This window comes from Loxodonta africana, chromosome 8 (genome assembly GCF_030014295.1).
Source record: "Loxodonta africana isolate mLoxAfr1 chromosome 8, mLoxAfr1.hap2, whole genome shotgun sequence".
Lineage (NCBI taxonomy): Eukaryota > Metazoa > Chordata > Mammalia > Proboscidea > Elephantidae > Loxodonta > Loxodonta africana.
In genome coordinates this window covers 95,716,772-96,005,129 of record NC_087349.1, presented here as the reverse complement: position 1 = coordinate 96,005,129, position 288,358 = coordinate 95,716,772, and the positions used below count along the sequence as shown (strand labels likewise).

Here is a 288,358-nt window from a genome sequence, read left to right as displayed (position 1 = left end):
AAGGCTCCCTGGCACCTCCCCACAGGATGGAGGCATGTAGTGGAGAGGCTTGGAAACTTCAAAGGGCTCCCTGGACTTTGACTTCACCCTTTTAGCAGTGATCTTGTCAGGAAACGGGCCCTGATGGTGCAGTGGTTAAGTGTTTGGCTTAACCAAAAAAAGGTCAGCAGTTTGAATCCACCAGCCGCTCCTTGGAAACCCTATGGGACAGTTCTACTTGAAGGCAACAGGTTTTGTTGTTGGAAATGTAAAAACATTTTCTACCCTTTCTTTTTCTCAATACAACTTTCACATCTTTAACAAAAAAAAGAAAAGAAAAAGAAAGGATCTTTTAAGGAAAGATTTCCCTTAGCTTCTGGTACAAATTCACCTGCTTCTAAACAGGTGTACCTCCCAATTTAAGGTCAACAATCCATAGGAGCCTTGAGCCCCTCTTCTCCTACCTGGGCCCAACAGTACATTCTTACATTAGTTCCCCAGGGGAACTGGGTGGCTTATCCCTACAGAAATTTATTATCTCATGGTTCTGGAGGCCAGAGGTCTGAATTCATGGTGTTGCCAAAGTTATGCTCTTTTTGGCACTTTATTTTTCCACTTTTTGCCTGCTCTCCCTGGTTTTAACAGTCATCTGTATTGTTGACTCCCAAATATTTAGCTTATTGTATCTCCCCTGAACTTCAGAATTGTGTGTTCAACTACCTGCTAGATACATTTGTGTGTCTATAAAAAAAAAAATAAGCCTCCCCAAATTAACATGTCAAAACCAGAATTTATAACCTCACCTTCTGCCCTCAACTGGCTCTTGGCCCTCGTCTTTGAAAAGCCCAAGCTTCTCCCATCCTTTGTTCCCGCAGGTTCAACCCACCACCGAGTCTTGCCACCTTTGTCCCTTTCATATTTCTTGAATCTGTCACCCCTCTCCCACCCTATTTCTATTGTCCTGGTTAGACTCCATTGCCTCTCCCTGGGGCCACTACTGTTCTTTTTGTTGCTAGCTGCCATCCAGTTGGCTCCTTACTCTTGGTGACCAACCCCATGCACAATGGAACTAAACACTGCCTGGTCCTCTGAATTGGACCATTGTAATCCATAGAATTTTCATTGGCTGATTTTGGGAAGTAGATGACCAGGCCTTTCTTCCTAAAGCATCTTAGTCTGGAAGCTGAAACCTGTTCAGCGTCATAGCAACATGCAAGCCTCCACGAACATAGGGCGGTGACTATGTATGAGGTACATTGACCAGTATTTGAATCTGGTCTCCAGCGTGGAAGGTAAGAATTCTACTACTGAGCCACCACTGCCCCCCCAGGCTCCTGCTGTGTTCTCCTAACTCAGAGTCCTGCATGACCCAGGAATTCTTCTCCAGACTCATTTCCAGTATCTCCCTGTCTTGCCCTCTATGCTCAGTGGCACTTAATGACTTGTAATTCCTGCCATACACTAGTATGTCAGAGCCTGTACGTTTGCTAATCCTCACCTTTTTGAAGGGAATATCTTCCTCACACTTACTTGCTTTCTTAAGTTTCAAAACTCCTCTCAGATTTTCTTTCCTGCGGGAAGCATTCCCAAGATGCCTAGGACTATTTCCGTCTTGGTGGCACTACTGTATTATCCTGAAATTATATATATTTTTCGTGTCTTCTCATCCATTGGATCATTAGCTTCTTAAGACTAAGACATTTACATGCACAGGGCAAAGCCCAGAGTCTGGCTAATAGATGATAATCAATGTAGAAATTAGTTATTTTGTTGTGGTTGTTTAAATCTGTTTTTTTTTTTTTTTTCTAAATCACATACCCTGGGGGTATCCAAAAATATCCATTGGCATATAGGAAGAATACATTAGAATATCCATTTATATATTTCATCTCTTTAAAAAAAATTTTTTATATATACATTATAATGTCCACAATACACTTGTATAAGTACAGGTATGAAATTTAAAAACAAGTAACCAATAACATTAATAAATACAAATATTAGCTGTAATGGATGGAATTGTGTCCCACCCAAAATATGTGTCAACTTGGCTAGGCCATGTGTGGTTGTCCTCCATTTTGTGGTTTTCCTATGTGTTATAAATCATAATATCTGCCTGTGGTTAAAGATTAGGGTGGGATGTAACACCCTTGCTCAGGCCACATCCCTGATCCAATGTAAAGTGAGTTTCCCTGGGGTGTGGCCAGTACCACCTTTTATCTTACAAGAGATAAAAGGAAAGGGAAGCAAGCAGAATGTTGGGGACCTCACACCACCAAGAAAGAAACACCAGGAGCAGAGTGCATCCTTTGAACCCAGGGTTCCTGTGCGGAGAAGCTCCTAGTCCAGGGGAAGGTTGAAGAGAAAGACCTTCCTCCAGAGCCAAGAGAGGGAGAAAGCCTTCCCCTGGAGCTGACACCCTGAATTTGGACTTCTAGACTGTGAGAAAATACATTTCTCTTTGTTAAAGCCATCCACTTGTGGTATTTCTGTTATAGCAGCACTAAATAACTAAGATATTAACACATACTAAAATATCTGTGTATGTGTGTGTTTTTCTTTTAAATGAGGAAGGTGGTTGATTTAAAATGGCTATACCTTGGCAAGCAAGAAATAGTCTTTTTTGTAAAAGTGCTCAGTTTATTGTTTGGGCACCCACATCCAATGGCCCTTTCTCCCTGACCCATTAGAGTTTCAAATCCTGTGGTGTCAATCCTTTGGTTTTAAAAAATTAACGTTTAAGAATAAATGAGACTTAGCCCTTCCAGGAATACTTGCAAACATTTACAAAAGTAAAGAGAAGAGTGTAATGAGGCCATGTGTGGACACCAGCTTCAGTAATGAACACACAGTCAATCTGGTTTCATCTACCCCACCCCAACCATCTTCACTCACTATTATTTTGAAAACACTTCATGAATATAATACACACACACATTCATACACACAAAGAGAAAAGTGCATCTATTATAAACATAAAGCTCAAAGAATTCTCGTAAAACACCTGTTGAACTAGCAACCAGGTCAAGAAACAGACCATGACTAAATTAACAGTTGTTGGCCTTGTCCCCTCTACCAGTTATGATCGCATCCCCAGGGTGACCATTCTCTTGACCTCCACAAGTATTGATTCCTTTTATTTGCTTTGTACTTTAAATAAATAGAATCACGTTACTTCTCTATTATTTTAAGCTAATCCTAGGCATCATGTTATTTTATCCAAAAATATTATAATATGTGCCCCAAAAAGATGAGGATTTTTTTTTTAAATGTGGCCAAAATACTATGATATTAAAATACTGTTCATATAATTAAAGTGGAAATTGTTAATCCCAAACACATCCCGATCTTGTGGAATGAGTGGAGAAGATGGATGGGAGATCCACATGACGGCCAGCAGTGTAGAGGGCTCTCCACCTGTGTGAGCTTCAGGACTCTCCAGATGCAGCAGTGACAACGTTAGGGACAAAATGTCTTGGCTCACTCTTTTGCTATGGTAAGTGCTTCTAAGGAGTAATCTCCTCAGCTGGTTACACAAAGTCCTCTCTGGGGGATTGTTGTTGTTGTTATTAGGTGCCATTGAGTCAGTTCTGACTCATAGCGACCCTATGCACAACAGAATGAAACACTGCCTGGTCCTGCGCCATCCTTACAGTCATTGTTATGCTTGAGCTCATTGTTGCAGCCACTGTGTCAGTCCACCTCGTTGAGGGTCTTCCTCTTTTCCGATGACCCTGTACTCTGCCAAGCATGATGTCCTTCTCCAGGGACTGATCCCTCCTGACAACGTGTCCAAAGTATGTAAGACTCAGTATCGCCACACTTGCCTCTAAGGAGCATTCTGGCTATACTTCTTCTAAGACAGATTTGTTCGTTCTTTTGGCAGTCCATGGTATATTCAATACTCTTCACCAACACCACAATTCAAAGGCGTCAATTCTTCTTCAGCCTTCCTTATTCATTGGGGGGTTGAAGGGTTGGAATTAGAGGGAGCTGATCCAGGCCACCCCTTCAGATGAGGACGAACATGCTTGTCCTACTACCCCTGACAAGCAGCGGCTCAGAAGGAGGAAGAACATATTCCTTGAGCGTTCACTTCAAGGGTCCTTGAGTAGAGAGATCCTTTTACTTCCCACTCTTGGGGGCAATTTCACTGAAAAGTGTGGGGAAAGCAGATATCTGCTGAGGCCCTTCTGCTTCTTTGAGACTTAAGTGTACTTTACTCAATCCCCAGGCCACAGCCTGGAAGCAACCAGAGCTGTTCCCTTGGCGTCAGTTCTCTTCTCAGTACACTAATGGAGTCTCTCTTATGCCCTGTCAGCCTGTGGATCTCCATCCTGTCAGGTTTCCACAGAAAACGCAATCACACTTGCATTGTGTGAGCTTAATCACTTGACTGAAAGACTGCAAGGTTGAGTCAGAGGTCACCCCACCCACTACATAACCTACCTGCCTTTGACTCTCTTCTGTCGTAGGAAGAACCTGGGGGAATGCATTCTCTCAGGAGCAGACAGATGCCTCTTTTTCTCCCAGAGAGTAGTTCCACTGTTTCGTTTTCTGAAGCCCAAGCACTCAGGCTCTCAGCTACTACCTTTACAGCCTTAACTGGTAGCCATAACACTGTATATCCTAAGTATAGACATATAGATATAGAATGATACATTTATAGAAATATATATCTATACAATATCTATACAACAAATACGCACACATAGTTAATCCTAATTATTCTCAGATTCTGAGTTTGTGATTAGCCTACTTATTAAAATTTATTTGTAACCCCAAAATCAATACTTGTAATTCTAAGTTCTTTCTCTGCCTCTTTGGAATGTATGTAAATCTTTTTAAAGGCTGGATAAGCCTCTTGCCAATTTTGCAACCCAGGAATGTTTCCTCAAGGACCTGGAAACCATCTCTTTGAAATGTATGGTCGGGAACATAGCACCCCTACTTCCAGTTAGTTCCTGGGAGGACAAGGGCCTAAGTTCAACTGGCGTTTGGCTCCAAGTTGCAGACCTATTTCCGGCCATAAAGATACGAGATCCAGTTATTTATTTTTCTTTGGATAAAGGTAATTAGCAAACACAGGTGACTGTTCCAATTACCCGGTGAATTTAGGCTGAACTATGTATGACGAACGGTGCTGTCAAATCCGCTTACCTGAGGACTAGTTATCATCTCTCTTGAGACTGTGTAGAAAATGGATTGCACCTGCTTGGCTATTTAAAAGGATAAAATTCCTTTCTGTCTTTGCAATCTCTTTAGTGGATTGCCTGTGATGCACTTCGTATTCTGGTTTAATGCTTACTTAATAATAAAACGGATTTCTTTCTCTTCTCTGTGGAGAGTTAGTCTGGGTTGGCAGGAGATTTCATTTTAATTATCCTTCCCAGCAACGTGCACAGCAGTGAACATTTCATTTGCTGGACGTGCAAGTTCCCAACAGGTCAAACAAGGCGATTTTCTCCCTTCCGGTTTCAGCTCTTTTACTGTAAACAGGTGGCCTTTTCGTGTTCTAGTATTTGGCATTGTCTTTTTCACATTTTTGTGCTTTTTGTTGGTGATTTTGTGGTTTAAAATGGCCCCTAAGAGTAGTGCTGAAGTGCTATCTAGTGTTCCTAAGCTCCAGAAACCTGTGATGTGCCTGCCAGAGAAAATATGAGTGCAAAAGCTTTGTTCAGGCATGAGTTACAGTGCTGTTGGCCATGAGTTCAATGTTAATGAGTCGACAATATATATTAGATAAGATGCCTTTAAACAGGCATAAAACCAGGTTATGTATTGATTGGTTGACGAAAATGTAGTGCTCAGAGGCTCTCGGGAGCCAAATTCTGTGTTTTTCCTAGAACAATGGTTCATATTCACTAAATCAGTGTTTGTGGAGACGCTGTAGAGCATAACTATTATGAATATGGAGAATTGACTCTCTCCACACACACACATACACACATATGTATATACGTATATATGTATATATACCTGTTGCCATCGAGTCAGTTCTGACTCTTGGAGACCCCTTGGGTTACAGAGTAGAGCTGTACTCCATAGGGTTTTCTTGGCCCTGGCGGTGCGATGATTAAGCACTTGGCTGCTATCTGAAAGGTTGGCAGTTTGAACCTCTGCTGGAGAAAGAGGTGGGAATCTGCTTGCACAAAGATTACAGCCTAGAAAACCCTCTAGGGCAGTTCTTCTCAGACACGTGGGGTTGCTGAGTCGGAATGGGCTCGACAGCACCCAACAACAGCAATGATTTTTACCGAAGCAGATTATCAGGCCTGTCTTCTGTAGCCCCACTAAGTGGGTTCAAACCAGCAATTTTTAGCTTAGTACATACATATAATATTCATATTTAAGCCATACCTTGCACCAGGCACTGACTAGGTGCTGAGTACACAGGAAAGATCAGTCCAAGAGACTTTGTTGCCCTCCTGGAATTCTCACCTTAAGTGTTTTGTTTTTTTTTTAAGAAACTTTTTATTTAGAATAGTTTCAGACTTACAGAAAAATTGCAAAGATAGTACAGAGCATCGCCATGCGCCTCGAATCCGGTTTTCCCAATTACTAACATCTTGAATTGTTGTCATCATTAGGTGCTGTCAAGTCAGTTCTGACTTATAGCAGCCCTACGTACAACAAAACGAAACACTGCCCGGTCCTGCACCATCCTCACAATCATTGTTATGCCTGAGCCCATTGTTGCAGTCACTGTGCAATCCATCTCGTTGAAGGTCTTCCCTCTCTTTCACTGACCCTCTACTTTAACAAGCATGATGTCCTTCTCCAGTGACTGGTCCCTTCTGATAACATGCCCAAAGCATGTAAGACAAAGTCTCACCATCCTTGCTTCTGGGGAGCATTCTGGCTCTACTTCTTCCAGGACAGATTTGCTCATTCTTCTGGCAGTCCACGGTGTATTCAATATTCTTCAAAGTGGTTTTCACCAACACCATAATTTAAAGGCATCATTTCTTTTTCGGCCTTCGTGCAGCCTTTTGCATGCGTATGAGGTGATCGAAAATACTGTGGCTTAGGTTAGGCACACCATAGTCCTTAAAGTGACATCTTTGTTTTTTTTTTTTAACACTTTAAAGAGGTCTTTTGCAGCAGATATGCCCAATGCAATGTGACATCTTACATTAGTATGGTACATATGTCACAATTAATGAGCCAATACTGATATATTATTATTGACTAAAATCCATACTTTGTTTACATTACCTTAGTTTTCACCTAATCTCCCTTTCTTGTTCCAGCATCCCATCCAGGTCACCACATTGCATTTAGTCATCATGTATCTTTAGGCTCCTCTTGGCTTTAACAGTTTCTTAGACTTTCCTTGTTTTTGACGACTTTGAGAAGTACTGGCCAGGTGTTTTGTAGAAAGCTCCTTTATTGGGATTTATATGATGTTTTTTGAATGACTAGACCGGAGTTACAGGTTTGGGGATGAAGACCACAGAGGTAAAGTGCCATTCTCATCTCATCATATCAAGGGTATATACTACCAACATAACTTATCACTATTGGTGTTCAGCTTGGTCAGCTGGCTGAGGTAGTGTTTGTTGGGTGTCTCCATTATAAAGTTACTCTTTTATTTCCCCTTTTTATACTGTGATTTTTGGAAGGAAGTCACTATACACAGCCCACTTTTAAGGAGAGAGGAGTTACGTTGCACCTCCCTGCAAATTATCTACAGAAATTATTTGGAATTGTACTACATAGGAGATTTGTCTCTTCTTCCCTGTTTACTTATTTATTCATTCATTTGCTTATGTATACCAGTATGGACCCTGGGATATTTATATTATACTTTGGATTGTATTATGTTATTTATTTTGTTGATCAAATCTTCCCAGCTTAGGGGCACCATGAGTCAAAATCAACTCAATGACAACAGGTTTTGTTTTTGGTTTGGCCATTGGGAGTTCTTTCAGATTGGCTCCTATGTCCCTTTAACATACCCATATCACTGTATTCTTTTTTTTTTTTTTTTAGGACTTCTTTTATTTTGGGTCCTAAAAAATGCTCCAGGATCATCTTGTATATCTCCTACCCCAGTTCTAGAATCATCCATTTCTTCAAAGAGCCTGGTTCTTTTCCTGGAAAAGGTATTGGAAACTAAGACCTGGGTGCTAGGTGTGTTCATTGCTACTTGGGTATTGTTGCTTTTAGGCCCAGTCAGCTGAAAGAGCAAGGAAATACATGCGTGTACACTAAGCCATGTTTTCAAGATGTTTTTCACTTTAGATGTGGTTCTTCTTGAATTCTTCTCCCTTATATCTGTTATAGGTATTTATGCACACCTATATGATGGGTTCATGAACATGAAATATCTACTAAATCATTATTATTCACGTAATGAATGAGTCTGAATGGACATTCTTTCCTTATCCTAATGATTTTATTTTATTTTTTCTATGAGAGAATCCATCTTTGTCAAGCCTGTGTCCTCACAGCCTTCTCAGATTCTCTCATGTGGTCCTATATTGGGACTTTGACTCATGTTGTTCCTTTCACTTAATGTCCCTGGCTGGCTCGCTACCTCTGCTTATCCAAATTTTCCCCATTCTTCTAGGTCCAGCCCAAGTGCTCACTGCTCCATGGAGTCTTCCCTCCCTCCTTCTGGTCTCCTTAGAGCCCCACAGACTGGCTTGTGGTGTTCTTTGGGAAGCATCTTATCATTTGATTCCTGTATTGGGGGTGCACTTCCTCAGAGACCCAAGAACCTTTATGAAGTAGATGCGCTTCTGTTAGTTTTGGGTCTTTATCTTGGTTGTGAGAAAAGGCCCCTTTGGACATCCTGGTGCTTCCTGTTTGCAAACCTTCTTAACAGAGTTTGGGAAAAAGGTTAATTAAGGAAACGGTACCACAAAGATGAAATGTATTGATTGCCTGACAAACTGTTCCACCTCAAACTCTTTGTGTAATGAGACAAAGAATAAATAAATAGAAATAGACAAGCTATGTAGGACTAATTCATAACTATTTTAAATTGAAATACATTAGTTCAAAATCCCAATCTCCTGAGAATCTTCCCTACAACCTAACTTAGACCCCCCAGAGAACACTGGGGGATGTAAAGAGGTGTCCTCTTTTCCTTGGACCAGGAGGCCCTTGATAGCATCTTGCATTATGTCCCTGGGATACACTAGTACAATGTTTCTCAGAGCATGGTCCCGAGAAAAATGGCTTCAATGTCATCTGGAAACTTTGTAGAAATGCTAAATCCTGGGCCTTACTGAAGGTCTTCTGAATCAGACACTCTACGAGTGGGGCCCAGCAATCTGTTTTAAGAAGCTCTCCAAGTGATTCTAACATTCCAGTTGTGAGAACCATTGCTCTAGTTGCTCGCCTATGTGTCTTCGCTCAGCTGGAAATTTCACCTTAACTATCTGCATATTTTCACTTGTGTCAGCTCTCTTGCTTAGCCGAGGGGTGTCTTTCCATTGTTTTCCTAGTATGACTTCCACAGACACACACATACATAGTCCAAGATAGGCCCACTGTCCCAAGCAAGGACCTGTATATTCTTAGGGAGGGGATCTACATAGAAGACATCAACAGCTTTCCTCCCATGATACTAAAAATAAAATTTTTTCTTGAGTATAAGTTAAAATATATTTATCTTCCAGAAACAGAAAACTCAAGTCAAACTGGCTTAAATAAGGACTTTCTTTTATTATCTCAGGTAACAGGAAGTTCTGAGGTAGGCAGACAGCTGATTTGGTGTTGTGGTGATAGCCTCGAAACCCTAGGTCTGACTGTTCCGTCAGCCTCAGCGTTGGCTGTGTTCTCAAGCTAAAGCACAGTTCCAGGCATTCAGTCAGCCCCTTCAGCACTCAGAGTGCCTTTTCCCGTGGTTTAAGGAAACTTTTTCCAGCACTTTCCTGCTAAAATGAGTCTTCCCTTCATGCTCCCTCCATCAGAATTGGGAAAAGAAGTGAGGAATCTTGGTATCTGTAACATATCTTCTGAATGGTTGAACTGGAGAAACAAGCAAATATCCCTTCTTACCTTTCAGACCTGACTTCAAGGTTGCAGAGCAGGCACACGCTGCCACAGGGTGAACAATAGCTGACTCAGCCCCAGCATGGCAGGGTCTGACCTCCAGAGGGAGCCCTGGGAGGCTGCCCACAGCTACCCACTGCCCCTTCTCACCTGCCATGTTGACATAACATAGGCCTCAGTTTTTCTGCTCAGTCCTCCAGTTTCCTACTGGCTGGAGCCCTGCAATTAATGCAGAACCCTGGTCCCCTCATTAACTCGTGTTTATATATACATAAAAACCAAACCCGCCGCCGTAGAGTAGATTCTGACTCATAGCGACCCTAGAGGATAGAGTAGAACTGCCCCATAGAGTTTCCAAGGAGCGCCTGGCGGATTTGAACTGCCGACCTAGTCGGCAGCGTATATATATATAACCTGTTGCCGTCCAGTCGATTCCGACTCATAGCGACGCTATGGGAAAGAGTAGAACTGCTCCACAGTTTCCAAGGAGCACCTGGTGGATTCAAACTGCCGACCTTTTGATTAGCAGCTGTAGCACTTAACCAACTACGCCACCAGGGTTCCCATACATATATATAAAACCCAAACCCACTGCCGTCGAGTCGTATGTATAAAGTGAGCGGTATGTTTTAACACAGTGAAATAAATGTTCATTTCAAAAAGCCAACCATGCAATCGGCCAAAGCTAAGAAAGTATATTGAAGCTGACATGTGAACTCTCTTCAGATGAAAGGAATGAACAGCCTGCCTCTCTGGGAAGCATTGTGTTTCTAGGAAACCCACATACGGAGCCTTAACTAAGACATGCTATAGTTGTTCCCAATATGTCATAATCTGTTCCCCATCGTTCAAAAAAATATATTTTCATTACAAAAGGAATACATGTTTATTGTAGAAAATTTAGGCAAATCAGAAAGAAATACAGAAGAAAAAAACCTGTCATCCTATCATGCTACTCTAGATAGATAGATACATAGATTGTAGGAGCCCACGGGTGGTGTAAACGGTTAAGTGCTAAAATGTTGTTGCTAAACTGCCAAGTTGATTCAAAGCTCTGAACTTTCGGAAGCAGATTGCCAGGCCTGTTTTCCAAGGTGCCTCTGGATGGATTCAAACTGCTGTCAACCTTTCAGCTAGTAGTCAAGTACTTGCACCACCCAGGGACTCCTACATCTATCTCTGTTTCTCTCTGTCTCTTTATTTCTCTCTCTCCATCTCTATCAGACAGGTATAGATATTATTTACAAAATTGGAATTATACTATTTATAATATTGGCATTAAAGACCTTTTGGTAACATCATTTTTATTGGCTGGATAACATTATCATTTGTGTCAATCATCTTTTTCCAAGTCTGGCTGTGCTTCATAATCACCTGGGGAGCTTAACCATTTTTGTGACTTCCCGGGTTCCTTCCCACACATACTGCATCAGAATTTCTAGGTTTAGAGCTCGGTATTTTTGTAGACTGTGATTCTGTCACAGTCTGGCCCGCTGTGATCCATTTTTGGAGCCCTGGTGTCCTTGCGCCATCATGAACAGTTTAAGATGGCCTGGTCCCAGGGCCACCTGCAGCAGCATGATGTGAGCAGTCAACAAGGAGCCCAGGCATCCTTCCGGCTTGTTCCTTGAGGGTAGTGTACTGAATCAGCCTCCCAGAGGACCCTGGCAAAGAAGAAAAATTCACTGAAATAGAGTAAGGCTTGGGTCTTCCTACATGTACCAAGAGAAGGAATGTGTGACCTCATTTTATAAATCCTCATATTTTACCCCATGCCAGTTTTTCACTTCCTAACAAATACAGCCATGAATATCCTTTCTATGTGTGTCTCTGATTATTTATTTCATCCTCTTCAGCTCTGTTATGGACCGAATTATGTCCCCCAGAAAGTTAAGCTAAAGTCTTAGCCCTTGCACCAGTAAATGTGACTTTGGGGACATAGGGTTTTACTTTTGTTAACAGTTAAATCAAATGAGGTCATGCTGCTGAAGGGTAGATCCTAGTCCTAATCCCTTCTTAGTGGCATCTTATAAAAGGAGAGTCACATACAGGGAAAGACAGCATCCACTTACAAGCCAAGGAATGCCAACAAATGCCTGGGGCTGCCAGAAACTGGAAGAGACAAGGAAGAATCTTCCCCTAGAGCAAACACAGAGGGAGTGTGGCCCTGCTGATGCCCTGAATTTAGATTTCCAGCCTCCAGAACTGTGAGACAATAACTTTCTGTTCTTTAAAGCTACCCACTTTGTGATATTTTTGTTACAGCAGTTTTAGGAAACTGGACAAAGTGTTTCCAAGGGCTGGACCTTATTGCCTATGTCTGGGTGTCTGTTGTGAAGGCACAACCCTGACTGACTCCCGCTGGCAGTGGACAGCCTCCTGTTGGCTGCGAAGCTTCCTCACACCCTCACACAAGCCCTTCAGGGTATCAGCTCACGTCACTGTGCTTTTGGGCTTTTGAATTACACAGTGACTCTTCAGGCATTTCAGCATCATGGCTCCAGTGGGCATCAACATTTTCTCACCTATCTGCTACCTATCCTACCCCCAGGGCCACCCCTTGGCCAGATGACCCCTTCTCCTGTGGTCTCTTTGAACCTGAGTGTCTGTGGCACTGCCCTGTTTCTCTGCCCACAAACACCCTCTGAACTCACACTCAGCTCCATCCAGCTTACTCCAGGCTGTGTCTCTAACTCTGACCTCCCCCCCAATAATGAAGTGATACTTATTCCAATACCTGGCGCCTGGCTGCTGCTCTCTCCTTAAAAGCTGGCTCCTCTGGACCAGGTCTGGGTTCAGGGGCCATCGGTTCTACCTCAGCTTGGCCAAACTCTTGCAAGTTCCCCTCTTCTGTGCACTGCTCTCGCCCCCTCCCAGCTCGTTCTCCTTTTCTTCACTGAATATAGGAGCTTCCAAGCTCACCTGCCAGACTGAACATCACCTTCCTGGCTCCACCCTCTGAGGTCTGTGACTCATCAGCACTCAGTGGCTTCAGACTCCGTGCCGGCACCCAGGTCCTCTCTGGGCATCATAATGACTGACCTTCTTGCTGGCTGCATTCTGTGGTTCATGAACTGAGCTTAGCCTTCTAATTCCCTAGCACCTGTGGGGCAGTGGGGACTGGTGATACTGGCCAGGAGTTGGGGGTGAGCCCATCCTGTGTGCCTGGGGGAGTCATTGGCTCTTCCATTTCACCCACAGCTTGGACTCTCCCAGGCCTGATTTCCAGCTGACTGTGTACCCCTCTGGCGTCCATTGCTGATGCCCTCTAGCTGAGCCCATGCAGCCTGCTCAGTCTATTTCTGCTCTCACAGCTTTTCTTCCTAACCTTGCTCAATGAGTATTAGAACCAGGTCGTGTTAGATGGTCTCAGACAAACATTGAGTAAGAAAGCGGCCCCTTAGAGTGTATGATTCAAGGGGTATTAGACGAGGGACACAGTGTGATGGATAGTTTTATATGGCCTTTTTTGCCATGGTCTTGTAACTCTCACCAAATGATTGGATGGGATTATGCAAATAAGGTACTTGTGGCCCACCAAGGGGACTAGACAACTTGCTAATAATACAAATAAGGTGCATGACACTCTTGTAGGGGTTGGACCCTGCAAATAAGGTGTGTGGAATCCTAACAAGGGGATTGGTCAGTTTTGCCATCCTGCTAGGCTTAAAAGAGAGCCAATCCCACAGCAGGGGGGAACCTCACTACCATCAAGAAGAAGAGGTGGGAGTGGATGGGTTCTTTGGATCTGGGATCCCTATGCCTAAACCCTACTAGAACCAGGAGACAGTGAGAGAAAGCTGTAACACCAGAGATGGCAAGATGGCAAGAAGCAGCATCAGAGAAACGGCAGCAGCAGAGGGAGCAGAGCCAGGAGACCAGCAGGAGACAGCGCCCTGAGCTTCCTAGCCCACAGAGTGAGAGAGTTGAACAGCTTCGGGCAGGAGGCTTGCTGGCAGAGTGGGGGACCTCTAGGCACTTTGTCAGAGCAAGGCTGGGCTAAGGGGCAGAGGGGCAGAGAGAAGCCTGCCTGCCGGCACCACTGAGAATAGGCTGCCTTGATTAAAGACCTGTATCCTGAACTGTAACCTATTACTTCCCTGATAAACCCCGGAACTGTAAGTAGGGCTTGTGAGTTCCGTGTGGCCATTGCAACACATTATTGAGCCCAGCAGAGAAGTAGAGAGCACTGTGAGAGGGACAGCTAGTGTCAGAATCTGTAAAAAGGTTGGAATTCATGGGAATAAGCTTTGGGTTGGTGATGCCGATCTCGAGTCTCCCTCCCCTTTGTGAAGTTATAGGAGGTCATACGCCTCCAGCTCACCATTTTTACAAGGTCCTCCCTAGCCCTCCCTGCACCGTTTCCACAATTAGAAAATTCTTTCTTTAGAGTCAGAAGCCCTTTTGACTCTCTCAGAGTCCCCACTTCCATACAGACATCCTGAGAGGAAGCATGTCTTACATCTTTCTCAGGGGTGTTGCCCTAGCTGACAGGCAGCAGAAAGCGCTGTCTTTCTAAACTTGGTGCTGTTAGCTGCTGTTGAGTTGGCTCTGACCCATGGCAAAGAACAAGACCTTGCCGGTCCTGTGCCGTCTTCAGAGTCTTTGATATGTTCAAGTTCATTGCGGCAGTTACTGTGCCAATCCATCTCATTAAGGCTTTCTCTCATTTCTGCTGACCCTCTATCACTTGAGCAACAGTTTTAATTCTCCTGGAATCCAGATTGCTGGGGTCCATGGAGCTGGGGTGACCATCCAGGCCATTGTCCTTAGGTGTCCTTTTGAATTTTGAGCCTTGAAGAAACTGGTTTCTAAAAGTCACTTTTGAGTCAAACAACGGTTACATAAATTAGTAAAGACCGCTTGCCTTAGACATATGTTCTTTTGAAGAATTAGATATGTGCAATCATTTCCAAGGAACAGACTCTAAAGCTCAGACTAGAGCTATTTTTTAGAGTAAATCAGTAATTATTTTAATTATTCTTCAAGACAATGCTGTATTTAATTCCTGATTTTATACAAATTGCTTATCAGTTTTGTTCTGACCCTTTTCCATGGCAATGTTGATAAAATGGGATATAAGAGTCTTTGGAGGCTCTGTTATCTTGTGGCACAGTGATTAAGATCTTGGCTGCTAACCAAAAGGTCGGCAGTTTGAATCCACCAGGCATTCCTTGAAAACCCTATGGGGCAGTTCTACTCTGTCCTACAGGGTCAATATGAGTTGGAATCAACTCAAAGGCAACAGATACAGTTGACATGTTACTCTGATTTGCAAATCATATATTAAATAAACTTTAGTCAATTTCTATTATTGGTTTAATATGATTTTTGTTTTAACACGCCCATACTGTCCTTTTCTAGTGATTGGTTCTCCCTCATGATATGTCTGAGGTAAGTGAGCCAAAGTCTCAGAATTTAGAATATATCGCTAACCATTGTGCAAGGTATTTTTACTTGTTTCATTTCATTTCAACGTCACATCCCCTCCTGAAGCAAATATCAGTATCCCCATTTAGCAAGTGAGGAAAACAAGACTCATAAAGGATAAGCAAAATGTCTAAGCCACGTCACCAGTAAATGGGTATGAGCTTTGAACTGGAGCTTTCTGACCTCCTGCCTCATGGGGTGGGTCAGTGTTATTTCCCTGCCCTCACCTGGCTCTCCTCACCTCAAAGCCCCAGTGCATTGATCACCTTGTGGTCCATGATGACCTAGCAAACCCCCCTTGTCACCTTCAGTCCTGCCTCCCCTTTACCACTTTATCTCTCCCTCCCTCACTAGCCCTCCTGACTCCAACAAGGTTTGCTACAGTTTTATCCCGCTTTGCTTGAGAAATGATGACTAGACCCTGCATGTCCAAGAAACTCACAGTGTTTCTGAGGAAGGCTTTGGGCCCAGGCGGAGCTGTGTGAACAACGCCCTTAGCGTGGAGCTTTCAGCCCAGAGTGGGCTGGAGCGTACACAATGCCTTGCCCTTTGTCTCTTAATCATTCCTTGGCCTTTCTGGTTGGTTCCTGCCATTGAAATCCTGTAACATCCAGTGAATAAAGAGCCATTGTGCTTGTTCCAAAACAGAATTGGGTCTCTCATTCAAATGCAGATAGGGAACTAGTCTTTTAGTCAGTGACTATAGTGCCACTGTCCCCGGGATCCTCATCTCCCATGACAATAGCACCAGGTGCTGCCAAGGGCATGGCTGGCACAGCTGGAGGCCCACAGGAGGTGCCAGGCTTGACATCCTCTGGGAGAAGTCTTGATTTCTTGCCTTAGCCTCTGGGGTCTCCCAGCCCATTAGGTGGTGGAAGCTGGATGGGTGATGTTGCTGTAGGGTCAGGCCCCCTTTCCTAGGACTCTCAGTGACTTGTCTGCATATGCAGCCACTGATCTTGTTCCTGAATCAGGCCCTTGAGTATAGGTCACCTGAAGTAGCTACACTCTTTGGAAGATGCTACCTCTTATAGTGGTGCTTCTCAAACTTCAAGGTGCATAGGAATCACCTGGGAATCTTTTAAAACTCAGGTTTGGCTGCCACCTAATATTCTGCATTTCTCGCAAGCGTCCAACTGAAACCCCTGTCCCTGCAAAAGACTAGAGACACACTCAGTAAGGTCACTGGGACCTTCAACCACCTGTGTATGGGATTGGGCCCTAAATTACGTTGTCAAGAAGGGCAAATTTTATTCATTTGTTCACCCAACAAATATGCAAGGAGTGTCTACTGTTGCTTAGGATCGAGGGATACCACAGGGATTTGGATAGAGTGTGCCTGCATGTAGTGTCCTGTGTGGAAGGCAGATAATTAAATTGATAATTAGAGCAGTGTGCTGAGTGAGATAAATGAAATGATAGGGGAAGTGCCTACTAGGGTCAGGATCTGTGACAAATGCAGACATTGCTGAAAAAGGGAGAAGTGGTGAGGATGAAGAGAACAGGGGACAAAGGAAAGGCTGGGTTAAAGGTCAAAAATCTGGTTAACTCTGCAAGAACAGCAGGTCCAGAAGTAGAGAAAACAACGTGCTTGTCCAGATCTTGGGCTTCATACTTGCTTGGTACCAAGTGCCAAACATCTGGTCTCTAATTAGTAGTACAAGCTCAAAGCTTCTCTTGCTCTGCTTAGTTTAAAACATCCCAACCCATCCCCAGCTCACCATTCCTTGGGGTCCCTAAGGGATGTTACCTGGATGTTCCACAAACTAGCCTTTCCAGCTTCTGCTAGGTTCTGGGCAGCAGGACAAAATCAGCCGTAGTTTCACCGTACTTTCTGTGAAACAATCCATTTTTGACAATTATGGTGCTCCTTGTAGCCTTGGTACAATCCCGGGATAGGACCCAGGGACAACAGGAATGACACGCCCCCCCCCCCCCGCCCAACATCGTCCCTCCCGTTCTACCAGAGCCCACCTCCCTTCACTCTCTCCGCAGGAGGTTTTTCATTCTCCTTGAAGCAACTGTCTGGTCCAGTGAATCTTAAGGTCATCAGAGCCCAAATTATGACACCACTGTGTTCTGAAATATTAAATAATTTAGTTCTCACAAGAAGACACTGACAGGCAGTATGATTATATGCGCTTTGAAGATGAGCAAACTGGGGCACAGGTAGTACTGCAACCTCCCTAACATCACTCTGCAGGCTGTGGCCAGGGCATGAGGTGCCACTCAATTAAGATACTTGTTGTTGCTGTTGACTCTGACTCATGGTGACCTTCTATATCACAGAGCAAAATGTTGCCTGTTTCTGCATTATCTCCAGGATTATTGGCATGTTTGAGTCCATTACTGTAGGCATTGTGTCAATCCATCTCACTGAGGGCCTCCCATGACCTTGGCTCTTTGATTTGCCAAACAGGATGTCCTCCTCCAGTACCTAGTCTTTCCTGATAACACATCCAAAGCATGCAAGTCAGACAATGTTCTGTTATGCTCAATAAAGCTACCACAGGCTAATTTTTTGAAGTAGATTGCCAGGCCTTTCTTCCTAGTCTGCCTTAGTCTGAAAGCTCCACTGAAACCTGTCCACTATGGATGACCCTGCTGGCATTTGAAATGCTGTTGACATAGAGGAAGAAACGGAATTTATGGCTAATTGCCTCCATGAACAATTGCCTCCTTTGCCATGAGACCAAAAGAACTGGATGGTGCTCGCCTACCATTACTGAAGTTTTTAATCAAAGAGTCTATAGAAGAATCCTGATCAAAAGGGGAAAAATACATAGCTGAATTTCAAATTCTCGTTGAATCCAGATTTTCTGGAGCTGATGGAGGCTGGATGAACCCCGAAAGTATTGCCCTGAGATAATCTTTAAACCTTAAACCAAAAATATCCCCTGAAGTTTTCTTTAAACCAAACAATAGTTTAGCTTAGTTAATAAAGAATGCCATCTTTTAAAGAACTACCTATATGGGATCAAAACGACAACAGCAATTTGAAAGAGTAGATAGAAAACTTAAGGGTCAGTGAGTTTATGGTAATGGGGGAGGAACAATTTGGAAAAGGAAGTTGAGAATGGTTGCATAATTTGAAGAATGTAATCAAGGTCACTGACTTGTACATGTAGAATTTTCAAATCGGTGTATATTCTCAACAATAACAAAAAAATAAAATAAGTTATTAAAAAAAAAATTATCCGTGACATAGCTTCCAGCACTGGAGCAGCATGCAAGCCACCACGGTATGACAAACTGAGAGAAGGGTGGCGTAAGACATTTAGTGCTGTTAAATTAGCTTCCTCAGGCTGCTATAACAAATTACCTTAAACTGAGCTGCTTAAAACACCAGAAATTTATGCTTGCACAGCTCTGGAGGCTAGAAGTTTGAATTCAGGGTGTCCGGCACAGCCATGCTCTCTTGAAGGCTTTAGAGGACCACCTTTCCTGGTCTTTTTCAGGTTCGGTAGCTCCAGGCGTTCTGTGGCTCAAGGCAGGGTAATTCCAACCTCTGCCTCATCTCCACATGGCTGTCTTCCCTCTGAGCATTATGTCTTTGTCTTCACATGGTGTTCTCCTCTCTATGTCTCTCTGTATCTCTTCTTCCCTTTTCCTAAGGACATCGATCACATTGTATTAAGGGCCCACCTTACTCCCGTATGACCTCATGTTAATGAATTACATCTGTAAAGATGCCATTTCCAAATAAGTTTACATCCACAGGTACTGGAGGCTAGGACCTTTTTGGGAGACATAAATCCACCTATAGTAACTGTAGTCTAGCTCTAAGAGCTCTGCGCTGGGGCTGGAAAGACAGGAGCCCAGTCATGACTGCTTGCTGAGCAATTTACTCAGGCCCTGGGCCTCAGTGCCTTCCTCTGTGAAACAAAGGGCGGGTATTGCTAAGGTTCCTTCCAGCTTTAACTCCCCATAGCCCTTGTGGGCAGAAGTTGTTTTAACTTTGGCTCTTTGTCCATGATCAGTTACTTAGTAGAAGCATAACAGGCTGGGCACAAGCGGCATTTGCTGCTTTGAGGGAAAGTTAACTGATAAGGAACCTGTTTTGGTCTTTGCTGCTTCCTAAGGCATCATTTCCCTTTCTTCTGCCTCTACTATGCTTAAACCCATCTTGTAGCTTTTACCTAGGCTGTTCCTGAAGCCCTGAATATTCTGAAAGCAGTAAAGTGTGGGCATAACGTACTGTTACAATCCTAATACCAGTTCATGAAACAATCCATTTTTGAAGATTGTTGCACTGCTTGTAGCCTTTAAAACCAGTCCAGTTAAAACCAGTCTAGTTGCCGTCAAGTCAATTCCAACTCTTGGTAAACCCATGCATGTCAGAGTAGAATTCTGATCCATAGAGTTTTTGATGGCTCATTTCTCAGGAGTAGATAGCCAGGTGGAACCCTGGTGGCACAATGATTAAAAGCTTGGCTGCTAACCAAAAGGTTGACAGTTCGAATCCATCAGCTGCTCCTTAGAAGCCCTATGGGGCAGTCCTACTCTCTCCAAAAGGGTTTCTAGGAGTTGGAATCAACTCAATGGCAACGGGTAGTTGCCAGCCCTTTCTTCTGAGTCACCTGTGGGTAGACTCAAACCTCCATCCTTTTTAGTAGCAGCTAAGCATGTTACCATTTTATCACCCAGTGACTCCGTCATAATCCCAGCAATAGTTAACTAGGGTCTGGCTAAGGCAGGGTGAATGAGTATGGAGAAGAGGCAGAGAGTTTAAACAGGATCTTATGTCACCAGGTTTGCATTGGCATTTTAGAATCACTTTAAAGCACCATGAATGGACTGGGCCTGTTTTCTCTCTTTGAATTATTGTATTGTTTCTTCTGAATTGTTTTACTGTTTAACGCACGTTTCATTGATTTTTGCCTCCATCCGGTGTTTGGGTTGAATTGTGTCCCCAAAAAGATATGTTGATGCCCTAACTCCAGACACCTATGAGTGTGACCTTGTTTGGAAAGAGGGTCTTTGCAAATGTTATCAAGTTAAGATGAGCTGATTCAGGTGGGCTCTAATCCAGTATGACTGGTGCCTCTTCAGAAGAGGAGACACACATGGAGAACACCATGTGATGACGGAGGTGAGACTGAAGTGATGCATCTACAAGCCAAGGGATGCCAAGGTTTGCTAGCAACGCCAGAGGCTAAGAGAGAGTCATTGGATGTACTCCCTCCCCTAGAGCTTTCAGAGAGGGTATGACCTTGCTGACACCTTGATTTCAGGCTTTGTTATGGCAGCCACAGGAAATGAATATGCCTGGTAATGCAGGCCATTTTCTCCCCTGCAGTGTCTGGAGGCCTGTCTCTACCCTACCATGTCAGCACTTTCTTAGAATGGTAGCAAAATGGGCACTCTTTTCCCATGGGCGCTCATAGTCATTTTCTGGGGCTCATCTCTTAAGGACCCTAACCCCAAATGCTAAACAGAGTGAGCAATGAGTGTGATGTCTCTACAGGTCTGCAGGAGTGTCTGGTCTCAACTCACCCCGACCCCCCACCCCCACCCCAAAGCCTCTGCTTCCTTCAAGCAGGCTGTGTTGTAGACAGGGCCCCTCCTTGTTTTTTGCTAGCCCCATCCATACTTTGGCCACGGGGGGCCAGCATCCCCTCTTTCCTCATCCGTGTCATATTTTGGCAGAGGGGGACAAAACAATCCAGATGGCTAACAGGCTTATTAGTGAGGGTTTAAACTGGAGTCCACGGAGCCTGGTTCAGGGGCAAACACAAGTGACTGATACCACAATTCTCCTAGGGTTGGCTTTCTCTGAAGAACAAGGCCTGATTTCCGGAGCAAAGCTTGTTTATCCAACTCCTTCTTCCATTTAGTGTGGGTTTTTTCTCCCATGCAAAGGGCAGGTGTACCCTGACCCAACTGCTGGAGAAGTGGAGACACTGCTGTGTTCCAGCAAAGGGCCCTACTAGGGTTCATGCTGGGCGTTGAGTGTATCTCTATGTCCAGCTCTCATTTCCTTCCCTTGACTTTAGGGATTACTTTCTGGTGAGCAATTCTCAATGCCCATTGGCCAGTGTCTTAGTCTGCTAGTGCTGCTGTAACAAAAATACTACAAGTGGGTGGCTTTAAAGAACAGAAATGTATTGTCTTACAATTTTTGAGGCTAGAAGTTCAAATCAGAGCACCGGCTGTAGGCAACAGTCCATCTTTGTAGGTAGCCCTGGAAGTTCCTTGGCTTGTGGACAGACCCTCACATGGTCTCTTCCACCTATATGTATGTGACTCTTTGTGTCTATCTTCCCTTTTTAGAAGAGAGTAGTCAGACAGGATTGGGTTTAGGACCCACTCCACTACTCTTGTGAGAATCTACTCGATGGCACTGGGTACTGGGTTCCACTACTCTTGTGTGGCCTCATTAACATAACAAAACAGGGTCACATTTCCAGGTGCTAGGGTTTAGGATTTCAACGTATCTTTTTTGGAGACACAATTCTATCTGTATCAGTGAAGTTGAAATTCCCAATTTCCATTTTCTCCCCATTTGGGTCTGGTTGAATGAGACTCTGACAATGATGGGCCAGACAAGGCTTAAGGGAGCACTGTGGGGTGCTGAGGGGTGCTGCTACCTGGTTCTTCCCTCCACAGGGCTGGCTCTCTAATGGAAGGGGAGCAAGGGTTCCAGACCCCTCTTTACTTTCTCTTCTCAGCATAGCTGAAAAGGTCCGCAGTGGCCCTGGCTTCTGAAACCTGTGTTATCTCCTGCTGACTCCTGGGTCTTTAATAAGGGATGCTCACTAGGGGTTTATTTAATAACATCCACTGTGTGTGCCAGATTATTTGGCCATTTAGAGAGTTGAACTGTCGGTCTTAGATTTATCTCATTTAATTCATCATTTCTTCACTAACTTCTTTGCTTTGGAGGGGAATGAGATAATTCAATACATTATAGCTTCCTATGTTATAAATTTTAAAGATTTGGAGTTTTTAATAAAACTGGCTGGACTTTCTTCATTTGGGGTAGAAGTGCCTCATTAGTTTATTCATTCCACAGATTTTGGAGTGCCTCTTTTTCAGTAAGTGGACTCCCTTATTGAATGAAAGATTTTTTGAGCTCATCCTGAAATCCAGGCTGGGCACACTTTGCCACAGGATAATGTCGAACAGGGAGAAGCCACTTGCTTTATGATGCCTTAGGAGCTATTCCTTCTGGAAGGAGTTATAGCTCTATTAATGTCTCCAGTGACTATTTTCTTATTTCCAGGTCAAAATCAATTATCCTTGTTGCTCCTTGGGTCATATGGGAGATCTTCAGATAGATAAATGGTGCTGCTCAGCAGCTGTGACAGATGTGGGTCATGGGGACTTGGACATCTCTCTCCAAACTTGCCCTTGGACTTTACTCGAAAGTGGGTATTGCCCCCAGGCCTGCATTCCTTGGACTGTTGAGCTGGCTTGGTCTATCACCTGTCCCCTCTACCCCCTGGCTTATGGGCCCCAAGTATCCTCAAGACTTTACTGAAGATAGGAACAGATGGTGCAATGAGTCAGTAAGTGGCAGGTTTTGTGAGGCATCAGCCAGGACCTCCTGCCTCATATGAGGCTCTACGTCTCCCAATCTTTCTACCTACCACTTTCTCATCCTTTCCGGGGCTTGACTTGGGCTAAGGCCTCTCACCATCTCTCCTCGCCATTTACCCTGCTTTGGAGGTTGAGTCCACAAAGCCTCGTGGCTATTTCACCTCTATCCGGGCAACTGCTGCCTTCTTGGGAATGCTTGTTGTTGTGATGATGAACCAGGATTCAGGGTTTCCACCCTACAGCAACTCATGTATTTGGGCTCTTGTATCCAGAGCCTCTTTGCCTTTGCTTGGAAAAGTGTTATACAGACCATTACATTCCATAGTAAGAAAGGATCAGTCCCCTTCCTGGGTGGAAAGGTGACACTGAGAACATGCTTTAGGTCTCTCCTCCTCACAGAAGGAAAGTCAAATTCATTTTTTACTAGTACTATAATACCCTTAAAGAAATCTCCCTTGTTATATGGCCTGGAGAATTTTCCAACTCAGTATGGGTTTTACTGTGGGTGAATTTTCCTTTACCCTAATCTGTTAACCTCGTAGTAACCTGGGGAATAGCCCAAGGATTCACCTAGCTTATCCCTTTTCTTCCCAAAGTGCCAGTCTCGTAGAATTCTCTACATTATTCACAGCTTCTTCTCAAAGTTAGTAGTTGAGTCTAGCAAACTGACTTAAGGGATCTGACAGTTTAGTTAAGAAGAGGGAGAAATCTACACCATCATGGCGTTCTAGGTGATCACCCATTAAAACCTGATAATACAATGTGGAAATGCGTAGTGTTAACCAGGCACGGCACGGCTACCCACACAAATTAAGTCAAGGAACCAAACCAAACCTGTTGCCATCGAGTTAATTCTGACTCATGGCAAGTGCATGTATTACACAGTTGAACTGCTCCATAGGGTTTTCTTGGCTGTAATCTTTTACGGAAGTGGATCTCTAGACTTCTCTTCCACAGTGCTGCTGGGTAGGTTCAAACTACTAACCTTTAGGTTAGTAGTCAAGCGCATACTGTTTGTGCCACCCAGGGACCCTTACTTACATCAAGGAAAAAGGGTGTTGTTATAAGGATAAACATGGATGGGTCCATGGGTCTCTTTAAATTGGCTGTTCTCTCTCTCTCTTCTTCTTTATTTCTATGCACAGCTGCTCCATTGTTCCTCCTTTGTTCATCAGCCAACTTCCTCTGTTTATTCTTGGGTTTTGCTTTCTTAAGGGCTTGAGATTGTCCATCATGACTATTTGAGCCCTATCACGTGTACTTTGAGTTTCAATTCTCATTCATTAGCTGACTCAGTCTCTTGGCCATAGTTTGCTGACCAGTCCATGGATGAGCAATCATGGATTGGGTGTCCATCCCTTGTCTAACCTGTTGTGGCCAAGGAGGTGCTGGGTCACATAGGAACAAACCATCTGCTTAAGTATTAAGGGTGCACAGGACTGCATTTCTTAGAATGGGGAGTGGGCACGGCAAGCACGCTAAAGTGAGCTCACCCAGTATTATTTTTGTTTAGTTACAGTGAGGATTGATTTGAGCTCTCCTCTCTCCTTTTCAAGTAAAGGGAGGAGAAGCAAGCTAGACTGCTCAGTGTAAAAATGGCTCAGGCGCAGTGTCTGACCTCCTCCAACCCCACAAGGTGGGAAGGAGAACCCAGATCAACAGCCGAAGGCTGATTCCCATGAGACAGAGGTTAGACATGCCTCCTCTTTCCACCATCTTTACCTATTCTGACACCAACGATCCCTCCCACAGCACTCTCTGCTGGGTTTGATAATTCATTGCAACAGCCACACAGAACTCACAGACCATCCATACTCACAATTACAGAGTTTATTAGGGAAGTAAAAGTTACAATTCAGGCTCAGGAACACTCAGGATACAGTTCTTCCAGCAGGAGAGCCTTTTCCCAGACATGCTTATGGGGACCCCTTTCTCTGGCCATCAGTCACTGCCCAAAGGTGTTCATCTTTCTCTCTCTGAGGGCCTGGAAGCCCACTGCACAGTCTCCTGTTGCCAGGTGTCTCCTACTGGTCTCTCCTTCCTTGGTGGTGGTAGGATCCTCCTCTCTGCTCTGGAATTGTCTTTCTTTTAAGTCAAAACTGATCAATCCTCTTGGTAGGCCATAATTACCCTATCACATAATCACCTGAATGGGAGTTACAAGACCATGGCTAGAAAGGCCACACACAAAAGTAATTAATTCACTACACCCAGGGAAGGTGGACTCTGGTTGCTGCTGAGGGTACAAACTTCCCTTGGAAGGAGACTGGTGATCTGTAAGAAAATGCCACCATTCTTAAAAAAAAAAGGGAATCCTGCATATGCCAAGGATCTCCTGTTATGGCTGCTGAAAATGACTCTTCCTGGACTCTGGAATCTGGAATAAGTAGGGGGAGTGGGGGTCAGAAGGGGTGTTTCTCCGGTAACTCTAGCCCAACTTTATTCAAAGAGGACTATTTGGCTGGCTTCCCTTGGGCTAATTACAAGAGAGAAGCAAAAGTGGTTTCCCTTTTGTTTTACACCTGTTAAGGAAGCTAGAAGGGTATGTGTCTTGGGAAGGAGTGTATGGAATTTGGGTAGGGAGCAAAGTGAAAATTTTCCGTTTATTCGTGGTCTGCTGTTCTCATTAGAGTAGACAAAGGACTTTGTTCGTATTTTATTATGAATGGTCTTCTCATTTTTATAAATCAAGAAAAAATGCATAAACAGGAAACATTTTTTTTTTTTTGGTGGGGGGGGAGTTGTTTCATGTGCAGGTGTGATTATTTTTCCTTCCTTCACTCCTAGCAGGGAAGAAGGCGTTGCTTAATATGATTGGTCTGAATGTGGGAAGACTTTATTGAACATACTCTGCTCAGCCCCTCCTTCTTTCTCTTGGCTTCAAGCTATCCGGGGTGTAGGAGTTTTCTTTTGTTTTATGCCATATATCTCAACGACGCAGCTAACCCTCTGCAACCAGAAAACTGCCCAGGATCGGGGCTTCCAGGGACTGGGTGGGCACAATAGGCAGGGTAGGCTAACCGCAGCAACAGCTTCTAGAAATTTAGTGGCTTAATCAGATAAATGTTTCTTATTCATGTCGCTGTTCAGTGGGGGTTGGTGGTGGAGGGAAAGGTTCTATTTCACGAAATAATTCAGGGACCTAGTGTCCTTCCGTTTTGTGGCTTAATTCTCTTCTAAGTCCACAGAGCGTTCTTCATTCAGCTTGAAGACACGGATGTGAGGGGAAAGCACGGGAGCCATGCATGGGAAGTCTATATGGACCATGCTAGAAGGCTGCATATCACTTTTCTCAAGTTCTAGTCACCAAAACTGAATCTCATGAGTAGAGTTAGCTCTAAGGGAGATTTAGGAATACAGAGTGTAGATGTGCCCAGGAGAAGCAGAGAATACAGATATTTATGAGCAGTGGCTGTATATACCACAGTGAGAAAGTCTCATTCTGGAGTTCATTTTTAGTAGGCTCTCTTGCTTGCAGATACAAGCCACAGTTGTTAATAATAAGGGTGTTATTTTAATTTCCTTCTGTCATTCTTTGTTTTATTTTATAATCTTTTCAGAACTATCACGAGGAAGGGAGAAACTATTTTTGGTGCATGACCTCCAATATTTGGTACATGACCTAGGAACATTGAAAAATAAAACATAAGAGTTGAATAAGAATTTGGGAGGAATTTTGGACTTCAATTTCCTTTTAACTTTAAATCACAAGAGCAAGAGTATATGATTTTGGGCTTTAATTTCATTGGAAGCTAGTATCTTTGGACTTTAACTTAATCATTGAATTTAGTCATTGAACTTTGATTTCCTCCCAGAAAATTCATGATGAGAAGAAGTTTATATTTACATTTGTAACATCTTCTAATTGGCATTTTATTGCTGGATTATCTTCACATAGTCAATCAATCTCATTCTAGAACATGTAATAGTCTTTATTTAGAGTGGCTATTTAAGTTGTCACCCAAATGAGGATAGTTTTGAGAGTGAAAGTTCTCTATGAATAACTACGCTGGGACAACAGGCATAAGCTCAGACTGTCTTGGGTATCTGGTAGGCATGGTCACCCTAGCTATATTGTACAGCGTAAAAGAATATAATTACCCATCGCCATTGAGCTGATTCCGACTCACAGAGATCCTGTAGGACAGAATAGGACTGCCTCATAGGGTTTCCAAAGCTGTAATCTTTACGGAAGCTGACTGCCACATCTTTTTCTGTGGAGCAACAGGTGGGTTCAAACCGCTGACCTTTCAGTTAGCAACTGAGCATTTAATCACTGCACCACCAGGATTCCTTAAAAGAATATAATTAGGAAAGAGAAATGGAATAGGCAGTGTATTTCCAGTCTTGTAGTAGATTTAATTAATAAGATTTTCCAATGCACTCAGGAGCCTTTTGGGGACAAATTTTAACTTGCCTACTAATGGACCCAGGAGGATACACAAAGGTGTTGTATCAGTCAGGGAAATAGAAAGCACACAAGGTATTTTAGGTGGAGGGGACTTAATGCAGAGAATTGGTTACACAGGTGTTGGAGGCTGAAAGAGCAAATGAAAGGGTAACACGGAGATTAGTATTTGCAGGCAGTAGCTACCATCCCTAAGACTGGGGAACAAAAGAGAAGTAGAGTAGTCCTAGGAACTCAGAGGAGGGGCTCCACGACTTGTGAAGGAATGGGTCTGAATGCTGCTAGCACCTCCAAGGATGCTGGTGAGGCTTATGCTTGGAGGACATGAAGGCAGCCCCTCCCACCAACAACACCCTGCTTACCCCTAAGTCTGCCTCCCAATTTCTCGCCTGTTTCTCTTTTGCAAAACCTAACAGGAAGCCAACTGGCAAGGAACTCTGGGAAATGTGGTTTTCAGAGTCCCAGCCCCAGCATCACGAGTGGAGTATAGAAGGGTAAGCTTGGAGCTCAGCTCAGCTCAACTCCTTTCCCTTCTCTTGGGGAATTGGTTACGCAGATGTTGTCCTCCATGTATAAATCTTACCAGTTCATTCATAATCTAATACTTATTGGGTACCAAATTCTATTCCAGGCACTGTTCTGGGCCCTGGGGATATAGGATTAAACAAAACAACGATTCGTTTCTCATGGGAGAGGCAGATAATAAACAATAAAGATATATTATGTTTACTTTGAACATTAGGTAGTATGTTCAAAGGCGATAACTGTTACTGAAAAAGATAAAATAGAGAATGGGGAGGGAGATAGGGACTGCTGGGTTGGCCACTGCAGTGCTAGATAATGTGGTTCAGGGAGGCTTCACTTAAAAAATGCCATTTAAGTGAAGATTTGAAGAAAATAAGGAAGTTAGAGGTCTATTCTGGTATATTCTGGGAGAGGAGAGCAACTATACAAAGACACAAGTGGGAATGTGCCTGGTGTACTTCAGTAACAGTGGGGAGGCCAGTGCAGATGGAACTGAGGGAGTGATAGAATAGGAGGAGATGAGGTCAGAGAGTAAAGGTAGAGTAAAGGTCCTTCCAGAAAAAAATGAGAAGTACTATTTGTAGTCCACATTCAGAGCCCTAAAAACATCATGCCCATCTGGGGATTGTAGAACACGTAATGGTCTATATTTAGAGAAACTGTTTAATTTGTCACCCAGACAAGGATAGTTTTGAGAGTGAGAAGTCTGTATGAGTATTTATGCTGGGACAACAGGCATTAGCTAGGACTGTCTTGGGTGAACTGGCATGCATGGCCACCCTGGCCATATTGGACAGACTCATAACAACCTTACAGGACAGAGTAGAACTGCTCCATAGTGTTTCCAAGGCTGTAATCTTTATGGAAACAGAATACCAGATCTTTCTTCTGTGGAGTAGCTGGTGGGAATTTTGACCATTCTGTTCCTCAGTCTAAGCAATTGTTTTCCCCCAGTCCCAGACATTCCCTGAGCACGTTGTGCTGAGTAGGACCAGTGGTGCTCAATTCAGTAGAGGTAAATTTAATCATTGGGTTAACCTGTGGAGTGTTTCCTGGAGAAAAGCCTACCGATTAGTGTTTTCACCAGCTTTGCAAACAGACACAAGTGGACCATTACATTGCTCATTTCACTCTGTCTAGCTTCAGTTTACACCCAAGACAGCAGAATTGGCACAAAGGCTAGTGCTACTGGCAAACAAGTGAGTACCTTGTCTTTCTCTAAGAAGCAATATGGAGTCCCTGGATGGTGCAAATGGTTTAGTGCTTGATTACTAGTCAAAAGGTTGGGGTTGAAACCCACCCATATGCACCACAGGAGCCAGCCCTGGAAATCTGCTTCCAAAACATCACAGCCTTGAAAATCCTGTGGTGCAGTTCTACTCTGCACACATGGGGTCCACATGAGTCGGAATTGACTCAATGGCAATTAAATAAAGAAACAGCATTCAAAGTGTGGTCCATGGACCCTGGGATGGGTGTGTGGGGTCTTCCAGAACATTTCAGGGAGTCTGTGAGGTCAAAGTTATTGCCATAACAGCACGAAAATGATATTTGCCTTTTTCATTTTCATTCTCTCGTGAGTATAGAGTGGAATTTTCCAGAGACTACATGATGTGTTATAGTGCAACAGATTGAGTGCGGGAGCAGATCAAAATACTCCTTTTTCTCTAACTACATATTTGTGTGAGGCCTGATTTTCTTCATATATTTCCACCAAAACAACATATTGCAGCCGATTGAATGCAGGAGATATGAAAATCCAGCTGTCTTCTATCAAGCCGGAGTTAAAGAAATTTGTAAAAATTTAAAACAATGCCACTCTTCTCAGTAGACTTTTTTTTTTTTCTGGAAATATAGTTACTTTTCATATAAAACAGTACTTATGTGAACATGCAATGAGTATTGCTATTTTAAAACAAATCCATAAGGAAATGTTAGAAAATTTTCACAGTTTTAATTTTTAATACAGTAAATATTGATAGGCGTTGTTGTTAGGTGCTGTCAGGTTGATTCTGACTCATAGTGACCCTAAGCACAACAGAATGAAACACTTCGGGTTTTGTGCCATCCTCACAATTGTTGCTATGCTCGTGCCCATTGTTACAGCCACTGTGTCAATCCATCTCCTTGAGGATCTTTCTCTTTTTCACTGTATGATGTCATTCTCAGTGACTGATCCCTCCTGATAACATGTTCAAAGTATGTGAGACATAGTCTCACCATCCTTGCTTCTAAGGAGCATTTTGGTTGTGCTTCTTCCAAGACAGACTTGTTCGTTCTTTTGGCAGTCCATGGTATTATTCAAAATTCTTAGTCAACACTGCAATTCAAAGGCGTCAATTCTTCTTCGATCTTCCTTATTCATTGTCCAGCTTTCACATGCATATGATGCCATTGAAAATACCATGGCTTGGGTCAGGCGCACCTTAGTCCTCAAGGTAACATCTTTGCTTGTCAACATTTTAAAGAGGTCTTTTGGAGTAGATTTGCCCAATGCAATGCATCTTTTGATTCTTGACTGCTGCTTCCATGGGTATTGATTGTGGATCCAAGTAAAACGAAATCCTTGATAACCTCAATCTTTTCTCTGTTCATCATGATGTTGCTTATTGGTCCAGTTGTGAGGATTTTTGTTTTCTTTATGTTGAGGTGTAATCCATACTGAAGGCCGTGGTCTTTGGTCTTCATCAGTAAGTGCTTTAAGTCCTCTTCACTTTCAGCAAGCAAGGTTGTGTCATCTGCAAAATGCAGGTTGTTAATGAGTCTTCCTCCAATCCTGATGTCCCGTTCTTCTTCATATAGTTCAGCTACTCGGATTATTTGCTCAGCATACAGACTTAATAGTTATAGGGAAAGGATACAACCCTGACACACTGCGTTAGTTATCTAGTGCTGCTATAATAGAAATACCACAAGCGGATGGCTTTAACAAAGAGAAATTTGTTCTCTCACAGCCTAGTAGGTTACAAGTCCAAATTCAGGGTGTCAGCTTCAGGGCAAGGCTTTCTCTCTCTGTTGGCTCTGGAGGAAGGTCCTTGTCCTCAATCTTCCCCTGGTCGAGGAGCTTCTCAGGTGCAGGGACCCCAGGTCCAAAGGATACGCTCTGCTCCTGGTGCTGCTTTCTTGGCGGTATGAGATACCCAACTCTCTGCTTGCTTCCCTTTTCTTTTATCTCTTGAGAGATGAAAGGTGGTGCAGGCCACGCTCCAGGGAAACTCCCTTTACCTTGGATCAGGGGGGTGACCTGAGTAAGGGAGGTGTTACAATCCCACCCTAATCCTCTTAACATAAAACGACAATCACAAAATGGAGGACAATGACACAATACTAGGAATCATGGCCTAACCAAGTTGATACACACATTTTTGGGGGGACATAATTCAATCCATGACACACCCACCTTCCTTTCTTGACTTTAAACTATGCAGTATCCCCTTGTTCTGTTTGAACAACTCCCTCTTGATCCATGTGAGATTCCTCATAAGCACAATTAAGTGTTCTGGAATTCCCATTCTCTGCAATATAATCCATAATTTGTTATGGTCCACATAGTCAAATGCCCTAGCATAGTCAATAAAACACGGGTAAATATCTTTCTAGTATTCTCTGCTTTCAGCCAGGATCCATCTGACATCAGCATTGATATTCCTGGTTGCACATCCTCTTTTAAATCCAGCTTGAGTTTCTGGCAGTTCCCTGTTGATGTACTGCTGCAGCTGCTTTTGAATAATCTTCAGCAAAATTTTTCTTGCATGTAATATTAATGACATTGTTCCATAACACCCACATTTGATTGGATCACCTTTTTTGGGAATAGGCATAAATATGGATCTCTTCCAGTCAGCTGGCCAGGTAGCTATCTTCCAAATTTCTTGGCATAGACGAGTGAGCACTTCCAGGGCTGCATCCCATTGTTGAAACTTCTCAACTGATATTCCATCAATTCCCGGAGCCTTGTTTTTCACCAGTACCTTCAGTGCAGCTTGGACTTCTTCCTTCAGTACCATCTGTTCCTGATGATATGTTACCTCCTGAAATGGTTGAACATTGACCAATTCTTTTTGATACAGTGACTCTGTATTCATTTCATCTTCTTTTGATGCTTCCTGTGTTGTTTAATATTTTCCCCATAGAATCCTTCAGTACTGCAACTTAAGGCTTGAGTTTTTTCTTCAGTTCTTTCAGCTTGAGAAGTGCTAAACATGTTCTTCCCTTTTGGTTTTCTATCTCCAGGTTTTTGCACGTCATTATAATACTTTACTTTGTCTTTTCGAGCCACCCTTTGAAATCTTCTGTTCAGCTCTTTTACTTCATCATTTTTTCCTTTTGCTTTAGCTACTGGATGTTCCAGAGCCAAGTTTCAGATTCTCTTCTGACATCCATTTAGGTCTTTTCTTTCTTTCCTGCTTTTTAATGATCTCTTCCTTACTTCATGTATGATGTCCTTGATATCATTCCACAACTTCTCTGGTCTTCGGTCATTAGTGTTCAGTGTCAAATCTGTTCTTCAGATGGTCTGTAAATTCAGCTAGGATATACTCAAGGTTGTACTTTGTCTCTCGTGTGCTTGTTCTAATTTTCCTCAGTTTCAGCTTGAACTTGCATATGAGTAATTGATGGTCTGATTCGCAGTCAGCCCCTGGCCATGTTTTAATTGATGATATTGAGCTTTTCTGTCATATTTTTCCACAGATGTAGTCGATGTGATTCCTGTGTATTCCATCTGGCGAGGTCATGTGTATAGTTGCCTTTTATGTTGGTGAAAAAAGGTATTTGAAATGAAGAAGTCATTGGTCTTGCAAAATTCAATCGTGATCTCCAGCATCATTTCTATCACCAAGGCTATATTTTCCAACTACCGATCCTTCTTCTTTGTTTCCAACTTTTGCATTCCAATCACCAGTAATTATCAATGCATATTGATTGCATGTTTGATTAATTTCAGACTGCAGAAGTTGGTAAAAATCTTCAATTTCTTCATCTTTGGCCTTAGTGGTTGGAGTATAAATTTGAATAATAGTCATATTAACCGGTCTTCCTTGTAGGCGTATGCATATTATCCTATCACTGACAACGTTGTCCTTCAAGATAGATCTTGAATTTTTTTTTTTTGATGATGAATGCAACGTCATTCCTCTTCAAGTTTTCATTCCCAGCATAGTAGACAATATGATTGTCTGATTCAAAATGACCAACACCAGTCCCTTTTGGCTCACTAATGCTGAGGATATCAATGTTTATGTGTTCCATTTCACTTTTGATGATTTCCAATTTTCCTAGAGTAATACTTTGTACATTCCATGTTCCAATTATTAATGGATGTTTGCAGCTCTTTCTTCTCATTTGGAATTATGCCACATCAGCAAATGAAGGTCCCAAAAGCTTGACTCCACATCATTAAGGTCGACTCTACTCTGAGGAGATAACTCTTCCCTAGTCACATTTTGAGTGCCTTCCAACCTAAGTGGCTCATCTTCTGGCACTATATCAGACAATATTCCACTGCTATTCATAAGGTTTTCACTGGTTAATTCTTTTCAGAAGTAGATCTCTAGGTCCTTCTTCCTAGTTGGTCTTAGTCTTGAAGCTCAGCTGAAATCTGTCCACAATGGGTAGCTTTGCTGGTATTTGAATACTGGTGGCAAAGCTTCCAGCATCATAGCAACATGAAAGCCCCACAGTATGGCAATGTGACAGATGAGTGGGGAATTGATATAATCCATATAAGCAAGCATAAAGGGATTCTGAGACCAAAAAGTTTGAGAATGGCTGCTCTAGAGGGTTTTGATAGGATCTCACATCAGCAAGTTAGTTTGTAGTCCTCAAAAAACCTCTTCAGAGGTATTCTTCCTTGTTCCCAGGCATCACTTAAACAGTTGGATGTATTTCTCAATTCAAAAAAAATGTTTAATTATCTATATACCCCGAGTGGTGCAGGAAACCCTGGCAGTGTAGTGGTTAAGAGCTACAGCTGCTAGCCAAAAGGTCAGCAGTTTGAATCCACCAGGCACTCCTTGGAAACTCTATTGGAGTTCTACTCTGTCCTATTGGGTCGCTATGAGTCAGAATTGACTCCATGGCAGTGGGTTCGGGTTTTTTTGGTTTTGGGTGGCACAAATTGTTAAGTGGTTGATTACTGGCTGAAAGTTTGGCAGTTGGAACCCACCCAGAGGAGACTTGGAAGAAAAGACTGCCCTGCTACTGAAAAGTCACAGCCATTGAAACCTTATGAAGTATAGTTCTACTCTGAAACACATGGGTTCGCCATGAATCAGGATTGACTCGACAGCAGCTGGTTTCCGTTTCTTGGTATGTACATACACATCTACTTTAGGTTAAGTTCTATTAAAAAAAAAAACAAAACAACTTTTACTCTGTAGTGTAAAGAAGAAGAATTAGAAGTGTCTTGGGCTTACCAACAGTTATCTGGATAGCTGCAAGAGGTAGTAAGTTTGGACTTGTAGGAGACCACATTTTTCCTCAGATTGGGCCCAGGGGAACTGGATGGACACAGATGAAGTGACATGGCGCAGTTACTAGCCATGAGGAACTGAAACTCTAACCCCCTGGGATGCTTTCAATCACTGGTTCCCAAGCACTGGTCCACTGAAGAGCTGCACCAGAACCACCTGCACCAGAATCGCCTGGGTTGCACGCTATCAATATAGATTTTCAGGCTCCACTAGAATCCAACAAATCTTAATCTCTGGGTCCGGGGATGCAGGAACCTATATTTTTAAAAAATACCTTGGGTGATTCTGTGATGCAGCCAGGTGTGGGATAGTTTGATCAGCCTCCTTAAAGTCTGTCAGGTAGTTTTTGAAGATGTATGAGTTATATTTCTCCCAGCCACACACCCTGGGCCCAAAATACCACTCTGGCAATCAAATCTTTGAGGTTATAAAAAAAACAAATCGGTTGCCATTGAGTTGATTCTGACTCATGGTAATTGCATGTGTCACAGAGTAGAACTCCATAGGGCTATCCTGGCTATAATCTTTATAAAAGCAGATTGCCACGCTTTCCTTCTGCAGCATTCCTGGGTGGGTTTGGACCACCAACCTTTTGCCCTGCCTAGCAATCTTTCTTTGAGGTTAGGCAATACTATTTCCAGTGTCCCTTATTTGCAAATGCTTCCCTGAGGACTGCTGTATTCAGCTGTGCTTTGGGGGCAACGTGGTATATTATATACCCACCCCACCCTGAGGGGTGATAAAGGGCAGAAGGGAAGGGGAGAAGGAGGAGGAGACTTTTTAGAAGGATATAGAAGTGAGGCCAAGAGTGAAAGCTTGAGGATTCCAGGCCGCCTCAACAAGCAAGAAGTGGGTATTGATTTTTGCCCAAGTGACTTATGAGGCTTGATGGAGGAGCCAAGATGTTTCTGCAGACTTTGAAAAATGTTGGCATCAATGTCCCTGCTATCACTGGATGCTAATGCTGGCTCTCAATTCAGAGAATGAACCCAGAAGCATCTTTCAGCCACCTCTGCTGTTTTTTGTATGTGATTGAGACTCAGTTGATCACCCCCCTGTTCCTAGACTGGCTCCATTCTCTGTACAGCTTCCAGAATAATTGTTCTAAAAGGCTTTTTAAAATGCAGTTTTAGAAACTCATTTTATTGTGAAATATAACACATAATCCAGAAAAGTGCACAAAACATAAACACACATCATAAATAAATGTGAGTTATTGTAACGTGAACACCCATGTAACTACCACCCCAGCTGGTGGTTACCCTGTCTCCAGGTGCAAGCCCTTGTACCCTGCATCATGGGTGCTGTGCCTCCTTGTCTCTGGGAACTGTGACTATAACAAGACTAGTTACTGTTCATGGCCTCCTTGACCCCTCTTTCCCAATCATACCTGACTTACCATCCCATGAATCTGTCAAAGCAATACCCAGTTGTCCTAGCACCCTGTATTCAAAAAACAAAACACAGCATTCTTTCCCTACTTCTCTGGAATGCTATCTATCTATGAAACAAATCAAGCTTTCCTATATGTGGACATCTGTTTTTCTGGGCTTTTTGTGCTGTTCCATTTGTTAATTTGTCTACTTTGAAGCCAATACCACACCTTTCATTATTATAGCTTTATGATAATCTCACTCCCTGGTCAAGCAAGTTCTCCTATTTTTTTCTTTCCTTGTCAAGAATGTCTTTGCATTTCCATGTAAATTTTAGAGACACCTTGTCCTGTTGGAACTTTGACATTGATTGAATCTTATAGATCAATTTGAGAAGAATAGATTAGTTCTTGATATTAAGTCTTCCAAGCAATAATCATGATGTATTCCTACATTTAATTAAGTTTACTTCAGTATCTCTTAATAGTATTTATGGTTTCTCCACAGGTATTTGTATACTTTTGTTGAATTTATTCCTAGGAACTTAATATTTTAAGGCTATTGTAAATAGTAACTTTTAATACATTAAAATTTTATTTGTTTTTATGTAGAAATGATATTGATTTTTATACACTGATTTTATATTTTGCAACCTTATTAAACCTCCTGATTAAGTCTAAAAAATTATCTGTATATTATTTTGGATGTTCCACTTAAATAATTATATCATTCACTAATAACATGGGTTTTATTATTCATTACCAGTCCTTTTACCTTTTAACTTTTTCCCCTTACTTTTACTGATTGGCTAGGATCTCAGTACAGTGTTGAACAGAAGTGAAAATCCTGACATTCTTCACTTATTCTTGATTTCAAAGAGAACATTTGCAAAGCTTCACCTTTAAGTACAATGCTTCCTGTAGGTTTTTGTACATACTCTTTATTAGACTAAGGAATTTCCTTCTATTTGAGTTTTCAAAGATCTTTTATTACACCTGAATATTGAGTAACTTTATCAAATATTTTTCCTGCATCTATTAAGTTGATAATATATTATTTTATCCTGTAACCTATTAATGTAATGAGTTATTTGATTGACTTTCAAATATTAAGCCTACTTTGGATTCCTGGGATGAACCCAACTATTTTATTTAGAATTTTTGCATTTACTTTCATGACAAACTTGGCTTGTGATTTTCTTTTCTTGTAATGTCCTTGTAGAGTTTTGGTATTAAAATTTTTCTAGTCTCATAAATAATCTAACAAGTCTCCCTTTTTTAATTCTCCTGAAGTATTTATATAATTTTGGAATTTTTTCACGTTTAAGTGTGGGTGGAACTGACCAGTGAAGACATTTGAACTTTGAGTTTTATTCTGGGAAGGCTTTTTAAATAATCAATATATATATATATTTTTTATTAATAGCTACAGTACTACTCATTTTCTGTTACTTCTTGTGTCAATTATAATAAATTGTCAGACTTATTTATATTTTCAGTTTGTTTTGGCATATAGTTCATCATAATATTCTCTATTTTTTGTTTTATTGACTCCAGGATCTATAGTGATAGCCACTGGGGAAAAAAAAAAGTAATGCGGCTTATTTGTAGCTTCTCTTTTTCTTTCCCCGGTCAGTCTCACCAGAGGTTTATTTATTCTATTATTTTTTTCAAAGAAAAAACTTTCATCTTTGTTGAGCCTCTCTATTTTATTTCAGTAATTTTTATTCCTGCCTTTGCTATTTTCTTCCCTCTAATTCCCTTGGGGAGCCCTGGTGGCACAGTGGTCAACAGCCTGGCTGCTAACCAAAAGGTCGGCAGTTTGAATCCACCAGCAGTTCGAATCCACCAGCTGCTCCTTGGAAACCCTATGGGCAGCTCTACTGTGTCCTATAGGGTCATTATGGGTTGGAATCGACTCGAAGGCAAGGGGATAATTCCCTTGGGGCTTATTTTGGTGATGTTTTCTAGCGTCATGTGATAGATGATTTGTTTGTTAATTTTTTATCTTTCTCCTTTTCCTTGAAGTATTGTTTTATCTGTATCCCACACATTTTAGCATATAATCCTTTCATTAGCATTCAGTACAATGGTGTTCTAGCTTCCATATGCTTTCTTCTTTGACAATAGGTTATTTAGAAGTGTATTTCCTAATTTTAAACATATGGAAATTTCCTGGTTATCTTTCTATTCTTCAGTTCTAGCATAATTACACTGTGATTAGAGAAACTACACTGTATGAATTCAATCCTTTGAATGTTTTGAAGCTTGTTTTACGGCTTGGCATGTGCTCAACTTTTGTAACTGCTTCACGTGGACTTGAAGAGAATATCTGTTCTGCAGTGGTAGGGGATGCGCTCTGCTGATGTTATCTATGTGGTACAAGTTATCCCGAGCCTTCCTAGGTTTTGTCTGCTTCAATTTCTAGAATTAAAAAAGGAGAATTAAGCATGGTAAAATTCCCCACTGTGGTTGTATATTTATTTGTCTTGTAGGCCCAACAATTCTTAAACATATATACTTTGAAGCCACATTGTTAAATATATAGAAATTTGGGGTTATTTTCCTTATTCAAGTGTTAGTTGTTCTTATTTCTTTGCTTTCTTTAGAATTATTGGAATAATTTTATTCCTTTCCTTTTTAATTGTACTTTAGATGAAGTTTTACAGAACAAACTAGCTTCTCATTAAACAGTTAGTACACATACTGTTTTGTGACATTGGTTACTAACCCCACTACATGTCAACACTCTCGCTTCTTGACCTTGGGTTCCCTATTACCAGATTTCCTGTCCCCTCCTGCCTTCTAGTCCTTGCCCCTGGGCTGGTGCTCCCCTTTGGTCTAGTTTTGTTTTATAAACCTGTCTAATCTTTGGCTGAAGGTTGAACCTCAGGAGTGACTTCATTACTGATTTAAAAGGGTGTCCGGGAGCCATACTCTTGGGGTTTCTCCAGCCTCTGCCAGCCCAGTAAGTCTCGTCTTTCTTTGTGAGTTAGAATTTTGTTCTACCTGTTTCTCCAGCTCTGTCTGGGATCCTTTATTGTGATCCTTGTCAGGGCAGTCTGTGGTGGTAGCTGGGCATCATCTAGTTGTACTGGACTCAGTCTGGTGGAGGCTGTGGTAGTTGTGGTCCATCAGTCCTTTAGATTAACCTTTCTTACGTGTCTTTAGTTTTCTTCATTCTCCCTTGCTCCAGATGGGGCGAGACCAGTGGAGTCTTAGATGGCAGCTCACAAGCTTTTAAGACCCCAGATCCTACTCACCAAAGTACAATATAGAATATTTTCTTTATAAAATATGCCAATTGCGCTAGATGTTCCCTGAGAACATGGTCCCCATAGCCCTTAGCCCAGTAATTTGGTCCCTCAGGAAGTTTGGATGTATCTGTGGTGCTTATATGACCTGGACTTGTACAAGTTGTGCTGGCCTCCCCAGTATCGTGTACTGTCTTACCCTTCACCAAAGCTACCACTTATCTATTGGTCTATTAAGTGTTTTTCCATCCTTACCCCTTCCCTCCCTTTTAACCACCAAAGATTGTTTCTTTTTGTGTATAAACCTTTTCATGAGTTTTTATAGTAGTGATCTCATACAATATTTGTCCTTTTGTGATTGACTGATTTCACTCAGCATAATGTCCTCCAGACTCATCCATGTTATGAGATGCTTCACAGATTCATTGCTGTTCTTCACCATTGCTTAGTACTCCACTGTGTATATGTACCACAGTTCGTTTATCCATTCATCTGTTGATGGGTACTTAGGTTGTTTCCATCTTTTTGCTATTGTGAACAATGCTGCAAAGAACAGGAGTGTGCATATGCCTATTCGGCTGATGGCTCTTATTTCTCTAGGCTATATTCCTAGGAGTTGGGGGTTGCTGAATCATAGGGTATTTCTATTTCTAGCTTTCTAAGGAAATGCCATATCATTTTCCAAAATGGTTTTACCATTTTGCATTCCTGCCAGCAGTCCTTAAGAGTTCCGATCTCCCACAACCTCTCCAACATTTTGTATTTTCTGTTTTTTGGATTCATGCCGGTGATGCCAGAGTGCAATGGTATCTCATTGTGGTTTTGATTTGCATTTCTCTAATGGCTAGTGATCGCAAGCATTTCCTCATGTGTCTGTTGGCCACTTGAATGTCTTCTTTGGTGAAGCATCTGTTCATTCCCTTTGCCCTTTTTTTAATTGAATTTTTTGCCTTTTTGTTGTAGAGGTGTTAGATTTTTCTGTAGATATTACAGATTAGAACTTTGTTGGATTTTTCATAGCCAAATTTTTTTTTCCCAGTCTGTAGGTTCTCTTTTTACTCTTTTGGTGAAGTCTTTTGATGAGCATAAGTGTTTAATTTTTAGAAGATCCTAGTTATCTAAATTATCTTCTGGAGTTTATATGTTGTTAGTTATGGTTTGTGTCCTGTTAATGCTGTATATTAGGGCCTCTAGCATTGAACCTAGTTTTTCTTCTATGGTCTTTAGAGTTTTTGGGTTTATATTTAGGTCTCTGATCATTTTGAATTAGTTTTTGTGTATGGCATGAGGTATGGGTACTGTTTCATTTTTTTGCGGTATGTGCCTTGTTTCATTTTTTTGCAGATGGACATCAAGTTTTGCCAGTGCCATTTGTAAAAAAGACTGACTTTTCCCTCATTTGATGGACTTTGGGCCTTTGTCAAATATCGGGTAACCATAGGTGGATAAATTTACATCTGGGTTCTCAATTTTGTTCCGTTGGTCAATATATCTGTCATTGTACCAGTACCAGCCTGCTTTGACTATTGTAGCTTTATAGTAGGTTCTGAGGTCAGATAGTGTAAGTCCTCCTACTTTATTCTTCTCCAATAGTGCCTTATTTGTCCAGGGCTCTTTCTTTTCCATATAAATTTAATGATTAGTTTTTCCATCTCTTTAAAGAATGTTGTTGGTGTTTGGGTTGGGATTGCATTGTATTTGTACATTCTTTGGGTAGAATTGTCATTTTCTTAATGTTGAGTCTACCTCCCCATGAACATGGTATGTTTTTCCATTTATGTAGATCTCTTTTGGTTTCTTGCAGTAGTGTTTTGTAGGTTTTTTTTTTTTTTTGTATAGGTCTTTTACATCCCTAGTTAGATTTATTCCTAAATATTTTTTTTTTTTTTTAGGGGCTATTATAAATGGTTTCCTGATTTCCTTTTCATTGTTCTCTTTATAGGTGTATAGGAATCAAACTGATTTTTGTATGTTTATCTTGTATCCTGCTAATCTGCTCAATCTTTCTATCAGTTCTAGTAGTTTTCTCATAGAGTCTTTTGGATTTTCTAAGTATAATATCATATCATCTGCAACTAGGGACAGTTTAACTTCTTCATTACCAATTTTGATGCCTTTATTTCTATTTCTTGCCTTATTGCCGTAGCTAAAACTTACAACACAAAGTTAAATAGGAGTGGTAATAAAGAGGGCATCCTTGTCTTGTTCCTGTTCTCAAGGGGAATGTTTTCAGCCTCTCTTCATTGAGAATGATATTGGCCATTGGTTTTGCATAGATGCCCTCTATTATGTTGAGAAAATTTCCTTCTATACCTATTTTATTAAGAGTTTTTATCAGGAACGGGTGTTGGACTTTGTTGAATGACTTTTCTGAGTCGATTGAGATGATCATGTGATTCTTTTATTTATGTGGTAGATTACATTGATTGCTTTTCTAATGTTGAATCATCCTTGTATACCTGGTATGATCCTACTTGGTCCTGATGTATTATTTTTTGATATAATGCTGAATTCTGGTGCCTAGAATTTTTTTTGAGAATTTTTGCATCGATATTCATGAGATATTGGTCTGTAAATTTATTTTTTTGTGTTGTCTTTACCTGGTTTTTGTATCAGGGTTATGCTGGCTTCATAGAATGAATTTGGAAATATTGCTTCCTTTTCTATGTTCTGAAATAATCTGAGTAGTACTGGTGTAAGTCCTTCTCTGAATGTTTGGTAGAATTCTCCAGTGCAGCCATGTGGGCCAGGGCATTTTCTTGTTTGAAGTTTTTAAATTATCTTTTCAATCTTTTCTCTTGTTACGGGTCTGTTCAGATTTTCAACATAACTTTGTATTAGTTTAGGTAGATAGTGTGTTTCTAGAAATTTGTCCATTTCCTCTAGGTTTTCAAGTTTGTTGGACTAGTTTTTCATTTTTTTATTTCAGTTGGGTCTGTTGTAATGTCCCCCGTTTCATTTCTTATTTGGGTTATTTGTGTCCTCTCCTGTTTTTCTTTTGTGAGTTTGGCCAGTGGTTTGTCAATTTTGTTGATCCCTTCAAAGAACCAACTTTTGGTTTTATTGATTCTTCTATTGCTTTTCTATTCTCTATTTCATTAATTTCTGCTCTAATCTTTATTATTTCTTTTCTTCTGGTGGCTATGGGCTTCTTTCGCTGTTCTCTTTCTATTTGTTCGAGTTGTGTAGCTAATGTTTTTTGTCCCTTTCTTCCTTTTTGATGTGTGCATCTGTTGCTATAAATTGACCTCAGAGCACTGCAAGGGAGTCCCCTGGAAGTGAGTCACCAGCTGAATGGTGCTGCACAGCCCCTCCAGAAAGAGCAGAGATGTTATACAGCTCCAGGTGTTCAGGATAAGGGTAAGAAAGGAAGGTAGAGGGAGACAAGAAATCGAGAAAAGAAAAGAAGAAAGAAAAAGGAAAAAAAAAAATGTCCCAAGGGAGCCCACTGGTGCGGTGTTGTGGAGCGGGGAAGTAGCTCCCAAACCTTGTGCTCCAGCCCATCTAGAAGTTGTGGAGATGGCGCACGGTGCCAGGTACTAAGGAGACAGGAAAAGAAGGTGAGTAGAGAGAGACAAGAAACAGAAATGAAAAACAAAACGGAAAAAAAAAAAAAATGAAATGCCTTCAGGGATACCACTGGAGTGGCAGTGCAGACTGAGGAAGTGGCTCCCAAGCCACATGTACAATCCACCTAGAAGGCACAGAGATGGCATGCTCAGCCAGGTATTCAGGAGACAGGAAAAGAAGTTAAGTCGAGAGAGATGAGAAATGAAGAAATGAAGAAAAACAAAAAGGATGAAAAAGAAAAAAAATGGTCCCAGGGATCCCACTGGTGTGGTGGCATGGACAAGAGAAGTGGTTCTCCAGCTGAATGGGCTTCATAGCCTGTCAAGAAGAAGCAAAGATGGCACAGGGAGCCAGGTGTTTGAGAGAAAGGAAGGGAAGGATGTGAGAAAGAGGGAAGAAACTAAAAGAAGCTGAAAAAAGCAACACCAGCAACAAAGAAATGGTACTGAAGAGGCTGATTGGTGTGGACAAGGTGAATCCGAGTGGTAAGGTGCCGGTGCCTCCCCAGCTCAGCAACCTCGGCCCACTGGGAAGCATCGGGTACCCAGCATGGGGAAGAAGAGTAGGGAGCAGGAACGTGTGTATTGCTTGTTACTGGGTACTCTGTCTCTTGCTGGGAGCTCTGTGAAGCTGCTTTTTCGTACTCCCTGTCCGCTGATCTCTGACAGGAGTCCAAGATGGTGAATCTGAGCCATGTTAGCTGATGGGGACCTCCACTCTGTATCTCTCCTGGCTCTTTGTTCTCTGTCAGTTTCTTATTCCATTTGGTGATTGGTTGAGTTATTTATCTCTTCATTTGGCTTTTAGGGTTCCAGGATTGATATTTGTCCCTATTTTACTTAGCTTTTTGGGTCTTTGCTGTAGAAGGATGGCATGGTGCTTCTGTCTATAACACCATGTTAGCTCCACTCTTTTCCTTCTCTTTTAGTTTGGAAGTTATATAATTCTTTATTTCTGTCCTTTTAGTGATCACCCTGAAATTATAACATGCATTCTTACAGTATCTTTTTCTAATGTTAATCCATATTTTATCCTCATCCCAGGGAATTTGAGGTCCTTGGAACAACAACTGAACTACATTTAGTTTCCTCTAGATTTATATGCTATTATTATGTGTATTAATATTAATACTGAGTCCCCTCCTTGGAACTGCTTTGGGGCTTCCTGAGCAGTCTTAAAACTATTAGACTAGATGATTTTAATGCTTGGTTCAATTTAACATTCTACAAGCCTAGAATTTCACTTTTAAATGTTAACTGGACCACCTCTGTTGTGGGTAATGTATTCTTAAAATGGAATTGCAAATGAAATGAGGCATGTTTTTTTCAGGGTTTTCTAAAAGCAAGGAGGTCAGCACCTTAATAGTTAGAGCCACCTCTTTTCAATCAAATGAGATTGAAAAGCTGTGGGGGGGAGCACTGGTAGACTTGCATGTCAGATGAGGTGTATTCAAATGATGGTGAAGGAGCTGGAGGTGCCAACAGGTCTGCAGCTCACCTAAGATAATTCTAGAAGAGAAGAATCACTTTATTTTCTGCTAAAAATATAATTTTCCTGTTTCCTCAGCAGACCAGCCAGCGTGGTATCCCTTTTCAATGCTGCTGATGCCAATGAAAGAGTCAAGGTCATTTCTGCATGTGTGAATAAAGTTGTTAGATGAAGCTAGGAAGAAAATTTAAACTGCATATTTGGTTAAAAAGGAACACCCCCCCCGCCACAATTAATCATAAATTAAAGCCATTAGAAAGGTATTAGCACTGAAACTTCAATTAAGTTATGACCCACACAAGCCCTGAAAGCAGAAAAGTTTTTACCATTGATATTTAATTTAGCTCATTAGAGTGGAAACACTTATTTTCTATAGGGTGGCTGCCTGTATTAGTGCATCTACTCTTGTTATCCTGAATTTTCACATGTCTCTGAAGCAGTGTGATAATGTAACCATTGACCTACTTGAGACCTTGGTGCATGAAGTAAGAATATTCTACAGAGCTCCCTCCTGGTTTTTCTGACTCCACTTGGGCATCAAAAGCTACAAACAGTGACTTCACACACTAAGCTTCTAATTTTCTGCAAAAGCAGAAACTATTTCTGAGCTGGGAAATGATGCGTCTCTCAGAGTTCATAGTGATAGATAGGGAAGTCACACCTTCTGGAGGGCAAGTGGGTCAGCCTTGAGTCCTTGTGTCATTGGTTCCCCTGGGAAAGAATTCCAGAAGCTCTGACCCTGGGGATATAATTTAAACCATTGCAACCTTACCACTTGTATCTGTAAGGAGCCCACAAGATCCTCTACTTCAGTCTTGTATGATCCCATCTTGTGGACGAGACAACTGATGCCGAGAGAGATTAAATGGTTTGTCCAAGGTCATAGACTAGTAATTACCAGCGTTCTCATAATGTTCAGAGAATGTCTCTCCAAGCTCAACAAACACATGGAAATGAGGTTTCCAGAATACATACCAACATATAGAATATTTCATTTTAATGACAGTTCATTTTGCAGCAACCTATACCATTGTCTTACTGATCTCCAGTCTTCTCAGGGAATGACAGACACAACATTACAACTACAAAATCATGTTCATAGTACTATTTGAACAGCATAAAGCCCCTTGTTCGACACTCTCCTTAACTTTAAGATTCTATCGATAGATGAGGTAGGCATGTAAAATCTTTTGCAGATGAGAACGTGACAGAGATTGAAAGCGTCTGTCAAGAGAACCCAGGCCTTCTGTTTCATGGTCTAGGATACCCGCCAGATTCTGCTCTGTTAATTGGCTTCCATGCAGACAGCTATTTCAACAAAAATTCTGTGGGTCTTCTGTGGCACATTTTCATTTAAAGTGAAATGTTGAAAAGTACTTCTCACCGTTCATAGCTTCCAAGGCTGCTCAAGTCTAGCTGATTGGACTGAGAGGGAGGCAGCCTTCAAAACTGTTGTGTAGACATGAAACTACAATATTCAGACTCCTGAAATTTAAAGCATAATTCTCAGAGAGATGATGACTGAGGAGTCTGATTCCTTCCTAAAGAGATGTTTCCTTAAAGTCAGAGTGAACTGAAGAGAGTTTATAGCAAAAATGCCACCATGACCTTAAACATGACATCTTTGGGTTGACACCATAATGAGGAATGGAATGTTATTAAAATATACTGAACATTTTAATGACTCTGCTAGCGGTAGGCCAAAAAAGGAAAAAAAAAAAAAAAGATTTAAGCTTTGAATAATCCTGAGAAGGAGGATTTTGCCAAGGAGATTTTAATGTCAAGAACGTATGTGAAGCTAAATATAATGAGCTGAGGCACATCCCAGAGCTGTGGGTGGGGATGTGTACATAGTCAAATTAAATTATTCCATTTCCACTTACGGAAAAATCTGATGGTAAAAATTGACTGGAAAACAGTCACATTTCACTTGGATTATGCTTATAAATACCAAGCTCCAGACATGTCAAACTAAGCCCCACCAGTCCTTCCAAGCTGAGGTGTTAGATAGACAAAAGGTACAACTGCAAAAAAGTGTAAAGAGCTTACAGAAATATCATGCTTGGAAAAGCAACGGGAGTTCAGTTCCAACAAAAGAGAAGGTTCTAAGAGATAAAAGGAGAAGTGTCCCTGAGGTGTGAGGAACAGAGTCCAGAGAGGCCCAAGAGAGAATTCAGAGGGACGAGACTTCAGAGAACCTTAAGGACAGGGCTGGGCTCTGAAACTGAGGTCACGGCTTCATGACTCTTTAGCACTATTTTTATTTTCCCTAGGGGAGAAAAAAAAAGTACCCCTCAATTTTGATCTTACTTTGGAGGGCTAGCAATTGTGCTCTTTCCTCAAATCATTTGTTGATCCAATGGGAGTAAAAGGTTGGCTGCTATCAACAAGCCCATCTGCAAACCAAGGCCAACAGCAGAGGAGGTGCCAATGCCTGGAAATGAATTTGTTGGCATTTCAAGGAAAAACATCTTCTTGGCTACAACTACTGAACCTCCAATCCAAACATGGGAAAAATTAAAAAAGCTAGACCTAGGTAAGTCTTTTATTTACTTCTTAAATTGTAATTAGAAGACTCCCATACAAGCCTGCTTCTTTCTTCTCCAGTGCTTGTCTTTTCCCTGCCTTCTCCAAGCCAGGACCTTGGGCCAGCGATGTCTCTGTCCACTGGGTTCTGGCGCTGGCCAGTAAAACTAAGGGCTAGGAGTGTTGGGAAGGAGGGCTTATCTCTCCTGTATGGCATGGAGAGTTGGCCAATACTTGCTGATGCAGCCAATACATGCTTATTGGGCATTTGCTTTCTGCATCCCCAAGTGATGACAGGAAGAGAGGGGAGAGTGCTTGGGTGCCATGCACACACCCAAGTTGCTGATGGGGAACCAAGAGAGGTGATGGAGTTCATCCTAGCACTGCTGCTGCCCTGGGACCTAGATGAATTCCGGTTTGGACAGAACCTGCATCTCATGCCTCTCGGTTCTCTCCTGGCAGGTCATTCTGGAATCCCGTGATTTTCGCTCCCTAGGGAAAGTCAGAATGAAGCAGGAAGGGAAAATAATTTGACCTGATGGAAAGGGAAGTAAGGATGTTAAGTGATAACAGTTATCAAGAACGTAGGTTCAGACACCATACAAGGAACTTTATCCTTCCTGCCCTTTCCTTCCCCATCACTTCCAGCCCTCCTTCCCACTGGTCAGCACCAGAACCCAATGGACAGAACCCTCACTGGCCAAGAAGTAGGAACTGTTATGAGACTCATTTTACAATGAGGAAACTGCTTCATTTTTATGGAAGTTAAATAACTTGCCCAAGGTCACAGACAGCTATGAATCAGCAATGACAAGTATGAACCTCAGCCACTGGCATCAAGTCCAACCCTTAAACCATTCTACTGTTTTATCTCATATTGATTTCTTGACTTACACACTGTAGCTTGTATAGGAAAATAGCTGTAAAAAGAGCAAAACGGCTGAGTGGTTGTCAGAGAGGTCTAGTTGCAGCTCTGCCACTAATTATTCATATAACCACAACAATGTTGCTTAATTTCCTGAGCCTTAATTTGGTTACCTGTAAAATACCCCATTGCAGTAGTGTCCCAGAATTGTAAGGCAATTCATTTTGCAGAAGCTTTGAACTAGACAGGTCCTCTAGGTGTGTCATGATTAAGGTGGTTGCTACTGGAGGTGACGTGGTACAGTAGAAATAGCATTGGCCTTGGGTTGGGCCTGGGTTTGAATTTGTCATGCTAGGTAATGTTGGGCACATAATTGAAACTTTTGGACCCTTAAGTGTCTCATCTTTAAAATAGGGATGTTGTAACATGCCAGGAAGTTTTGGAATGAGGAATACACACACCAGAGTCCAAATGCAGTGGCCAACGGTGTGGTGGACCCAGGCAAGAATGCCCCTTACCTACAGGGGAAGCAGATGGAGCTGCTGAAGGCACAGTAGATGAGAGGGTTGATGGCACTGTTCAGGGCAGGCAGGTTCTGAATGATCACAGAAGCATAGAAGCGCTCCTTGGTGTCTGGAAGAATGCTGAAATTGTCCAGAATATCAAAGAGGAAGTATGGGCTCCAACAGCAGATGAAGGCTGAGAGAGAAGAGGGCTGTTAGCTCCATCACAAGCCTCAGCTGAGGGTTTCCTCAGTCAGCCCTGACTGGAGCTTCATTTTGGAAATTCTTCGGCACCAGGGATCTCTCAGAAATACTGAGGTGGGTATAGTGTTTAGAATGGGGTATGTGTTAACATTGATGCCATGCACATGTATGCATACACACACACACACACACACGCACACACACATCCTTGCTGATACATTTCTAAAACTGAGCAAACTTCCCGGGGCTTCTCTCTCGTAAAGGTGGATGAGGTTCCTACTGTTATGGAGTCTTTACTGAAAGCCTAGGAAAGCTGAGTATGGCCTTAGCCTCTTATCCAACATGGTGCTGAAGAGAGCAAACAAAATCCACTGGAGACTCTCTGGGAAAATACAGAACAGGAATCTTTTGACAGCAATTACTCCTGGTTGTAGGGTATGGCAGGTAAAAGAGATGGTACCCAATGTTTTCAAACTATAGCCAGGCTTAATCACAATGTTTTCAATTTTCTTTTCCATCTCTAAGTTGGCTGCTCCAGAAAACATCATCTACCCAACACACCCCTCTCCAAATTAATTGATGTGTATGAGAGCCTAATTCTATTTGATTCCAAACCCTTGGAGGAAATGAGTGGGAATGGGGATCCATAGCTAAACAAAACACTCTTGGGGTTGACTGGATACACACATATACTCCCTTATTCTCTTGCCATGCCCTCTCTATCCTGTTTACCTTCCCATCTCCCCTACCAGGATTTTTTCTCAGAGAGAGAGAAGTGTGGCTTCCTTGGCCATCTGCCTACAGGGGCAAACTTGCCTCCATAATTGTTTGACTAACACGTGGCTTCTTTCTACAGATTTTGACAACTCATTAAAGGTGAGCAATTCAGACAAAAACACCACTGAACTCTGGTCTCTGGGTGGTTAATTCCAGTGTTGGCCTAGAAAAGTGGTTCTGGGAGGTTGAACTGCGTTGAATAGTATCCCCCCAAAATTCATGTCCACTTGGAACTTATGAATGTGACCTGATGCAATCAAGTTACAGTGATGTCATACTGGATTAGGTGGGCCCAAACCCAGTGACTGGTGTCCTTCTAAGAAGGAAATTTGGACACAGACACACAAGGAGGGGAGAAGGCCACATAGAGATGGAGTTATAAATTCAAGTGATGCATCTACAAGTCAAGAAATGCCAAGAATTGTCAGCAACAACTATGATTGAAGAGAGAGGCATGAAACAGATTTTCTCTCCCTCAGAGCCTCCAGAAGGAACCAAACCCACCAATAATCTGATTTCAGACATCTAGCCTTCAGAACTGTGAGACAAGAAATTTCTGTTGCTTTAAGCCACCCTATTTGTGGTACTTTGTTATATCAACCCAAAGAAACTAATACAGAGATTGTGGGACAAACTGCCTTTTGGGGTATTTTGAAAATATATATGTGTGTGGGATTTGGTTGTCACAGGGATTCCAGTCCTCCTACACAGGGGTGCCGTCCCACCCAGCAAAGATTTATCCCATGTCCCATGCATCCTCTGAGCCCAACTGAATGTTCATGCAGGGAGAAAATCCTATTTATTATTACCCATGTCTAGAAGCCTAACTGTGTTTTATATATAAATACAAAATATTTTTAATAAATACTGAATTTTTCAGAAATGCTATTCTCCTGAAAATGGAAGAAAGATTACTTTGTTTAATTAGGAACTTTACAAATCTGTTCACCTGCTCAGAAAATCAAGTCTACATTCAAACGCACCTGTATTGGTCTTCTTTTATAGCTGTTACCATGTCTAGGTGTAAGCATCTGACTGCTTCATTAGGTCTTCTAGAGGAGTTAGATTTACACATTGAAACCTGTGTTATAAATAATTTTCCTCCTAGTCCTTTATTGTTGGATCAGTATATTGGTTTTCAAAGAATTATGTTAGGTATATAATAAGGTTTACACATTTCATTTCAGAATGGCAAAGGGGGCATTACCAAATATTTGTTCCACAAAGGCCTGTTTTGGTCTGAGAGGCCTGTCGACATGGGCTGACCCTTTGGTGTGTGGTCCGGCTTTCTGACAGAAAAATCCCCTGGGGCCTGGGTATATGGCTCCTCTTTACTAAGGGCTATCTTGGCTCCAGTGCACATGAATAAGCATACTTTCAACATGCACCTCTGCTTCTGATTGTCTAGAATGGCAAGGAAGTCTTTGATCCACCTCAGATGCCTCTGATATAGGCTTTTGAGCCTTGTTGAGTTGTATTGCTTTATCCCCAGTTCTTCCTGCAGTGTTGTTTTGTGTCTATATTCCACCATACTGCACTGGTCTGTTTGGCATTTTTGCATTGTGCTTTAAGAAGGTGAGACTGACTGTTTTGGTGATGTGACATGGAGGTAACATGAGAAATAGGCTTTCTTTTATGTTGTGCTTTCTTTAAGCTCCCAAGTGATCCGAGAGGGGCTGAGAGTGGCAGAAAGGCCTATCTGGAGGACTTAGGCCTTGGAGACAATGAAAGGCACACAAAAGTAAAAATTATCACCCTCATAGATTCTAGCAGCAGAGACAAACAGTAAGCAAATCAATATATAGCCCATAATGTTAGGCAGAAGTAGGAACTATGAAGAAAAATAAGGCATTATAAAGACTAGAAGAGGTCTATTTTTGAAAAGGGCAATCAAGGAGGCCTTTCTGAGGAGGTGATGTTGTCAGGGAACAGGACTAGGTGAGGGAGTAAGCCTTGCCACCCAGAGAGTAGAACATTTCAGAGGTAAGGTGCCCAAGATGAGAGCAGCTGACATTTTGAAGAAACAACAAGGAGGCCAGTGAGACAAATTCCTTCCTTGGGTGGATTTTCCTCCTCCAGGCCCCAGATGCAAGTTTGCTTGGAATCTCCACACAGTTCTGCAACACATGAAGGGACATTGCTTACCGAGAATGATGACGACGCTATACTTGATGGCTTTGATTTTTGCCTTTGAGATGAGCCTTCGGTTGTAGCTGGTGCACAGCTTTCCATCTGTAGAGACAAAAGGGAAATAGGATGTCATAGTTTCTGTTTCTGTCAGTGGAAATATCAAAAGTTAGACCCACAGCTGTCATATGGATGTTGTTGTTTCTTAGTTGCCATTGAGTTGGCCCCCTACTCCTGGCTACCCCATGCACTGTCTGGTCCTGTGCCATCCTCATGATTGGTTGTGGCCCAGACCATTGTGATCCACAGGGTTTTCATTCAGTTCTACTCTGACACAAATAGGGTCACTGTGAGTCAAAATTGACTTAACCGTAACTGGTTAATAGCTTTAATCATGTGTTGGCCATTGTTTAACGGTGAAACACTTGGGGGGTAACATACGAATACCCTGGAACGTGATCTTAATGAGGTCAGGCACTTTATTTCCTTCACTCCTGGATCTTCCAGACATAGTGAGTGATTAGGTAATAAATATTTATTGAATGAATCGATACATAGTTAAGAACCAATGCCAAAACGAAGGTTGATTTGAATGGAGAGAATTCAGTGAAATACCTCTTAGTAAAAGACGTGGACAGATGGCAAATTTGGGGATGAAAATGTTGAATGCAATGTCCCTTGACTCCGTGGAAGAGTTTTGGCTGGTAGGGCTTCTTCCAGCCCATGTGGCACTTTTGTGAAAATTAGGAAAAGGTATCCTTCCTCTGACTGGACAGGATGTGAGCCCCATGGCCCCCCACCGCCCAGCCCATAGGGGTCAAGGTGTACAATCCTAGCTGCGGCCAGGTCAGAGCCCACCAAGTGTGCCTAAGTTACCCAGGGCCAGAAGGTTGTATACTAGAGACATCAGCTGCTTTGCTTATTTGTTCTCACTATGTTGTTGAGATTTCACATTTGAAATTTATTGTAATCCCCATAGAATATGATCTGAAGTTTGTTATTGCTGTTGTGTACATTTAGTCAAGTCTGACTCATAGTTGATTCCGACTCTGACTCATGGCAACCCTATAGGACAGAGTAGAACTGCCTCATAGGGTTTCCTAGGCTGTAGTCTTTAAGGGAGCAGATCGCTAGGTATTTTCTCCTGTGTAGCCACTGGTGGGTTTCAACTGCAGAGATTTAGTTAGCAGCTGAGCACTTAACCATTGTACCACCAGGGCTCCTGGTCTGAAGTTTACCTTTGTGCTGTTTCCAATCCAGTCTAGTCCAATCCAGTCCAGTCCAGTCCAGTCCAGTCCAGTCCAGTCCAGTCCAGTCCAATCCAATCCAATCCAATCCAATCCAATCCAATCCAATCCAATCCAATCCAATCCAATCGGGATTCCAATCCAGCGCAATCCAACAGACCATCCGCTGGGCGATAGAAATCAAATAAAATGGCTAAAACAGAGTTCTTGTTCTCCAGGAACTTTCAGTCTAGCAGGAAAGATCACACCCTCTCCACAAGGCAGGGTAAGAGAGAAGAGACACGAACTGTGCGGGGAACAGAAAAGAGGGCAATACCCCCACCACTGTCTTCTGGGAAATGCAGGGGTGCATGAATTAAACTTTGAATGATGGGTGGGATCCCAGAAGGCAAGGATGGGGGTGTAGGCGTGGGATTGGAAAAGACTTGTTAAGCAGAGGGAACATCCTCAGCTAAGACAATGAAACAAGCAAACAGAGGATATGTTTGGTCTGTGGTGAATCATCTTGCTTGCCTATAAGTGAGTGGGCTTGAGGGTGGGGAGAAGTGAGGCCAAACTGGGGAGTCTTTGAATGTCTTTGTGAGAAGTCTGAGCAGAATTCCTGAGGCAACATCAGGCTCTGGAAGTTTTTGAGCATTTTCGAAGTGTGAAAAGGACAAACTGCAGGAACAAGGGAATTTTTATGTGCAAAGAACTGAGATGCTAATTATAATTTACTCATATTTCCTAAAGTATATCCTGTCAGGTCACTCTTAGGCACTCTTAGAGCCTTCAAATTATTCTGTGCATTTCATAGAACCACAAAAACTAAAAAAAGCATCTGGAACATTTACAACTGTGTTTCTCCACTGGGAGTGATTTTGCTCTCCAAGAGATTTGTGGCAATGTCCAGAGACATTTTTTGTTTCATAACTGGAGGTGAGGGTGCTATGGACATCTAGTGCATAGAGGCCAAGAATGCTGCTGAACATCCTTCAATGCACAGGACAGCCTCCCCACCCACACACACTAAGAATTATCCAGTTGAAATGTCAATAGCGTCAACGTTGAGAAACCTTGATTTTTTAAAATAATTTTTATTGTGCTTTAAGTGAAAGTTTACAAATCAAGTCAGTCCCTCACACAAAAACTTATGTACACCTTGCTAAAAAAAAAAAAAAAAAAAAAAACTCCCAATTACTCTCCCCCTAATGAGACAGCCCACTCTCTCCCTCTACTCTCTGTCTTCATGTTCATTTCACCAGCCTCTAACCCCCTTTACCTTCTCATCTCACCTCCAGGCGGATGCCAACATAGTCTCAAGTGTCCACCTAATCCAAGAAGCTCACTCCTCACCAGCATTCCTCTCCAACCCATTGTCCAGTCCAAACCATGTCTGAAGAGTTGGCTTCGGGAATGGTTCCTGTCCTGGGCCAACAGAAGGTCTGGGGGCTGTGACCACCAGGGTCCTTCTAGTCTCAGTCAGACCATTAAGTCTGGTATTTTTATGAGAATTTGGGGTCTGCATCCCACTGCTCTCCTGCTCCCTCAGGGGTTCTCTGTTGTGTTCCCTGTCAGGGCAGTCATCGGTTGTAGCCAGGTACCATCTAGTTCTTCTGGTCTCAGGATGATGTAGTCGCTGGTTCATGTGGTCCTTTCTGTCTCTTGGGCTCATAATTACCTTGTGTCCTTGGTGTTCTTCATTCTCCTTTGATCCAGGTCGGTTGAGACCAATTGATGCATCTTAGATGGCTGCTTGCTAGCATTTAAGACCCCATACATCACTCTTCAAAGTGGGATGTAGAATGTTTTCTTAACAGATTTTGTTATGCCAATTGACTTAGATGTCCCCTGAAACCATGGTCCCCAAACCCCTGCCCCTGCTACACTGGCCTTCAAAGCATTCAGGAAACTTCTTTGCTTTTGGTTTAGTCCAACCTCCCCTGTATTGTGTGTTGTCTTTCTCTTCACCTAAAGTAGTTCTTATCTACTATCTAATTGGTGAATACCCCTCTCCCTCCCCACTTCCCCCCTCTCGTCACCACAAAAGAATGTGTTCTTCACAGTTTAAACTATTTCTCAAGATCTTATAATAGTGGTCTTATACAATATTTGGCCTTCTGCAACTGACTAGTTTCATTCAGCATTATGCCTTCCAGGTTCCACCATGTTATGAAATGTTTCTCAGATTCCTCACTGTTCTTTATCGATGCGTAGTATTCCATTGTGTGAATATACCATAATTTATTTATCCATTCATCCGTTGATGGGCACCTTGGTTGCTTCCATCTTTTTGCTATTGTAAACAGTTTTGCAATGAACATGGGTGTGTATATATCTGTTTGTGTAAAGGCTCTTATTACTCTAGGACATATTCCAAGGAGTGGGATTGCTGGATCATATGGTAGTTCTATTTCTAGCTTTTTAAGGAAGTGCCAAATTGATTTCCAAAGTGGTTGTACCATTTAACATTCCCACCAGCAGTGTAGAAGTGTTCCAATCTCTCCACAGCCTCTCCAACATTTTTTGTGTTTTTTGGATTAATGACAGCCTTGTTGGCGTGAGATGAAATCTCATTGTAGTTTTGATCTGCATTTCTCTAGTGGCTAATGATCGTGAACATTTCCTCATGTATCTGTTAGCTACCTGAATGTCTTCTTTAGTGAAGTGTCTATTCATATCTTTTGCCCATTTTTTAATTTGGCTATTTGTCTTTTTTTGTAGTCGAGTTTTTGCAGTATCATGTAGATTTTAGAGGTCAGGCGCTGATTGGAAATGTCATAGCTAAAAACTTTGAGAAACCTTGATTTTTTGGAAACTCTGTGGGGCAGTTCTACTCTGTCCTATAGGGTTGCTATGAGTTGGAATTGGCTCAACAGCAATGGTTTTTTTTTTTTTTTTGGTATCTTGGAAAGAGGAGTCCCTGGGTGGGGCAAATGGTTTGTGCCTGACTACTAACCTAAAGGTTGGCAGTTTGAACCCACCCAGCAGTGCCATAGGAGAAGGGTCTGGCAATCTGCTTCCATAAACATTAGAGCCAAGAAAACCCTATGGAACAGTTCTATTCTGTAACTCGTGGGATCACGATGAGTCAGAACAGACTCAATGGCAATGGATTTGGTTTGTTTTTAACCTCGGGAAGAAGAGTCGCTAGGTGGTGCAAACAGTTAAGGCACTCAGCTGCTAAAGAAAAGGTTGGAAGTTCAAGTCCTCCCAGAGGCAACTCAGAAGAAAGGCCTGGCAATTTATTTCCCAAAAACCAACCATTGAAAACTCAGTGGAACACAGTTCTACTTTGACACACATGGGGTGGCCATCAGTTGGAATCGACTCCATGGCAACTAGTTATTACCTCGGAAAGGGCACAGGCTTCAGGATCAGACCTGAACATACCCTCCAGCTCTACTAATTTCTAGCTGTGTAACCTCAGGCAAATCGTCTAAGGTCCCCAGCCTCAATTTTTCCATTTAAAAAATGAGGCATAGAATGTCAAACTCACAGGATTAAAATGAAATAATACATGCAAGATGCCAAGGCTCTTGCTAGAAATATCAGTTCCCTTTTTAGCTGGGATGAATGAGCTGGGTTGGATGGGCAGGAGGGATAAAGCTGCCTTCAGGGACATGAACAGAAGGTATTACGGCATTAGATATCTATTATACAATGTTGTTACCTGCATAGGGATTATACACAACAGTGAACTATCAGGGTGGGATTATACCTATGAGGGGCAAGTAAAGAAGACAGAAAACCAAGTTATATTCTTTCAACGTGTCCCTGCTTGCTGGCCCAGGGTAACAGCTGGCCTCTACACAGCATGACTCTAAAGACCCAGTTGGTCTTCCAGAAAAGTTCTCTAGAATGACCTCTGTGCTCTGAAACCCGTTTAACATGGAAACTAGCAGTGCTTTCCATGTGGCAACTGGGTGACAATATAATCAACTACCTGCCCTCCAATCTCCCAATGAGATCCGTGAAAGCGCCTTTAGCCCGATCACTCCGGGAAATGCAAAGCCTCCAGCTTTAAAGATGCCTCTTCAAAGAGAGCCTAGCTACAAAATGCCGGTAATTCTTCTTTATTGGGAGATAAAAGGATTATTTCTACTCAGGCCTGGGCACTAAGCTCAAGTGAAAAGCAGTTCAATTCAGCAGTCACTGCGCATTAATAGCTTGGGGAGCCTCGAGGTGGCAGGTCGATTAGCTTCCAGACTGCAAGCCACATGCTGCCTTCTGCAGTTTTAATTCAAAGGTGCATTTGTGAAGAGGATCCACACTAGAAATTTAGTTTTCAAATGGTCCACTGCTGCCCCTCACCTTCCTAAAGCTTTCCTGCTTCTTACAGAGCTGTTGGGAATCCCTGTTTCCAAAGGGCTGTGTATTTGAGGGGACCGATTGCTAAACTGGGATTTTAAAAGGAGGAGGAATTTATTCTTTGTAAGGGTGTCGTCTGCGGACTGATAATGAGCACAGGCAATTTTTTTGGAAACAAGGAAGTCTAATGACAATGTTTTAAAATAAATATTCTAAGCCAGTAGTTTTTCATAAAATGTTGAGAACTTTATGTACATAGGCTGACACCTTCCCTTTCTTCCCCTCCCCCATCAGCTAGACAGGCCTGCATACGTCTAAACCTTCAAAATGAAAAACATTTCCAGGAGATTTTTAACCCCAAGCAAATGGGTAGTCACTCTGCATAGAAGGAAGTATCACCTAACTCATTAGTCAGCCTGGTTTCGCTCAGGCTGAACCAGGAACCCTGAGGGAACTAAAATAATAGTAGCAAAAACAAACCCACCAAACCCATTCCTGGGCGTGCAGCAAGATCACATTTCCCAGCTTCCCTCTCAGCAGGGCATGGCCATGTGACTAAGTTCTGGTTAAGGGAACATGGGAAGAACCAATGTACACCATTTCCCTGCCTGGCTCAGATAAACCACCTGAGCAACCCTCCACTTTCTCTCTCCCCACACCCATACCTGCTGAATGTGGTTGCCGAGGGAGACCTTAGCAACCATCTGTTCAAGATTGCACAACCTCCATCCCCTTGAGTTGTGAATGACTGCATGGAACACTGCCCCTTGCCTTTGACCTCTACTGCCAACTGAAATTTAACTGAGCAAGAAATAAACTTCTATTTTGTCAAGGCCACTGAGATTTAGGGGGTTTATCTGTTACGGCTGCTAGTATGTTCTTAATGAAATAAGAAATTGTTAGCTCATATGCAATGCAGCTGAAATAAAACCCTAAAACATGTGGCATTGGCTCAGTGGGCAGATAGCAGGTGGCAGGAATCCAATATTGGAAGGTGGCACACTGGAGAGTCTTTTGATAGAAGTATCACAGATGATGTTTGGGAAGATAGTCTATGCCCCTACTGAGCCTGGAGCTCAGGGGACAAGACTAGAAAACAGGAAGCTAATAGTATGTATTGATTTTTACTAGCTGTGTTGAGTAAGATAGTAGAAGAAAGAGATAAGCTCAACCTAGAGTTGGCTGGCTTACCAGCAAAAACGAAAGGGTATAGAGAAAGTCCCCAAATTCAGGGTCTTGCAGAATTGCAAAAGCCAACTGCTTCTAGTCTCCTACAGGACCAGCTACATACTGTGCTGGGCCCAGGGCAAAAAGAAAATGTGGTGCCCCTGGCTCAATAATTATAAAGAATTTCAAAACAGTGACATCAGGGCATTAAGTCTAATGTGGGGTTTTTCTAAGTGTGGGACCCTGTACAACTGCACGGGTTGCATATCAATGAAGCTGGTCCTAGTCCCCAAATATAAGGTATAACACTGAGAGGTTTTAAGTAGAAAAGATCGGGCTGAGAATATGACTTCCCTCTGTTGTTTCAAATGGCCAAACTAGATTCCATTAAGTTGAGAGAGATGCATGCGGTAGGGAAAAAAGGAAAAAAATCAGACCTGATAATTATATTAAGAGAGAATTTTTAGATATGGTCCCTGGCACATGAAGCCAACAGAAAGTTTTTAAGGCAATTAAAAAGAAACCATGAGCTCTCTATCTTTGCTAACACTTAGAACTATTAGACTTTAATTTTACCAGTCCCATGGGTGGAAAACTGTATATTATTGATGTTTAAGTGTATGTTGTCTTGATTATTAATGAGGTTGAGAATTTTTTTATACAATCATTTTGTTGACCATTTCTGTACCTCATTCTGTGAAATTCATGTTTTTTCTTACCCATTTTTCTTCTACTAAAAAAAAAACTTTTTTTTTTAGTTCTTTATATATTCTGCATACTAAATCCTTTTCTAATTCTATGCGTTTCAAATAGCTTTCCCTACTTTGTAGCTTGACTTTCACTTCTTTATAGTATTTTAATATTAACCAGGACTTCAGACTGGCTCCTTCTAGTTTAAACTCCTTCTGAGAATTTACATTTCTAACAAGTTCCCAAACCCAAACCAAACCCACTGCCATTGAGTTGATTCAACTCATAGTGACCCTATAGAACAGAGTAGAACTGCCCCATAGAGTTTCCAAGGAATGCCTGGTGGATTCGAACTGCCGACCTCTTGGTTAACAGCTGTAGCACTTAACCACTATGCCACCAGGGTTTCCAACAAGTTCCCAGGGGATGGCTAATGCTGCTGGTTAGGGATCAATTCTGAGAACCACTAGTAGAGCAGTGGTTCTCAGAATTTATTATACACAAGAATCACCCGGGTATCTTGTTAAAATGTAGATTCTGATTCAGTATATCTGGGGTAGAAATGGAAATTTTCAGCAGGGGTTCAAACCAGCAGGAACCTGGTCTAAGCGCTGATATTAACAGAGTAAGATTTAATCATCTTTTCTTTTATGACTTTTTGTATCTTACATCTTGTTTAAAAAATCCTTCCTTACTGCAACTTTGTAAAGATATCACTTTACATTTCCTTTTAGAAGTTTTAAAAAGTTTTAATTTTCACATTTAAGTCTCTAATTCCCGTGGAATTTATTTTTGCCTATGGATTGAGGTAAAGATCTAACTTCATTTATTTCCCCATAATCTTCTGTCATATCTCAAGTTGCCATTTATGTGTAGGTTGATTATGGGGCTTTCTTACTGTTCTATTTTCGATTGTACTGTGCAAAATCACACTCTATTAATCACTCTGACTTTATAATAAATCCTAATACTTGGTATAGCAAATGTTCCCTAATTCGTTCTACTTCTTCGGGAGTGTCTTGGCTATTCTTGGCACTTTACTTTTTCATGCACATTTTAAAAAATCAGCTTGTCAGCTCAATAAAATTTTCCATTTCAATTTTGATTGGGACTGTGTTTATCTCTAGATTAGGGAGAAGTGACATCTTTCTGACATTGAATCTTACTATCATTCAAAAGTTGCTGCAGCAATATATCAACAGGGAACTGCCAGAAATTCAGGCTGGTTTCAGAAGAGGACGTGGAACCAGGGATATCATTGCTGGTGTCAGATGGATCCTGGCTGAAAGCAGAGAATACCAGAAAGATGTTTACCTGTGTTTTATTGACTATGCAAAAGGATTCAACTGTGTGAATCATAACAAATTATAGATAGCATTGCAAAGAATGGGAATTCCAGAACACTTAATTGTGCTCATGAGGAACCTGTACATAGATCAAGAGGCAGTTTTTTGGACAGAACAAGGGGATACTGAGTAGTTTAAAGTCAGGAAAGCTGTGTCTCTGGGTTGTATCCTTTTACCATACCTATTCAATCTGTATGCTAAGTAAATAATACGAGAAGCTGAACTATATGAAGAAGAACGGGGCATCAGGATTGGAGGAAGACTCATTAACAACCTGTGTTATTCAGATGACGCAACCTTCCTTGTTGAAAGTGAAGAGGACTTGAAGCACTTACTGATGAAGATCAAAGACCACAGCCTTCAGTATGGATTGCACCTCAACATAAAGAAAACAAAAATCCTCACAATTGGACCAATAAGCAACATCAAGATAAAAGGAGAAAAGATTGAAGTTGTCAAAGATTTCCTTCTACTTGGATCCACAATCAACACTCATGGAAGCAGCAGTCAAGAAATCAAAAGACGCATTGCATTGGGCAAATCTTGTGCAAAAGGCCTCTTTAAAGTGCTGAAAAGCAAAGATGGCACCTTGAATACTAAGGTGTGCCTGACCCAAGCCATGGTATTTTCAATCGCATGATATGCATGGGAAAGCTGGCTGATGAATAAGGAAGACAGAAGAATTGGCGCCTTCGAATTGTGGTGTTGGTGAAGAATATTGAATATACCGTGGACAGCCAAAAGAACGAACAAATCTGTCTTGGAAGAAGTACAACCAGAATGCTCATTAGAAGCAAGGGTACTTTGGACATGTTGTCAGGAAAGATCGGTCCCTGGAGAAGGACATCATGCTTGGTAAAGTACAGAGTCAACAAAAAAGAGGAAGACCCTCAATGAGATGGATTGACACAATGGCTGCAACAACGGGGTCAAACATAACAACAATTGTGGGCATGGTGTAGGACCAGGCAGTGTCTTGTTCTGTTGTGCATAGGGTCACTATGAGTTGGAACCAACTTGAGGGTACCTAACAACAACATCATCCATAAAGATAGTCTTCATTTATTTGTGTCTTTCTTTGTCATTTTAAAATAGAATTTTATTATTTTTTTTTTCTGTAAGGTTCTTGCATGTCTTTTGTTAAATGTAATTATTTGTAGACACAGCCATTTTCTTCCTTATTTACTGATGAGGAAACTAGTACTGAGAGCAATTAATGGGCTTATATTAGATGTATTTAGCTAGTAAGTGATTAGGACTTTAACCCAGTTCCTAATTTAAAGCTGAAGCTTTTTTAAAATCTATTTTGTTCTGCCTCATTTTATTTGTAATTTGGGTTACATCATGTTTCCCAAGACATAATGGCCAGAAACAGCTACATCCAGATACATACTTTTTCTATTTCAAGGTTGTACCTCCCCAGTCTCCAGCTCCCATGCAGTGAATGTTCTGTTTTATAGGCATAGCTATTCCTGGGCATTGGGAGCATGCTCACTGGTGAAAGGTAATTTACAAGATTGGAAACCTCATCTGCTCTATCTCTGGCCTGTATAACTTGTTTGTGGGGGAAGTCTTTAGATGATTTGTTAAACAGTTCTCTCTCTCTTTTTTTCTTCTGTCAGCCTTAGAGTGGGGGGAGGATGGACATATTTCATATTTGTCATCAAGAACAGTGGTTCTTAAACTAAGGATGGCTTGAGTTTTGCAGCCAGTGTTTACAAAGTGAGCTTCTGTTCACACTAATCATTGCTAATGTCAGCTTGTTGATAAGCAGTAATCCTGGCATGTTAATACCACTGGAGACTCTATTTACCAGCCAACTCCAGAGCTGCTTGGCTGCCATGACAGATAGAAAAAAAGTAAATGAGTTCCATTTACGAATAGACAATGTATGGGCTTTTGAAAATACCAGCTGCCCCTCATTCCAGAAGGTCTTTGATGATAATGTAAATATATCCCAGGGCCGTCGAGTCGATTCCAACTCATAGCAACCCTATAGGACAGAGTAGAACTGCCCCACAGAGTTTCCAAGGAGCGCCTGGCAGATTCGAACTGCCGACCCTTTGGTTAGCAGCCGTAGCACTTAACCACTATGCCACCAGGGTTTCCATGTAAATATATATATATAAAATATATATATAGACACCCGCAAAATAGGTATAATGGAGATTTAAAATTGCATTAAAGAATAAACACTGATAGCCCTTTCCACTTCTGTGGAGGGGTAATGGCATACTGCACATCAGTGGGAAAACAAATCCCTAAATGGATTTGTTCCATTTCAGAGACTGGAGGTCAGGGGAGCCTGAGAGAGCAGAAACTGGAGAATATTAGCATCAAGGAGACAAGAGAGGACTCTGGAGAGAGAAAAGGCTCAACCAAAGTGGTGAAAGACCTGTTGAGAAGGTGAGTGGGAGATACCACAGGTAATGGCGTAGTTGAGAGAATATGGAGACCAGAGGTGTCTAAAACCGTTCCATCACCCCAACACTCCAGCAATGTCTACTTTTCTCACACTGGTGAGTGGTTCTTGGAAAAATTAAGGACTATGGGATGGGGTCCATGGCTAGTTGAACCTGAAGTGGAGGAAACAGAAAGCTGAGACAGGGAGAGTGGGGTTCAGAGATACTAGGCATGGTGGAGAACACAAGCCTCTGGGACTGGGAGAAAATACAGGACAGAGGTTTAAGCCAGTTTGATTTAAATCTCAAAGTTCAGGAAGACCTTGGCTGACCTAAACAAAATTGGGCTCTGCACATACTGGTAAGGTACCGCCTTTCAGATTTTAAAGAAACGAAAACAAACCTCTTTAGGAAATGAGGCTGGAATAGTGCTCTGGAGGAAGAACACTGGAGAGAGTGCGGTGGAGAAAAGGCTATGCCAAAGACCTGAATTGGGGCTTTTAATTTTTTCATTGTGAGTTCTTCTTTTAGCCGCCCACTACCCCTCTTTCTAGATAGTCCCTCCTAGGAGGCTGCCTGATTTAGGGGGGAAAAGTAGGCTTTCTGGTCAATCAGGTGTGCATGTAAGTCCTGGCTACACCACTTGCTGCCTATAGAAATATATGCAAATTCCTTAACCTGTGAGCTTGTCTCCCATTTATGGAAGATAGATAATAACACCACCTTGCAGGTTGCTATGAGGATCAAAGGATTTGTGACATGGCTGACGGATGTTCTGTCTATCTCTCTGTCTTGTCTGTTCTGATCTTTGACCTTTTTTCCTACTCCCCCTCTCTACCCCAAGCCAAAGCTCAGACCTTCCTAAATGTCTGGTTCCACCATGCTTGACCTGACCACCATCATTCTATGGTCATGCAAGCTGCTAAGTGCTAGCTCACTTGGTCAGTGTATGCCCGTATATTGCACATTTCCTGGTCCAGGTAACACGTGTACTTCTCCTGGGCCCCCCTAGAGACAATGTCTTAATGAAAAGGATCTGCTCTGCTGATGCGCATTTCAGGCATCATGGCAGACTCAGTAGGGAGAGATTTGAGTTCAGGTAGAGGCACCTTTTACACACTCATATCAGCCTCTGGCTGCTTCCTCATTGCCTGTGATACCTAGAGATATTTCCCATCATGATTCCACCTGTATATCAGGATATATTGATCTTGGCGATTTTCCATTCACTGAGCATGGGAGTCTCTAACTTTCAGAGGTTTAAGGATTCATAGGTTCAAAGAAAAATAATGATATTTTAAACCAATCTCAGCACTGGTCCTCTCAGAGTTAACGCGTGAAGTTTATACAGAGAAATGTATTGAAAATGACCTTTTGTGGGGAGAGGTCAGAGCTGATGATTTTAAAAACAACCCCAAATGAATATCTCATATACACAGCTGGCATATATATGGGAGGAAGAATATTCTGGAAGGAAGGGTGGCAGGTGGCTAAAAGAAGAACTCACAATGAAAAAATTAAAAATCCAAATTCAGATCTTTGGCATGGCCAAAGCTGTCTACCTAGGCTAAAGGGTCACTGAGGTATTATTTCATAGTATAAAATCGATGTAATTTTAGAACACATAGATAAGGGAAAAAAGAAAAATCAATTATAATTCTACTACTCAGAGATAATCACTGTAGCATTTAGTATTTGTCCTTCCTCACCTCTTCCTTAAATCTGTCTCACTATCATCATCATCTATACCTTCACATACATATTCTACCATATATCATATTGCACATATTTATACAAGTGATACCACACTGTTTTCTCCTTTTTAATCAAATACCTTGTGAACATCTTTCTATGGCAATAAGCATACACTAGACAATAATTTTGAAAGGTGTAGTATTTCATTGTTGTTATTAGGTGCTGTTAAGTCAATTTTGACTCTCTGTGACCTCATGCGACAGAGGAGAATGGCCCCATAGGGTTTCCTAGGCTGTAATCTTTATGGATCTATGTCTTTCTCTTGCTGGGTGTGTTTGAACCACGACCTTTAGGTTAGCAGGAGAGCACTTAGACATTTCATCACTTGGGGCTCCCTTATTTCAATGTGTATGACTATAGAATTATTATACTCAGTCTCCCTCATTCTAGGGTATTCAGACCCTTTTTCAATTTTTTCTGAATAAAAACAAGGATTCTATCTTTTTCCTTTCCTTTCTTTCTCTTTTTCCCCCCTCTCTCTTTCATTTAAGCCTTTAATCATGAGTTTATTTCTTTATAGCATATGAGGTAGGAATTTAACAATTGATTTCCAGATAGATAGATAGTTGTCTGAACACCAATATTGAACAGTATAATTTCCTATCAATTTGAAATACTTCATCAAACACTCAATTCCTGGGTTGCCTCTAGAGTTCCTGTTTTGATCTAGTGCCCTGTCCATGTGATTCTATGACAGTAATGCCCTGTTTCAACAACTGTAGTAGTCGATGTTTTTATTTGCTGTCTGATAGAGGAAGATTACACTTCTTCAACTTTCTAATAAGTTTTCAGACGATCCATTGACTGGAGTCACTCACAATGGATAAAACGAATGCATTTGTGTGGATCCCTTCTGACTATTCTTGCTCTTCTAGAAAAATCAGAGTGTGGAAACTGGACCAGAGGGAGGGAGATGAACAGGAGCTGTGCAGTGTGTGTGTGTGTGTGTGAGTGTGTGTGTGTGTATGAAGTGTATATGTGGGGTATATATGGGTGTACGTAGGTATGGGTATATGTGGGTGTGTAAGTTTATGCATGTGACTGTGTATATGTATTTTGGTGTGTGTGGACCTGTGTTGTGTGTGTGCATACATGTGTTTGTGTGTGTGGGGGGAGAAGGAATGGGAGAAAGCATGGAGTCTCAGCAGAGCTAGTCACCTCCTACAAAGCTAGTTATATTACAATAAACGGAAAACTAAGAGTTCTTTCTCTCTCTTTCTGGCTCTGTAGTTTGTTGTGTTTTCTCCAGGTTGACCTCAGTCAGGCCCAGCAAGGTTTGTCTGGGAAGCAGGCCAAGCCTCTGCATGCCAGGGCCTGGTGTGTAGCAGGTTTACTGCAGTAAGGTTTACTGAAATTGAATTTTGGGAGGGGAGTAGTGGGTGACCTCTGGCTTGTTCTGGTGTGAATTACTGTGCTGAGGCAGTGGGGATAGTACAGATATGCCTCGATAGGCTTAGAGTTCACCATCTTTCTGTGGGTAGATTTGCTGCCATTCTACGGCAGTAAGTTTCAAATAGAAAAGTCTGTCCTCATGTTGCTGGATGCGTGATGTTCTCTGTGTCTAATGCTCTCTTTTTTCCCCAATGTCCTCCAAGGTGCTTCTCTGCCGTGCCTGGAAAATGGGTGACCCTTGGATCCTGGCTCACAGGCTATTTGGAGGGACTCTCTGTGGGCATAGCTTGGCTGGCCCTGAAATGCCCTCTTCCTTCTCCCAGTTTTTAGGGAGGCCAAGCGGAGATGGCAGGGCCTGCCCAGGACAGCTTTGGGTGGGCCTGCTCTGTTTGCTGGGCCTGATGTAACAGGCCCATGTTCTCATTTGCTAGAAGAAAATCTCTGCACAAGCAAATTTAGGCAAGAATTGGGCAATGCTGATTAGACACTTACTTGAGCAATTGGAAATCACCATATCATGGGCTTTGCTTTTAATCCAAATAGTCCGGATCACAATGCCATAGATGACGCTGAGGAAAGGACCAAAGACAATATTAAAATGGCTGGTGGCTCCCTACTATAAGGACACAGAGAGAAGACCACTCCCACTTCCCTGATGGTGAGGTGTGTAGGGAGGGGTCTCTCTCTCTCTTTTTATTTAAAAATTTTTTATTGTATTTTAGGTGAAGGTTTACAGAGCAAATTAGTTTCTAATGAAACGACACACATATTGTTTTGTGATATCAGTTGCCAGCCCCATGACATGTCAACACTCTTCCCTTTTTGACATTAGGTTCCCTATTGACAGCTTTCCTGTCCCCTCCTGCCTTCTCGTCCTTGTCCCTGGGCTGGTGTGCTCATTTAGTCTCATTTTGTTTTATGGGCCTGTCTAACCTTTGGCTGAAGGGTGAACCTCAGAAGTGACTTCAGTATTGAGTTAAAAGCATGTTTGGGGGCCATACTCTCTGAGTTTCTCCAATCTCTGTCAGACCAGCAAGTCTGGTCTTTCGTGTACGTGAGTGAGTTAGAATTTTGTTCTACGTTTTTCTCCAGCTTTGTCTGGGACCCTCTGCTGTGATCCCTATCAGAGCAGTCGGTGATGGTAGCTGGGCACCATCTAGTTGTGCTGGCTCAGTCTGGTGGAGGTTGTTGTACTTGTGGTCCCTTAGTTATTTGGACTAATCATACCTGTATATGTTTGGTTTTCTTCAGTCTGTCTTGCTCCAGATGCGGTAAGACCAGTTGAGTATCTTAGATGGCGACTCGCAAGCTTTTAAGACTGCAGACACTACTCACCAAAGTAAGAAGTAGAACATTTTCATTATAAACTATGTTATGCCAATTGAGCTAGGTGTTTGGGAGGGGTTTCTTGACAATGCCTGCCACCAATACTTGCTGATTGTAGAATCACAGCAGATTGAAAGTGAAAGGATCATAACGATCAGGTGGATGCAACTACTTATTTTTTAAGTGAAGAGATTAGGACCTGGTGAAATTAAAGGATTTCCCCAAGGTAACTCAAGTGGTTAGAGGTACAGCTGGGATTGGAATCCAAGAAGATGGGCTGTGGAGTCAGAAAGACCTAGGTTTGTAACCAGTGCTACCACTTGCTGGTTGTATGAGCTTGGCATTAACCTATCTTAGTAGATGGTGGATGGTGCGAATGGCTAATATAATTGGCTGCTAACTGAAAGGTTGAAAGTTCAAGGCTACCCAGAGGCACCTCGGAAGAAAGACCTGGTGATACACTTCCAAAAAAATCAGCCTATGGATCAGAATTCTACTCCAAAACACATGTGTTCACTGTGAGTTGGAGTCGGCTCTATGGGAACTGGTTTTAATGTGAAGGATAGACTTTGTTTCTGCCTCTGTTATTTTCACCTTTGTGTAATCCTCTCCCTTGAGTATGGAGAGAACCCGTGACTTGCTTCTTACCAATGCAGTGAAATGAAAGTGATGGGAAATATGTGATTATATAAGAGTGTAGTGCCTGTCTTACTAGTAGTATCTTTCTCTCTGTGTCTGTCTATGTCTCTTTCTTCTTCTCTCTCACCCTCCATTGCTGGCTTTGAAGAAGCAAGCTTCCATTAATCCTATAGCCACAAGAAGTTTAATTCTTCCAACAGAAGATCCTTCCCCCATTGAGCCTCCAGTGGGACCTCAGCCCTAACTGACATTTAATTGCACCTTGTGATGCCCTGAGCTGAGGACCCAGCTAAGCCGTGCCTGAACTCTTGGCCCACGGAGACTGGAAGATAATAAATGTGTGTTGTTTCAAGTCACTAAATTTGTGACAATTTGTTATGCAGCAAAAGAAAATCAATACAATGAGCTTCGGTTACGATTCTGTAAAATGGTGTTAATTATACAAACCTCTTAAGTGTTCTTCTGAGGATCATGTGATAATATTCAAAGCATCAAGCACAGTGCTTGAAAATGAGTAGAGAGTCTATAAATGTAGCTTCCTTTCCTCTCTTTCTTCCCTATTTTTTACAGTGTATCATACCCACTCTTGCATAATATAGTCTGTGCCTAACAGAAAAACATTGTTAATGACTCAAAAGCATCATCAAATTTTATATTTTATGGCTTCTTTGATAAATATAAAAACTTACATCCTTTTAAAATGTCATTTGCTGTTTCAAATACATTAAATGCCTTGACCAAAAGCTTTGGTACAAAGCACTGCTTTATTTTAAAGCTGTAGAACCCTCCCTCTTGAGAAACATTGATTAAAAAAACTCTGAGCTCTAGTGCGCAGTAGCTGACAAGGCACTAATTGCTTTTAATGATCTGCAGGAATATAGCTTAATTAATGACTGTGTTCAAGTCCTATGCTTTCTTATTGCTTTTTCCAATTCTGCTCAGTGATCCCCTCTGAGTACTCCAGGAAAGCTCGGGGCCTTTTTGGAGCATCCCCAGCAACCCCATAGGACTTTTCTGGAGTGTGTATGCCTGTATTAAAGAAAAAAAAAAAGAAGAACAAAAATATTACTGAGTCTATTCTTCACCCTAAATTGACTATTTCTTAGAACAGCATAAGTTCTTTTCCAGGTAAATGAAATATAAGGTTATAACCACATGAAGCGTTAATGGTGTATTACAATTACAACCCCAGTACTTAATTAATCACTCAAATATTTATTGACCAGTAACCATACCTATGTATAATGGAAAAACGAACAAAGGTCTTAAGTGTTAGAGGTTTGGGCCTAAGTCACTCCCTTCCCCTCTTTTTGTCACGACCAACCAGGCAAGTGGAAATCCAGCTTTACTGTTTGCTGGGCAAACACTTAATAACCAGGTGACCCTATCACTTATTGTCCAAACAAAGGCACTTCTCAGAGTGTAGAAGTCACACATCAAAGAGACCTCTGAATTGTATTTGTCTCCTTCTTCTTCCTCATTACCTTTATCTAATTATTCAGCAAGTTCTGTGGATTGTCCCTTCAATACGTCCCTATAATCTGTACCTTCGTCTTCAACTCTGCTCTTCAAACCCTGATAGTTTCTTGCCTGACGATGCCCATAATCTTCTCACCACCTCTACTTGGCCACCATCCCTAAGCATCCACACTGCCATCACAGCTGGAGCTCCAGCTCAGAGAGCTTAATGGCCTTGACTTAAAGATCCTTTGGCAACTCTACTCTCCTACAGGATCAATCCCCGTCTCTTTAGTAGGACATCCAACATCTACAATCTGACTCTGCCTTCCTCACCTTTGTCATCATCACCCTGCCTACCCTACTCCCCTATTTCCCTTCCCACATTTCCCCTATGTCTGGAAGCCTGCCAGGAGTAGATCAACCAAACAAACCCTGACTCCATGCTTCTTAGACAGTAGACTTCAGGTAACAAGAATTCTGTCACCTTCCATCTCCCTGCTCCTGCTGTGCCTTTTTCTTGGAATGCATTCTTATCCTTTTTTGTCCATTCTCTGTACTTCCCTTTGCTATGAAACCTTTCTGAGCTGCCTTGTTCTCCACGTAAATGAACCCCTCCTTCCTTGGGACTCCTTCATGGTGGTATAACTTTCGCTACGTTGAGATTTGTCTGTGGTAATTGAAAGTCAGTGAGATCTAGAAATAGTCTACTTTCATAAACAGAGCTGAGGGAAAGCATCTCCATTCTCTTGGCTACAACTTCTACTTTTTTCATCTATCTTCATTCTCTGAACATGTTTGGCTTCTCTGGACACTTCTGAAAAATCAGAAAACTGAAAGATTTCCCAGATTGAGGAAAGTGTCTCTTCCCTGTAATAGGTTGATTTATTTCTCAAATTTGTGGGCCTGTTTTCCTTCACAGCAGTAGGAGAGTGTGAGGGCCCAAGCCAGCAGAAGGCCTTGCTGAAATGTTTTAGGAGGATCCCTGAGGCCAGTTCCTGAGTCCTGGTTCTGGATTATGTGTGAGAAGTACACTGGAGACAGAACAGAGAATTTGCTTTACCTACAATGCTTTCAACATACAGCATTCCATTCAGACCACAAGTGCCCCCTCCTTGGCCCCGCAGGGCCCAGCACAGGGCTGGGGTCCTAATGGACAGCAATCGTCAGCTTGGACCCTCAGGGCCAGAGGGGGCTAAAGCCCCTTCTCTGGCAATGGGCTTTCTTGGCCCTCATATTTGAAGCTTGAGGATGATGTTCAGTTATGCCCTGCAGGTCTCATTAGAAGTCATTTGCCCCATATGCTCTGCCAAGCATTGGGGGGTGGGGTGGGGGGAGCTGATCTTGTATTACTTGCCCAGGCCCTTTTCCTTCTTCTCCTAGCAGGGGTCTTAAGGCCACTCCCTGGACCAAACTATCTCTCGTCCTTAATTAACTTATTAATGTTATGAATATTTCTCTGATCAACTACTTTGTCCCAGGTGAGCTATTGAAGATATTGTAGTAAGCAAAACAAATATAGCCGCTGTCCTTATGGACCTTACATCTTATCTGAGGAGATAGAAAATAATAAAATGAGGACACAGGGAATATATGATTAGAAAGGAGCTAAGTGCTATACACGTGGACCTCGCCAGATAGAATACGCAGGAATCAAATCGACTATATCTGTGGAAAGAGACAATGGAGAAGCTCAATAATATTATCAGTCAGAACATAGGCTGGGGTCAACTATGGAACACACAATCAATTGCTCATATGCAAGTTCAAGTTGAAACTGAAGAAAATTAGGACAAGTCCACGAGAGCCAAAGTATGACCCTGAGTATATCTCGCCTGAGTTTAGAGACCATCTCAAGAATAAATTTGATGCACTGAACACTAATGACTGAAGACCAGACAAGTTGTGGAGTGACATCATGCATAAAGAAAGTAAGACAGGAGTAAGTCATTAAAAAGACAGGAAAGAAAGAAAAGACCAAAATGGATGTCAGAAGAGACTCTGAATGGATGTCAAGTAGCTAAAATGAACGGAAGAAACAAAGTAAAAGAGTGGAACAGAAGATTTCAAAGGGCCGCTGCAGAAGGCAAAGTAAAGTATTGAAATGTGCAAAGGCCTGGAGGTAGAAAAACAAAAGGGAAGAACACACTCAGCATTTCTCAAGATGAAAGAACTGAAGAAACAATTCAAGCCTCAATTCGCAATATTGAAGGTGGCACAGTGGTTAACAGCTAGGGCTGCTAACCAAAAGGTTGGCAGTTTGAATCCACCAGCTGCTCCTTGAAAACCCTATGGGGCAGTACTACTCTGTCCTATGGGGCTGCTATGAGTGAGAATCAACTCGACGGCAATGAGTTATGGGGAAAATATTAAATGATGTAGGAAACATCAAAAGAAGATGAGAGGAATATACAGAGTCATTGTACCAAAAAGACTTGGTCAATGTTCAACTATTTCAGGAGGTAGCATATGAGCAAGAGCTGATGGTACTGAAAGAAAAGGTCCAAGATACACTGAAGGCATTGGCAAAAAACAAGTCTCCAGGAATTGATGGAATACCAACTGAGATGTTTCAACAGACGGATTCAGCGGTGGGAGTGCTCACTTGTCTATGCCAAGAAATTTGGAAGACAGCCACTGGGCCATCCAACTGGAAGGGATCCATATTTGTACCCATTCCAAAGAAGGTGATCCAACTGAATGTGGAGTTTATTGAACAATATCATTGATATCACACACAAGTAAAATTTTGCTGAAGATCATTCAAAAATGGTTGCAGCAGAATATCAACAAGGAACTGCCAGAAACTCAAGACAGATTCAGAAGAGGACGTGGAACCTGGGATATCATTGCTGTCAGAGGGATCATGGCTGAAATTAAAGAATACCATAAAAATGTTTACTTCTGTTTTATTGACTATGCAAAGGCGTTTGACTGTGTGGATCATAACAAATTATGGATAACATTGCAAAGAATGGGAATCTAGAAGACATAACTGTGCTGATGAGGAACCTGTACTTAGACTAAGAGGCAGTCGTTCGATCAGATGAAGGGGATGCTGTGTGGGTAAAAGTCAAGAAAGATGTGTGACAGGGTCGTATCCTTTCACCATACTTATTCAATCTATATGCTGAGCAAATAATCCGAGAAGCTGGACTATATAAAGAACAAAGCATCAGGATTGGAGGAAGACTCGTTAACAACCTGCATTATGCAGATAACACAACCTCGCTTGCTGAAAGTGAAGAGGACTTGAAAATTCTTACTGATGAAGATCAAAGACTACAGTCTTCAGTATGGATTGCACTTTAATATAAAGAAAACAAAAATCCTCACAACCGGACCAGTAAGCAACATCATGATTAACGGAGAAAATACAGAAGTTGTCAAGGATTTTATTTTACTTGGATCCACAATCAATGCCCATTGAAGCTGCAGTCAAGAAATCAAACAACACATTGAATTTGGGCAAATCTTCTACAAAAGATCTCTTTAAAGTGTTAAAAAACAAAGATGTCACCTTAAGAGCTAAAGTGCACCTGACCCAAGCCACAGTGTTGTCACCTCGTGTGCGTGCAAAAGCTGGACAATGAATAAGGAAGACCTGGGAAGAATTGATGTCTTTGAACTATGGTATAGGTGAAGAATATTGCTTATACCATGGACTTCCAGAAGAACGAACAAATTTGTCACGGAAGAAGTACAAGAATGCTCATCAGATGCAAGGATGGTGAGACTTTGTCTCATATACTTTGGACATATTATCAGGAGGGACAAGTCCCTGGAGAAAGATGTCATGCCTCGTAAAGTAGAGGGTCAGAGAAAAAGAGGAAGACCCTCAAGGAGATGGATTGACATAGTGGTTGCAACAGTTATGCAACAAGCATAATGACTGTGAGGATGGTGCAGGACCAGAAAGTGTTTCCTTCTGTTTTCCATAGGCTGGCTATGAGTTGGAACTGACTTGACAGCACCTAACAAATGCTATGAAGGAGTCCCAGGGTGGTGTAAACAGTTAAATGCTTGGCTACTAACTGACAGGTTGGCAGTTGGAAGACACCTAGAGGTACCTTGGAAGAAAGGCCTGGTGATCTACTTTTGAAAAATCAGTTACTAAATACATTATGGAACAGAGTTCTATCTGACATGCCATGAATCAAAATTGACTCTACAGAAACAGATTTTTATTTTTTATGTGCTATGAAGATAAAAATGCAGGATGGTATAAGGGTGTGTAATAGGGCCTTGACTTCTATAAGCATATCCGTGTATAGTTGAGCTCAGGAAGGTATGAAAGAAGAAGCAAGCTTTGTGGGAAAATGGAGGAACAGGTTGATACTTGAGGAACTAAGAAAAACTTCAAATTCTGATATATACAGTCCATTGAACCAAGTTTGATGGGCCCCAAGGACTGAGAAAGACAATGGGATGCCTTTAGTAACTCACTTGGTATCACTAAATTAACAGATTTCCTACAGGTACCAGAAGAAATTAAGAGATTTTCTACAACTACCAGAAGAAGAGTTCACTCTGAAGCATTCAGTCATTCAGATGAATTCACTGATGTCTTGGACCAGCAAGTATGGACAGCAGTGTATGACAATGCTGTTGTCATCAAGTTGCAGAAAATGCTCCACTCAAATTGACTTAAGCAATTAGAATATTTTGTTTCTCCCATCATTACAATGTCAAAAGTAGGGTAGGGTCTAGGATTGATTTCAAAAACTTGTATACCTTCCATGTCTCTCTCTTTCCTCCTCAGTGTAACCCAACCCATTGCCATCAAGTCACTTCCAACTCATGGCGACTCTATAGGACAGAGTAGAACTACCCCATTGAGTTTCCAAGGAGTGATTCGAACTGCTGAGCCTTTGGTTAGCAGCCATAGCACTTAACCACTACGCCATCAGGATTTCCCCTCCTCAGTGTAGGTCTTCTTAAATCAGACTAGAGCAGCTCCAGGTGTTAATCCAGAAACAACAATGTCCAGAAGAAGAAAAGAAGTTATCCTTTCCTGGACTTCTTTCTTAAGAATGGGGAACGCTTTTTCGAAAACTTCTCAGAAGACATCTTCTCACACCTTGTTGGCTAGAATTGGATCATGTGCCTATTCTGAAGCATTCATGTGCAGGGGGAGGGTGTTGCCATGAGTGGCTTAGATTACTCTTCTGCGGTAGAAGTGGAATAGCTGTTAGGAATTCAACTACAAATGTCTACTGTAACCTAGCACACTAGTGAGAAAGGCTTTTTTGTTAGACATAAGTTCTTCCACCCCACAGATTACAATATGTATGTACGATGTCACTTCCTTTACTCATGATGGATTGGCTTGGGTCCTGTCATCCTCCTTGGCCTTGTGCCTCATTCTCTGGCAGGGCTTGTCAGGCCCTAAGAACTCTCTTACCCACCATTGTTCTCTGCTTCAAAGCTGTGCCAACCCCAGCATGGAGCTTTCCACAGCCTGATCTTCAATCCTCAAACAAAATAGATTTTTTTCATATATTACAAATCAGTGCTCCATGACAAATCTGCTTTTTTCCACTTATTTCTTTGTACTTGTTAGCTATGGGTCTTTTATGCCTCTACCTTATCACACAGAGACAAAAATGATGGGAGAACGAGAAATCAATTAGGTAGCAAGAAAATATCACAGCTAAAGTAAAGCAATTACACCAGGGCTAATAACCTCTGCAACAACAGTTAGACAGTTATGTCAAGTGAATTTTGAAAACAGCAGGAGTTGTTTTGACCCAGAAAAACAGCTTAATTGCCTTTGCTGTCAGTCACTATGGTTTCAAGTCCTGGGAGCCTGATTTAGTTGATGATGGAGAAGCTAGATCTTTATGAATACGTAGCTCTTGTGAGAGTTTGCTGCACACAATACAGCTCCGTTCTTCCTCCTTCCCTCCTTCTCTTCCTTCTGTCTTTTTTTCCTTTCAGATAGATTTATGGAGGACCTGCCACATCTCAGATCCTGATCTAGATACTATATAGCCTGCAATTTCTATAGTGTTTCGGAGGAGGGTGTGTGCCTGAGAGAGAGAAAAAAAATGAGAAACAGAGAAAGAGAGAGAGAGAGGGAGACAGAGTGACTTGGCTGTGGGTCATGTCTGTTGTGCGATGTGTGGCTGGTGAAGGTTATCAGTCAGGTGCATATGTTCATTCAATCCAAAATTTATGAAGTATCGTAAATGTGCCAGATTTGGAATAGAGAAATTAAGAGCCACAGTCCATGTATTCACGAGATACAGCCACACAAGCAGGCAATTAAACGTCCATGAAGCATTAATGGTGGCCTGGACAGCGACCAAGGTTGAAGGCTAGGGCAATGCACACCTGAGTTGCCACTTGGCCTAGGGTTGGCAGGGACACATTCCCTGTGAAGCTGGTATTCAAATTGGACCTGAAGAATGTGCAGTAATTTGCCAGAAAGAAGGCAGGTTAAGTTTGGAAGTGCATTCAGGGATAAGCAGTGACGTGTACAAAGACACAGGGATGAGATGAGTGTGGTGTTTCAGGAAATAATAGATACTTTGCAGTGGCTGGAGTAGTGGGTACATGAAGGTGTAGCAGCCACTTACCCGGGAGCAGCCAGAGAATCTTTCAAAAAGACAAGTAACCTTGTTCCTAGCAGATATTAAATGTATATAAAGCACCAATAACTAAAACCATGAGATATTCATGCCAAAAAAGCAAGCAAATACATCGAAGATAATAGCAAGTACAGAGACAATAAAAATATTTAATACTATAAATGTCTATGTGATAGGATTGACATTTCAATCCGTAAAAAAGGGATAGATTATTCAGTAAATGATGTCGGGAAAAATGACTGAGCATTAAGAAAAAAATTCAACTTAAATCCCAGACTCACTGCTAACATCAAAAATAAATAGCACAGAAACAATTGTCAAACCAATTAAAATACTTTTATATCTCAGGTTCTTAACACATTCCTAATACTGAAATTATTTCAGAATAATTAAAAAAATAAAATAATAAAAACATTAAATAAAAGTACAGAGAAATATTTATTGTAAATATGTGGAAGGGACACTTTCCTAAGGATGATATGAAATGTAAAAATGTAAAGAAAAAGATGAGTAGATAAGAACACACTAAAGTTTAAGATGTCTGTGTATTTTTAAAAAGCCATGTTCATTACATTCAGATTGTCGCATGTGTTTATATAAGGATTTACAAAGTGCTTTCCTACATGATTCTTTTAATTTTTGTATCTGGTCATTTGCTTTTCTCATTTCTAATTTTAGTTATTTGTCCTTTCTCTCCTTTTTCTTAATTAGGCCAGTCACTGTTAGCTGAAAACAGATTCAACATGAAAGGCAAATGACAAATCAGTGAAATTTTTACAACATAAAAAAAAAAAAATTATATATTACATATTATATTATGGAAACCCTGATGGCATAGTGGTTAAGTACTACGGTTAAGTACTAACCAAGAGGTCAGCAGTTCGAATCCTCCATGCACTCCTTGGAAACTCTATGGGGCAGCTCTACTCTGTCCTATAGGGTCGTTATGAGTTGGAATTGACTCGACGGCAGTGGTTTGCTTTTATATTATATATATTATATAATTATAAAATAATATATTTTTATATAGTTATATATAATCATATAACATAATTATAAAATTATATAAAGTTTTTCAAAAGGTAAAGAGCACAGAAAACAAAGTGTTTAAACAGAAAAATGGGTAAAAGAATTTTAAAAAGGAACAAAAATGATAATAACCATATAAAAGTGTTTAATCTCATTTGTAATGAAAGAATGCAAGTTAAAGCAAAAAATGCTAGTTTTTTTTCCTTACCTGTGAAGTCGGTAAAGATGTGTGTGTGTATCTAGTTGTTGCCAAGTCGATTATGACCCATGGCAACCCTATGTTTGTCAGAGACCTGTGCTCCGTAGGATTTTCAATGGCTGTAATCTTTTGGAAGTGGATCACCAGGCCTTTCTTCCTAGGTACCTCTAGGTGGATTTGAACTGTCAACTTTTCTGTTACTAGCCGAGTGCTCAACTGTTCACACTACCCAGAGAGATATATATATATATCCAGGGATTTATATATAATTATATGATTTTTATATATAAATACATGAAAATATATATAATTACATAATATATAAATTTATACATAATTTTATATTTATATGTATATCTATATCTATATCTAGGAAGCCCTGGTGGTGTAGTGGTTAAGAGCTACGGCTGCTAACCAAAAGATTGACAGTTTGAATCCACCAGGCACTCCTTGGAAACCCCATGGGGCAGTTCTACTCTGTCCTATAGGGTCATTATGAGTCAGAATTAACTCGAAAGCAACGGATATCTCTATCTCTATTCTCTACATCTAAGAAAGGCACAGGGGACAGATCCAGTTTAGGGGGCCAAATTGTGGTTGAGGAAGAAAGAAAACAAACAAAATAAAGGAGTTGAATCTTAGCTCTGAGACATGTGAAACTGTAGCAACTTGTACCAGGAATTAGTTGAGAAACAAGTTCCCCACAAAATTCCTCCTGGGCCTGATTTTGGTTCAAGAAGGGAGAAGAAGCTGAAAGATAGTAGAGGATAGGATGTCCCCCAGAGAGTAGCGCTTTCCTCACTGGAAGGAGCCACACTCAGAGATGGCAGAAGACTGAAGGCAACAACTGATGAGTAGCCATGTTGTCAGTCAGGAAATGCTTTGGTGAAGCTCAAGGACAAGGCCAGAGGGAGGCAGAACTGAGTCTTCAAGGCTCCTCCACAGCTGGCAGCAAGGAGCAAAGGGTGGGACTTTGTTAAGTAGGCCCCTGGGTGGTGCAAATGGCTAAGCAGCTAGTAAGTAGGTGGTTCAAACGCACCCAAAGATGCCTCAGGAGACAGGCCTGGAGATCTGCTTCAGGAAGTTCACAGCCTTGAAAACCCTATGGAGCAGTTCTACTCTGCAGGCATGGAGTCGCCATCAGCCGGAATTGACTCAACGGCGACTAACAATAACAGCCTGATGACAGCTGAGTGAGACCCACTTTTGGAACCATCCCCTTTAATCAACAATTTATATTATGCTTTTCCAGGGATGCTAAAGAAAAAAGCACACATTGGGCTAGAGCACGTTTGAGGAGAGACCCTGGTGGGACAATGCAGCCTGAATTAATGGGGGAAATTTCAGACAGTGAAAGACCCACAGTGACAGATCTGCCCAGACAGTACTTTGTGAGTGGTGTGGTTTGTGCAAGCAGCTGATTCCACCTGAGCTGAGGGGAAATCAATCAGGAGTGAGGCAAGCATAACAGCTGCTGAAGAAATCGATGCTTGTCAGTTGCCTGTGATGGCATGAACCACTTCCTTCCAATTGCTTCTCACTGCTGCCTTAGCCTCTTCAATCTTTCACTTATCCTTGATTGGCTGTCTAAATAACCTTTATCTTCCCTTCAAGCTTCCTTCCAAGTTCTACTTGGTGGAGAAGTGAGTGGTCAAAACCAAACCCACTTTTGTAGAGTCCATTCCGATTCACAGTGACCCTATAGGACAGAGTAGAACTGTCCTGTAGGGTTTCCAAGGCTGTAATCTTTACAGAAGCAGGCTGCCACATCTTTCTCCTGTGGAGCAGCTGATGGGTTCTAACTGCCAACCTTTCGGTTAACAGCCTAGCACTTTAACCACTGTGCCACCAGGGCTCCTTTTGAAATACAATGTAGATGTTACATTTTTGATTCAGCAGAGATGGAGATGACTGGACAAGAGCAAATCATAGAAAGGCTGCTGGGCTGGCTGTCGGGGACACCCTGTTCCCACTCAGCTCCACCTCTGATGGGGAGCAAGTCATTAACTTCTGTTAGCCCCAGGTCTACTCTTGCGAAAAATTCAGGAGTTAGACTATATAATGGATAATATTTCTCCCAGGTTTAATATTTTGTGAGATTAAAGATGAGTAAAGACCAAGGCTGGGTGATATCCATAATGTCGGAAAACACTTGAAAAATGCTCAGCCACCTCAATAATCAAAGAAATGCATATTAAAAGGAGATACTTTTTAACCTATTAGGTTGGCAAAGATTTAATGAAGAAACAGTAATATCTTCCGTTGGAATGGGTGAAGAGAAGCAAGGACTCTTTGATGCTGTTGGCAGTACGTCTTTTCTAGATGGCAGTTTGTTAGCATGCATCACAAGTGTTAAAATGAGCATTACCTTTGCTCTAGAAATTCCACTCAAATGAGTTCTACCTCACTCTGGCCATTAGAAGTTTATTACCAACCTTTCTTCCATTGACACTGCCTGCCTGTACAATTTTAAATACAATATAATTAAGTACTTCAATAAAGTACAATAAAATAAAGTACAATGTAAGTACAAGTAACCCATAGCATTGTTTATACTATCAAAAACATAACTGTTACTCCTTCTTCACCCAGGACATATTGTGTGACACACTATGGTAGGCTTGAGGGCACTCAAGATGTAAGACCAACATGCACACACTCAACATACCAGGTACCTCCCTGCAATTTCCTGCTCATCCACAGATGCACAGCCACCATTTCAGAGGGTGATCATGCCACATGGCCAATTGAGACCCTGCACCAGATCATTGTGTGCCTCTATACTGAAAGACAATTGGTTGTAGAACACAGGGAACATTCTATGGCTTGATTGCCAAGACCCTTCACAGTTGAGCTCATCCCAGCCACTACAAGAAGCTTATTGACAGCCTAGCCTCCAATGGCAACTGCTTGTCTATGCAATCACTGGCCCTGAGTGCCCTCTGGCCTCCTATCATCAGTAAGCCCACATCATCTCCACCTTTCTCAATCCTCCCCTCTTTCAGTGGTGGCTCCCAAGAAGTGTTCCCTGTATAACCTGTTGTTGTGGATTGAATTGTGCCCCACTCCTAAAAAGTAAATTTTTTCTCGGTTGAAATCCTAACTCCTGGTACCTGTGAATGTGACGTTCTTTGGAAGTAGTGACCTTGGAGAGGTTATCAGTTAAATTAACAAGAGGTCAGGCTGAGTAGTGGGGGTCCTAATCCCATCAGAGTAGTGGCCTTTATAAAAGGAAAAGAGACAGACAGACAGAGGAAGGACACCATATGATGCTGTAGCTGCAACCCAAGAAACACCTGGAACTACCAGAAGCTGAAGAGAAGAATAGAACAGATTCTCTCTCAAAGCCTTAGGAAAACTCAACAGGACCAATACCTTGCTTTCAGACTCCCAGCCTCCAGAATTGTGAGACAATACATTTTTTTCTTACAAGCTACCCAGTTTGTGGTATTTTGTTATAGCAGCTCTAGGGAACTCATACGCCTGTCCTCACTGCACTCTACCTTCACTGCACACATGCATTAGCATATTAGTGTATACTGTGCTTTTTTGTTCAGTTTTGTTTCAAGTGTATTTATCTTTCCAGTAATAAGATCTCTAAAACTGGTACTATGCCTTGAGAAAGACCGCATGATAAAGGAAGAATAACAAGATATGAAATCAAACTTCAGTTTAAATTTTGCGTGGTGCTGGGTAAATTACGTCTCTGAGCTTGAGTTTTATCATTTATAAAATGGGAACAACAGTAGCTCTTTCACAGAGTTGCCATGTAGTTCATGGGATAACCATTGGCCACTTAGCACAATGCCTGCTCTATAACACATACTTAGAAAATGTTAGTTCCTTCTTCCTTACTCTACTTTGGAGGAATGGGACTTAGATAAAATCTTGTGGACTGACCAGTTCCTCAAGGACACTAGGACCAATGTGTGACCTGTAGGAGAGGAGAGTGGCAGTTGGTGGACTAGGGAAGCCCCTGTGTGCCCAGCAGCCTCTTACCTGATGATGGTCAGAGGGATGAAATACACCAGGAAGGCCACGATAGTCATGTATGGTGTCCAGTAGGAGTCATCAGGCCACAGGGCCCAGCACTGCACTTCTCCATTGGAGAGTTTCCTTTTCCCAAATATGATCAGGGTGGGAATGGAGAACAGGAATGAGAGGCTCCAGGCAATCACAATGAGGACCTTGGCTTGCTTCTCTGCTCAAAGAAAAGAGAGAGATGCCTGGACATCTGGAAGCATCCTTGGGAAGCACACCCAGAGTCTAGTGTGGACAATGACAGCTGTGTGAGTCACCCTGGGCCTCTCAGGGCCTTTCAGAGCCTCAGTTTCTCATGTATAAAATGGGGATAATAATATAGGGCTGCTATGAGTCAGAATGACCTTGATGGCAGTGGGTTTGGCTTTTTTAGTATAGAGGGCTGATGTAAGGATTAAAAAGAGAATGCTTTTTACAGAAGCTAGCACATTGCTGGCATGAAGTCACCGCTAGTCCCTTCTTCCCTGATTTACCCACCTGACCCTTGAAATGTTGCTGTATCCAATCCTCTAGTGTTAAGGAGCTCAGTTAGTATCATACACATTTGATAGGTCACTTTGCAAATACTATATTGTATCTACCTACATATGCTCAGCCTTTCTGACCTCACTGACTCCACACAGGCAGGGACAGGGCCTTTGGTCTGTCTGGCTTTCTTCTATTGTACTTAGTGCTACCATGTACTAGGGCAGCATTTGAGGGTTGTTGACACAGTGGTTAAGAACTCAGTTGGTAACCAAAAGGTCGACAGTTTGAATCCAACAGCTGCTTCTTAGAAACCTTGTGGGGCAGTTCTTTGTCCTATAGGGTTGCTATGAGTTGGAATCGATTTCTTGGCAATGGGTTTGGTTGTTTTGGTTTGGTTAAATGTTAAGGAATCTAAACAAAATAAGTGGGCCAAGCTTACCTTCTTTTCTTTGTAGGTACAAGGAAGGAGTTGTGGGGCAGAGAAAGAACACTGAATTTGGTCTGGAAACCAGAGTTCAAACCAAGCCCTAGCTTGAAGGGCAGCAATGGGAATTTGGGTCAGGGAGGAAGCATTGAGCACAATGGGATTAACAGAGCAGGTGGTGTGGCTGGAGGGGTTTTCTTCTTGGTGACAAGGTTAAAGGTTGGTGGGTTTCTAAGGACCTTGGCAACATTAGTAATTGTTCCTGCATGGCCTTGTTCTTTCACTGGTTAAAAAACAAAAAAACAATGAGTTGCCATCGAGTCAGTTCTGACTCAATGGCGACCCCATGAGTATCAGAGTAGAACAGTGCTTCACAGGTTGTCAATGGCTGATTTTTTGTAAGTAGATCACCAGGACATTTTTTTCTGAGGTTCCTCTGGGTGGACTTGAACCTACAACCTTTCAGTTAGCAGCCAAGCATGTTAATTATTTGTACCACCCACTTTACCTACTTGTGTAGGTTCTACAGCCTGGACTTTTGGGGCAATCTGTGACTCCTGGGGCCCACTCAGCTTCTGCTTGAGGAAACGGTACATTCACTTTTAAGTGGGATGGACATGGAAATAACTGGATTTAAAGAAGCAGGACACTATGCTTTCGAATAAACTCTACCAAGGGACCAGAAAATGTTTTCCCAATCAGGGCACATGCTTGTAGTTGATTTTCTCATGTTGATGCTGGGCTGTACTGGGAAATCCCCACTATCTTAGGCTTCTAGGCAGCCAAGCATTGCAGGGGTACTACCAATAGGGGTCAAGTGTACAGCCTGTAAACATACAATGGCAGGTAGACTGCTGGCCTTCCAGGCAACTGAGCCCATCTGCCATGGAGAATGAGTGCTCAGGGACTGAACAGGTGAAATACAGGTTAGAATATTGGGTGGACTGTCTCCTGTGTCCTCCAAAGTGGCTGCTTCTGTCACTGGTTAGTCAGAATCTTTCATCTGTTCTTGTCCAATGCTATACTTCTTTGCTTTTGTCTTCTCCCTGTCTATGCAACACATGTGCTTCTTTTAATCACTAAGTAACACGTAGTGATCACAGAAACATCAGGAAATACAAATAGGCAAAAAGAAAGAAGTCCATAGTGCCACCACACAGAAATAGCCACTTGAAATTTTGATATGCATACATACATATTATCTAAATTACATATATAAAATGAGATCATAATATACCTTTTGCTCTGTAGCCTAGTTTTGTTCTCTGAAACAAACATTAGGACCATCTTTTTGTGTCAAGAAATCTACATCGACACAAATGGCGTTCAGATGTTTTCAGTCAGTAGGATTCCTTCTTTAAATATAATTTTATGTTGAGCCCAGTATAGAAAGGTACAGGGGCCTCAGGGAGCTTAGGCTGAAATTGGGTAGCACCCAGAGCCCCCAGGCCTGCCCTGAGGCAATGCCACAAAAACAGAGAAAAGGAGTCCTCTGGGGGTCAGTGAAGCACAGTTTGAACAGCACTGATAATATAATAATTTTTCAGTGTTTACACCAAACTCCAATTTTGTAAATAGCCTATTATTAAGTATATAAATTATGTTTAATTATCTTTTATTCTAAATGATCCCTATACATCTTTTTTTAACTGCTCTGATTATTTCTTTAGGATGAATTCTTAGGGGCTAGTTTTTTTTAATGTATAAGCTTTTGGCAAATATTGTTAAATTTCCCCTGAGAGCGTCTACAATTTATGGCTCCTGAAGGGTACACAAGTTCCCATTTCCTCACATTCTCCCAACACTGAATGTTCTTCCGTCTCGTCTCGTTACCTGATAGGTAAAATTTCCTATCAGAATGTTCAGGTTTGCAATTCTTTAGTGGTCAAGATGAGCATCACTCCGAATCAACCCGATGGCACTGGCTTTTTTTCCCCCTATGTTTCCAATTTATCACATTTTTTTATTCCTTTAAAGTTCACTCATGTCCTTTCAAAATCCTGGTGGGAACCCTGGTGGCATAGTGGTTAAGACCTACTACTACCCAAAATGTCAGCAGTTCGAATCCACCAGGCACTCCTTGGAAACCATATGGAGCAGTTCTACTTTCCCATAGGGTCGCTATGAGTCGAAATCAAGTCAACAGCAACAGGTTTGGTTTTTTTTTTTTTGGTTTTCATGTCCTTCGCCCATCTTAATTGATATATTCTTATATTTTTATTATCCGCCAGAATTCTTTATAAGGACATTACCCCTTGCTTGTTATGTAAAGTACAAATGTTTTCTATTTGAACTTTTGCTCTTCGTTTACTGGGTTTACTATTTGGACAACGAAGTATTACATTTTTTATGTAGTAAAACCTGTTTTCATTGTCTTGGCTTTTGGTGCTCTTCATAGGAAGGTCTTTCCCTTCCCAAGTTGATACAAGTTTTATTCATCTGTCTTTTTAATAATTTTATGTGTAAAACTTTTACTCCTTTATTCCTACTGGAATTTATTTTGTAATTAACTGTGATATGTGTTGGTCTGATCTTCTTTTCAAATTATTAGACAGCTATTTTACCACTAGAGACTGACTAATTTCTTTTTCACTGATTTGAAATTCTATGTGCTTTATATATCACTATTCTGGTTCTGAAATCGCTGGGCGGTGCAAATGGTTAGCATGCTTAGCTGCTAACCAGAGGTGCCTTGGAAGAAAGACCTGGCAACCTACTTCCAAAAAACTCAACCACTGAAAACTCAACGGAGCACACTTTTCCTCTGGCACACATGGGGTCACCATGAGTCAGAATCGACTGGACAGCAACCAGGAAAAACCCTGGTCCCAGTATCACATTAGTTTAATCATCAACATGTCATATTATGTTTTAATACCTGACACTGTAGTTCTCTCTTCACTATTAGTCAACATTTTCCTAATTGTTCTCACATTTTTATTTCCCAAAAAAACTTAAAATTGTCAACTTTTCTAGAGTCGTTGCTAAGGAAATAATCACTTTAGTAAAAAACAGTAATGAATAAATTGGGGCCCCTCTTCTCTTCTTCCCTTGGTGTACTTGTCATTGCCTTGTGCCTGCTCAGCCACGTTTGAGCCCGCCTGGCTTCCATCTTCTCCGTGACATTACTCTCTGGTCTCTTTTTCTCTCCTGCAATATGCATGTCCCTTTTACTCTTTCATGCAATATGTATTGCATTCTCTCCTGCTCTTCTCTTTCTCCTTGTCTACATAATATCTGGCATTGTTTTGACTTTTTTCTTTTCATTAATGTCATCATACTGCGTAGGTTATTGTGCACATTGTTCTTATCACTCAAAATGTGCAGTATCTATTTTCATGTCCATGGATCTACCACATTCACATTGAGAGGCAGGAGTTGTAATGTTGAGGATACCTGAATTAGGCCCCAACTGTCTGAGTTCAAATCCTACCCCTGCATTTACTGTGCCCTTGGGCAAATTACTTTAACTTTCTGGATTGCAATTGCCTTGTTTGTAAAATGTATATAATAATAGAACTTAGATTATAGAGCTGTTGTGAGGATTAAAGTAATATATTTTGCCACCCATTGCCATCAAGTTGATTCCGACTCATAGCAACTCTATACGATGGAGTAAAACTGCCTTATAGGGTTTCCAAAGCGGTAACCTTCATCGGAGCAGACTGCCACATCTTTCTTCTACAGAGCAGATAGTGGGTTCAAACCACTGACCTTTCAGTTAGCAGGCAAACGCTTAACCACTGCACCATCAAGCATGACATAGAGTACGCACTCAATGAACATAAGCTACCGAAACTTCTACCGTAGGATAGTTAGCCATTTCTCCACTGAGAGACACCAAGGTCAGCTTGAATTTTTGCTATTCTGAGCAATGCTATATGGCCTAGGCTGCCTTCTCTAGAGAAGCAAAACCAATAAAACATATAAATATGTACAGTGAGAGATTTATATCAAGGAAATGGCTCATGCGATTGTAGAGGCTGGAACTTCCCAAGTCTGTGGATCAGGATAGAGGCTTCTCCTGATTCAAATAGCCACAGAGGCTGGTGAACCCAAGATTGATAGGTTGGAGAACAGGGCTCTTGCTCACAGGCTGTGAAGACTGACGAATCCCAAGATTGGCAGGCAAGACCACAGGTAAGCTGCTAGCTCAAGTCCCAAGGACCAAAAGTCAGATGAGCAGGAGCCAGCTGCAGGATCCAGTGCAGGCAAAAGCCAGAATGTCTACTTATATTTGGATGCAGGCCACATGCCCAAGGAAACTCATTTTCATCTGATTGGCTACACACAGCAGATCCCATCATGGGAGTGATTACATATCAAATCTCAACAAGGAATCGATCACAACAATATATGACTGCCAAGACACTGAGAATCATGGCCCAGCCAAGTTGACACCCAGTCTTAACCATCACTATATTATACAATATATGTGTATTTTTTTTACATGCCTTCTTCTGTACACACGTGGGTGTTTCTTGAGACCAGACACAAAGAAGTAGAATTTTTGTATCAAAGGGCTGTACATTTTATATTTTAATAGATATGGCTAACTTGCCCTTCAAAGTATCTGCACCAATTTACAGGCCCACCAATAGTAAACTAAATTTCCGTATCTCCCCACCTTCTTGCAGTTCGCTGACATTCATTGTATGTATTCTAAAGTCTTATTCTGCTTTTGCTATTAATTTTGTTTCCTTAGGTGTAAGTTCTGCAGAATGGTATTTTAAATTTAGTATCTATTATTTTCCACAATGTTGGCTTTTGCCACATTTTTATGATATTTAATTATATCCTTGTAGTCAAGATTCCCTGTTAGGGTCTTCATTTTCTCAGTTTTCACAGCCTGCTTGAAGGGTAATGCAGGTCACTAAAATTTAGATTCTTGAGAGCTGTCAGAGACATGGAAGAGAATGGGCAGAGAGGGAGCTAGGCCTGTGACCAGTTAACTGCCATTCCTCCAGGTCATTTTTTTCCCCCCCAGAATGCCTTTCTTTCTCTTCAAACTCATCATCCTACCACTTGGAAGCATATACCTCCATCCTTGTTGCCTGTCTGGGATATGGAAGGGCAGCAGGAGGAGAAACATGCTGTAATTAACTTTTCTCCTTGTGATGGAGGAATCACCCTGTCAGTAGCCTTGAATCCTTTGTCATTTACGCCATCTACTCAGGAAGCACTTGCAATAATGCTGCTTTTCTGCAGTATCTTCTGTGAGTATTGTGTGCCTTCCGTGTGTTGTTTCAGCTTTCCCTCGGACCCATACACTTCCTTCATTCATAGAGTCCTTACTGGTTCTAGATCAAGGAGGATTTTCCTTCTTGTTTCCCAATATGATTACCAATTCAAAATTGTTTTCTATCATTCCTGGGGTTTTGAGGTAAGGAGGGCACAGGAGTTTGTATCTGGGAGATGAGCAAGCTGAGTAGGATGTTCATTGCTTTGGAAGGTATACGTGTCAATGTGGCTCTAAAGGAAAAGGGGGGGAAATACTAGCACCAAGGTGAATGATCACAAAGCAAGCCAAGCAAACCACCTTCCTTAGTGGCTTCAGACCATTCATGGAACCATCAGCATTTTTCCAGGCTCCCTAGCTTTCTTTTCTACATCTTTTTGTACAGTCAGACCCATGAAACAGGGAAGGGGATAAAGATGACAAAGGAGAAGAGAAAGAGGAGGAGAAAGGGGGAGTAAGAGAGCTATTATTAAGAATATATTAGTAAACCTTAAACAAAAAATATTCCCTGAACTCTTCTTAAGGAGCCCTAATGGTGCAATGGTTAAGCACTTGGCTACAAACTGAAAAGTTGGTGGTTTGAAGTCACCAGCCGCTCTGCTGGAAAAAGATGTGTCAGTCTGCTTCCCTAAAGATTATAGCCTTGGGAATCCTAAGGGGCAGTTCTATTCTGTCCTGGAGTATCTCTCTGAGTTGGCATTGACTTGATTTTTTTTTTTTAATGGATGCCTTCTTAAAACCAAACAATAATTTAGCTTAACCAGTAAAGAATGCCTGCCTTGAGCATTGTGCTCTTTCACGATCTATCTACATGGGATCAAATTGACAACAGCAGCTCAAAGGATTAAATAGGAAACTTAGGAAGCAGTGAGTTTATGTTAATGTGGGAGGAAAATCTCAGATAAAGGAGGGTAAGAATAGTTGCACAACTCATAGAATATAATCAACGTCATTGAATTCTACGTATAGAAACTGTTGAACGGATGTTCTGTATGTTCTTTACATATTCTCAACAAAAACAACAAAAATAAATTATATGAAAAAAGAATATATTAGTGAAAGCAGTCTCACCCTCACCCAAGGATGACTCCTCACGAAAGAGCTCGTGGTCGAGCGAACTCACCTCCTTGCAGGAACTTCATGGGGTAGACGATGGCGTGGTACCTGTCTATACTGAGGGACACCAGCACGTAGGTGGAGGCATAGAGCAGCACAACCTGAAGACAGAATTGAGAGGAGGTACATCACTTCACAGAGGTGAGGGAATGCACGTCACAGAAAGAATAGCATTGCGTGATATTTAGAAACCTGGGGACGGAACCAAGGTAGGGGTGGGCGTTGGGCTAGACAGAAGAATGACTCCGAAGCCAGGAAGCTGATTGCTGTTCTTGGTGCTGGGATTTGCATTGCAGCTGTGACAGGTGAGAATGCTTCCAGCTCTTACTTGCTCCCTCACTTACCTGGCTTGCAAACCCTGCATTTCAGAATCAGACCCTCTCGATATTTGCATGGTACATTTGTTTGTAATTGATTCTTAAAGCTGAACTAATTTTCTCTGCCACAATTGACATTCCAGAATAATTGGAAACAAAAGTTCATTTGCCTTTTATCAGTGAAAGTTGTTGAGAGACAATAGAAGGGTTGGGGAGTTCCAGGGCATCCATGTGCTATTTTGAATCATTTATAACCATTGCACTGACACATCAGAGCTTTTCTTCCTTGTCTACTTTCCTAGCAGGGCTGTTCCCAAGGTCAGTCCCTGGGTCTCCTCATTCTCCTTCCCACTCTCTCTTTGTTAGTCTTCTTCATGTCTTTTAATTACCCTGTGTGTGGTATTATTTGCATTCTTTAGACATAAGGAAACTGGAATATAATAGGCTAATATCTCTTATATGAAAAACATATTCAAATGTAATTATATGAAATGTCTATGAAAGGATGATCAAGGTGCAAATTTTTCAGGCAAGTTGGAGTCTCATTTCTTCCAAAAGTCCAGCTAAATCTCTACCTCATAACCTTAGGGTCAAACCCCAGAGAGCATATAACAGTAACTAGAAAATTAGTCTAAGTGTGAGTCTCTGACTTCCTTCTAAAATGAAATAGAAATTATACGACTGTGACAGTAATCTTTGTTCTGAATTAGTATCTTTGTTTTTTTTTACTGGCTTGAATAAGAAATAATCAAATTCATTGTTTTTCTTTATTATTTTTATTTCTTTAACATTACCAATATTTTGCCCATTCAAAAAAAGCAAACCAAACCTGTTGCCGTTGAGTCGATTCTGACTCATAGCTAACCTATAGGACAGAGTAAAACTGCTCCAAAGGGTTTCCAAAGAGCGGCTGGTAGATTTGAGCTGCAAACTTTTTAGTTAGCAGCCAAGCTCTTAACCAGTGTGCCACCAGGGCTCCTATTTTGTCCCAATAGAATCCTTCAATATTGCAACTTGAGGCTTGAATTTTTTCTTCAGTTCTTTCAGATTCAGAAATACTGAGTGTGTTCTTCCCATTTGGTTTTCTAACTCCAGGTCATTGGACATGTCATTATAATACTTTACTTGGTCTTCTTGAGCCACCCTTTGAAATCTTCTGTTCAGGTCTGTTACCTCAACATTTCTTCTATTCGCATTAGGTAGTCTATGTTCAAGAGTGAGTTTCAGAGTTTTTTCTGATATCTATTTTGGTCTTTCTTTCCTGCCTTTTTAATAACCTTTTGCTTTCTTCATGTATGATGTCCTTGATGTCATCCCACAACTCATCTAGTCTTTGGTCATTAGCGTTCAGTGCGTCAAATCTGTTCTTGAGATGGTCTCTAAATTCAGATGGGATATACTCAAGGTTTAACTTTGGCTCTCATGGATTTGTTTTGATTTTCCTTAGCTTCAACTGTTCGGAATCGACTCGAGGGCACTGGGTTTTGGGTTTTGAATCAACTTGAACTTGGATATGAGAAATTGACTGTTCTGCAATCTGCCCTGGCCTTGTTCTGACTGATGATATTGAGCTTCTCTATCATCTCTTTCCACACATATAGTTGATTTGATTTCTGTGTATTCCATCCAGTGCGGTCCACGTGTGTAGTTGTGGTTTATGTTGTTGAAAAGGATATTTGCAATGAATAAGTCATTGGTGTTTCAAAATTCTATCATGTGATCTCTGGTGTTGTTTCTTTTGCCAAGGCCCTATTTCCCAGCTATTGATCCTTGTTTGCTTCCAACTTTTGCATTCTAATCACCAACAATTATCAATGCATCCTGATTGGATGTTTGATCAGTTTCAGACTGCAGAAGTTGGTAAAAAAAAAAAAAAAACAAAAAAAACTTCAGATTCTTCATCTTTGGCCTTAGTGGTTGGTGCATAAATATGAATAATAGTCATTAACTGTCCTTCCATATTCCTTATAGGCATAAGGAAACACTGGTGGAGTAGTGGTTAAGTGCTATGGCTGCTAACCAAAAGGCCAGCAGTTCAAATCCACCAGTAGCTCCTTGGAAACTCTATGGGGCAGTTCTACTCTGTCCTATAGGGTTGCTATGAGTTGGAATCAACTTAATGGCAAAGAGTTTTTACAGGCATATGGATGTTATCCTATCACTGACAGCATTGTACTTCAGGATAGATCTTGAAATATTCTTTTTATGATGAAGGAGATGCTATTCCTCTTCAAGCTGTCATTCCCGACATAGCAGACCATATGATTGGCTGATTCCAAATGGCCAATACCAGTCCATTTCAACTCACTAATGCCTAGGATATCAATGTTTATGCATTCCACTTAATTTTTTGATGAATTCCAATTTCCCAGACTCATATTTCATACATTGCATGTTCCAATTATTAATGGATGCTTGCAGCTGTTTCTTTTCATTTTGAGTCACGCCACATCAGCAAATGAAGGTCCCTAAAGCTTTATGCCATTTCATCAAGGTCGACTCTACTTTGAGGAGCCAGCTTTTCTCCAGTTGTATTTTGAGTGACTTCCAATCTGAGGAACTTATCTTCTGGCACTATATCAGCCAATATTCCGTGGCTATTCATAAGGGTTTCATTGGCCATTTTTTTCAGAAGTAGGCTGCCATGTCCTTCTTCCTAATCTGTCTTAGTCTGGAGGCTCTGCTGGAACCGGTCCACCATGGGTGAAATACCAGTAGCATAGCTTCCAGTATCACAGCAACATGCAAGCCACCACAGTACAACAAAATATTGGTGGCAAAATATTGACGGACACAGGAAGCATCAAAAGAAAATGAAAGGAATACACAGAGTCACTATACCAAAAAGAATTGCCGAAGTTCAATCATTTCAGTAGGTAGCATATAGTCAAGAACCAATGGTATTGAAGGAAGAAGTCCAAGCTGCACTGAAGGGACTGGTGAAAAGGCTCCAGGCATTGATGGAATACTAATTAAGATATTTCAACAAATGGATGAAGCACTGGAGATGCTCAATTGTCTATACCAAGAAATGTGGAAGACAGCTACCTGACCAATGGACTTGAAGAGATCCATATTTGTATCCATCCCAAAGAAAGGTGATCCAACAGAAAGCAGAAATTATCAATCTCAATGTCACACACAAGTAAAATTTTGCTGAAGATAATTCAAAAGCAGTTGCAGCAGTACATCAACATGAAATGCTCAGAAATTCAAGCTGGACTCAGAAGAGGGCAAGGAACAGGGATATCATTGCTGATGCCAATGGATCTTCGCTGAAAGCAGAGAATACCAGAAAGATATTAACCTGTCTTTTATTGACTATGCAAAGCAGTTGACTGTGTGGATCATAACAAATTGTGGATAATATTGCGAAGAATGGGAATTCTAGAACACTTAATTGTTCTCATGAGGAACCTATACATAAACCAAGAGGCAGTTGTTTGAACAGAATAAGAGGATACCACGTGATTTAAAGTCAGGAAAGTTGTGCGTTAGGATTGTGTTCTTTTACCATATTTATTCAATTTGTATGCTGAGCCAATAATTTGAGAAGCTGGACTATATGAAGAATCCAGGATTGGAGGAAGATTCATTAACAACCTGTGATATGCAGATGACATAATCTTTCTTGCTGAAAGGAAAAAGGACTTAAAGCACTTGCTGATGAAGATCAAAGATCAGTATGGATTGCACCTCAACATAAAGAAAACAAAATCTCACAACTGGACCAATAAACAACATCATTATAAATGGATAAAACCCTGAAGTTGTAAAGAATTTGATTTTAACTGCAATCACAGTCAATGCCCATGGAAGCAGCACTCAAGAAATCAAATGACATACTATTGCACTGGGCAAATATGCTGCAAAAGACCTCTTTAAAGTGTTGGAAAGCAAAGATGTCACTTTGAGGACTAAGGTACGCCTGACCCAAGCCATACTACTTTCATTTGTCTTATACGTATGGCAAAGCTGGACAATGAATAAGGAAGACCAAAGAAGAATCGATACCTTTAAATTACGGTTTTGGCAAAGAACATTGGATATACCACGGACTGCCAAAAGAAAGAACAAATCCGTCTTGGAAGAAGTATAGCTAGAATGCAGAAGCCAAGATGGCGAGACTTCGTCTCACATACTTTGGACATGTTATTAGGAGGGATCATTCCCTGGAGAAGGACATCATGCTTGGTAGAGGGCCAGTGAAAAAGAGGAAGGCCCTTAATAAGATGGATTGACACAGTGGCTGCAACAATAAACTGAAGCAGAGGAATGATTTTGAGGATGGTGTAGGACTGGGCAGTGTTTCATTCTGTTGTACGCAGGGTTGCTATGAGAAGGAACCGGCTGGACAGTACCTAACAACAATAACAAAAACATTACCAAAAATACATTCTAGCAACAGTGTTGCAGAAGGTGCCACAGGGAGGGGTTCTGAGGACCAATTAGAGATTGAAGACCTTTTCTGGGGAATATAAGAAGAAATTCCCCTTTTGGTAAAGAAAAAAAAGAAAAGATTAATGGAGAGAAAAGAAAAAGGATGGCCAAGGTGAAGAAAGAAGTTAGACAATTGTCCTCTTAGAGAAAAGTGAGGGTTCAATGTGTGATTCATGAGTTTAGAATAATTGAGGCTGGCTACACAAAGCAAGAATGTACCAAGTGGGCAGATTCATGGAGGATAGAAAACAGGGCACCCAACCGTGGAATCCATGGGGCAGAATGTCCTGGTTGGAAGACCATGAGTTTCTAGACATTTGGGGTCTCTTGAGTGAGGTGGATGACACACGTTCAGAATCCAGAGTAGGAGGAGGTGTTGAAAGAGAGAGTGCCCTAAGAAGCAGTCAACATTAATAAAGAGAGACCTACTGTGCTTTCGGACACAATCAATACGAGTATTTAATTTCAGGAATTAAACATCTTCAAACATGTAGGCTGGGTAAAAAGAAAAAGAAAGGTTACCTAAAAGAAATGCATCTCAAATTGTCATGTCTCTTCTCCATGATAAAAATGCCAGCAAACAGTATAACAACATGTGCAGAGCTTTGAAAGAAAAATTATGATCCAAGAATTTTGTAAATATCATTCCGGTGCCAAGAGAAAGAACAATCTTCTTGGATATATGAGAAAGAAGAAAATATAACATTACATACTTTTCCTGAAAATCTTTGAGGTATACTTCAGCAGATTTGGAATTGTTTCAAAATTAAGAATTCAAGAAGAGGGAAGGGAATAGAATAATAACGGCTATTATAAGCAATGAAATCAGAAAAAATACATTGTTACAAAATGACTATGAAAATAGTTATGGAATATTTCGGAAAAATACCCAGGGAGTTCAAGGAGGGGAAAGGGTGAAGGAAGAAGATCTTGTTAAATTTCCTATTTTAGATATCTTTTATTTTTTACTTTGATAGAGATATAGTAAATTAAAAAAATTAAACTGTAATAAAATAAGAAAGGATAAAATTAGTCTATTAGTTTCCTATGGCTGTTGTAACAAATTTCCACAAACTTGGTGTCTTAACACAAAAGAAATTTATTCTCTCACAATTTTGGAGGCCAGAAGTCCAAAGTCAAGGTGTTGGCCAGGACACCTGTACCAGCGGCTCTAGGGAAAAATTCTTTCTTGTTTCTTCCAGCTTCTGGTGGCTGCTGGCATTACTTGGCTGCATCATTCTAATCTCTGAACCCTTGGTCATTTCTCTTTCCCCCCTTCCGTCTGTTTCATATCTCCCTCTGCCCCTTTCTTGTAAAGATGCACGTGATTGCATTTAGGATCCACCTAAAGAATCTAGGATAATAACCCCACATCAAGGTCTTTAATTACATCTACAAAGTTCTTTTTTTTTTGTCATATAAGGCAACATTCACAAAATCCAGAGATTAGGACGTGGATATCTTTTAGATATCTTTTAGAATATACCATGGACAGCCAGAAAAACAAACAAATCTGTCTTGGAATGCACCTCAGAAGCAAGCATGGTGAGGCTTCATCTCACATACTTTGGACATGTTATCAGGAGGGACCAGTCTCTGGAGAAGTACATCATGCTTGGTAAAGCAGAGGGTCAGTTAAAAAGAGGAAGACCTTCAGTGTGATGGATTGACACACTGGCTGCAACAATGAGCTCAAGCATAACAACAATTGTGAGGATGGTGCAGGACTAGGCAGTGCTTCATTTGTTATGTTCTGTTGTAGGTAGGGTCACTATAAGTCAGAATGGACTTGACAGCACCTAATGACAACATTTTTTAGAGGATTTTTTTTAGCTTACACAATTCATGACCAAACAAATTAGAAAAACAAGAAAACAGCATTAAAACCTTACCACAGAACAATTAAAGTAACACCAGAAGATAAGCAAGATAACTGGGATATTCTAAAAATTAAAAACTCATGCTCATCAAAAGCCTTCACCAAAAGAGTAAAAAAAAAAAAGAGAACCTACAAAAAAGCTTTTGGCTACGAGAAACCCAACAAAAGTCTAATCTCTAATATCTATAAGAAAATCCAATACCTCTTCATCAAAAAGACAAATAATCCAATTAAAAAATGGGCAAAGGATATGAACAGAAACTTCATCAAAGAAGACATTCAGGCAGCTAACAGACACATGAGGAAATGCTCACGATCACTAGCCATTAAAAGAAATGCAAATCAAAACCACAATGAGATACCATCTCACCCCAAAATTACTAACATGAATCAGAAAATAACAAATATTTGAGAGGCTATAGGGAGACCAGAACTCTTATGCACTACTGGTGGGAATGCAAAATGGTACGACCATTTTGGAAAATGGTATGGTACTTCCTTAAAAAGCTAGAAATAGAAATACCGTATGATCCAGCAATCCCATTCAGGAATATATCCTAGAGAAATAAGAGCCATCACACTAATAGACATATGCACACCCATGTTCATTGCAGCATTATTCACAATAACAAAAAGATGGAAACAACCTAAGTACCCATCAACAGATGAATGGATAAAGAAACTATGGCACATAAACACAATGGAATACTACACAATGATAAAGAATAATGCTGAATCACAGCATGGATGAATCTGGAGGGCATTATGCCGAGTGAAATAAGTCAATCACAAAAGGCCAAATATTGTATGAGACCACTATTATAAAAGCTCATGAAAAGGTTTACACAGAGAAAGAAACAATCTTTGATGGTTATGAGGGAAGGGAGGCCTGGGGAGGGAAAAACACTAACTAGACAGTAGATAGGTGGTAGTTTTGGTGAAGGTTAAGACAGTACACAACACTGGGGAAGCCAGCACAACTTGACTAAGGCAAGGTCACGGAAGGTCCATAGACACATTCAAACTCCCTGAAGGACTGAATTACTGGGCTGAGGGCTCTGGGAACATCTAGCTCAACTGGCATAACATAGTTTATAATGAAAACATTCTACATCCTACTTTGGTGAATAGCATCTGGGGTCTTAGAAGCTTGCGAGTGGCCATCCAAGATACTACACTGATCTCACTCTGTCTGGAGCAATGGAGAATGAAGAAAACCAAAGACACAAAGGGAAGATTAATCCAAAGGACTAATGGACCATAAGCACCACGCCTCCACCAGACTGAGTCCAGCACAACTAGATGGTGGCCAGCTACCACCAAAGGCTATTCTGACAGGGATCAAAATCGAGGGTCCCAGACAGAGTGGAGAAAAATGTAGAACAAAATTCTAATTCACAAAAAAAACAAAAATACCAGACTTACTGGTCTGACAGAGACTGGAGAAACCCTGAGTATACGGCCCCTGGGCACCCTTATATCTCAGTAATGAATTCATTCCTGAAGTTTACCCTTCATCCAAGGATTAGACAGGCCCATAAAACAAAATGAGATTAAATGGGCACACCAGCCCCGGAGCAAGGACAAGAAAGCAGGAGGGGAACCCAAGGTTGAGAAGGGGAGAGTGTTAACATGTTGTGGGGGTGGCAACCAATGTCAGAAAACTATATGTATATTGTTTAATGAGAAACTAATTTGCTCTGTAAAACTTCATCTAAAATACAATTAAAAAAGAGATTAAACTCCTTCAATGAAACAAACACTATTTACAAAGTCCTCTGAAAATCTGACTATATACTGTTTAGTAGAGAAACATTGAAAATAATGTTATTAATGTTTAAAAATAGAGTGATGATCAAAGGTGTATTATGCAAGCAAAAACTAAAAGAAAGCATTCATTATGTTATTATTATTAAACAAAGTAAAATTCAAGGCAGATTATATGGGATGAAAGGATTATTTATATTGATAAAAGATATGATAAAAGATATAATACATTATAGCAGTAGAACACTCATAAACTTTATGTAACAAGTAACATAACACTAAATATATATAAAATATTTCAATGTTTTATGGAGAAAAAACAAAAATGTATAGATAGGAAAAAATTAAGTAAACTGTGTGACATAAGAATAATGTACATTCTTGTGAAATATTTGGAGAACATTTACAAATCTGGTTGTATACTGAACCACCAAGAATAAATCTCAATTAATTCTAAAAAGTGGAATTTATGCAAATCACATATTTAAACTAACAAGGAATAAAAGCTGGAATTAGCAACTTTTTTTTTCTTAAATACCACTTGGAAATTTAAACACCCTCATAATTAACTCAAGTCAAGAAGGAAATCAAAGTACAATTATAGTCAATTCATAAATGTCAACAATGAAAACTCTACACATCAACAACATATGGGAAACCATTTGGAGAACAGATGGAAGCTTGAGGACATATGTCTGGAATCTCACTACCCCACCCCTCAATTCTGACAGAAATGACCTAGGAAATATGAATCCAAAGAAAATATTGCACAGAGAAGTGAGACTCAGACAAAGGAAGCATAGAGAAATTTTACTCAGCAAAATTCCAGACTGGATTATTTTTATTTTTTTTTAGAGAAAGATCCCTGGGTTAAAAGTATTAATAGACTTAAATTTTTAGAACAGTTTTAGATTCACAGAAAAATTGAGTACACTGTACAGAGAGTTCCCATATTGCTCCATTCCCTCACCACCCCCACAGTTTACCCTATTATTAACATCTTGCCTTAGTGTGGTTCATATGTTATCATTAATGAACTGATATTGATGTATTATTAATTAAAGTCTGTAGTTCATATTAAGGTTCCCTCTTTGTGTTTTATAATTCTTGGCACCTGTACACATCCCTGTAAACCACACATAATCTCTAAATAAAGACAATTATAAAGTCATAGTCATGTCTAACATGATACGACTAACGTGCATACAGCTGAAAACCCACTAGCCCCATTTACGTCTTATATTTTATTAGTGATGGGATAAGGGAAGGAGTGGTTAAGAGCTTAGCTGTTTACCAAAAATATGGCAGTTTGAATCCATCAGCAGCTTCTTGGAAAGCCTATGCGGCAGTTCTACCCGGTCCTATAGTGTTGCTATGGATTGGAATTGACTCAATGGCAAAGGGTTTGGTTTGGCTTTTTTATATATATATATATATATATATATATATATATATACAAGTATATATATATATATATATGGCTTGGCTTTTTTAATATATAAATATACATATATATAAAACCAAAAACCAAACCTGATGCCATCAACTCGATTTCGACTCATAGGGACCCTGGAGGACAGGGCACAACTGCCCTATATGGTTTCCAAGGAATGGCTGGTAGATCTGAACTGTCGACCTTTTGGTTAGCAGCCATAGTTCTTAGCCACTGCATCACCCGGGCTCCTTATATATATATGTATGTACATATACACCTATATGGTTTCCAAGGAATGGCTGGTAGATCTGAACTGTCGACCTTTTGGTTAGCAGCCATAGTTCTTAGCCACTGCATCACCCGGGCTCCTTATATATATATGTATGTATATATACACACACACATACACACACATATATACAAGTATAATAAAACAAGAAAGAAATACTCATAACAATTACATTCCTCATTTCTGCAACTGGTCATGTGGTCATAATTGGTATTTAGAACTACCTTCTTTTCACCACCATATTCCCTTTACCCTTACCGCTTCAGCTGGTCATGGTTCTTTACCTGGTGGGATGACAAGACTTTCGTTCCTGAAGGGTCTGGGCCATTCACAATCTTGTCAGAATTGGGTTGCTGTAGTTTTCCACTGACTTTCATCATAGGCCATGGTAGTTATAAGACATGCCCTAAGAGATTTCCTGTATTCCAGACATACTCTTCCTACTCTTCCTTACCTCCATTATGTAATGTCAATCTGATCTCCCCTTGATAATCACGATCAATCACACTAGCCAATATGGTTACCCCCTTCTTTGCCTGAGGCATGAGGAGTCCAAAGTGGCCAGGTGGCATTCTTAACTTTCAGTTCAATGCAATCAGTGTTGTGTTTCCAGGTTGGAGCATTCCTCCCTTTGGAACTAAGACCTCTAGACCTGCAGAATATGGGGTCGTGAGGACAGGAAGTAAAAATTTGCAAGTGGGTCACTAGGAGTAATAGTGAATGATGCCACTCCCATTTCTACTCCTTGGTTCCTGGACCCAAGAATCCTGGCAATGGGAGAAACAGCACTGTATATTGAACACTGGTTTAGAGCATATACAGCTTCCTGGAGAACATTGCCCCAACCCTGTAAAGTACTGCCACTTAGTGGTGATCTAATTATGTCTTTAAGAGGCCATTCCATCATTTTATCAAGCCAGCTACTTCAGGATGATGGGAAACATGGTAGGACCAGTGAATTCCATGAGAATGGGCCCATTGTCACACTTCATTTGCTGTAATGTGAGTCTCTTGATCTGAGATGATGCCGTGTGGTATAAGGTACTCTATGAGTCCACCAGTGGTAGTTTTAGCAGAAGTATTGTGTGCAGGGAAGGCAAGTCTGTATCCAAAGAGTCTATCCCAGTAAGGATGAAACACAGCCCTTTCCATAATGGAAGTGGTCCAACGTAATCAACCTGCCACCAGCTTGCTGGCTGATCACCTCAAGAAATCTTGCCATATTGGGGTCTCAGTGTTGACTTCTGTTGCTGGCAGATTGGGCACTCAGCAGTGGCTGTAGCCAAGTTGGCATTGGTGAATGTGAGTTCATGTTGCTAAGCCCATGTATAACCTCCAACTCTATCACCACAACCACTTTGTTCATGAGCACACTGGGCAATGACAGGAGTAGCTGGGGAAAGAGGTTGACTGATTATCACAGAATGCATCATTGCAGCTACTTGATTGTTAAAATTCTCCTCTGCTGAGGTCACCCTTTGATGAACATTCATATGAGACACAAATATCTTCATTTCTTTGTCCTATTCAGAGAGGTCTATTTGTATTCCTTGCACCCATATCTCCTTGTCACCAATTTTCCAATCATGTTCCTTATATGTCCCTGATCATCCAGCCAAAGCATTGGCCACAGCCCATGAATCAGTATACAATTGCACATCTGGGCATTTCTTCTTCCAAGTAAAGTGAACAACCAGGTGCACTGCTTGAGGTTCTTCCCATTGGGAGGATTTGCCTTCACCACTGTTCTCTGGGAGTTTTCTGAAAGGGGCTGCAGTGCTGCCACTGTCCACTTTCAAGTCGTGCCTGTGTATTGCCCAGTCAAATGGTCTTAAGGAAATCCCTGTGAGTCCATAGGTGCAGACTGAGAGGGGCAAGGTAGTGTGACAGAAGTGGAAACCATGGGCATTTGAGCCACTTCCTCACGTAACTCACTTGTGCCTTCAGGTCGTGCTCTAGCCTGAACCTTGTATATACCACTTCCATTTAATAATGAAATGCTGCTGTGCACGTCTGACTTTATGACTCTGTGGGTCAGGCAACACCCAGTTCGTGATAGGAAGCTCAGGTTGCATGGAGACTTGGTGGCCCATAGTTAGGCATTCAGTCTCTTCTAAGGCCCAATAAAAAACCAAAAGCTGTTTCTCAAAAGGAGAATAGTTATCTGAAAAGTCCTGTCAAGGACTTTGATCTGAAATTCTAAGGGTCTGTGCTGTGGTTCACCGATAGGGGCCTGCCAAAGTCTCCAAAAAGCACCTGTATCTGCTGCCGACACTTCAAGCGCCATTAGATCAGCTGGATCAGATGGCTCAAGTGGCTAATCCACTTACCTGGCAGGCTGAACCTGTTGCAGAGCCTTCTCTTGTTCTGGGCCACACTCAAAACTAGCAGCCCTTGGAGTCATTTGATAAAGAGGTAGGAATAACACACCCAAATGCCTCCTTTTTCACTGTAGGAGGGGCCAGATGCAATAACTTATCCTTCACTTTAGAAGGACTACTCAACATGCCCACACCACTATACCCCTGGAAATTTCACTGAAGTGGAAAGCACTTGAATTTTTGTCAGATTAATTTCCCATTTTCTAGCATGCAAATATCTTACCAATAAGCCTAGAATCGTTGATCTTTCTTCCTTATTGGGTCCAATTAAATTAATGTCATCAGTGTAACAGACCAGTGTGATGTCTTCTTGAAGGGAAAAGCAATCAAGGTCCCTAGGGACTAAATTATGACATAGGCCTGGACGGTTGATATATCTCTGGGGTAGGACAGTGAAGGCGTATTGTTGGCCTTGCCAGCTGAAGGGAAACTGCTTCTGGTGATCCTTCAAAACCAAAATAAAAAAAAGGCATTGACCAGATCAATAGCTGCATATCAGGTTCCAGAAGATGCAATAATTTGCTCAAGCAAAGAAACCACACCTGGAACAGCAGCTGCAATTGAAGTGACCACTTGGTTAAGGTTTTGATAATCCACTTTCATTCTTTAAATCCATCTGTTTTTTTGCACAGGCAAAACAGGTGAGTTGAATGGGGATGTGCTGGGAATCACCACGCCTACATCCTTCGAGTCCTTGAAGGTGGCACTATTCTCTGTAATTCCTCCAGGGATACAGTATTGCTTTTGTTTTACTATTTTCCTAGATAGAGGCAGTTCTAACAACTTTCACTTGGCTTTTCTCATCATAATAGCCCTTACTCCACATGCCAGGGATCCAATCTGGGGGTTCTGCTAGTTGCTGAGTATGTCTATTTCAATTATGCATTCTGGAATTGGGGAAATCACTACAGAACAGGTTCAGGGACCTACTGGATGCACTGTGAGAGGACCTGAGCTAAGGCTACATTAATAACTTTACCCCCATATGCCTCTACTCTGACTGGTTGGCTACAGTAACATTTGGGTCTCCTGGAGTCAGTGTCAGTTCAGAGCCAGTGTTCAGTAATCCCATAAAAATTCTGATTATTTCCCTTTCCAATGTACAGACATTCTTGTAAAGGGCCTTAGATCTCTTTGGGGAAGGCTGAGAGAAAAATCAGTAGTATAGATTTTTTGCTGTGCAGTGGAGTCCTTCCTAAATGGGACCTGGATTTCCCTTCATTCAAGGGATTGTGGGTCTATAAACTGTCTCAAGTTGGGGAATTGATTGAGGGGCTGTGACTGTGTATTCTGGCGACTCAAGTTAGACTGCTGTTCACTTGACCTAGAATTCTTTGGCTTGTACAGATCAAGTAAATATTTAGTAGATTCCCATTTATTTCATTCCTAGGTACACCAAAACTAAGTAGCCAACTCCACAAGTCCATAAGAGTCAGACTATTCTAATTACTGCTTTGACTTTGCTGTCCGTTATAGTAACTGTGCCCACCTTGTCTTTGGTGATTAAATGTTATCACTTGGTCCCTCCCACAATGGACTCCAATTGGCCCCATTTTAGTTAGCTGTCTTAATGCAACTAGGGCAGTTCCTACTGTCAAATCTGACTTACATAAAATAGCAATCACAGCAGCCTTCAAGGATGCTGGGGCACCTTTCACAAATTTGTTCCTCACCGTTGTGGTAAAATGTGTGTCCTCTGGGTACTCCATGTATGGATCTGTGGGTCTAACCTGATAAGTCCACTCTAACATGCCAATTTCCCTGTCTTTGGATACCTTCTTCTACTGTATATGAAGGCAGGCCTGGCACTACAACTTCATTAAGTGTAGGCCACCGTTTAATCCATACTTCAGTGAGTTAACCAAATAAACTACTGGATCCTTTTCTAACCTCTCGAGCTGAAACATCGACTGAAGAATCTGTGCTTAGTGTGCTAATATCAATAAACTCATACTGATCCTACTTTATGTTCCTCACATCATTGTACCACACCCTTAATAGCCATTCTCACTCATTTTCCCTAGGTTTTTGTTTGTACATATTAGAAAAGTCAAGCAGTTCTTTTGGAGTGTAGCATACATCCTCCTGGGTCACCCTTTGTGCTTTACCTATCAGGGCTCACTGGGATTGAAGTCTAGTCACAGGTCTAGAAGCAAAAATGGGTGGTGAGGCTGGGTCCTAGGAACATTCAGCAATGTCTTATAAGGCATGTGCCCCAGGTGATGCCCCAGGCAATGACTCAGACACCGCCCCAGGTGATATCTGAGACCAAGGCTTTTCAGACACAACTGGGTTAATCTCAACAGATGGAGTAGAGGGGATAATGGTTTTGCTGGAGAAGATGGCATAGCAGACAAAGATGGAGTAATCTCTTCAAATGGGAGGGCTAGTTCTGTTGGCAGGAGTGATTCAACTGAATTTAGGGGCTCAATGTCCCCAGCTTCCTGGTTATCTGCCCATATGGCCCCATCCTAAGTTTCAGGATCCCATTTCTTCCTAATCAATGCCCTCACTTTAACTTCAGATACCATTCGAGGCTGTGAATTTAATTGGCATTGTAATTCAGCCATTTTTATGATATACTCTGGATTTGATTTTAAACAATATCAGCTCTGTTACTACAAGACATAAGTCTTTTTTTCATTGTACGAGTGACAACTTTGTAGTCTTTTATGTGGCACTTGAGATGTGACTCTGAAGCCTTGAGCTCATCTCTTTCTTTCAACACTTTTTCTAGAGAAAGTAGGACCAACCAACCAGTTTCCCTATACTTCTTATTCTGAGAAAATTGTAGAAAAGTATCAAACATGTGATCATGAAGTGCCTCACCTCTCAATAATACATCATCTGTTGGTGGTGATATCTTGTATATTAAGACCTTTACCACATTCCATGGATAAGCAGCACCTTTATAACTAGCCAGACTTGAGAGCCAATTTAAAAAAGGCATCCTTATGATTTTGTTTCTCTAGAACCACTCTTGATAACAAATGTCTTAGGATGGGTTCTCTAGAGAAGCAAAACCAGTGAAGTGTGTGTGTATATATATATATATATAATCCAAATCCGTTGCCATCGAGTCGATTCGGACTCATAGTGACCTCATAGGACAGAGTAGAACCGCCCCACAGAGTTTTCAAGGAGCACCTGGAGGATTTGAACTGCCAACATTTTGGTTAGCAGCTGTAGTAATTAACCACTACACCACCAGGGTTTCCATATATATGGAACACACACACACATATGTATATGTGTATACATATATACACATATATATGCGTATATACATATATAATATACATGGAGAGAGAGAGAGATTGAGCTTTATCTCAAAGAAATGTCCCAAAGTATGTTGTTCAGGTGTTGGCTGGAGGCTTCTGACTCATGTGGCTGCAGAGGCTGATGAATCCAGAATTGACAAATCGGGAGGCAGGCTGCTGGCTTAAGCCCCAAGAACTTGAAGTCAGATGATGACAAGCCAGAAACAAGATCCAGAGCAAGCAAGTGAGCTTTGCCAGCATGTCCATGTATATGTTGGGTGCAGAGCGCACTCCTGGAGAAAATTCCCTTACAACTGATTGGCTGATTTCGTCAGATCACATCAGGAAGGTGATTACATTATATCACAAAGTGGAGGATAATTACATCAGATCACAAAGTAGTGGATAATTACTTAATACTGAGAATCATGGCCTAGCCAAGTTGACACATAACATTAACTATCACCATAATTATGAATAATGTTGTTATAAACATTTGTGTGCAGGTTTTTGTGTGGACATAAGTTTTCAACTTGATTGGGTAAATGCCTAGGATCATGATTGCTGTATTGTATGGTAAAATTATGTTTACCTTTGTAAGAAACTGCCAAACTGTCCTCCTAAGTGGCTGTGCCATTTTGCATTTCCACCAATAATGAATGAGAGTCCTGTTTTTCTGCATCCTCGCCAGCATTTGGAATTGTCATTGTTTTGGATTTTAGCAATTTTAAAAGGTTTGTGATGGTATCTCTTTGCTGTTTTAATTCATGATTCCATAATTATGTATGATACTGAGCATCTTTTCATATACTTGCTTGCCAACTGTATATTTTCTTTGGTGAGGTGTCTGTTCAGATATTTTGCCCAATTTTTAATTGGTTTGTTGATTTTCTTATTATTGAGTTTTAAGGTTTCCTTGTGTATTTTGCATTCAAGTTCTCTATCAGTATGTGTTTTGCAAACAGTTTCTCCCATTCTCTTGTGAGGATGAGACTGGTGACTTGTAAGTTCTTTACATGTCAGAGCAGAAACTGAGAGTACCCCACTGGACCACTTTTAACTGATCTTGCTTTGGGAATGACCTCACCCCTGGGGAACAGGACTAAAAGGCTTAACTGGCTGCGTTGAGCCAATCACCTGGGGCAGTAGTGAATTGCAGTGTGGTTCTCCTGGTGAGAGGCTATTTGGCAACATGAGGGACTGGGAGTTGTGCCAAGCATTGGGGCACAGGTGGCAGTGAGGGGAGGATTGGAGTCACTCTTTTCTGAGGCATTGTTGTTGTTGTTGGGTGCCTTCAAGTTAGTCCTGACTCATAGTGACCCTATGTAGAACAGAATGAAATACTGCCCAGTCCTGCGTCATCCTCACGATCATTTTTATGCTTGAGCCCATTGTTGCAGCTGCTGCTGTGTCAATCCATCTTGTTGAGGGTCTTTCTCTTTTTCAGTGAATCTCTACTTTACCAAGCATGATGTCCTTCACCAGGGACTGATTCCTCCTGATAACATGTCCAAAGTATGTGAGACAAAGTCTGGCCATCTTTGCTTCTAAGCAGCATTCTAGCTTTACTTCTTTCAAAATGGATTTTTCATTCTTTTGGCAGTCCATGGTATATTCAATATTCTTCTTTAACACCACAATTCGAAGGTGTCAATTCTTCTTCTTATTCATCTTTCAGCTCTCACATGCATATGAAGCAACTGAAAACACCATGGCTTGGGTCAGGCACACCTTAGTCTTCAAAGACATCTTTGCTTTTCAACACTTTGAAGAGATCTTTTGCAGCAGATTTGCCCAATGCAATGTGTCATTTTATTTCTTGACTGCTGCTTCCATGGGTGTTGAATGTCGATCCAAGTAAAATGAAATCCTTAACAACTTCAGTCTCTTCTCAGTTTATCATGATGTTGCTTATTGGTGCAGTTGTGAGGATGTTCGTTTTCTTTATGCTGAGGTGTAATCCATACTGAAGACTGTAGTCTTTGATCTTCATTAGTAAGTGCTTCAAGTCCTCTTCCCCTTCAGCAAGCAAGATTGTGTCATCTGCATATCAGAGGTTGTTAATGGGTCTTCCTTCAACCCTGATGCCCTGTTCATCTTCATATAGTCCAACTTCTTGGATTATTTGCTCAGCATACAGATTGAATAGGTATGGTGAAAGGACAGAACTCTGATGCGTACCTTTCCTGATTTTAAACTTTTTCTGCTTAAATGACTGCCTCTTGATCTATGTATAGGTTCCTCATGAGCACAATTAAGTGTTCTGGAATTCCCATTCTTCCCAATGTTATCCATAATTTGTTATGATCCACACAGTCGAATGTCTTTGCATAGTTATTAAAACACAGGTAAACATCTTTCTGGCATTCTCTGCTTTCAGCCAGGATCCATCTAACATCAGCATGATATCCTTCGTTCCATACCATCTTCTGAATCCAGCCTGAATTTCTGGCAGTTCCCTGTTGATGTACTGCTGCAGGAGGTTTTGGAAAATCTTCAGCAAAATTTTACTTGTGTGTGATACTAATGATATTGTTTGATAATTTATGCATTCAGTTGGATCATCTTTCTTTGGAATAGGCATACATATGAATATCTTCCAGTCAGTTGATCAGGTAGCTGTTTTCCAAATTTCTTCACGTAGATAAGTGAGTACGTCCAGTGCTGCATCCTTTTGTTGAAATATCTCCATTGATATTCTGTCAAGTCCTGGAACCTTGGGTTTCACCAATGCCTTCAGTGCAGCCTCCACCTCTTCCTTCAGCGGCATTGGTTTCTAGTCATATGCTACTCCTGAAATGCTTGAACTTTGACCAATTCTTTTTGTTTTAATGGCTCTGTGTATTCCTTCCATCTACTTTTGATACTTCCTGTGTCATTTAATATTTTCCCTGTAGAATCCTTCAATATTTCATCTCAAGGCTTGAATTTTTTCTTCAGTTCTTTCAGCTTGAGAAATGCTGAGCTTGTTCTTCCCTTCTGGTTTTCTAACTCCAGGTCTTTGTATGTGTCATTATAATACTTTGTCTTCTCAAGCCACCCTTTGAAATCTTCTGTTCATTTTTTTTACTTCATCATTTCTTAAATTTGCCTTAGCAACCAACATGGATTGAATAGTATACCCCAAAACTATGTGTCAACTTGGTTAGGCCATGATTCCCAGTACTGTGTGGTTGTCTTCTGTTTTGTGATTCACATTATTTTCCTGTGTGTTGTAAATCCTAATCTCTGCCCGTGGTTAAGGAGGTAAGATTAGATTATGCTAAAGAGGATTAGGGTGGGATCCAACACACTTACTCAGGTCACATCCCTGATCCAATGTAAAGGGAGTTTCCCTGGATTGTAGCCTACATAACCTTTTATCCTAAAAGAGGTAAAAGGAAAGGGAAGTGAGCAGAGAGTTGGGAACCTCATACCACCAAGAAAGCAGCATCAGGAGCAGACAGTGTCCTTTGGATCCGAGGTTCCAACATGGAGAAGCTCCTAGACCAGGGGAAGATTGATGGACCTTCCTCCAGAGCTGACAAAGAGAGAGAAAGCCTTTCCTTGGAGCTGACACCCTGAATTTGAACTTGTAGACTACTAGACTGTGAGTGACTAAATTTCTCTTCGTTAAAGCCATCCACTTGCGGAATTTCTGTTATAGCAGCACTAGATGACTAAGACAGTTATTTTATGTTCAAGAGTAAGTTTCAGAGTCTCTTCTGACATCCATTTTGGTGTTTTCTTTCTTTCCCATTTTTTTAACGACCTTTTGCTTTCTTCATGTGTGATGTCCTTGATGTCATTCCACAACTCCTCTGGTCTTTGGTCATTAGTGTTCAACACATCAAATCTATTCTTGAGATGGTCTCTAAATTCAGGTGGGATATATTCAAGGTTGTACTTTGGCTCTTGTGGACTTGTTCTAATTTTCTTCAGCTTCCACTTGAGCTTGCATATGAGCATTTGATGGTCTGTTCCACAGTCAGCCCCTGGCCTCATTCTGACTGATAATAGTGAACTTTTCTGTTGTCTGTTTCCACAGATGTAGTTGATTTGATTTCTGTGTACCATCTGGTGAGGTCCACATGTGTAGTTGCCATTTATGTTGTTGAAAAAGGTTTTGCAATGAATAAGTCCTTGGTCTTGCAAAATTCTGTTATGTGATCTCTGGCAGCGTTTCTATCACCAAGGCCATATTTTACGACCACCGGTCCCTTTTCCATCTTTTGCATTCTAATCACCAGTGATTATTAATGCATCCTGATTGCATGCATGATCAATTTCAGACCGTAGAAGCTGGTAAAAATCTTCTTCTTCTCCATCTTTGGCCTTAGAGGTTGTTGCGTAAATTAGAATGATATTCATGGTAACTGGCCTTCCTTGTAGGTGTATGGATATTATCTTATCGCTGACAGTGCTATTCTCCTGGACAGATCTTGAAGCTTTCTTTTTGATAATGAATGCCATTCTTCCTCAAGTTGTCATTCCAGCATAGTAGACAATATACTTGTCTGATTCAAAATGGCCCACATCAGTCCATTTCAGCTCACTAATGCCTAGCATATCTATGTTTATGTGTTCTATTTCATTTTTGACGATTTCCAATTTTCCTACATTCATACTTCATACATTCCATGTTCCAACAGTTAATGGATGTTTGCAGCTGTTTCTTCAAATTTTGAGGCATGCCACATCAGCAAATGAAGGTTCCGAAAGCTTGACTCCATCCACATCATTAAGGTCAACTCTACTTTGAGGAGGCAGCTCTTCCTCAGTCGTCTTTTGAGTGTCTTCCAATCTGAAGGGCTCATCTTCCAGCACTATATCAGACAATGCTCCGTTGCTATTCATAAGGTTTTCACTGGCTAATTCTTTTCAGAAATAGTTTTCTGGGTCCTTATTCCTATTCTGTCCTAGTCTGGAAGCTCAGCTGAAACCTGTCCACCATGGGTAACCCTGCTGGTATTTGAATATTGGTGGCATAGCTTCCGGTGTCACAGCAACACACAAGCCCCCACCATATGACAAACTGACAGACACGTGGGGGTTCTGAGGCATTATTAGACTTCTTTATTGATGTATTGAGCCATTGCCTGAAATTGGTCCAGGGCTGAGAAGAAAAGGATCGTTTACCAAGAAAAATGCTAGCAATGGAAGTAGGATAAATTCTCACTGAAGAAGCTTTTTAAACACCAAGAATGAGGCTTGGTCACACTGGATTATAATTCTGGTACTTTCACCTCAGCAAACATAGAGAAACATCTAAGTGAAACAAAACCTTTCATCTGGTATTTCCCATGGTTCTGACTGTATTCTTATTTCACCTAATGTATGGATCAGAAAACTGTCCACAAGTTTTCCAGTTTAAGATCAAAGTAGAGAACTCTTAACAGCCTCAACAAGATAACTGAAGAGCTTTAAAACATATCCACTCTTTTTTTCTGAAGAAAAATAATAATTTATATAATGCCCATTATGTAAAAGTGAGTAAATTATTTTTAAAATGATATGAAGTATATGAAAAAATTATAGCATTATGGATGAAGAGAATAACATGCAAGAGATAGAGACAGAACAAGCCTTTGGTAATGATCTGCCTCAGAACACAGAAAGAAGTCTGATACAGTCCTCGGATTTTTTAATCTTTGCTTTAAATTTTTTTAAATTTATTTTTATTTTTTGCTTTTTTTTTTTACTAAGGTAAAATTGACATAACATAAAATGAAGCATTTTATAAAAGAAAATTCAGTGATATTTAGAATATTCACAGTGTTGCGAAACCACCACCTCTATCTAGTTCCTAAACATTTTCACTACCTCAGAATAAACCACGTGTTCGTTAAGAAGTCGTTCTTCATTTGCCTGTCTTCCTAGCCCCTGGCAACCACCGATCTGCTTTCTGTTTCTATGTATATACCTATTCTAGATACTTCATATAAGTGGACTCATACAACATGTGACCTTTGCTGTCTGGCTTCTTTCACTTAGCATGAAGTTTTTGAGGTTCATTCGCTTTGTCGCATGTTATCAGTCCTTTATTCTTTTTTTTTTTTTATGGCTGAATCATATTCCACTGTATAGATACACAGCAATTTGTTTATCCCAGGCTTTGTATTTTAATCTCAATAAAATTAAGGAAACCTGAGTCTATGAATTAATAAAGAAAAGAAAGATGATCTGTTAAAATGAACCTGGCTTAGCAACGGCATGAAATAAAAGAAGAATCTAAATGAGATATTTTTTTTAAATCAGAAAATCAAAACTAAATATAAATGAGAACCAACAAAGGATCAAATAAATATTGCAAAAATCTAATCAATGTCTTGGAAGCCAAACCTCAGAAACTATCTCGTAAAGCAAAAGGAAAATACAAAGTGGTAAAAACATGCAGAGAGAATTTGGAAAATATGGAAGGAGTACTGGATAAAAACAATTGGACATAAATAGTATTCAAAGGCACAAGAGAATAAGACTTCTGTGACATAGAGGAAACCTCGGGTCTATTGATTGAAAGAGCTGACCAGGTGGCAGGAAAAATTAATGAAAAGAGATCAACATGTAGATGTACCGTAATAAAAGCATTGGGCTGCAATGAAATAATTAACAAGCAAGTAGTAAAAAACATAGGTGACTTACAAAGGAAGAAAAAGAAGATCTTTTTTTTTTTTGTCTTCTTTGTTATACTACTATAGGAGGAGGATGAAACAATATCCATAAATATTTTAGGAGAAAAGGGAATGACTCCAAAATATTAATCCTAGCCAAATTATTGGTGAGTGCAATAGGTGAAAGCAACAGAAAAATGTTCTTAGATATATAAGCACTCAGGAAATACATGTATATATATTTTCAGAAAAAGTTGTTGAAAGATGTATTATAGTCAAATGAAAGGACTGAAAGTACTGAAAGAATTTATATATATAAATGTGTGTATACGTGTATAATTGAGATATATAATTCATATACCATAAAATAAGGACAATTAAAAGCATACAATTCAGTGGTTTTTAGGATATTCACAAGGTTGTGCAAAAAAAAAAAAAAAAAAAAACTATTACCACTCTCTAATTCCAGAACATTTTCATCGTACAAAATGAAATCCCATGCCTATTAGCAGTAATTTCTAATTCTTCCCATCCTCCAATCCCTGGTAACTACTAATCTACTTTCTGTCCCTGTGGATTTGCCTATTTTGGAAATTTTATATAAATAGAATCATGAAATATATAGCTTTTTGTTTCAACTTCTTTTTCTTAGTATAATGTTTTCAAGGTAAAATAATGTTTCTTTTCATTTTATGGCTGAATGATATTTTACTATATGAATATATCCCATTTTGTTTATCCATTCATCAATTGATGGACATCTGGGTTGTTTAGACTTTTGACTATTATTCATCATTCTGCCATGAACGTTTGTACAAGTTTTTCTCTGAAACACGTTTTCAATTTTATTGGGTGTATACCTGGGAGTGGAATTGCTGAGTCATAAGGAAGACCCTCAATGAGATGGATTGACATAGTGGCTGCAACAACGGGTTCATACATAGCAACGGTTGTGAGGGTGGTGCTGGACTGGGCAGTGCTTCGTTATGTTGTACATAGGGTTGCTATAGGTTGGAACTGACTTGACGGCATTTAACAGCAACATGATAACTCTGTGTTTTGAGTTTTTTGAAGAATTTCTAAACTGTTTTCTACAGAGGTTGTACCATTTTATATTCCCATCAGTGATGTATGTGGGTTCCAATTTCTTCAAATCCTTGTCAACACTTGATGTTGACCCATTGACTATTTAGAAGTATGTTATTTAATTTCCACATACGTGTGAATTTTTAAAATTTCTTTCTGTTATTGATTTATAATTTTATTCCATGTGGCACAGAACATACTTTGTATGATTCTGATTCTTTTAAATTTATTGGAGTATGTTTATAGCCTGCTGGCTAATGTTCCATGAAGACTTGAGAAGAATGTATATTTTGCTGTTTTGGAGTTGGAGTATTCTATAAAAGTCTCTTAGGTCTATTTGGCTTACATTCAAGTTTTCTATTCCTTTCCTGATCTTTCCCCTAGTTGTTCTATCCATTATTGAAAGTATGCTACTGTGTATGGGTTATACTTGCTTGATTTTTTGCAGATCCAGTAATTTTTTGTTTAAAGTTGGGCATTTAAAATAATATAATGTGGCAACTTTGGAAAGATTCTCACCCCTCACCAGAGTCTGTGGTTGTTGCTATTCCTCGTAGTTGTTTATTTATTTAGTGACTTTTTCTGAATGAACTCTGTAAAGTCTACATTCTTTTTCCTCTGTGGCTACTGAAGTGTCTGCTCAGTTAATTTAGCCATCAGTTAGTAATTGGACAGATAGCCTTAAATGCCTTTTGGTCTTTGCTGAAGATCTTTCTGTGTATGTTGGGTCATACATTTGGTATTCAGCCAGGCAGTTGACAACACTGCCTTAAGCTTTATTTCTTGCTTGCACAAAACCTCAAGGTTAGCCAGAGGTGCCAGCTTAGGGCTTTCTCTGGTCTTTTCTGGGTATTCATACAGTCCTGAGCATGCACATGGTCTTCTAGGTGCCTATGAATATGTCAGGGCTTTTCAAAGCCTCTATGAACATTTCATTACCCAGATTATTTTTTAAGCTTTGGTTAGTCTATTGTTTTCTCCAACTGTTATTCAACACCTCAGGCATTCATGAATGTAGTCAATTGCCTGTAATTGTTTTTGGTAATTGCTCCCAGGGAAAAGTCTTTTTGCATTGGGTGAGCTCTCAATCAAGTAAAATATAGACTGTGACGCAAGTAGGGTTTTCCAGGGAACCCCAAACAGGTCAGATAACAGACATTTTCCTGGGAGTGAGACTTTGAAAGAGCTCTACACTTGTTCTGCTCCTGCTGGTGGCTGCTAGACTATTTGTTTTCACTGTGAATGTGGGCCATTTTTTTTGAGTGCTGCCACAGAGCTGAAGAGTGAGAGATGAGACTAAGGCATGTTAAAATACCACAAAGCTTACTTTTATTACTGAGATTCAGTCATTTTTCTTGAACGAACACTTCCACATCGCTACAAGATTTTGTTTAACTTCTTGCAAACCCAGTGCCGTCGAGTCGATTCCAACTCATAGCGACCCTATAGGTCAGAGTAGAACTGCCCCATAGAGTTCCCAAGGAGCGCCTGGCAGATTCGAACTGCCGACCCTTGGGTTAGCAGCCGTAGCACTTAACCACTATGCCACCAGGGTTTCTAAAGTGCTGAAAAATTTGATTCTGATATATATATATATATATATATAATTTTTTTTTTTTGGCCAATTTTCTTGTTGCTTTTATGGAAGAGAGAATTTTTTGGGTTTTACTCCACCATTTTCACTACGTCACCAAGATACATTTTAAATAAAATATTATCTTAATATTGACTGTAAATACTGTAAAAAAAGAAATGCTACTGGTATGAATAATGCTCAGTTGAGAAGATGCTTTTAAGTTAAAAATCAGAAAACACATAAATTATAACATAAATTATGTTTTTGAAAAATATAGCCAGTCCTCAAGATGGTCTCCAAGGATGTTTACCTACTGATTTCCCTCCTCTGTGTGGTTCTCTTCTCCCCATCCTGAACCAAGGTTGGCCTCAGTGACCAAGAGAATAATTTGGAAGTGATGGTGTATGGCTTCTGAGGCTAGTTCACAAAAGACATTGCCACTTTCACCTTGGTTTTTTGGATAGTCTATTCTTGGGAAAGCCAGCTGGTATGTTGTGAGGCTACCACCCAACTGTCACTTTGTCCTACCGTGGTGGCTTGTGTGTTGCTATGATGCTGGAAGCTATGCCACTGGTATTTCAAATGCTAGCAGGGTTACCCATGGGAGACACATTTCAGTGGAGCTTCCAGACTAAGAGACTAGGGAGAAAGACCTGGCAATTTACTTCTGAAAATCAACAAATGAGAACCCTATGGGTAGCAACAGAATATTGTTTGATATAGTGCTGGAAGATGAGCCCCCTAGGTTGGAAGACACTCAAAATATGCAGTGACCACAACAATGGACTCAAGCATACCAATAATCATGAAGATGGCACCGAACAGACCAACACCTTGTTTTGTTTTACAGGGGATCACCACGAGTTGGAACCAACTCAACAGCAGCTAACAACCAGTTGTAAGAACACTCAAGAATACCTATGGAAAGGCCCACATGAAACTTAAGTATTCTGTCAACCACACTAACTTGCCAGCTTTGTGAGTGAGCCACCTTCCGGGTAAATCCTCCAGCTCCACTCAGGAGTTGCTAAGACTGTAGTCCCAACCAACATCTGACTGAACTTTATGATGAACCTTTAGCCAGATCTGCCCAGCTAAACTGCTCTGAAATTCTTGACTTATAGAAACTGTGAGATAACAAATGTTTATTGATTTAAATCACTGAGTTTTGGGGTAATTTATTTCTTAGCAAATGATTATTAATACAGCAAGCAATTGAAAACATTTTTCTACAAGGAAGCAAGAATCCTTAAGAAGACATTGAAATTAAAAAAAAAAAAAAAAAATCACCCTCCAGAAAATATCAGCCCCAGATGGTGGTAATGGCTCTTTCACACCTATCAGGCTCTCAAGAATATGTTCAGAGCACAAAAGATTGAAAAGGTTCCCTAGTCACTTCTGAAAATGGGATAACTCCATTACTGAGATCTGAAAGTGAGAAAACAAATGAAAATCATAATCTCCTTATGAACATAGATATAAAGATTCCAAAAAAATCCTACCAACAAATGGAGTTTAGCAGGGTAAGGTTTTCAAGAAATGCTTTGTAAATCTATAAAGCTACAATAATTTAGACCTGAAGTGCTGGCATCAAAATAGATATATATTAATTGAATAAAATTTTAAGAACTCAGAAACAGAACACATTCATCTAAAACCAGTTACAAAACTGTCCTTTCCATACTTAGTTGAAGTACCATTTATCTATATCACATAACTCTATGGGGCAGTTCTACTTTGTCCTATAGGGTCTCTACGAGTCAGAATCGACTCGACGGCAGTGGGTTTTGTTTGGGTTTTATGATAGATTAATGTACATGATATGTTCTTGTATGCTGTTGAGTTGCTTTTTCACATATTATACATGTACGTGACTTATATGAAAGCATATATGATAAAATGAAAATATCTTATATCTAAAAATGGATCTCATCAATAAATTAGAAAATAAGTACTCCAGTTTATAAAAAAGAATATTAACAGGAAATTTAGAGATTAAGAAATTCACATGCCAAAAAATATAAGACAAAACTATAATTTTGCTCATAATAAATAAAATGCAAGTTAAATAACACAAATTGACACGTATTTTCTAAAAAATTGCCAAAGTTTTCAGAACATGACAGTAACCAGTATTGGGTTAGTTCGAGGAAAAAAAGATGAGTATAATTGACAAATATTCTGGAGATTATTTAGCCAGAATATTGACGCAGATATTTTACTTATTGCTTGAAATATGAATGTTTTATGTTCTTATTATTGCTTATTTGTTTTTTCTTTATAGGTATTATTTTTAGCAAAAGAAAACGTAAAAATATCTTACAAATTTTTTTTGTTCTTTTAACTATAAGGAAATGGTCAGATTGTTGCATTGGAAATACCATTTTCCTTATAGAAAGCCCAAGAGCTAATCTGGTGTTAGTTTGTCTCACCACATTTGGAAGTTGCTACATACCTGGAAATAACGGACTACTCGGCAAACCAGGTCAGGTGCCATGAAGTCTCCAGTGAATCGCCAAATAATGTCTGTCAAGATGTTGAACAGCCCTGTGAAAGAGTCTAACCAAAACACACAGTGGTTAATTTCAAATTTGCAGCTGTATGGCACAGGAGAAATTAATTTGCAAGAAATTGTTTCTGACTTATAGGAATCTTGTTATGGCTACTGAGGAAAAGTAAGGCAAGGCAAGAATTCCTTGACTTTTACCACTCAGAGTAACCACCTAGGAAGGATTTCAATACTGACTGAGGAGGAATCATACAAATCAAATAGGTAACCTTTCAAGTAGTAGAAAAGGAGTTTCAAGGGTATCAGCTCAGTACTAAAGCAAGGACTGTTTGAAGATCAATAAAGGACAAAAAAGAGAAAAGCACAGTGTTTACTTTGGGAGGAATCCTTGGGTGGTATAAGTGGCTAATATCCTCAGCTGTTAACCAAAAAGTTGGGGGTTGGAATCCACCCAGAGACACCTCTGAAGAAAGGCCTGGGAATCTACGTTCAAAAATCCAACCGTTGAAAGCCCTATAGAGCACATTTCTACTCTGACACACATGAAGTTTCCATGAGTTAGAGTCCGGGGTTTTTTTTTTTTTTTTTAACCTTTGGGAAGTCCCCTAAGATTCCCCTTTCTGCATTCATTTTTTTTTTTTTTTTACAACTTGTGCCTCTCATTACCTCACCATTTCCCAATTTCAGCCCCCAGTTCCCTCTATTCGCTTCCCCTTTTTCCCTTTCAACATCTGCCTTGCAAAAAATCAAGTGAGTGATTTATCAACTAACATAGATGGTTAAACTACAGAGGAGCTGAGGTCAAGGTCTGAGGCCAAGATCAGGGGCTTAGTATTCCTATGAGCAGGTCATTTCACTCAATTCTATAGTTAGAGAATATACAGCAAGGAGGGCAAATATGGCATATGTGTATAAAGCTCCTTTCACCCATCCATTGCAGACATCACTAATTGATTGTGTGATACAGGGTCTTTCTCAAAGCAGTATTGTAGGCAGCCCAATCCAATGGATCAGAGAGAAACCACAAGATGAATCACATGTGTCATCTCTGACCTACTTAGCCAAGAAGTGGCCTTTATATACAGGTATGGATTTAATAGCTGGTGATGGTTTTAGATGGTTAAGTATTTGTATGTTAGCTTGTAAAACAATATGGTATATACTACTGACTCAAAAGCAGTGTCTCTAGGGATTCCACAAGAACAGGAGCAAATTGGTAGTGATTGCAAAGGAATCGAGGGAAAGATGCTAGTCACCATGAAATGACAAGTCTGGAAACCAAGGGAATTACTCCAGAAGTCTATGTCCATGCTTGTCTTTTTGTCCAATGGAACATAACAAATGGATGCTATAAATATGAGCAAATATTCCTCCTTGAGGAGAAGGTGAAAAAACTACAGGAATGCCTCTGAACATTCTGCAGTGCTTCTAAACTAGGTGAGAAGAACAGTCCATGTGTTACATCAGAAAGAAGAAAGGTTTGATGTGCTTAGTGGAATCAAAATAGCATCTTTGAACTGGTGAATAAAAAAGAGAAGAAGAGACGTGAAAACCGTTATGGGTGTCTGGAATTATTCCACAGGGTTGAGGAGAAACTCCTATGGGGAGCATAGTTGACTGGCAGCCCCAGCTGAGAGAACACTGAAGCCCTGCTTCCATCAGGCTGTTCCCAACCAATGACTGAGCACAGTGTGGTACTAGTGCTGACCCATTCCTCTCTGATAAGGAACTCCTCTAATGGGCAATTTTTGCTCTGGTCACCCTACTGAACTGCACTGTGATCTGAGGCTCTTCCTACCCCGTCCTTCTTTCTCTTCTTACCAGGGCTGGAATTGTCTCATGGGTTGGAGACTCTGCCTAATTCCACATCCTCCCCTTTGATTCTTCACAGGGGAGCCAGGAGTGGTCCTAGAGAATAGGTGGTAAAATGGGCTTTGGGGGCTGGCTCACTCACTGAGTCATGGGCAAGGAGAGCCTCGACGTGAGTGGTATGTGAGGCACAGATAGTCCCTGGCACAACGTAACGTCCTAATTGCTAAGGATTTCACCTGCGCAGATCTGGAAAACAGTGTGGAGGCAAACGCTGTGGCTGGTGGGCTGATTCAGACAGTTGAGAGATGTGGGGGGAATAGCAGAAAAAGAATGAGAAATGGAGGATCATTAACAAACAGATAGAGGCTTAAGTGTGACAGCCAGGTCTCTTTGGTAGCTTACAAGAAGTTCCTCATCTCCTCCAGTGGGAGAGGGGACATAACTGAAGAGCAAACTTAGAACCTGAGAGCTGGGTCCCAGAACTGCACAGACATTTAAATACTCAGCGAAGGCAGTTCTGATACATCAAGGTCAGGGTTCTGGTTAGAGAAACTTGGAACTTCAAAACATGGGGTGAGGATATTTGGGTGGATCTCCCCATTGATTTTGGATCTGCAAGGCTCCTGAACCTTCAGAGCTGGCAGAGGCAGCCTACCCCTCTGAAGTAAGAGCTAGCACTTAAATGTAAGCAAGAAACCCAGAAACCTCCCTCCAACAAGGCCTCAGGAGCTGCCCTCACTTTCTCTCCTGGCTGCCAGAAGTATAACAACACAAATAAATACCAGCATAGGCTGGCAGGGGATGTTCTGAGTCTGATAAGGGAAGAGTTTATACCCCAAAGGAAATGTAAGACTTAGTCAGTATACCTCCAGGAGCTGCATCAGTACCCCTGGGTTTTAGATGGACGGGACTGGAACATAAGACTGTATAAGTAAGAATTTATCAACTTGGAGTCACTTTCTTCAGATGTGAGATATAACATCCTATCTAGGGCCCTAGGACACAGGGTAAGCTCACTGTTAGGATGGCTCTTAGAAGCCTGGAGAAAGTGATGGTCCTTCGTAAGCAAAATGGAAATGCCTTCATCGCTCAGAAAGAGAGTAGAGAAAAGGATAAAAAAGCTAAGGCAAGTGGACTTGCTGTAATTGATATATTATGTAAATCCAGAAGACCTACCAGAGAATTATCTTCCTGGAAGAGCTTAGTATACACATCATTTATTAAGACCATTAAAATGCACTGCTGAGGAGGGCGACAGCATCATGAAGAAGCTCAGGGGTGGTTTCCCTCTTCAGGCTAGGGCAATGGTAGGAGAGGAAGTCACAGAGCTAGGCCTTGCAACACTATGGCAGGTATAGACAGTAATTATTCACCAAGTCCTTCACCAAAGGGACCTATGACCATTTATTTACATTACTGTATACTGGGGGATGAGAGATTACCCAGACATTTTGAAGACTATTAGACACATGAGTTGACATGATACCCAGAGACTTGATGTGTCATTATGTCCCTGCTGTTAGAGTGGGATCTTATGGGCCAGGTAATAAATGGAATTCTGGCTACAGTGGGACAGGTCACTTGGTCCACAGACCTTCCTCGTGGTTACTTCCCCAGGCCCCAGGTGTTTAACTGGGATTGACATACTTGGTTTCCCCATCATAGTGGGCAAGGCCAGTGGAAGTCTTCAATTCATCAGTTTGTCCTTGCAGAAACAATTCTGGAGAATGACCGTAGACTAACATAAGCTTTAACAAATAGTAGCCCCAATTATAGCTACAGTGCTGGATGTAGTATCTTCGCTATAGCAGATTAATAAGGCTTTAGGTATATGGTTAGCAGGCAAATTGACTTGGCAAGGATGTTGTTAAATAATGTGATCCTAAGAGAATACCAGAAACAATTTGCATTCACATGGAACAGACATTAATATTAACTTACAGTTTTGCCCCAAGGCCATGTTAACTCTCTTACCCCCTGTCATAATAAGGTCTGAAGAGACCTGGACCATCTGGACACTCTGCAGAACATCGTATTAATCTACTACATCAATGACATCATGCTGTGAGCAGCACAAGCTAGAGGTTGCTAGTACATTGGAGGGCTTGGTAAGAGATAAGCACTCTAAAAAAAAAAAAAAAAAGCACTCTAGAGGGTAGAAAATAAATCCTATGATGACTCAGGGACCTGCCACATCAGTCAAGTTTTTAGAGGTCCAGGAGTGAAGGACTGCCAGAATACTCTCTCCCAAGTAAAAGATAAATTGCCGAATCTTAAGTCTCCCCCAAAAAGGGAACATAGTACCTGGAAAGCCTCTTTGGGTTCTACAGACAACATGTTCTATATCTTGGAATATTGTTTTGGCCCATATACTGGATGACATGGGAGGCTGGTAGCTTTGAGTGAACCTGGAGAAGGAAAGGGCTCTGCAGAATGTCTGGGCTTCAGTAAAAGCACCCTGATACTGGGGATTTAAGATCTGGCAGACCTGGTGTTGGAGATAACAGTGGGAAAATATATAATTTGAAGTTTATGGAATCCCCAATGGGAGGATCTGAATCCAGGCTCTTTGGGTTCTGGAGCAATGCCATGCCATGCTATCTGCAGTGTAAATTTATACTCCTTTTGAGGAACTGTTCCTAGGATGTTTATGAGCCCTGACAGTGGTGGAATACCTGACAGTGGGGCACCAAATAAGTATTATATCTAAGATTTCCCTTTCTGTCTGGATTCTGTCAGACACACCAAGTCATAAAGTAGTAAGACAGGCCCAGCAGAGTACATCGTAAGATGGAAATGGTATGTCTTAGAGTAGTACCAGATTGGCAGGAAAGAGCTCTATGGGTAGGTAGCCCAGACCTACCATGTCACCCACCAGAGTTGCACCAGTTCCCCACCCCCAGCTCAAATTTGTGGCTATATAGGGTGTTCTCTATGATCAGGTGAAGAGAAGTACTATGGATTGAATTGTGTCTCCTCCAAAAGGTATATTGAAGTCCTTACCCAAGTACCTGTGAATGTGACCTTGTTTGGAAATAATTCTTTGACAATGTAATCAGTTAACACAAGGTGATACCAGAGTGGAGAGGGTCCTAAACCCATCTGAGTTGCACCTTTATAAAAGAGAGAAGAGACACAGAGAGACAGAGGAAAAGGCAGCTACATGTAGATACACCTACATGCAAGGAATGCCTGGAGCTACCAGAAGCTGGGAGAGACAAGAAAGGATTTTCCTCTGGAACCTTCAGAGAACATAGCTCTGCCAACACCCTAAATTCAGACTACTAGTCTCCAGAATTGCAAGAGAATAAATTTATGTTGTTTAAAATTGTTTACTTTGCGGTAAAAGTATTAGAAAGCAAAGATGTCACCTTGAAGACTAAGGTGCATTTGACCCAAAGCCATGGTATTTTAAATTGCCTCATGTGCATGGGAAAGCTGGACAATGAATAAGGAAGACCAAAGAAGAATTGATGCCTTTGAATTTTGGTGTTGACAAAGAATATTGAATATGTCATTGACTTTCAAAAGACCGAACAAATCTGTCTTGGAAGAGGTAAAGCCAGGATGCTCCCTAGAAGCAAGGATGCAAGACTTCTTTTCACATACTTTGGACATGTTATCAGAAGGGATCAGTCCCTGGAGAAGGACATCATCCTCGGTAAAGTAGAGGGTCAGTGAAAAAGAGGAAGAACCTTAATGAGATGGGTTGACACAGTGGCTGAAACAATGGCCTCAAGCATAACAATGTTTGTGAATGTGGAGCAGGACTGGACAGTGTTTTATTCTGTTGTACATAGGGTTGCTGTGAGTCAGAATCAACTCAACAGCACCTAACAAGAACATCAACTTTGTGGTACTTTGTTATGGCAGCTCTAGAAAACTTATGCAAGGAGGTTAAAGCCCACTGTAAAGCCAGTGGGTACAATGTGTGAAGATTTTTGAATCACACATTAGCACCCATCAAAAAGCATCTACTACAGAAAAAACACTGAATAACCAAGTAGACAAAATGACTTGGCCAGTTGACATTATCTAGACTTCATCACTGGCCACCCAGAACTGGCAAAATGGGCACATGAATGGTGTTGCCACAGTAGCAGAAATGGGGACTACACATTGACCAATATCATGGATAACTATTTATAACAGCCAGTTTAGCTACTACTGTCTTTAATGTCCAACTTGGCATCCAGAGAAGCCAAAGCTGAGCTACCAGTACGGTAATACTTCTTTTTTTTTTTTAATTAATTTTTATTAAGCTTCAAGTGAACATTTACCATTCCAATCAGTCTGTCACATGTAGGTTTACAAACATCTTACTCCCTTCTCCCACTTGCTCTCCCCCTATTGAGTCAGCCCTTTCAGTCTCTCGTTTTGTGCCAATTTTGCCATCTTCCCTCTCTCTCTATCTTCCCATCCCCCCTCCAGTCAAGAGTTGCCAACACACTCTCCAGTGTCCACCTGATTTAATTAGCTCACTCTTCATCAGCATCTCTCTCCCCCGCAACTGACCAGTCCTTTTCATGCCTGATGATTTGTCTTCGGGGATGGTTCCTGTCCTGTGCCATCAGAAGTTCTGGGGAGCATTGTCTCTGGGATTCCTCTAGTCTCAATCATACCATTAGGTATGGTCTTTTCATGAGAATTTGGGGTCTGTATCCCATTGGTCTCCTGCTCCCTCAGGAGTTGTCTATTGTGCTCCCTGACAGGGCAGACATGGATTGTGGCCAGGCACCAACTAGTTCTTCTGGTCTCAGGATAATGTAGGTCTCTGGTTCATGTGGCCCTTTCTGTCTCTTGGGTTCTTAGTTGTCGTGTGACCTTGGTGTTCTTCCTTTGCCTTTGCTCCAGGTGGGTTGAGACCAATTGATGTATCTTAGATGGTCACTTGTTGGCATTTAGGACTCCAGGCGCCACAATTCAAAGTGGGATGCAGAATGTTTTCATAATAGAATTATTTTGCCCATTGACTTAGAAGTCCCCTCAAACCAAGTTTCCCAGACCCCAGCCCCTGCTTCGCTGACCTTTGAAGCTTTCATTTTATCCCGGAAACCTCTTTGCTTTTAGTCCAGTCCAATTAGGCTGACCTTCCTTGTATTGAGTGTCGTCTTTCCCTTCACCCAAAGCAGTTCTTATCTACAGGTTGATCAATAAAAAGCCCTCTCCCTCCCTCCCTCCCTCCCTCCCCCCTTTGTAACCACAAAAGTATGTGTCCTTCTCCGTTTTTTCTATTTCTCAAGATCTTACAATAGTGGTCTTATACAATATTTGTCCTTTTGTAACTGACTCATTTCGCTCAGCATAATGCCTTCCAGATTCCTCCATGTTATGAAATGTTTCAGAGATTCGTCACTGTTCTTTATCGATGCGTAGTATTCCATTGTGTGAATATACCACAATTTATTTACCCATTCATCCGTTGATGGACATCTTGGTTACTTCCAGCTTTTTGCTATTGTAAACAGAGCTGCAATAAACATGGATGTGCATATATCTGTTTGTGTGAAGGCTCTTGTATCTCTAGGGTATATTCCGAAGAGTGGGATTTCTGGGTTGTATGGTAGTTCTATTTCTAACTGTTTAAGATAACGCCAGATGGATTTCCAAAGTGGTTGGACCATTTTACAATCCCACCAGCAGTGTATGAGAGTTCCAATCTCTCCGCAGCCTCTCCAACATTTATTATTTTGTGTTTTTTGGATTAATGCCAGTCTAGTTGGTGTGAGATGGAATCTCATCGTAGTTTTAATTTGCATTTCTCTAATGGCTAATGATCGGGAGCATTTTCTCATGTATCTGTTAGCTGCCTGAATATCTTCTTTAGTGAAATGTGTGTTCATATCCTTTGCCCACTTCTTGATTGGGTTGTTTGTCTTTTTGTGGTTGAGTTTTGACAGAATCATGTAGATTTTAGAGATCAGGCGCTGGTCTGAGATGTCATAGCTGAATATTCTTTCCCAGTCTGTAGGTGGTCTTTTTACTCTTTTGGTGAAGTCTTTAGATGAGCATAGGTGTTTGATTTTTAGGAGCTCCCAGTTATCTGGTTTCTCTTCATCATTTTTGGTAATGTTTTGTATTCTGTTTATGCCCTGTATTAGGGCTCCTAGGGTTGATCCTATTTTTTCTTCCATGATCTTTATCGTTTTAGTCTTTATGTTTAGGTCTTTGATCCACTTGGAGTTAGTTTTTGTGCATGGTGTGAGGTATGGGTCCTGTTTCATTCTTTTGCAAATGGATATCCAGGTATGCCAGCACCATTTGTTAAAAAGACTATCATTTCCCCAATTGACTGACACTGGTCCTTTGTCAAATATCAGCTGCTCATACGTGGATGGATTTATATCTGGATTCTCAATTCTGTTCCATTGGTCTATGTGCCTGTTGTTGTACCAGTACCAGGCTGTTTTGACTACTGTGGCTGTATAATAGGTTCTGAAATCAGGTAGAGTGAGGCCTCCCACTTTCTTCTTCTTTTTCAGTAATGCTTTGCTTATCCGGGGCTTCTTTCCCTTCCATATGAAATTAGTGATTTGTTTCTCTATCCCCTTAAAATATGACATTGGTATTTGGATTGGAAGTGTGTTATATGTATAGATGGCTTTTGGTAGAATAGACAGTTTTACTATGTTAAGTCTTCCTATCCATGAGCAGGGTATGTTTTTCCACTTAAGTATGTCCTTTTGAATTTCTTGTAACAGAGTTTTATAGTTTTCTTTGTATAGGTCTTTTACAACCTTGGTAAGATTTATCCCTAAGTATTTTATCTTCTTGGGGGCTACTGTGAATGGTATTGATTTGGTTATTTCCTCTTCGGTGTTCTTTTTGTTGATGTAGAGGAATCCAAGTGATTTTTGTATGTTTATTTTATAACCTGAGACTCTTCCAAACTCTTCTATTAGTTTCAGTAGTTTTCTGGAGGATTCCTTAGGGTTTTCCATGTATATGATCATGTCATCTGCAAAGAGTGATAGCTTTACTTCCTCCTTACCAACCTGGATACCCTTTATTTCTTTGTCTAGCCTAATTGCCCTGGCTAGGACTTCAAGTACGATGTTGAATAAGAGCGGTGATAAAGGGCATCCTTGTCTGGTTCCCGTTCTCAAGGGAAATGCTTTCAGGTTCTCTCCATTTAGAGTGATATTGGCTGTTGGCTTTGCATAGATGCCCTTTATTATGTTGAGGAATTTTCCTTCAATTCCTATTTTGGTAAGAGTTTTTTATCATGAATGGGTTTTGAACTTTGTCAAATGCCTTTTCTGCATCTATTGATGAGATCATGTGGTTTTTATCTTTTGTTTTATTTATGTGATGGATTACATTAATGGTTTTTCTGATATTAAACCAGCCTTGCATACCTGGTATAAATCCCACTTGATCAGGGTGAATTATTTTTTTGATGTGTTGTTGGATTCTATTGACTAGAATTTTGTTGAGCATTTTTGCACCTATGTTCATGAGGGATATAGGTCTAAAATTTTCTTTTTTTGTAATGTCTTTACCTGGTTTTGGTATCAGGGAGATGGTAGCTTCATAGAATGAGTTGGGTAGTAGTCCGTCTTTTTCTATGCTTTGAAATACCTTCAATAGCAATGGTGTTAAGTCTTCTCTGAAGGTTTGGTAGAACTCTGCAGTGAAGCCGTCTGGGCCAGGACTTTTTTTTTGTTGGAAGTTTTTTGATTACCGTTTCAATCTCTTTTTTTGTTATGGGTCTATTTAGTTGTTCTACTTCTGAATGTGTTAGTTTAGGTAGGTAGTATTGTTCCAAGAATTTATCCATTTCTTCTAGGTTTTCAAAAATTTCTTAGAGTACAATTTTTCATAATAATCTGAAATGATTCTTTTAATTTCATTTGGTTCTGTTGTGATGTGGTCCTTCGTGTTTCTTATTCGGGTTATTTGTTTCCTGTTTTTCAGTCTAGCCAATGGTTTATCAATTTTGTTAATTTTTTCAAAGAACCAGCTTTTGGCTTTGTTAATTCTTTCAATTGTTTTTCTGTTCTCTAATTCATTTAGTTCAGCTCTAATTTTTATTATTTGTTTTCTTCTGGTGCCTGATGGGTTCTTTTGTTGCTCACTTTCTATTTGTTCAAGTTGTTGGGACAGTTCTCTGATTTTGGCTCTTTCTTCTTTTTGTATGTGTGCATTTATTGATATAAATTGGCCTCTGAGCACTGCTTTTGCTGTGTCCCAGAGGTTTTGATAGGAAGTATTTTCATTCTCGTTGCTTTCTAAGAATTTCCTTATTCCCTCCTTGATGTCTTCTATAACCCAGTCTTTTTTCAGGAGGGTATTGTTCATTTTCCAAGTATTTGATTTCTTTTCCCTAGTTTTTCTGTTATTGATTTCTAGCTTCATTGCCTTGTGGTCTGAGAAGATGCTTTGTAATATTTCGAAGTTTTGGATTCTGCAAAGATTTGTTTTATGACCTAATATGTGGTCTATTCTAGAGAATGTTCCATGTGCACTAGAAAAAAAAAAGTATATTTTGTAGCAGTTGGGTGGAGAGTTCTGTATAAGTCAATGAGGTCAAGTTGGTTGATTGTTGTAAGTAGGTCTTCCGTGTCTCTATTGAGCTTCTTACTGGATGTCCTGTCCTTCTCCGAAAGTGGTGTGTTGAAGTCTCCTACTATAAATGTGGAGGTGTCTATCTCACTTTTCAATTCTGTTAAAATTTGATTTATGTATCTTGCAGCCCTGTCATTGGGTGCATAAATATTTAATATGGTTATGTCTTCCTGATAATTGTCCCTCTTATCATTATATAGTGTCCTTCTTTATCCTTTGTGGCGGATTTAAGTCTAAAGTCTATTTTGTCAGAAATTAATATTGCTACTCCTCTTCTTTTTTGCTTATTGTTTGCTTGATATATTTTTTTCCATGCTTTGAGTTTTAGTTTGTTTGTGTCTCTAAGTCTAAGGTGTGTCTGTTGTAGGCAGCATATAGATGGATCGTGTTTCTTTATCCAGTCCGTGCCTCTCTGTCTCTTTATTGGTGCATTTAGTCCATTTACCTTCAGCGTAATTATAGATAAATAAGTTTTTAGTGCTGTGATTTTGATGCCTTTTCATGTGTGTTGTTGGCCATTTCATTTTTCCACATGCTTTTTTGTGCTGAGACGTTTTTCTTAGTAGCTTGTGAGATCCTCATTTTCATAATGTTTAACTTTGTGTTTGTTGAGTCGTTACGTTTTTCTTGAGTTATGGAACTGATATTCCTTTTTGTGGTTACCTTTTTATTTACCCCTATTTTTCTAAGTAAAAACCTAACTTGTATCCTTCTATATCGCCTTGTATCACTCTCCATCTGGCAGTTCAATGCCTCCTATATTTAGTCCCTCTTTTTGATTATTGTGATCGTTTATCTATTGATTTCCATGATTTCCTGTTATGTGTATTATTTTGTTTATTTATTTATTTTTTAGAATTAGTCTTAATTTGTTTGTTTTTGTGCTTTCCCTATTTGAGTTGCGTTGATATCAGGACGTTCTGTTTTGTGACCTTGTATTGTGCTGGTACCTGATATTATTGGTCATCCGGCCAAACAATCTCCTTTAGCATTTCTTGCAGTCTTGGTTTAGTTTTTGCAAATTCTCTAAACTTGTGTTTATCTGTAAATATCTTAATTTCGCCTTCATATTTCAGAGAGAGTTTTGCTGGATATATGATCCTTGGTTGGCAGTTTTTCTCGTTCAGTGCTCTGTATACGTCGTCCCATTCCCTTCTTGCCTGCATGGTTTCTGCTGAGTAGTCTGAACTTATTCTTATTGATTCTCCCTTGAAGGAAACCTTTCTTTTCTCCCTGGCTGCTTTTAAAATTTTCTGTTTGTCTTTGGTTTTGGCAAGTTTGATGATAATATGTCTTGGTGTTTTTCTTTTTGGATCAATCTTAAATGGGGTTCGATGAGCATCTTGGATAGATATCCTTTCGTCTTTCATGATGTCAGGGAAGTTTTGTGTCAGGAGTTCTTCAGCTATTTTCTCTGTGTTTTCTGTCCCCCCTCCCTGTTCTGGGACTCCAATCACCTGCAAGTTATCCTTCTTGATAGAGTCCCACATGATTCTTAGGGTTTCTTCATTTTTTTTAAATTCTTTTATCTGATTTTTTTTCCAGCTATGTTGGTGTTGATTCCCTGGTCCTCCAGAAGTCCCAGTCTACATTCTAATTGCTCGAGTCTGCTCCTCTGACTTTCTATTGCATTGTCAAATTCTGTAATTTTATTGTTAATCTTTTGGATTTCTACATGCTGTCTCTCTATGGATTCTTGCAACTTATTAATTTTTCCACTATGTTCTTGAATAATCTTTTTGAGTTCTTCAACATTTTTATCAGTGCGTTCCTTGGCTTTTTCTGCATTTATCCTAATTTCATTTGTGATATCTTTAAGCATTCTGTAAATTAGTTTTTTATATTCTGTATCTGATAATTCCAGGATTGTATCTTCATTTGGGAAAGATTTTGATTGTTTTGTTTGGGGGGTTGGAGAAGCTGTCATGGTCTGTTTCTTTATGTGGTTTGATATGGACTGCTGTCCCCGAGCCATCACTGGGAAACTAGATTTTCCAGGTAATCTGCTAAAAAAAATGCAGTCAGCTCCCTATCTGAATTCTCTTCTGGCTCCGGGTATTCGGATGTTAATGGAGCCGCCTGGGGAGGGTGGGGGAGGGATCAGAGAGCTAGGAGTGTAGCACCACAGAATATAGAGCTGATCACCGCGTTCACGCTCTGCCCCCATCTGCCAAAATCCGGGCGGGACGGCTCCCCGGTTGGGACGCTACTCTCCCTGCTCCGAGACCAGTCACTTCCTCCTGGGGACTTCTCTCTCCGCTGCGCGGCACCGCTCGCGCGAACTGGGTGGGCGTCTCCCGCACGAACGGGTGGGCCCGCCCCCAGGGTCTATTCAGGAGAATATAATTGGACCCCGCACTCACGCCCCGCCTGCGCGAGCCCGAATCCCAGCGGGACAGCTCCCCGGCTGGGACGCTGCTTTCCCCGCTCGGAGACCAATCAATTCCTCCCAGGGACTTCTCCCTCCGGTGCATTGCACCACACGCGCGAACTGGGTGGGCGTCCCCCCGCACGAACGTGTGGGCCCCACCCCGGGGTCGCTTTAGGGAAATATAGCTGACCCCCCCCGCTCGCGCCCCGCCCGCTTCCCGCCAAACTCATGGCGGGACAGCTCCCCGGCTGGGACGCTGCTCTCCCCGCTCCAAGATCAGTCACTGCCTCCCGGGTGCTTCTCCCTCCGGCTGCGCCGCTACGCTGCCAGTGCCAACCAGCTAGACTCTCTCCTGGGATGGGTTCGGGGGGGTAGGGCTGGGCCCCTTGTCTGTGCCGTCTGCCCCCCTGGGCTCTGCCCCAGGTCGGGCTCCGAAGGTCACCTGCCTGGTACGCTGGCTCCTAGTTCTGAAAACGGTCGCTGTCTGCCCGTATTTGTTCGTTTTCCATCTCTAAGTCTGTGCTTGTTGTTCAGAGTTCGTAGATTGTTATGTATGTGATCGATTCACTTGTTTTTCCGAGTCTTTGTTGCAAGAGGGATCCACGGTAGCGTCCACCTAGTCCGCCATCTTGGCCCCCACGGTAATACTTCTTGAGGAGACCAACTTTGTGGCAAATTGACTACACTGGTTTCCTTCTATCCTGGAAGGGCCAACTGCTCATCCTTCCAGGGATATATATATTCTGGGTATGAGTTTGCCTTTTCTTCCCTTTGAGTTGTAGCCAGTATCACTAGAGGCGTGGAATCCCACACAACATAGTATGCGATCAGGGGACTCACTTCATAGTGAAGGGGGTGTAGGATTGGGCCCGCGATCATAGGATCCACTGTGTGTATCACATACTGCATTATCCAGAAGCAGATGGCCTCCTAGAGCACTGGGATTATCTACTGAAGTCACAGATGAAGTGCCAGCTTGGAGGCAATACTCTGTAAGGATGGGGTCCCATTCTTCAAAATGCAGCATATGCATTAAATCAGAGTCCTCTTTATGGTCCTGTGTCCCCATTAGGAAGTATAGATGGGTCTGGAAACCAAAGGGTAGTAGCAGGAGGAACCTCCCTTACCATCACTCCCAAGACCAACTGGGGGACTTTGTGCTTCCTGACCTGCACCTTTGTGCTTTACAGGTTGGAGGTCTTGGCCTCCAAATGAAGTCCACTCCTGCCAGAGGACATAGTAAGGATTCCCCTAACCTAAAAGCTATGGTTCCCATTCTGAACTTCCTGTGTGCAGGGACTAGTAGTTAAGAAGAGGAGTCACCACCTCGGGAGGGGTGATAGGCCATAATCAGTAGGAGGTAGGGTTGCATTTACACCATGAGAGGAAGGGCAAATATGGGCAGAACCCAGGTTTACTAGTAACTCACTGTCAAGCTATAACTGACTGCAGGCAATTAGTGGATGAGGCCAAGGATGCTGAGCCCTTAGAACAGGATTGCGCAGATTATTAATGCAGTAGAATGTCCTGCCCCAGGCTTGGGGAAGGGTGAGTGGGAGCTGCCCAAAGACAAGGGTAATGTCAACTCTGTCCTGGAGTACACATGGACTACACCCTGTAATAAATCGTTTAGCTTAAAATTCCAATCATGCTTCTGTTTGGAGTCACTGCTAGGCTTTATGCGAGAGGGTTTGTGTTTTCTGTGCCGTCCAACTAAGACAGAGAATTGGGAGGCAAACCCTACACAGGAATAAAGATTATGCATTCGGCTAAGTTTAATCTCTCAGAAAACTGAAGAGTCGAGCAACAAAAGAAACTCTAAAGTTGAGGATGAAGCTAGGACACTTACAATTCCATTTCCAATGGTTGGTTTATATTCTTGTTTCTGCTGATGAGGAATAGCAAAAGTTGAAAATCACACTGTCATTTGGTTGACTACTTTTGTGAATACTGGAAAATGAGATTTATTAATGTCAGAACAGAGGGATCCAGATGCCTTAAGTAGGGCATTACGCATAGTAGGGCTCAGCTCATACTCGTTAAGTGAATTGTCACTGTGGTTTGAAATAAGTGCCTTTTTTTAATTTTTAGTTTTACATACCCGTAAACTTATAAGAAGTTGCAAAAATGATACAGAGAAGTTTGATGAACGTATCACCCAGCTTCCCTAATGAGGATCTCTTACATAACTATAGCTAGGCTCAATGTTTAATTGCATTTCTTCTCCTTGGAATGATCTTCTTCCTTTATCAGCTTATTGAATTCTTATTTACCTTTCAATATCTAGCTAACACACCCTTTTCTCCAACAACTTATCCTTCACCATTCTGTCAGACAGAAGAGTATGACCCTTCCAGTCTTACACCTATCTGTCTGTATCTGCCTTTTTGTCTCTCTATAGGTAACAGTAGATGAGTGACTGCTTCCATCACTGCATCTGTTTGTTGAAACATCTCAGTTGGAATTCTGTCAATTCCTGGAGCCTTGTTTTTTGCCAATGCCTTTAGTGCAACTTGGACTTCTTCCTTCAGCACCATAGGTTTTTGATCATATGCTGCCTCCTGAAATGGTTGAACATCGACCAATTCTTTTCGGTACAGTGACCGTGTATTCCTTCCATCTTCTTTTGATGCTTCCTGTGTCGTTTAATATTTTCCCCCATAGAATCCTTCAAAACTGCAACTTGAGCCTTGAATTTTTTCTTCAGTTCTTTCAGCTTGAGAAATGCTGAGGCTGCTCTTCCCTTTTGGTTTTCTATCTCCAGGTCTTTGCACATTTGATTATAATACTTTACTTTGTCTTCTTGAACTGCCCTTTGAAATCTTCTGTTCAGTTCTATACTTCATCATTTCTTGCAGCACTGGAAGTGCTCACTCACCTATGCCAAGAAATGTGGAAGGCAGCTACCTGACCAACTGGCTGGAAGAGATCCATATTTGTGCCCATTCCAAACAAAGGTGATCCAACAGAATGCAGAAGTTATCGAACAATATCATTAACATCACACCCAAGTAAAGTTTTGCTGAAGACCATTCAAAAGCAATTGCAGCAGTACAAGAACAGGGAACTGCCAGAATTTCAAGCCAGATTCAGGAGAGGATGTGAATCAAGGGATATCACAGATGATGTCAGATGGGTCTTGGCTGAAAGCAGAGAATATCAGAAAGATGTTTGCCTGCGCTTTTGTAACTATGCAAATGCATCAGACTGTGTGGATTATAACAAATTATGGATAACCTTGCAAAAAATGGGAATTCCAGAACACTTAATTGTGCTCGTGAGGAACCTATACATAAATCAAAAGGCTGTCATTTGAACAGAACAAGGAGATACTCTGTGTTTTAAAATCAGGAGATATATGCATCAGGGTTTATTCTTTCACCATATTTATTCAATCTGTAGGCTGAGCAAAATCTGAGAAGCTGGGCTGTATGAAGAAGGAGGCAGCATCAGAATTGGAGGAAGACTCATTAACAACCTGGAAATTGCAGATGACACAACCTTGCTTGCTGAAAGTAAAGAGGCCTTGATGCACTTACTGATGATGATCAAAGACCACAACCTTCAGTACGGATTGCACCTCAACATAAAGAAAACAGAAATCCTCACAACTGCCCCAATAAGCAACATCATGATAAATGGAGAAAATATTGAAGTTGTTGAGGATTTCATTTTACTTGGATCCTCAATCAACACCCATGGAAGTAGCAGTCAAGAAATTGAAGGACATATTGCATTGGGCAAATCTGCTGCAAAAGATCTCTTTAAAGTGTTAAAAAGCAAAGATGTCACTTTAAGGCCAAAGGTGCACCTGACCCAGGTCAATCGCCTCATATGCACGTGAAAGCTGGGCAATGAATAAGGAAGACTGAAGAAGAATTAATGCCCTTGAATTATGGTGTTGGCAAAGAATATTGAATATACCATGGACTGACAGAAGAACAAACAAATCTTTCTTAGAAGAAGTACAGCCAGATGTTCCTTAGAAGCAAGGATGAAAAAACTTTGTTTCACGTATTTTGGGCATGTTATCAGGAGGGACCAGTCCCTGGAGAAGGGCATCATGCCTGGTAAAGTAGATGGTCAGGGAAAAAAAAAGAAGACCTCAATGAGATGGATTGACACGGTGGCTGCAGCAATGGCCTCAAACATAACAACATCGTAAGGATGGCATAGGACTGTGCAGTGTTCTGCTCTGTTGTACGTAGTGTCATTATGAGCCAGAACTGACTGGACAGCACCTAACAACAACAACATAGGTCACAATGATAAGAGTCATTGGTAATCACGTGGGAACTACAACAGAAATGTTAAATGCTTGGAGAAGTGAAATCGCATGGTAGTCAGAGAAGTTGTTACTGAGAAGGGCAGGACTGAGCAGGAACTTGAGAGCTGTGGATTAAATAGGAACTTTATGAAGCTTTTCTTGGAAGGAATAGACTCTATGAATGCGTGGAGGGGATACTGCTTTTACTTGGATACAGTATTCTCTTTTGGTTTCCTAATTACTTATGGAAAAAAAGCAGCTAAGCTTATGCTTCTCTAGATCTAAGTGGCTATATGAACAATTGTGATGCATTCTGGCAAAAAGTCTTTTTTCCCTGGAGCACGATCTTAAATAAGCCTATTTCTGGGAGTATGCTGTCAGTGGAAATGTGCCACAGCATTAGTTACTTGCTATTAAATAAATGATGCTCTCTCTGATCATAAAAAGCTATTTAGTTACCTAAGTAATTGAGTCTGTTGTAAATAAGCTGTTCCTAAATGGTAATTAAGGAGCCCTGGTGGCACAGTGGTTAAGCTCTCTGCTGCTTACCGAAAGGTCAGCAGTTCCAACCGCTCTGAGGGAGAAAGATGCTGCAGTCTGCTTCTAGTAAAGATTACAGCCTTGGAAACCCTGTGGGGGAGTTCTACTCTGTCCTTTAGGGTCATTGTGGCTTGGAATCGACATGATGGCAAAGGGTAAATGGTAGTTTATAGGACGTTTGGAACAAAGGGTACACTTTAAAGGCTCAATCACTTCCATATATTACTGTTGCTTTTTAAAGTATGTTCTCTGGAAGATCCTAAGAAACTGTAATACTCAGAAAAGACAAAACAGATGCATTGCAACCTCTATTATACCTTTGAGAGTTTCTTGCAAACATGAATGTGGGTTCTGAGTTGGAGCACAAATATGAGCGGGGTGGGGAGAAGTCAAGAACTAGTTGATGTCTGAGCTGGTCTGGGAACACACACCTCTGACTCGTATAAGAGGTGGGAGCAGAAATGGCCAGGCTCTCCAGCACAACTAGATGGTGCCCGGACACCACCACTGGCTGTCCTGACAGGGATCACAGTGGAGACTCCTGGATAGAGCTGGAGAAAAATGTAGAACAAAAGTCTAACTCACATGCACACAAAAAAGACCAGACTTACTGGTCTGACAGAGACTGGAGAAATGCCACGAGTATGGTCCCTGGCCACTCTTGTAGCTGAGTAAGGAAGTCATCCCAGAGGTTCACCCTTCAGCCAAAGATCAGACAGGCCTATAAAACAAAACAAGACTAAATGGGCACACCAGTTCAGGGACAAAGACAAGAAGGCAGGAAGGGACAGGAAAACTGGAAATGGAGAACCCAAGATAGAGAAGGGGAGAGTTTTGACACATCACAGGGCTGGCAATCAATGTCACAAAATAATATGTGTATTAATTGTTTAATGAAAAATAATTTGCTCTGTAAACCTTCACATAAAGTGCAATAAAAATAAGCATAAATAAAAAAAATAAAAAAGCAGATTTGGCTCTGGCTCAAAAAAAAAAAAAAAAAAAGAAATCGACAGGCTCACCAGGGTTTATCCTGCTACCTGTGGGTACTCAATTAGTCATGGTGTTTTGCAGAAGGAATGAGAGCATTGGTTAATCTGCTAAGGCAGTTAAGAAGTTGAAGTTGAGAGAGCTTTTACTTTGAACTGCTTGCTGTTCCTTCACCATATTCAGATGTTTAACTCTGCTATGCCCTTTGAAACCCTGGTGGTGTAGTTGTTAAGTGCTACAGCTGCAAGCCAACAGATTGGCAGTTCAAATCCACCAGGCACTCCTTGAAAACTCTATGGGGCAGTTCTACTCTGTCCTATAAGGTCGCTATGAGTCAGAATCAACTTGATGGCAGTGGGTTTGGTTTGGGTTTTGGTGCCCTTTGATTATGCTGCTTCCTTGGCTTAGGAGGCTCTTTCTGTACCTCTGCCTAAAGAATGTCTCCCAACTCCTCAAAGTTTAGTTCAAGGTTACCTCATTTATGAAGACTTTTTTGACTACTGAGATGGGCTTGATTATTCCCTTCTCTGTGCCTCTCCCTACCCTTCTATCCTTATACCTGCATTAGTTTCCCAAGGCTGCTGTACCAAAATACCACAAAGTGGGTAGTTTCGAAGAACAGAAATTTGTTTTCTCAGAGTTCTGGAACCTGGGGGTCAGAGCTCAGGGTGTCAGCCATGTTGATTTCTTCTGCAGCTTTGAGAGAGAATCTGTTCCATGCCTCTCTTTCAGCTTCTGTTAGCTCTAGGTGTTCCTTGGCTTGCAGCTGCAGCGTCGCATGACATCCTTCCTCTGCCTGTCTCTCTGTGTCTCTTCTCTTCTTTTGTAAGGACGTTGTTCAAACTGGATTAGGACCCACACTACTCAAGTATGATCTCATGTTAATTGATATCATCTTCAAAACTCTGTTTCCGAGTAAGGAAATGTTCACAGGTACCAGGTGTTAGGATTTCAATGTATTTTTGGGGGGAACATAATTCAATCTTTAACAGTACCTATGAATCATTAATGCATTTATTTTTTTTCTCCTCTCCTTCCACTATACTATGGGAGGACAAAGATTATTTTGTGTTCATCCTCACATCTGCAGGCCCTAGCACTGTGTTATTACAATGGTGAATTTTCATTAAACGAACTAGTGGAGTATTACTGCTGCTCCTGATTGACCCGTTGTGGCAGAGGTGGTTTCACAGAGCAGATTGAGCCCCATTAACCGTCTCTTTCATCTTTCAATTATGAGAAAGATCACAGATCCAGATGCTGGAAGGAGAAGCATGATTGGATGTTTTGGTCCCTAAGCAGATTTCTAAGAGGGCTCCCTGGATTCTAAAATCTCTGCTAGATTGTAAGCTGCTGATCAGCAATGGCTGTGCTTTACTCATGTTTTTATTCTCAGGCCTTTTCATAGTGCCTAGTTTTTTTTTTTTTTTTTTTTAGAAAGATAGTACTTGCTAGAAGGAGGAGGAAATACTGGGCAACAAAACAAATTTGCAGACTTCTTGAAAATGCAAAGGCCACCATTGTAGAAATCACACCTGCATAGAGGGCAAGTTGAGGCACCATTCCCTAGATTTCTGCTTGCTTTCTCTCAATTGCCATCTATACTTTCCCATGCAGCTGAGCCACATGAATAATGACAGCCAGCTGAGTAACTCTTTTTTGGCAAGTGAGTAGCAGCTGGAAGTTTCGTCACACCGGATAAGGTAAGTATTAAATATGAACATAATTTTTCTGGAGAATTTGACATTTCTGATAATGTAAGATTTTTTTTTTTTTAGCTCCATCTGTGCTGTTATGAATAAGAAATGCAATGGCTTTACTCAAGGGACCCTGTGGATAAAAATTCCAGCTGTGAATCTCCAGAATACTTACTGCTCCAACTCAACTCAACTCAAGGTCTTTAGATTTGTTGTTTGTTTTGTTTTCAAAGCAAGAGAGGCAATAACAGCTTGTTTGCTTGAGGTTGCACAAGAAACTATTTTTGATATCTCTAAGGGTCACTCTCACCCTACTTTTCCTTTTTAGCAACCAAGTGCCTGAGGACAGTCTAAATGGAACAAGACTTGAAGACCTTATGTGAAAGTCTGCTTAATGATAGAACTTGCGTTGCCTACCCTGATGTCAGGTACTTAACCGGCAATTAAAATTATTCCTCAAAAAAATAAATGCTAGTGTCTGTAAATTTGGGGCTCATTTTACAGTACTGGTATAATCCTGGCTCTGTGCCCTTCACCAAGATTAACTACCAGCTGAGCATAATGGCCTAAATTGTCAACAGCCCAGCTCTTCATTAATCCCGGGGAAGTGGCCCACACCTCAGTCATTACTGCTCAATTAGGTAAATAATCATCACATCCATTCTCATTACAGCACTCTCCTCACAAAAAGCTTTGTTCCCAAGATTTTCAATTAGTCTTAACAAGTCACCAATGCTGCCAGTGTTGCCCTTTCTCCGTTAGTCTGTTGACCAAATAAAAATCCTGTGTCTAATTAAACAAACCCAAGTCATACTAAAACTTATTCTCTTTGCACCTGTCATGTGTGAAAGTCGAAACTCTCATTAAGTGAGGCTGACTTCCCTCCTTGGGTCATTGATCATTGCTAGGTGATGAAGAACTTTTGTGCTCATATGTTCAAGTGTCGGGTTCAGCAAGGGCAATGTTTCCTTGAAATAGGAAAAATAAGACATCAAGTCAGTACTATTTCAATTCTTCGCTCTACTTTGAGAGAGTATTCCTTGATACATGACTGTGTGTGCCATGGTTAGTTTTAGGTGTCAACTTGCCTAGACTATGACGCCCTGTTGTTTGGTCAAACGTTAGACAAGATGTTGCTGTGAAGGTATTTTGTAGATGTGATTAACGTTTTCAAACAGTTAACTTTAAGGAAAGAAAATTGCTCTCCATAATGCGATTGTTATTGTTGTTAGGTGCTGTCACGTTGGTTCCAACTCATAGTGAACCATGTACAACAGAAGGAAACACCGCCCAGTCCTGTGCCATCCTCACAATCATTGTTATGCTTGAGCCCACTGTTGCAGCCTGTCTTAGTCATCTAGTGCTGCTATAACAGAAATACCACAAGTGGATGGCTTTAACAAAGAGAAATTTATTCTCTCACAGTCAGTAGGTTACAAGTCCAAATTCAGGGTGTCAGCTCCAGGGGAAGGCTTTCTTTCTCTGTCGGCTCTGGAGGAAGATTCCTTCTCGTCAGTGTTCCCCTGTAGAGGAGCTTCTCAGCTGCAGAGACCCCAGGTCCAAAGGATATGCTCTGCTCCCCATGCTGCTTTCTTGGTGGTATGAGGTCCCCAACTCTCTGCTTGCTTCCCTTTCCTTTTATCTCTTGTAAGATAAAAGGTGGTACTGGCCACACCCCAGGGAAACTCCCTTTATATTGGATCAAGGATGTGGCCTAAGAGTGTTATATTCCACCGCAATCCTCTTTAGCCACAGGCAGAGATTATGATTTATAAGATTTATAACACAGGAAAATCACAAAATGAAGGAAAACTACAGATGGCCTGACCAAGTTGACACATATTTTGGGGGACACAATTCAATCCATTACACAGCCACTGTGTCAATCCATCTCATTGAGAGACTTCCTTTTTGCTGACCCTCTACTTTGCCAAGCAGGGTGTCCTTCTCCAGGGACTAGTCCCTCCTGATAACATCCAAAGTATTGTGACATGTAGTCTCACCATCCTTGTGTCTAAGGAGCATTCTAGTTGTACTTCTTCCAAGACAGGTTTGTTTGTTCTTTTGGCAGTTCATGGTACATTCAATATTCTTCTCCAACACCACAATTCAAAGCCCTCAATTCTTCTTTGGTCTTTATTCATTGTCCAGCTTTTGTATGCATATGAGGCAATTGAAAACACTATGGCTTGGATCAGGAGCACCTTAGTCTTCAAGATGACATCTTTGCTTTTCGATACTTTAAAGAGTTTTTTTTTTTTTTTTTCCAGGAGATTTTCCCAATGCAATGCGTTTTTTGATTTCTTGACTGCCGCTCCTATGGGTGTTGATTGTGGATCCAAGCAAAATGAAATCCTTGACAACCTCAATCTTTTCTCCTTTTATCCTGATGTTGCTTATTGTTCTAGTTGTGAGGATTTTTGTTTTCTTTATGTTGAAGTGTAATCCATACAGAAGGCTGTGGTCTTTGATCTTCATCAGTAAGTGCTTCAAGTCCTTTTCCCTTTCATCAAGCAAGGTTGTGTCATCGGCATAATGCAGGTTGTTAATGAGTCTTCCTCCAATCCTGATGCCATGTTCTTCTTCATATAGCCCAGTTTCTTGGATTATTTGCTAAGCATACAGATTGAATAAGTATGGTGAAAGGATACAACCCTGTCGTCACACACCTTTCCTGACTTTAAACCATGTAGTATCCCCTTGTTCTGTTCTCACAACTGCCTCTTGATCCATGTAGAGATTCCTCATGAACACACTTAAGTGTTCTGGAATTCCCATTCTTCACAAGGTTATCCATAATTTGTTATGATCTACACAGTCGAATGCCTTCATGTAGTCAATAAAACACAGGTAAATGCCTTTTATTCTCTGCTTTCAGCCAGGATCCTTCTGACATCAGCAATGATATCCCTGGCTTCATGTCCTTTTCTAAATCCAGCTTGAATTTCTGGCAGTTCTTGATTGATATGCTGTTGCAGCTGTTTTTGAATGATTTTCAGCAAAATTTCACTTGCATGTGATATTAACGATATTGTTTGTTAATTTCTACATTCAGTTGGGTCATCTTTCTTGGGAATAGGCACAAATTTGGATCTCTTCTGGTCAGTTGGCCAGATAGTTGTCTTCCAAATTTCTTGGCATAGTTGAGCGAGCACCTCCAGAGCTGCATCCGTTTGTTGAAACATCTCAATCGTCAATATTCCGTCAATTCCTGGAGACTTGTTTTTCACCAATGCCTTCAGTGTAGCTCGGACCTTTTCTTTCAGTACCATCGGCTCTTACTCATATGCCGCCTCCTGAAATGTTTGAACGTTGACTAATTCCTTTTGGCATAGTGACTGTCTTAGTCATCTAGTGCTGCCATAACAGAAATACCACAAGCAGGTGGCTTTAACAAAGAGAAATTTATTTTCTCACAGTAAAAGCAGGCGAAAAGTCCAAATTCAAGGCGTCACCTCCAGAGGAGGGCTTTCTCTGTCTGTCAGCTGTGCAGAACAGTCCTTGTCCTCAATCTTCCCATGGTCGAGGAGCTTCTCAGGTGCAGGGACCCCAGGCCCAAAGGATGCACTCTGCTCCCGGTCCTACTTTCTTGGTGGTTTGAGTTCCCCAATTCTCTGCTTGCTTCCCTTTCCTTCTATCTCTTGAGAGATAAAAGGTGGTGCAGGCCTTATCCCTGGGAGACTCCCTTTACCTTGGATCAGGGAGGTGACCTGAGTAAGGGCGGTGTTACAATCCCACCCTAATCCTCTTAACATAAATTACAGTCACAAAATGGAGGACAACCACGGAACACTGGAATCATGGCCTAACCAAGTTGATACACACATTTTTGGACGGACACAATTCAGTCCATGACAGTGATTTAGTGTATTCCTTTCATCTATTTTTGATGCTTTCTGTATCATTTAATATTTTCCCCATAGAATCCTTCAGTATTGCAACTCGAGGGTTGAATTGTTTCTTCAGTTCTTTCAGTTTGAGAAATGCCCAGTGTATTCTTTCTTTTTGATAGTCTATCTCCAGGTTTTTGCACATGTCATTATAATACTTTGTCTTCCGTAGCTGCCCGTTGAAATCTTTTGTTCAGTTCTTTTAGTTCATCATTTCTTCCTTTTGCTTTAGCTACTCAACATTCAAGAGCGAGTTTCAGAGTCTCGTCTGATACCCATTTTGGTGTTTTCTTTCTTTCCTGTCTTTTTAATGATTTCTTGCTTTCTTCATGTATGATGTCCTTGATGTCATTTCACAGCTCACCTGGTCTTTGTTCATTAGAGTTCAACACATCAGATCTGTTTTTGAGATGGTCTTTAAATTCAGGTGGGATATCCTCAAGGTCATGCTTTGGCTCTCGTGGACTTGTTCTAATTTTCTTCAGTTTCAACTTGAACTTGCACATGAACAACTGATGGTCTGTTCCTCAGTCAGCCCCTGGCCTTGTTGTGACTGATGATATTGAGCTTTTCCATCATCTCTTTAAACAGATGTAGTCGATGTGATTCTTGTGTATTCCATGTGTGAGGTCCAGGGGTATAGTCACTGTTTATGTTGGTGAAAAAAAGGTGTTTACAATGAAAAAGTTGTTGGTCTTGCAAAAGTCTGTTATGGGATCTCCAACATTGTTTCTATCACAAGGCCATATTTTCTAACTACTGATCCTTCTTCGTTTCCAACTTTCACATTCCAATCACGAGTAATTATCAATGCATCCTGAATGCACGTTTGATCAATTTCAGACTGCAAAAGTTGGAAAAAGTCTTCAATCTCTTCATCTTTGGCCTTAGTAGTTGGTGTGTAAATTTGAATAATAGTTGTATTAACTGGTCTTCCTTGTAGAGATGTTGGTATTATCCTATCACTGGCAGCATTGTATTTCAGGATAGATCTTGAAATGTCCCTTTTGTTGATGCACGTAATGTCATTCCTCTTCAAGTTGTCATTCCTGGCATAGTAGGCCATATGACAGTCCAATTAAAAATGGCTAATACCAGTCCATTTCAGCTCATTGATGCCTAGGATATCGATGTTTATGTGTGCCATTTCATTTTTGACTATTTCCAATTTTTCTAGATTCATACTTCGTACAGTCCAGGTTCTGATTATTAATGGATGTTTGCAGCTGTTTCTTCTCATTTTGAGTTGTGCCACATCAGCAAATGAAGGTCCTGAAAGCTTGACTCCATCCAGGTCATTAAAGTCAACTCTACTTTGAGGAGGCGGCTCTTCCCCAGTCGTCTTTTGAATGCCTTGCAACCTGAGGGGCTCATCTTCTGACATTATATCAGACAATGTTGCACTGCTATTCATAAGGTTTTCACTGGCTAATTCTTTTCAGATGTAGATTTCCAGGTCTTTTTTCCTAGTCTGTCTTAGTCTGGAAGCTCAGCTGAAACCTTTCTACTAGGGTGACCCTGCAGGTATTTGAATACTGGTGGCATAGTTTTCCAGCATCACAGCAACATGCAAGCCCCCACAGTAGGACAAACTGACAGACACATGGGGAATAATGTGGTTGAGCACCACCTAATCAGTTGAAGGCTTTAAGAGTAAAAACTGAGGTTTCCTAGGGGAGAAGGATTCTTCCTCAAGGGTGTAACTGCCATAACCCTGTTGGAGTTTCCAGCCTCCCACCTGACCTATAGATTTTGCCAACCCCCACAATTGTGTAAGCCAATTTCTTAAAATAAATTTCTATCTGTCCGTCTATCTATCTATCTGGCATCTATTTCCATTTGTAGTTATCCAAGAGGCCAGCTCTTCAAGTGTCTTTTTTTGCCTTTACAGTTCTGGCCCAAGGAGAGCTGGGTTGCAGCAAGTTAGAAGGCAGTGCTTGATTGGACAGATACACATTTGGTTTTCACAAAGGGTGGTGAAGCAGACACAGGAATATGTCACTGAGATTCCTCTTCAAGAAGGAGTTTGCCGCCCAACTGCATGGAGCATGGTTAGCTGGCTTGGCTTCCTCCAGTGGTTAGATTCCTCAGGGTCCACCTCAGCTTTCCAGTTGAGATCACGCTATTCCTGGTGTGACCACTGGCCAATGATTCAGCAAGGCGGGGGTACAAAGGCCTAGTCATTTTGACCCAGGGTGGGAATCCTCTAGCAGGCAGTCTGTGCTCTGGGTGTCCCCCTTGGGATTGCACAGGCCTTGTCAGGTCAACATTGTGCTCCAACTGTCCTCCAGCTCAATCTTGCTTCTGTTCTTTTCACAGGTGTTACATCCCCAAAAACTTTTCCATGCCTAATTCTGTCTTAGCATCTGCTTCCCAAAAAACCTAACTTGCAGCATAAGGTAAGGCAGGAAAGGACAAGATCATTTCATTGTCTAGGAATGGTCTTCAGGGATACCTCTGTTGCATAATCTGAGATCTTAGCAAAAATCCTATTTGTTCAAAAACAAAGCCACTAAGGAAGCTTTCAGGATGCTACTACTATATTCAGAGTCTATTTCCCTTGTAGCCTACATGCCTGCACTTGGACTTCATGCTTTTGGCTTCTAGTGAAGTCACTGTAAGAATCACTGATTCGCTCATTATAAGGGTTGTTGTTGAGGGCATTTGTAGCTATATATCAAAGCTCTGTACATAAAGATCCACAGAATTAATTTTCTTAATCTAAGTGCCAGGAAACATCTTGCTGTGCTTTTTCTTAAGGCTACTGTGAGTCATATTTGATCAGGGTGGCCCATAGTGTTGGTCACTAAGAAGTACAGAATGAAACAGCTCAGCTGCAGTAACTTTGTAGTATCTCAAAGCCTAAATTTAGTTCTTTTTTTTTTCTATAATTATGGTTTAGTATACTCCATGACCCTCCTTTACTTTGTATTTTTTCATTTTATTGGGGTATGTTCTTAGGTGTATAGGCAGTATATGCAATGGTAAAAAGCATGGGTCCTGTAGCCTGACTACAGGAGTTTGAATTGTGGCTCTACCACCTACTAGCTATGAAATCTTGGACTTGTAACTAACCACACTGAATCTCAGGTTTTTTGTAAAATTTGAATGGTAAAAGTACCTGATTTATAGGACTATTGTGAGGGTTAAATGAGATAATATATGCAAAATGCTTAGCACAACTCCTGATACATAGACGGTTGGAACATGTTATATGCAATGAATATGGCTGAATGACTAGTCAGAGTGCTACAGGAACTGGAGAGGAGAAGATGTGTCTTACCATAAGTTTCAAGTTCCCAGCAAATTTACTGGAAGATAGTATTCTAGGAAAAAAAGATTGTTACATAAGAGGTTGAGGTTGAGTGTTTGAACCAAACCTACTATTCTATTTGCTATCAAGGATACTAGTTAATCTAATACATGAATGTCTACTAAGAAAATAATAGTGATTAACAGGTTGGTTGACAAACCAATCCTTTAGAGAACAGAACACAAGAAATATGAGTTGTATTGAGTGGTTCAGGAATAGAATCACCATTTGTTAACAGAGATGCTATTTAGGGGACAATTTTTTGTTATGTTAGATAGACCTTACATAGCATTAAGGGAAATTGGGCATCTCTGGCACCTACTTACTAAATACAGAAAGGCCTCCTAATCTTTGTGATAATTGCAATTGTTCCCACCATTTCCAGTGCCCCAGGACCGCCTCTAGTTGAGAACCACTGAAGTGGAAAGACTTCAATCAATCTAGAGGTGGATTGAGAATATAACCTGGCATACCCAGGACAGTACCCATTTACACCTGTCATGATTACATCTGTAGCCATTTCACTCAAGTGTGCCCTGGTTTTTATAGCTCCTTAAAAAAAAAAAAAAAAAAAAACCCATTGCTGTAGAGTTGATTGCAACACACAGCAACACTATAGATGGCTGATTCCAGGAATGGGGCTGGTAAAGTACAAGATGAGCCTAGAACACCTTATTGTGCCAGAAGATAAGGAAGTTCCAAAAAAATGTTGAGAATAGGAGCCAACTTGAAAGGCTCTCCCTGGCCAAATCTAGGGCAATTTGAGCATTAAAGTAACTGATGATATTTACAAATTATTATCCTTGTTGTTACTTGCTATCAAGTCGATTCCAACTCATGGTAGCCCCGTGTGTGCAGAGTAGAACTGCTCCATGGAGTTTTCAAAGCTGAGACCTTTGGAAACTAATCACTAGACCTGTATTCAGAGGTGTCTGTGGGTGGGTTCAAACCACCAACATTTCAGCTAGTAGTTGAGTGCTTAACCATTTGTGCTACCTAGGAACCCCTAGTAACACATTATAACCCATTAAATAAAACAACAATACACAAACCCATGCTGATATAATTAAATAAATGGGGGAGAAGGAAAGTTCTTCCTTACAGAAGAAAGCTAACTAATAAATGTCAAAAGTATGAGGGAACTTAGAAAATCATCATTTGGTAACCATCACAGTAATTGATTCAGGCAAGAATCATCAATGTCAGGGAACAAAATCAATATAAAAAACTAAGTTCTATTTCTATACACCAACAATGAACAATCTGAAGTTTTTTTTTTTAAATCCATTTACAATAGCATCGAAAGAATAAAATACTTAGAAATAAATTTAACCTAGAAAGTGTAAGACTTATACACTGAAAACTACAAAATGTAATAGAAATAAATTAAAGAATGCCTAAATAAATGGGAAGACATCTTGTGTTCATGAATTGTAAGACTTAATATTGTTAAATTGCAATACTCCCCAAAATGATCTATGCAGTCAATGTAATCCTTATCAAAATCTCGAATGCACCTCCTCATCAAAATGGAAAAGCTGGTTTTAAAATTCAGGTGGAATTGCAAGGACCTCAAATAACCAAACCTTGAAACTCTTGAAAAAGAATAACAAAGTTGGAAGACTGGTACTTCCCGTTTTTGAAACTTACTTCAATGCTACAGCAGTCAAAACAGTGTGGTACTGACATAAGGGTAGACACATAGATCAATGGAATATATCTATGGTCAACTGATTTTTAACAAGGGTACCAAGGCTATTCAATGGAAGAAAGAATAGTGTCTTCAGCAAATGATGCAAGGGCAACTGGATATCCATGTGCAAAAGAATGAAGTTGGACCCTTAGCTCACATCGTATATAAAAAGTGACTCAAAATGGGTCAAATATGTAAATATAAGCTCTAAAGCTATAAAACTCTAGAAGAAAACAGAGATAAGTCTTCAAGAGCTTAGATTTGGCAATGATTTCTCAGATATGATATCTAAAGCACAAGCAGCAACAACAAAAAAGATAATTTGATCTTCATCACAATGAAAAATTTTTCTGTAAAGTGAAAAGACAACCCAAAGAGCAGGGAAAAATATTTGGGAACCATGTATGTAATAAAAGCTTAATATCCAAAATATATAAAGAACACCTACAACTCAACAACAAAAAGGCAAACAACCCAATAAAAAAATATGCAGAGGATTAGAACAGACATTTCTGCAAAGATGATATATAAATGGCCAGTAAACACATGAAAAGATGCTTAACATAATTAGGCATTAAACCAAAACCAAACCCAAACCCAAACCCACAGCTATGAAGTCCATTCTGACTCATAGAGACCCCATCGGACACAGTAGAACTGCCCCACAGGGTTTCCCAGGCTTTCAATCTTTATGGAAGTGACTGCCACATCTTTCTCACACAGAAATGCTTGTGGATTCGAACCACTGACTTTTTGGTTAGCAACTGAGTGATTTAATCACTGTGTCACCAGGGCTTCTCAATTAGCCATCAGGGGAATACAAATCAAAACCACAATGAGATGTTACTTCATACCCACTAGAATGGCTATAATTAAAAAACAACGGGAAATCATAAGTGTTGGTGATGATGTAAAGAAATACATTGGAAGCCTCATACATGGCTGGGAAGAATGCAAAAAGGTACAACCAAACTGAAAAACAGTTTGGTAGTTCCTCAATAAATTAAACATAGAATTACATACGATCCAGCAATACCACTCCTAGGCACGTACCCCAAAAGAATTGAGAACAGATGCTCAAACAAAAGCTTGTACACAAATGTTCATAAAAGCACTATTCATAATAACCCAAAGGTGGAAACAACTCAAATTTCCATCAACTGATGAAAGGATTTAAAAAAAATAAAAATCTAGTATATCCAAACAGTGGAGGAATATTATTTAGTCATAAAAGGAATGAAGTACTGATACATACTAAAATATGGATGAACTTTGGAAACATTATGCTAAGTGAATGAGCCAGACAAAACAACATATTGTATGATTCCATTTATATGAAATGTTCAGAGTTGGAAAATCCATAGAGACCAGATATAGATCAGTGATTGCCAAGGGCTGGGGAAAGGAAGGAATGGGGTGTGACTGCTTAGTGAATACAAGATTGCCTTTTGGGATAATGAAAATATTCTGGAACTAGATAATGGCATGTTAGGAAAACACTGTAAATGTACTAAACATCACTAATGGTAAATTTTATATTATGTGTATTTTACCACACACACACACACGAAACCTATCAGTGGGTGCTAAGAGTAGTGGGTTAAAGTTTGAGGAGTAACAGGGTAGTTATGCAGTCTTAAATACTTATTAATTGCCAAGGAAAAATAGTATCTTCACAGTGGAGAAATCTATCAATAACATCACCAATAATGGAACAAATTGACATCCTGTGCCCACTGGTGCTGTATACTAAGAGAATCACAGAATCACTTTTGTGGTATATCTGCTGAAAATGCATAAGTTGAATCTAATCAGGAGGAATCATCACATATACCCAAATGGAAGGACATTCCACAAAATAAAATGTGATTTTTACAAGTGTTGATGCCCTGACGGAAACAGAGGAACTGTTCCAGATCGAAGAAGACTAAAGAAGCATGACAACTCTATACAACACACGCTTCAGAATTTCCTGTTGCTCTAAAGAATGTTCTTGAGACAAGTGGTGAAAATGAAACAGATATGTAGATTAGACAGTAGTACATATGATAGATGGAATGATAAAGCAAATGTGGAAAATGTTAATATTGGGGAATGTATGTCAAAGGTACATGGAATACGTTGTACTATTCTTGCAGATTTTCTGTAATCCCGAAGTTATGTCAAAACAAGAAGCTAATGATGAAAGATATCCTGGTTGAGGAGACACATTGTGATGGTTAAGGTTGTGTGCCAACTTGGCTGGGCCATGATTCTCAGCAGTTTGGTAGTCGTGTGATGGTGTGATCACTTCCATGATGAGATTTGATGTTATGTGATCACCTCCATTATGGAATCTGCTGTGACTAGCCAATCAGTTGAAAGGGAGTTTCCTTGGGTGTGTGGCCTGCGTTGAATATACGTGGATATTCTGGCAAGGCTTGTGGCTTTTGTTCATTCTGGATTCTGCATCTGGCTCCTGTTCATCTGATCTCTGGCTCTTGACTTGAGTTAGCAGCTTACCTTGCCTCCCAATCTTTGGAATTTTTTGATTTTCACTGCGTGTGAACAAGAGCCCTGTTCTCTGACCTGCCGATCTTGGGTTCGCCGGCCCCGGTGGCTGCGTGCATCAGAAGGAGCCTCTATTCTGACCCATGGACTTGGGACATTCCAGCCTCTACAACTGTGTGAGCCATTTCCTTGATATAAATTTCTCTCTCTATATATACTTACATGCTTTACTGGTTTTGCTTCTCTAGAGAACCCAGCCTAAGACACACATGATGTGGATGCTGAACCTACAGGGGCAGAGCTGGCAGGATATGATGACTAGAAACCCTGCACTGTACTTTGAATGTGGGTAACATGCTGAACAAACGGTGCTGCTATATTAGAAAGTGAGTTTTATAATTTTTTTGTGAAATTTTCTTCTCATTCAGACCAGTGTAGTCTTTCCTGGTAACCTACTGTGCAATTTAAGTGCTTATTATTTGCTCAGAAGAGATATTTGGCCAACAGTGCTGATATCTGTACCTTAGGGCCCAGCCGACACTGCAGCTTCACACTCTGATGGTGGGGAGGTCTAGGATCCAGAAATCTAGATGTTATTATTATTTTTTTAAAGTCACAGAATCTCACACATGTGCACTTGCAATGTGCCAGGCACTGTTCTAAGCACTTTATATGTATGAAGTAATTTAATCCTCATAACCATTTTATGAGGTAGATGCTAGTATTATAACCCCATTTTACAGATGAAGAAGGTGAGGCATAGTGAGGATAAGTAATTTCCCCAGCTGTTAGTCTGCAGAGGAGCTGTGATTTAAAACCAGGCAGCCTAGTTCCAGAGCACAGGCTCTTTGTTAACCACTATACTATTCTGTCTCTCAAGGGGCTCTGAGCCGTGAAACTCTTCCTTTGAGACTGTTCCTATAAAGCAAGCCAAGGTTTCCAGGATTAGAGTTATTTAGAAGAGTCTGAGTTGCTGCACCATATTTTGGGGCAGAAGAGAGTTCTCTCTGTCGAGGAAACATCAGAAGGTAGGAGCAGTCATGCAGAGCAGACTAGCAGGACAAAACTGATATAGGATTTTCGTAAAGACTGAGTCATAGAATAACAGAATGAGAGGAAGCAGTGCCCAGCCTTGTGGGTGATTGGTTGAGGCAGACGCTGGAGGATCGGTCCAGGAATAAGAGAACTGGCCAGACTTCAGAGCCAGAATTCACATGTAGGACACTCTGGATTTATTTCCTTAGAAAAGATTTGTTTGTTCTAAATCTCACACATGGCCTCATCTTTGCAGGTGGCACTCACCTTTCCCCCAAAAATGGTTCTCTGACTCTTATCCTTGTCATTAGTGAGGGCGGGGACAAACATTGGTTGACTACTTCTACACCAGGCACTGTGCTAGGCATTTAATCTTTCAATCTTATTTAATGCAGTGTTCTGAATAGAGTAGGGACTAAGAGGCAGTCGTTCGAACAAAACAAGGGGATAGTGTGTGGTTTAAAATCAGGAAAGGTGTGTGTGTTTCAGTGTTGTATCCTTTCACCATACTTATTTAGTCTGTATGCTGAGCAAATAATCCGAGAAGCTGGACTATATGAAGGAGAGCAGGGCATTTAGGATTGGAGGAAGACTCATTAACAACCTGCGATTACGCAGATGACAGAACCTTGCTTGCTGAAAACGAAAAGGATTTGAAGCACTTACTGATGAATATCAAAGAACACAGCCTTCAGTAATGATAGCACCTCAACATAAAGAAAATAAAAATCCTCATGACTGGACCAATTAGCAACATCACGATAAATGGAAAACATTGAAGTCATCAAGAGTTTCACAACACACATGAAAGCAGCAGTCAAGAAATACAATGACATATTGCATTGGGCAAATTTGTTCCAAAAGACCTCTTTGAAGTGTTAAAAAGCAAAGACATCACTTTGAGGACTGAAGTGTGCCTCCCGCAAACCATAGTATTTTCAATTCTCTCATACGCATGCAGAAGACTGAAGGAGAATTGATGCCTTTGAATGATGGTGTTGGTGGAGAATATCGAATATACCATGGACTGCCAGAAAAACAAGCAAATCCGTACAGCCAGAATGCTCCTTAAAAGCCAGGATGGTGAAACCTCGTCTCACGTACTTTGATATGTTACCAGGAGGGACCAGTTCCCGGAAAAGGACATCATGCTTGACAAAGTAGAGGGCCAGGGAAAAGAAGGAAGACCCTCAATTAGAGGGATTGACACGTTGGCTCACAACAACAGGTTCAAACATTGCAACGATTGTGAGAATGGCACAGGACTGGGCAGTGTTTGGTTTTGCTGTACCATATGGAGGCTATGTATGAGTCAGAGGCAACTGGACGGCACCTAACAACAACAACAAAGAATCATTTAAAGTGTGCAGTCAGCTTTGGGTTCAGTGAATTTGGGGTGTAAATTGGGCTTTGATAAAATTCTAATTGAATGAAGTAATTTTAATTGGATAAAAAATTAGATCACTCTAATCTGATTAACTCTGCGAGTGCAATGCAACTAGAGGTGTTCAAAAGAATCACAGAATCTTAGCAGAAACAGGAACCGTATCTATTATTGAACCAACAAAGAGACCCATGGCATTCAATAGAACCTTAAAGAACAAAGAAGTTCCGGCCAGGCACATTTATACACATAATCACTTTTAATCATCTTGACAATTTAAAGAAAGCCAATGATGCAATTTCTGCCTCTTGTGGTCACTATGAGTCAAAAATTGACTCGACGGTATCTGACAGCAACAACAAAGCATATAAAGCAAGAGGCTCAGTGCCAGCCACATAGGAGGTCCCCAGTGCATGATAGCTGCTCTGCTTATTTCCCCAAGAGAGAAATGAAGCTCAAAGGGGTTAAGGAATGTATCAAAGGCCACAGATTTAATAAACGGTAGAGCCAGGATTCTAACCCAGGTCCTAGACTCTGCTGCCTATTTTTGTAAGACTTAACAAACTAAGAATGGCTTTTCTATTTTTTAATGTCTGAAAAAATTTAAAAGAAAAATATTTTATGACTTATGAATACTGCATGAAATTCAGATTTCAGTGTCCATAAATAAAGTTTTATTGGAGCAATAAAACAGCTGCTGTCAAGTCGATTCTGACTCATGGTGACCCCACATGTTTCAAGAATAGAACTGTACTCCATAGGGTTTTCAATGGCTGATTTTTTAGAAACTGTTCTCCAGGCCTTTCTTCTGAGGTATTCCTGGGTGAGCTTGTACCTCCAACCTTTCAGTTAGTAGCCAAGCACTTTAACCGTTTGCTCTACCCAAGAAACAAAACAAAACCCAAACCCATTGCTGTTGAGTGAGTTCTGACTCGTAGTGGTTAAGAGCTCGGCTGCTAACCAAAAGGTTGGCAGTTCACATCCACCAGCTTGGGTTTCATGCAATTTCCTTGGAAACCCACGAGGCAGTTCTACTCTGTCCCACAGGATCACTATGAGTTGTATCACCCAGCCCACCCACCCGAGGCAACTTAATTGGAATAGCCACACCCATTTTTCACATATCACCCATGTCTGCTTTCTTGCTACAAGGCCAGAGTTGGGTAGTTGTAACAGAGATTGTATGGCCTGCAAATCCTAACATATTTATCATCCGGACCTTTACTGAGAAAGTTGGCCGATTCCTGTACTAGGCCCCAGATTCCTGTGCTTTTCACTATACCCTAGGGCTGGTGGGTCCACATTGGTAGTGACATTGCCAAATTTTCCCGAAATCTTGGGGAATCACTAAATTGCCATGGAAGTTGTGTGGAAGTGCTCCTTGCTGGTTTAAATATGCAGAGTTTTGAAGGTGCCAGATGGGAACAGATTCCTTTCTTCCATCTTACCAAAAATCCAGCCCCTCTCTCTCTTCCATGTTCAAAAAGATTTGATTAATTAGGACACAATGGGAGAAAAAGAACATGCCATGCTATGAGGCTGGGTTGGGCAGGCAGTTTGAGCTGTTGTCCTCCTCACCTCTGAAAGGTCCCTGAACACCCGACCTTGTCTAATAGGAGTCTGCTTGTGTAGTTGGAGGTTGAATGTATAAGCTTTAGAGTCAGAGATCTGTGTTAACACCTGGTTCTCCATTTACCACCTGTATGACTTTGGCCAAGTTATTTAACCTCCCTCAGTCTCAGTCTCCACAGGTACAAAATGGGAATAATAAGAGTATCTGTCTAGGTAATTTGGAGGGTTAAATGAGATGATACAAGTAAAGTTCTTTGCAATGAATAGGTTCGGTAAGCATTCAGTAAATATTAGCTATTATTCACTGATTTATTCATTCTTTTCTTTTTTCCGCCTCCTGTTTGACAGGGAAGAAGTTAAGCCTCTGATCCTAGTTAAAAGGCTCTGGAAGTTGTTTTAAAAACATTTTTTTTTTTAAAGTAATACAAGTACACAATACAAAATCTGAGTAGTAGAAATAATAAAAACGAGAGTCTTACAGAACAACATGTACAGGAATATTCAAGGTAGCACTCTTCATAACAGCCCTTAACAGGAAACCACCCAAATGCCCAACACTGTAGAACTAAGAGCTCTGTTGTGGTGCATTCACATGATGGAACACCAGTCAATAAAGAAAATGGATAGTCTACAACTACCTGCAACCATGTGGAGAAGGGCATCACAGACACACAGATACAGGTACAAAAGGAGTGTGTATGATATAATTTCCTTTATATAAAGTATAAAATCAGGAGAAACTCCTCGCCTTGGTGAGAGTGAGGAGTAGTGACTGGAAGTTGGCAGGAGGGAGTTTTGGGGAAGCTGGTGATTCTGTCTTTCTTGATCTGGGTGCTGGCTACTGATATGTGTACAGGATTAGACTTCATACTTTAATAAATTTCAAAAAAACCCTAAAAATGAGAAAGGTGCCTTCCTTCTACTTTTGACCCCTAGTCACCCTGTTTCCTTCCTTAAAAACAAACGCTGTTAACATCAAACACAGACTATCCAGAGATAGTCACAGAATGCACAAGAACGTGTATACCTGAGTATGTTGTGTGTATTTCTTTCCTTAGAGCAGGTTTGGATGAGCCTAACCCTGTGTCTGGTTGATGACCTGCCACAAAGGAGTGGTAGACTCAGGAGAAGAGCAACAGGGAGAACAGGGGAGACGGGGAGGAGCCCTGATGCTGGGGAAGCCCCTGGCACCTGGCAGGGGCTCAACAAATACTCAATGAACTGTCCAAGTGAATTTTGGGGCTTCAAGATGGCTAGGCCTTCTTGGTAATGATGTCCTTGGACTCAGATGAAGTGTCCCTATGTCCTCTCTGTGTTTGGAACTCTGCATGTCCCTTTGGGCAGCCCTGGTACCCAAGGTCAGTCTCTGTGGGAATTGGACCTTACGTTCATAATGAGCATACAGTTGATTTTGTCATTCACAAAAACATCCATCTCCTCTGCGAAAACATATTCTCATCTTGAAGCTGCGATGTTGTCTAACAACAATATGGAATATTTGAAACTAGGGCCACCATGAAAAACCTAGGGAGGTCACCTTTGTATTTCAGGTCTTTTATTTCTCCTTATCTTTCCAGGTGGGGGTTCTCTTCCCTACCGTTAGCAATGTCAGCCATTCCAAATGTTTTTCTTTAAGGCCTAATATATGTTTCATTCCCTCCATGAAGTTCCCATCATGTCTCTCTAGAAGACTATGGTTTGCATCACCTTACTTAAACCAGTTGCTGTTGACTCAGTTCCAATTCATGGCCACCCCATATGTGTCAGAATACAAATGTGCTCCATAGGGTTTTTGATGGCTGATTTTTCAAAAATAAATTGTCAGGACTTTCTTCTGAGGTGCCTCTGGGTGGACTCAAACCTCCAAACTTTTGGTTAGCAGCTGAACATGTTAATGGTTTGCTTCACCCAGGGACTCCCACTTCATTTAGTGCTTCTAATGCTCATCAGTCAGTAACTACTGATAGCTGTCTACCTGACTTCAGATACAATGCCATGTGCTAGGACTACGAGGAAGGACACCCTATTCCTGTCCTCAATTTGTTTACATTCTAGGGTCAAACAAAGACGTGTAAAGTAATTAAATATACTGTTGCATGATATCTGCACAAAGGAGGGGCAATTAATCAAATCTTCTAGGATAGGAACCAAGGGGACAGGGCAGGCTTCACGGAGGGCCCTCTGAGCTTTGTATCTGGAAAAATGAGCAGGGCTTTGCTAGACAGACTAGGGTGAGAGAAGGGTATTTCAGGCAGAGAGAGCAGCAGGTCAAGAGCATGGAAGTACAAACACACATTGTAATTTACTAATCATTTAATATGCCATTTCGTTATTTACTAGTCTCTCCAACTAGACTGTGTGAGACTCATGACCATCCCCACTTCCCCTAAACGCTTAGCAAAATTCTGGATGCTCAGATGGAAACAAAAGATTAACGGGAAACACAGAAAGAATCTTTTCAAAAGATTTACTTGAAGGCCTGAACTTTAAACATTCAGTGGGATATCCTTTTCTTCCAGTAAGATTTTTAGAACGCGAACTTCCCAGAAGACTTGGAATATAAAGGGAGTCTTCCAATGAGATGAAATTAAACTTTAATTCTACCAGTTATTATAAAAACCCAAACCCAGTGCTGTCGAGTCGATTCCAACTCATAGCGACCCTATAGGACAGAGTAATAATCAAGGTTAAACTGATAAGCAATTTGTCTCCTCTGCGCTTTCTGTCCTATTCAGTATTCACCCTGGAGGCCCCCAGTCTTGGCTGTCCAAACCAAACCAAACCCACTGCCGTTGAGTCGATTCCGACTCATAGCGACCATATAGGACAGAGTAGAACTGCCCCACAGAGTTTCCAAGGAGCGCCTGGCAGATTTGAACTGCCAACCTCTTGGCTAGCAGCTGTAGCACTTAGCCACTACGCCACCAGGGTTTCCCCTTGGCTGTCAGGAGGATGTAAATTATTCTGAGTATAACTGGTCAGTCAGAGTCACTATCTGAATCTGTTGTTTGCCATTTAATTGCTCTGGGTCCTTAGGCAAGTTATTTAGACATTTTGGGTCTTAGTTGCTACCTTATAAAATTGAAATAAGTATACTTTGTCAAAATTAAATATAAATAGACTTTCGATGATGTAAGCTTTCCTTCATTCCTTCTCCCCATTCCTTTCCTAACCCCCTTCCCTGTCTCCTTGGAAGCTTTAGGGAGAGAGTTTTGGAAAGAGACAGCCTAGGTAGGGGACAGAGTCTTAGAAGAAATAAAGCACAATGCTGCTTAAAAGGGAGGATGGAGAGACTTAGTCTTGCTTTCTCTGAACACATCATCTAGAAAGACCAATCTCTAGAAGAGGACATTAAGTATGATACAGGGTCAGCAAAAACAAGGCAGATCCTCAGAGAGATGGGTTGACACAATAGCCACAACAATGGGGTCAAACGTATCAAAGATCTTGAAGATGGTGTAGAACTGGACAACATTTTGTTCTGTTATACATAAGGTTACCACGAGTCAGAACTAACTCAATGGCAACTAACAACAACAAAGAAGACAGAAAATTTGGTGAAAAGATTCTAAGCTCATGGAGACTTTGGGGGAGATGGACGTATGGGTAGAGAGAAATTTAAGACACTTGCTGTGTTTCCTGTAATTTTTCATCATCTCTGTGCCTCTGAGATACTAAATTTGAAGGCTGGGCTGGTGCTTCTTTGGGTACAACATCAGACTGAGACAGACCACAAGAGGATTCAGGTTTGTTTGAGATGAACAAATTACGGACAAAGGATCAAGCATGATGTATCTGAAAAAAGAGAAGATTCAGAAAAAAGTGCCTGTGTCACTCTTTCTCAAGGGCTGTCACCTGGGAGAAGGATTAGACCTCAGACTGGGCTCAGGGTCTTTTTCTTAGTAATATCAAAGGTGCTGGCCTTAGAAGGAGGCACCTACCCCATCATTGTTAGCTGCCGTGGAGCCCGCCCCCAACTCATGGCGACCGCATGAGCAGTGGAAGGAAGCTCTGCCTGTTCTTGCACCATCCTCATCAGTTGTAGATCAGACAGTGTCCTGTTGTGATTCATAGGGTTTCCTTTGGCTGGTTTTTGGAAATAGATCTCCAGGCCATCCTTCTTAATCCAGCTTAGTCTGAAAGCTCCACTGAATCCTGTTCAGCGACACAGCAACACTCAAGCCTCCACTGACAGATGGGTAATGGCTGCACATGAGGGGCATTGGCTGGAAATTGAACCCCGGTCTCCTGCATGGAAGGTGAGAATTCTATCGCTGAATCACCAATATCCCTATGCCCCATTTATTGAGCAAAGATTGTCAGTCCATTTGTCAGAGATTCAGGCACTGGGGGGAGATGGATGCAATGACTACTGCTATGCCTCCCAGACCTGGGTGTCTGTGTTTCTATATTGATGCACCAGGACCTTTCCCTGTGTACCCACCCCACTCTGGACAGGAGATTCCCTGCACTCCTACAAGGCTTCTCCCAAGTCCTCCTCCCTTACCTCATCCCATCAACACCTAAACAGCTCTTGGTTGTAAACAAATCTAACTGATGAATCAATTCTCCAAGGGTAATGGCTAAAACCATTTACTTTTTCAACAGCATTTTTATTTTAACAGGGCATCAAACATTGGCCCAGGAGTGACTCTGTAATGAAGGGATTCCAAGCAGTGTGGAATGCAGAGTAACAGAATGGGTTGGCAGCTTGCCCAAGGTCACACAGCAAGGTGGTGGCAGAGCTGTGACTAAAGCCCAGATGTCCCAACTCCCAGTCTCATGCTCTGGTCCCTGCTGGTGGCTGCCTCCTGTTTGGGTACCCTGGACACTCCTCAGCCTGTGGTGTGAACTGCAGCACCTGTCCAGGGTAAAAGGAGGCTGTGATGGTGAGACCTGAAACAGCCCTCCTTCACTGCCAGAACCTGGCATAAAGAATAGCAGCAGCAAGGAGACTTGATCAATAGATATTACACAAATGCCTAGAGCAATAACATTCTTTTCCATTACCAGCCTAACGGTCCCAGTAAAGATCAAGCAGTGATCCTGACAGTTTTATTTTTCCTGGTTTGTCAGACTGAAATCAGGGCCTGACTGATGCCTGTATGAAAAGCATAATAGGTGCATGTCTGGCAGAGGCCCAACTCCTTTTTCTCTGAATTAGAGGCCCCTGCTCCATGAGCTGGCAAAAACCTCGGTTCCGTGCACATCAATTATGTCCCCTGGCCCAGAGACTCACCAAGCAGAAATATGCAGTAAACATGCCTGGAGCTGCGAGGAGCCTCGTTTGTGATGAGGTCCAGATAGAAAGGAAGCAGTGAGACAGCAATGCCCAGGTACCCACATACCTTCCCTTGATCCTCAGCTTTACCCCTCAGCCCTGCCTGTTGCCCCAGCTAAGGGATCCTGGGTATGAGTACTCATTATATTTTTGTATGTAGTTATATAAGAAAAATAACCTTGTTCATTTTCTAGAGCTGAAATTAATTGCTGGTATGAATACCTACTCTGTTAGGTGTCAAAATGTAATTGCAGACAATTAAGTGTTTGCTCTCCCCTCTCTGGAGTCGTGTTTATGCTCTAGAAAGTTTCCATGGTATCAAGTCATGTGTGTGTGTGTGTGTGTGTGTGTAGAGACAGAGAGAGACTATGTGAGGTGTCTGGTCCTTGGTGTCACCTTTTATCCTCATGGCATCTGCTGAGATGTCACCGATCCCATCCTGCCTGTGGTTTTCAGCCTACCTTGTGAGTTTTGTGTTCAATTGCAGAGTCTCTTTAGGCCACAAAGGCACTGCTCTCGGTTGCTTTGAAGACATTCCTCTGATCCCTGGGCAAGGTTACAGAAGCAGAGACTGTATGTGGCTGTTTCAGGCTCTCTGCTGAGATGTCCATACAGACGTTTCTTCTCTCAGTCACTGCCGGGTGGAGCAGGGAACGAGTACCTTACTCATGGTGCCTTCCTGGATTTTCTCTTGAGAAGGGCGGGGGGAGGAGTGGGTCTCGAACCCCTGTTGTTGCATTTCTCCACCCTGTGGCTCTTGGCCATATTCCCCTCAGGATTTGCCCTGGGGAGGAACAGGGTTCACTTCTCTTTTTCAGCAAAGCCCTGATGTCTAAGCGCTTGTCTCCTTCTGACTTTTCTCATCCTTTCTCTTTCTTGGATCCAGATAGCCTGGCTTTTCATATTTCCTTACAAATCTGAAACTCAAAAGCTAAGAAATAGACTATTTTGGTTTCCATGTTCTCTTAATTAGCCTTCTCCATTTATGTCTGTGGCATCACTATCCTCTTCTCCCTCTCTGTTGTTGTCTACTCCTTCATATTTATTTCTTTAGCCATAGCTCTTCACCACTGTGCCACCAGGGCTCCTAGTCAAAGCTTAGCTCTTTCATACTGAAGGGTAAAGGGAAGAGGCAATCAAGTCAGGGAATGAGATTTGGAAACACTTTACATCAGAGCAGTTCTACTCTGTAGCACATGGGTGGCCTTGAATCAACTTGATGGCAACTTTTTTTTTTTTAGTGCTGTTCAGTACAGTGATGTAAGTGAGAAATAGCATAAATCAGATGTACAATGATTTCATGTATTGGAAATATCAGATAAAAATATTATATAACATTTAAAAATATATTAAAAGAAATAAATATGGAATTGAAAGTTGAATGAGATTAAAAGTAAATTTCTGATTGACCAGATATATTTAAAACAGAACGTCTAGAAAGAACTTCTAGAAAGAACGTTTTTGAAAGAAAGAAGGAAAGAAATTGTAAATGGAAAATTATGTAATAATTAAAATTCCAACTTCAGTAAACATTAAATAAAAGATCGGAATCAGATGAAAAGAGAGTTAGTGAACTTGAAGATACATCTAAGGAAATTACCTAGTAGGTAATACAGAGACAGAGATAAACGAAGGAGGATGAGAAAGTCCAACAGATAGCTCATTGAGTCCCAGAAAGAGGTAATAAAAACACTGGGGGAAGAGACGCTAGTCAACGGAGGATGATGGCTAGGAATTTTCTACACTTAATGAAGGATACCCGTCCTGAGAGTGAGGAAACCTGACAAATCCTAGAGCAGCCCTGGTTTCAAATATCCCATCCTGTAATCAGACAATGTTGCAGCTTCGAGATAAGAAAAATGTTTTTACAGAGAAGATGGATATTGCTTTGAATCACAAGCCCCTCAGTACTCACTATGAACGTAATGCCTAATCCCCACAGAGACTGACCTTGGGGACCAGAGCTACCCAGAGGGACACCTGGAGTTTCAAACACAGAGAAGGCATGGGCTGACTTCATCTAGATCCAAGGACACTGGGAGGAAGACCCAAGCATCTTGATGCCCCTAAATTCATTTGACAGTTCAATGAATATTTGTTGAACCCCTGCCAGGTGTCAGGGGGCTCACCCAGCATTAGGGCTCCTCCCTGTCCCCCTTGCTCTCCCTGTTCCTTTTCTCCTGAGGCCTACTGCCCCTTTGTAGCTGATTGTCTACCAGACACAGTGCTAGGTAGGTACCTCAAAACCTGCTTTCAGGAAAGAAGAAGAAATAAGCATCTACAGCATAAAGACACAAATGTTGAAATAAAACAAGAAAGGATATACGAGGCAAATATTAACCAAAGGAAAGTTGCTACATCAAAGAAGACACAACTGTCTTTAAAACAAAAAGAATTACTATAGATAAACAGAATCACAGTACGGTGATTAAAGTTTCAACTCTTCAGGAAGATGTAACAACAATTCTAAGCCTGTTGGAATAAAGCAAAAAATTATTAAAACCTCAAGGAGTTATAGACATATCCACTGGGATAAACGGAGATTTTAGCAATCTGTCTTAGTTATTTATACATCAAGTAGTTTAAAAATCAGTAAGTGTAGAGGAGAATTGAATCACAAACTTGACCTAATGCAAACATATAAAACAATACTTCTCAAATCTGAAGAACACATATTTTTTCCAAGGGCACATGGACATTATACAAACTGTCATGCCTTATGCCATATGGCTAGTTTCATTCAATTTCAAAGCATTTAAAACATACACATGATTAAACTAGGAAATAGTAACAAAAATATAACTAGAAAAGCCTGGCACTTTTGAAAAATTAAAAATACACTTCTAAATAACAGTGGGTCAAAAAAGAAATCATAATAGAAATTAGAGATTAATTAACCATAATAAGATGGCAATAGAAATAACACTTCTCAGAACTTATGTGATGGAATTAAGCATCTCTGAGAAACACTTATGGTCCTTAAATGCTAACTTTAGAAAAGAAGGTGTGAATTATCTGAGCATCTAACTTAAGAAGTTAGAAAAGGAACATCAGCATATAAACCAAATGAAAGTAAAAGAAAGGAAATGAAGAAAGTAAAAGAAAATAAATAAAAATTCCCCAAGATATCATACAGAAGATGAACAAAGCCAAGGTGAAGTATTGGGGATATAGATGAAGAAAATGAGAGTGAAGCCCAAAACAAACTATTAGAAACTAAAAGTGGGCCTTTAACTATAGGTGCAGCAAACATAAAAATAATAATAATAATAACACTATTAACAAGTTTATGTCCATGAATTTGAATGCTTTAAGAAAATGCAGAAATCTTAGAAAAAATAGCTTACAAAAATGATTCAAGAAGAAATATGAAAACTAGTTGTTTTCATAACCCCTAAAGAAATTGAATCAGTAGTTTAAAATCTTCTGGCAAAGAAAATATCATATCCAGAGAGGTTTACCTGTGAATTCTACCAGACATTTAAGGAATGGCACATTCTTATCTCTCTTATAGAGAATGGTAAAAGAAGGACCATGACTAATTTATTCTATGATGACAGTACAATACAACAAAGGAGAATTACTAACAAATACCATACAAATTTCTTCTTCTTCAAGAAACATTGGCTTGATTTTGGTTCCTATGCTTTCAAAAATTCTTCTACCTGTCTAGCCTTCAATAACTCAATTGAACCATCTGAGTCCTCCAATTTCCAATTTATTTATCCATTGTTCAACAAATATTTATTACATGTCTATTATATGCCAGGCACTTTACACACACTAGGATGGCTAAAATAAAAAATTCAGAAAATAAATAATTGCCGTTTTAAGCCACTAACTTTAAGGTTAGTTTGATACACAGCATTATTGGGGAAGTAGATAAATGATACAGAAAGGAAGAGTAGAAGACGAGATCAGAGAGGCAATGGAGGAGGGGAAGTCATCTAAAGCCTTATGGCCATGGGAATATTTTGACTCTGAGTAAAATGAGAAGCCATTGGAAAGTATTGAGCAGAGGCATAGCATGATCTGATTCATATTTTAAAAGGATTTCTCTGGCTCCTGTAATGAGAACTGCCTGGGGTTGACGTGGTAAGGGTAGAGGCAGTGATACCAGTTTAGAGACCATTGGAAGAACTTGGGTAGATATGACTTGGATCACTGGAAATGATCAATACTGGTTATATTTTGGAGGCTGAGACAACTGGATTTCATGGTAGATTAAATGTAGGGTACAAAAGGGGAAGAAGAATCAAACATATCTCCTGAGGAACTAGAAAAATGGAGTTGCAATCAATTGCAATGGTGTGCTGGATAGTCAGCTGTCATCTTCGCATCCCTCTATCCATTTCTAGGAGACTCTTCTGCATAACAGAGAAGAAGCCAGGAACCACATTTTCTAGATTCCCCTTCCCCACATAGCTCCAAATGAGAGTCAATGAGAAGAATCCACATGAGATTTGGAAGGCCAATATAATAAGAGGCCACTGGTGTCAGGAGGCCATAGAGGGCGGATGCACAGGCAGCTGTGAGGTTGATGGTGGCTTCTCAGGCTTCTGGAAGAGCCTGCTTTGCTGCTGAGGCTGAGACAGTAGGTGGGAGCTTTTTCAGAGACCTTGAGATTTGCTGCAGTCCCCCAGAGAACTTTTTGAGAACCACCAGCTTTTGCACATCAGGCTGAAAAACAACAGTGAGATTTTCCTTGACCTTATGGCTTTAGTCTCCCTGACATTCACTCTTTCAGCTCTGCCCACACTTGGGGGAGTACTAATTTAACTACTAAACCCCTTTATTGCTGTAATAATTAGACTGGTTCTGATTTCTTGACCAAACACAGGCTAACACAAATGGGAAAAGATTGAAGCAGAGAGGTAAGATCAAGAATTCAACTTTGGACATGAATTGTTTGAGATATCTTTTTGTGGAGATATGTAGAAGGCTTGCCTATACAAGCCTAGAGTTCAGGAGAACAGTCTAGTCTGGAGATATAAATGGGAGAGTTATTGGGATATAAACAGTAAACCAGTTGCTTTTGAGTTGACTCCAACTCATGGCGACCTCATGTGTGTGAGAGTAGAACTGTGCTCTACTTTGATTTTTTGGAATTAGATCACCAGGCCTTTCTTTCAAAGTGCTTCTGAGTAGAGTTGAACCTCCAATCTTTCAATTAGCAGCCAAGCACTTTAACCTTTTGCACCACCTATGGATACCTCATGGGGATGTAGATGACATTTAAAGTTAAGCTACTGCATGAGGTCATTAAGGAAGTGGATGCAGTTCTCAAAGAGAGAAGACCTGTGGGTCAAGCTCTGGGTGCCCAATACTAAAAGGCCAGAAAGAAAAGTAGGAACAAGAAAAGGATGCAGAGAATGAAGGACCATAAGGGTGAGAGAAAAACCAGGAGTGTATGGTGTTCTGGAAGGCAAGTTAAGAAAGGATGTCAGGGGAGAGGGAGTGATTAGCTGTGCCAAATGTTGCTGACAGCTCAATGAAGAGGAAGACTGAGAACTGAACATCAATTATGTTCACCAAAAATATGGAGTGTGGAGAAAACTATAAACTTGGGGGAGGAGGAGAATCATCTGTTTTGTCATCACCCCAAACAACACTTATTTACATTCTTGAGTGATCCTGCCCATCTTTTTCCTACATAAGGCTTTACTTTTTTATGTACCTGGAGTTCATAGCACATACACAATTTTCTATCTTGCTTTTCATTTACTTTATAAGTTTTTTCTATGTGATTACAAATTTATTATTAACATTATTTTTAATGATGTATAATATTCTATTCAGTGGTTGTACCATACGTTACTTAGCCTTTCTTTCAACATTGGACATGCAAGTTGTTTACAATTTTCTGTTATAAATAGCCCTGTGTTGAAAATCTCTTTGTAAAAAAAAATTATCAGCAGTTTCAGATGACTTCCTCAGGATAGATTACCAAAACCTTAACTACTGTTTCAGGAAAATGACCATATTTAAAGCACTGTTTCAGGCATTTGGCAATGAACCTTTAAGGACTTATTTTCACAAGCCCCTTTCTGTTTTCTCTGCATCCTGCGTTGATAGCTCTCACTCTTTCAGCTCTTATATTCCAATAACCACAATTCATGTTTCGGAGGGAAAAAGGAGGGCTGGCATAAGGTATAGGGAACAGATGTGTAACCCCGAAACATATATTCATTTACTTATTCTTCATTTATTCATTTATATACGCTAGCAAGACAGAGGAGAGGTATTGGGCTCTGGGATAGGAAACAAGAGGTAAGGCCCTGCCAAGAATGGCACAAGTTGGCCTTCATCTTAGTTGGATGATCTTTTCTCTGTAACCTCCAGGTCCTCCCCATAAAGCATGACAACCTCTATCTTCATGGATAGGGAGACAGTACAGTAATCTGTGGGTTATTCCTGGGTCACATTACACTAGTGATGGTTAGGGGAATGGAAAGTTAGGAGAACCACTGAAGTTTTACTAGTCATCTGTGTTTTTTTTTGCTTACCCTATATTTATTTTTTCTTCTGCTAATAGCACCTCAATTATCCTCCCCAACCAGGTCTTAATTTACATGATTTAGGTGGTGTTCACTCCATTCCTCCCACCTAGGGTGAACTCATGACTTAGGCCTGGCCAATAAGAGTAGTCCATCTCATGGCCACATGATTGGTTTCTAGACATAAGGGTAATGTAAGCCTAGCACTGCTGGAGTCCCATGTGGAGACATCCTGCCCGAGAGAAACACTATCTCATGGAAAAATACAATAATTAAATGGGGAGAGAGCAAGCAGGCAAACAAAAGATACGGTCAGCAGGAGATAACAGAAAACACACTTGTTGGTAGATATGGGTTTTCAAGAAGGCTGAAATCTCATAATTACCAAAAACCACTTTGCTGAGAAAAACTGACCTCTGGGGAGACTTGCTCTAATTAAGTCTTAAAAAGTTCATAAATATAATCTCACACAGCAGCAAAATCCTCAGGATGGGATGTAACTACTTCAACACCCAGATCTCTCTTGAGAATAGGCATCTATAGTCAAGACATATTTTCCTTGTGTCTTTTGAGAGAATATACTTTTGCCAATGATAGCAACTAATTATCTTACAAGTAATAGAAATTTTCTTCTCTGATTGCCACTCCAAGGCTGTATTTGAAGGGCAGGTTTGGTTATGAAGTGATCATATTTTATAGCATATTTGAAGCTTGAAACATGTCCAGCTTTGAGAATGTCCTTCCTATTTCCCATCTTAGTAAGTGCTACCCTGTACTCTCAGCTGTCTAAGACTGACACCTTGAAATTAGATCCTTCCTATTCTTCCATATCTATCCTCAGTCACCATCAAGGTCTCTCTCCTAAATATTTTTTTTTTACTATGTCCACATATACTGCCATTGCTTGGTTTAGAGCAGCATTCTCAACCTTCATTTGCATTAGAGCCTCTGAGGGGCTTTTTAAAAAATATTGATGCCCAGGCCACACCCCCAGAGATTCTGGTTTAATTGATCTGCAAAGGTGTTCAGGCATCCATAGTTTCAAAACTCCCCAAAATCCAAACCGATCTTATTGCCGTCAAGTTGATTCTGACTCAAAGTGACCCTATAGGACAGAGTAGACTGCCCCATAGGGTTTCCAAGGCTGTAATCTTTACAAAAGCAGACTGCCACATCTTTCTCCCATGGAGCACCTAGTGGGTTCAAACCACTGACCTTTTGGTTAGCAGCTGAGTGTTTAACCACTGCCACCAGGGCACTTCAAAAGCTCCCCAGTGACTTTAATATCCAACCAATGTTGAAGACTGCTGGGTTTGAGTCTATCTTTAGATCCTCATCAGATTTGGAGGACTATTAATATAGTTTATGTTGGACAGGTCATCAAGATAGACCAATCACTAGAAAAGGGCATCATTCTTGGTAAAGGGTCATTGAAAATGAGGGAAACCTTCAAGGAGAAGGATTGATATAATAGCCATAAAAATGGACTCAAATATACCAATAATGATGAAAATGGTGCAGGACTGGGCAATGTTTCATTATGTTACATATAAGGTTGCTGTCTGGATTGAATTGTGTCCTCCAAAAATGTTTGTCAACTTGGCTAGGCCATGATCCCCAGTATTGTGTGGTTGTCCTCCATTTTGTGATCTGATGTAATTTTCCTAAGTGTTGTAAATCTTAATCTGTGCCTGTGGTTAATGAGACAAGATTAGGTTATGTTAAACAGGCTTAGGGTGGGGTGCAACACCCTTACCCAGGGCACAGTCCTAATCCGATGTAAGGAGAGTTTCCCTGGGGTGTGGCCTGTATCACCTTTTATCTTACAAGAGATAAAAGGAGAGAGAAGCTACCAGATAGATAGCAACCTCATGCCACCAAGAAGGAAGTGCTGGGAGTGGAGCACATCCTTTGGACCTGGGGTTTCTGAGCTGAGAAACTCCTAGACCAGGGGAAGATTGATGATAAAAGCCCTCTCCCAGAACCAACAGAGAAAGGTTTCCCCTAGAGCTGGCACCCTGAATTAGGACTTCTAGCCTGCTAGACTGTGAAAGAATAAATTTCTATTTATTTAAAGCCATCCACTTGTGCTATATCTGTTATAGCAGCTCTAGGTAGCTAAGACAGTTGACATTAGTTGGAGTCAACTTGACAGCAACTAACAACAAAATAGACTCCTAAACTGTTTTCTGGAGCGCTGGTGGTGCAGTGTTAAGAGCTTACCTGCTAACAAAAAGATCAGTGGTTTGAATCCACCATCTGCTCTTTGGAAACCCTATGGGGCAGTTCTACCTTGTCCTATAAGGTCGCTATGAGTTGGAATTGGCTCCATGGCAAAGGGTTTGGTTTTTTGGTTTAAACTGTCTCCTTGCCTCCACCTCCTCCAATCTGGCTCCTTTCCACATCACTGCCATGGGAATCTTTTAAAGCACAACTCTGATTCTTTCACTCCATGATTATGACCCTTCAATGACCCTAAAGCCTATGCATGGCCTGAAAGACAATCTCATGATCTGCTTCCTCCTTCCCCCACCACAATCAACCCATTTCCGAATTTCGTCTTCTGTCTCTTTCCCCTCCCAATTCATACAGCTACAGTACCAAAGCAGTCCTTGCTATTCATAAGAGAAATATCTCAACAGTTGTGAAACTCCTTTTTTTTGAATGTCATGTAATTTCTTTTGATACAATGCAGCAAATTATAACTAAAAAAGTTTGTGACCCCCAGAATGATTATATAAATGCAGAACAAGAATAATTTAAATAGCAATAGAAATTACAGTATATTTTGTCATGAAAATAACCTCCTCACAATATTTCATTGCATCGCTATAGTAACACTGGCCAAGAGCAATGAATGATGTTAACTGTTCCTAAAGAGTCCACATTTGAATAGAACTGCAGTTATGAATCCCTCTCCTCACAAAAGCCTATTTACTGTCTTAATTCTGCAAAGAAAAATAGTTCCTAAAATTTCCAACCAACTTTATTATTTGCAGCATATGCTAATCCAAAGCCTTAGTGGTACTTTTGTTGCTTCCAAAGGTGTTTGGATGGGCTTGTAAAGAGTCAGACACCTGGAAACACTAGAGGTTAGCCACTGTTCCATCACTCATATATTGTGTCTCTTACTTGATGATCAATGTTTTAATCTGTCCGGGCAATCATTAAAACAGTTTCATGAATCATCTTTACTGTTTTTCTAAATAGTGGACTTGTTTACCTCATAGATGCAAACTTTACTATTACCCACTGATGTTGAGTTGATTCCGACTCATAGCGACCCTATAGGACAGAGTAGAACTGCCCTATAGGGTTTTCAAGGAGTGCCTGGTGGATTCGAACTACTGACTTTTAAGTTTGTAGATCTTAGCCACTATGCCACCAGGGTTTGCACGCAAACTTTAGATGAATTCGTATCCCCCCTCTTTTTAATTTATCCAGAACTTCTATTTTCTGGCCAGGAGCTATCCATTTCTTTCTCTTCATGGCCACCATTAGTATTAGCACTTAGCTCCCTTTTGTGGCTACTTTTCACAAAGTTAACAGCTTCAGTGTATAAGTGTGCATGTGTATGTGCTGACAAATACACTAAAGGAAGTCAAGAGGAGGTGTGGGCTCTAGACTCACTCAATAGCTTAGTGATGTGTTCTGCACACTGACTTTAAAGCATGGATGAGTCAAATCCAGTTTTGGCAAAGTTAAAATTAATAAAATGTCATGGACATTCTGGTTTGGCAAACAGAATGTCCAAAAGCGACCTTGGGTATTCCCCCTGGATTGCCTGGCCAATGAGCCTGCAAGGATAACAGGTTTTCCCTGTGTCTGCAAGTGGGGCTGCACCTGAACTCCACTTCCCCTGAGTCTCAAGCTGGCAGCTGACTTTCCTAAAAAACTGCCGTAAACAACTGACATCTAAGCCAAACCATCTAGTGCTCAAGTAGTCTATTTCATGCCACCACCGTGCCCTCTCTGCCCACTGATAAACTCGCTCCCTTTCTTGCCAAAAAAGGTGAGCATTCCGTGAAGATGGGTCCTCCCCTGGAAGGTACACCTGTGACCTGTCCAACGGAGTGGCATGATTCTGGCACTCCCTGGGCTGAAGGGTCACAGAAACATGTGCTTTCTCTGCTTGCTGACCCTTGCTTCGTGAGTTTCATCAGTGATCCTGTCTTTATCCCCTAATCAGTACCCAGTACCAACTGCCCTGGAGTCAGTCCCCACTCATGGTGACACCATGTGTGTCAGAGTAGACCTGTGCTCCATAGGGTTTTCAGAGGCTGATTTTTCTAACGTAGATGGCCAGAGCTTTCTTCTGAGACAGCTCAGGTTGGACCTGGCCCTCCAGCTGGGTGCTTATCTCTTTGCATCACCCAGGGACTCCAGCAAAGTGGAATTCATCCTGAGTCCTGCTACATGATAACTGACTTTTGGTGTCAGATGTGAATTTTCAGAACTGAGAATTCTGTCTCTTGTTTGTATTACTACTGTCTTGCTGCCTTCTGCTCCTCTACCTTTGCACATTTTATTCTTTTGCCTATAATGCCCTCTGCCTTCTGGCCAACTGGAATACCTCTACTCACCCTTCAAGGTTCATCTGTGAAGTGTTAACCTCCACCCGTTGACTCTCATTCAAGGCAAAGAAAAATCACGCCCACCTTCCTCTGTGTTCTTGAAAGGTGTGACATACCTAGGCAGTTGTCCATACCAGGGTACTTTTTCCTGGACTGGCCCATCCTGGGAGCCAGACATTTACCACATCTCATGAGTCTGAATCAACTTGACAGAAACAATAACATCTTTTAAAAATGTGTAATTACTTTTTTATTATATAACCAAAAACCAAACCGTTGCTGTCCAGTCTATTCCGACTCATACCGACCCTACAGGACAGAGTAGAACTGCCCCATCAGGTTTCCAAGGATCAGCTGGTGGATTTGAACTGCCAACCTTTTGGTTAGCAGCCAAGCTCTTAACCATTGTGCCACCAGGGCATAAGTGATGTATTGTTGTTAGGTGCTGTTTAGTCGGTTCCGACGCATAGCGACCCTACGCACAACAGAAAGAAACACTGCCCGGTCCTGCGCCATCCTTACAATCATTGTTATGCTCGAGCTCATTGTTGGCAGCCACTGCGTCAATCCACCTCATTGAGGGTCTTCCTCTTTTCTGCTGACCCTGTACTCTGCCAAGCATGATGTCCTTCTCCAGGGACTGATCCATCCTGACAACATGTCCAAAGTAGTAAGATGCAGTCTCACCATCCTTGCTTCTAAGGAGCATTCTGGTTGTACTTCTTCCAATACAGATTTGTTCCTTCTTTTGGCAGTCCACAGTATATTCAATATTCTTCGCCAACACCACAATTCAAAAGCATCAATTCTTCTTCGGTCTTCCTTATTCATTGTCCAGCTTTCACATGCATATGATGCGATTGAAAATACCATGGCTTGGGTCAGGCGCACATTAGTCTTTAGGGTGACATCTTTGCCCTTCAGCACTTTAGAGAGGTCCTTTGCAGCAGATATACCCAATGAAATGCATCTTTTGTGTTCTTGACTACTGCTTCCATGGCTGTTGATTGTGGATCCAAGTAAAATGAAATCCTTGACAGCGTCAATCTTTTCTCCCTTTATTATGATGTTGCTCCTTGGTCCAGTTGTGAAGATTTTTGTTTTCTTTATGATTTTTATCAGCTGCTGCAGTCTGAAAAAGTGATATGTATGGGTGAAAAATTAGAAAGTACTAAAAAGTAAAATATGACCCAGGGATAAATACTTTTTAACATTTTGTTGCTATCACTTCAGATTTTATAAAATAAAAATGGTCTAATGCACTACAAATTTCTTGAAATCTACTTTTTCTTAATAGTCAATTGTGGCAGCTCATTGTTATTTTAATTTGCATTTATTTAGTTAGCAGCAAAATCAAACATTTAATATTGGTTTACTGGTGAATTACATTTATTTTTTGCATCTTGCCTATTCATATATTTGTGTTTGTTTTTCTATTAAGTAAGGCACTGGGTTTTTTCTTCTACGTATTGGTTTGTGGAGAATCCTTATATGGTGAATACATGAATTCTTTATTTTTTCTATAAATAGTATTTATATTAAATATTTTAGTTTATAATTTTATTTTTATTTAAAATTATTTTAACTTTATAATTTAAATTTTATGTATAATATTTTTCTTGAACACTTTTAGTCTTTCTTAATGATCTCTACCTTGCTATAGATGATTAATGATGCTCAAAAAAGTCCTTCCCCCAGGGTAAGACAGTACGCAATACTGGGGAAGTCAGCACAACTCAGCTAAGGCAAAGTTACAGAAGCTTTATAGGCATATCCAAACTCCCTGAGGGGCCAAATTACTAGGCTCAGGGCTGGGGACTATGGCCTCAGGGAACATCTAGTTCAATTGGCATGACATAGTTTGTAAAGAAAACTTTCTACGTCTTCCTTTGGTGAGTAGTATCGGGGGTCTTACAAGCTTGTGAGCAGCCATCTAAGATACTCCACTGGGCCAATCCTATTTGGAGCAAGGGAGAATAAAGCAAACCACACAAGGGAAAGGTTAGTCCAAAGGACTAATGAACCGCAACTACCACACCCTCCACCAGACTGAGTCCAGCACCACCGACTGCTCTGACAGGGATCACAACAGAGAATCCTGGACAGAGCTGGAGAAAAATATAGAATAAAATTCAAGCTCACAAAAAAAGACCAAATTTACTAGTCTGACTGAGACTGGAGAAACTCCAAGAGTATGGCCCCCAGACACCCTTTTAACTCAGTACTAAGGTCGCTCCTAAGGTTCATCTTTCAACCAGAGATTAGACAGGCCCATAAAACAAACAATAATACATATAGCTCAATGATGTATACAAGACTAAAAGGGCACACCAGCCCGGGGGCAAGAAAGATAAGACTAGAGGGGACAGGAAAGCTGGACAAATGGAAATGGGGAACTCAAGACCGAGAAGGGAAGAGTGTTGACATGTCGTGGATTGGCAACCAATGTCACAAAAAATGTATGTATTCATTGTTTAATGAGAAACTTATTTGCTCTGTAAACCCTCCTCTAAAGCACAAAAATAAAAATAAAAACAAAACCAAAAAGTCCTTCACCACTCTATTTATTGAAATTTTTTCCTAATAATAATTTCGTATTTACATTGAAATCTTTAACCTTCCTGATTCTTATTTTGGTATTGCTCCTTCTCTTCCTCCCTTCTTTTCTTCCTTCCTCCAGCACATGTTTCTTGTTCTTCCATTCTGTTTAGTTGCTGTCTTGGCACTGGGAAAACAGCAAAGAATAAGATGGACACTGTTCCTGCCTTCATAGAGCTAAGTTTCTAATGAGGGAAACAGACAATAAACACAAACGTGAGTAATTATTGATCATAACATCATGCAGTTGTAAGTACTACAAGATATGAAGTGAGGCAAAGGGCTAGAGAAAGGGGCTAAGGAAGGCCAGCGAAAGCCTCACGGGGAGGGAACATTGAGTAAAGACCAGGAATTGGGGCAAGATTGTTCAAGTCAGGGAGTCTCTGTGTGGTGAAAATGGTTAACATGCTCGACTGCTAACCAAAAAGTTGGAGGTTAGAGTTTACCGAGAGGGACCGCAGGAGAAAGACTTGGCAATCTACTTCCAAAAATTCATTCATTGAAGACTCTATAGAGCACAATTTTCCTCTCTCACACATGAGTTAAAGTCCACAGCAACTGTTTTTTGTTTGTTTGTTCAAGTCAGAAGGAATAGCAAATACAGAAGCCTTCAGGCAGCAAAGAGTTAAGTGTGTTCAAGGAAGGGCAGGGATGTCAATCTGCTGGAGCACGTGGTCCTTGCCACTGCTTATTGAAAGTGCCATTTCCCCTACCCTCCCCCATCCATTTCAAATGCACTTTCCTCATATCCTAAATTCTTATGAATATTTAATGTGTTTCTGGCCTTTGATTCTGCTCTCTTACTTTTGAGTTTTGAGGCAACACAGCCTTGTTTTAAGGTTGGCAGCTACATTTTACTCACTGCAGTCCTTTTCACAAGTTTCTTATGAAATCCCAAGAGTATTTCCTTCCAGATGTGTTTTAGATAATATTTGTAAGTTTAACAGATTAAAGATTCAGTTGGCTTTGTATCTGAATTGCAATAAATTAAATTTTTGACTTGGGAATATTAGAGTCTTTACAATATAATCCCTTCCTGACCAGAAATATTCAATGGATTTTTAATTATTCAATTTTAAAATGTCACTCAGTAAGCTTTTCTAATTTTCTTTATATAAGTCACCACATTTAAAGTTTGTTTGTATGCATTTTGTATTTTGGTTACTACTGAAAATTTAATCTTTTCAAATTATATTTTCCGACAGGTTGTTGCTAGTACATACAAAAGCTAATTCATATGTATTATATATATATATATGTATATATAGCAATTGGTTGGTTGTTTTATAACCAGTTATTTGAATTAAATGTGTTAATTAGACCCAATAGTTTTTCAAAGCAATCTCATGTTCTCTTCTTAGAAAGTCACATCATTCACAAACAATAAGAATTTCACTCAGATTTCTTGTTGAGATACATTTGCTAAATTCCTTGAGCAGATTCCTTTTAAACTACAGAATCTTTGTACATGTTCATTGATTATTTTTCCCATCCTTCCAAAGGATGGTCTACTTTTTCAAGATGGTTAAATCTTCCCAAGTTAAGGGAATGAATACGACTTCTCTCTGGCATTGAACATATTTTGATTCTCTTACTTACAAGTAGATGGAAGTTTCAGGACACAAAGAACCAAAGAGATATTGATTAAGGGGTTTCCCTCATCCTTTATTCCCTCTCAAGAGCAAGGATGTTGCCTACACTGCCACAATCCTCACCCAAGATCAGATTGTCGAATGACGTGAGCCGTCCTGGACCCTGGGTCGGACAAAGCTCCCTGGAAAAGGATGATGGTCCCAGAAGGGTTTTGTCCACAGTTGAACCTCTGAGGGGGGACTAGGTAATGTCTCCAGCAAAGGGCATGGGGGAGCTTTTAGATCCCCTTATTATTTTCCTTGGATTAGAATCTGGGTTTAACTATGAAATCTAATCCAACTTCCATTCTTCTCTTGGAAGGCTGAGAGACAAGTTCCTCTCTTTCCTTTAATAGAAATATAGAAAAACAAGCAAAAGTACTCTTTTTTTTTTTTAAGTTTAACTTGCTGTACTAACATTTTCGCCCATTACTTTCTTAAAACAAGATAATCAACAAAACAATGAATAGCATTTGCTAATTACCTGTGGTGTAAATATTCTCACCGTGGTTGATTTCTTTCTTTTTGAGCATTTTATTATGGTTTAGGTGATAATTTACAGAGCAAATTAGTTTCCCATTCAACAATTTATACACAGCTTGTTTCTCAACATTGGTTACTCTCCCCTTGATGCGTCAGTACTCTCCCCACTTCCTTCCTGAGTTCCTGTTTCCATCTGTACTTTCTATTAAAAGATGGGCTTTAGTGAGGAATTTGTAGATATTTTTATGGTCTCTGTTCTTCTTTACAGCTTACTGGGGAAGAGACACTGCGAGATTTTGGCCAATAACCACAGTCTGCCATTCTCACTGGCTTCTGTGAGAAGGAAAACCAGTGCCTGTAATTGTCAGGGAGTCTCAAGCCCAGCAGAGGAGTTCTTCCAGGTGCCCTCCCAAGCAACAGACCTGGGACTGGGATGATTTCTTTCAGAGATGATGTTGTCCTGCCTCAAAGGCTGAGGCAGCTCCTGAAAAACCTTAGGTGAGCAGACAAGAAAAGAGGCAGGATTTTCTCCACTCCCATTTGGCCAGATCTAAAATCTAGTTATTTTTAGAGACCAAGGCAAGGGCATTAAGCTCTACTTTGAACTTTTGAACTTGGTATTAGCATGACATCTCCAAGTAGGAACTAGCTCTGCCAGCATGAACCCCACTCCCACACCCCCACCTACCCTCTCCAGCATAATTTCTTTACCCGGCGTAGATTGGGAGGACACCATGATCCTCTGCTTTGTGGCAGGGTCTGTCCATTCCCTCCTTAACTGCCACCTGGAACACCTTTTACTTCCAGCTCTTGGTTTTCTGAGCTTGAGACAGAGCCTTGAGTATCCCTTCCACTTATTACAAAGGCAGATTTTTGTTTTTCTTCCCACACGGTGGCATCCATCTCACCTGTTCTGTATCCAGCAGGAAAGTCCCATATTTTGGGGAACATGGATAGCATTATTTCCTATCACCAGGATATAATTTATCTTTTTCCCAATAAGACTGGTTTTGGGGAGGGCAATTAAACTCAGAGATACTCAATTAGGTCACTGGAAGTGGAAGGCAGGCACTTTAATAGCATGGCGGGGTGCTCCAATCCGTGCATTCACAAGCAACTGTCAGCTCTAGACTATACAAATAAAAATAATTTGTGAGATTGGCTGAGCCCATACTCAACTAAGAAGAATTATGTGGTGTTTATATGTCATCCATTCAGTCACTTGCTTATTCATTTGGTCACTGAGTTATTTAACAGTATTTTGGATATTTTGGTCAACATTGGATAAAGGAAATGAACAAGATATTGTGGTGGTGGTTACATGAATGTACACATGTGACAAAATGGCTTAGAACTATATACCCATTGTTGTTGTTGTTTTTAGTTGCTGTGGAGTGAATTCCAATTCATGGCGACCTGTGTGCAGAGTAGAACTGTTCCGCAGGGTTTTTTCTAGGCTGTGACCTTTCAGAAGCAAATCATCAGGCCGGTCTCCAGAGGCGCCTCTGAGTGGGTTCAAGATGCCAACGTTTCCTACCGTAGTTGAGTGCTTACCTATTTGCAAAACCCAGGGACTCCCACACACATTGTACCTATGTCGATTTTCTGATTTTGACATTGTACTACAGTCAGGCAAAATGTTACATAAAAACCGCTGGGGGCAACTGGTAGAAGGGTAGAGGGGACCTCTCTGTACTATTTTTCGCAACTTCATTTGAATCTATATTTCAAAATAAAAAGTTTAAAAAAGCAAACAAGATAAACGTGACTCTCACCCCTCCTGGGGCTCACAGTAAATAAATAAACTGTAAAAGACTGCATGTGTTTGAAGATCATCCTCCACTTTCTTTTACTAATAGCCTGGTGACAACACTTAGCTGCTGTGGCACAGACAATAGCCTCTCTGCTAGGTTCTGCCCATATTCTGGGGACTCCACCATGCTCCTGACTCACACAGGAAGCAACATGGGATCTGGCTATGAGCACGGACCCTGGAATCTGGTGTTCTGGGCATGAATACGGGTTCCACTGTCTATGAGGTGAGTAGCCTGGGTGACTTACTTAATCTCTCCGCCCTTCAGTACCCTCAGTTGTAGATGGAGAGAATACCAACACTTGCCTCCTAAGAGGGAGCCCTAGTGGTGCAGTGGTTAAAGTGCTTGGCTACTAACCAAGAGGTCAATGGTTCGAGCCCACCAGCTGCTCCATGGGAGAAAGATGTGGCAGTCTGCTTACATAAAGATTATAGCCTTGGAAACCTTATGGGGCAGTTCTACTTTGTCCTGTAGGGTTGCTGAGAGTTGGAATTGATTCAATGGCAGTGGGTTTCGTTTTGGCTTATCCCCTAAGGTGGTTGCCAGGACAGAATGAGCTAATCCTGCTAGAGGATTTGGTGCAGTCATAGACAAAAACCGTTGCCCTGGAGTTGATTCCAACTTATGGTGACTCTATAGGACAGAGTAGAATTGCCCCACAGGGTTTCCAAGGCTTTAAATCTTTACAGAAGCATATTGCCACATCTTTCTCCTTCAGAGTGACTGGTGGGTTTGAACTGCTGACCTTCAAGTTAGCAGCCAAGTGCTTAACCACTGCGCCACCAGGGCTCCTGATGCAGTTACAGACATAGTAAATGCTCTATAAATACTATTATGGGTATTGTGATATGTGTTGTGATATCCTTTTTCAGCTTTAGTGTATTAATTAGTAAGTTTTAATCTTAAAAGTATTTTGTCTTCTTGGAATATGAGTGGTTTCTGGAAAGGTTGTACCTGCACTTAACCCTGTGACAGTGACTCTTCTGGGAGCTCTGCTCTTTGTGCTGGGAAGAGTTTTAAAAGTACCCTCCTTTTTTTTTTTTTTTCCATTTTTGAAGTGAGAACTTAAAATGGGTCATTCAACTGGGTAGCGTGGTAACACTGGCTGTATAGTGCCATTAAACATTTCCCTCCTCTAACACCTAACAGAAGCTTGGGGATTTGTGTTTAATCACTTCTGTCCAACAAAATGAAAGCTTTGCTGTGTACTATGTTAACTACTTCATACTTTTCATAGACTATAATGATTAAAATAATCATTTATTAATCACCTCCTACAGTTCAGAAGACAGCTACCTGGCCAACTGGCTGGAAGAGATAGATGTTTATGCCTGTTCCAAAAAAAGGTGATACAACAGAATCCAAAAATTATCAAACGATATTATTAATATCACACAAAAGTAAAATTTTGCTGAAGATCATTCAAAAATGGCTGTAGCAATACATTGACAGGGAACTACCAGAAATTCAAGACGGATTCAAAAGAGGACATGGAAGCAGGGATATTATTGCTCTTGTCTGATGGATCTAGATTGAAAGCAGAGAATACCAGAAAGATGTTTGCCTGTTTTAGTGACTATGCAAAGGCATTTGACTCTGTGGATCATAACAAAGTATGGATAACATTGTGAAGAATGGGAATTTCAGAACCCTTAACTGTGCTGACCAAGAGGAAGTCATTTCAACAGAACAAGGGGATTCTGTGTGGTTTAAAGTCAGGAAAGGTGTCCGTCAGCATTGTATTCTTTCACCATACTTATTCAATCTGTATGCTAAGCAAATAATCTGAGGAGCTGGACTATATAAAGAAGAACAAGTCATTAGAATTAGAGGAAGATTCATTAACAACCTGCATTATTCAGATGACACAACCTTGCTTGCTGAAAATGAAGAGGACATGAAGCACTTACTGATGAAGATCAAAGACTATTGCCTTCAGTATGGATTACACCTCAACATAAAGAAAATACAAATCGTCACAACTGGACCAATAAATAACATCATGATAAATAAAGGAAAGATTGAAGTTGTTAAGGATTTCATTTTACTTAGATCCACAATCAATGCCCATAGAAACAGCAGTTAAAAAATCAAAAGATGCATTGCATTGGGCAAATCTGCTGCAAAAGATCTTTAAAGTGTTAAAAAGCAAAGATGTCACCTTGAAGACTAAGGTGCATCTCACCCAAGTCATGGTGTCTTCAATCACCTCATATGCATGCGAAAGTTGGACAATGAATAAGGAAGACCAAAGAAGAACCGACGCCTTTGAATTAAGGTGTTGGCAAAGAATATTGAATATAACATGGTCTGCCAAAAGAATGAACAAATCTATCTTGGAAGAAGTACAACCTGAATGCTCCTTAGAAGCAAAGATGAGAAGACTACATCTCACATTCTTTGGACATGTTATCAGGAGGGATCAGTCACTGGAGAAGGGCATCATGCTTGGTAAAGCAGAGAGTCAGTGAAAAAGAGTAAGGCATTTAATGAGATGGATTGACATAGTGGTTGCAACAATGGGCTCATGCATAACAATGATTGTGAGGATGGTGCAGAAGCAGGCAGCATTTTATTCTGTTGTACATAGGGTCACCATCGAGTCAGAAGAGACTTGATGGCACCTAACAACAACAACAACATATTTCAGACATTGCACTAAGCACTATACATATACATGTTATCTTGTTGAATTTTCATATATTATCAGCCCTGTGCATTAGAAAATTAACTTTACTCATGAAGTGTTTTGTCTTTTGTCCTTGACTCCTGGGATACAATTTCTAAGCCCTTGGGATTCTTGCCTGATGAGAATGTCTTTGTTTATCTTAGCAGCTTAGACCAGGCCAGATAGTTTATGTTAGCAATGTAACTTACAGTGGGGACTTTGGGACCAAAGGTATCACTTTGACCTCCAGGGGATGGCGCACTGGGTACTAAGGTCAGCCAAGTGGGTGGTCAACCATATCTGCATGACCAAGCCCCAATAAAAACTTTAGACACCAAGATCTGGGTGATCAACCCTAGCTGGCAATAACACCTGAGTTGTGTCACATTGTTGGTAGGAGATGTTAGCGTTGTCCTTGACTCCAGTGGGACAGGACAACTGGAAGCTTCATGCTTAGAACTCTCCTGTTCTCTGCCCCATGTACCTTTTCCTTGGATGATTTTAATCTGTATCCTTTCACTGTAATATATCGTAACCGTTAGGGTAATATCTTTAAGTGAGTACTGTGAATCTTTTTAGCAAATTATCAAACTTGGGGGTGGTCTTTGGGGATCCCTGAACTTGCAATCACTGTCAGAAGTAAGGGTTGTCTTGGGGACTCCCAAACTTTGTAATCCTCATTTTAAAATTGGGGAGATTGAGGCTTAGATAGCTCATGGACTCTCCAAGTTCACACAGCTGGTGAGAAGTACAGCTGGGATTTGACCTCCAACTCCAAATCTGTAGTTCCTTACCATTATGTGCATACCACCAAACATCCTACTTCAGAGTTTCTCAAAGAATTGTTCCAGGACCCCTTGAGGAAGAATAACTTTGAGGCATGGTTAAAAAAATTCAACTTCAGGGGCGGAGCCAAGATGGCAGAATAGACAGACTCTTCCGGCGAGCTCTCTTTACAACAAAGACCAGAAAAAACAAGTGAAACAAGTATATTTATGACAAGCTAGGAGCCCTGTACATCAAAGGCAAGCTTAGAAAATGAACTGAGGGGCAGGGGAGGAAGAGATGGTTCAGAAGCGGAGAGGAATTACTGGACCTGAATTGCAGGGAGCTCTCAGGCACCATTTCTGGAGTGGCAGTGGCGGCAGGCTGGTACTAGCATCCGGCGGCAGTTTTCTCAGGGAGAAGCAGCCAGCCACACGGCCTACTCACACCTCCAGAACTAGAGAAGAACGGCGCTCTCGGCAAAAGCTAAGTACTTACGTATATTTTACCACTCCCCTGCCCGCAAGCTGGCTTCAGGGGCTGTTGATTCCCCTGGGCCTGAGATAGGCCCTGTTGAGTGCTGAGAGCCATCCTCCCGGCCTTGGAAGAGGAATAAATTTGCAATTATTTGACAGCTCTACTAACCGGGGGAGCTCAGTAGAGAAGTGGCTTCTGTCCAGGCACAAACGGTCCATGGACTTTGAGTACCTTCCCCTCTTCATGGACCTTGTGGGACTATTTCAGGAGAATAGGCCCTTGTTGGCAGACTCCAACTGTTTCAGCTGTGTGGTGGAGAGGTGAGTGTTTTGTGTTTGACATTGCTTTGTCTATTAAACAGGGTCCTCACCTACCCACATCTGGGGTTTAAGAACTGGTAGCTCCACTCAGGTCACCCAGCCACCTGCAACAGGGATCCAAGGATAATTGGTACCTCCCAGTCCTTACAACCAAAAACACTGGGTGCCCGTGGTCCATCTGCAGAATCCACCCACACGTACACTCTAGGGAACAGGAACATGCTTTCCTCAGAGACACGTGGGGGATGATTCTCAGCCCCATGCCTTGTTCAGAGTGTGACCTCTTGCTGCAACCAGATACCGGTAGCTACAGCAATCGCCCCTGCCCCTCTAAGGCTGTAGGACAGAGCCTGTACCATACACTTGATGATCAGCTACCTGGACACCTGAGCTGAATTTATACAAGAAAAGTGAATGGGATCCTAGACTGATATACCTGATAACACCACTAGCCATTTGGGAACAGGACATAAGAGTTCCAAAGGTGAAAATAAACAAGCTAGCTTACTCAAGCAACCCATATCGGCATATCAAAACAAAACAAAGCAAGAAGCTATGATACAGTAAGCAAACATAAAATAAACTAATACAATAACTTATAGATGGCTCAGAGACAACAGTCAATATCATGTCACATAAAGAAACAGACCATGATCACCTCAACAAGCTCTCAAAACAAAGAGTCCAAGGATTTTCTAGATGAAAGTGCCTTCCTGGAATTACCAGAGGCAGAATACAAAAGATTAATATACAGAACCCTTCAAGACATCAGAAAAGAATTTAGGCAATATGTAGAACAAGCCGAGGAACACACAGATAAAGCAATTGAAGAAATTAAGAAGATTATTCAGGAACATAATCAAAAATTTAATAAGCTGAAAAAATCCATAGATAGCAATCAGAAATTCAGAAGATTAACAATAAAAGTACAGAAGCAGACCACAGAAAGTCAGAGAAGCAGATTTGAGCAAGTGGAAGGCAGAATTTCTGAACTTGAAGATAAAGCACTTGGCACTAATATATTTGAAGAGAAATCAGACAAAAGAATTAAAAAAAAAAGAAGAAACCTCAAGAACCATGTGGGACTCTATCAAGAGAAATAACCTACGAGTGATTGGAGTACCAGAACAGGGAGGGATAACAGAAAATACAGAGAGAATTATTGAAGATTTCCTGGCAGAAAACATCCCTGATATTGTGGAAGATGAGAAGATATCTATCCAAGATGCTCACTGAACTCCACTTAAGGTAGATCTTAAAAGAAAGTCACCAAGACATATTATAATCAAACTGTGCCGAAACCAAAGATAAAGAGAGAATCTTAAGAGCAGCCAGGGTTAAAAGAAAAGTCACCTACAAAGGAGAGCCAATAAGAATAAGCTTGGACTACTCAGCAGAAACCCTGCAGGCAAGAAGGCAATGGGATGACTTATGTAAAAAATTGAAGAAAAAAATTGCCAGCCAAGAATCATATATCCAGCAAAACTGTCTCTCAAATATGAGGGTGAAATTAGGACACATCCCAGATAAACAGAAGTTTAGAGAATTTGTAAAAACCAAACCAAAACTATAAGAAATACTAAAGGGAGTTCTTTGGTTAGAAAATCAATAATATCAGGTATCAATCCAAGACTAGAACACTGGGAAGAGAAATCAGAAGTCAACCCAGATAGGGAAATCAAAAAAACAAAGAAAGATTAAAACAAAACAAAACAAAAGCTCAAAACAGGGTAACAACGATGTTATTATATAAAAAAGGGCAATATTAAAACGATAAAGAGGGACTAAAAAATGTAATCATACACCTTCCATATGGAGAGGAACATACAGCAATACAAAGAAATAAAAGTTAGTTATAAATTTAGAAAAATAGGGGTAAATAATAAGGTAACCACAAAGGAGACAAAGCATCCTACTCATGAAAATAAAATACAAGAAAAAAATAGACTCAGAAGAAAAAAAATCAACAACAACAAATATGAGGAAAGGACAATATATAAAGATAATCTATTCAACACAGAAAATTAAGTGGGAAAAAGAAACCGTCAACAACACACAAAAAAAGACATCAAAAGGACAACACTAAATTCATATCTATCCATAATTACACTGAATGTAAATGGACTAAATGCACCAATAAAGAGACAGAGAATGGCAGAATTGATTAAAAAACAAGATCCGTCTATATGCTGCCTACAAGAGACACACCTTAGACTTAGAGACACAAAGAAACTAAAATTCAAAGGATGGAAAAAAAATATGTCAAGCAAACAACAATCAAAAAAGAATAGCAGTGGCAATGTTAATTTCTGACAATATAGACTTTAAAGTTAAATCCATCAGAAAGGATAAGGAAGGACACTATAAAATGATTAAAGGGACAACACAGCAAGAAGATATAACCATATTAAATACTTATGCACCCAATGACAGGGCTGCAAGATACATAAAACGAACTCTATCAGAATTGAAAAGTGAGATAGACAGCTCCACAATAATAGTAGGAGACTTCAACACACCACTTTTGGTGAAGGACAGGACATCCAGAAAGAAGCTCAATAAAGACACAGAAGATCTAAATGCCACAATCAACCAACTTGACCTCAAAGACATATACAGAACACTCCACCCAGCAGCAACCAAGTATACTTTCTTTTCTAGTGCACATGGAACATTCTCTGGAATAGGCCCCATATTAGGTAATAAAGCAAGCCTTAGCAGAATCAAAAACAGGAAATCACCAAATTGAAAGCATTTACAGTAGCCCCCAAGAAGATAAAATACTTAGGAATAAATCTTACCAGAGATGTAAAAGACTTATACAAAGAAAACTACAAAACACATCTGCAACAAACCAAAAAAGACCTACATAAGTGGAAAAACTTGCCTTGCTCATGGATAGGAAGACTTAACATTGTGTGTAAAAATGCCTATTCTACCAAAGGTGATCTATAGATACAATGCAATTCCTATCCAAATTCCAATGGCATTTTTTTTAATGAGATGGAGAAAAAAATCACCAACTTCATATGGAAAGGAAAGAGGCCCCAGATAAACAAAGCATTACTGAAAAAAAAAAGAACAAAATAGGAGGCCTTACTCTACCTGATTTTAGAACCTATCATATCGCCACAGTAGTCAAAACAGCCTGGTACTGGTACAACAACAGATACATAGACCAATGGAACAGAATTGAGAATCCAGACATAAATTCATCCACATATGAGCAGTTGATATTTGACAAAGGCCCGAAAACTGTTAAATGGGGAAAAGACAGTCTTTTTAACAGATGGTGCTGGCATAACTAGATATCCATCTGCAAAAAAATGAAACAAGACCCATACCTCACTCTATGCACAAAAATGAGCTCAAAATGGATCAAAGATGTAAATATAAAATCTAAAACGATAAAGATCATGGAAGAAAAATAGGGACAATGTTAGGAGCCCTAATACATGGCATAAACAGTATACAAAACATTACGAACAATGCAGAAGAAAAGCTAGATAACTGAGAGCTCCTAAAAATCAAACACCTATGCTCATCTAAAGACTTCACCAAAAGAGTAAAAAGACTACTTACAGGCTGGGAAAAAGTTTTTAGCTATGACATTTCTTATCAGCATCTGATCTCTAAAATCTACATAATACTGCAAAAACTCAACTACAAAAAGACAAATAACCCAATTAAAAAAATGGGCAAAAGATATGAACAGACACTTCACTAAAGAAGATATTCAGGTAGCTAACAGATACATGAGGAAATGCTCACGATCATTAGCCATTAGAGAAATGCAGATCAAAACTACAATGAGATTTCTTCTCACTCCAACAAAGCTGGCATTAATTCAAAAAACACAAAATAATAAATGTTGGAGAGGCTGTGGAGAGATTGGAACACTTTCTACACTGCTGGTGGGAATGTTAAATGTACAACCACTTTGGAAATCGATTTGGTGCCTCCCTAAAAAGCTAGAAATAGAACTACCGTATGGTCCTGCAACCCCACTCCTCAGAATACATCCTAGAGAGGTAAGAGCCTTTACATGAAAAGATATGTGCACACCCATGTTTATTGCAGCACTGTTTACAATAGCAAAAAGATGGGAGCAACCAAGGCACCCATCAACAGATGAATAGATAAATAAATTATGGTATATTCACACAATGGAATACTACACATCAATAAAGAACAGTGATGAATATGTGAAACATTTCATAACATTGAGGAACCTGGAAGGCATTATGCTGAGGGAAATTAGTCAGTGGCAAAAGGACAAATATTGTATAAGACCACTATTATAAGAACTGTAGAAATAATTTAAACAGAGAAGAAAATATTCTTTGATGGTTAGGAGAGGGGGGAGGGAGGGGAGGTGAGAGAGAGGTAGTCACTAATTAGATAGTAGATAAGAACTACTTTAGGTGAAGGGAAAGACAACACACAATACAGGAGAGGTCAGCACAACTGGGCTAAACCAAAAGCAGTTTCCTGAATAAACTGAACATTTCGAAGGCCAGCGTAGCAGGGGCAGGGGTTTGGGGATCATGGTTTCAGGGGACATCTAAGTAGACTGGCATAATAAAATCTATTAAGAAAACATTCTGCATCCCACTTTGGATAGTGGCATCTGGGGTCTTAAACGCTAGCAAGTGGCCATCTAAGATGCATCAATTGGTCTCAACCCACCTGGATCAAAGGAGAATGAAGAACACCAAGGACACAAGGTAATTTTGAGCCCAAGAGACAGAAAGGGCCACATAAACCAGAAACTACATCATCCTGAGACCAGAAGAACTAGATTGTGTCCGGCTACAACCAATGACTGCCCTGACAGGGAACACAACAGAGAACCCCTCAGGGAGCAGGAGAGCAGTGGGATGCAGAACCCAAATTCTTGTCAAAATACCAGACTTAATGGTCTGACTGAGACTAGATGGACCCCAGTGGTCATGGCCCCCAGGCCTTCTGTTGGTGTAAGACAGAAACCATTCCCAAAGTCAACTCTTCAGACAGGGATTGGACTGGACAATGGGTTGGAGAGGGATGCTGGTGAGAAGTGAGCTTCTTGGATCAGGTGGACACTTGAGACTATGTTGACATCTCCTGCCTGGAGGGGAGATGAGAGGGTAGAAGGGGTTAGAAGCTAGCAAAATGGACACAGAAAGAGAGAGTGGAGGGAGGGAGCAGACTGTCTCATTAAGGGGAGAGCAATTGGGTGTATGTAGCAAGGCTTATATAAGTTTTTGTGTGAGAGACTGACTTTGTTTGTAAACTTTCACTTAAAGCACACACACACAAAAAAATTCAACTTCCCGGGCCCCACCCAGACCTATTGAAGCAGGCTGTCTGCTTTCCCTCCTGTTATGAAAACGTCTTATCCCCACACGCATCTCATGCTTTATCAGAAGAAAGGAGCCTTCCAAATCCTCGAAGGAGGAAATAGATGTCAAAAAGTAAGGATATATGGCGTCATTGGATGGGTTTGTATCCAACTATGAACAAAGACTACCAAAGTCTATTGAAAAATTAATTTCCCGTATGTTCTTTCTCTAGAATTTCTCAGGTTTATTTTTCTGAATTTGTTTCTGTGGGAGTATGCCTATACTCTTTAGGTGTTTTCCTTCAGGCCATATTTCCAGATCTATTTACAGAAGGTTGTGACCAGGAAGTCAACACTAATTACTACTTTGGAGGAATCAGCTAGAATTCAGGTTTGGGTGATTTTGATGGCAAATGTCGAAGTGAAAATATAATGGGTGTCAGTCTTTCTTGAAGAGTTAGACTAACTTTTCAGTGTGGGAAATAGATTGGATTTGATTCAATCAAATGGATAAGTTTTCTTTCTGATATCTGTAGTAATGAGGACCTTCTTCATATGATTATTGTAAAGATATAATGAGATATGTTCATAAACTTACAAACTAACAAATGTTAGTATTATTTTATTATTATTGTTCTAAACTATAACTGGTAAGAAGTGTTGAATAGATCAGGTAGGAAAGAGCTCTTTTGATAATGGATTTCAGTGAAGATTTGAAATGGAAATCACAATGACCTATTCCTAATTCGAATGTTTGCTACAGATAGATAATTAAATACCACTTTTATTCTTTGCTTTTTTAAATTGGTGTCCCCATTATCCTGCCCATAAAAGGATGCTTTGTTCAAATCCTTAGGCACTTGGCATCCTCAGGGAGAAGTCTGTCAGCTTGATGGATCTTCACATTTTGACAGGGGCCCAGATCAGCTGGATGGTATTTTAGAGCAGGCCTTTGGGGAAAAGGACAGCTCAGTCCCAGTGAAGGTCATGGTGATTATTACTGGACAATGAGAAATCACTCTGCTATTGTAGGTCATTGGGGTCAAATGAAAATTTCCTAGAAATAGCAACTAGATTGTGCCTGGCTCATCCAGGATTCCCAGGAGTTCTCCATTCAGCAGCAAATGAGCCTCTCTGCAGAGAATCATCCTTTTCTGCAAAGCAGCCTTGACTGTATTGTCTGGGGACTGTGATGGATGAATTTTCTCTGACTTAACGTGGTCACAAGTTCTGGAGGGAGCAGTGCTTTCTTCCCACTTTGAAAATGTTAATTCAAATTCTGCGAGTGTGTTTGCAATTTTGTCTGGGAAAGGCCATTGTGAGACAGTTCAAATAATGGGACACACATTTCTAGCTTAAAAGCCCTCCCCTGTCTCTCTACCAGGTCTGACTCTTCCTCATCCTTTAAAACCCAGAGGAGGCACTGGTTTTTCTAAGAAGCGTTGCCAACTCTCCCCAATCCCGTCCCACCCAATCAGACCAGACTGATCTCTTAGCACCCTGAAACATTTGTATTAACACAGTTCTGGACCACTGCACTGTAATTGATCTGCAGGCTTGACTCTACTCTCTTTCATTCCCATATCTAACCAATACCCAAGCCATATCAGTTCCTCTTTTTAGGAATCACTTGAGTCTGCTCACTTTTTTCCATCCCCACTGCCACTGTCTGGGCTTGAATTGCCATGATCTCTCACGATTTGTGTCAATGACCTGGGATAGTTCTCCTTGTCTCCTATACTTCTCCCTGCAATGCTATCTCTATCCATGAAAATTGAATTATATCGCCAGTAAACCAGTTACTGTTGAACCAACTCTGACTTGTGGCAACCTGATGTGTATCAGAGTAAAACAGTGCTCCATAGGGTTTTCAATGGCTGATTTTTTTCTTTTTCGTGAAAGTGTATACAGCCAAAGATACGCCATTTCAACAATTTTCTACATGTACAATTCAGTGACAGTGATTACATTCTTCAAACTGTGTTACTATTCTCACTATCCTTTTCCAAATTATCCCACCACCATTATCTTAAACTCATTGCCCCTAAGCTTCCCATCCAACCTTTGAGTTGCCATTGTCAGTTTGATCTCACACAGATAATTCTTTAAAAGAGCACAGTGTTCAAAGCATACATACTTTACTAATTAAGGTAAGCTACTTTGTAGTTCACAGAAGACTTCAGGGGCTTTTATATACATTGTTCTTTTGTATTGCATTCTACGTATAAATTATTATTTGCACAGTTTCAGCTTCTGTTTTATTCTTATTAAAATTTTTCACTTTATAAATAACATTTATAACTAACTTTTAAACTTTTACACTCATCCTTAAATAATCCCTTGCGAAAATTTTCTATTAAAGAATTATTTAAAGGTGTGCACATTTATATATTTTTTCTACATTAAATATTTGACATTTATTTTCAGTTTATAACCATGGTGTATGCCTATCTGTGTCTTAACAATTTCACGTCTTTTATGCTATGAATTCTTTACCCTTGGGCCTTTAATTCTGCTTTAGCCTTCAATTGGTCGTAAAGCACCTTTGTATGAGCTTCCTGTAGCAGCTGTAACAAATTACCATAAACTTAGTGGCTTAAAACAATGGAAATTTATTCTCTCACAATTCTGGAGACTAGAAATCTGAAATCAGGTGTCAGCAGATCTATGCTTCCTCTAAAGACTCTAAGGGAAGAATCCTCTCTTGTCTCTTTCTAGCTTCTGATATCTTTGCCTGTTCCATAGCTTATGATTGTATCACTCCTGTCTCTGACTCCATCTGCCCATGATATTTTCTTCATGTGTCTTCACGTGGCCGTCTTATAAGGACACTACTCATTGGATTTAGGATCCACTGTAATTCAGTGGATTACTTCTCAACATAAAGAAAACAAAAATCCTTACGACTAAAACAATAAGCAACATCATGGTAAGCAGAGAAAAGGTTGAAGTTGTAAAGAATTTCATTTTACTCGGATCCACAATCAACACCCATGGAAGTAGCAAACAAGAAATGAAAAGGAAGACCAAGAAGAACTGATGCCTTTGAATTGCGATGTTAGCGAAAAATATTGACTATACCACGGACTGCCAGAAAAACGAACTAGTCTGTCTTAGAAGAAGACATCCTTAGAAGAGAGGATGGTGATACCTCCTCTAACATACTTTGTACTTGTTATCAGGAGGAATCAGTTCCTGGAGAAGGACATCATGTCTGGTAAAGTAGAGGGTCACCAAAAAAGAGGAAGACCCTCAGTGAGATGGATTGACACAGTGACAGCAGCAGTGGGCTCAAACATAACAGTGATTGTTAGGATGGCACAGAACCAGACAGTGTTTTGTTGCCACTCTGAGTCAGAACAGACTTGACCACACCTAACAACAATAACATAATTCAGTATGACATCATCTTAACTAATTATATCTGCAAATATGTTATTTTCAAGTAAGATCACATTCTGAGGTTCCCAGTGGGCATGAATCTTGGGATGACATTATACAACCCAGTTCAACTGTGAAGTTTTTTTTTTTTTTTTTATGTGACCCTAGCTGCAATCCCTATAATGTAACAACACACTCCCCCTTTCCATCCCAGGTTTCCCGTGTCCATTCAACAAGCTCCTACCCCTTTCTATCTTCTCATCCTGCCTCCAGACAGAGCTGCCCATTTAGTCTCGTGCATCTTAAACTAAGAAGCACAGTCTTCATGAGTATCATTTTATGTCTTATAGTCTAGTCTATTCTTTGAAAAGTTGGCATCAGGAGTGGTTTTAGTTCAGGGTTAATAGAGAGTCCTGGTGCCATGTCCTCTGGGGTTCCTCTAGTCTCCGTCAGACGAATAAGTCTGGTCTTTTTATGTGAATTTGAGTTCTGCACCCCACTTTCTCCAGCTTTGTCAGGGACTCTGTTTTGTCCTCTGCCAGGACTGTCATTGGTGGTAGCCAGGCTCCATCTAGTTTTTCTGGCCTTAGGCTGATGGAATCTCTGGTTTATGTGGCCCTTTTGTCCCTGGTGGTACAATGGTTAAATGTTATGTCTGCTAACCAAAAGGTCAGCAGTTTGAATTCACCAGGTGCTCCTTGGAAACTCTATGGGGCAGTTCTACTCTGTCCTATAGGGTCACTATGAGTCAGAATCCACTTGACAGCAATAGGTTTGGTGTTTCAGTTTTGGTTTTTATGTCTTGGGTTAATATTTTCCTTGTGTTTTTGGTATTCTTCATTTTCCTTTGCTCAAGGTGAATTGAGACCAATTAACACATTTTAGATGGCCTCTCACAGGGCCCCAGATGCCACTCACCAAAATGGGATGTAGAATATTTTCTTAATAACCTTTGTTACACCAATTGACCTAGATGTCCCCCAAAACCGTGGTTTCCAGACCCCTGTCCCTACTACTCTGTACCTCGAAGTGTTTGGTTGTGTTTAAGAAACTTCTTAGCTTTTGGTTTAATCCATTTTTGCTGACTTCCTCTGTATTGCATGTTGTCCTTCCCTTCACCTAAGATAATTCTTGTCTGCTATCTAGTTAGTGAATTCTCTTCTCCCTCCCTACTCACCGTCATAACCATCAAAGAATGGTTTCTTCTATGTTTAGACTTTTTCTTGAGTTCTTATAGTAGTGGTCTCATACAGTAGTTATCCTTTTGCGACTAATTTCACTCAGCTTAATGCCTTACAGATTCATCCATGTAGTGAGATGTTTCACAGATTCATCATTGTTCTTTATTGTTGCATAGTATTCCACTGTGTGAATGTACCATAATTTGTTTATCCATTGATAGGTACCCAGGTTGTTTCCATCTTTTTGCTATTGTGGACAGTGCTGCAGTGAACATGGGTATGCATATATCTGTTTGTGTGACGGCTCTTATTTCTCTAGGATATACTCCAAGGAGTGGGATTGCTGGATTGTATGGTACTTCTATTTCTAGCTTTTTAAGGAAGAGCCAGATCTATTTCTGAAGTGATTGTACCATTTTACATTCCCACCAGCAGTGCCTAAGTGTTCCAATCTCTCCACAACCTCTCCAACATTTATTATTTTGTGTTTTTTGGATTAATGCCAGCCTTGTTAGGGTGAGATGGTATCTCATTATAGTTTTTTTTTTAATAATTTATATTGTGCTTTAAGTGAAAGTTTACAAATCAAGTCAGTCTCTCACATATAAACTTATACACACCTTACTACATACTCCCATTTACTCTCCCCCTAATGAGTCAGCCCTCTCCCTCCTTCCAGTCTCTCCTTTTGTGACCATTTTGCCAGTTTCTAACTTCCTCTACCCTCCCATCTCCCCTCCAGACAGGACATGCCAACATAGTGTCAAGTGCCCACATAGTGCAAGTAGCTCACTCCTCATCAGCGTCTCTCTCCAACCCATTGTGCGGTCCAATCCATGTCTGACAAGTTGGCTTAGGGAATGGTTCCTGTCTTGGGCCAACAGAAGGTTTGAGGTCCCTGACCGCTGGGGTTCTTCTAGTCTCAGTCAGGCCATTAAGTCTGGTCTTTTTATGAGAATTTGGGGTCTGCATCCCACTGTTCTCCTGCTCCCTCAGGGTTCTCTGTTGTGTTCCCTGTCAGGGGAGTCATCGGTTTTGGCCAGGCACCATCTAGTTCTTCTGGTCTCATGATGAAGTAGTCTCTAGTTCCTGCGGCCCTTTCTGTCTCTTGGGCTCGTAATTGCCTTGTGTCCTTGGTGTTCTTCATTCTCCTTTGATCCAGGTGGGTTGAGACCAATTGATGCATCTTAGATGGCTGCTTGCTAGCGTTTAAGACCCCAGATGCCACTCTTCGAAGTGGGATGCAGAATGTTTTCTTAATAGATTTTATTATGCCAATTGACTTAGATGTCCCCTGAAGCCATAGTCCCAAACCCCTGCCCCTGCTTTGCTGACCTTTGAAGCATTCAATTTATTCAGGAAACTTCTTTGCTTTTGGTTTAGTCCAGTTGTGTTGACCTCCCCTGTATTGAGTGTTGTCTTTCCCTTTACCTAAAGTAGGTCTTATCTACTATCTAATCAGTAAATAGCCGTCTCCCACCCTCCCTCCCTCCCCCTTTTCATAACCACAAAAGAATGTGTTCTTCTCAGTTTAAACCATTTCTGAAGATCTTATAATAGTGGTATTATACAATATTTGTCCTTTTGCAACTAATTTCCCTCAGCATAATGCCTTCCAGTTTCCTCCATGTTATGAAATGTTTCACAGATTCATCATTGTTCTTTATTGATGTGTAGTATTCCATTGTGTGAATATACCTTAATTTATTTATCCATTCATCTGTTGATGGGCACCTTGGTTGCTTCCATCTTTTTGCTATTGTAAACAGTGCTTCAGTGAACATGGGTGTGCATATCTCTGTTCGTGTAAAGGCTCTTATTTCTCTAGGATATATTCTGAGGAGTGGGATTGGTGGATCGTATGGTAGTTCTATTTCTAGCTTTTTAAGGAAGTGCCAAATCGATTTCCAAAGTGGTTGTACCATTTTACATTCCCACCAGCAGTGTATAAGTGTTCCAATCTCTACACATCCTCTCCAACATTTATTATTTTGTGTATTTTCGATTAATGCCAGTTTTTTTTGTTGGACTGAGATGGAATCTCATTGTAGTTTTAATTTGGATTTCTGTAATGGCTAATGATCGAGAGCATTTCTTCATGTATCTGTTAGCTGCCTGAATGTCTTCTTTAGTGAACTGCCTGTTCCTATCCTTTGCCCAATTTTTAATTAGGTTGTTTGTCTTTTTGTGGTTGAATTTTAGCAGAATCATGTAGATTTTAGAGATCAGGCACTGGTCGGAGATGTCATAGCTGAAAATTTTTTCCCAGTCTGTAGGTAGTCTTTTTACTCTTTTGGTGAAGTCTTTAGATGAGCATAGGTGTTTGTTTTTTTAGGATCTCCCAGTTATCTGGTTTCTCTTCATCATTTTTAGTAATGTTTTGTATTCTGTTTATGCCTTGTATTGGTGCTCCTAGTGTTGTCCCTATTTTTTCTTCCATGATCTTTATTGTTTTAGACTTTATGTTTAGATCTTTGATCCGTTTGGAGTTAGTTTTTGTGCATGGTGTGAGGTATGGGTCCTGTTTCATTTTTTTTTTCAAATGGATATCCAGGTATGCCAGCACCATTTGTTAAAAAGACTATCTTTTTCCCATTTAACTGACACTGGGCCTTTGTCAAATATCAGCTGCTCATATGTGGATGGATTTATATATGAGTTCTCAATTCCATTCCATTGGTCTATGTGTCTGTTTTTGTACCAGTACCAGGCTGTTTTGACCACCATGGCTGTATAATATGTTCTAAAATCAGGTAGAGTGAGGCTTCCCACTTTGTTCTTCTTCTTCAGTAATGGTTTACTTATCCGGGGCTTCTTTCCCGTCCATATGAAGTTGGTGATTTGTTTCTCCATCACATTAAAAAATGTTGGAATTTGGATCGAAAGTGCATTGTATGTATAGATGGCTTTTGGTAGAATAGACATTTTTACTATGTTAAGTCTTCCTATCCATGAGCAAGGTATGTTTTTCCACTTATGTAGGTCCCTGTTAGTTTCTTGCACTAGTACTTTGTAGTTTTCTTTGTATAGGTCTTTTACAACTTTGGTAAGATTTATTCCTAAGTATTTTAACTTCTTGGGGGCTACTGTGAATAGTATTGATTTGGTGATTTCCTCTTCAATGTTCTTTTTGTTGATATAGAGAAATCCAAGTGATTTTTGTATGTTTACCTTGTAACCTGAAACTCTGCTAAACTCTTCTATTAGTTTCAGTAGTTTTCTGGAGGATTCCTTAGGGTTTTCTGTGTATAAGATCATGTCATCTACAACTAGAGAAACTTTGAATTCTTTCTTGCCAATCTGGATGCCCTTTATTTCTTTGTCTAGCCTAATTGCTCTGGCTAGGACTTCCAGCACAATGTGGAATAAGAGCGGTGATAAAGGGCATCCTTGTCTGGTTCCTGTTCTCAAGGGAAATGCTTTCAGGCTCTCTCCATTTAGGATGATGTTGTCTGTTGGCTTTGTATAAATGCCCTTTATTATGTTAAGGAATTTTCCTTCTATTCCTATTTTGCTGAGAGTTTTTATCATGAATTGGTGTTGGACTTTGTCAAATGCCCTTTCTGCATCAATTGATAAGATCATGTGGTTTTTGTCTTTTGTTTTATTTATATGGTGGATTACATTGTTTTTCCAATATTGAGTCAACCTTGCATACCTGGTATAAATACCACTTGGTCGTGGTGGATTATTTTTTTGATATGTTGTTGAATTCTATTCGCTAGAATTTTGTGGAGGATTTTTGCATCTATGTTCATGAGGGATATAGGTCTGTAATTTTCTTTCTTTTTTTTTTTTTTTTGGTGTCTTTACCTGGTTTTGGTATCAGGGATATGGTGGCTTCATAGAATGAGTTCGGTAGTATTTCATCCTTTTCTATGCTTTGAAATACCTTTAGTAGTAGTGGTGTTAACTCTTCTCTGAAAGTTTGGTAGAACTCTGCAGTGAAGCCATCCAGGCCAGGGCTTTTTTTTGGGGGGATGGGAGTTTTTTGATTACCTTTTCAATCTCTTTTTTTCTTATGGGTCTATCGAGTTGTTCTACTTTTGATTGTGTTAGTTTAGGTAGGTAGTGTGTTTCTAGGAATTCCTCCATTTCCTCTAGGTTTGCAAATTTGTTAGAGTATAATTTTTCATAGTAATCTGATATGATTCTTTTAATTTCAGTTGGGTCTGTTGTGATATGGCCCATCTCATTTCTTATTTGGGTTATTTGTTTCCTTTCCTGTATTTCTTTAGTCAGTCTGGCCAACGGTTTAACAATTTTGTTAATTTTTTCAAAGAACCAGCTTTTGGCTTTGTTAATTCTTTCAATTGTTTTTCTGTTCTCTAATTCATTTAATTCTGCACTAATTTTTATTATTTGTTTTCTTCTGGTGCCTGATGGATTCTTTTGTTGCTCGCTTTCTGTTTGTTCAAGTCGTAGGGACAGTTCTCTGATTTTGGCTTTCTTCTTTATGTATGTGTGTACCTATCGATATAAATTGAACTGTGAGCACTGCTTTTGCTGTGTCCCAGAGGTTTTGATAGGAAGTGTTTTTCAGTCTCATTGCATTCAATGAATTTCTTTATTCCCTCCTTAATATCTTCTATAACCCAGTCGTTTTTGAGCAGGGTATTGTTCAGTTTCAAGTATTTGATTTCTTTTCCCTGATTTTTCTGTTATTGATTTCTACTTTTATGACCTTACGGTCTGAGAAGATACTTTGTAATATTTTGATATTTTGGATTCTGCAAAGGTTTATTTTATGACCTAATATGTGATCTATTCTTGAGAATGTTCCACATGCACTAGAAAAAAAGTGTACTTTGCACTGCTGGGTGGAGTGTTCTGTATAAGTCTGTCAGGTCAAGTTGGTTGATTGTAGCAATTAGATCTTCCGTGTCTCTACTGAGCTTCTTAGTGGAAATCCTATCCTTCACTGAAAGTGGTGTGTTGAAGTCTCCTACTATTATTGTGGATATGTCTATCTCACTTTTCAATTCTGTTAAAGTTTGTTTTATGTATCTTGCAGCCCTGTCATTGGGTGCATAAATATTTAATATGGTTGTATCTTCCTGGTAAATTGTCCCTTTAATCATTATGTAGTGTCATTCTTTATCCTTTGTGGTGGATTTAACTTTAAAGTCTATCTTGTCAGAAATTAATGTTGCCACTCCTGCTTTTTTTTGATTGTTGTTTGCTTGATATATTTTTTTTCCATCCTTTGAGTTTTAGTGTATTTGTGTCTCTAAGTCTAAGGTGTGTCTCTTGTAGGCAGCATATAGACGGATCTTGTTTTTTAATCAATTCTGCCATTCTCTGTCTCTTTATTGGTGCATTTAGTCCATTTACATTCAGTGTACTTAAAGATAAGTATGAGTTTAGTGCTGTCATTTTGATGACTTTTTTGTGTGGTGTTGACAATTTCATTTTTCCACTTACTTTTTTGTGCGGAGAAGTTTTTCTTTGTAAATTGTGTGTTCCTCATTTTCATAGTAGTTGAATTTATTTTTGCTGTGTTGTTATGTTTATCTTGGTTTTTATTTTGAAGTATGGAATTGTTAGACCTCTTTGTGGTTACCTTAATGTTCACTCCTATTTTTCTAAGTAAAAATGTAACTTGTATCATCCTATGTCACCTTGTTTTCCTCTCCATATGTAAGATCTATGCCTCCTGTATTTAGTTCTTCTTTTTTGATTATTGTAATCTATTATGTAATGACTTCAATGAATCCCTGTTTTGAGCATTTTTTTTAATTTAATCTTATTTTGTTTTTGTGATTTCCCTATTTGCGTTGATATCAGGATGTTCTGTTCTGTGACCTTGTGTTGTTGGTATCCGATATTATTGATTTTCTGACTAAAGAATTTCCTTTAGTAATTCTTGTAGCTTTGGTTTGGTTTTTGCAAATTCTCTAACCTTTTGTTTATCTGTAAATGTCTTAATTTCACCTTCATAGTTGAGAGAGAGTTTTGCTGGGTATATGACTCTTGGCTGGCAGTTTTTCTCCTTCAGTGCTCTATATATGTCATCCCATTGCCATCTTGCCTGCATGGTTTCTGCTGAGTAGTCTGAACTTATTCTTATTGAGTCTCCTTTGCAGGTGACTTTTTGTTTATCCATGGCTGCTTTTAAAGTTTCTTTTTATCTTTGGTTTTGGCAAGTTTGATGATAATATGCCTTGGTGATTTTCTTTTGGGATCTATCTTGTATCGTGCTTGATGAACATCTTGGATAGATATCCTTTCATCTTTCGTGATGCCAAGGAAGTTTTCTGCCAACAGATCTTCAACTATTCTCTCTGTATTTTCTGTTATCCCTCCCTGTTCTGGAACTCCAATCACACGCAAGTAATTCTTCTTGAAAGAGTCCCACATGATTCTTAGGGTTTCTTCATTTTTTAAATTCTTTTATCTCATTTTTCTTCAACTATATTGGTGTGAATTGCCTTATCCTTTAACTCCCCCACTCTGCATTCCAATTCCTCGATTCTGCTCTTCTGACTTCCTATCGAGTTGTCTAATTCTGTAATTTTATTGTTAATCTTTTGAATTTCTGAATGCTGTCTCCCTATGGATTCTTGTAGCTTATTAATTTTTTCACTGTATTCTTGACTAATCTTTTTGATTTCTTTAACTGCTTTATCAGTGAGTTCCTTGGCTTTTTCTGTAGATTGCCTTTTTTCACTTCTGAGGTCTTGAAGCATTCTGTATATTAGTTTTTCATATTCTGCATCTGGCAATTCCTGGATTGTATCTTCATTTGGGAAAGATTTTGATTCTTTAATTTGGGGATTTGTAGAAGCAATCATGGTCTGCTTCTTTATGTGATTTAATATCGACTGCTGTCTTCGAGCCATCTATAAGATATTGTAATGCTTTATTTTATATTTGCTTACTGAGTCTTATTTTATTGTTTTGTTTCAATATATCCAGATTGGCTATTAGATTGCGCTATCTTGATTGTTGTAGCCTTTGAATCACTTATGTTGTATTACCACCTGGTTTGAGCTGTTACCAGATATATGAGCCTGTGAGTCCATTCACTATTCCTGAGTAGAATCAGCTTAGGTGTGCTGATTGTGGGTCACCTAGTGTGTGGTGTAGGCTGTCACCTATTAACTTAGAAGACTAGTGATGATGGTTGTATGCACTAGATTCTAGTAGCGGCAGGGGGTCACACTCCGAGGAGGGCAGGATGCTGACAGCGTTCCCCCATGAGGAAGTGAGGTAGGAGTGTCTGTATTCCCAGAGCACTTTAGTGGGTGGGCTCTGCTGCTGTACCTTAGGCACCCAATGCTTGTGCCTCTAAAGATTGGTAGACGTCACTATCCTCAGACCCCTTTAGCAGGTGGCTAGGTGGTGTGGGTGGAGCTTTAGCCCTCAGTTCCCTGCTGTGGATCAGTGAGGGCTCTATTTAATAGGTACAGAGGTATCAGAGCTCCAAAACTTGTCTTTCCACTGCTTTGCTAAAACAATTACAGTCAGATCTCTATCAGAATTGCCTTTGCATTATAATAGCCACCAGATTCCCTGTAGGGATAAAAGCCAGAAACTGTGGATCTCTTTTGCTTGGCTGGAGCTGGTTGTGTATTATTATTCCAGTTTAGGGAAGTCAGGGAAGGATTTTTCTCTCCTGGATTGTTAATTGCTGCTTCTCTCAAGCTAGGAGAATGGATTAGAAAAAAAAAAAAAAAAAACCTACAGAGCACTTCACTCCCTGGCCCAGGAAGTTCCAATGTTAATGAAGCTGCCTGGGGCAGGGAGGGGTGGGATCAGATAGACGGGAGAGAGTAGCAAGGCAATACAAACAAAATTACTTATCTTGTTTGGTGAAAACTGTTTTATCTGAGATTCCCGAGGGGTGTGTAGCCTGTGTGCGCTGGCTGGGTCGAGATTGCCCCCAGGGTCAGGCCTGTGTCCCGTGCTTGCACCGTCTCAGGAAGCCATGATCAGCTCCTCTGCTCCTAGTCCAAAGCCCAGGGCCAAGGTTTTCTGGCTGGGATGCTGGCTCCAGGCTCCGGAAACAGTTGCTGCTTCCCCTTGGGTTCTCGTTCTCCTGTCAGCTGCATCAGTGTGCAGCCTGCTTGCACTTGCTGAGTCTCTGCCGATGTTACTCCAGGGGGTTAGGGGTTAGGGCTGTGTCCCTTGCTTGCCCCATCTCAGTAAGCTCCGATCAGCTCAACCACTCTGGCACCAGGGAACCATGAGGGCTCAAGGCTGTGGCAGGGGATGCCAGTTCCAGAAGCAGTCACTGCTTCACCACGTGGTTTTTTGCTCCCTTGTCACTCAGGTCAACTCCTTAGTTCTGTGTTTGATGGTCAGGATTTGAAGGCTGTCATGTATGTGATCAATTCACTTGTTTTCCTGAGTCTTTGTTGCAAGAGGGATCCACAGTAGCTTCTACCTAGTCAGCCATCTTGGCCCCACCTCCTCATTATAGTTTTGATTTGCATTTCTCTAGCAGCAAATGATCGTGAGCATTTCCTCATGTATCTGGTAGCCACCTGAATGTCTTCTTTGGTGAAGCGCATCTTCATATCCTTTGCCCATTTTTTAATTCAGTTATTTATCTTTTTGTTGTTGAGGTTTTGTAGTATCTTGTAGATTTTAGGTAGACCCCGATCAGATATGTCATAGCCAAATTTTTTTTCCTAATCTGTAGGTTGTCTTTTTCCTCTTGTGGTGAAGTCTGTTGATGAGCATAAGTGTTTGATTTTTTAGGAGCTCCCAGTTATCTAGTTTCTCTTCTGATGTTTGTACATTGTTAATTATGTTTTGTATTCTGTTTATGCCATGTATTAAGATTCCTAGCATTGTCCCTATTTTTTCTTCCATGATCTTTATTGTTTTAGATTTTATATTTAAGTCTTTGATCCATTTTAAGTTAGTCTTTGTGCATAGTGTGAGGTATAGGTCTTGTTTCATTTTTTTTTTGCAGATGGATATCCAGTAATGCCAGCACCATTTGTTAAAGAGACTGTCTTTTCCCCGATTAATGGACTTTGGACCTTTGTCAAATATCAGCTGCTCATAGGTGGATGGATTTATGTCTGAATTCTCAATTTGGTTCCATTGGTCTGTGTATCTGTTGTTGTACCAGTACCAGACTGTTTTGACTACCATGGCAGTATAATAGGTTCTAAAATCAGGTAGTATGAGGCTTCCTACTTTGTTCTTCTTCTTCAGTAATGCTATACTTATCCAGAAACTCTTCCCTTTAGATATGAAGTTGGTGATTTGTTCTCCATCTCATTAAAAAATGTCATTGGAATTTGGATCAGGATTGCACTGTATGTATAGATTGCTTTGGGTAGATTGACGTTTTCACAATGTTGAATCTTCCTATCCATGAGCAAGGTACGTTTTTCCATATATGTAGGTCCCTTTGGGTTTCTTGCAGTAGTGTCTTGTAGTTCTGTTTGTATAGGTCTTTTGTCTCTGATTAGATTTATTCCTAAATATTTTATTTTCTTGGGGGCTATTGTAAATAGTATTGGTTTGGTGATTTCCTCTTTGAAGTCCTCTTTGTTGATGTAGACAAATCCAACTGATTTTGTATGTTTATCTTGTATCTCAATACTCTGGTGAAATCTTCTATCAGTTCTATTGCTTTTCTTGTGAATTTCTTGGGGTTTTCTGATATGAGATCATATCATCTGCAAATAGAGATACATTTACTCCTTCCTTACCAATTTGGATGCCCTTTATTTCTTTTTCTTGCCTAATTGTTCTGGCTAAGATGATGTTGATTAAGAGTGATGATAAAGGGCATCCTTGTCTGGTCCCTGTTCTCAAGGGGAATGCTTTTGGACTCTCTCCATTTAGGATGATGTTGGCCTTTGGCTTTGTACAAATGCCCTTTATTATGTTGAGGAATTTTCCTTCTATTCCTATTTTGCTGAGAGTTTTTTCATGAATTGTTGTTGGACTTTGTCAAATGCCTTTCCTTCATCAATTGATAAGATCATGTGGTTCTTTTGTTTTATTTATGTGATGGATTGCACTGTTTTTCTAATGTTGAACCATCCCTGCACAGCGGGTATGAATCCTGACTGATCATGGTGAATTATTTTTTTGATATGTGGTCGAATTCTATTGGCTAGAATTTTGTTGAGGATTTTTATGTGTATGTTCATGAGGGATATTGGTCTGTAGTTTTCTTTTTTTGTGGTTTCTTTACCTGGTTTTGGTATCAGGGTTATGCTGGCTTCATAGGATGAGTTTGGGAGTATTCCGTCCTTTTCTATGCTCTGAAATACCTTTAGTAGTAGTGGTGTTAACTCTTCTCTGAGACTGTGGTAGCGTACTTCAGTGAAGCCATCAGGGCCAGGGCTTTTTTGTTGTTGTTGTTGGGAGTTTTTAAATTACCTCTTCAGTCTCTTCTTTTGTTATAGGTTTATTTAGTTTTTCTACCTCAGTTTGTGTTAGTTTGGGTAGGTAGTGTGTTTCTAGAAATTTGCCCATTTCCTCTAGGTTTTCAAATTCGACGGAGGGCAATTTTTCATCATATTCTGTCATCATTCTTTCAATTTCATTTGGGTCTATTGTGATATCACCCATCTCATTTTTATTTGGGTTATTTGCTTCCTCTCCTGTTTTTCTTTTGTCAGTTTGGCTAATGGCTTATCAATTTTGTTGATCTTTTTGAAGAACTAGCTTTTAGTCTTGTTAACTCTTTCAATTGTTTTTCTATTATCTCTTTCATTTATTTCTACTCTATTTTTTTCTTTTTATTTCCTTTCTTCTGATGCCTGTGGGCTTCTTTTGCTACTTTCTATTTGTTCAAGTTGTAGAGTTAATGTTTTGATTTTGGCCCTTCTTTTTGGATGTGTGCATTTATTACTATAAATTGACCTCTGAGCACTGCTTTTGCTGTGTCCCAAAGGTTCTGGCAGGACGTGTTTTCATTCTCATTTGATTCTGTGAATTTCTTTATTCTATCCTTGATTTTTTTCTATATCCCAGTAGTTTTTGAGCAAGGTGTTTTTCAGTTTCCGTATGTTTCATTTTTTTTTATTGCTTTTCTGTTATTGATTTCTACTTTTATGGCTTTATGGTCAGAAAAGATGCTTTGTAATATTTTGATGTTTTGGATTCTTGTAAGTTTTGTTTTGTGGCCTAATATGTGGACTATTCTGGAGAATTTTCCATGTGCATTGAAAGAAAGTATATTTGGCTGCTCTTGGATGGAGTGTTCTGTATATGTCTATGAGATCAAGTTGGTTGATTGTGGCATTTAGATTTTCCATGTCTTTATTGAGCTTCTTCCTGGATGTTCTGTCCGTCACCAAAAGTGGTGTGTTGAAATCTCCAACTATTGTTGTGGACCTGTCTATTTCTCTTTTCAGTGCTGTTAGAGTTTGTTTTATGTATTTTGGAGCCCTGTCATTGGGTGTATATATATTTCTTATGGTTATGTTCTTCTGATGCATTGACCCTTTAATCTTTACAGTGTCCTTCCTTATCCTTTGTCATGATTTTACTTTAAAGTCTATTTTGTCAGAGATTAATATTGCCACTCCTGCTGTTTTTTGATTGTTTGCTTGATATATTTTTCCATCCTTTGTGTTTTAGTTTGTTTGTGTCTTTGAGACTAAGGTGTATCTCTTGTAAGCATACAGACGGATCATATTTTTTATCCATTCTGCCACTCTCTTTTTATTGGTGCATTTAGTCCATTTGCTTTCAGCATAATTATTGATAGGGATTTTTTTTTTAATGTGTTTAGTGCTGTAATTTTGATGCATTTTTTGTGTGTGTTGTTGACAGTTTCTTTGTTTCATTTATTTTGCTGTGCCAAGTCATTTTTTTAATGCATTTTCTTTTCATCTTTTTCATTGTTAATTTTGTATTTGCTGAGTCTATGTTTTTCTTGTTTTTTACTTTGATGTGTAGGATTGTTAGTACCTTAATATTTACCTCTATTTTTGTAAGCTTAAACCAATCTTTTACTTCTTGATATTGCCTTGACTTCCTCTGCATGTGAAAGTTCTATGACTACATTATTTATTCCCTCTTTTTTGTCTTAATGTTGTCATTTCTTACATATTGACATCTCTGTTTCCCTATTTTCAGTGTTTTGGCTTTGATTTATTTTTGTGACTTCCTTATCTGTGTTGATAACTGGTTCTTCTGTCCTGTGTTCTAATCTTGGGTTGTTATCTGTTGTTACCGATTTTCTAACCAGAGGACTCCCTTTAGTATTTCTTGTAATTTTAGTTTGGTTTTTACAAATTTGCTAAGCATCTGTTTATCTGGAAATGCCCTAATTTCACCATCATATTTGAGAGACAGTTTTGCTGGATATATAATTCTTGGCTGGGAATTTTTTTCCTTCAAGGCTTTATATATGTCATCTTATTGCCTTCTTGCCTGCATTGTTTCTGCTGAGTAGTCAGAGCTTAGTCTTATTGACTCTCCTTTGTAGATAACTTTTCATTTATCCCTAACTGCTTTTAAAATTCTGTCTTTATCTTTGGTTTTGGCAAGTTTGGTTATAATATGCCTTGGTGACTTTCTTTTGGGATCCACCCTGTGTGGGGTTCAATGAGCTTCTTGCATAGATATCTTCTCATCTTTCACGATATCAGGGATGTTTTCTGCCACCAATTCAACAATTATCTCTGTATTTTCTGTTGTCCTCCCTTATTCTGATTCTCCAATCACTCATTATTTATTCTTCTTAATAGAGTCCCACATAATTCTTGGGGTTTCTTCATTTTTTTTTAATTCTTTTATCTGATTTTTCCTTAAATAAATTAGTGTCAATTGTTTTCTCTTCAATTTCACTTATTCTGACTTCCGTTGCCTCAATTCTGCTCCTGTTACTGTCTATTGAGTTGTCCAATTCTGAAATTTTGTTGTTAATCTGGATTTCTGTTTGCTGTCTCTGTATGAATTCTTGCAGCCTGTTGAATTTGCCATTTGCTCTTGTATAACCTTCTTAAGTTCCTCTGTTCCTTTTTATGTGTGTTTCTTGGCTTGTTCTGTACTTTGTGTGATCTTCCTGATCTCTTGAAGAGCTCTGTATGTTAATCTTTTGAATTCTACCTCTGGTAATTCCACAAATTCGTCTTCCTCCTGGAGGTCTCTTGGTTCTTTGTTTTGGTCACTTGCTGAAGCCATCATGGCCTCCCTCTTTATATGATTTGATATTGACCATTGTCTCTGAGCCATCAGTAAGTTATTATGTTTGCTTACTGTGTCCTAGCTTCTTGTTCTGTTTTGTTTTGATATGCTGAAATAGGCTGGTATGTGAGCTACTCTGATAGTCAGCATCTTTGAAGCTCTCATATCTTGTCACCAGGTGTTTAGAGCTTTTACTAGGTATGTGAGCCCAGGAGTCAGTTTTACTTTTCTAGTGTGGATGCTATGAGTCGGAATCGACTCAACAGCACTGGGTTTGGTTTGGTTTTTTGGTAGTGTGGATTCAGCTCTGGTGTCCGGGTTGCCAATCATCCAGTGTGTGGCGCAGGCTCTCACCTACAGTCCTTGATGTCAGGAGTGATTGGAGTGGGCACAGACATCTAGCTGCAGTAGGAGGTCGTGTGCTGAGCAAGGCAGGGGGGCTGATGGCTGCCTCTGAGTGGCTGAGTGGAAGGTGTGTCCCTGTTCCTGAGATCATGTAGGTAGGTGGGTTTTGCAGTTGGACTTAGGGTATACAGTGCTGTTGGTTGTAAAGGTTGGGAGGCACTACTTATTCTCAGACCCCTGTCTTGGGTGACTAGGTGGAGTGGGTGGGGCTACAAGTCCTCAGCTCCCTGATGTGGATAGGTGAGCACCCTGCTTAATGGGCAGGCTGGTGCCAAATGTCATGAATCTGATACTCCCCTTTAGCTGTTGCAGTTGAGAATAGCTTCAGGCACATATCTTGTTGTACTATGCTAATGAGGGCTTACACGGTTGAAATGGGCCCACACAGGCTTAGGCAGGGGTGGAAGGCATTCAAAGTCTGAACAGCTTATGCAGATACCTAGGCAAAGGGGCTGTGCCCACCGTGAGCGGAGCCGGAAGATTATTTTTTCCTGTTTGTTAATTTGTTCCCTCTCCAAAACCAGGAGAATCCCTTGGGCCACATGATGGGTCCTACTTCAGGCCCGGGGGTGCAACAATCGCTGAAGCTGGACCAGGACTGGAACAGAGTGGAGTGGGGCAGGTAAATGGGAGAGAGGTACTTCCCAGATGGGTGGGATGTTTATTTTGATCCTGCATAGTAGGTTAGATGTTCGTACTTAACTTTTGCTCATTCAGCACCACTTCTCCCTGGTTCCAGAGGCTTGAGCAGACTGTCTGCTGCTCAGTTTCTCCTGATGTGGAAAACGAGTCCTGAGCTCTACTGCTTGCCTCCGCTTACACACACCAGCTGATCCAGGCTGCAGGCTGCGGGTCAGGTCAGATCCGGCAAATCCTCGCTGCTTCTGAACTGTCTCTCCCTCCCCCTGCCACTCAGTCTGACTCCTCAATTGTCTTTGATGTTCAGGGCTCTTAGATTCTTATACATAATCAACTCACTTGTTTTTTTGGGGGGGTCCTTGTTGTAAGAGGGAGCACAGGAAGCATCTGACTACTCCGCCATCATGGCCCCCTTGAAGTATTTTTTAAGCATTCAAAATTCAATTGTATGGTTTACAAGCCATGCATATCTGCATTTGTTATTTTGCTGCCTTCACATACAAAAGGTAAATAACTTGGTGTCATATGAAATCCTGGGTCACAAACTATCCCTGCCCATTTTTTTTCGGGGACTCGTATTTCATTCTTGGAAATAGAGAATGGGGTGAAAAGACCACATTCTGCTGGCCTCAGAGCCCAGTAGCACCCCATAGTTAGGTCCCTCTTGTCTGGTAGGTACCATCTGTGGTGTTGGATCAGGACCCAGGTGATGTGTTGCCTTTGTCTTGCCAGTGTTTTGCAAAACTAATCTAGGTGTGGCATAGAGAGCTCCTTGATGTGGTGTTCCCTTAATGCAACTCCATCTGCCTTAAAATTAGTGTCAATTTCTCTCTAACTGTGGCATTAGATTTCTGTAAATGGCAATTTTCAACAGTAATGGGAGTTTTCATTTTTTCCTATATTTTTCAAGTGAGAAATTGGGACAGGTTGCATTGAGAGCTATTAGCCAGATGCAGTCTTGAACAAGTCCACCCAGAGTTTTTGCATAAGAAAATGGAAACAATCTGTCTATGATTTAGGAATGAACTCTGGCATCAGTATGAGAAGATATTTTAAATCCTCACTAAAATCGGGTATGAAATAAATTATGTTTATTTTATAAGGTGCCTGCTATATAAAAATCCTTTTCTATTTCTCATAACATTTCTAAAACTTCTTTACAGTGCCCAGAGACAGAATGTCATCATTATCCAGGGACAGCATATTATCATTTTATTTTTCCTTAAGGAAGATCTTTTCTGGGTCACTTGCTTCTTTGCCAAAGCTCTGAGCAATCTAGCATGCTAACCATAGTTTCCTAAGTAGTGAGAGAGAAAATGCTTTGCAGCAATTTATGCCAGACATCAGCATCTAATTGAACAGAGAGGAAACTCCCTCTCATCCCTCCCCGCACATCTAAGGGGTACATTACCTGCACTACTGCAACTCCAACAACCAGTCAAGTTGCCATCCTATTTTTCCAACCTTTGTATAAACCTCCTGCATGCAGTTATTAGGTATTGAGCATTCACACACTCCTGGCATAGTTACTATGTACCATGGGCTCTGGATGAAGGATAGACTTGCAGAAGGAATTGCATCCTCCACTTTCTCTGCCCCTTGCTGATCCTGGGGGCCTTTTCATCAAGGTGGCAAAACAAAAATGAAACAGTTTTTGCCAAGTCGATTCCGACTCATGGTGACTCAGTGTATGTCAGAATGGAATTGTGTTTCATAGGGTTTCCAGTGGCTGATTTTTTGGCCTTCTGAGGTGCCTTTGTTGTACTTGAACCTCCAACATTTTGGTTAGCAGCTCAGTGCATTAACTTTTGTACCACCCAGAGGATGAGCTGTGGACAAACCAATCTGGATTCAAATTCAGACTCTCACTTTTGTCTACTGGAAAATGTCTACTGGGAACTTGGTTGAGCATGTAATCTCTCATGTAAAATGTTAAAAAAAAAAAAAAAGTAGGTGACAATAAATTCCAGATTTTCCATGTCTATGTGTGTACACTGTGTGTGTGTGAATCAAATGAGGTATAATGCTCAGCTTTTATCTTTGTTTTACAAATGTCGATGCCTCAGGAGTTAATGGTTTTCCCAAGTTTATTCTGCTGCTAAGCAGCAGATTCCTCACGTCTCAATCTGTATTCTGCACACCACAGCTACCTCTTCTCTTGTTCACAGACACACCAACACTGAGGTTTAGCAAAGAATCTGCAAACATTTGATTCTGTCCCAACCCATAGTTACTCTACAAACTCCAAGGCACACTCTTAATCATGAAACAGATTTTCTGACCTCCCCTCTAACCCTAGAGTTGCATATGGTATTCAGGGTTTGTGATCATTAATGTTGTGTGCCAAATTGGCTGGGCCATGATTCTCAGTGATTTGGCAGTTACGATATAGATTGGCAGTTACGATATAGATTGGCAGTTGTATAATGATATAATTACCTCCATGATGAAATCTGATATAATGTGATCACTGCAATGATGGGATCTGCTGTGAGTAGCCAGTCAGTTGAAAAACTTTCCTTCGGTCATGGCCTGCATCCAATATAGGTGGACTTTCTGGCAAGGCTTGTGGGCTTTCCACTTGCTCTGGATCCTACAGCTAGCTCCTGTTCTTCTGACATCTGATTCTTAGGACTTGAGCTAGCAGCTTACCTGCCATCTTGCCTGCTAATATTGGGGTTTGTCAGTCTCCACAGCCTGTGAGCCAGAGCTCTGCTGTCTGACCTGCTGATCTTGGGTTTGCCTGCACCTGTGGCTAAATGAGCCAAGAGAAGCCTCAGCCTCACCCACAGACTTAGGACTTTCTAGCCTCTATATCCATGTGAACCATTTCCTTGATATAAATCTTTATATATATTTATATGCTTTACTGGTCTTGCTTCTCTAGTGAACCCAGCTGAAGATAGGAGCCAAGTAAAAGATAGTTTCAGAATAGCCTAATTGCAGAAAACAGCAATTTTCAAGTATGTTCTTGGAAGTCCCTGAGACTCATTCGGGGGTCTGTAAAGTCAAAACTGTTTTCACGATAGTACTAAAGTGCCGTATGCCATTTTCACTCATTCTCTCATGTGTATTCAGTGGAGTTTTTCAGAGGCTACACGGCAAATAATATCACAGCAGGCTGAACACAGAAGGAGACATTGAAGAGATTTGCAAATACGTTAAACATTCTGATAATTTTTTTGTTTTGGAATACATAGTTACTTTTTATAACATGTTATATGTTAACATTTTATTATTGTTATTTAAATGAATAAATAAATAAATATTTTTAGATGTTCTGAATTCTAATGTCTAATATGGTAGCTATCTGTAGATAAAAACTAGCCTACACAAACAAAAGTTTTCAGGGGTCTTCAATATTATTAATTGTGTAAAGCAAAAAGTTTAAAACTGCTGCCCTAAAATATGACACCAGGATAATTCACAGCAAGGCTTGACCATTCATGTTGTTATGGATTGAATAGTGTCCCTCAAAAATGTGTGTCAACTTGGCTAGCCCATGATTCCCAGTATTCTGTGGTTGTCCACCATTTTGTAATCTGATGTGATTATCCCATATGTTATAAATCCTAATCTCTATGATGTTAATGAGGCAGGATTACAGACAGTTAACAAGGCAGGCCACAATCTACAATATTAGTTTTTATCTTGAGTCAATCTCTTTTGAGATATAAAAGATAGAATGGAGCAGAGAGGAGAGGGACCTCCTACCACCAAGAAAGAAGAGCCATGAGCAAGTGCATCCTTTGGATCCAGGGTCCTTGCACTGAGAAGCTCCTAGATCCAGGAGAAGGTTGATTACAAGGACTTTCCCCAGGTCTGACAGAAAGAGAAATCCTTCCCTGGAGCTGGCACCCTGAATGGGGACTTCTAGCCTCCTAGACTGTGAGAGAATAAATTTCTTTTTTGTTAAAGCCATCCACTTGTGGTATTTCTGTTATAAAAACTAAAAAAAAAAAAAAAAAAAATTAGCAGCACTAAATAACTAAGACACATGTGTTTATTCTTGTGCTTACACTCCATGAGGGACCATGGTGGTACATTTTTTGGCTAGGGGGACCCTGGGTCTTTTAAATGAATGGGAGGGCAGGCATTTGAAATATTTGGTGACACTCAGTATTTCCCTTGCAGGATATGTCCAAATGAAAATGCTTGCCTTCGGTTCTGGAACACAAGCCTGCTTCACTTGCCCTCCGATTACTCATTGTTCAGTGATGAATCACACTGGCTTCTCAGATTACTATTATTATACACTTGATAATCCCAGGGTTTGGAAGCAGTGCTCCTCCACAGGGTAATCCTGAAGGTCCTACTGGGTTCTTGAGGGTATGCCTCATTTTGGGCCCACCAACCATCTGTTAGCTTGTTGAACTGTGGTGGCTTGTGTGTTGCTATGACGCTGGAAGCTATATCACTATTATTGCAAATACCCATGTTCGACAGATTTTGGCAGAGCTTCCAGACTAAGACAGACCGTGATGAAAGGCCTGATGATCTACTTCCGAAAACTAGCTAATGAGAAACACTATGGATCACAAAAGGACATTGTCTGATTACAAACAAACATGGAGATTGTGTAGTGTCAGGCGATGTTTCGTTCTGTTATATGTAGGGTCACCATGAGTCAGAGCCAGCTTGATGGAAACTAATAACACTCATTTTGGGCATAGCCAGTACAGTGGGTTGACTAATGCCACCTCAAAATTCATGTTCGCTTGGAAACTCAGGATGTGACCTTATCTGGAAATAGGATCTTTGCAAATGTAATTAGTTAAGTATTTCAAGATAAAATCATGCCGGAATTAGGGTGGGTCCTAAATCCAATGATTGGTGTCCTTATAAGAAAAGGAGAGGGCACAGAGAAGATGCCATGTGAAGATGGAGCAGAGGTTGGAGTTATGCTGCTACAAGCCAAGGAATGCTTGGGACCACTAGGAACTGTAAGAGGCAAGGAAGGATTCCTCCTTCAAATCTTCAGAAGGTACAAGGCTTAGCTGGACACTTCTGGCATCCAGAACAGTGAGAGAATAAATCTGTGTTGTTTTAAGCCACAAGTTTGTGGTAATTTGTTACGGTAGTCCCAGGAAATTAATAGAGCCTGTTAGAAGCAGGAATAAGAGAAGCTCTGTGCCAAATAGGTATCTCCACAGTGACTGTCTTTGGTGTTCCCAGGACTCTCATTTTATTCCTTTTTCTTTTTATCTGCCTCCCAAATACCCAGGCCTTTCACCTTCTCTTACATTTCCCTTTCATCTAACCTGCTTTCAGAAAGTAAATCTAAGAAATTAATTTATACATGACTTATAAGGCTAAATATATGTCCTCTCCCTGTAATTTTTTGTATTTTAGCTAAATTAATGTGTCCTGTCTTATAAAACTTTAGACATTAGAAAGTAAGTGGGAAATAAAATGTCCTTGGCAGTGGGATTTTCTGGTGTCAAATAAAGCATACCAAAGAGGGGACTGTCTGGCTTCCCACTGCTAAGAGAAGCCCTTGATAGCGGTGCACAGTTACAGGGCTCCACGTTATTTAATCTGGTCCTGAATACTCATGCTTTGGCAAGAAATGGACAAAGATGGTGACAAGTAAGAGACGGGGGACACACAAGGACAGAGAAATGAATTGGGAATCTTAAGCTGTGATGTTGCCCTCCCAGGGTCATGTAGACCCCACAATGCAGTTCTGTTTGTTCCTGAACTGCGTAGAAAAAAATTTTTTTTTTTTTTTTAGCAGGGTGGAAATGGGAGGTGTGTCCTGTCTTAAGCTTGTAAGAGGAGGGCAGGTAAAGGAAGGGGTGGGGATAATTGCCTAGTACTTTAAAGGGTCTTGGTAAAATCACAACTAAAAAAAAATGTTGCCATTGGGTTGACTCTGAACCATGGTAACCCCATGTGCGTCAGGGTAGAACTGTGTTCCGTAGGGTTTTCGGCGGTTGCTTTTTTAGAAGTAGATCATTTGGCCTTTCTTCTGAGGTTAGGGGGGACTCTAACCTCTAACCTTTTGGTTAGCAGACTAGTGTGTTAACCATTTGTACTACCCAGAGACTCCAAAAATTACAATAGCTAACATGTATTGAAGACTTATATATCAGTCACTGTGCTAAGTACTTGGAAACCCTGGTGGTGTAGTGGTTAAATGCTACAGCTGCTAACCAAGAGGTCAGCAGTTTGAATTTGCCAGGCGCTCCTTGGAAACCCTATGGGGCAGTTCTACTCTGTCCTGTAGGGTCTCTATGAGCCGGAATCGACTCGATGGCAGTGGGCTTGGTTTTGATTTTTGGTGCTAAGTACTTTTCTTTTGTTATCTGTTATAATTCTGATAATGATTCCATGAAAAAGGAACCACTTTTATCTCCATTTGACAGATGAGGAAATAGAAAGAGAAAGAAGTCAAATACTTAAATTGCAAGACCTCCCAATAGCAAGCAGCAGAGCCAGGATTTGAACCCAAAACTGTCTTTGGAACCTGCTTCCAATATCCATGCTCTCCTGCTCCTCCTAGGTAAAAGCTAAAGTAGGACAGCAGTGTTTTCCTGGCAATGTTCAAATCTCTTTCTATAGCTTCAGGTAAAGTGCTGTGAGGGGGGTTAATCTTGCTATCATTTCATAGGTTTATAAATGTTATATATCTGCCCATTTCCTCCTATGGAGAATGCATGACCGTGTCTTTGTTACAGTCATCTCATGGTCTACGCAAGAAGACTCCCCATGGACAGAAGTTAGAGCACACTCTTCATCCCATGTATGTTTCTACTCAATGAGCATGAGGCATATGTTGCCCAGTAGTGCACTGAGTTCTGAACAGGTCAGTTCCAAGCACAATTTGTACCACATATTAGTCGTCTCAACACTGGAGGCCACCCATGTTGCCACTCAGTCTCCCAGGTTTTCTATGCTTTCTTTGTACCTGACTGACAATATCTCCCTCTTTCTGCATTTGGCTTCACTCAATTTTCTTTTCCTGGTGGTACATCCTAGGACTGTTTCTGCTAACATCCTTCTTGGCTGGCATAGACCTTTCCCACCTAGGTTCTACTCCTATTGATACCCCCCCACCCAACCATGTGGCGTCAAAGTGCACCTGGGGCTACCAAGATGAGCCCGCCAAATCTGGAGTAACAGCAGCAAACAGGCCCCAAATGATTCTGTGACCCAGGACGATTTGATCCAAAGACTCTGCCATCCCAATAGATGACCCCCACGCTCACTACTGAAAGTGAACAGAGAGATAGGCCCATCTTACAGGAGCTTTTTTCCTGGTCACCTGGATAACTTGGTGGCATACAATCACTTATGCTCACATCTCATTGGCCTGAACAAGCCAAAGACCCCATCTAGATAAAAAGAATGGGACATGGGAGACAGTGAACATATGGCATTAATTCTTCCACAAGTTTAAGATAAGGGAACACAGAACATTCTGTTAGACTGTTATGGATTGAATTGTGTCTCCCCAAAATATGTATTGGAATCCTAACCTCTCTACCTGTGGCTATAATCCCTTTTGGGACTAGGGTAATCTTTGTTACATTAATGAGGCCTTAACATGTAGGGTGTGTCCTAAACCTAATTGCTCCTGAGTTAAAAGGAGCAGCATAGACACAAAGACCAAAAAAAAAAACCAAACCCACTGTCGTCAAGTTGATTCCAACTCAGAGCGACGCTATAGGACAGGGTAGAATTGCCCGGTAGAGTTTCCAAGGAGCGCCTGGCGGATTCAAACTGCCAACCTCTTGGTTAGCAGCTGTAGCACTTAACCACTACACCACCAGAGTTCCCCAACACAAAGACAAGGAAACATAAACAGGGGAAGATAGGTGCCATGTCACGGGAAGATTGCCAAAGAACTGAGGAACAGAAACTCAAAGAGACAAGAATTTTCCCCAGAGCTAACAGAAAAAGAGCCTTCCCTTATAGGTGATTCCCTGAAGTTGGACTTCTAACCTCCTAAACTGTGAGAAATTAAATTTCTGTTATTTAAAGCTGCTTGTGTTATGGCAGTACTAGGAAACTAAGACAGGGACTGCTAGTTCCTTGGTAGAGGTTCCGGTGACATGAAGGTTCTATGACTCTTAAGTGTTTCAGTGCATGAGCTGCTTTGTAATCCATGTGGGCCTGGCTGGGTTTTAACAAGAAGATTTCTTTGGGAGTAGAACTTTCTGGGATCACATTCTCATTTACTTATGCCAAGAGCAATGCTGGCTTGAGACAGCCTCATCTTTACAAGCTTGGCTGAAATATCTCCCTCGTTCTGTGTTTGGCTTTACTCGACTTTCTTCTCTTGGTGGTACATCCTAGGACTGTTTCTGCTAACATCTCTCCTGGATGGCATGGAGCATTCCTACCTAGGTGCTGCCCTCATGGATGAACCCCGCTCCCAGCCAAGTAGCTTCCCCAGCATCATAGTACGCCTGGGGCTACCAAGAAGGGTCCACCAAGTCTGAACACTGAGAGAGCCCTGTAGGTCGTCCAGTTTGTGGAGGTCCTTCTGTGGTACAGCTGTGTGGTCACTTCTGCAGGGCACCATTGTGTTGACTTATTCTGAGCTCCTGTTTTCATAAGCTTGAGCTCCTGATTGTGCTACATTAGGTATTCTTTCATTGCTGCCTTTCAAGCAGCCCAAATTACAAGGCCATCATCTCTCTGCTTTACTTTGAAGAGAACCTGCCACAATGCTAAATGTCTGCTCTGACAGCCAGGCTTGGCATGCTCGTGCTTCTCCACATCAGGTGTCCTCAATCAATCTTTCTGCAGATACAGGGGCACAACGGAACTTGTCATTTCTGTTCATCTGAGCACACTTCTTCACTGTGAATTGTACCTGCCTGGGGTGTAGTGTGAGACTTCTTTTCAGAGATCCCTGCTGCTGGCCTGCGATGGGAGTTTTGTGATCCTAGCACAATTTCTTATAGATAGGTGTATGGGCTTATGGCCTTCAAAATAATAGCAAATCTTCACCTATTTGGCTCCTGGTCTCTATGGCACTTCTCTACGGAGTCCTCTATGTCAGTGGACAGCCAACCTACCCATCCAGCCCTGACCCTGCCCTGATTCATTTCTGAGGCTGGTCAGGAAAATTTGACCAGGTCTTAGGTGGTTAATCCTGTGGACTCAAACTAGGCAGGCCTTGTAGAGGGTCCAGCTGGGAGCTCACATCCAAGCTCTGTTAAGTGGGGCCTTATCTTCTCTCTGAATACATCCCCCAGGGGCCCTATCAACTTTGGGAACCCAGAGACAGCCCTGTGGGTCCTCCAGTTTGAGGAGGTCCTTCTGTGGTGTAGACGTATGGTCACTTCTGAAGGGTGCCATTGCGTTGACTTATTCTGAGCCTGTGCTTCTATGAGCTTTTACATTAGGATATCTACAACCGTAGCCTTGTACTGACATATTATACAATCCCAGGGGTGTGGTGGCTAGTCTCCAAAGATGACTCCCCAGTGAGCCATGCTTCATGTAATTTACATCCTAGTGTAGTCATTTCCCTTGAATTCTGGCTGTGAGTCACTCTTGACCAATGGAATGTGGTAAAAGTAGCACTTCATGACTTCTAAGGCTGGGCCATTGGAATCCTTGTATCTTCTACATCTTTATCCTCTTCTACCCCAACTACCATCTTGCAAGAAAGCCCTGGAGAGGCCCATGTGAAGAGGAACTGAAGAATCTGCCTGACAGTCGCTGCTAAGTTCCCAGCAGATAGCCAGCACCAACATGCTGGCCCTGTCGCCCTGTAGGTCAAGAAGCCATCTTGAATATTCAAGTCATCCCAGCTGAGTCCCAGACATCAGGAGCAAAACAAAACTGCCTCATTATGCCCTGCTTGAATTCCTGACCCTCAGAATTAAGAGAGGTAATAATACATTGACTTTAAGGCACTAACAATTGAGATGGTTTGTTATACATCAGTTCATAACTGGAACAAGACAAAGGTGCTGTTCACATGATAGTGTCCAGTGGACGTGGTGCTGGCACATAGTGCACTGTGGGTTTGTGGTCCTATTTATGGAGGTTCCTATTTCTGGAGGGTGATTATGCAAGGTCTAGGACAGATGGCTGGCTTCCCAACCAGTGGGAGTTTGTTTCCTATTCACAGAAGCTTCCCCAGCTCCAGTATTTAAGAGCTCAGTTCTAGGATCTAGACTTGGAGCTTTGACTAGCACCCCACAAGTCTTAAATACAGCCTTTTGATCCCCTGTATGTTCTGAAGAGCTTCAACTCCCATAGCTTTCATGCCTAAGGGGACTTGCTTTTCATGTCTGGTACCTGGGGATTTCTTTCTCTGCATTTGAGATAAATTATTATTATCGTTGTTTAAAACTATATATAATTTTTTTTCTAAGGATTTCTAATTTTGAGTGGGGGTGAGGGTGGGCTTCAGAGAGAAATTCCAGAGGCTGCTCAGTCTGACATTTTAACCTGAATTCTCTAACTTCTCTGTAGAATATTTTTGGGCATTTTCTCTCCAGATCACAGGATGATGCTGGCAAAATCATCTATTTGAAAAGATGCAAACTCACTCAGAAAAGTGAGATTACGTCCTTGGTTTCTAGATTATTACATTCACAGTTGTATTCTATTGTTGCCCCGGGAATGGATCTGACAATTGAAATTCTGTTTGCCATGAGAGCCAGTGATGATGGCTACTGATCAGGGCAGTACTCTTCCTGTCCAGTATTGGCTCCTTCTTAACAACCACCAAAGAGCTGAGTCCTGAAGACCATGCCCACTCATTACCCATCTACACTATAGACAACAGCTAATGAGGCAAGGCCATGCACATGGATCTAGAGAACTTTGGCTTTTTTTTTTTTTCATTTAGATTTTAATAAAACCAGCAGATGGGAATTCAAGCTGCAACATTCAGCCAGAGAATTAATATACTGAAATGTGGTCTTTTGACAGATACACAAATGAGTAGAAGGCTATCAGGGTGAGGGAATGGAAAAAAAATAATAATTATGGAAGGAAAGAAAGTGGAGACAGAACTGAGGCAATTACGTAAGTCCGTTGAGAAATGAATAAAGGACTTCTCATAGAAGTAATTAAGTCTCCTTCTTAAATCCACATGTTTTATTTTGACTTATAAGCTTAAACACATCTCTGCTATGGTTGCTTCTCTGATCAAAAACTTCAGTGATAGCTCAGTGCCCTAATTTTGTACACTGCAACACTTGGTACTGGGTCTCAGCACCTTATACAACCTGGCCTTGACCTTCCCCTAGAAAAGTGTTTCTTAACTTTGGATGCACTTTTTAATCGCTGGGAACTCTATAAATGATCAACACCTGAACATGTCCACAAAAATAGACTATTAGAACTAGCACATATGTTAACTATACTATTATCTATGTACTGTTATCCCCATCACTCAGCTTCAACAATGAAATGGGTTTATGTTTTAAAAAGTTCATTTTGGCTACAGTGTGAAGAAAGGCTATAAAAACAACAAGAGCACAAGAAAACTTAAGAAGAAATATGAGTGGAGTAGATAAGTCAGAGTTTTGGATAGTTACCTCTAGCCTCTGACAGTTAATTACATTCATATTACTTGAATATAAAGCATGTTCTAAAACTGTGCTGGGTGCTGAGTGCAAGGGGAAAGAGATTGTATAAAAACGAAAAGTGCAACAAAAAACAGCCCTCTAGTGGTTCACAGTACAGTACAGTGGGAAGGAAGAATATAAACATGCAGCTATAATACAAGGCAAATTGTGAAAACTAAAATGGGACTGAGAAATGCAAATCAGTTATAACTGGAAAATGGAGATAACAGAACACAAGAATAATTAATGGTCCCACCAACAGAGATTCGTTTGGACTTAATTGATCAGGGACGGACCTGAGCATCGGTACCTTCAGGAAGGTCCCTGTTGATTCTAATGTGCAACCAGCGTTGAGAAGTATTGCTCTATGGTCTCTATTCCACCACTTCAAGGGAGCTGTGGGCAATGGAAAGGGACCCCATGTAGGTCAGAACTTGGGTCCAAGTCTCTGCTCTCCCAAACCATGACAAAGAACAAAAGCTAACATTTATTGAGCAGGCTCTGCACTGGGTATTTCATGTGCATCAGCTAAAAGTTTCTCAACCCAGGCTGCAGACTGGAATCATCTGGGGAGCTTTGAAAAGATAGTAATGTCTAGATTTGGCCCCAGGCCAAATAAATCACAGTCTTTGATGTGGGGCAAAGACGTTACTGCTTTTTAACTGCTCTTGAAGTTGGTTCTTATGTGCAGAATGATTGAGAACCACTAGCCTAGGACTCTAAAAGATGCTTCCAGTGCATATCTGACCCACGCCATCATCTTTTCAATTGCCTCATATGCGTTTGAAAGTTGGATGGTAAACAGGGAAGATGGAAACAGAATTGGAATGTTCGAACTATGGTATTGGAGTAGAATATTGAATACACTGTGGACTATCAAAAGAATGAACAAACCAGTCTTAGTAGAAATACAAGCAGAATGCCCCTTAGAAGTGAGGATTGTGAGGCTTTGACTCATGTATTTTGGACACATCATCAGGAAAGACTAATTTCTAGAAAAGGACACCATGGTTGATAAAGAACCAAACTTGCTGATAAGTATAGGATCTGCAAAAATGAGGGAAACCCTCAATTAGATGGATTGACACCATAGTTGTAATAATATACTCAAACTTCCAATGACTATGAAGATAGCTCAGGACTGGGCAATGTTTTGTTCCGTTATACAGAAGGTCACCATGAGTGGGAGCCAACTCTATGGCAACTAACAACCACAACAAGTGCTAATATTTATGAACCTACTCTTCAATGGAGTCCTCCTATGGCACTTGCCATCCTCTTTCCTGGGTTACAATGGCCTCCTACCTCTCGTTAGGAAATCTACTCATCTTTCTAAGAAGACGTGGTTGTGCAGCAGTCTAGTGCTCAGTTGCTAACCAAAAGGTTGGTGGTTAGAACACATCCAGCGACTCCACAGGAGAAAGACCTGGCAATCTGCTCCCGTGAAGATTTTAGCCTAGAAAACCCTAGGAGACAGTTCTACTCTGTCACACGGGGCAGTTATGAATCACAGGGGGTCGCTAAAATAATCATCTTTTAAGATCCATCTCTTCTAGAAAGGCCGTCCTGATTTCTCTGACTGGAATATGATTTCAACTTCTTTGGAGTCCTCTTAGCTCTTGTTTTCATGGATTTTTACTCTTACGACATTTTCTTTCTGTCCTGTGTCACTCCTGTTCAGGAATGGATTACACAATATACAAGGTATGCACAGGCTTAATCGTGCTTACTCACTAATCTGCAGTGCACAATTTCACCTGGTTTTCACCACAACTAAGCCCATGCATACCTTGTTGACTGTAAGCTGGTGCATACCGTGCTTCCTGGTTAATCTGCCCCTATTTCTAACTTTTATTTATTTTCCCTGCTCTGTACAAGTCCCTCAGTGAAAGACTATTTGTTACTAACTTCTCTCTTCCCTGCAGTGCATAGCTGAATGCCCTGTATGCTGTACATGCCAAATTAATATTTCCCCATTGAATCAAGCCACAGAACAATGGGCTTCTCAGTTATTCAACACCAGGCCAAATATAGACATCTCACTTTGTTTTATCGTCTAACAGAATTCTTTGAGAATTTCTGATCATTCTTTGCCTTCGACAATCTAATACAGGAAGTGGAAAGAACAGTTTAGTCACAAGTAGCAAAATGTAGAAACAGGTAATTCGTAAACAATAGATTATTCTCCTCCCTCCCTTCATTTTCTCTCCCTTCCTCAAAGGGAGACCATGTATATTTAACCTCAGGACCTTGAGGAGAGGATAAAAAGAACTGGGAACAGCCCTTTCTTACAAACCTACAAAATTAATCAAAGCTCGGACAGAATGTAGCTTTCTGGGGTTCCCAGCAGGAACGGTATTTGATACAGGGAATTAGAGACTTGATCAGGGAAGCTATGGCTCATATTAATAAAATCAAAAAGTGTCTAGAAAGCTACTGTAGGTGTTCTCAGCAGCTTACAGCGCCCAAACAGGTGGTTTGCAGAAGCTCCCCTGGAAGACTCTACAAGCCTCAAGAATCTTTGGAAATATAGAAAGCAGGAAATGAGGTGATTTCCAGGAGCCTCTGGTAATCTCATGTTTGCTATCTGCTCATGCTCTGCCACCAGAGAATAATAAGCTCTCCTCGTCTGTCTTCCAGACCTCATGTCTGTACCCCTCATTGGCAGAATCTAACATGGAAGCAAATGGGAAAAATAATCCTGGGGGATGCTGGCTTCTCTCTTGTGATTCAAAGGAAGCTGTAGAGGGAGGCAGTGATAGTGTCAATTGACGACAGACAAGCTGGCATTCCTAACCCAAGACAAGGCAAAACAAACAAACAAAAAAACTCAAACCCGTTGCTATCGAGTAGATTTTGACTCATAGAGACCCTATAAGACAGAGTAGAACTGCCCCATAGGGTTTCCAAGGAGCTGCTGGTGAATTTGAACTGCCAGCCTTTTGGTTAGCAGTCAAATTCTTAACCTCTGTGCCACTTTTGAGATAGACTTAAAGAACAAAAAGGAAAAGGGGAGAAAAGTGTAAATGGAAGAAGGGAAGAAAGGCCAAAAAAAACTTTCTCTTGAAAGGGCAGTGGTGTCTCTGGGAAGGCTTGTATACTTGTCCCCATGACCCACAGGGTAGCTTACCTACGGTGAATTTGCCATATGACACTGTAACAAAAAAAAAAAAAAATTCTTTTTTTTATGACACTGGGGTCTGAATCTGCTGCCCTACACCACCCACCCCCCTACCTCCTGCTAAAACACACAGCTTTCTCATAATATCTATTTGAAAGACCACAGCAGCCATTGGAAAGTTACTTTACGATCAAAGAATCAGCGGAAAAAAGCTGTCTGGTCTTGGAAACTCCTCACACCCTCCTTGGCTAGTGGGATTATTTTGTAAAATATTTGTAATCTTCACTAAACTTGTGCTCCATATGGGAAGGAACTTTGTATTATTTGTCTTGTTCACCACTCCATCCCTAGCACTTAGCACATGCCTGGTGCATAATATATGCTCAATGAGTTTCTATTGATTTAATAAATATATAACCATAATGAGGTCTAATGATACATCCCTGACTCAAAGGACAGAATATCACTCCAATCACCTGATTTAATGCCTGTCTCTCTTAGGTAGTAGTACATACTTAATTTCATAATTTCTTTCTTTTAACTCAATTTATTTCAGGTGGTTATTCACTTCGAATTATATATGCACATATGCTATATATTATATATGTGTATATATAATATATATATATGCTATGTCTTTTTTTATGTATTATATTTTTTATGTATTATATATGTGTGTATATATTATATATGTGTGTGTATGTACATGCACATATGTAATATACATGTGTTATGTATATTATATATCTTTATATATACACATACACACATATATATTTACAGGATTTAATATCATTGATTAAAGTGAAGTAAAGTAGCTGTTTCAGTGGATCTAGAAGTCTGTTTTTACCCATCACAGATTGGTTTAGTTAGTTTAATTATTAAGACAGAAACTTCTTTTTCTTAGTTTCAAGTCCTGGGGTAGGGAACTTCATGAATACCCACCAAGGTTTCCTATATACAGGTGCAAGAAATATGTACTGTAAGCCACTGAGAATATCTATAGTAGCTTTCTAGGTACTTTTTGATTTTATGAATTAGAGCCATAGCTTCCCTGATCAAGTCTCTAATTCCTTGCATCCCTCACCTGCTCTCCTCAAGCACAACCTTGACAGATCTCTTCCAGAAAGTTGCACGTTCCCTTCCATACCTTGCCTCTTTACACAAAGATCCACCCGCAAAACAAACAAACAAAAAAAGAATCAGAACAAGCTCTTCACTGTTCAGTTGACTGATTGACTAATTGAAAGGAAGAAATAAAAATTTTATGCCTGTGTCCCTGCTCATCTCATGTGTTTTGGGCAAAGCTGAATCTCTAAGAGTGGGACATTTGACTTCAGCCTCAGTTCATCAGTGTAATTGCATCTAATGACCACACTCATTAGCTCAAATAGTGCATAACTCAAGGTGGGTCAATGAGGCTTTTGTAGAGGTTTGCTGATTACTGCTGGGAAGAGTGCTTTCCTACACTTCTAAGAAATCTTCCAAAAGTCACAGTCTTTTTCCATGTATGTAGACAAAAGTTCTCTGGGAGTTATTAGCAGGAACCACCTGTCTGTTAGTTTGTCTTACTCTGGTAGGTTGCATGTTGCTGTGATGCTAGAAGCTATGCACTGGTATTCCAAAGATCAGCAAGTGGATATGTTTCAGCGGAGCTTCCAGACTAAGACAGAGTAGGAAGAAAGGCCTGGTGATCTACTGAAAATCAGCCAAGGAAAATCCTATGAATCACAACAGAATATTGTTGGATATAGTGCTGGAAGATAAGCCGCCTAGATTTGAAGCCACTGAAATTACACAGTAGCCACAACGGTGGACTCAAGCATACCAAGATGCTTGTCAAGATGGTGCAGGATCAGGCACTGCTTCATTCTCTTGTACATGGGGCTGCTTTGAGTTGGAGCCTGCTCAATGGCAACTAACAACAACAACAGTATCCTATAACCAAGATGGGAAGCAAGACTTGGGATAAGGCTCGCTCCGTCTTCAACTATGTCAGAGCCAGGTCTTTGGCGGCATTGCTGAATTGCTAAAGAAAACCAAGTCCGAGGCCCATTTTCCTTTTAGAGGACTTTTTGAACTATATGGCTTCCGGCCTGCTAAATTCTCAAATTTCTAAAGACTCTTCATTTTAGAGATCAGAATACTGAGGCTTAGCTAAGTAAGTGTCTTTCCTAAGACACACAGTGTGCTAATGGTGGAGCAAAGGCAAGGAACAAAAAGAAACCCAAGTTCTCTAAAGAAGAAAAGGCTTTACTCAAAGAAAATTCATTCCTTTTTGTTAAAGTATTCCCAATAGTGATCAGACAATACTTTTTTTTTTCTGCTCCAGAGAAACTGATTTTGTTTATGAACATAGACCATCTCTTCTCAGAAGATGGGAAAATGAAGATATTGTGCAGCCACTGTAGAAATAACCTAAATAAAAGGCATGAGCATTTATTCAGATGTTGACCAATTAAAGAACTTTCAGCAGAGGGAGATTTTGTAACAATTGCTAAGTAGAACAGAGCACACAAATGTCAGAAAAAGAATATACATACACAAAAAATTTAGCTCAGAAAAACACTTAAATTTTAGACAGTGTTTGTTTTGTGTCTCTTTTTACAATTTAGGAGGGAGCCGTGGTGGTGCAGTGATTAAGAGCTTGGCTGCTAACCAAAAGGTCAGCAGTTAGAATCCACTCACCGTTCCTTGGAAACCCCGGTGGGGCAGTTCTACTCTGTCCTATAGGGTCGCCGTGAGTTGGAATCGACTCGATGGCAAAGGTTTTTTTGGTTTGTTTTTTGCTTTTTTTAGGTAATAGAAACAAAGAATACTTTGAAACTGAGAAAAAACAACTTTAAAAATAGAAACAATCAAAAAATAGAATTAACACTGCTAATAATGGAATAAAATCCAAATCAATGACAAGGAAAAGTTTAAATAATTCTTCGAAATGTGGAGGAACAGGACTAAGATTTTTCAATGATGAGAGAAAAAGACCATGATTACTAACATATGGATAGTTTGTGTTTCTGAAGATAAGATCGGAACAAATGGAAGATAATCAATATTCAAAGACATAACACACATACACACACACACATGCACTCTCACACAATGAGCTATGGAAGCACTTTTAGCTACATATCAAAAGAGGCTACTTGATACCCAGCAGAACTAACATAACAGACTAATAAATAGAAACAGCCAGGTGAAAGTATGGACTTTCAAAGAAAAAAATGCAACAAGCAAAAAACAGAATCTGATGGCTTATAAAGGAAGAAACCCCATGCTGACTCGAGACTTTTCCTTTTAAGAATTAGATGCCAGAAGTCAACAGAGCAACATCTATGGAGACTTGGTGTGATCTGAGATTTCTATACCTATCTATCCTGTCACTCTTCTGAAAGCAAGAGAAATGCCAGGTGCTTAAGAATCCTATGCAGGTACCCATCCTGAAAGGGAAAAAAATTCCTCTCAAAATTTTCCAGAGGACCCAAGAATGGGGAAGCCAACTGTTGGTGAGCATTGGAACACCCAAACACAGAAATACACATTGATAATTATTGCAAATATAGGCACAAAGCAGAAGGCATAATTTTTTAATAAGATGAGACATTATGTAAAGTGCTTAGCCTAGTGCTGGGCAAATGAGAAAACTCAATTAAATTCAATAAAAAAGAAAATATATAATCTGAATATTAGTATTATATAAATAAATCTAAAGCAAAATTAATAAGTGAAACCAAAAGAATTGTGTGTATGTATGTGTGATTAAACACATGAACCTATATTAAAGATATACTAGTCAGGAAGCTTTGTAAACCAAATAACAAAACGTCAAAATATATAAAGTTAATATTGATTAAGAAAACATTAGGAGAAAATGAGAGAAAATGTGAAAGTTTTTAACATATAAAATACTTAAGAAATATAGAAATATGAAAATAGAGACAATTTGAAGATTACAATTAATAAGAGCAAATTTTAAAAGATAAATATGTAGGATAAACAATTACGTCCTATTTTTAAAGGCACACTGAATATTTCCAAAATGATCATTACATATTATACCTCAAAAGACACTATTAATAAATGTTGAAGAGTAGAAATCCTTTCAAAGACATTCTTTACTTTAAGACAAAAAAATTAAACCTGAATTACAAAACGATAGGGAAAATAAAATCAACTGGAAATTAAACGCACACACACAGCAAAACACACTTGAATGTTATTGTGTGAAAGAGAAAATAAAAACTCCAAAACTAAAATATTTAGAAAATAAGAAAGCATTATTTCATTAAAAAATTTATGAATGCAGAAAAAATCATAGTTTTAAATGCTTTAGTTATAAATGAGAAGAATTAAACTAAATAGAGCATGCAAATCAAGAAGCTCAGAAAAAGGAAATAAAATCAGCCCAGGGAAGTGCAGTATATATTTGGATTCTTAGAGACTCTTGGCCTCACCTTCCTGGCTGGATTTCTCAAATTCATCTACCTTTCTAAATCTCTCGAAATTCAGATAATTTATAGGGAGGTTGCGAGGATGGAAAATTCTTAGGTTCATTAGTAAATTGCTCTCCAGAAAGTGCTTTGAGGCAAAGCTAATTTTCTTTCCCAATATGAAAAGAGTTGGGGCCTACTGAGAAGAAGGAAATTATTTGAGCATGTGCCAGAAAATATGTTTTCTATCTTTCCTTTGTTGGATACTCAATGGGAGTTACTCTCATTTGCTCCTCTTTACTGCATTTGAATAAAACACAAGCCAGGCTTGAAGATGATAAATGACTAATACATTTTAATTGGCACTTCAGCTCATAATATATAAACAGTCATTAAATTCATCCAGAAAATTGTTAGAATGGAAATGCTCAAAATTGCAGAATGTACCAAAATAGCAGCTTCAAGATCATCTATTTTCCTTCCAGTTTCAAGACTAACCCTAGGACCAAAATTCCTAATGGGATGTATAGGAAAGTAGAAGCTCAAATTTTTTTGAAGGGGTTAGAATTGCTGGGGAGAAGACAGAAGTGGGTTAAAACATGGAGGAACGGAGAGCGGGGCCAAGATGGCGGACTAGGTGGACGCTACCGCGGATCCCTCTTGCAACAAAGACTCGGAAAAACAAGGGAATCGATCACATACATAACAATCTACGAACTCTGAACAACAAGCACAGACTTAGAGACGGAAAATGAACAAATACGGGCAGACAGCGACCGTTTTCAGAACCAGGAGCCAGCGTACCAGCCGACTACTTGGAAAATCTAGTTTCCCAGTGATGGCTCAGAGACAGCAGTCCATATCAAACCACATAAAGAAACAGACCATGACAGCTTCTCCAACCCCCCAAACAAAACAATCAAAATCTTTCCCAAATGAAGATACAATCCTGGAATTATCAGATACAGAATATAAAAAACTAATTTACAGAATGCTTAAAGATATCACAAATGAAATTAGGATAAATGCAGAAAAAGCCAAGGAACACACTGATAAAACTGTTGAAGAACTCAAAAAGATTATTCAAGAACATAGTGGAAAAATTAACAAGTTGCAAGAATCCATAGAGAGACAGCATGTAGAAATCCAAAAGATTAACAATAAAATTACAGAACTTGACAACGCAATAGAAAGTCAGAGGAGCAGACTCAAGCAATTAGAATGTAGACTGGGACTTCTGGAGGACCAGGGAAACAACACCAACATAGCTGAAAAAAAATCAAATAAAAGAATTAAAAAAAATGAAGAAACCCTAAGAATCATGTGGGACTCTATCAAGAAGGATAACTTGCGAGTGATTGGAGTCCCAGAATAGGGAGGGGGGACAGAAAACACAGAGAAAATAGCTGAAGAACTCCTGACACAAAACTTCCCTGACATCATGAAAGACGAAAGGATATCTATCCAAGATGCTCATCGAACCCCATTTAAGATTGATCCAAAAAGAAAAACACCAAGACATATTATCATCAAACTTGCCAAAACCAAAGACAAACAGAAAATTTTAAAAGCAGCCAGGGAGAAAAGAAAGGTTTCCTTCAAGGGAGAATCAATAAGAATAAGTTCAGACTACTCAGCAGAAACCATGCAGGCAAGAAGGGAATGGGAAGACGTATACATAGCACTGAAGGAGAAAAACTGCCAACCAAGGATCATATATCCAGCAAAACTCTCTCTGAAATATGAAGGAGAAATTAAGACATTTACAGATAAACACAAGTTTAGAGAATTTGCAAAAACTAAACCAAGACTGCAAGAAATGCTAAAGGAGATTGTTTGGCCGGATGACCAATAATATCAGGTACCAGCACAATACAAGGTCACAAAACAGAACGTCCTGATATCAACGCAACTCAAATAGGGAAAGCACAAAAACAAACAAATTAAGACTAATTCTAATAAATAAATAAATAAACAAAATAATACACACAACAGGAAATCATGGAAATCAATAGATAAATGATCACAATAATCAAAAAGAGGGACTAAATATAGGAGGCATTGAACTGCCAGATGGAGAGTGATACAAGGCGATATAGAAGGATACAAGTTAGGTTTTTACTTAGAAAAATAGGGGTAAATAAAAAGGTAACCACAAAAAGGAATATCAATTCCATAACTCAAGAAAAAAGCCAAGAAAAACGTAACGACTCAATAAACACAAAGTTAAACATTATGAAAATGAGGATCTCACAAGCTACTAATAAAAACGTCTCAGCACAAAAAAGCATGTGGAAAAATGAAATGGCCAACAACACACATGAAAAGGCATCAAAATGACAGCACTAAAAACTTACTTATCTATAATTACGCTGAATGTAAATGGACTAAATGCACCAATAAAGAGACAGAGAGTCACGGACTGGATAAAAAAACACGATCCATCTATATGCTGTCTACAAGAGACACACCTTAGACTTAGAGACACAAACAAACTAAAACTCAAAGGATGGAAAAAAATATATCAAGCAAACAATAAGCAAAAAAGAAGAGGAGTAGCAATATTAATTTCTGACAAAATAGACTTTAGACTTAAATCCGCCACAAAAGATAAAGAAGGACACTATATAATGATAAAAGGGACAATTGATCAGGAAGACATAACCATATTAAATATTTACGCACCTAATGACAGGGCTGCAAGATACATAAATCAAATTTTAACAGAATTGAAAAGTGAGATAGACACCTCCACATATATAGTAGGAGACTTCAACACACCACTTTCGGAGAAGGACAGGACATCCAGTAAGAAGCTCAATAGAGACATGGAAGACCTACTTACAACAATCAACCAACTTGACCTCATTGACTTATACAGAACTCTCCACCCAACTGCTGCAAAATATACTTTTTTTTCTAGTGCACATGGAACATTCTCTAGAATAGACCATATATTAGGTCATAAAACAAATCTTTCCAGAATCCAAAACATCGAAATATTACAAAGCATCTTCTCAGACCACAAGGCAATGAAGCTAGAAATCAATAACAGAAAAACTAGGGAAAAGAAATCAAATGCTTGGAAAATGAACAATACCCTCCTGAAAAAAGACTGGGTTATAGAAGACGTCAAGGAGGGAATAAGGAAATTCTTAGAAAGCAACGAGAATGAAAATACTTCCTATCAAAACCTCTGGGACACAGCAAAAGCAGTGCTCAGAGGCCAATTTATATCGATAAATGCACACATACAAAAAGAAGAAAGAGCCAAAATCAGAGAACTGTCCCTACAACTTGAACAAATAGAAAACGAGCAACAAAAGAATCCATCAGGCACCAGAAGAAAACAAATAATAAAAATGAGAGCTGAACTAAATGAATTAGAGAACAGAAAAACAATTGAAAGAATTAACAAAGCCAAAAGCTGGTTCTTTGAAAAAATTAACAAAATTGATAAACCACTGGCTAGACTGACTAAAGAAAAACAGGAAAGGAAACAAATAACCCGAATAAGAAACGAGGAGGACCACATCACAACAGAACCAAATGAAATCAAAAGAATCATATCAGATTACTACATAAAATTGTACTCTAACAAATTTGAAAACCTAGAAGAAATGGATAAATTCTTGGAACAATACTACCTACCTAAACTAACACATTCAGAAGTAGAACAACTAAATAGACCCATAACAAAAAAAGAGATTGAAACGGTAATCAAAAAACTTCCAGCAAAAAAAAGTCCTGGCGCAGATGGCTTCACTGCAGAGTTCTACCAAACCTTCAGAGAAGACTTAACACCATTACGATTGAAGGTATTTCAAACTATAGAAAAAGATGGGATACTATCCAACTCATTCTATGAAGCTACCATCTCCCTGATACCAAAACCAGGAAAAGACATTACAAAAAAAGAAAATTTCAGACCTATATCCCTCATGAACATAGATGCAAAAATCCTCAACAAAATTCTAGCCAATAGAATCCAACAACACATCAAAAAATAATTCACCCTGATCAAGTGGGATTTATACCAGGTATGCAAGGCTGGTTTAATATCAGAAAAACCATTAATGTAATCCATCACATAAATAAAACAAAAGATAAAAACCATATGATCTTATCAATAGATGCAGAAAAGGCATTTGACAAAGTTCAACACCCATTTATGATAAAAACTCTAACCAAAATAGGAATTGAAGGAAAATTCCTCAACATAATAAAGGGCATCTATGCAAAGCCAACAGCCAATATCACTCTAAATGGAGAGAATCTGAAAGCATTTCCCTTGAGAACGGGAACCAGGCAAGGATGCCCTTTATCACCGCTCTTATTCAACATCGTACTTGAAGTCCTATCCAGGGCAATTAGGCTAGACAAAGAAATAAAGGGCATCCAGATTGGTAAGGAGGAAGTAAAGCTATCACTATTTGCAGATGACATGATCGTATACATGGAAAACTCTAAGAAATCCTCCAGAAAACTACTGAAACTAATAGAAGAGTTCGGAAGAGTCTCAGGATATAAAATAAACATACAAAAATCACTTGGATTCCTCTACATCAACAAAAAGAACACCGAAGAGGAAATAACCAAATCAATACCATTCACAGTAGCCCCCAAGAAGATAAAATACTTAGGAATAAATCTTACCAAGGATGTAAAAGACCTATACAAAGAAAACTATAAAACTCTGCTACAAGAAATTCAAAAGGACATACTTAAGTGGAAAAACATACCCTGCTCATGGATAGGAAGACTTAACATAGTAAAAATGTCTATTCTACCAAAAGCCATTTATACATATAACGCACTTCCAATCCAAATACCAATGCCATACTTTAAGGGGATAGAGAAACAAATCACTAATTTCATATGGAAAGGAAAGAACCCCCGGATAAGCAAAACATTACTGAAAAAGAATAAAGTGGGAGGCCTCACCCTACCTGATTTCAGAACCTATTATAGAGCTACAGTAGTCAAAACAGCCTGGTCCTGGTACAACAACAGGCACATAGACCAATGGAACAGAATTGAGAATCCAGATATAAATCCATCCACGTATGAGCAGCTGATATTTGACAAAGGACCAGTGTCAGTCAATTGGGGAAATGATAGTCTTTTTAACAAATGGTGCTGGCATACCTGGATATCCATTTGCAAAAGAATGAAACAGGACCCATACCTCACACCATGCACAAAAACTAACTCCAAGTGGATCAAAGACCTAAACATAAAGACTAAAACGATAAAGATCATGGAAGAAAAAATAGGATCTACCCTAGGAGCCCTAATACAGGCCATAAACAGAATACAAAACATTACCAAAAATGATGAAGAGAAACCAGATAACTGGGAGCTCCTAAAAATCAAACACCTATGCTCATCTAAAGACTTCACCAAAAGAGTAAAAAGACCACCTACAGACTAGGAAAGAATATTCAGCTATGACATCTCAGACCAGCGCCTGATCTCTAAAATCTACATGATTCTGTCAAAACTCAACCACAAAAAGACAAACAACCCAATCAAGAAGTGGGCAAAGGATATGAACACACATTTCACTAAAGAAGATATTCAGGCAGCCAACAAATACATGAGAAAATGCTCCCGATCATTAGCCATTAGAGAAATGCAAATTAAAACTACGATGAGATTCCATCTCACACCAACTAGATTGGCATTAATTCAAAAAACACAAAATAATAAATGTTGGAGAGGCTGCGGAGAGATTGGAACTCTCATACACTGCTGGTAGGATTGTAAAATGGTACAACCACTTTGGAAATCCATCTGGCGTTATCTTAAACAGTTAGAAATAGAACTACCATACAACCCAGAAATCCCACTCCTCGGAATATACCCTAAAGATACAAGAGCCTTCACACAAACAGATATATGCACACCCATGTTTATTGCAGCTCTGTTTACAATAGCAAAAAGCTGGAAGCAACCAAGATGTCCATCAACGGACGAATGGGTAAATAAATTGTGGTATATTCACACAATGGAATACTATGCATCGATAAAGAACAGTGACGAATCTCTGAAACATTTCATAACATGGAGGAATCTGGAAGGCATTATGCTGAGTGAAATTAGTCAGAGGCAAAAGGACAAATATTGTATAAGACCACTATTACGAGATCTTGAGAAACAGAAAAAACGGAGAAAAACACATACTTTTGTGGTTACGAAGGGGGGAGGGAGGGAGGGAGAGGGCTTTTTACTGATCAATCTGTAGATAAGAACTGCTTTGGGTGAAGGGAAAGACAACACTCAAAACAAGGAAGGTCAGCCTAATTGGACTGGATTAAAAGTAAAGAGGTTTCCGGGATAAAATGAAAGCTTCAAAGGTCAGCGAAGCAGGGGCTGTGGTCTGGGGAACTTGGTTTGAGGGGACTTCTAAGTCAACGGGCAAAACAATTCTATTACGAAAACACTCTGCATCCCACTTTGAATTGTGGCACCTGGGGTTCTAAATGCCAACAAGCGGCCATCTAAAATACATTAATTGGTCTCAACCCACCTGGAGCAAAGGCAAAGGAAGAACACCAAGGCCACACGACAACTAAGAACCCAAGAGACAGAAAGGGCCACATGAACCAGAGACCTACATTATCCTGAGACCAGAAGAACTAGTTGGTGCCCGGCCACAATCGATGTCTGTCCTGTCAGGGAGCACAACAGACAACTCCTGAGGGAGCAGGAGACCAATGGGATACAGACCCCAAATTCTCACTAAAAGACCACACCTAACGGTATGATTGCGACTAGAGGAATCCCAGAGACAATGCTCCCCAGAACTTCTGATGGCACAGGACAGGAACCATCCCCGAAGACAAATCATCAGGCATGAAAAGGACTGGTCAGTGGGGGGGAGAGAGATGCTGATGAAGAGTGAGCTAATTAAATCAGGTGGACACAGGAGAGTGTGTAGGCAACTCTTGACTGGAGGGGGATGGGAAGATAGAGAGAGAGGGAAGATGGCAAAATTGGCATGAAACGAGAAACTGTAAGGGCTGACTCAATAGGGGGAGAGTAAGTGGGAGAAGGGAGTAAGATGTATGTAAACCTACATGTGACAGACTGATTGGAATGGTAAATGTTCACTTGAAGCTTAATAAAAATTAAAAAAAAAAAAAACAAAAAACATGGAGGAACAAAATTGAAACACTTTCTCAATTCCAATGTTCTGGTAATTAATGTGTTCTTTCTTCCCGCCAATACATGCGTGCTGCCATAGGCACTGTGGGCAACAAAGATGAATTTGGTGTGGGTTCCTCTGTGTCACACTGGCCGGGATGGAAGGAAATGCTTTCTTTTTAAAGTAAGCAAACTACCAATGAGTAGGTGGTTAAGTATCATTAATGGAGGAACAACGAGAATCTCTCCCCTCAAGGAACTGGTGATGATTCTATTAAAAAAAAAAAAAAAAGCTACTGCAAAATAATAATGCTTTTGTTTTTAGGGACCTTTTTAAACAACTCAGTGGGTCTGTGCTGGTAGCTTCTAGAGCATTTATCTCATGACATTTTCAATCATCTTTTAGAAATGGGTGACCTAAAAGGACACCAGCCAATTCAAAGCCACAAAATTACCTTTTTTGAGGCAGCAATTCCACTTTTCTAAACTTTCCCTAAAGAAATAGTAAAGGATGATCACAAAGATTTAATTGAGACTGTTCATTGCAGAATCACTGATAATAGCCAAAAATTAGAAAAGAAAAAACAAAGAAAACGGAAATACTCAACAATAGGAACTTATCTACGTAATGTGACAATCATCCAGTGGGTCGTTGCAGTGTGGGGAAACGTGCAGTGTTGGCCTGCCAAGGTCAGAGGTCAAAAGAAGAGGGCACGGCATTCTGAAGGAAGCATTCTCAAAGTGGGGAATGGGTGGAGGGACAGAGATTCATTGTTTAAGTTTCTGGTTCTCAGTGTAACAGTGTAGAAAACAAGCTCTGATAGAGCCTACTGCTTACCTACTACCTATTCTCATCATCTTCCTTAGGAAAAGAAATCTAATTTTTTTCTGGCCAATGGGATCAGGTTAAAAACAAAACATTTCCCAGCCTTTTCTTCAGTTAAAGACAATAAATAAGATGCAAGAAAAAGTTACTGGGTGGGATTTGGAGGAATACCAATTAACAGGAAGACAGGTAGCTGGTCGCTTTGTCATTTCTCCCTTCTTGCTTCCTGCTGGCTTGAATGTGGTCTTGACGACAGGAGTTGTAGCAGCCATCTTGGATCAAGAGCTATCCGTACCATAAGCTGACTGTGAGAATACCAAAAAAACCCAAACCTTTGTTGTCCAGTTGATTCCGACTCATAGCTACACTACAGGAGAGAGTAGAACTGCCCCTCAGAGGTTTCAAGTCTGTAATCTTTACAGAAGCAGACTACCACATCTTTCTCCCTCAGAGTGGGTGGTGGGTTCCAAGCTCTGACCTTTCAGTTAGCAGCTGAGTACTTAGCCACTGAACCACCAGCACTCCTCACTTCACAAATAGAAGTCCCTTAATAGAGTAGAAATATAGAGAAGACTTGGCCCCTGATAATACAGAACACAATATGAGCCCTGGACTGCTACCTCAAGACTTCTTTACATAAGACAAAAATAAATCTTTATAAATGTAAGCTACCATTGTCTGGAGTTTTCTGTATGAAGAGCTGAATCTAATTCCAACTGATTCACCAATTAAATGAACAAAAATACCAATTAGAAATCAAACTGTTCTTCAAAACTTCACTCAAGGCTATTGGTTCTATAAGTGGGAGACTGTTTTCAAGCAGTGACATCATGATGGAAAATATTATTTAAAAGCATTAGTAATGCCTTACCCAACAATGCTTGTTAGCACTTATTTTTCCCCTTCAGAAGAGCCAAGTACAAAATGCCCCTGAATTTACTTTTCCAAATGCTGGTATCACTGATGATGTCAGTTGAATCTCATGACTTAAGAATCTGTTTCTACAAAAAAAGTTTGGTCATCCTGTGAAACAATACTTAAGATTCAAAGGGGAAAATCAGTTCAGCGTAGAGATGAATTTCAGGCCTTTTGGAAAAATTTTACTCTTCAGCAAGTTACTCAGTTTAAGTTAACAATTTTTCGAAAGAAACCAATACAGTGCTAGCATTAACTAGCATTTATCGAGCAATCACTTTGTGCCTGCTTCTACATAGGCACTTTATAAACATTGTCTCACCATGAGCGGTATCCCCATTTTTTAGATTTGGAAACTGGTGCACGGGGTCACCATGAGTCGGGGGCTGATTCAACACCCTCCTCTATGTGGTACTTACTCACACTTCGATTGAAACATCCATTTCCAAAGCCCACATTTAACAGTCCTGGATATTATCTTATTTCCTTATAGTACTCCCAGAAGTGGTGTTCCACATCACTTGCATTTCTAAAGCAATACCCACAGACTTAAATCTTCAAAAATACTTGAAACTTCACATTTATTATTCAATAGAGACAATTCTGGTCCATTCTTGGGGATTTCTCCCTTAAGTACATAATTACCCTTCTGGAGATATGTGGATATTATACCATTACCTTAGTGAACCATAGAGATTGCTGTGTGAGACTCTGGGTATGGGGAGAGTGAAGCCCTATAGAACCCTTTGTACCTGATGGCACTGATAATAGCCACCAAGTTTGTTGTATAGTGAGTTATTTTATAATGACATCTTATAATGGAATGGGCATTTAAATGTGCTAAATTTACTGGAAGAAAGATTCAAACACGGGTTTTACATCCCTATAGAAATTACTCCAGAATTTCCTAATGCATTAAACTGCTAGTATTATATTTCTATTGGAAAAATAATTGAAAATGTGGAGCCATAGGGATCTGGTGCACAGCTTCCTCCTCTCCCACCCGCACAGTTACTCACTTACCTGTGATGGCCAGCTGAGTCACAAAGAAGGTCATTCTTGACTTCCTCTTCCTCCTCCACGTGGAGAAGAGCACGATGGCATTTCCAACAGTAGTGAAAACAAAGAGGACCCACAGAGTTATCAGCTGCTCAGTCTGCAAAACCAGAGCAACAGAAAACCAGTGCACTAGTGAGAAGCACGGTACTCTTCTCAGGGTGTAGCTCGGGCTGGGGTGTTGGAATCCTCCCTCCTCCTTCTTCCATATCCCCTCCTGTCAAAGCTCTGTGCTTGAGGAAACAATAATGCAAGGGCCCTTATTTACACTGGTAGCAGGGTAAATAGGCATAACATTTAAGAAATCTATTTAGAAACACATATCAAGAGACAAAAAAAAAAAAAACCGTATTCCTTGACCAAGCAGTTTTAAGTCTATGTGAAAGAACTCAGGGTACGAAAAAGAATACCACATATTCAGCCATAAAGAAAAATGGAGTCCTGATACATGCCATGATATGGATGTCCTTGAAAATGTTATACTGAGCGAAATAAGTCAGACACAAAAGGACAAATATTTTATGATCCCACTTGTATGAAATTTCTAGAATAAACAAATTAATGGAGACAAAAGTTTATTCGTAATTACTCGGGGCTGGGAGGAGAGGAGGACGGGCAATTATTGCTCAGCAGGTACTGAGTTTCTCTTTGGGGCAATGAAAAATGTTTGGAAATGGATAGTGGCCACGGTGGCACCACGTGGGGAAGGCACTTAATATGACTTGTACACTACTTAAAAATAGTTAAAATGGCAGATTTTTATTATCTATTAAAATTAAATATAATAACATTTTTAAAAACTCAGGATGTTAAATAAAGGAACACTATGACCATAAAGATGTACAAATTTATTATAAGAAGAAAGTAAAGTTTAGTTTAAAGGTAACAGGATTGTTAAGCAAATAAATGCATTTTGATTCTGTGAAATATTGTGTAGCTATTAACATGATGGCCATAAAGACTTGTAGCAACATTAAAAATGCTTATTAATAAGTACAAAAAAATGATGAAAATAGTATATTCAATGATTATAACCCTGCAAAATTATACACCTAGGAAAAAGACTGAAGAACACTGAAATGTTAAGAGTGGTTATTTTAGGGTAGTGTGATTATGGGTTATCATTTCTTTTTTCCATTTGACAGAGTTTTATGATATAGTAATATTAAAGTTTCACTGAATAATATGTAATTAGTTAAATAAAAAGCTGGAATTCTAGTCATTTAAAATGCCAACTCCGTAAGACGTTTTTCACAATCCCTTCACATGGGGCTTTTCATCTGTTTGAAGTCCACAGCTAAGGATAAGCAGAGGCCCAGGGCATTGGACTAGGCTGGGTGGGGACAGGGACCAGGCAAAGACAGTCCATGGCTGAAGAGCATGGGGCCAAGGAGGTCCAGGAGATGGCACCCAGGGGCAAACCTGAAATTTAAAACCAAATGACCCAGCAGAGACATCAGCCCAAAAGGTCTGGGCAGAACCCAGGTAAGAATGCCCACGTCTGAAACTGGAGCCTACAGTGCAGAGGAGCCTGTTTGGAGGAAGAGATCAGAGGGACCTGAAGAAAACTTGTAGTCCCTGAGGCACTGCAGCAGCACCAGGCAAACAGTTGTACATGAATGTGCTACAAGCCCTGCAAGTTAGGACAAAACCAAAAAGCAAGCCGGTTGTCATTGAGTGGACTCCCAATCATGGCAATCGCATGCGCTGCAGAGTCGAACTGCTCCATAAGCTTTTCTTGGCTGTAATCTTTACAGAAGCTGTTCCCCAGGCCTTACTTCTGTGGCACCACTGGATGGGTTCAAACCGCCAGTCTTTCAGTTAGCAGTTGAGCACAAACCCTTTGTACCACCCAAGGCCCTGCAGGTTAGGACAGGCCCCTGGAAAAGGGGAACCAGGAAGAATTTGGAATTTTTCATCCCGGCAAGTGGAAGGCTAAGACTGGACTTGCCCCAGGTTCTGGACTTGGGCTGAGGAAGGCAGCAGGGCAGAACATAAGCCTACAGAATGTATTGCTGAAAGTGGTTCACAGGCAGTGCTGAGATATGGAAGATCAAATCAAGAGCCTCAGCTATGCAAACCATTTATAAAGCAAAGGTCCAAAGGGGCTGAGCTAAGTGACAGCACCCAGCAGTGGGGCAGTGGGCATAGACAGGAGATGTCACATAGAGGGAAACCTCAGATCCTGTTGTGATGCCAGAGTTTGGGGGGGGGAGGGAGATGGGGGGTGGGTAGTCAGGGCATCTCCCAGTCCCTTCCTCATAATAACGAACGCATACATCAGGATACACATACAGAAATAAAGTTATAAAATACAGAAAAAAAAGAAGGAACTAAAACTTTTGTAATTTTGGTGTATAAAAAATATAAAACCGAATCCATTGCCGTCGAGTTGATTTCAACTCATAGTGACCCTATAGGACAGAGTAGAACTGCCCCACAGGGTTTCCAAGGAGCACCTGGTAGACTCAAACTGCCTACCTCTTGGCTAGCAGCCATAGCTCTTAACCACTACGCCACCAAGCTTTCCTAATTTTGGCGTACATACTTTCAAAAACAATCCTCCTCTCTCTTTCTTCTCTTATCGTCCTCCCTCCCTTCCTTTCTCTCTCCTTCTCTCTCTCTCCATGCCCACAAATAGAATCTTTTTCAAGGTTTTGTTTTGGAACTTCCTTTTTTTCTTATACCACAACATATTGAACCAAGACAATACTAGCATTTGATACCATCACTTTAGTTAACAGTTCCAGCAGCTCTAAAAGAGTGTTTTTGTTTGTTTGTTTGTTTATCCCCAGGATTTTATGTGAGTGAATTAAAGTTCAGAAGAATTAACCCAGTGTCAAAAGAGGTCTGATCTGTGCCTACTTTGCTTCACTCCTGTCTTCGAGTTCTCCAACAATGAGACACAACTTTACTCAATCCCTGATAATGGCCATCCACTTTCCACTGGGTGGATATATTGTAACGTACTCAACTGACCCCTTGTTACTGGACATCGATTTTTAGCTTTTTTTTTTTTTTTTGAGTCATAAATAATCCTATAGCAAATATCTATGTACATTTGCTTGATTCATTGCTGAGGAAAAATTGCTAGATGTGCACAATTGGAGTCAAAGAAATATGTAGATTATAAAGACCTTGCATACATATTAATTGTTATCAAGAAAATGCTTACACCAGTTGTTACTCACTCTGCCAATACTTAAATATGAATATTTCAAAATACTCTCCTAAAGACAGTGTACTTTTTTGTTTTTGTTAATCTTTTCCAATTTAGTAAATGACAAATAATACTTAATGCATTTTACTATTATGAACTGCTATTATCTTTCATTACTACTTATTGACCATTTCTTCTTTTAAAATTTTGTATTTGGAAACTTGACTCATTTTTCCACTCTTTTAGATTGATTTGTAACAATCCTTTATTTATAAAGAATGTAATCTCTTGGTAATGTAAGTGGCAAATGTTTTATCAGTTTGTACCTGCGTTTTGTTTTAGTATCTTTTTATAACATAGGCACAAAAAAGTGCATATGTATGTACTAATTACTTAAGGAGCGTTTAGATGCTGTCTTAGGCTAGCTTCTTGGTTCTGTAGAGAAGCAAAACCAGTGAGGTGTACACACACACACACACACACACAGATTTATCTCAAGGAAACAATTCACCTGGTTGTAGAGGCTGGTAAATCCCAAGTCTGTGGGTCAGGCATCAGGTTGGAGGCTTCTTCTGGCTCATGTAGCTGCAGGGGCTGATGAATCCAAGATCAGCAGGCCAGATGGAGATGGCAGGCTACTGGCTCATGGGCTGCAGAGGCTGATGAATCCAAGATCGACTGGTAAAATGGCAGGCTGCCAGCTCAAAGGCTGCGGAGGCTGACAAATCCCAAGATACGGCACGTTGCTGGCTCAAGTCCCAAGAACTGGAGTTCAGATGATGACAAGCTGGATTCAGGATCCAGAGCAACAAAAGAGCTTTGCCAGAACATCCATATATATATTGGATGCAGGCCACATCCCCCAAGGAAACTCCCTTACAACTGATTGTCCAATTGCATTGGATTACATCATGGAGGATGACTATATCATTACTTAACTGTCAAATCACATCATTACATAACTGCCAAACCAATGGAGAATCATTGCCCAGCCAAGTTGACACACAACCTTAACCATCACAGATGCTAACCAAAAGGTTGGCCGCTTGAATCCACCCAGTGGCGCCATGGGAGAAAGACCTGGTGATCTGCTCCTGTAATGATTAGAGCCATGAAAATCCTATGGGGCAGTTCTACTCTGTCACATGGAGTTGCTACGAGTCGAAATCAACTTGATGACACCCAATAACGACACAGATTTCTTAACGAACATATGACAAAAACTCATGTAATGATTACCAAAATCATGAAGATCATTGACAGCACCAAAAACCCCTCTATTACATTTCTTGTCATAATCCCATTCTATCCCTCCTAGAAAAAACCTATAACTTGATTTTTCTGGTAACGATTTCCTTACTTTTACTTAGTTTTTAGTTTTACTGTTACTACTAAAAATTCATCCATAAAGAGTTTTGCCTGTTTTTCCACCTTATGTGAATAGTTTCATGCTGTATGTATTCTTTTTTGTCTTGCTACTTTGGCTTATGGTTGTAATTTTCATCCCATATATAATTCTATTTTATTTATCCATGTACTTTGATAAACATTCAAGTAGTTTCCAGTTAGGAGCTCTTATAAGCAATGCTACTAAGGTATGCTTTTCTCTAGCATATATTTCAAGGGAATGCAAGAACATGGCGGAAACAAATCTTCAACTTGATCTGATAATGCTGTTTTCTTTATTGGCTCTGGGTAGAGTTTTTCAGCTTTCTTCAGAAAGCTTCCTTTACATTTTGTTTCTGGGTAATTTCTATTGTAAATGGGATCTTTTACTTACACCATTATATTTTCCTAATGGGTTAATGAGGGCTTATGTGAAAATAACTCATTTCTGTTTGCTTTGAAATCAGCAAAGTGATAAACGGTTTCGCTAGCTCTAACAGTTGTTTGATTAATCCTTTTGTACTTTTAATAGAGAGTATCATGTCAATGGCAAATTATATTTTTCTTCCCTACTTCCAAATATCTTTGATGTGGTGAAAAATGGGTGAAATTGTGCACTACAGAGTAGTAAGTAAGCACAAGTAAGACGATGTGTACCTTGTTTGCTGGGTAATCCTTGTGCATTAGGTCTCCTTTCGTTGTGATTCTTCTTGACTTTTTTATATTAAAAGACTCAGTTTTTAAAGATAGGTAAGTTGTCTTCTATTATTGCTTTCATTTTTGTTTCTTCACTGTCCTCTTCTCGCTTCTGACATTTTTATTGCATGGATCTCACGGAATTTTCCTGCACATCTCGTCTTTTTATCCCTCCACCTTTTCTTTCTCCTCCTCCTCTTTCTTCTTCTCTCTCTTCCTCTTCTCTCTCCCCCAGTCATATTCAGCTCTCCATTTTCTATTGTGAACTTTATGAGAATTTCTTGAATTTTCTTACCACTAACCAATACAGTGAACTGTTCACTTTCTCCATTCTTTGCAGTTACTGTATTTTCAGGTTAAAACAATATTTTCTGAACTCAGACATGTCCCTTTTTTTTTGTTTTCTTAATAGAATTTATTTTGCCAATTGACTTAGAAGTCCCCTTAAGCCACAGTCCCCAAACCCCCACCCTTGATCCGACGACCTTCGAAGCATTCAGTTTATCAGGGAAACTTCTTTGTTTTTGGTCCAGTCCAGTTGAGCCGACCTTCCCTGTATTGAGTATTGTCCTTCCCTTCACCTAAAGTAGTTCTTATCTATTATCTAATCAGTAAATAGCCCTCTCCCACCCTCCCTCACTCCCTGCCTCTCGTAACCACAAAAGAATGTGTTCTCGGTTTATACTATTTCTCAAGATCTTATAATAGTGGTCTTATACAATATTTGTCCTTTTGCCTCTGACTAATTTCGCTCAGCATAATGCCTTCCAGGTTCCTCCATGTTATGAAATGTTTCACAGATTTGTCACTGTTCTTTATCGATGCGTAGTATTCCATTGTGTGAATATACCATAATTTATTTAACCATTCATCGGTTGATGGACACTTTGGATGCTTCCAGCTTTTTGCTAGTGTAAACAGTGCTGCAATAAACATGGGTTTGCATGTATCTGTTCGTGTAAAGGCTCTTATTCCAAGGAGTGGGATTTCTGGGTTGTATGGTAGTTCTATTTCTAACTGTTTAAGATAACGCCAGATAGATTTCCAAAGTGGTTGTACCATTTTACATTCCCACCAGCAGTGTATGAGAGTTCCAATCTCTCCTCAGCCTCTCCAACATTTATTCTTTTGTGTTTTTTGGATTAATGCCAGCCTTGTTGGAGTGAGATAGAATCTGATCGTTGTTTTAATTTGCATTTCTCTAATGGCTAATGATCGAGAGCATTTTCTTATGTATCTGTTCGCCACCTGAATATCTTCTTTAGTGCAGAGCGTGTTTATATCCTTTGCCCACTTTTTGATTGGGTTGTTTGTCTTTTTGTGGTTGAGTTTTGACAGAATCATGCAGATTTTAGAGATCAGGCGCTGGTCGGAGATGTCATAGCTGAAAATTCTTTCCCAATCTGTAGGTGGTCTTTTTACTCTTTTGGTGAAGTCTTTAGATGAGCATAGGTGTTTGATTTTTAGGACCTCCCAGTTATTTGATTTCTCTTTGTCATTTTTAGCAATGTTTTGTATTCTGTTTATGCCTTGTATTAGGGCTCCTAACATTGTCCCTATTTTTTCTTCCGTGATCTTTATCGTTTTAGTCTTTATGTTTAGGTCTTTGATCCACTTGGAGTTAGTTTTTGTGCATGGTGTGAGGTATGGGTCCTGTTTCATTTTTTTGCAAATGAATATCCAGGTATGCCAGCACCATTTGTTAAAAAGACTATCGTTTCCCCAGTTAACTGACACTGGGCCTTTGTCAAATATCAGCTGCTCATATGTAGATGGAATTATATCTGGGTTCTTGATTCTGTTCCATTGGTCTGTGTGCCTGTTGTTGTACCAGTACCAGGCTGTTTTGACTACTGTGGCTGTATAATATGTTCTAAAATCAGGTAGAGTGAGGCCTCCCACTTTCTTCTTCTTTTTCAGTAATGCTTTACTTATCTGGGGCTTCTTTCCCTTCCACATGAAGTTGGTGATTTGTTTTTCCATCACATTAAAAAATGTCATTGGAATTTGGATCGGAAGTGCATTGTATGTATAGATGGCTTTTGGTAGAATAGACATTTTTACTATGTTAAGTCTTCCTATCCATGAGCAAGGTATGTTTTTCCACTTATGTAGATCCCTGTTAGCTTCCTGCAGTAGTACTTTGTAGTTTTCTTTGTCTAGGTCTTTTACATCTTTGGTCAGATTTATTCCTAAGTATTTTAACTTCTTGGGGGCTACTGTGAATAGTATTGATTTGGTGATTTCCTCTTCGATGTTCTTTTTGTTGATGTAGAGGAATCCAACTGATTTTTTATGTTTATCTTGTAACCTGAAACTCTGCTGAACTCTTCTATTAGTTTCAGTACTTTTCTGGAGGATTCCCTAGGGTTTTCTGTGTATAAGATCATGTCATCTACTACTAGAGAAATTTTTAATTCTTCCTTGCCAGTCTGGATGCCCTTTATTTCTTTGTCTAGCTTAATTGCTCTGGCCAGGACTTCAAGCACAATGTTGAATAAGAGTGGCGATAAAGGGCCTCCTTGTCTGGTTCCCGATCTCAAGGGAAATGCTTTCAGGCTCTCTCCGTTTAGAATGATGTTGTCTGTTGGCTTTGTATAGATGCCCTTTATTATGCTGAGGAATTTTCCTTCAATTCCTATTTTGCTGAGAGTTTTTATCATGAATGGGTGTTGGATTTGTCAAATGCCTTTTCTGCATCAATTGATAAGATCATGTGGTTTTTGTCTTTTGTTTTATTTATATTGTGGATTACATTAATGGTTTTTCTAATATTAAACCAACCTTGCATACCTGGTATAAATCCCACTTGGTCGTGGTGGATTATTTTTTTGATATGTTGTTGAATTCTATTGGCTAGAATTTTGTGGAGGATTTTTGTATCTATGTTCATGAGGGATATAGGCCTGTAATTTTCTTTTTTTTTTTTTTTGGTGTCTTTACCTGGTTTTGGTATCAGGGAGATGGTGGCTTCATAGAATGAGTTAGGTAGTATTCCATCATTTTCTATGCTTTGAAATACCTTTAGTAGTAGTGGTGTTAACTCTTCTCTGAAAGTTTGGTAGAACTCTGCAGTGAAGCCATCTGGGCCAGGACTTTTTTTTGTTGGGAGTTTTTTGATTACGTTTTCAATCTCTTTTTTTGTTATGGGTCTATTGAGTTGTTCCACTTCTGATTGTGTTAGTTTAGGTAGGTAGTGTGTTTCTAGGAATTTCTCCATTTCTTCTAGGTTTGCAGATTTGTTAGAGTACAATTTTTCATAGTAATCTGATATGATTCTTTTAATTTCAGTTGGGTCGGTTGTGATATGGCCCATCTCATTTCTTATTCAGGTTATTTGTTTCCTTTCCTGTATTTCTTTAGTCGGTCTGGCCAATGGTTTATCAATTTTGTTAATTTTTTCAAAGAACCAGCTTTTGGCTTTGTTAATTCTTTCAATTGTTTTTCTGTTCTCTAATTCATTTAGTTCAGCTCTGATTTTTATTATTTGTTTTCTTCTGGTGCCTGATGGGTTCTTTTGTTGCTCACTTTCTATTTGTTCAAGTTGTAAGGACAGTTCTCTGATTTTGGCTCTTTCTTCTTTATGTATGTGTGCATTTATCGATATAAAGTGACCTGTGAGCACTGCTTTTGCTGTGTCCCAGAGGTTTCGATAGGAAGTATTTTCATTCTCGTTGCATTCTATGAATTTCTTTATTCCCTCCTTGATGTCTTCTATAACCCAGTCTTTTTTGAGCAGGTTATTGTTCAGTTTCCAAGTATTTGATTTCTTTTCCCTAATTTTTCTGTTATTGATTTCCACTTTTATGGCCTTGTGGTCTGAGAAGATGCTTTGTAATATTTCGATGTTTTGGATTCTGCAAAGGTTTATTTTATGACCTAATAAGTGATCTATTCTAGAGAATGTTCCCTGTGCACTAGAAAAAAAGTATACTTTGCAGCTGTTGGGTGGAGTGTTCTGTATAAGTCTATGAGGTCAAGTTGGTTGATTGTAGCAATTAGGTCTTCCGTGTCTCTATTGAGCTTCTTACTGGAAGTCCTGTCCTTCTCCGAAAGTGGTGTGTTGAAGTCTCCTACTATAATTGTGGAGGTGTCTATCTCACTTTTCAGTTCTGTTAAAGTTTGTTTTATGTATCTTGCAGCCCTGTCATTGGGTGTATAAATATTTAATATGGTTATATCTTCCTGGTCTATTGTCCCTTTAATCATTATGTAGTGTCCTTCTTTATCCTTTGTGGTGGATTTAACTTTAAAGTCTATTTTGTCGGAAATTAACATTGCTACTCCTGCTCTTTTTTGCTTGTTGTTTGCTTAATATGTTTTTTTCCATCCTTTGAGTTTTAGTTTGTGTCTCTAAGTCTAAGGTGTGTCTCTTGTAGGCAGCATATCGACGGATCATGTTTCTTTATCCAGTCTGAGACTCTCTGTCTCTTTATTGGTGCATTCAGTCCATTTACATTCAGGGTAATTATAGATAACTATGTGTTTTTTTTTTTTTTAGTGCTGTCATTTTGATGCCTCTTTGTGTGTGTTGTTGACAATTTCATTTTTCCACTTACTTTTTTGTGCTGAGACGTTTTTCATTGTAAATTGTGTGTTCCTCATTTTCATAGTGGTTGAATTCATGTTTGCTGAGTTGTTATGTTTTTCTTGGTTTTTATTTTGAGTTATGGAATTGTTAGACCTCTTTGCGGTTACCTTAATATTTACCCCTATTTTTCTAAGTAAAAACCTAACTTGTATTGTCGTATATCGCCTTGTTTCCCTCACCATATGGCAGTTCTATGCCTCCTGTATTTAGTCCCTCTTTTTGATTATTGTGATCTTTTACATATTGACATCAACGATTCCCTGTTTTGAGCATTTTTTTCCTTTTAAAATTAATCTTAATTTGTTTTTGTGATTTCCCTATTTGAGTTGATATCAGGGTGTTCTGTTCTGTGACCTTGTGTTGTGCTGGTATCTGATATCATTGATTTTCTGACCAAACAATTTCCTTTAGTATTTCTTGTAGCTTTGGTTTTTTTTTTTTTTTTTTTGCTTCGGTTTTTGCAAATTCTCTAAGCTTGTGTTTATCTGTAAATGTTTTAATTTCACCTTCATATTTGAGAGAGAGTTTTGCTGGATATATGAGCCTTGGCTGGCAGTTTTTCTCCTTCAGTGCTTTATATATGTCATCCCATTACCTTCTTGACTGCATGGTTTCTGTTGAGTAGTCTGAACTTTTTCTTATTGATTCTCCTTTGTAGGAGACCTTTCTTTTCTCCCTGGCTGCTTTTAAAATTTTCTGTTTATCTTTGGTTTTGGCAAGTTTGATGATAATATGTCTTGGTGACTTTCTTTTTGGATCAATCTTATATGGGACTCAATGAGCATCTTGGATAGACATCCTTTTGTCTTTCATGATGTCAAGGAAGTTTTCTGCCAACAGATCTTCAATGATTCGCTCTGTATTTTCTGTTATCCCTCCCTGTTCTGGGACTCCAATCACACACAAGTTATTCTTCTTGATAGAGTGCCATATGATTCTTAGGGTTTCTTCATTTTTTAAAATTCTTTTATCTCATTTTTCTTCAACTATATTGGTGTCAATTGCCTTATCCTCCATCTCCCCCACTCTGCATTCCAATTGCTCGATTCTGCTGCTCTGACTTCCTATTGAGTTGTCTAATTCTGTAATTTTACTGTTAATCTTTTGGATTTCTGAATGCTGTCTCTCTATGGATTCTTGCAGCTTATGAATTTTTCCACTATGTTCTTGACTAAAGCTTTTGATTTCTTCAACAGCCTTATCAGTGTGTTCCTTGGCTTTTTCTGTAGATGGCCTTATTTCATTTCTGAGGTCATCCTTGATGTCTTGAAAGATTCTATAAATTCGTTTTTTATATTCTGCATCTGGCAATTCCAGGATTATATCTTCATTTGGGAAAGGTTTTGATTCTTTAATTTGGGGAGCTGTAGAAGCAATCATGGTCTGCTTCTTTATGTGGTTTGATATTGACTGCTGTCTCCAAGCCACCTATAAGATATTGTGATGATTTATTTTATATTTGCTCACTGAGTCTTATCTTGTTTTGTTTTCTTTCAGTATACATAGACGGGCTACTAGATTGTGCTGTCTTGATTGCTGTAGCCCTTGAATCACTTATGTCCTATTACCAGCTGGTATGGGCTGTTACCATATATATAAGCCTAAGAGTCCATTCACTATTCTTGAATAGAATCTGATTTTGGGTCACCAAGTGTGTGTTGTAGACTGTCACCTATTAACTTAGATGAGTAGTGGTGATAGTTGTGTGCACCAGATTCTAGCAGCAGCAGAGGGTCACACTCCAGGGGGGGCAGGATGCTGACAGCCTTCCTCCAAGTGCCAGTGAGGTAGGTGTGTCTCTATTCCTAAAGCACTTTGTTGGGTGGGCTCTTCAGCTGTACTTTAGGCACCCAATGCATGTACCTCTACAGATTGGTAGGTGTCACTATCCTCAGACCCCTTTGGCGGGAGGCTAGGTGGTTTGGGTGGAGCTTCAGCCCTCAGTTCCCTGTTGTGGGTCAGTGATGGCTCTGTTTAATAGGTAGAGATATCAGACCTGGAAAACTTGTCTTTCCAGTAATCTGCTAAAACAATTACACTCAGATCACTATCAGAATTGCCTTTACAATAATAGCCACCTTGTTCCCTGTAGGGATGAAAGGCCAAGACTGTGGATCTCATATGCTTGGCTGGAGCTGGTTCTGTATTTTTATTCCAATTTTGGGAAGTCAGGGAAGGATTTTTGGTCCCTGGGTTTTTAGTAGCCGCTTCTCTCAGGCCAGGAGAATGGGTTAGGAAAAGACAACAACAACAAAAAAAAACGCAGAGCACTTCACTCCCTGGCCCAGGAAATTCCAATGTTAAGGAAGCCGCCTGGGAAGAGAAGGGAGGGATCAGATAGATAGGAGAGAGTAGCACCCAGAAATATAGACAAAGTTACTTATCTTGCTTTGTGATGACTGTTTTATCTGAGGTTCCAGAGGGGCTTGTAGCCTATGTGCTCTGGCTGGGTTGAGATTGCCCCTGAGGGTCAGGCCCGTGTCCTGTGCTTGTGCTGTCTCAGAAGCCGTGGTCAGCTCCTCCGCTCCCAGTCCAAAGCCCAGCGCCAAGGTTCCCCAGCTGGGACGCCGCACTCCAGGCTCCAAAACCAGTCGCTGCCTCCTGTGACTTCTCCTCCTTTGAGCCGCATCGCTGCGCTGCCTGCATGCACTTGCTGAGCTCGCCCTGAGGTCACTTCAGGAAGCTAGAGCTGTGTCCTGTGTTTGCACTGTCTCAGGAAGCCATGCTCAGCTCCCCTGCATCCAGTCCAAAGCCTGGCGCCAAGGTTTTCTGACTGGGACGCTAGCTCCAGGCTCCGAAAAGAGCTGCTGCTTCCCCATGGTTGCTCGCTCTCTCATTAGCCCCGTCAGTGTGCAGCCTGCTTGCGCTGGCTGAGTCTCTACCGAGGTTACCCCAGGGGGCTAGGGGTTAGGGCTGTGTCCCATGCGTGCCCCGCCTCAGCAAGCCACAATCAGCCCCGCCACTTAGCACCAGGGAACTGAGAGGAATCAAGGCTGTGGTGCCGGACGCCGGTTCCAGAGGCTGTTGCTGCTTCAGGATGCAGGTTTTCACTCATCTGTCACTCAGGTCAACTCTTTAGATCTGTGTTTGATGGTCAGGGTTTGTAGATTGTCATGTATGTGATCGATTCACTTGTTTTTCTGAGACTTTGTTGCAAGAGGGATCCGAGATAGTTCTACCTAGTTAGCCATCTTGGCCCCTCCCCTTTTTTTAAAATAATTTTTATTGTGTTTTAGTGAAAGTTTACAAATCAAGTCAGTCTCTCACACAAAAACCCATATACACCTTGCTACACACTCCCAATTATACTCCCCCTAATAAGACAGCCCACCCTCTCCCTCCACTCTCTCTTTTCGTGTCCATTTTGCCAGCTTCTAACCCCCTCCACCCTCTCATCTCCCCTCCAGGCAGGAGATGCCAACATAGTCTCAAGTGTCCACCTGACCCAAGAAGCTCACTCCTTACCAACATCCCTCTCTAACCCATTGTCCAGTCCAATCCATATCTGAAGAGCTGGCTTCGGGAATGGCTCCTGTCTTGGGCCAACAGAAGGTCTGGGGGCCATGACCACCGGGGTCCTTCTAGTCTCAGTCAGACCATTAAGTCTGGTCATATAAGTATTTGGGGTCTGCATCCCACTGCTCTTCTGCTCCCTCAGGGGTTCTCTGTTGTGTTCCCTGTCAGAGCAGTCATCGGTTGTAGCCAGGCACCATCTAGTTCTTCTGGCCTCAAGATGATGTAGTCGCTGGTTCATGTGGCCCTTTCTGTCTCTTGGGCTCGTAATCACCTTGTGTCCTTGGTGTTCTTCATTCTCCTTTGCTCCAGGTGGGTTGAGACCAATTGATGCATCTTAGATGGCGGCTTGCTAGCGTTTAAGGCCCCAGACACCACTCTTCAAAGTGGGATGCAGAATGTTTTGTTAATAGATTTTATTATGCCATTTGACTTAGACGTCCCCTGAAATCATGGTCCCCAGACCCCTGCCCCTGCTACACTGGCCTTCGAAGCATTCACATTATTCAGGAAACTTCTTCGCTTTTGGTTTAGTCCAATTGTGCTGACCTCCCCTGTATTGTGTGCTCTCTTTCCTTTCACCTAAAGTAGTCCTTATCTACTATCTAATTAACGAATGCCCCTCTCCCACCCTCTCTCCCTCCCTCCTCTCGTATCCACAAAAGAATGTTTTCTTCTCAGTTTAAACTATTTCTCAAGTTCTTATAATAGTGGCCTTACACAATATTTGTCCTTTTCCAAGTGACTAATTTCACTCAGCATAATGCCTTCCAGGTTCCTCCATGTTATGAAATGTTTCACTGTTCTTTATCGATGTGTAGTATTCCACTGTGTAAATATACCATAATTTATTTATCCATTCATCTGTTGATGGGCACCGTGATTGCTTCCATCTTTTTGCTATTGTAAATGGTGCTGCAATGAACATGGGTGTGCATATATCTGTTTATGTAAAGGCTCTTATTTCTCTAGAATATATTCCAAAGAGTGGGATTGCTGGATCTTTTGGTAGTTCTATTTCTAGCTTTTTAAGGAAGTGCCAAATTGATTTCCAAAGTGGTTGTACCATTTGACATTCCTACCAGCAGTGTAGAAGTGTTCCAATCTCTCCACAGCCTCTCCAACATTTATTATTTTGTGTTTTTTGGATTAATGCCAGCCTTGTTGGAGTGAGATGAAATCTCATTGTAGTTTTGATCTGCATTTCTCTAATGGCTAATGATCATGAACATTTCCTAATATATCTGTTAGCTACCTGAATGCCTTCTTTAGTGAAGTGTCTATTCATATCGTTTGCCCATTTTTTAATTGGGTTATTTGTCTTTTTGCAGTTGAGTTTTTGCAGTATCATGTAGATTTTAGAGATGAGGCGCTGATCAGAAATGTCATAGCTAAAAACTTTTTCCCAGTCCGTAGGTAGTCTTTTCACTCTTTTGGTAAAGTCTTTGGATGAGCATAGGTGTTTGATTTTTAGGAGCTCTTAATTATCTAGTTTTTCTTCTGCATTCTGTAAAATGTTTTGTAAACTGTTTATGCCATGTATTAGGGCTTCTAACATTGTCCCTATTTTTTCTTCCATGATCTCTATCATTTTATGTTTCATATTTAGGTCTTTGATCCATTTTGAGTCAGTTTTTGTGCATGGTGTGAGGTATGGGTCGTTTCATTTTTTTGCAGATGGATATCCAGTTACGCCAGCACCATTTGTTAAAAAGACCGTCTTTTCTCCATTTAACTGTTTTGGGCCCTTTGTCAAATATCAACTGCTCATATGTGGATGGATTTATGCCTGGATTCTCAATTCTGTTCCGTTGTATCTGTTGTTGTACCAGTACCAGGCTGTTTTGACTACTGTGGCGGTACGATAGGTTCTAAAATCAGGTAAAGTAAGGCCTTCCACCTTGTTCTTCTATTTCAGTAATGCCTTATTTATCTGGGGCCTCTTTCCCTTCTGTATGAAATTGGTGCTGCGTTTCTCCACCTCATTAAAGAATGTCCTTTGGATTTTGATCAGAATTGCATTAAATGTATAGATTGCTTTTGCTAGAATAGACATTTTTATAATGTTAAGTCTTCCTACCCAGGAGCAAGGTATGTTCTTCCACTTATTTAAGTCTCTTTTGGTTTCTTGCAGAAGCATACTGTAGTTTTCTTTGTATAAGTCTTTTACATCTCTGGTAAGATTTATTCTTAAGTATTTTATCTTCTTGGGGGCTACTGTAAATGGCATTGATTTGGTGATTTCCTCTTCAATGTTCTTTTTGTTGTTGTAGAGGAATCCAACTGATTTTTGTATGTTTATCTTGTATCCCGATACTCTGCTGAACTCTTCTATTAGTTTCAGTAGTTTTCTGGAGGATTCCTTAGGGTTTTCTGTGTATAAGATCATGTCATCTGCAAATAGAGATACTTTGACTTCTTCCTTGCCAATCTGGATGCCCTTTATTTCTTTATCTAGCCTAATTGCTCTGGATAGGTCTTCCAGCACAATGTTGAATAAGAGTGGTGATAAAGGGCATCCTTCTCTGGTTCCCGATCTCAATGGGAATGTTTTCAGGCTCTGTCCATTTAGGGTGATGTTGGCTGTTGGCTTTGTATAAATGCCCTTTATTATGCTGAGGAATTTTCCTTCAATTCCTATTTTGCTGAGAGTTTTTATCATGAATGAGTGTTGAACTTTGTCAATGCCTTTTCTGCATCAATTGATAAAATCATGTGATTCTCGTCTTTTGTATTATTTATGTGGTGGGTTACAGCAATTGTTTTTCTAATGTTGAACCATCCCTGCATACTTGGTATGAATCCCACTTGGTCTTGGTGAATTATTTTTTTGATATGTTGTTGAATTCTATTGGCTAGAACTATGTTGAGGATTTTTGCATCTACATTCACGAGGGATATAGGTCTATAATTTTCTTTTCTTGTGGTGTCTTTACCTGGTTTTGGTATCAGGGATATGGTGGCTTCATAGAATGAGTTTGGGAGTATTCCATCCTTATCTATGCTCTGAAATACCTTTAGTAGTAGTGCTGTTAACTCTTCTCTGAAAGTTTGGTAGAACTCTGCAGTGAAGCCCTCCAGACCAGGGCTTTTTTTTTGTTGGGAGTTTTTTTTTTGATTAACATTTCAATCTCTTCTTTTGTTATGGGTCTATTTAGTTGTTCTACCTCTGTTTGTGTTAGTTTAGGTAGGTAGTGTGTTTCTAGGAATTCATCCATTTCTTCTAAGTTTTCAAATTTGTTTGAGTATAGTTTTTCCTAGTAATCTGATTTTTTTAATTTCAGTTGGGTAGGTTGTAATATCACCCATCTCATTTCTTATTCAGGTCATTTGTTTCCTCTCTTGTTTTTCTTTTGTCATTTTGGCCAGTGGTTTATCAATTTTGTTGATTTTTTTCAAAAAACCAGATTTTGGCTTTCTTAATTCTTTCAATTGTTTTTCTGTTTTCTATTTCATTTAGTTCAGCTCTAATTTTTATTATTTGTTTTCTTCTGATGCCTGTGGGTTTCTTTTGTTGCTCTCTTTCTATTTGTTCAAGTTGTAGGGATAATTCTTTGATTTTGGCCCTTTCTTCTTTTTGGATGTGTGCATTTATTGATATAAATTGACCTCTGAGCACTGCTTTTGCTGTGTCCCAAAGGTCCTGATAGGAAGTGTTTTCATTCTCATTGGATTCTATGAATTTCTTTATTCCACCCTTAATGTCTTCTATAATCCAGTTTTTTTTTTGAGCAGGCTATTGTTCAGTTTCCAAGTGTTTGATTTCTTTTCCTGTTATTGATTTCTACTTTTATGGCCTTATGGTCAGAGAAGATGCTTTGTAATATTTCAATGTTTTGGATTCTGCTAAGGCTTGCTTTATGACCTAATATGGTGTCTATTCTAGAGAATGTTCCATGTGCACTAGAAAAGAAAGCATAGTTGATTGCTGTTGGATGGAGTGTTCTGTGACATGTCCCTTTTTTTTTTTAATGAAATGCCCTCTCAGTTCCTGCTGAGAATACACATGAGAGGTTTTCCGAGATTTTTCTCCCATTTCTTCAGAAAATCTGTTTCATAGTGAGGAGCATTTTGATGCCTTAAAGTAATTCCATTTCTGAAATTATAGATGCTGTATCATGGCCAGCAATTTTTCTCATCCTGGGTGGTGGTGATGATGGTTTGTTTCCATACTTGTCCAGTACTATGTCTCTGTTGCGCTGTTTTAGTCTAAGATTAAGGAGGAAGAGAAAAGCTAGATTGCTTGTGATGTTTTTTTGCCAGACCAGAAATTCAGGTCTCCATGGTGAGTGGGGAAAGGGCAATTATCTAGAAGCAGCTACAGAAGGAGCCACGCTGCTCTGCCAGGTACGATTGGATACTGGAAAGGTACTAGTTACAGGCTATTGTCCCACCGAGACTATCTCTTCATCAATACCATCATGGTCCTGCCCACATTTTCCTTAGCCATGTGTCTATATCCCTTTTTAACTGGGAGTAAGCACTGAGCACTTGCTATCATCTTCCTCTGTAAGCTCTGCAGAACCTCTATAGAAATCTGCTGATGAATGTCTTCTGCAACCTCAGGCATTTACCCTGTGTAGTGTATTTCCACTAGGGCTGGAATTTTCTCTACTCATTCTCCAGGGGGAATCCCTGGTGGTGTAGTGGTTAAGTACTATGGCTGCTAATCAAGACGTCGGCAGTTTGAATTCACCAGGCGCTCTTTGGAAACTCTATGGGGCAGTTCTACTCTGTCCTATAGGGTTGCTATGAGTTGGAATTGACTCGACAGCAGTGGGGTGGGGATTCTCCAGGGAGAATGAGAGAATACATGGTCTGTCTTCTCTGTTCTCAGAACATCTTACCTACTCTACACCTTGTAGAAATTCCTCCAATTCTCTAGCTGGTGGATATCGACTTTTCCTGTTTTCTACTCCTGATACAGATTTTTTTTCCAACTAAAGCTATATTCTGATGACTATTTTGATGAGAATTGGAAAGAAGTAGAGAATTAAACAAGTGAACTCAAGGGAATCTTGAACTAGAAGTCAGGCTTATGTTTCCAGAACATTTCTCTCCTTCATATCCTCTTTCCTCACATTACACACTGCCTATGGTAAGTATGGTTAGGCCATATTTCCAGGGGAACAGCACTGAAGTGGGTAAAATGTTTTCTTTTCTCATGATGAGTTGGTGACTGTGCTATCAGCATCTGTCATAGATTGAATTTTGTTCCCCCAAATATGTGCCGTCTTGGCTAGGCCATGATTCCCAGTATTGTGTGATTGTCCAACGTTTCGTCATCTGATGTGGTTTTCCCATGTGTTGTAAATCCTGCCTCTATGATGTTAAGGAGGCAGGATAAGAGGCAGTTATGCTAATGAGGAAGGACTCAATCTACAAGATTAGGTTGTGTCTTAAGCCAATCTCTTTTGATATATAAAAGAGAGAAGCAAGCAAAGATATGGGGGACACACACCACCAAGAAAGAAGCACCACGAGCATATGTATCCTTTGGACCCGGGGTTTCTGTGCTGAGAAGCTCCTAGACAAGGGAAGATTGATGGTAAGGACTTTCCCCCAGAGCCAACACAGAGCGAAAGCCTTCCGCTGGAGCTGGTACACTGAACTCAGACTTCTAGCCTAGACTGTGAGAGAATAGATTTCTCTTTGTTAAAACCATCCACTTGTGGCATTTCTGTTACAGCAACACTATATAACCAAGACAGCACCAAAGTTCAGATTTCTAGAAATCAACCTTCTCTCAAATGGAAAATTCTCTGACTTCCTGATTGGCAGGGATTGGCTGCCTTCTTAGCCCTTGCGCTGCACACACCTGGCTGATGCCTCCAATCTCTTCAAAGTGGACTCGGGCCCCAGATCTATTCTTTCGGGAGCACACAGTGACGAAGACTGCAAATCAAATTCCCCTGGTTTGATGTTTCAGGGAAACGGAACTAGCCTTTAGGAGAGCTGGTACAGTCACTGCTTGCTTAAATGGGGCATTTTTCTTAGGAGCTTGAGGCAAGTGTGCTATGGGCTGGTAGGTCCAAGTAGCTCTGCAAACAGGTCAAGATTTATCCTCCTTGGGACTGGATGATGTCTATAGGACAGGCTGGTCCAATTCTGTGATATCAGGCCCTTCTGCACCCTCTGCCAGAGTTTTCTATTAGAAGGAGGTCGCACCTTTTCTCACAGGCTTCAGGAAAACTTCCAGATGGGGGTTATCCCACTTCTGCTTTCTGGAATCTTCCTAAGAACCAAGTTTATTTGTTCGTGTACTCGTTCATCCAACATTTATTAAATGCCTACTATGTGCCAGATGTAGTGTAAGGTGTTGAAACTATAAAAAACCGACCCATCACCATGGAGTAGATTCTGACTCATAGTGACCCTACAGGACAGAGTAGAACTGCCCCATAGGGTTTCCAAGGAGTGGCTGGTGGATTCAAACTGCTGACATTTTGGTTAACAGCCTGAGCTTTTAACCACTACGCCATGGAACTATACAGGAAAATAAAATATCCAGAGTGTATAAGTTATATTCAGCCTTAGTTTAAGACCTGTTACTTCAAATAATGCAAGGCTCTTTAAGTATGAAAACACTTAGCTGCAGATTCATTTATTCGTAGCATTATGACACACACGCACACCCACACACATGCTCTAGGATAGTGTCCCATCCAGGTGAGTGGCATGATAGAAGAGTGGGTAGGCTTTGAATCCAGATTGACTTTGGATCAGATTCTCTGCTATTTGTTAGTTGGGTAATATATCCGGTAAATGATAACCTCATTTAGCTTCCATTTTCTCATTTATAAAATGAGGATAAACACAAAATCTATCTCCGGATCGTTGCGATGGATAGATGAGATGATGAAAATGGAGATTTCTAGCTCAGTGCCTGAAGTATAGTAGACATGTAATAAAAACTGGTCTATCTCCTTCCTTATTTTCATGGACTACATAAAGGTTGGGAGTAAGTTATAAATAACTCACTATCTTTTCAAAAGGATGCTTGAATTTACCCTCTTCATCTATTTTTAGTGCCTACTGGGATTTCACTTGAGCCTAACAGTTGCACTCCACTTACCCTCTCTCACTTCAGGTTTTGATGGTGAGCCAACACCATTTTCCAAATTTTGCAGAAAATAGTCGAGGATTAAATGCCCCCTAGTGGTTATGTGAGGTAAAAGTCTGGCCAGATTCAAACTCTGAGTAGAAATAAATGGTGATTTTGGAAATTTTCAATAAGTGAAGACTAGATTATCTTCAACTCAGCTACATGATTTTGGTCTCCTGACTGCCTTTCAACTTCAAGTCAATCTGTCCACACAGTGACATCAGCTCTCTGCAGACTCAGAACTGGATTTAGGGGAATGTATTGCAGAGCTTCCTTGATAGTGCTGGGCTTCCTTAATAATGCTGGTGCTGGCACCTGGTATTTGGCTCCATGGACCATCCTTATAGAGTCAAAAGGAAGCCCATGAATGTAGGAGTTATGTCTGTGTTACCCCTCTATCTCCAGACCTGGCGTTTATCTGGCCCACTAACAAACAAACAAAAAATAAAGAACAAAAACCAAACTCATTGCTGTCAAGTTGATTCTGACTCATGGTGGCCCATGTGTTACAGAGTAGAACTGATCCATAGAGTTTTCTTGGCTGTAATCTTTACAGAAGATCCTGCCACCTAGGCACCTTCATCTGGCCCACCAAAAACCAAACATATTGCTGTCGAGTCAATTCTGAGTCACAGCAACCCTATAGGATAGAATAGAACTGCCCCTCATAGGGCTTCCAAGAAGTGGCTGGTAGATTTGAACTGCTGACCTTTTGGTTAGCAGCTGAATGCTTAACCACTGTGTAACCACAGAAAGTGCTTAATAAATACCTGTTGAATGGGTATATGGTAGATGACAAGCGCAAAGGTGTAAGGATCACAAGACAGGCCATTTGAAATGGTGATTATCTGAGGACATATAGGACAGTTACTCTGGTTGAATCTGGATATGTCAGACTTGTCTGGAGTGGATTACATGATTTATCTAAATCCAAGGAGTAATGATCCTCTTTTATAGTATAGTCCTGGAAACTAGAAGACAAAAACGTCAAGTGTTTTTAACAATTGTAGGGTGAATGATAACTAACATTATTTGAATGAATCATATTAAGTCAATATCTGGCTTATTTAGTTTGTTATACATAGTGGGTGCTCAGTAAATGTTTGTTGTTGATTGATTGTCATATGCCAAGCATCTTTTGAGAAGCTATACATATTGCTAGCTCAATTACACTGTCTAACCAAGGAGATGTCTTTGTTCTCAATCTTATAGGTAAAGAAATGAGGCTATAGAAGTTACTTAGCTGGGTTATCTGGCTCCTAAGTGATGTAACTGGGATTTGAATATAGCAGGAATCATTTCCTGCTTCACTCTTGGGCCAGAGATAGTGAAGTTGCCTCATTTATTTTGAATTTTCAAGTGGGAAACATCTCCATTTTCCTTCTGACCCGAAACTTGTCTGAGGCTGGGTTTCCAGGGCTAGGTCGGATTCTTGACTATCTCCCCAGCACTGTCTTCCCAGCACAAGGTCAATGCTTAATACATGTTCAAATGGATGGACACTGGAGCAATATTTAGCTTCTGCACATTGTCACCATGAATATCATACAAGATGAAGCTACACCATTATCACAGGGGTCAAGAGCTTTCTGTATCCCTCACATTTTCATGGTTCATTTTATGATTATTGTCATTTCTGCGATGTTCAAGATGAATATCTCAAACAAGCCAGGTTCAAAAGAGGATGTGGAATGAGTGTTATCATCACTGATGTCAGATGGATCTTGGTTGAAAGAGAGGATACCAGAAAGATCTTTACCTGTGTCCTATTGACTATGCAAAGGCATTTGACTGGTGGATTGTAACAAATTACAGATAACATTGCAAAGAATGGGAATTCCAGAACACTTAATTGTGCTCATGAGGTAACCTGTACATAGACCAAAAGATAATCATTCAAACAGATCAAGAGAATACTGCATAATTTAAAATGAGGAAAGGTGTGTCAGAGTTGTATCCTTTTACCATACTTATCAATGTGTATTCTGAGCAAATAATCCAAGAAGCTGGCATATATGAAGAAGAATCCTACATCAGGATTGGAGGAAGACTCATCAACAACCTTCAATATGCAGACGACACAACCTTGCTTGCAAATGGAGAGGACTTGAATCAGTTACTGATGAAGACCAAAGACTACAGTCTTTGGTATGGATTACACCTCAACATGAAGAAAACAAAAATCCTCACTATTGAATCAACAAGAAACATGATGATAAACGGAGAAAAGGCAGAAGTTGCCAAGGATTTCATTTTACTTGGATCTACAATCAACACCCATGGAAACAGCAGTCAAGAAATTGAATGACAAATTGCATTGGGCAAATCTGCTGCAAAAAACCTCTTTAAAGTGTTAAAAAGCAAAGATGTTACCTTCAAGACTAAGGTGTGTGTGACCCAAGCCATGGTGTTTTCAATCGCCTCATATGTATGGGAAAGCTGAGCAATGAATAAGGAAGACCGAAGAATTGATGTCTTTGAATTATGGTGCTGGTGAAGAATATTGAATATACTATGGACTGCCAGAAGAGTGAACAAATCTGTCTTGGAAGAAGTACAGCCAGAATGCTCCTTAGAAGTGAGGGTGGCAAGACTTCGTTTCACATACTTTGGACATGTTATCAGGAGGGACCAGTCCCTGGAGAAGGACATGATGTTTGGTAAAGTAGAAGGTCAGAGAAAGAGAGGAAGACCCTTGATGATGTGGATTGACACAGTGGCTGCAACAATGGGCTCAAACATAGCAATGATGGTGAGGATCGTGGGGCACCTGGCAGTGTTTCATTCTTTTGTACATAGGGTCACGATGAGTTGGAACTGACTTGACAACACCTAATAACAACATCTGAATCACAGGAAGAAGCAAATATCTGCTACTTTGCAAGAGGGAAAATTAAGTCTCTTAGACTGGCTCAGTGATTCAGCCTCAGTTCTCAGCCTGCAGGCAATGTGACTCCCCTGTCCTTTGGAGTCCTGTGAATGAGTCATCTGTCATTTGCAGCACTTAGGTGGCTGCTCAAAGCCTCATTAATTTGCCTAGGTGGGTTGGAAATATCAAAAGCAAATATCTGAAATCTCAAATTACATTGAGAATGACTCACTGTAACATAGGGATGCACACACAGGAGCACACAACTTCAAGAGACACAAGTAGGAAGAGACTTGCAAAGCTTTGGATCCCTAAGGCTGCTTAATTAGACTTGAAGAACGAGATAAGTTTCAAGGATTTAGAGACCTCTGGGCAGTAACCATTTCTGAACAGTTGGGAACCCCTCAGACTTGAGTTTGTTCCATTTTCTCCCTACCTCTTGCCCTACCTGCTGTGTCAGAAGCACTGCCAGGTGGTTAATAACAAGTAAAGGTCAACAAGGAGGCCAGGAGGTAGGTGGGGCTGGGCTTGTCAGAGTGCCACCTTCACTTCTTCTCCTCCTCTTTCTGAATTTTAACCACCCCCTAGAAACCCAGCTGCGAGGCACCCTTGCAAATGCAGGCGAGTCACTGTCATCGCAGCCCCTTTTCTGCATTCACCTTTTCAACATGTTTTACTTAGATCTGTGGGGATTCCATCTTGGATTACTCATAATAAAACCAAAAAAGCCCATTGCTGTTGAGTTGATTCCGACTCACAGTGACCCTATAGGACAGAGGAGAACTGCCCCATACGGTTTCCAAGGAGTGCCTGGTGGATTTGAACTGCTGAACTTTTGGTTAGCAGCAGTAGCTGTTAACCACTATGCCACCATGGTTTCCTATTCATGATAGTCTTCGTTTTTAGTGCTCAATTATGAACACATGAATACCAAGATTTTTTAAATTATCACTACTAATAAACGTAATAAAATTACATAAAACAAAACAAATCCAAACCCATTGCTATGTATGAATGTAGATGTTAATTCAAGTTTTATTTTTTTCTTAAAGATGTTTCATGTAAGTCAAGCAGGGGTCAAGAACAGGGGTACAGATTGCACAATCTTGCAATACCTCTGGAGCTGATTATCCACATAATTCTTTACGAAGTCTGCAGGAATGTGTGTGTGTGTGTGTGTGTGCGTGAGAGAGAGAGAGATCTACCACTGGTCTCTGCTGGAGGCACTTACAAATAAGGGCAAGTGTCTGAGGAATCTTCTCCACTGAGGGCCCACCTCACCTGCAGACCCTCATAACTTCAACCTGTAGTTTCTACCTCATTGTTTGGACTCAAGTCCCAGAAGAACTAGCATCAGTGACTTAGTGGGTTCAAATCCAACTACTGATGTGGTTTGGGGCTCGACATGGTCTTTGGTTTGTGAGAACAAAGCCAGTCTTCTTCTTTAAGAGAGATGTGTGTGATCTTGAGGGCTCTCAGCTAGACTGGAACCCTCTCTCCAGAGACAATGGTGGGAGGCGAAGGGTGGTAAAGTCTGAGGAATAAACAGAACCAAGAATTTTATTGTTGTTGTTGGGCTCCGACTCATGACGACCTTATGTATAACAGAAGGAAATATTTCCTTGTCCTGTGCCATCCTCACAATCATTGATTTGCTTGAGTCCATTGTTGCAGCCACTGTGTGTTTTGAGTGCCTCCCAGTCTAGGGTGCTTATCTTCCAGCACTATATTGGACAATACTCTGTTATGATCCATAAGGTTTTCACTGGCTAATTTTCAGAAGTAGATCATCAGGCATTTCTTCCAGCTCTGTCCTAGTCTGAAAGCACCACTGAAACCTGTCCATCATTGGGGGACTAGTCTAGTATTTGAAATAATGATGGCATAGCTTCCACAATTATAGCAACACACTAGGTACGACAGTATGACAAACAGAATTAGAATTACTAAGTCGAAGAACATGTTTAGACTTGCTATGTATTAACAAATTGCTCTCCAGAAAGTTAGGTCAGGTTGTCCTGATTTACTCTCCCACGAACAGCTTTGTACAACTGTCACATGCTGTATGTATTATTTTTCTTTAATCTTCATCAATTTGATAGGTCTAATACTATGTTGGAAACCCTGGTGGCATAGTGGTTAACTGCTATGACTGCTAACCATAATGTTGGCAGTTTGAATCCTCCAGGTGCCTCTTGGAAACTCTATGGGGTGGTTCTACTCTGTCCTGTAGGGAGCTATGAGTCGAAATCAACTCAGCGGCAATGGGTTAGGTTTAGGTTAATAATATGTTGTGGAGCTCTGGTGGCACAATGGTTAAGTGATATGGCTGCTAATCAAAATGTTAGCTGTTCGAATACACCAGCTGCTCCTTGGAAACCCTATGGGACAGTTCTACTCTGTTCTATAGGGTTGTTATGGGTCGAAATCAACTTGACAGCAATGGGTTTTTAATAGTATCTTTTATTGTTAAATGTCTATTGTTCAGACCACTAGCAAACAATATTTTTGCCATAAATTCCTTTTCCTCTATTTTAATCTAAAATTTTGTTTATTTTCTTTGCCAATTTTTCTGTTAGAAATGTGTGTTTCTTCAATAGATATTTATATAGTAGGGATTTAAACGATGTTGTTTTGTTATTTTATTATTGTTAACCATCATATTATTAACTATAATATTATATATTTATTGCAAATCATTTCTTCAGCTTTTCTTTTTCCCTTTCAAATGTAGTTTTTAGGTTTAGAGTATCCTTGCTTATCCTATAGTAAGTCTGATAATTGTGCTTTTTTCCCTGGTTGTATTGTAAAAACATAGCTCCAAACCCAACTGAAATTTGTCTTTTAACATTATATTTGGTAAGAACCATACCAGCTCAACTTGCCCACTACTTTATTACTGAAATACCTTTTCCTTTTTGTCAATTTTGGTAGCCCCTTTGCAGTATTAAGTTGATATATGCAGTAAAATTTTATTTTGGGGACAAATTATTTGTACTTACTGAAATGTCTATCAATTATTGTGCTAATTCCATAATGTTTTCCTTAATGCAAATTGATTTTTATACTAATTTTTAAATATTTTATGGGAAAAAAAATCCCCTTTCCCCATTATCATTTATGTTTACATTTATTAGCTTTTATCACCTTTTTTTTTCTTAATGAGCTTTTGACTTATTCTTCAAATTAAAACAATTACATTGAAGCTTTGACTGAAATTGTTTCAAACATTGCAAACTAATGCAGGGAGAATTGACATCTTCACAAAATTTAATCTACCCATCCTGGAGTGACATATAGTTTTCCATTCATTCAAATCTTTTGTATTCCATATTTTTATGCAATGAAGTGTGCATTATATGCTTTTGCAAACTGTGCAACCCCCTCTTACATTATGCACTATGCATGTTATATGTGCCGGCACATTGTTTACATGGGCACATTATTTGCGAAAAATCTGGTATTTCAAGGAGGCTGAGTACTGAGAATTAACGTTATCTTAAATTTGAATAGGGCCTTGAAGTTTATAAAACACTCTTATATTTTCATGAGCCTCTCGGTTACCTCAGGAGCTCTTACTTGGATATGCAAAGATTATAATTCTTGTCTTGACTTAACCATTTACCAGCTTTGTGACCTTGGAAAGGTCATTTCACTTCTCTGGGTCTCATTGGTCCAAAGATGCAGCTTTGTTAGGTTATCCCACAGGTACCTCATTAACAACCTGCAATATGCAGATGACACAACCTTGCTTGCTAAAAGAGAAGAGGACTTGAAGCATTTAGTGATGAAGATTAAAGGCTACAAATTTCACTATGGATTACACCTCAATATAAAAGAAACAAAAATCCTCACAACTGGACCAATAAGCAACATCATGATAAATGGAGAAAAGATTGATGTTGTCAAGGATTTCGTTTTACTTGGACCCACAATCAATGTCCACGGAAGCAGCAGTCAAGAAATCAAACAATATATTACATTGGGCAAAGCTGCTGCAAAAGACCTCTTTAAAGTGTTAAAAAACAAAGATGTCACTTTGAGGACTAAGGTGAACCTGACCCAAGCTGTGGTATTTTCAATTGCCTCATATGCATGCAAAAGCTGGACAGTGAATAAGGAAGACCAAAGAAGAATTGACGCCTTTAAATTATGGCATTGGTGAAGAATATTGAAGATATGATGGACTGCCAGAAGAATGAATAAATCTGTCTTGGAAGAAGGACAGCCAGAATGCTCCTTAGAAGTGAGGATGGCAAGACTTTGTTTCAAGAACTTTGGACATGCCCCTGGAGAAGGACATCATCCTTGGTAAAGTAGAAGGTCAGCGAAAAAGAGGAAGACCCTCAATAAGATAGATTGATACGGTGGCTGCAACAGTGGGCTCAAGAATAAGAATGATTTTGAGGATGGTGCAGGACTGGGCAGTGTTTTGTTCTGTGGTACATAGGGTCTCTATGAGTTGGAACCAACTTGATGGCACCTAACAACAACAGCAACCTTAGGGAGAGAACATGATGCAGCTGTGCATTTCCTGGGGCCATTGACTTCGTAGGATGTTAATAGAGGTAACATCATAATGCCTGGTGGTCAAATAAATTTAAGAAACTCTGGCTAAGCAGAGTCAAACGGGTTTCTTCACTATTAGATTTCATAGAGACTTAAATAGGCCAGTGGTGGTTCAGTGGTAGGATTTCCACCTTTCGTGCAGAAGACCAGGTTTGATTCCCGGTCAATGCACTTCATGCTCAGCCACCACCCGTCTGTAAGTAGGGGCTTGGATGTTGCTAGGATGTTGGACAGGTTTCAGCAGAGCTTCCAGACTAAGACAGACTAGGAAGAAAGGTCTGGTGAGCTACTTCTGAAAATCAGCCAGGGAAAACCGTATGGATCTCAAAGGTCCGATCCACAGCCAGTCATGTGGATGGTGCAGAAACCTGGCAAAATTTTGTTCCATTGTGGATGGGATCACCATGGGTCAGGGCTGATTAAAAAAAAAAAAAAAAAAAACCACTTCCGTCGAGTCGATTTTGTCTCATAGCAACCCTATAGGACAGAGTAGAACTGCCGATGGAGTTTCCAAGGAGTGCCTGGCAGATTTGAACTGCCGACCTCTTGGTTAGCAGCCATAGCACTTAACCACTATGGCACCAGGGTTAGGCAGTAACAATACCAACGTAGTTAATATATACGTGTATATATATATATCCCTAGGTGGTGCCAATGGTTAAGGCACTTGGCTGCTAACTGAAAGGTTGGAGGTTTGAGCTTACTCAAAGTCATCTCAGAAGAAAGATCTGATGCTCTACTTGCAGAAAATCAGTCACTGAAAACACTATGGAGCATGGTTCTACTCTGACACACATGGGGTTACCATGAGTCAAAGCTGACTCCATGACAGTTGGTTTGGTTTTTTATATAATATGTAGCATTTCCAAATTTATTTGTCTACAGATGTCTTTTGTTTGCTTAGCAACTCATAGAATCAGTTCTGTAGAGCACCCTTTGGGAAGTTCTGGCATGGTGGAAAGAGCACACAATTGAGTCTAGATCTCGTGGCACAAATGGTTAAGTGCTAGACTACTAGCCAAAAGATTAGCCTCCAAACCCACTCAGAGGCACCTCAGAAGACAGGCCTGGTGATTTGCTTCTGAAAGATCACAGCCTTGAAACTCTATGGAGCAGCAGACTATATCCTAGTGCCGTTGAGTCGATTTCGACTCATAGCAAATAGTTCATCAATATTCACTGCCTCTGCAAGAGGAAAGATTGTGTTTCTCTGATCCATTGATATTGGACTTGACCATGAACTCACTTTGATCAATGACTTGTGAGTGGAAGTGATGTATGTCATTTCCAGGCAGAAGCTGTAAGAGCCAGAACAGGGTTCACAAAACTCTATTTTCTCCTGACTCTGGCATTATGGAAGGCTGTGTTGAGATGGAGCTATTGTTAACCTGGTTCCCTGAGTGACTACATGAGGCACAGCTCCTTTGTTAACTTGTGATGAACATGTGGCATGAACAGGAGGTAAACATTATGGTTTCAGGTCTCTGAGAATATCCAGTAATTTGTTACTACAGCATAACCTAGCTTAACCTGACTAATGAAGGGGTAAATAAACAAATCAGTGGAAAAGACTAAGTGCTTGGTAGAGTAAGCATTCAATAAACTATTCTAAGTTTTATTTTGTGTTACTAGTTTCTGTGTTCTTTATCCCATCCTAGGCCAAAAATCCTCAAAAGATAGTAAAAGCATTGGAAATGGAATCAAGTTTATTTTTAATAAACAAACAAAAAAAACTTTATTTGCATGGATTTCTATATGTTGCCTACAATACCAGATGAAAGAAGGGAAACTTGCATTTGAGCCCTAACAATATTCTCTTTCATTTTTATTAAATTTATGGGTTGTGAATAATGTTCCTTGAGCAAACACTTTGGTTCAGTACCTGCATGTGAATAGAATTCTGAGTGCTTTGGGGAGATGTCTTGTCTGATTCAGAGCCTAAAACATAAGAAGGCAGCTCAGCAGAGGAGTAAAGCAAAGAGACTTCAGAAGCTGGAAGACGAAATCATTAATGGGGAGCCCACTTCCCAGTTGCTGTAGTTTCTTCTAGAAGAATCCTCTAAACTCTGTTTGACTTTAGCTTTATCTCACCCCAGGGAGCTCAGGAGAGTGAAAGCACATTTACATTAAACCAAGACCTCTTTTAAAATGCAAATAGCCAAGCAAAGTTAGGCTATGGGAGAGATACTTGAGGGATGGAATTAGTTTACCAGAATGGTTTTTCTTCTTCTGCTTGGTGTCAGCTAATTGAGGAAAGAAAGCTAACTGATGAGATGAAAGGAGGGTTGGGGAGAAAGAGGAAATAATTTTTTTTTTTTAAAGAACATGGAAGATCCAAGTGAATGCCCTACTAGGGGTGAGGGCAGGCAGAGGAGCCTGGGAAGAAGGAGAGATGTGTGAGAGGGCAGACAAGCTTAAACTGGGTTCTTGTGAATCACGGAGAGGTTATTCTTACTTATTCCTTTCCAACAACTCGCTCCCAGGTGGCACAACAGTTAAGCGGTAGAGCACAAGCTGAAATATTGGCAGTTTGAACAAAACCAGAGGTGCCTCAGAAGCACTGCCTGGAAATCTGCTTCTGAAAGATCAGAGTCTTCGAAAACCCTATGGAGCACAGTTCTACTCTAAAGCACATGGGATTGCCATAAGTGGAAATCAACTTGATGGCAGCTGGTCACTCCTGTCTGTAGGAGAACTGTGTCTTCCCATCTGAAAAGGGAACTGAAGGGTAGAAGGAGACCAGGGAAGTTTCTATTCTACCCGTCTTTGGTAATGGTGGGTGGAGAGTCTAGGAAGGTGGAGCGTGTGGGAGGGTGGAGTTCTGGGAGGGTGAAGGTATGTACTTATAGGTGGGTGAGGAGTATGTGAAGGTGGGACATGGGAGAGCAGAGGGCGTAGGAGGGCGGGAGACCTGGGAGGGTGGTCTTTGAGGGGAAGGGCACCAGCTCTCTCCCAGCCCCCGCCAGGCTCGGAAAGGACCCTCAGGAGATTAGTGAGTGGAATGCATCCATGACTATCTCCCTTCTCGCTCCTAAAACTTGGCTCCTTCCTCACTTCACCATCCCTCCCTCTCTACTGAGGGCTGTGGTGAAGTAGACAGGAGCTGAACTGAAGAGGGGCAAAAAGGAGGTCCAGGGCAAGTGTTTGGTAAGGTGACTTTTGCATGGAGTTCAGCACAGAGGCCATTTGGAGGAATGAGATCAACCATGGCCTAAGTCGGTTATGCTAATAATAGGCGAGTTATGCTAATAACAGGCGAGGATAGTGGGAAAGCTAACATTTATTGAGTGTTATTATGTGCTAGGCACTGCTCCAAGATTTTTGTTTGTTTGTTTGTTGAGTAACTCACTTAATCCTCACAACATTCCTGTTGTTGTGTGCCTTTGTGTCGATTCTGACTCACAGCGACCTCATATGACAGAATAGAACTGCCCTATAGACATTTTCTAGGCTGTTTTTTTTTTAATCTTTATGGGAGCAGATCACCAGGTCTTTTTTCCCTCAGAGCTGCTGGTGGATTCTAACTGCCAACCTCTAAGTTAGTAGCTGAGCGCTTAACTATTCTGCCACCAGGGCTCCTTCACAACAACACTATGAGGTAGTTATTACTATTATTCCCACTGTACAGATGAGAAAACTGAGACATTAGAGAAGTTAAGTAAATTGCTCAATATAACATCAACTTCTTTATCTTGGGTGGTTCAGAATGCACCTGGGGAAATGTAACACTTACATATGAAAAGTGAAATAATAAGTTAGATCAGAATTACATAAAAAATGAATAAAAAGAATAGTAAATGCCAAAAAAATCCACATACCTTCATTGTGGATGAGGAAATTAGGAGAGGTGATCTGCTTCACTAAAGATACAAAAAAAAAAAAAACCCAAAAAACAGAAAAACACCAAAACCGTTGCCGGCGAGTTCATTCTAACTCATAGTAACCCTACAGGACAGAATAGAACCGCCCCATAGGATTTCCAAGGAGGGCTGATGGATTTGAACTGCCAGCCTTTGGTTAGCAGCCAAACTCTTAACCACTGAACCACCAAGGATCCTCACTAAAGATTGCATCTTAGAAAACCCCATGGAGCAGTTCTACTCCGTAACGCGTGAGTTCCACGAGTCAGAATCAACTCTATGGTAATAAGTTTGTTTGTTTCATGGAAGAGGTATATCCTGAGCTGGTGAGATATGAAAATCAATTTCATTTGATTTTCTAAACTGCCATTCCATGGAAGTTGGGAAGTTGCCATTGTCCTGCACTCACAGGGTGCTGCCTGCCGCCAAAGTAGTCCTGTGAGGTGCTCCGGACCACACAGCCCAGGACTGTCTGTGGGGTTCAGAGTCCAAGTCTCCAACTTACACTCTCCTGTCTTATTTTCAGCTGTCAGGAAAGGACACAATTCCTTATGCTTCAGGAAGGAAAATAAAAAATCTTCTTATCAAGCTATCATATTAAAATGAGTTAATGTTTTGGGTAGTTTTTTTTTTTTTTGAGCTAAAGTTTTTTAAGTGCTTTCAATATTTTTCAAACATATATATATATATATAAAAGTATATAAGTAAATGGCTTTGTTATTATCTGGAGTGTGAAGAATCATTCTGAAAAATTTAAGGCCCCCCTTTTTTCGAGATGGAGAGGAGAGTTTCTTGCTTACTCAGAAGCATGCAATGTAGCCCGAATCACTGTTGACAACAGTCTATTCAATCTCTTTGTAACCTAGGTAATAAAAGGAGGAGAAACATGGGCGTAGCCAGCCCTTGGGCTCCCCATATGTGGAATAAGTAAAATGTCTTTTTGACTCTCTTGGCCCTTTTCTAGGGCCTTGGTGTCAATATTCTTAGTATCCAGTTTTTCACTTGGAATTTGTAACAATTAGGAAAGTGTTAGCTCAAAAATAAAAGGAAGCTGGCTTTGCAGTGGCTTAAACAAATAAAGATTTCTTTTTCTCATAAAACAGGAAATCTGATGGCAGATGGTTGCTGACCTCGATTTAGTAGCTCCCAGATTCACTGAGGTTGCCTTGGCTTTGCTCATGTGGTCAAAGGCAGCTGCAACTCTGTACACTGCATTTAATTTGGGGCCTAAAAGGAGGGAAGGGAAAACAACAGCTATGTTTTTCTCCTTTTAACAGAAAGCAAAAATCTTTAATGGAAATTTCATAGACTCTGCTTAAGTTTCTTTGACCCAAACTGTGCCATATGGCCACCTCTAACTGCAAGGGAGGCTAATGCTTAGCCGGGCAAACTAGTGTTTAACTGGGCAAGTAACAAGGGTTTGAGACTAATTATTGGGTCAAGCACATAGCACTTTTGGCCACAGGAACCTGTCCAGGATGTGTTCCTGAACATACCTGGTTTTTCTCCTGGCTTATTTAGTGTTTCCTTTGCGGTTTTCCAAAATTTGGAAGCATCATTACTCTTTTCCTCATGTAGCATAGCTCTAGTAGAAGGCAGATAACAAACACATAAATGTATAATAAAATGTCGTGTAAGTGCTGTACGGAAAAATAAAGCAGGGAGGGAATAGGAGATGATTATGGGGGTCTTACTATTCTTGATGGAGTAGGTCAAAGAAGGCCCTTTAGGAGGTGACCTTTGAGCATAGAGCCCTGTGATGGTTAAGACTGCGTGTCAACTTGGTTGAGCCATGATTCTCAGTGTTTTGGCAGTTGTATAATGTTGTGATCACTTCCCTGTTGAAATTTGATATGTAATCACCCCCATGATGGTATTTGCTGAGTGCTACCAGCGGGGGTGGGACCTGTGGTGGCTCGCCACACCCTCAGCCTTCATCTCTCTGCCTTCCACTGCCTACTTCCTTCCTGCTCACCTTGCCAAGGTTGTTGGCTTGTTCTGGATCCACAGCTGCCTCTTGTCTGACCTCTGGTTCTTGGAACTTGAGCTAGCAACTTACCTGTCCATCTTGGGATTCGTCAGTCTTCGCAGCCTGTGAGCAAGAGTCCTGATCCTTGACAGCTGACCTTGGGTTCACCAGTCCCTGTAGCTACGTAAATCAGGAGAAACTGCGGTCTTGTGTGCTGACCTTGGGATTCCTTGACCTTCACAGCCTGTGAGTGGGATACCTGCTCTCTGACCTGCTGATCTTGGGTTCACCAGGTTCTGTGGCTCTGTGAATTGGGAAAGGCCTCTATCCTGACCCACGGACTTGGGACGTTCCAACCTCTACAGTCGCATGAGCTGTTTCCTTGATATAAATCTCTCTATATACATATTTATACACTTTATTGGTTTAGCTTCTCTAAAGAACCTAGCCTAAGACAAGCTTCTCTGTCCATTTTGATTCATGCTTACTGTTTTTGGGAGTTCATCCATCTATTTATTCTGCACTAATTATTTCTAACTCTGTGTCGCAATTCAGGTCTTCCTGTGGCTTCAACTATACTTCCAAAAATGCTATCAGTTGGATTTATGACTTTTCCATGAAACACACTGTCATGGATTGAATTGTGTCCCCCCAAAATGTGTCAACTTGGCTAGTCCATGATTCCCAGTTTCATGCGATTATCCACCATTTTGTTATTTGGTATAATTTTCCTATGTGTTGTAACATCCTATCTCTATGATGTTAAGGAGGTGGGATTAATGACAGTTATGTTAATGAGTCAGTACTCAATCTACAAGATGAGATTGTGTTTTAAGTCAATTCTTTTGAGATATAAAAGAGAGAAGCGAGCACAGACAGGGAGACTTTATACCACCAAGAAATCAATGCCAGTAGCAGAGCGTGTCCTTCGAACCCAAGGTTCCTGTGCTAAGAAACTCCTAGATCAGTGGAAGATTGATGACAAGACCTTCCCCTAGAGATGACAGAGACAGAAAGCCTCCGCCTGGAGCTGGCATCCTGAATTTGGACTTGTAGCCTACTAGATTGTGAGAAAATAAATTTCTCTTTGTTAAAGCCATTCACTTGTGGTATTTCTGTTATAGCAGCCCTAGATAACTAAGACATACTGTTGAAAACTAAACTCAACATGTGGGTCTTTATATCACTTAAAACTTTTTTTTATTAAGTTATAATTTATACAAAGGAATACTCACCTTTTAAAATGTACAGTTCTGAGAGTTTTAACAAATGTAACTACCACTATAATCAAGATAAAATAACTCCATCATCCAAAATAATTTCTGTGTCCCTTGTAGTCAACCTCTTCTCCTATCCTCAACCCATGGCAACCACTAATTTGTTTTCTGTCCTTATAGTTTTACCTTTTTAAGAATACCATATAAGTGAAATCATATAGCATGTAGCATTTACCGTCTGGCTTCTTTCACTTAATATAATGCATTTGAGATTCATCCATGTTGTAGATTCATTCAAATCTGTAGTTCATTCCTTTTCTTTGCTGAGTAATATTCCATTGTATGGATGTGCCACAGTTTGTTCATATATTTTCCTGCTGAGGGATGTTTGGGGTTTTTCCACCTTTGGCAATTTTGAATGAAGTCACTGTAAATATTCACACACAATTTTGTGTGTAGACGTATGTTTTTATTTCCCTTGGATAAACTCCTCGAAATGGGTTTTTTGGGTTGGATAGTAACTGTGTGTTTAACTTTCCAAGAAACTGCCAAAACATCTTTCAAAATGTTTGTATCATGTTGCCTTGCCATCAGCAATGCATGATGGTTCTAATTGCTCCACATTCTTGCCACTGCTTGGTACTGTCAGTGTATTTTTATTTTAGCCATTCTTTAATGGATGTACATTGTGTATTTTGTTATGGTTTTATTTTGCTTTTCTCTAGTGACCAACGATGTTGAGCATCTTTTCATGTGCTCATTTACCACCCACATATCTTCTTTGTGTTCAAATCTCTTGCTATTTTTAAAAATTGTGTGTTGTTTTATTTCACATTGAGGTTTGAGAATTTTTAATATATTCTGAGTACAATTCCTTTACCAGATAAGTGGTTTGTAAGTATTTTCTCCTAATATATGGCTTGCCTTTTTATTCTCTTAATAGTATCTTTCAAAAAATAGTTTCTTAACTTTAATGAAGTTCAGTTTATCAATTTTTTCTTTTACGAATTGTGCATTTAGTGTCATATATAAGGAACCTTTGCCCAACCCAAGGTTACAAAGATTTTCTCATGAAATTTTTTCTAAATATTTTGTAGTTTTAGGTTTTACATTTAGGTTTACTATCCATTGAGGATTCTTTTTTATAGCAAGCAAAGTATGGATTGGGATTACTTTTTTTTTTTTTTGCATATAGACATTCATTTGTATTTTTTTCAATTGAATTACTTTTTTACCTTTGTGAAACATCTATTAACTGTGTGTGTGAGTCTATTTCTGGAATTTTTTATTCTTTTCCATTGATCTGTATGTCTCTTCTTTATTCTATTCTACACCATAACTTCACAGTAAGATGCAAATCAGGTAGTGAGAACCCTCCAATTTTTTCCTCTTTATCAGAATTATTGTAGCTATTCAATTTCCTTTGTGTTTCCATACACATTTTAGAATCTGTTTTCCAGTTTTAACCCCCAGACCATTTCCTTCTCTGCCTCTGCCAAACTTCTGATTCCCTACATCCATGTACAATCCCACATGAGAGCAATTGCTTCTCTTTTCCAATCTCAGAAAATCCTTGTCAGACTGCGTCCTCAACACCCCCTGATGGGCCATCATAATTTGACTTTCTTTTCCCAGTGTACATTCCAGGGCCTGGTTAATCCCCCTAAAACCACAGCTTTGAACTGTCAACATTTCTGTTAAGAAAAATTAGAAGATTCCTTATCTATAGGAAAAAAGTCCATATTGTTTAGCCTGCTGTTCTACTTTGTTGTGTTTCCCTCTCTAACTCTTCCACCTACACCCTCAGCTTCAATCTAATTGGTCTACTTGGATCTATATGTAGAAATCCTGCATATGTACAAATTTGTTTATACTCCCCATTCCTCGTCCTCCCTCCACCAGTCTTTTCTTCTCTTCCCTCATATAAGTGACTACATCCTCTTCCCTTACATTTAAGTCATAGTTATTGTTTCCTCCATTACAGAGAGCTGCCTGAGGACAGGGCACCTGTCTTAGCCTTCACTGAACTCCCATTGCCTAAGGTAGTGGAAGCTCTATCAAGTCAGTCAGTGATTATCAACTTGGTCTGGTAAGGGGGTACATAGTGTAGCAATGAGGTAGAGAATAGAGTTTAAAAGTTTATATTCAGCATTACCCAGCTTTGACTTATTTTTAGACATGGTCCTTAATTTCTTTTAAAATTAAAATAACAGTAACTTAAATAAGAGTGAGAAGCATTTATGCTTATGTATGGGTTTTAAGAATTTAAAAGACTGATGATCATTTTAGTCTTATTTGTTGAATTAATTAATATGTTTACCAGCCCCTAAGGACAATAATAATAAACCCTTTTTGGCTCCCTGTTACCTAGCATGGGGTCCAGTGCAGAGAAAACCGTTGTAGTTCCACTGTTCACAGGGCACATCTTCTGAATGTAAGCATGCAGCGAACAGCAGGTGGGAATTAAGTGTGACTTCCTGATTCAGAATCCTAGTAGACAGGGCTCGATCCAAACTCTGCCCACCTTCCCACCACTGAACTCCTCCGTGGCTGTGCTTTAATAATCAGACACGAGGACCCACATAGACAGAGCAGAGAAATGCATGTGACCACTGTGCTTGCTCAGTGCCTGCCTGGGGCCCTTGGGCTTGGAGGTGGATGGTCCCGAGGCCTCAGATGCCAAACAAGAGTCGGCAGCATGTGGAGGGGGCCCTGGATGCTGTTTGGATCTAAAGACCTATCTATGCTTCCCCTGACACGGCTGGTTGTGATGTTGGGAATTCCCCAAATCATGGCACCTTTAAAATCTAAACTTGGTGGCTGGCAAGTAAGGATTAAGACTCCATCCACCCTCATCTGTTCATATGGATTTCTTGAGATTTTAGGAATAAACCTTTTATGCAGATTGTTTTGTGATATGCCTTTTTATGGTCAAAATATTTATTAACTATCTACTATGTCAGGCACGGTACGAGGTACATTGGGCACTAAAGATGGCTTGAAAACCTGACATCCAATGTGTGCATACCTGTGTTCTTGCACATGTGTGCATATATGTCTATGTGTGCATGGACATTATATATGTGTGAGTGTGTGTGCTGTGTGTGTCTAAGTGTTTCTGTGTATGTGTATGTACATGGGGGCATGCATGTGAGTCTAGGTGTGTCTGTGTGCACACGTACACTGTGTGTATGTATACGTGTGTGTGTGCCGTACCTGTGTGTCTGAGTCTGTGTATGTGCACTGTGTACACACACATGTGTCTGCATATGTGTGCATGTGGGTGTGTCTGAGTCTAAATGTGTCTATGTGCATGTGCACTGTGTTTGTGTGTTTATGTTCATGTACGTGTGTGACTGTATCTGTGTGTGTGCACATGCATGTGTGTGAGCGTATGTATGTGTAGGTGAATAGAGAAATCATACTACACAGAGATGCAAAGTGCCTTGGGAGCAGGGGTAGTGGTGGTGCGGGACAACTAAAAATACCTGGAGGCTTCCCAGTGTGGTAGCAGAAGGAAAAGGTGGCCGAAAGGCATTTTAGGAAAAGGGAAAAAATCTCAGTTCTCTGGAATTTGGTGAGCCATTCAGTGCACTGTGGTAGAAGTCGTGAGGAAAAGTTTAGGGAAGGTGACAGAGTCCAACTGTGAAAGGCCACTCTGCCAAGCTGAAGAAGGTAAGGACCAAACAGCTTTCAGCAGCACGCTACGTCCCTGCACTGTTTCATCTTCCTGGGCATTCGGTTAACCTACCTGTCCCATGGCCCTCAGGTCACTGACTCCTGTGACATGTGTCACCTTGTCCCAGAGCAGACATGAGGAGTTGTGCCACCTGCCTGCTCTCTCTTCCCCAGGTAACTTGGAAGCCACTTGTTTCTTATGGTTTATCTACAAGTTGGAGAAAACCTGCTTGAGACTGTGTTGTGACAGAGAAATAAACTTTTACTGTTTAATAGCCTAACCTATTCTGAGTAAAATAAGCACTATATACATATATAGAGAGAGAGACAGAGATATATATAGAGAGATATAGATATATAGAGATAGAGAAAGAGATATATAGATAAATATAGATATACATATGTATATGCACACTTGTATGTACAGATTTGTGTATGCATACATACACGTATAAAAAAAATTATACACATATATATATATATGTAGTCATACCTTGGAGATATGGCAGTTGGCTTCCAGACAACTGCAATAAAGTGAATCACATGAATTTTTTTGTTTCCCAGTGCATGTAAAAGTTATGTTTACACTATACTGTAGTCTGTTAAGTGTGCAATAGCATTAAGTCTAAAAAACAATGTATGTACCTTAATTACAGAACACTTAATTGCTAAAAAAAAAAAATGCTGACTAATAGGGCGGTGGTTGCTAAAGTCTGGCGTGGCTGTGGCAATTTCCTCAAATAAGGCAAAAATGAAGTTTACCACATTGATTGACTCTTTCACAAAAGATTTCTCTGTAGCGTGTAATGCTGTTTAATAGTATTTTAACCACAGCAGAACTTCATCGAAAATTGGAGTCAACCCTCTCAAATCCTGCCACTGCTTAATCAACTAAGTTTATGTAATATTCTAAACCTGTCGTTGTTATTTCACCAATGTTCATGACATCTTCACCAGGAGTAGATTCCATCTCAAGAAACCACTTTCTTTGCTCATCCATAAGAAGCAACTTCTCATTAGTTAAAGTTTTATCATGGGATTGCAACAATTCAGTCACATCTTCAGGCTCCACTTCTAATTCTAGTTTTCTTGCTATTTCCACCACATCTGCAGTTACTTCTTCTACTGAAGTCTTGAACCCCTCAAAGTTATACATGAGGGCTGGAATCAACTTCTTCCAAACTCCTGTTAGTGTTGATATTTTGACCTCCTCCCATGAATCACAGATGTTTTAATGGCATCTAGAGTGGTGAATCCTTTCCAGGAGGTTTTCAATTTACTTTGCCCAGATCCACCAGAGGAATCACTATTTATGGCAGCTATAGTCTTTTTTTTTTTTATAGTCTTACAAAATATATTTCTTAAATAATAAGACTTGAAAATCAAAATTGCTCCTTGATCCATGGGCTACAGAATAGGTGTTGCTAGCAGCATGAAAACAACATTAATCTCCTTGTACATCTCCATCAGAGCTCTTGGGTAACCAGGTACGTTATCAGTGAGCAGTAATATTTTGAATGAAATCTTTTTTTCTGAGCAGTAAGCCTCAACAATGGGCTTAAAATATTCAGTAAACCATGTTGTAAACAGATAACGCTGTCATCAAGGGTTTGCGGTTCCATTTATAGAGCACAGGCAGAGGAGATTTAGCATAATTCTTAGGGGCCCTCCAGTTTTTGGAATGGTAAATGAGCATTGGCTTCAACTTAAAGTCGCCAGCTGCATTAGTCCCAAACAAGGGAGTCAGCCTGTCCCTCTGAAGTTCAAAGCCAGATATTGACTTCTCTCTGGCTATGAAAGTCCTAGGTGGCAGCTCCTTCCAATATAAGGCTTTTTTGTCTATATTGAAAATCTGTTGTTTAGCTTAGCCACCTTCATCCGTTATCTAGCTAGATCTCCTGGCTAACTTGCTGCGGCTTCTATATTAACACTTGCTGCTTCTCCTTGCACTTCTATGTTATAGAGACTTTTCCTTCAACCTCATGAACCAATCTCTGTTAGCTTCAAACTTTTCTTCTGCAGCTTCCTCACATCTCTCAGACTTCAAAGGATTGAAGAGACTTAGGGGCTTGCTCTGGATTAGGATTTGGCTGAAGGGAATGTTGTAACTGGTTTGATCTTCTATCCAGACTACTGAAACTTTTTCCATATCAGCAGTAAGGCTGTTTTGTTTTCTTATCATTTGTGTGTTCACTGGAATAGTGCTTTTAATTTCCTTCAAGAACTTTTCCTTTGCATTCACAACTTGTCTAGCTGTGTGGCGCAAGAGGCCTAGTTTTCCGCCTGTCTCAGCTTTTGATGTGCCTTCCTCACTAAGCTTAATTGTTTCTAGCTTTTGATTTAAAGTGAGAGATGTGTGACTATTCATTTCACTTGAATCCTTAGGGGCCATTGGAAGGTTATTAATTGGCCTAATTTCAGTACTGTCTTGTCTCAGGGAATAGGGAGGCCTGAGGAGAGGGAGAGAGACAGGGGAACGGCTGGTAGGTGGAGCAGTCAGAACACATAACATTTATCAATTAAGTTTGCCGTTTTATATGGGCACAGTTCATGGTAGACCAAAACAATTACAATAGTAACATCAACGATCAGAAATCACCATAAAAGATATAATTAAAAAGTTTGAAATATTTAGAGAATTACCAAAATGTGACACGGAGGCATGAAGTGAGCACATGGTGTTGGAAAAACGGTGCCGATAGACTTACTTGACACAGGGCTGCCACAAACCTTCAGTTTGTAAAAAGCACAATATATGTGACACACAATAAAGCAAAGGGCAATAAAAGGAGGTACGCCTATATATATGTTGTTGTTGTTAGGTGCCGTTGAGTCTGTTCCAACTCACAGTGACCTTATAGGGTTTCCAGGGATTCGAACTGCCAAACTTTTGGTTAGCTGCAAGTTCTTAACCACTGCGCCACCTATGCTTCTGTGTATATAAACACATGCACACACACTACACACACACACACACACACACACATGTGTTTGTATATATTGTTAGGTGTAGTCAAGTCAACCTGACTCATAACAACCCCGTGTATCACAGAAAGAAACACTGTCTAGTCTTGAGCCATCCTCACAACCATTGCTATGTTTAAGTCAATGTTACAGCTACCATGTAAATCCATCTCATTGAGGGTCTTCCTCTTTTTCACTGACTGCTACATCTTTCTCATGGTGTGGCTGGTAGTTTAGAACTGTCAACCTTTTGGCTAGCAGCTGAGCACTTAACCACTGAGCCACCAGGGCTCCTTTGAATAAAATATACTATATACCAACAAACCAACCCACTGCCGTCGAGTCGATTTCGACTCATAACGACCCTATAGGACAGAGTAGAACTGCCCCATAGAGTTTCTAAGGAGCACCTGGCGGATTCGAACTGCCAACCTCTTCGATTAGCATCTGTGGCACTTAACCACTACGCCACCAGGGTTTCCAAAATATACTATATATATATTTAACTAAGTTCACATCTTTAACTTCTCTCAGATTCCATTTTCACAACTGGTTTAAGAGAAACAAATGCTATTTTAAATTCCGTAGAGATGATGGGAAGGATTCCTGGCGGTGCAGTGATTAAGTGCTCTGCTGTGAACCGCAAAGTCAGCCATTCGAACTCACCAGCTGTTCTGTGGGAGACAGATGTGGCAGTCTGCTTCTGAAAAGATTACAGACTTAGAAACCCTGTGGGGGCAGTTCTAATCTGTCCTATAGGGTCGCTATAAGTCAGAATCTACTCATGGCAATGGGGTCAGGGTAGAGATGATGGGAGGGTCAAATGGATCACATGGTAAACTGAAAGAGCTGCTGACAAGACTAAGAGAGCCATCATTTTTAGATAACTAAGTAGGCAATACAAAACAAAACCCTGATTATTGCTCACAACTTCCTTGTGACCTTGGGTGATTTTGCCATGTTGTGGCCAGGAAAGTCTTTGTGCCACCCTAGAAACCCATTCTTTCTTGTTCTGGACAGGGCATAACTGTGCATCTCTGCAAACAGCCCTTCATTTGTGGACACTTAACTTGCCTAGAAAAAAACTAGACATTATATAAGGATGATAAAGTAAGAAATGCAATCTTCCCCGAATATCTCTACCTTAACACCATGAGTCAAAGTCGACTCGACAACGTTTTTTTCTCTTTAATCTACATTTAAAAAAGTTTTTTTTTTTTTTTCTATTTGGGAAAAAATGAATATATAGTTTCATCATGTTTGAGAACCTAATGTATATTAAAACCATCATGAAATATTTCAACCTCCAGTGGTCCCTTGGAACCTTCAGAAGATTCTTGATGAGTGGCCTGGAGAAAATAGAGTGAACCAGCCAATTCCCGGTAGTAGCTAATATTTACTGAGCAGTTTATTTTGACCCACTCACTGTTCTTAAAGATTTTACAAACATTCTGTCACTTACTTTCCACAATATCCTTCTGATGGACGTTCAGTCATCAGCTTCATTTTTCGGAAGAGGAAACCAAGGCACGGGTGTCAGTAAACTGTCCACCATCACACAGCGAGATGGTGGGGGAATTGGGGTTAGACCTCAGCAGTCTGGCTCTACAGCCTAGCCTCTAAGCAACACTGCCTCGCTGACCTGAAGGTAAAAACTTGAGAGCCCGAGTTTACCTGGGGATAACTAAGCTACCTTTCTGCACTCAGATGTCCTGAGAGTTCCAGAGAGCAGCTAAGTTCAGTTACAGAAAAATAAAGTAACATTTCCTGTCCACTTGAATGCGTAGCTTTAAACATCTTACTCTATCAACCACAAATTACTTCAAGGACGACAGGGTGACATTTTGAGGTGTTAATGGATGTGCGTCTTCCCACTTGCTTGATATAAACTTCCCCAGCCCAGGAGGCCATGGCACACTACCCCACCTGCTCTCAGGGTACCTTCTTTACTCCGTCAAGTCTGATAGAAATGAGTTTGCATTCAGCTTTCAAAATACCTCACGATGGATCTCATAAGTAGCTTGAAGAAAAATGGCTTTTTTAAAAGGTAATTTTTGGTAAAATATACACAGCAAAGCATTTGCCAGAGAAATGGCATTTGCCATTGTAAGAACACCGTCTTTTGAGTATGCAGAGCAGAGAGCCTGAAATAAGTTTGGAAGAACTTATAGTACAGTCAGATTCCCCACCACAGAGAAAGGAGGCTGAAGGAAACGGAGAGCTAAATGGTGCAACAGTGGTGCAGGATGTGAGGAGAGATGTGGGAGAACTTGATGAGAAAGTATGTGTATGTCTCTGTCAGTTGCCATGGAGTCAATTCCCACTCATGGCGACCCCATGTGTGCAGGGTAGAACTGCTCCCATAGAGTTTTCAAGGCTATGACCTTTCAGAAGCAGATGGCCAAGCCTGTCTCCTGAGGCACCTCTGGGCGGGTGCCAACCACCAACCTTTCAGCTAGTATTGGAGTGCTCGACTGTTTGCACCACCCAGGCACTCTTACTATTCCACTGTAGAAACTCAAATTGAATATACAGAGTGAAACTAATTAGAAGAGGACAAAACATACATAATGGAAATGCAGGACCCCTTGGTATTAACTGCAGGAGTTACTTTGGGAGGTTGTGGGCTGCAGGTTCCTGGATTCTAGGAAGGGCAACATTGACATTGTCCTGGGATCCAAGGCAGGAAGGAAGATAAGCAAGCCATGGAGAAGTGTGATGGGACAAGTGGAAGATTCAGGAAAGGAGGCACTTGGGCAAAGAGGAGTTGAAATAGCAATCACAGATGGTGGAAATACGGATACTCAGTAGGTAGACTGAGCTCTTAGAAATGAGTTGTGAACATAAATGTAATGAAAACAATCACAGTTACTTAAGCTTCTTAAATTGAGCTTTTCCTAAAAGCGTCCTGTGAGATAATTGGGATATGGGTTGAGCTGAAATTTGCTTTTTTTATATATTAATGGAGGAAGGGTGTGTTAAGAAAATGAACAGTAAGGCAGCATGGCAGGGAGGGTGTACAAACAAAGGGAACAAACCAGGTCCAATCACCCTCAAGCACTTAGGCACAACCATTTACACATAAACAATAGTTAGACTAATTGCATATCATTTGTAGTTACCCACTGAAGGAGACTGAATAAAAGATTCTCATTAGGTAATATTTAGCAGTCTTGGTTCACGCTTTGCTCCTCACCTAAGAATAATAAAACTGAGCTTCATTTGCATTATGGTATCATTCAGATAATTTACTAATTCAGATGGGCCTCCTTCCCAGTTAGTTAAAATTTGGTTTCTCATCACTAAGAATCAAAGATTCAGGAAACATTGCTAGTGAATTCATGTGCCAAGTTAAGGGCTGTACAAAGGATTCCCTCTTAATCTTCCATTCAGACAGTGTTATATTTGGACCCCCTATGTTCTTTCTGATGAGCCAGTTTCCATCTTCCTTGAAAACTTCTGGAAGCCCATATAATTCCTTAATGTTGGGGGCTAGGACTTGAGGAGGTCATCTGGTTGGGATCTTGAAAGGACAAATTGGAAAATGGAAAGGAAACAAAGGTCTGAGCTGAGAACCTTGAACATAGGACCACATGGGGTTAGCCACAGAAAACTCATGATACAAGGAGGAGGAAAATTCACCTTGATTTCTCTGCTAACGTCTAAGGAATACACCATACTTAGGACTACAGAGCAGGTTAGAGTTGTGGGGAGCAGAAGCAAGAATTTGGAGGTGGAAGGAAGGAAAAGGTTCTCAGCCTATGAAGGAGGGATGGTAAGATCTAGACAGGGGTGTCTTTTCTCTGGCCAAAAAGGCTTCAGGGTTAGAGGAGAAGAACCAGAGCGCTAAGCAGGAAACCAAGTCAGAGACCCAGGTATGTGGACTGAGCAAGACAGCTGAGACTAAGTAAGGCAAAAACACAGTGGGTATAGGTTCTTGAGGGCTAAACCAGGTTCTGGGTACTGGCCTATGACCCCACAACAAATCTCATAGCTTACCCACTGAAATATATCACTTACCTTCATCACAGTTGGCTTAAAAATGGGATAGGGATAAGGGTAAGCTAAACATTTCTGCAGAGGACTTCTGTCAATACAGCTGATAGAGGCCAGACAAGGCAGGGGCTGACGTGTGAAACTGTGGTTGATAAGAACCCCTACCCTTGTCACTGGGAATGTGACCTTCCTGACTTAATTTAGGCATGGACAGAAACAGACACCACAGTTCATTTATGTAGTAAATGTTTATTGAGGGTGTGCAGTATGCATAGTGCTGAGCTCTGAATCCAACATCAGGCATGCCTTTCCTTCAAGGAGCTTAATGACTGTCCATACATATTTAAATAACAGTTTAAAACAGAGTTGGATTAAGTGGAGGGAAGAGAAATACAACCCATAACACTATTGGAACTCAGAGGAATGAGTCAAGAGGGGCTTCAGGGAGGAAGCAACCCAAGCTGAGCCTTAAAGAATGGGTAGAATTTAGATAGATGCAAATGAAGATGGAAGGCAATTCCAGATGGAATTCAAATCACCTTGAATTGTGAGAGCTAAATGAGATACGTCACAGAAGCTGCTTGGCAAGATTCCTGCACCAGAAAGCCCCCAGAGAATGGACAGTACGGCTACTGCCGTTGCTATTATTTCTGCTGTTAATATTTTACTACTTTTATTGCTGTTACAATTTTTTTTATGCTAGTTTTTTTTTTTTTTTTTTTTACTGCTTTTTGTAAGGTAATGGGGATAAAAAGGATAGGTTTGGAAGATAGTGAGGAGGGACATTTCTGTTTCTTTTTTGGGAAGTATGTGGAATAAAAGCAAAGAGAACAAGGGCTTGCATCAGACCTATTTGTCAAGCATGCTTCCTGCCCCCATCCCCGCAAAAAAAAAAAAAAAAAAATGCTTGGGCTCAAAGGGGACCACAGCAGAAGTTACACTAGGAAATTTAAGCTAGATGCCTACAAACACCACTGCTGATTGCTGTGTAGCTAAAACTCATCGTGTGTTAGCAAAGAGAACACGTGAGGCAGAGCGTTCCAAGCAGCTGACCAGATTTCCAATTCCTGTCTTTCTGCGTCTCTCTTTGTCCAGGGTCTAGCTGTTTTACGGCAAACATGTCAATAGGAAAAAGATAAAAATAAGACAATGCTATTTAGTGCCTGGAGCCCTGATACCGGCACAATAGTTAACCAAGAGGTTAGCAGTTCAAATCTACCCACTGCTCCTTGGAAGCCCTATGGGGCAGTTCTACTCTATTCTTTAAGGTTCCTGTGAGTTGGAATTGACTCAATGGAAGTGGATTTCTTTTATTCTTTTTTTTTTTTTTTAGCAATGATGTTGCTAGAACAGAGAGTAGAAACACTAACAGAGTAAGCAGGTATTTGTTCACATATTTGGCACATCCCCTCTGGTGCTGTGTTCAAGGAGTGGCAAATGAGATTTCATTTCAGAGTAATTATTGCCTGAGTCTCAGAACAACTGCTTTATTGCATATTATTACCCCCTTGCTATGGCCAGTCTCTCTTCATTCTGTTTGCTGTCATGTTCTATAAATATCAAAGAGGCTGCAGAGGCAGCCGTCACTGAGTGCAGTGTGTGTTTCCCAAGCACACAAAGCTTGCTCCTCCGCCATACCGTCTTGGGGTCTGCAGGCTGCTGTCCTAGAGAAGACTAGTCAGCCACTGGCAAATGACAATGAACTCCAATTTTAGTTTCTATTTTATGCCGTGGAGCTTGTGTGTGTGTCTGTGTGCAAAAGTTAGGAGCTGCTTCAAAGGGACAAAGTCCCGCTGCCAAGAGCCTAAGTGATTTGTTTGGGCTCAGCTTTGCTACAGGGGCTCTTGATTCTGAAGGAGCGCAAAGAAGGAGGCTCCTGGGATAGCTCCCTGCTGAAAGTTTTATTCTGAGTAGTGTTCCCAAAGAGGCGGGCCTCCAGTAGCAAGGTGGTCCTGCAAAAACCAGACCGAATCATTTCGAGAACACCAGAGGATCAAAAAAAAAAAAGAAGCAAAACTATCATTTTTTCCTGGAGTATTTTCTTTTTGAAATAAAGGAACAGTTTGAGACCTGTGAATTATTGCAATGACTGAACACACCATGGAGGCAGCATGTGAAATAACGTGAGGCCTCAGTGTTCTGATGCAAGATGCAGCAAACTCTTGTTTTCTAAATGCCTGATTTATCCCTGGCCACCAGAACTCGTTGCAGCTGAAGGAGCAGTAGTAGCTCAATGAGGATCATTTCCTTAATGTGGATTTCAGGTGCTTTTAGTGAAACTCACCAAACTCTTCATTTGTTCTAGTAGGCAGCTTGTTGCAAACTGTGGTACCGCAAACTGTGGTCACGGGCTCTGTTTCTCACCGATGATTTTCAGTGAAAAGGATCAACAAGTAAAGTGTAGTCCTTCCTTACACAGTGCTATGTCTCTCAATGCACTGGAAGCTGTCCCGAGGGGCTGTGGGCTTTCCTCACCCCGATACTCCTAGCAAAAGCCTTACAACTCCAACCCCCATTACAAATACACCATTTCAAACACTGCTACAGGGTTAAGTACAAGTGCCTTTTCCTAAAGAAAGGAGGAAAATAAACAAACAAACAAAAAAATCCACTCATCAAAATTACTCATTCACACATTCAACAGCAGCAGGAAAAAAAAAAAACCCTTTAATCATATGAAACTACAATACAGCTTCTTATCTACTATGAAAAACTCGTTGCTTTAACCTATCCTTCTTTCAATCTTTTTAATAAAGGAAATAAACTCCACTCATTTCAGTGCTGGCTAGGATACCGTCTCTTAGGCTCCACCTGTTTCATCCTTTAAATCAAGGTTCAGCATGGAAGGCTTACCTTGAAGGAGGAGTAGAAAGAGCCCCACTCTTCTCCCTCCACTACTTCGGTGACAGTCACTGTTTCGGAGCAGGCGGCCGGGGAAGAATCCAGCATCTGTGTGGTCCCACTGGAATCGGGGCTGCCCTCTGTGAGGTTGGCTGGCATGGCTCAGGCAGGGTTTAGCCTCTCTGTCCCTGCACCTGCAGCCAAATAGCAGAGTCTGGCTCACCTCTGGAGAGCCGGGCAACAGGCAGCAGCTCTGCCTCCCAAGTCTTCTGGCTGGAGCTGGGCTGAGCAAAGGCACACAGAGCCCTCCTGAGCTCACCTCATTGAAGAGCTCTGCCTGATGATAGGGAGGATCCAAGTGCTGCTCTCTCCTTGCATTTACCATCCAGTAGCCAGCACAGTCCTGCCCAGGGTCGGGGCCTCATCCTGACGGCAATCCCCGTGGTCCCTGGACAGGCCTCCCTTCAGTGTGTCTCTGCCCAGGTATCCTTCTCCTAACTTCCAGAACGGACCCCCACTTCTGCTCAAGCTTCAAAAATACAGGAGTTTGGACTGTTCAGTAGGTTGATCAATTCAGGTCATGTTTGCATTTCTGAAATCAAATCAAAATTATGCATTTGTTTCAGCTGAGATTATTGTCTGACTTAGAATCCTTACCCAGCCTTGTACTGAGCAGCATACACCTTATTCAGAAAACAGATGCAACTAGCACATTTGGATTTCACACCTGTGGTTTTGCTCCAGGTTTTCAAAAGGCAGTTCTCAGAAAAGCCTGGGGTCTATGTTTGTCAATAAGGCCTGACCCCTCTGTGATATGGCTGAGAACGGAGCCTGGTACAGAATCCTGTCACCTCGAGTGTATTCACCTCTGTTGTTGCCCAGGACCATACTCGGGGATGGCTGAATGGAGGTAAGGGAGGTATCCTTGGCGCAATAGACAGGCGTGGGCAAGAATAACCATGGCTGCTCCCATTTCTCACACAAATAAAACAGATATATGTGTTTTGATTTAACTTCCAAAACAACTCTGTGAGGCCTTTGGGGAAGATAACTTTATGTTTCGTTTTACACTGGAAGAGACTGTTTCTGAGAGATGAAATGACTTGCTCAAGATCCTAAAGCCGACAATGGAAATGAGATGAACTCCCATCCCTTCAGAAATCCCTAGACAGTGGTGCTTTCATCTAATACAGACTGGTTTGCATTAATTCCCAAATGCCTACAGGGGCATGGAGTTAACATAAATAGGGGTGGCAGGCCAGGTGTAAAACAATAGGCACTAAGCTGCTTATTGTATTGCAAGCAAACGTAATACCTGAGTACTTACACTGAAAACGCCCCGAGAGTCAAATAAACATGCCCAGCCACCTGTTTTTGACACTTGGTATAAGAGAGGTGGCAGGTTTAGTATAATCATAAAAGACTGCAGCCCCCCATGAGACTTCCTGGGAAAGCTTTGGCATAATCCATCCAGCCCCAAGAAGAGTACAGTATGCTACAGTGTGTCTATAAAGAAGGGGCAGGGCAAACAGGAAAGAGCTGTCCAGAAAACTGTGTAAGCTTTGGCTCTTAGGGAAAGGGTAAAACAGAACAACAACCCAATAGCAAAATGAGCAAAGATATTCCAACTGGCAAATAAACATGGAAAGATGCTCAACCATATTAATAAATAAAAAAAGCAACTTAAAACAATAAGAAAGCATTTTCACCTGTTAGCAGATGAAAAATACGGTATGACCTCCCCTAGCGCTAATAAGAACAAGGAGAAACACATATGCTTTTCCACTTCTGATGTGAGGATTAATTGACGTGGTGGCTTTGAAGATAAATTTGGAAGTATATAGTAAGATTGAAATTACACATTCTAAGTGCATGATTTCACTTCTGTGCTGCTGATAATTTTCCATCTCTGTATCTGGGTTATGTATGCGTGTTCCGTTTGGGGAAATCTGTTGTGCTACACTCTTAAAATGTATGTGCTTTTCTATCGGAAGGTTTTACTTGAATTAAAATTTATAAAAAAAAAACCTGTGAGAAACTTCTGGAGGTGAGGGGTGATGCAGAAGCTGGTTGGGTCACAGTGTAGTAGAGATGGGGAAAGAAAATGGCAGATGCTATGGACAGGCTATAGATTGAGTTTTCTGGTTGTGCCCTTTTCTTTCCACTCATGGTCCAGTGGACATTGCCTGACCTGTGGGTACCCAAGAGAAACATTCACACCCACACACACACTGTATTTTTACACAAATAACGCATGCCTGCTTGTTTGTTTGCCAGCTGCACCCTCCTCCCACAATATATTTTCTTAGGCACATTGCGCTAATTTTTTTTTTTTTACAGCAACGTGTGGAGGAGGACTGGCATGGTGGTGCTTGTGAGGGTACCTCATGATGGGAGGAGAGCGCGGCCAGAAAACAAACACAGAGAGTGCGCATTATTTGCGTTAAGATAAGGTGTGTGTGTGGGTGTGTGTGTGTGTGTGTACACTCTGGTGGTGCAGTGGTTAAAGCACTTGACTGCTAAGCAAAAGGTTAGCAGTTCAAAACCACCAGCCATTCCACAGGGGAAATATGTGGCAATCTGGTTCCATAAATATTTACAGCCTTGGAAACCCTATGAGGTCACTGTGAGTTGGAATCAACTTGGTGACAGTGGGTTTTATATACACAAGGAGATATGCAAAATAATATCTTTGCAACACTGATTAGAAACAAATCAGAAACAACTAAATATTCATGGTGAAGAAATTGACAAGAACTCCAAACATAGCTACCCAAATACACATCAATAGTAGACTATGTAAATGCTTTGTTGTTTAGTCACACAATGGAATACTATAGAGCGATGAGAATGAATGATCTACAATCAAATATGGCATTATGGATGAAACTCATAAACACAATATTTAGTAAAATAATACATAGATTTGTTTCATTTACAACAAGTATAACTATATGCGAGTGTATTTACAATGGACTACTGTCATAGATGGAATTGTGACCCAAAAAAATATGTGTCAGCTTGGTTAGTTCATGATTGCCAGTATTGTGTGCATTGTCCTCTATTTTGTGATTTTCCTATGTGTTATAAATCATAATCTCTGTCTGTGGATAAAGAGGATTAGGATGGGATGTAATACCCTTGCTCAGGTCACATCCTTGATCCAATGTAAAGGGAGTTTCTCTAGGGTGTGGCCTGTACCATCTTTTATCTTACAAGAGATAAAATGAAAGGGAAGCAAGCAGAGAGTTGGGAACCTCATACCACCAAGAAAGCAATGCCGGGAACAAAGTGCATCCTTTGGACCTGGAGTTTCTACGTGGAGAAGCTTCTAGTCTAGGGGAAGAGTGACAACAAGGACTTTGCTCCAGAGCCGACAGAGAAAGCCTTCCACTGGGGCTGATGCCCTGAATTTGGACTTCTAGCGTACTAGACTGTGAAAGAATAAACTTCTGTTCCTTAAAGCTACCTTCATGTGGTATTTCTGTTATAGCAGCACTAGATAACTAAGACAACTGTTATACAGCAGTTAAAAGACAGACGCAGACAAAATGGCAAACCAGCATGGCTGTTAGCTCCTCCCCTGTAGTTAACTCTGAAGACTCCACAAAAATAAAAAGGACATTGAAGGATCACAGAACTTAACATAAAGCCATGAAACACCACTCTAATGGCCAAAATGATAAAGATGGAAAACACCAAATGTTGGTAAGGATAAAAGAACTATCATGTTCTACTCTGGAAATGACAGTTGGTACAACCACTTTGAAAAACTATTTGACAGTATTACCTAAAGTTGAACATAGGCATACTTTACTACAATCAGCTTCATTGCTAGAAAATAACCAACACAAAAGAGTACATTTTTAAACCAAAAAATACAAAGCTGAGTATACTAGCTCTGTTTTTAATTGGCCCTGGCTGGAAGCTAATACCCCCACATGTCTGTCAGTTTGTTGTACTGTAGGAGCTTGTGTGTTGCTGTGATACTGGAAGATATGCCACCAGTATTCAAATACCAGAAGGGTCACGGATGGCGAACAGGTTTCAGCTGAGCTTCCAGACTAAGAAAGGCTAAGAAGAAGGACCTGGCAGTCTACTTATGAAAACAGAACATTGACATAGTGCCAGATGAGCCCTTAGGTTGGAAGGCACTCAAAATACGACTGGGAAAGAGCCATCTCCTCCAGGTAGAGTAGACCTTAATACGGTTGGAGTCAAGCTTTGGGGACCTTCATTTGCTGATGTGGCATGACTCAAAGTAAGGAGAAACAGCTGCAAACATGCATTAATAATCGGAATCTGGAATGTATGAAGTACAAATCTAGGAAAGTTAGAAATTGTCAAAAATGAAATGAAATATATAAAGATTAATATCTGAAGAATTAGTGAGCTGGAATGGACTGCTATTTGTCTTTTTTTTTTTGAGGTCATTGTAGCGAACATTTGTCTTTTTTTATTGTTCTTTAAGTGAAAGTTTACAAATCAAGTCAGTCTCTCATATAAAAATTTACATACACCTTACGATATACTCCTAATTGCTCTCCCCCTAATGAGACAGTGCACTCCTTCCCTCCACTCTCTCTTTTCGTGTCCATTCCGCCAGCTTCTGACCCCCTCTGCACTCTCATCTCCCCTCCAGACAGGAAATGCCAGCATAGTCTCATGTGTCTACTTGATCCAAGAAGCTAATTCTTCACCAGTATCATTTTCTATCCCTTTGTCCAGTCCAATTCCTGTCTGAAGAGTTGGCTTTGGGAATGGTTACTGTCTTGGGCTAATGGAAGGTCTGGGGAACATGACCACCAGGGTCCTCTTAGTCTCAGTCAGACCGTTAAGTCTGGTCTTTTTACGAGAATTTGGGGTCTGCGTCCCACTACTCTCCTGCTCCCTCAGGGGTTCTCTGTTGTGTTTCCTATCAGGGCAGTCATCGGTTGTAGCTGGGCACCATCTAGTTCTTCCTGTCTCAGGCTGATGTAGTCTCTGGTTTATGTGGCCCTTTCGGTCTCTTGGGCTCATAATTACCTTGTGCCTTTGGTGTTCTTCATTCTTCTTTGCTTCAGGTACATTGAGACCAAATGATGCATCTTAGATGGACATTTGCTAGTGTTTAAGACCCCAGATGCCACTCTCCAAAGTGGGATGCAGAAAGTTTCCTTAATAGATTTTATTGTGCCAATTGACTTAGACGTCCCCTGAAACCATGGTTCCTGAACCCCTGCCCCTGCTACGCTGGCCTTGGAAGCTTTCATTTTATTCAGGAAGCTTCTTTGCTTTTTGTTTAGTCCAGTTGTGCTGACCTCTCCTGTACTGGGTGATGTCTTTCCCTTCACCTAAAATAGTTCTTATCTACTATCTAATTAGTGAATACCCCCTCCCTCCCTCCCTACCTCCTCCCTCTCATAACCATCGAAGAATATATTCTTCTCTGTTTAAACTATTTCTCGAGCTCTTGTAATAGTGGCCTTACACAATATTTGTCCTTTTGCAGCTGACTAATTTCACTCAGCATAATGCCTTCCAAATTCCTCCATGTTATAAAATGTTTCACAGGTTCGTCGCCGTTCTTTGTTGTTGCATAGTATTCCATTGTGTGAAAATACTATAATTTATTTATCCATTCATTCCTTGATGGACACCTTGGTTGCTTCCATCTTTTTGCTATTGTCAACAGCGCTGCAGTGAACATGGGTGTGCATATATCTGTTTGTGTAAAGGCCCTAATTTCTCAAGGATATATTCCAAGGAGTGGGATTGCTGGATAGTATGGTAGTTCTATTTCTAGCTTTTTAAGGAAGTGCCAAATCTATTTCCAAAGTGGTTGTACCATTTTACATTCCCACCAGCAGTGTGTAAGTGTTCCAGTCTCTCCATAACCTCCCCAACATTTATTATTTTGTATTTTTTGGATTAACGCCAGCCTTGCTGGAGTGAGATGAAATCTCATTCGAGTTTTGATTTGCATTATGGCTAATGATCTTGAGCATTTCCTCGTGTATCTGTCAGTTACCTGAATGTCTTCTTTAGTGAAGTGTCTGTCCATATCTTTTGCCCATTTTTTAATAAGGTTATTTGTCTTTTTGTAGTTGAGTTTTTGCAGTATCATGTAGAATTTAGAGATCAGGCCCTGATCAGAAATGTCATGGCTTAAATTTTTTTCCCAATCTGTAGGTAATCTTTTTACTCTTTTGGTAAAGTCTTTGGATGAGCATAGGTGTTTGATTTTTAGGAGCTCCCAGTTATCTAGTTTCTTTTCTGCATTGTTAGTAATGTTTTGTGTACTGTTTATGCCATGTACTAGGGCTCCTAATGTTGTCCCTATTTTTTCTTACATGATCTTTATTGTTTTAGATTTTGTATTTAGGTCTTCGATGCATTTTGAGTTCGTTCTTGTGCATGGTGTGAGGCATGGGTCTTTTTTCATTTTTTTTGCAGATGGATATCCAGTTATGCCAGCACCATTTGTCAAAGAGACTGTCTTTTCCCCATTTAACTGACTTTGGGCCTTTGTCAAATATCAGCTGCTCATATGTGGATGATGTATGTCTGAATTCTCAATTCTGTTCCATTGGTCTATGTATCTGTTGTTGTACCAGTACCAGGATGTTTTGACTACTATGGCAGTATAATAGATTCCAAAATCAGGTAGAGTGAAGTCCCCCATTTTGTTCTTTTTTTTCAGTAATGCTTTGTTTATCTGGGGCCTCTTTCCTTTCCATATGGAGTTGGTGATTTGTTTCTCTATCTCATTAAAAAATGCTGTTGGAATTTGGATAGGAATCGCATTGTATCTATAGATCGCCTTTGGTAGAATAGGCACTTTTACAATGTTAAATCTTCCTATCCACGAGCAAAGTATGTTTTTCTACTTATGTAGGTCTCTCTTGGTTTCTTTCAGTAGTGTTTTGAAGTTTTCATTGTATAAGTCTTTTACATCTCTGGTAAGATTTATTCCTAAGTATTTTATCTTCTCGGGGGCTACTGTAAATGGCATTGATTTGGTGATTTCCTCTTTGATGTTCTTTTTGTTGGTGTAGAGGAATCCAACTGATTTTTGTATGTTTATCTCGCACCCTGATGCTCTGCGGAACTCTTCTATTAGTTTCAGTAGTTTTCTGGAGAATTCCTTAGGGTTTTCTGTGTATAAGATCATGTCATCTGCAAATAGAGATACTTTTACTTCTTCCTTGCCAAGCTGGATGCCCTTTATTTCTTTATCTAGCCTAATTGCTCTGGCTAGGACCTCCAGCACAATGTTGAATAAGAGTGGTAATAAAGGGCACCCTTGTCTCCTGATCTCACAGGGAATGCTTTCAGGCTCTCTCCATTTAGGATGATGTTGGCTGTTGGCTTTGTATAAATGCCTTTTATTATGCTGAGGAATTTTCCTTCTATTCCTATTTTGCTGGGAGTTTTTTTTTTTATCATAAATTGGTGTTGAACTTTGTCAAATGCCTTTTCTGCATCAATTGATAAAATCATGTGACTCTTGTCTACATGATGGACTACATGAATTGTTTTTCTAATGTTGAACCATCCTTGCATACCTGGTATGAATCCCACTTGGTCATGATGAATTTTTTTTTTTTTTTGATATGTTGTGGAATTCTATTGGTTAGAATTTTGTTAAGGATTTTTGCATCTGTGTTCATGAGGGATATAGGTCTGTAATTTTCTTTTTGTGTGTGTGTCTTTACCTGGTTTTGATATCAGGGATATGGTGGCTTCATAGAATGAGTTTGGGGGGATTCCATCTATTTGTATGCTCTTAAATACCTTTAGTAATAGTGATGTTGACTCTTCTCAGAAAGTTTGTTAAAACTCTGCAGTGAAGCTGTCCAGGCCAGGGCTTTCTTTGTTGGGAGTTTTTTGATTACTTTTTCAATCTCTTCTTTTGTTACGAGTCTATTTAGTTGTTCTACCTTGTTTGTGTTAGTTTAGGTAGGTAGTGTGTTTCTAGGAATTCATCCTTTTCTTCTAGGTTTTCAAATTTGTTAGAGTACAATTTTTCTTAGTAATCTGATATGATTCTTTTAATTTCAGTTTATCAATTTTGTTGATTTTTTTTCAGAGAATCAGCCTTTGGTCTTGTTAATTCTTTCAATTGTTTTTCTGTTTTCTATTTCATTTAGTTCTGCTGTAATTTTTATTATTTGTTTATTTCTGGTGACTGAGGGTTTCATTTGTTGCTCTCTTTCTATTTGTTCAAGTTGTAGGGGTAGTTCTTTGATTTTGGCCCTTTCTTCTTTTTGGATGTGTGCATTTATTGATATAAATTGACCTCCGAGCACTGCTTTTGCTGTGTCCCAAAGGTTCTGATAGGGAGTGTTTTCATTCTCATTGGATTCTCTGAATTTCTTTATTCCATCCTTAATGTCTTCTATAATCCAGTCTTTTTTCAGCAGAGTATTGTTCAGTTTCCAAGTGTTTGGTTTCTTTTCCTGTTATTATTTCTACTGTTATGGCCTTATGGTCTGAGAAGATGCTTTGTAATATTTCAATGTTTTCGATTCTGCTAAGGCTTGCTTTATGATGTAATATGGGGTCTATTCTAAAGAATGTTCCATGTGCACTAGAAAAGAAAGTATACTTGGTTGCTGCTGGGTGGAGTGTTCTGTACATGTCTATGAGGTCAAGTTGGTTGATTGTGGCATTTAGATCTTCCGTGTCTTTATTGAGCTTCTTTCTGGATGTCCTCTCCTTTACCAAAAGTTGTGTGTTGAAGTCTCCT

The 288,358-nt window shown here is 40.5% G+C and overlaps 1 protein-coding gene across 2 annotated transcripts; it reads right to left on the bottom strand.

The window, feature by feature from the left end:
- Nucleotides 1–46,797: 46,797 nt before the first annotated feature.
- On the bottom strand, nt 46,798–279,786 carry NPSR1 (neuropeptide S receptor 1). Of its 2 annotated transcripts, XM_010587176.3 has the most exons (10): nt 279,640–279,786; nt 231,181–231,313; nt 115,348–115,451; nt 87,880–87,973; nt 80,584–80,785; nt 65,833–65,909; nt 51,070–51,156; nt 47,959–48,139; nt 47,829; nt 46,958–47,300 (listed from the first exon to the last, which is right to left on the bottom strand). In XM_010587176.3, the coding sequence occupies exons 1-10, from the start codon at nt 279,784–279,786 to the stop codon at nt 47,214–47,216; spliced, it is 1,113 nt and encodes a 370-aa protein (XP_010585478.1). In that variant the 3' UTR covers nt 46,958–47,213. The 2 variants fall into 2 exon arrangements, with proteins under 2 accessions (XP_064146202.1, XP_010585478.1); XM_064290132.1 differs by lacking the exons at nt 47,829; nt 87,880–87,973; nt 115,348–115,451 and having other exon boundaries at nt 46,798–47,067.
- Nucleotides 279,787–288,358: the final 8,572 nt, after the last annotated feature.

Excerpts from the sequence above, each read along its gene's own strand:
- NPSR1 (XM_010587176.3), bottom strand. The coding sequence starts at position 279,786 with ATGCCAGCCAACCTCACAGAGGGCAGCCCCGATTCCAGTGGGACCACA. Across the intron at positions 87,974-115,347 it reads GAGTAGTCCGTTATTTCCAG|GTTGTGCTGCTCTATGCCTC; the intron begins GTATGTAGCAAC and ends TTCTGTCTTCAG. Across the intron at positions 80,786-87,879 it reads CATGAAGTTCCTGCAAGGAG|AGAAGCAAGCCAAGGTCCTC; the intron begins GTGAGTTCGCTC and ends TTCTTTGAGCAG.